At 47.6% G+C, this 282,326-nt stretch overlaps 8 protein-coding genes across 54 annotated transcripts; 4 read left to right on the top strand and 4 right to left on the bottom strand.

Moving 5' to 3' along the window:
- Positions 1-57,745: 57,745 nt before the first annotated feature.
- LOC129462675 (large ribosomal subunit protein eL38) lies at positions 57,746-58,101 on the bottom strand. The gene has a single exon (XM_055242846.2). The coding sequence runs from the start codon at positions 57,996-57,998 to the stop codon at positions 57,786-57,788; it is 213 nt and encodes a 70-aa protein (XP_055098821.1). The 5' UTR covers positions 57,999-58,101; the 3' UTR covers positions 57,746-57,785.
- Positions 58,102-62,527: 4,426 nt separating this feature from the next.
- ELOVL3 (ELOVL fatty acid elongase 3) lies at positions 62,528-65,882 on the top strand. The gene is made up of 4 exons (XM_055242831.2): positions 62,528-62,923; positions 63,904-64,035; positions 64,708-64,859; positions 65,116-65,882. The coding sequence occupies exons 1-4, from the start codon at positions 62,823-62,825 to the stop codon at positions 65,541-65,543; spliced, it is 813 nt and encodes a 270-aa protein (XP_055098806.1). The 5' UTR covers positions 62,528-62,822; the 3' UTR covers positions 65,544-65,882.
- A 598-nt stretch (positions 65,883-66,480) lies between these two features.
- Positions 66,481-68,408, bottom strand: PITX3 (paired like homeodomain 3). Its single transcript, XM_055251065.2, has 3 exons — positions 68,257-68,408; positions 67,882-68,084; positions 66,481-67,395 (listed from the first exon to the last, which is right to left on the bottom strand). The coding sequence occupies exons 1-3, from the start codon at positions 68,372-68,374 to the stop codon at positions 66,808-66,810; spliced, it is 909 nt and encodes a 302-aa protein (XP_055107040.1). The 5' UTR covers positions 68,375-68,408; the 3' UTR covers positions 66,481-66,807.
- A 13,291-nt stretch (positions 68,409-81,699) lies between these two features.
- GBF1 (golgi brefeldin A resistant guanine nucleotide exchange factor 1) lies at positions 81,700-225,518 on the top strand. Of its 28 annotated transcripts, none has more exons than XM_055250967.2 (41): positions 81,765-82,059; positions 95,517-95,622; positions 96,902-96,968; positions 182,654-182,785; positions 189,921-190,039; positions 190,509-190,617; positions 191,106-191,166; positions 192,247-192,301; positions 193,020-193,118; positions 196,683-196,830; positions 197,147-197,370; positions 197,912-198,077; positions 198,827-199,038; positions 199,680-199,778; positions 200,375-200,569; positions 201,132-201,321; positions 201,913-202,053; positions 202,367-202,455; positions 204,042-204,244; positions 205,304-205,427; positions 205,997-206,122; positions 206,390-206,472; positions 207,130-207,366; positions 207,650-207,743; positions 208,123-208,299; positions 208,625-208,689; positions 208,775-208,898; positions 209,091-209,162; positions 209,301-209,395; positions 209,623-209,776; positions 214,293-214,518; positions 215,206-215,366; positions 215,494-215,734; positions 215,869-216,062; positions 221,920-222,070; positions 222,157-222,287; positions 222,489-222,590; positions 222,884-222,997; positions 223,135-223,315; positions 223,759-223,887; positions 224,680-225,518. In XM_055250967.2, exons 2-41 carry the CDS (start codon positions 95,527-95,529, stop codon positions 224,958-224,960), a joined length of 5,667 nt encoding a protein of 1,888 aa, XP_055106942.1. In that variant the 5' UTR covers positions 81,765-82,059; positions 95,517-95,526; the 3' UTR covers positions 224,961-225,518. The 28 variants fall into 28 exon arrangements, with proteins under 28 accessions (XP_055107001.1, XP_055106942.1, XP_055106922.1 ...); XM_055250947.2 differs by having other exon boundaries at positions 215,869-216,074; XM_055250934.2 differs by having other exon boundaries at positions 215,494-215,743; positions 215,869-216,074.
- A 10,004-nt stretch (positions 225,519-235,522) lies between these two features.
- Positions 235,523-244,427, top strand: NFKB2 (nuclear factor kappa B subunit 2). 17 transcript variants are annotated; one of them, XM_055250878.2, is made up of 23 exons: positions 235,523-236,563; positions 237,838-237,930; positions 238,203-238,284; positions 238,400-238,440; positions 238,677-238,775; positions 238,852-239,003; positions 239,252-239,358; positions 239,452-239,610; positions 239,907-240,011; positions 240,138-240,223; positions 240,305-240,443; positions 240,658-240,783; positions 241,197-241,406; positions 241,486-241,627; positions 241,989-242,103; positions 242,187-242,400; positions 242,560-242,729; positions 242,851-242,953; positions 243,084-243,235; positions 243,353-243,422; positions 243,650-243,822; positions 243,953-244,064; positions 244,159-244,427. In XM_055250878.2, exons 2-23 carry the CDS (start codon positions 237,910-237,912, stop codon positions 244,278-244,280), a joined length of 2,700 nt encoding a protein of 899 aa, XP_055106853.1. In that variant the 5' UTR covers positions 235,523-236,563; positions 237,838-237,909; the 3' UTR covers positions 244,281-244,427. The 17 variants fall into 17 exon arrangements, with proteins under 17 accessions (XP_055106853.1, XP_055106860.1, XP_063483508.1 ...); XM_063627438.1 differs by having other exon boundaries at positions 236,421-236,563; positions 238,200-238,284; positions 244,156-244,427; XM_063627475.1 differs by having other exon boundaries at positions 236,422-236,563; positions 244,156-244,427.
- Positions 244,428-244,521: 94 nt separating this feature from the next.
- Positions 244,522-261,815, bottom strand: PSD (pleckstrin and Sec7 domain containing). Of its 3 annotated transcripts, none has more exons than XM_055250835.2 (18): positions 261,464-261,720; positions 260,293-260,351; positions 257,989-258,725; positions 257,621-257,723; positions 256,463-256,829; positions 255,382-255,810; positions 253,987-254,181; positions 253,753-253,833; positions 253,313-253,425; positions 252,651-252,709; positions 252,451-252,540; positions 248,818-248,861; positions 246,938-247,128; positions 246,775-246,845; positions 246,490-246,647; positions 246,175-246,319; positions 245,745-245,888; positions 244,522-245,333 (listed from the first exon to the last, which is right to left on the bottom strand). In XM_055250835.2, the coding sequence occupies exons 1-18, from the start codon at positions 261,634-261,636 to the stop codon at positions 245,103-245,105; spliced, it is 3,390 nt and encodes a 1,129-aa protein (XP_055106810.1). In that variant the 5' UTR covers positions 261,637-261,720; the 3' UTR covers positions 244,522-245,102. The 3 variants fall into 3 exon arrangements, with proteins under 3 accessions (XP_055106810.1, XP_055106812.1, XP_063483350.1); XM_055250837.2 differs by lacking the exon at positions 261,464-261,720 and adding an exon at positions 261,246-261,274; XM_063627280.1 differs by lacking the exon at positions 260,293-260,351 and having other exon boundaries at positions 261,671-261,815.
- Positions 261,760-264,725, top strand: FBXL15 (F-box and leucine rich repeat protein 15). 2 transcript variants are annotated; one of them, XM_055250908.2, is made up of 6 exons: positions 261,760-261,890; positions 262,036-262,190; positions 262,643-262,773; positions 262,947-263,100; positions 263,376-263,881; positions 264,393-264,725. In XM_055250908.2, exons 3-6 carry the CDS (start codon positions 262,721-262,723, stop codon positions 264,580-264,582), a joined length of 903 nt encoding a protein of 300 aa, XP_055106883.1. In that variant the 5' UTR covers positions 261,760-261,890; positions 262,036-262,190; positions 262,643-262,720; the 3' UTR covers positions 264,583-264,725. The 2 variants fall into 2 exon arrangements, with proteins under 2 accessions (XP_055106883.1, XP_055106874.1); XM_055250899.2 differs by having other exon boundaries at positions 262,036-262,548.
- Positions 264,726-264,837: 112 nt separating this feature from the next.
- CUEDC2 (CUE domain containing 2) lies at positions 264,838-274,678 on the bottom strand. The gene is made up of 9 exons (XM_055250922.2): positions 274,472-274,678; positions 266,705-266,788; positions 266,239-266,382; positions 266,089-266,150; positions 265,854-265,984; positions 265,586-265,768; positions 265,388-265,449; positions 265,247-265,307; positions 264,838-265,161 (listed from the first exon to the last, which is right to left on the bottom strand). The coding sequence occupies exons 2-9, from the start codon at positions 266,776-266,778 to the stop codon at positions 265,015-265,017; spliced, it is 864 nt and encodes a 287-aa protein (XP_055106897.1). The 5' UTR covers positions 266,779-266,788; positions 274,472-274,678; the 3' UTR covers positions 264,838-265,014.
- Positions 274,679-282,326: the final 7,648 nt, after the last annotated feature.

The raw sequence follows: 282,326 nt of genomic DNA, 5'->3' as shown, positions 1-282,326 counted from the left end.
TTTTTTTTTTTTTTCTAAGCAGTCTCACTCTGTTCCCCACGCTGGAGTGCAGTGGTGCAATCTCAGGTCACTGCAACCCTGCAACCTCCAGCCAGGCTCAAGTGATCCTCCCATCTCAGCCTCCTGAGTAGCTGGGACTACAGGTGCACACCACCACGCCCAGCTAATTTTTCATCCCATCAGAGCAAGTAAACATGTGGGTGCCACGGCTCTTGTGGGTACTGTCTCCCTCACGGTGAACAAGCCTCCTGGTGTTTCGTCCAAGAAAAGGAAGGGTGTCAGCAGAACCACAGTCCTTTTTCATTTATAAACTGCCTCTTCATGTTGCTTGCTCAAGTTTCCACCTAGAATTGCTATCACTGTGGCTCTTTCTTTTTCTTTTTTTTTTTTTTTTGAGACGGAGTCTTGCTCTGTCGCCCAGGCTGGAGTGCAGTGGCACTATCTCGGCTCACTCGAAGCTCCGCCTCCCGGGTTCACTCCATTCTCCTGCGTCAGCCTCCCGAGTAGCTGGGACTATAGGCGCCCGCCACGGCGCCCGGCTAATTTTTTGTATTTTTACAAAATACAAAGTAGAGGCGGGGTTTCACCATGTTAGCCAAGATGGTCTCGATCTCCTGACCTCATGATCCACCCACCTGGGCCTCCCAAAGTGCTGGGATTACAGGCGTGAGCCACCACCCCCGGCCCACTGTGGCTTTTTCTAAAAATCCTTCTATTTAACTGGCTCACTGAAATTAGTCATAGGAAACTTGTGATTTGGTGAAGAAGCATTCCTTGTAATAACCAAATGACGGGATGGTTTGCATAGCAACAGTATTACACTTATGAGGGCCGTCTCTAGAATCCAGGAAGTCTCTGGGTCTAAAGGATAGACAGTTCTTCCTGCTATGAATGAGAGTGGACTCTTCCCCTCACTCCCAACTGAAACCACAAACACCTAGAATCTTCTGGGATTCTGACTTAAGAGTCCTTGTTATAGACCTTGTTGCCATGGAACATGAAACTGTGTGTGTCAGATGGAGAGATTCCCTTAATTTAAGAGCCTTAAATAGCCCTGAAAGTACACTGGGACAGTTTGCCATGGAATTAAAATTAGAAGTGAATATTTTTAGGTGCCCTTGAAGCTTTCTGGGGACTCAAAATTATCGAGAGTCAGGGACAGTCCGGAGGAAGAACGTCTGCAAAAGTGGGTTCCTGGAAGTATGGACGGATGTGGCTTTTTGTAGAAATTGGTGGGGACCAGTGCCTCGTGAAAGCGGAATGGCCTGGCGTAGCCAGTGCTTCCCGGCAACACGTGGCTCTGCCAGCCTCCAGAATTCCCCCGTTCTGAGCTTGATGCCCTTAGCCTGTCCCCCACCTCCTTCCTCCCCTCCCCTCTAGCCCTCTCACAGGGGTGATTGCTACCTATCTTTTCTTGGGCCTAGGCAAGTTTTAGAGGAGTTCCCAACCATTGTCACGCCAGTGTGCTCCCTGGGCTGGATGGCCTGGGCTTGCGTGTGACCCGAGGGCTCTCCTGGAGCCTTCCTTTTTCCCAGTCACTGTCCAAGCCACAGTGCACTCATTGGATGTCTGTTCTTAACATAGCTCATTGCTTCTCTTTTTACATTAAAAAAATCATTATTGCATTTTGGAAAGCAGTGCTTATCAAAAGCAACTTTTTTTTTTTTCTTGAGACGGAGTCAGCCGGGCGCGGTGGCCCACGCCTGTAATCCCAGCACTGTGGGAGGCCGAGGCGGGCGGATCACGAGGTCAGTAGATCGAGACCATCCTGGCTAACAGGGTGAAACCCCGTCTCTACTAAAAATACAAAAAAAAATTAGCCGGGCGAGGTAGCGGGCGCCTGTAGTCCCAGCTACTCGGGAGGCTGAGGCAGGAGAATGGCGTGAACCCCGGGGGGCGGAGCTTGCAGTGAGCCGAGATCGCGCCACTGCACTCCAGCCTGGGTGAAAGAGCGAGACTCCTTCTCAAAAAAAAAAAAAAAAAAAAAAGAGAGACAGAGTCTCTCTCTGTCGCCCAGGCTGGAGTGCAGTGCCGCGCCCGGCTCAAAAGCAACTTTTAAAACCTATTTTATTGTTCCTTTAAATGTTCTCTCCAGCTGAAACTGCCTTGGGGAGGCTAGCTGCTGCTCTTCCACTTCCCCACATCAGGGTATTCTCACGTCACTGAGTGGAGATGACTCCAGGTATGTTTAGACTGGACAATTCACCTATACTGTGTAGGAAATTACCTCCTTAATTACCTGGTAGAATTGTCAGCAGACATGTTCATCGAGGATAGTACTGCTGTTTTCTATTAATAATTTGCTGACTTTTATCTAACCTGCACTCATGTACAGATTATTAAAAGTTTTAAAATGTAACTGATCAGTATTGATCAATCATTGTCTTGACTTTTTTTTACAGTATATATTTCTTTTTTCTTTTTTTTTTTTTTTTTTTGAGATGCAGTCTCGCCCTGTCGCCCCGGCCAGAGTGCAGTGGTGCCATCTCGGTTCACTGCAAGCTCTGCCTCCCGGGTTCACGCCATTCTCCTGCCTCAGCCTCCCGAGTAGCTGGGACTACAGGCACCCGCCACCACGCCCAGCTAATTTTTTGTATTTTTAGTAGAGACGGGGTTTCACTGTGTTATCCAGGATGGTCTTGATCTCCTGATCTCGTGATTCACCCACCTCGGCCTCCCGAAGTGCTAACAGGCATAAGCCACTGAGCCCACCCCCTACGGTGTATATTTCTAATCATATTTTTTAAAGCCAAGAGAACTGGTTGAATGAATGTTTATTTTCCTGAAGCTATTTTTAAGATAAAGCTGACTAACGGCCTGTAAACTTTGCCTATATATGTAGTTTGGTACATATTGTCACATTTGAAAATCTTGTGAGTTGTAACTGGTTTTATACAAAATATCAAATAGTGGAAATTGTATAATTACAATCATGTAATTAAACTCCCCCCCAAAAAAAATACCAAAATTAGTCGGGCGTGGTGGCATGTGCCTATAATCCCAGCTACTCCGGGGGGCTGAGGCAGGAGAACCGCCTGAACTTGAGAGGTGGAGGTTGCAGTGAGCCGAGATCTCGCCATTGCATGCCAGGTTGGGCAATAAGAGTGAGACGCCATCTCAAAAAAATTTAAAAAGTGAAAGCCTTTAAGGAAAAAGGCTTTACTTTTCACACTTAAAAGAATTATCAGGCCGGGTGCAGTGGCAGGCGCCTGTAGTCCCAGCTACTCGGCAGGAGAATCACCTGAACCCAGGAGGCAGAGGTTGCAGTGAGCTGAGATTGCACTACTGCACTCCTGCCTGGCGACAGAATGAGACTCCGCCTCAAAAAAAAAAAAAAGCATTATCAGTATAGTAATTAGTTGGTATCATTAAACATCCAGTCAGTACCACCATCCAGTCAGTAGAGTGGGATTTCACCATGTTGCCCAGCCTGGTCTCAAACTCCTGGGCCCAAGAGATCTGCCCACCTCTGCCTCCCAAAGTGCTGGGATTATAGGCATGAGCCACCACACCGGGACTTTAAAAAATTTTTTCTTGAATTGAGTAGTGCTTTAGAATTATCCATTAAGCTTCATGTTTATGTTTGCTGTATTTCACACACACATACAAAGTGGTGTTGTTGTTGTTTTAAAGAAGAATGCTGTGTTTCCTTGGGACAGGTGAGGTGAGAGGAGAAACGTAGAAGGAGAAAAGTAGAGAGATGGAACAAAGAGGGCTCTGAGGAATACAAAACCTGCAATACGAAAGGGAAAAGAGTGGCTGTGGGGGCCGTGGACCCTGAGAAGGTATTTCCAGGGTTCCACAGAGGCACCCCAGACCTTGCATCTGCAAGCCCACTCAAGAGCTCCAGGCTTCTGGAGAGGTCTCCAGAGAAAGACAGCCCCAGGAGTGATGATGGTGAGCCTGCCCGGGCCAGAGCAACTCCAGGACAAAAAGCGAAGGGTGCTGGGAAGTTGGAGAAAGTTTCTTTTCATTTTCTCTTTTTCATTTGAGAAAGGCAGCAGAGAGCAGTGGAAAGGACCAAAGGGCCCCGTGTCTGAATTGTAGCACTAGTAGTTGTGTGATACTGGGTTATGATACTCCGTTAAAATTTTTTTCTTTTCTCTTTTAATCTCCTCTAATTTCTTTTACCAGACTCCATTAATTTTTATCTCAGCTTCATTATACAGATTGAGTATCCCTTATCCAGAAGGGCTTCAGATTTTGTGTTTTTTTTTGTTTTTGTTTTTGGACTTTGGAATATTTGCATGTACATAATGAGATATCTTGGGGATGGGACGAAAGTCTAAACAAGAAATTCATTTATGTTTCATATACATTTTATACACATAGCCTGAAGATAATTTTATTATATATTTATGTATATAAACATAAAAATATATGTGTATATATATTTTTTTGAGATGGAATCTCACTCTGTCGCCAGGCTGGAGTGCAGTGGCACGATTTTGGCTCACTGCAACCTCCACCTCCTGGGTTCAAGCGATTCTCCTGTCTGAGCCTCCCGAGTAGCTGGGACTACAGGAGTGCGCCACCACGCCTGGCAAATTTTTTGTATTTTTTAATAGAGACAGGGTTTCGCCATGTTGGCCAGGTTGATCTCGAACTCCTGACCTCAGGTGATCCACCCGCCTAGGCTTCCCAGAGTTCTGGGATTACATGTGTGAGCCACTACACCTGACCAATTTTATATTATATTTTAAAACAATTTTGTGGCTGGGCGGGGTGGCTCACACCTGTAATTCCAGCACTTTGGGAGGCTGAGGTGGAGCCCAGCATTTCGAGACCAGCCTGGCCAACATGTTGAAACCCCGTCTCTACTAAAAATACAAAAATTAGCCACTAGTGGTAGCTGGCGCCTGTAATCTCAGTTATTCGGGAGGCTGAGGCAGGAGAATCTCTTCAGCCTGGGAGGTGGAGTTTGCAGTGAGCCCAGATCACGACACTGCACTCCAGCTTGGGCAACAGAGTGAGACCCCATCTCCAAAAATTAAAAAAAAAAAAAAAAAGAAGCTGAGGTGGGCGGATCACTTGAGCCCAGGAGGTCAAGGCTTCGGTGAGCTAAGATCACGCCACTGCACTCCAGCCTGGGTGACAGAGCAAGACCCTGTCTCAAAAAATAAAATAATTTTGTGCATGAAACAAAATTTTGACTTCACTCGACTGAGACCTGTCATATGAGGTCAGGTGTGGAATTTTTCACTTGTGGCATCATGTTGGCACTTAAAAAGTATCAAATTTTGGAGTATTTTGGATTTCAGGTTTTGGATTAGAGATGCTCAGCTCAGCTTGCATGTAAATAATAGCAATAGCCAAGCTTTATTATATGCTTACAATAAGCCAGGCCCTGTAAACCTTGTAAATATGTCTCATTTGGCCAGGCGCGGTGGCTCACGCCTGTAATCCCAGCATTTTGGGAGGCCAAGGCAGGCAGATCATGAGGTCAAGAGGTAGAGAACATCTTGGCCAACATGGTGAAACCTCATCTCTACCAAAAATACTAAAAAAAATTAGCTGGGCATGGTGGCACGTGCCTGTAGTCCCAGCTACCTGGGAGGCTGAGGCAGGAAAATCGCTTGAACCTGGGAGGTGGAGGTTGCTGTGAGTACCACTACTCCAGCCTGGCGACAGAGCGTGACTGCAACTGAAAAAAAATATATATATATGTGTGTGTGTGTATATATATATATATCATTTATTCCTTATAACAGCCCTCGAAGGTATTATCCATATTTTACAGGTGAGGAAAATAAGGCAGACGGGTTATGTTACCTGCCCATATTCACACAGGCAAACATAGAGCTGAGACTTGAATCCAGGCAATTGGACTCAGAATCCATGTCCTTACCACTATATTACCATTGCCAAGAGATATAACATTACAGAATTGTTTTATTGGTTATAGATAATTAATGCAAAGTACCTGGAACCAAGTAAGTATAGTCATCCTTCAGTATGGGGGAGATTGGTTCCAACCCCCCCAATACACCAGATATCAAAATCTGCAGATACTGAAGTCCCTTATATAAAATGAGCAGTACTTGCATTTAACCTATGAACATCTTCCTGTATATATTTAATCATTCTAGATTACTCATAATACTTAACACAATGTAAACGCTATGCAAGTAGTTTTTATACTATTTTTTTATTTGTTTGTTTTTTGAGATGGAGTCTCACTGTTTCGCCCAGGCTGGAATACAGTGGTATGATCTAGGCTCACTGCAACCTCCGCCTCCCAGGTTTAAGCAATTCTTCTGCCTCAGTCTCCTGAATCGCTGGGATTACAGGCGCTTCCCAGAACACCTGGCTAATTTTTGTATATTTAGTCAAGACAGGGTTTCACCATGTTGGCCAGTCTGGTCTCGAACTCCTGACCTCAGATGATCCACCTGCCTCGGCCTCCCAAAGTGCTGGGATTACAAGCGTGAGCCACTGCGCTTGGCCTCAGATAAGACTTTTTAAAGCCGAGCCCAGTCATGGATTATAGGCATGAGCCACCGCACTTGGCTGCTTTCTGAGAAACTTTTACTATAATGGATTATAAAAATAACCACTTTAAGGACAGCATCAATAATTTAATTTTATTATTTTTTTTTGCCCCACCCCTCTGCCTCTTATTTATTTATTTATTTTTTGAGAGGGAGTCTCTCTCTGTCGCGAGGCTGGAGTTCAGTAGTGCAATCTTGGCTCACTGCAACCTCCGCCTCCCAGGTTCAAGCGATTCTCCTGCCTCAGCCTCCTGAGTAGCTGAGACTACAAGTGCACACTAATTTTTGTATTTTTAGTAGATATGGGGTTTCACCATGTTGGCCAGGCTGGTCTCAAACTCCTGACCTCAAGTGGATCCGCCTTCCTTGGCCTCCCAAAGTGCTGGGATTACAGGCATGAGTCACCAAGCCTGGCCAATTTATTTTTTTCTCCCCTTAATTTGAAATGCTACAGAATGAAAGAACATATTTGTTTGTTTGTTTATTTATTTATTGAGACAGAGTCTTGCTCTGTTGCCCAGGCTGGAGTGCAGTGGTGCAATCCCGGCTCACTGCAACATCCACTTCCTTGGTTCAAGCAATTCTCTGCCTCAGCCTCCGGAGTAGTTGGAATTACAGGCACCTGCCACCATGCCCAGCTAATTTTTGTATTTTTAGTAGAGATGGGGTTTCACCATCTTGGCCAGGCTGGTCTTGACTCCTGACCTTGTGATCCACCCACCTTGGCCTCCCAAAGTGCGGGATTACAGACGTGAGCCACCGCGCCAGGTTCATATTTGTTTATTTTTATTTCGCTTGAGATAGAGTCTTGCTCTGTTGCCCAGGCTGGAGTGCAGTGGCACGATCTCGGCTCACTGCAAGCTCCGCCTCCCGGGTTCACGCCATTCCTCTGCCTCAGCCTCCCAAGTAGCTGGGACTACAGGCACCCGCCACCATGCTCGGCTGATTTTTGTATTTTTAGTAGAGACGGGGTCTCACCGTGTTAGCCAGGATGGTCTTGATCTCCTGACCTGGTGATCCACCTGCCTCGGCCTCCCAAAGTGCTGGGATTACAGGCGTGAGCCATCGTGCCTGGCCTTGTTTATTTTTTATTTTTATTTTTTTTAATTGAGACAGAGCCCAGGCTGAAGTGGTGAGATCTCAGCTCACTGCAACCTTCGCTTCCTGGGTTCAAATGATTCTCCTGCCTCAGCCTCCCAAGTAGCTGGGATTACAGGCACTAAGTCCCTAGGCTGCACACCGCACAGGGACCCTTGGCCCAGCCCACAAAACCAATTTTTCCTCCTAGGCTTCTGGGCCTGTGATGGGAAGTGCTGCTGTGAAGACCTCTGACATGCACTGGAGACATTTTCCCCATTGTCTTGGGGATTAACATTTGGGTCCTCATTACTCATGCAAATTTCTGCAGCCAGCTTGAATTTCTCCTCAGAAAATGGGATTTTCTTTTCTATTGCATTGTCAGGCTGCACATTTTCCAAACTTTTATGCCCTGTTTCCCTTTTAAAAACTGAATGCCAGCTGGGCGCGGTGGCTCACGCCTGTAAACCCAGCACTTTGGGAGGCTGAGGTGGGCAGATCACGAGGTCAGGAGAACGAGACCATCCTGGCTAACACGGTGAAACCCCGTCTCTACCAAAAAATACAAAAAATTAGCCAGGCATGGTGGCGGGCGCCTGTAGTCCCAGCTACTCGGGAGGCTGAGGCAGGAGAATGGTGTGAACCCGGCAGGCGGGGCTTGCAGTGAGCCGAGATCACGCTACTGCACTCCAGCCTGGGCGACAGAGCGAGACTCTGTCTCAAAACAAAACAAAACAAAACAAAAAACTGAATGCCTTTAACAGCACCCAAGTCACTTCTTGAATGCTTTGCTACTTAGAAATATGTCTTCCACTGGATACCCTAAATCATCTCTCTCAAGTTCAAAGTTCCACAAATCTCTAGGGCAGGGGCGAAATGCTGCCAGTCTCTTTGCTAAAACATAACAAGAGTCACCTTTGCTCCAGTTCCCAACAAGTTCCTTATCTCCATCTGAGACCACCTCAGTCTGGACCTTATTGTTCATATCACTATCAACATTTTTTTTTTTTTTGAGACAGTTTCACTCTTGTTGCCCATGCTGGAATGCAATGGTGTGATCTTGGCTCACCACAACTTCCACCTCCTGGGAAAGTTATTTTCCTGCCTCAGCCTCCCGAGTAGCTGGGATTACAGGCATGTGCCACCACGCCTGGCTAATTTTGTATTTTTAGTAGAGACGGGGTTTCTCCATGTTGGTCAGGCTGGTCTTGAACTCCCGATGTCAGGTCATCTGCCAGCCTCGGCCTCCCAAAGTGTTGGGATTACAGGTGTGAGCCACCATGCCTGGCCCATTATCAGCATTTTTGTCAAAGCCATTCAACAAGCCTCTAGGAAGTTCCAATCTTTCCCACATTTTTCCCTCTTCTTCTGAGCCCTCTAAATAGTTTCAGCCTCTCCCTGTTATCCAGTTCTGAAGTTGCTTCCACATTTTCAGGTATCTTTTCAGCAACACTCCACTCCTGGTACTTATTTACTGTATTAGTCCATTTTCATGCTGCTGATAAAGACATACCTGAGGCTGGGCAATTTACAAAAGAAAGAACTTTAATGGGCTTACAGTTCCACATGGCTGGGAGGCCACACAATCATGGTAGAAGGACAAGGAGGAGCAAGTTACAACTTATGTGGATGGCAGTAGGCAAAAAGAGAACTTGTGCTGAGAAACTCCCATTTTTAAAACCATCAGATCTTTTGAGACCCATTCACTATCACCAGAACAGCACAGGAGAGACCCACCCCCATGATTCAGTCATCTCCCACTGGGTCCCTCCCACATCTTATTGGAGCTACAAGATGAGATCCGGGTGGGACACAGAGCCAAACATATCACTGCATGTTCTCACTTATAAGTGGGAGGTAAATGATGAGAACACATTGGCACAAAGAGGGGAACAACAGACACTGGAGCCTACTGGAGGGTGGAAGATGGGAGGAGAGAGAGGATCAGAAAAAATAACTAATAAATACTAGACTTTATACTTGGGTGAAGAAATAATCTGTACAACCAACTGCTGTGACAAGTACGAATTTGCTTATATAACAAACCTGCACATGTACCCCTGAACTTAAAAGGTAAAAAACAAACAAATGAAATCAACCCAATAGTTCCAGAGACTATTGTTTTGGATAAACATAAAAATTGATCTTTCTGGTCTTAAAGCTTGAAACTTACATTTGCTTTATTTGAGTTCCTTCCTCAGTAAATGACCTTCAGGCTTCTCCCCCGCAAAAAAAAGTATCAATGAACTGAAACTCACCAGATCACTACATCCAGACAATGAGACTTTGGACCCCTTATTCATTATGATTACTTCCTTGGCCTTCCCTACTTCCTGTTTTCTTAAATATTACATTTCTTCCCTGCTGTATAAAACCCTTGTTTTAGTTGATCAGGGAGATGGATTTGAGGTTTTGAGCTCCCATCTCCTCAGCTGCAGCACCCGATTAAAGCCTTCTTCCTTGGCAATACTCGTCATCTCAGTCGTTGGCTGTTGTGGGAAGTCAGGAACCCCAAACAGAGGGACCGGCTGAAGCCATGGCAGAAGAACGTGGATTGTCAAGATTTTATGGACATTTATTAGTTCCCCAAATTAATACTTTTGTAATTTCTTATGCCTGTCTTTACTGCAATCTCTAAACATAAATTGTAAAGATTTCATGGACACTTATCACTTCCCCAATCAATACCCTTGTGATTTCCTATGCCTGTCTTTAATCTCTTAATCCTGTCAGTTGAGGAGGATGTGTATCGTTCCAGGACCCTGTAATAATTGCGTTAACTACAAAAATTGTACAGCATGATAGGCCGGGCACAGTGGCTCACGCCTGTAATCCCAGCACTTTGGGAGGCCGAGGTGGGCGGATCATGAGGTCAGGAGATCGAGACCATCCTGGCTAATACAGTGAAACCCCGTCTCTACTAAAAATACAAAAAATTAACTGGGCACGGTGGCAGGCGCCTGTAGTCCCAGCTACTCGGGAGGCTGAGGCAGGAGAATGGCGTGAACCCAGGAGGCAGAGCTTGCAGTGAGCCGAGATAGTGCCACTGCAGTCCGGCCTGGGCAAAAGAGTGAGACTCCATCTCAAAAAAAAAAAAAAAAAAATTGTACAGCATGTGTGTTTGAGCAATATGAAATGTGGGCACCCTGAAAAAAAGAACAGGATAACAGCAATTGTTCAGGGAATAAGAGAGATAACCTCAAACTCTGACCGCCAGTCAGCCGGGCAGAACAGAGCCATATTTCTCTTCTTTCAAAAGCAAATGGGAGAAATATCGCTGAATTCTTTTTCTCAGCATGGGATATCCCTGAGAAAGAGAATGCGCACCTAGGGGTAGGTCTCTGAACTGGCCCCCCCGCCGGGCGTACCTGTCTCTTACGTTCGAGACTGCAGGGGTGAAATAAACTCCAGTCTCCCATAGCGCTCCCAGGCTTATTAGGAAGAGGAAATTCCCACCTAATAAACTTTGGTCAGACCGGTTGATCTCAAAACGCTGTCTCCTGATAAGATGTTATCAATGACAATGGTGCCCAAAACTTCATTAGCAATTTTAATTTCGCCTCAGTCCTGTGGTCCTGTGATCTCGCCCTGCCTCCACTTGCCTTGTGATATTCTATTACCCTGTTAAGTACCCTGTCTGTCACCCAAACCTATTCGTATACTCCCTCCCCTTTTGAAACTCCCTAATAAAACTTGCTGGTTTTTGTGGCTTGTGGGGCATCACGGATCCTACCAATGTGTGATGTCTCCCCCGGACGCCCAGCTTTAAAGTTTCTCTCTTTTGTACTCTGTCCCTTTACTTCTCAAGCCAGCCGACATTTAGAAAAATAGAAAAGAACCTACGTGATTTTCGGGGCAGGTTCCCCGAAAATTGGCTTTCTGTGCGGCAAGCTGTAGGACGTAGACTGAACCCCTGATGTTTCAATAACATGTTTTGGTTCCCTGACTGGGAACATGTTGTTTGTGGCTCAGCTGCCATGGGTGGAGTCTCAGAAGCCCTCTTACACAGCTGCCTGACAAAATTTTATTTTATTTTATTATTTTATTTTATTTCCTTTGAGATGGAGTCTCACACTGTCACCCAGGCTGTAGTGCAGTGGCACAATCTTGGCTCACTGCAACCTCTGCCTCCCAGTGCTATAGGAGTCAGAAGAAATCACTTAGGCAGACAGCAAGGGTATGGGAATCCTCGGTAAGGCTTTTTTTTTTTTTTTTTTTTTTTTATGAAAAGCTGCCCCAAATCATTTTCTAACAAGGAACAGCCTGAAAGCTGGGAGTTTGCAAGGGTGAATGCCAGCAGGAACTAAGGAGTAGACATGTTCAAGATAGCGACTTCATCTTCCCTTCTCTGCCAGTCATGTGTACTGTAAGGAGCAGACCAGATGGTGTCCATTACCTCGCCTCTACTAAAAATATAAAAATTAGCTGGGTGTGGTGGTGGGCGCCTATAGTCCCAGCTACTCAGGAGGCTGAGGCAGGAGAATCGCTTGAACCGGGGAGTCAGAGATTGCAGCGAGCTGAGATCGCACCATTGCACTCCAGCCTGGGTAACAAGAGCAAAACTCCATTTCAAAAAAAAAAAACAAAAAAAAAAAACAAAAAAACAGATGGTGTCGATCAACTGGAAAGGCCATTTCCATAGCAAGATTAGGGTGGGGCAACCAGCCTTCCCTGAGCACTATGTAAACGTCATACTTGATCAAACCAATCTATGAGCCCTATGTAAATCAAGACACATTAAAACAGTCCACACTAAATCAGACACTGCCTCATCAAACTGGTGCCTTCACTACTAGCCAGTCCCTTCCATTCGGAGACCCCTTCCTCTATAGAGGAAGCTGTTTCTCTTTCTCTTCTACTTATTAAGCCTTTGCTCCTAAACTCCTTGTGTGTGTCTGTGTCCTAAATTTTCCTGGCCCGTGACAATGACAAACATATGCCCTAGGGCACATACCCCAGACAATGTAGGCACTTCACCAGGTTCAAGTTATTCTCCTGCCTCAGCCTCCTGAGTAGGTGGACTACAGGCATGCACCATGCCCATCTATTGACCAATTTTAGCTGGAAGTGAGTTTCAGTTTCTCTCTGGCCCCACCATGGTCAGCCCCAACCATGCTCCTGATTGCCTTGGAAGAATAGCCTTTGAAATTGGACATCTGCATCCAGATAGGTGAGTATCCTTTGTGGGCCCAGACAGCAGGATTTGCTCCTCTCAATTTGGGAAATTTTTTAAAGAATTTTCATTTGCAGGTTGAACAAGCCCAACTGACTGAGGGAGGGAAACACCCTGACTGTTTTCATGTGGACACTCTTGGGGGCTAGTTTATAATTGTGTGTTGTGTCTGGGCAAGTGAGTGCCTTGTGTGTGTACCAGACAGCGGGATCAGTTCATCTCAATTAGGGAAATTCCTAAGGAATTTTTGTTTGCATTTGATCAAGCCCAACCAATGAAGAGGGGAAGCACCCTGACTGTTTCAGTTTAGACACTCTTGGGGCTTGTTTTTTGCTGCAGCAGTTGGATTGTGTTTTGATGATTGTTTGTGTGTGTTTTATATAGCCATGAGAAGTTAGAATTTGGTAAACTGATATTCATTTGCAATACTGTTTGGCCCCAGTGTTGTTTGGAATCTGGAATTTGCTGTTTGGAATCTGGAGTTTGCTGCTGAATGGGAAAGTGGGATAGAGTTGTATGTATCCAGGCTTTTGTGCTGCTGTTCTAAGCAAGGTTGGGCCTGGCAGGTATGTGATGTTTTCCTTTGTTGCTGTTTGACCCCAGTGTTCTTTGGAGTCTGAGGAGGTTTGGCCTTTAAAAATCAAACTGCCGTGGAAACTTCTGTACCCAAAATTCTGGTTCACAGCCTTCACTGAATTACCTACTGGGGCAAAGTGCAACCATGTAAAACCAGTAAGCTTGTATTGCTATCTCATAGCTATAGTTTCAACGTAAAAGCTATTGGATCTTCGTTTATGTGTGTATATTCATGTTTAGATGTGTTTATTTATAGGTACACTTATTGGTATATGTTGTGTCTACCAAATTGGCTTATAAGTAAAAGAGCACTCATAAATTAAATAAGTCAAAGCAATTTTCAAATTCATGTGAATTAAGTAAACTTTTTCTAAACCAGCTGGCTTTAAAATTATTGGTAAAATGAAAATAGAAATGTCTTCAAAATTGTGAGCATACATTTTTGTCTGGATTTTATATTTGTCTCTGCTAGGTATTTTGAGGTTTCAGGATTTGGCATAGAAGGTTATAAAATTATAAACCCAGCCAAAACAAATGATCTTTATGCAAATTTTTTGAAAAGTAGTATTATGGGATCACTGGATGTCAATTTTTCTGGCCTGAAACCTCTGTGGCCAGTGGTGCTTTTGCCTGAGTTCTTGTCCTGTGTTCAGGAAGAATGAGGTACTCAGGCAAGTGAATGGTGAACAAGACAAAGAGGAGCTTTATTTAGTATTAGAGCAGCTCAGGGGAGACCCACAGTGGGTAGCTCCTTTCTGTTACTCATTGTCCCAACGTCTGCTGCTCTCAGCAGAGAGGAGGCCCTGGAGAGGATGGCTCCTCTCTGCAGCTGGTCCATGCAATGTCTCTTCTGGTCTCTGAAGCTCTTAGCAGAGAGGGTAGCTCCTCTCTGCCAGCTGGTCATCCCACTGTCTCTAGCTATCAGCAGGGGGAATAGCTCCTCTCTGCATCTGGTCTTCTTATTGTCTCCCCATCCTCTGCCCTGCTGTGGCTGAGCCCAGGGCTTTTATGGGGCTCAGGGGGAAGGGAGTGTGTGCTGATTGGTCCACAGGAAAAAGCACCATGAGTTCCTCCTCCAATCAGCAGGAATGGCAGCCTGGCCCCCACACTTCAGGCCTGTCCTGGCATGAAGGTGGGGCTTCACTGCGGACTTGCCCGCTTCCACCCAGAAGCCTATCTGCCTCCCACAGCCATCCATAGTGCCCAGGCTGCTAGCACCAAGGGGCACCTGCAGGCCAGCACCAGTCACTCTCAGCCCCTCTCACCTTCCCTTCCTGCACTCCTCAGTGCCCAAAGTCCAGAGGGGGGCAAGGCAGCAGGGGACTGGCGTGTCAGCACTGCCCTGAGCTTGCACACACCTGGCAGCACTATGACAGACCCCGGACTTGGCCCCAAGCCTGCTCCAAGATCAGAGTGGGCACCGGGAGCAGGGAGAGGCCAAGCAGCAGAAGCAGGCACCTCTGAGCCTACAAGGGCAAGGAGGGGGCCTTCTCGGGCCCCCCAAGAGTGCAGGGATGCTTGGGTCTGCAGCCCCAGTTTGGGTGGCTGCAGCACCCCACAGCAGGGTGGGGTTCCTGCCTGCTCTGTGGAACTGGAGGCCTGTATCTGCAGCTGTGGACCAAGTTGCTGCAGCTGCACCCAGGAAGGGATGGATCCTGCCTGCTCCCGGCCCCAACAAGAGCACAGGGAGGCTCAGATCTGCAGCAAACATCTGTAGTCTCAGGTACTCAGGAGACTGAGGGAGGATGATTGCTTGAACCTAGGAGGCAGAGGTTGCAGTGAGCTGAGATTGTGTTACTGTGCTCTAGTCTGGGCAACGGAGCAAGACTCTGTCTCAAAAAAAATAAGAATTCTGTCAACCACAAATGATGTTTTGCTTTGATTCTTCTCAAAAAGTGACTTACAATCAGTTACAGTCCAGGGCTTGCTTCTTTGGAGGAGTTCATGAAAAGCACTCTTGATTTGCAGGTTTCTGATAACTTTGGAGTTTGTGCCACTGAATTAGAGAGAAAACTTCCAGGACTGTAATTGAAAAGCTGGTGTGTTCATAAAGATTGCTAACTCAATATAAAACACAGCAAGAGTTGATTGCATGAATTGAAACTGAAACTGAAATAGTTTTTATGGCTTTTTGTTTGAAATATTGCGGATTCTTTTTTTTTTTTTTTGAGATAGAGTTTCCCTCTTGTTGCTCAGGCTGGAGTGCAGTGGCAGATCTTGGCTCACTGCAACCTCCACCTCCCAGGTTCAAGTGATTCTCCTGCCTCAGCCTCCTGAGTAGCTGGCATTTCAGGCATGCATCACCACGCCCAGCTAATTTTGTATTTTTAGTAGAGATGGGGTTTCTCTATGTTGGTCAGGCTGGTCTTGAACTCCCGACATCTGGTGGTCCACCTGCCTTAGCCTCCCAAAGTGCTGGGACTACAGGTGTGAGTGACCGCACCCAGCTATATTGCTGATTCTTTTTGTTTTTTCAGAGTCTGAATAATTTTTCCTTTTAAGCTGTTTATAGCCTTTAAGCATACTTTAAGTATATTAAGTGGAGTACACTTTTTTTTTTTGAGATGGTGTCTCGCTCTGTTGCCCAGGCTGGAGTTCAGTGGTGTGATCTTGGCTCACTGCAACCTCCACTTCCTAGGTTCAAGCAATTATCCTGCCTCAGCCTCCTGAGTAGCTGGGATTACAGGTGTGCACCACCACTACCAGCTAATTTTTGTATTTTTAGTATAGATGGGTTTTTGCCACATTGGCCAGGCTGGTCTTGAACTCCTGACCTCAGGTGATCTGCCTGCTTTAGCCTCCCAAAGTGCTAGCCACTGCTCCCAGCCAAAGTGCAGTGTACTTTTTTATTTTTTTGAGATGGAGTCTCACTTTGTTGCCCAGGCTAGAGCGCAGTGGCGTGATCTTTGCTCACTGCAGTCTCCACCTCCTAGACCCAAGTGATTCTCCCACCCTAGCCTCCCAAGTAGCTGGAATTACAGGCGTGTGCCACCATGTCTGGCTAATTTTTGTATTTTTAGTGGAGACAGGGTTTCACCACGTTGGCCAGGCTGGTCTCAAACTCCTGACCTCAAGTGATCCACCAGCCTCAGCCTCCCAAAGTGCTGGGATTACAGACGTGAGCCATCGCGCCCAGCTGAGTATACTTTTGTAAACAGAATTTGAATCATGTATCTCTCTCTGCCTAATTTCTCCAGAATTTGTAAACTATTTGTGAATATTCTTAATTCATGGCAATGTATATGTGTGCATATACTTAATAACAACATATTTTCAGCCAGGCGCGGTGGCTCACGCCTGTAATCCCAGCACTCTGGGAGGCCAAAGTGGGTGGATCACGAGGTCAGGAGGTCGAGACCATCCTGGCTAACACGGTGAAACCCCGTCTCTACTAAAAATACAAAAAATTAGCTGGGCATGGTGGTGGGTGCCTGTAGTCCCAGCTACTCGCAAGGCTGAGGCAGGAGAATGATGTGAACCCAGGAGGCAGAACTTGCAGTGAGCCAAGATTGTGCCACTGCATTCCAGCCTGGGCAACAGAGCGAGACTCCATCTCAAAAAAAAAAAAAAAAAAAAACCAACAACATATTTTCTTTTGTAACAGTGCACAATGGAAGGAACTGGTTTATTATTATTATTATTATTATTATTATTATTATTATTTTGAGACAGGGCCTTGCTCTGTCGCCCAGGCTGGAGTGCAGTGGCACAATCTCGGCTCACTGCAAGCTCTGCCTCCTGGGTTCACGCCATTCTCCTGCCTTAGCCTCCCAAATAGCTGGGACCACAGGTGCCCACCACCACGCCTGGCTAATTTTTTTTTTTTGTATTTTTAGAAGAGACAGGGTTTTAGCCAGGATGGTCTCGATCTCCTGACCTCATGATCTACCCGCCTTGGCCTCCCAAAGTGCTGGGATTACAAGCGTGAGCCACCGCACCTGGCCAGGAACTGGTTATTTTCTCAGGGCTTTGACTGAAATGGTCTTGTGAGATGTTCCAGCAAAGCTGATTTGGGAGAGTCAATGATTCTTGCTGCACTTTGTGTGGGTAATCAGGCCGAGTATATGGGACTGCAGCTTATTTTGCAGGTAGATTGGTCCTGCTGTGATTTGTCTTTGGTGGAAGCAGTGGACTGTAGAGAGAAATACCATGTGTCAGAAGAAACTCTATATTAGATTAACCTTTGATCCCTGGATGGCTACATGGTCACCCATGGTATGGGGCTGCCTATGACACCCCTCCTCATTATGAAGCAGCCAGAAAGATAGACAACCAGATTCCTCATGATTGAGGAATTGATCAATAGAAAGGGGGCACTGAAACCAACCCAATGGTCCCATAGACTGTTTTTTTTGATAAACATAGAAATTGACCTTTCTCATCTTAAAGCTTGAACCTTATATTTGTTCTACTTGAGTTCCTTCCTCAGGAAAGGACCCTTAGGCCTCTCAAAAAAAAAAAAAAAGTAAACTGAAACTCATCAGATCATTACATTTGGATAGACTTTGGACCCCTCATTCATCGCGATTGCTTTCTTACCCTTCTCTAGTTCCTATTTGCTTACACATTGTTACATTTCTTCCCTGCTATATAAACCCCTTGTTTTAGTCAGTCAGGGAGATGGATTTGAGGCTGAGCTCCCATCTCCTGGGCTGCAGTACCTGATTAAAGCCTTCTTCCTTGGCAATACTTGTCATCTCAGTCATTGGCTTTCAGTGTGGCGAGCAGCAGGACCTGGACCAAACCCCTGGTGTTTTGGTAACACAAAAAGAAGAAGGCTGACTGGAGGCATCTTGCACTTGCCTCCTCCACAAAGAAGAACCAAAATAGCGGGTAGATAATACTACTTTGAATCAAGCGTCTAAGGGAGACCACTGGAACTCAACAGGGAAGCGACAGGAAACACCTGAGGCACAGTAGGAGAGGGAAGCGAGACAGCCAGCTCTGCAGGCCAGGATTGGCTGGGAGGCCAAGGAGTTTCCCCAGTGTGGGAAAGTGTAAATGAGAGATCCCTAGTGATCACATTCCCACCTGAAACCCGAGACATGGGAGAACCTCGTGACCCTTGCAGGCCCTGAGAATAGCATAGGAGCTGCCTGGAGACTGCGTGACATCAGTGCTCTAGAGAGGGAGCTCACACTGGGTCCCACACCCCAACTCCCCGAGCCCTAAGCAGCTGCAGCATGGGGCCATTTTTAGAGCTAAGCACCTATCAGACTGCATTCTGTCCTGGGGCCCAACAGCCCTTGCATCTCCACATCTCTGGAGCCCCACTGACATCCACCTGTGTCCACCCGGAGGGCTGAGCAGCAGACGTGGTTGGACCCAGTAGAGGTTCCCTCCAATGTGGTTGCTCTAGCACACAGTATCTTGCACCCTAGGGAACAGGTAGTATAGCACACCAGGGAAGCTGCCCCCAGGGCAAACAGAGCCAAAGCACAAGGTCCCTAGAGCCTGAAGGAGATGGGTTAATGGACACAAACATGCAGTTAAATAGAAAGAATAAGTTCCAATATTCCACAGCAGAGTAGGGCGACTATAATTTGCAACAATATATTGTCTATTTCGAAATAGCTAGAAGAGAGGACTTTAAAGGTTCCCAACACATAGAAATGATAAATACTTGGAGTGATTGTGAGAAACCCTCACCTGTCCAAAATCAAAGAATGGACTCAGAGACACGAAATGCAGCAGAAGCGAGACTTAATGGCGGACTTGCAAGATCAGGTGTCTGGTAGGCAGGCACACCCGGGGCAGTTACAACAGGTAATTTATCTCCTAGCATGCAAGGCCCTCCCCCAGCTCCTCATTGTTCGAGTACTATGGGATTACAATCTTCCCGGACGTCGCATAAGTTTCATTATCCCCTTATAAGGTTATACCCCAGTCCCCTTCCTCACTTAAGTTTCAATTTCCCAATAATGAAACTTTCTTCCCTTTTATGGGCTGACCCCTCCTCTACATTCTGTTCTCTTATCATGACTTTCTAGGTGCATGAGCCGTTCGGTTTGTCACATCTTCAGGCTGGCTGCCAGTACACAGATTTATCATGCCTTGAAAATAGACCATTTAAAATATTCTCTCACAAATTCCCGGCCGGGTGCGGTGGCTCACGCTTGTAATCCCAGCACTTTGGGAGGCCGAGGCGGGCGGATCAGGAGGTCAGGAGATCGAGACCACCGCGTGAAACCCCGTCTCTACTAAAAAATACAAAAAATTAGCCGGGCGTGGTGGCGGGCGCCTGTAGTCCCAGCTACTCGGAGAGGCTGAGGCAGGAGAATGGCGTGAACCCGGGAGGCAGAGCTTGCAGTGAGCCGAGATTGCGCCACTGCACTCCAACCTGGGTGACAGAGCGAGACTCTGTCTCAAAAAAAAAAAAAAAAAAAAAAAAAAGCAAATTCCCTCCTCTTTTCTATTGACTTTCCTCAGTCTCATTTTTATCTAAACCCTTTTGGTCCTCAAATTGCTCTAGAAGTCATTTACTTTCTTCCTCATAGGAGAGTGAGTTTAATTTGGTTTCTAATAGTAGTAGGTTATTTTTCTGGTAAATCATGGACATTTGTTTATTAATAGCTGTTTCAGGCCGGGCATGGTGGCTCATGCCTGTAATCCCAGCACTTTGGGAGGCTGAGGCGGGCGGATCACTTGAGGTCAGGAGTTCCAGACCAGCCTGGCCAACATGACAGCACCCCATCTCTACTAAAAATACAAAAATCAGCCTGGCATGGTGGTGCACATCTGCAATCCTAGCTACTCCAGAGGCTGAGGCAGGAGAATTGCTTGAACCCGAGAGGCAGAGGTTGCAGTGAGCTGAGATCCTGCTACTGCACTCCAGCCTGAGTGACAGAAGGAGACTCCAAAAAAAAGAAAAGAAAAGAAAAGAAAAAATCGATGTTTCAGTTAATCTCTGTGCTAGTACCGTCACACAAAGGATAATACAACATCCCACTGCTAAGACTCCTGCTACAATTATGAGAGATGTAAGGATTGAAGCTACCACGTACCATGCCTTTCCTTTTTTTTTTTTTTTTTTTTTTTTTTTTGAGATGGAGTCTCACTGTCGCCCAGGCTGGAGTGCAGTGGTGCAAACTCAGCTCACTGCAATCTCTGCCTCCTGGGTTCAAGCAATTCACCTGCCTCAGCCTTCCGAGTACCTGGGACTACAGGCACGCACCACCATGCCTGGCTAATTTTTGTATTTTTAGTAGAGACAGAGTTTCATCATATTGGCCAGGCTGGTCTCGAACTTCTGAAGTTATGATCCACCCCACTCGGCCTCCCAAAGTGCTGAGATTATAGGTGTGAGCCACCGTGCCCGGCCACCTTTCCTTTTTTTTTTTTTTTTTTGAGACTGAGTCTCGCTCTGTCGCCCAGGCTGAAGTGCAGTGGCATGATCTCCGCTCACTGCAAGCTCTGCCTCCCGGGTTCAAGCCATTCTCCTGCCTCAGCCTCCTGAGTAGCTGGGACTACAGGTGCCCACCACCACTCCTGGCTAATTTTTTTGTATTTTTAGTAGAGACGGGGTTTCATCATGTTAGCCAGGATGGTCTCCATCTCCTGACCTCGTGATCCACCTGCCTCGGCCTCCCAGAGTGCTGGGATTACAGGTGTGAGCCACCAGGCCTGGCCCACCTTTCCATTTTTGTAAACCATCTTTCTAGCCAGTCTATAAATGGGTCCTCAATCCCGGCATTTTCTGCCAGTTTATTGGCTAGGGTTGTTAGCCTTTGTAATGCCTTTGTGATAGTTCTGTCTGGGGCAGTATTATTGGGAATGAAAGTACAACATTTTCCACCCAGCATTAACACATACACTTCCTTTTTCTGCTAATATCATATCTAATGCAAACCTGTTTTCCTAGGCCATTAGGCTGGTGGCATCTAACTGGCTAGCCACCCCCTTGAGAGCATCTTGAGTATAATGAATGTCTGTTGACTATAATAGATGTAATTAATCCAATCTACTTTTTTGTTAATAGTTGACCAGCAGAAGAGTGTTGACTCAAACCCCACAGCTGTTTGGTTTTGGGCCTTGAATTAATTAGGCACCCCCCTGGGGACTCACTGAGTCAATGTAGATATTGGGATTAAAGGAATTTGTTAAATGTCTCCGGTTTTGGTGGCCATGTGAATTTTCAGGTATCTTATGGAATGCCAGGGTAAAGGGAACAGCCAGTTGGACTAAAGCACAAGTCCCGGTCCAATTGGACCGTAACAGGTTATGGAGGTTCCTCTTCCCACAGTACCACCAGACATCAGCCCAGGGTATATGGAGAACTGAGTAATTGTCATTGCCTGACTCACCAGTGACGTTTAGGATGTGGGTACCAGTCGAGAGTTCTCCCGTGGACTTATTGAACTCAGCCTCCTGCCTGGAGAGGCAAGAGGAGTGGTTCATACTCCCTATAGAGAATGAGGGGATTGCTGTGGGATCCGACCTCTGCAATGCAGGAAAGAGCAATGACAGACTATTGCAAGTCTCATCTCCCCACGCATTCTTGTCCTGGTATAGAGCCAACATGCAACACATTCCTTCAGGATCGGTATCCTATCCTAGGGGAAACGGAACCACCTGTGCTTGAGGTCCTCCTGCAGCACACATGTAGTAGTTACTCTTGTTGAGGGCTTGTACCGAAAATTTGATCTATTTGACCCAGGCATTCACATTTGCGTACCCTGTCTCAATGTCTTTCTTCTTTTTCTCCCTTCTTTCCTTCCTTCCTTCCTTCCTTCCTTCCTTCCTTCCTTCCTTCCTTCCTTCCTTCTTCTTTCTTTTCTTTCCTTCTTTACTTTCTTTTTTTTGAGATGGAGTCTCGCTCTGTTGCCCAGGCTGGAGTGCAGTGGCACAATCACGGCTCACTGCAACCTCCGCTTCCCAGGTTCAAGCTATCCTCGTGCCTCAGCCCCACTAGTAGCTGGGACTGCAGGCGCCCGCCACCTCGCCTGCCTAATTTTTTGTATTTTTAGTAGAGACGGGGTTTCACCGTGTTAGCCAGAATGGTCTCAATCTCCTGACCTCGTGATCCACTCACCTCGGCCTCCCAAAGTGCTGGGATTACAGGTGTGAGCCACCACACATGGCCCCCTGTCTGAATTTCTAAGGTTTGCCTTAAATCCTTCATTGTTGGGTGAACTAGAGTGTTTGTTGGGGTCTGGAGTTGGAGTGGTCCCAGGCAAATGAGAGGTTGAGTTCTCGACTAACTTGAGAATAAATCAACCAAAAGGATTCCTCCCTATAATATCTGCCCCTAACCCATATACCCAAGATGCTACCTCTGGCTTTTGGTTTAAAATGGCTGGGTTGTCAATAAAGATGAGTGTAGCGTTACATTGTAGATTCTGACAATTATTTGGTGGGGAGCCCTTGGACAGATGTATTTTATTATTTAGGGCCCTCCAAGATGGGGTTACCCACCCCATATTGACAGTCCAAGCCTGGTATTTGGTGGTCCAGCAAACATCATCCCAGCTAGGTCAGGGACTTGCCCTACTGTAACCTTTGTCTGGTTCAGGGCAGAGATATACTTATCTGCCTGTGAAAGCTGCCTCTGGTTTTCTAAACTTCTACAGGATAAAATTTGGCAGGCATCAAACTATAGTTTGGGGTGCTATTGTTCTAGTCACATTAATCACCAATTTAATTGGGTAGGAAGGGGTCCCCTGCCAATTTCCATTTTGACCTTCCACCCTTTGTATAGTAAGCCATCCCAACCACATTAATTTCCAAAAGTAGGGCCTTCCCATGGTCTTCTTTTTAAGTTTTTTTTCAGAGTCAACTTTAAAGATTTCTCGGGTAACTGACACACTTTCCACTGGTCTTTCTTCCTCCCTTCTGGGGTTTCTTTTACCAGTCTCTTGACTCGTGTATAGTGAGTCCACCCCCGTTCAGCTTTTCATACAGCTGTCTTGGTGGTCAGGAGCACTTGATAGGGAACTTCCCAGCTGGGTTGGAGCATATCTTCTTTCCAAGTCTTAATCAGCAGCAAGTCATTGGATTGGAAGTGGTGAACTGTGAACTCAAGAGGCAGAGTTTGAGTTAGAAGTCCTTTTAACCTAAGGGATGACAAGGTGGAGGATTGGCCAGTATATAATTTCTTAAGAACTGGTCCTTGGTTTCCATAGTAGGAAGATCTGTAGCCCTGCCCAAATATTGGAGTCGGTATAATAACTCATATGGGGACAGTCCCAAGTCTGTTTTTGGGGCTGTCCTTACCCTGAGGAGTGCTATTGGAAGACATTTGGTCCAAGGAATTTTAGTTTAGTTTAGATTTTTTTTTTTTTTTTTTTGAGACAGAGTCTCGTTCTGTTGCCAAGGGTGGAGTGCAATGGCGCTATCTCAGCTCACTGCAAGCTCTGCCTCCCGGGTTCACACCATTCTCTTGCCTCAGTTTCCCGAGTAGCTGGGACTACAGGCGCCCACCACCACGCCCAGCTAATTTTTTGTATTTTTTAGTAGAGATAGGGTTTCACCGTGTTAGCCAGGATGGTCTCAATCTCCTGACCTCGTGATCCACCCGCCTCGGCCTCCCAAAGTGCTGGGATTACAGGCATGAGCCACCGTGCCCGGCCGAATTTTAGTTTTTAAGATTAGTTTGGTAATATGCCTTTTGAGAGTTTGATTCATTCTTTCTACGTTTCCAGAGGAAGGGGGATGCCAAAGGGTGTGATAATCCCATGTAATTTGTAAACCTTCCATAATTCCCCTTAATACCCTTGAAATAAAATGGCTCCCATTGTCTGAATCAGTATTTTCTACCAAGCCAAATCTGGGTATAATCTGCTCTAAGATTATTTTGATCACATTCCTGGCAGTGGCTGTTGGAAGGGGAAAGGCTTCCACCCTCCTGGAAAGGTAATCTGCAATCACCAGCAAATACTTTAGTTTTCCTACTTCAGGCATTTCTGTGAAATCTACTTGAATGCTCTGGAATGGTCTCAGTCTGGGAGGTCTTCCTCCTGTGGCCTGTTTTCTAATTACCTTTTTGTTTGTCCTTTGACAAGTTACACAACTTCCACATATTTGTTTAACGAGGGTGTGGATCCCTATACACCCATTATTCCTAAGTATTCCATCACACAGAGCCTGGGGTTCCCAATGACTCCCTTTGTGTAATATAGACATTAGTTCTCTCATCAGGGGGTTTACTTCTCATTTCTCTCCCATCAGGAAGTACCCATTTCCTATCTTTAGTTCGAGTGACCCCCTATCCTGTCTAATTCTTCTTTCTCCTCTCTGGTAAGCTGGGGCCTTAATACTACCTTAGGGATGTCTGGGATCAGACTAAATAGTCTAATTTCTTTCTCCAGGGAGGCTTGCTTAGCAGTTTCATCTGCAAGCCTGTTTTCTGCAGCTTCTATAGTGTTTCCTTTCTGATGGCCATTTATTTTTATATTTATTTATTTATTTATTTATTTTTGAGATGGAGTCTCTCTCTTGTCTCCCAGGCTGAAGTGCAATGCCACGATCTCAGCTCACTGCAACCTCCACCTCCTGGGTTCACGTGATTCTCCTGCCTCAGCCTCCCGAATAGCTGGGATTACAGACACCTGCCACCAAGCCTGGTTAATTTTTGTATTTTTAGTAGAGACAAGGTTTTGCCATGTTGGCCAGGCTGGTCTCGAACTCCTGATGTCAGGTGATCCACCCACCTCGGCCTCCCAAATTACTGGGATTACAGGCATGAGCCACCATACCCAGCCTGTCTGATGACCATTTATATGAACTATGATTACTTCTGCTGGAAGAAGGAGGTTTCTAAAACCTGTCTGACCAGTTCCCCAAGTACCAATTCTTTTCCCTTGCTATTTATTCGGCCATGCTGTGTCCCAATTTTTCCAAAACTGTGTACCACCCCGTAGGCATATTTAGAATCAGTATATATAGTGCCTTCTTGGCCTTCAAGGAGCTTTATGGCCTGGTTAAGAGCATATAATTCACAAGTTTGGGCTGACCAGCCATTAGGTAATCTACCTTCCTCACATAAAGAGTGTTTATTCTTATTAAAGACAGCATGACTGTTATGTTTCTTGGCATCTATCACTCTGGATGGCCCATGCACAAACAGGCTTATCCTACCATGTAGTGGAGCTTCTCTAAGGTCTGGTCTAACTTTAATTTGGTATTCTATGATATCTAAGCAGTTATGGACTGATGCCTCTTTGTTCTTCTCTCCTTTCCATAGGAAACTGGCTGGATTCAGGCAAGTATCTGTTGTTATGACCAAATCATCTTTTTCTAGTACCATGGCTTCATATTTTAGAATCCAAGAATCCATTAACCATCTCTCGGCTTTTTGATTTAATATATTCCTGACCCGATGTGGGGTGCTGACTGTTAAGGCCCCAGCAAAGGTTAGCTTTTGACTCTCGTCTGCCAGCAGGGCTGTGGCAGCTATTACTTGCGCACATTTGGGCCACCTTCGAGAGACAGGATTGAGAAGCTTGGAGACAAAAGCAACAGATTGCCTCTTCCCTCCCCAGGTTTGAGTGAGCACCCCAAGAGCCACACCCTGGTCTACTGTTACAAATAGATGGAATGGTTTCTCTAAAGATAGGAGGGCCAGGACCGGGGCTGTAAGGAGGGCCTGCTTTAGCTCTTTTGTGTCTGGAATTGGTGGGTTCTTGATCTCACTGACTTCAAGAATGAAGCCGCAGACCCTCGTGGTGAGTGTTACAGTTCTTAAAGGCAGTGTGTCCGGAGTTTGTTCCTTCTGATGTTTGGATGTGTTCAGAGTTTCTTCCTTCTGGTGGGTTCATGGTCTCGCTGGCTCAGGAGTGAAGCTGCAGACCTTCACGGTGAGTGTTACAGCTCATAAAGGCAGTGTGGACCCAAAGAGTGAGCAGCAGCAAGATTTATTGCAAAGAGCAAAAGAACAAAGCTTCCACAGTGTGGAAGGGGACCCGAGCAGGTTGCCACTGCTGGCTCCGGCAGCCTGCTTTTATTCCCTTATCTGGCCCCACCTACATCCTGCTGATTGGTCCATTTTGACAGGGTGCTGATTGGTGTGTTTACAATCCCTGAGCTAGACACAAAAGTTCTCCAAGTCCCCACAGAGCACTGATTGGTGCATTTACAAACCTTGAGCCAGACACAGGGTGCTGATTGGTGTGTTTACAAACCTTGAGCTAGACACAGAGTGCTATTGGTGTATTTACAATCCCTTAGCTAGACATAAAGATTCTCCAAGTCCCCACCAGATTAGCTAGACACAGGGTGCTGATTGGCACATTTACAATCCTCTAGCTAGACATAAAAGTTCCCCAAGTCCCCACCAGATTAGGTAGACACAGTGCACTGATTGGTGCATTTACAAACCTTTAGCTAGACACAGAGTGCTGATTCGTGCATTTACAATCCTTTAGCTAGATGTAAAAGTTCTCCAAGTCCCCACCAGATTAGCTAGATACAGAGTGCTGATTGGTGCATCCACGAACTCTGAGTCAGACACAGAGTGCTGATTGGTGCATATACAATCCTCCTGCTAGACATAAAAGTTCTCCAAGTCCTCACCCGACTCAGGAGCCCAGCTGGCTTCGCCTAGTGGATCCCTCGCCGGGGTGGTGGGTGCACGCCTGCATTCCTCAGCCCTTGGGCAGTCAATGGGACCGGGCACCGTGGAGCAGGGGGTGGCACCTGTTGGGGAGGCTCGGGCCATGCAGGAGCCCACCGTGGGGTGGGGGCTCAGGCATGGTGGGCTGCCGGTCCTGAGCCTTGCCCTGCGGGGAGGTGGCTGAGGCCCAGTGAGAATTTAAGCATGGCATGGGTGGGTCGGCAGTGCTGGGGGACCTGGCGCCCGCTCCGCAGCTGCTGGCCCGGGTGCTAAGCCCCTCACTGCCTGGGGCCTGCGGTGCCGGCTGGCCGCTCCGAGTGTGGGGCCCACCGAGCCTGTGCCCACCTGGAACTCGACCTGGCCCGTGAGCGCCACGTGCAGCCCCGGTTCCCGCCTGCGCCTCTCCCTCTACACCTCCCTGCAAGCAGAGGGAGCCGGCTCCGGCCTCGGCCATCCCAGAGAGGGGCTCCCATAGTGCAGCTGCAGGCTGAAGGGCTCCTCAAGCACGGCCAGTGAGGCCAAGGAGGTGCAGAGAGCCAGCGAGTGCTGCGAGGGCTGCCAGCATGCCGTCACCTCTCACTTTCACTGCCTGAATTTCCTCTGGGGACTATTGCAAGGGATCAGGTTCCTCTTCTTGTAACTTGAGATACAGGATCTTTGTCTTTTGAGCACATGAGTCAATCCATAACCTCCAGTAGCCAATTGAACCTAAAAATTTTCAGAGTTCTTTCTTTGTCTTAGGCAGAGGCCCACTATTCCTGGTATTCTTTCTGGATTTATTCTCCACCTCCCTTCATTAATCAGGCGTCCTAAATATTTAACTTATTTTTCTACAAACTGTAATTTGTTCTTAGAGATTTGCAACCCCCTTTCTCCTAGGAAATTAAGCAAGCTTATGGTGGTTTCTGATACTTTGGTCTTCCTCTCCCTAGAAATTAAAAGATCATCTACATATTGCAATAACTGGGTTCCCCTGGAAGGTTGGAATTCCTTCAGGACTTTTTCTAAGATTTGACCAAATAAGTTTGAGGCACCTGTGAAAACTTGTGGCAGCACAGTCCAGCAGTACTGTTGTTTTCTCCCAGTTATGGGATTTTCCCATTCAAAGGCAAAGAGATCCCTACTCCTAAAGTCTAGGGGACATCTTTTCTTTCCTCCTCCTCTGTTAGGAGGCCCATCATTACTTTTATTTGTCCCTCCTCTATTCCTAATCCTAAACCCAATCTCACAATCAGGTCTCAACCCAGGAGGTTAGTTGCCTGCTTCAGGAACATATAAGAGTGACCCCTCTATTTGTTCTGGTCCTAATCTAATTAACATTTTCTTGAATAGCAGAACCTGAAATCCCTCCCCTTTTACCCCTGATACTGTCAATTTTTCCTTAGAGTCCTGTACCCCTTGGTTGATTAATTAGGAAGGAGAGAGACAGCCCAGTATCAAGCAAAAATGTTACTTCCTCCCCATCAGTTCCCACCCTCAAATTTATCAAGAGTTCCTGGTGGGACCTACTTAGAAGGAACCCCTGACTCCCTAATGTTCATCAAAAGTCATACAGTGGATTACTTCTCTTCCTTTTTCCATTCTGGACATTCTCTTTTAAAATGTCCTGGTTTTCCACACTTGTAACATCCACTTACAGTCTTAGGAGTTTTTCCTTGTATTTCTCTTCTGTCTTTTTGCTGAAACCTAGTATTTTCTTGTCTCCTCTGAGAGGGGTCTTGATCTGACTTCTTCATGACTACCTCCTCTACAGTGGAAACCATTATTTTCACTTTTCGTTTCTGTTTCTCCTCTTCTCTTCTCACAAGACCTTTTTGAGCTTCCCTCAGTAATTCCTCAATTGATTTTTCATTCCAACCATCAAGCTTTTGTAATTTTTTTGTAATGTCAGGCTAGCTCTTAGTTACAAAGTTAACATTCAAAAGGCCTTGCCCTACTGGGCCTCCAGATCTAATCCAGAGTATTTTCTCATCTGATCTCTGAGCCTTTGCAGGAATGCAGAGGGAGTTTCCTCTTTTTCTTATTGAATCTTTGAGACATTTGAGACATTTTGTGTCCTAGAAGTGAATTATTTTATCCCTTTAATTATTAGTTCCCTGAGGTCCTGCATTTGGGCCTGGTCCCTGGGATCATTATTATCCCATTTGGGATTGACATTTGGAAATTTTTTTTTTGGCTGGCAAGACTCCTTGCCCGGGAGGATGTTGCCTCTCCCAGATGGTCATTGCCGCCCTCCTAATCATTCCTCTTTCTTCTCCTGTGAATAGAATATTCATGATAGACATTATTTCAGTCCAGGTGTAAAAGCTGGGTCCTAGGAATTGGTACAACTGGTCTGCTAAACGAAGGGGATCCTCTAGGAGTGGATCCTTACCTTACCTCTAGGAGTGGATCATTACCTTCTTGAAATTCCTAACTTCAGTACTTGTAAGAGGAGCGTTTACAAAGCCAATCTCTTTCTGTCCTGTGGGAACTTCCCTAAGAGGGAACATGCTAGATGTTTGCTGTTTGGAGGGGATAGGGAAGTTCTCAATATCTCTTTTACATTATTCTAATTCTTTTCTTAAATTTGGATAAGGATCTAAAGGAGCAGTTAGTTCAGCTCCCCCATGGTCTCCAGGTCTTTCTTTCTCTAACTCTCCTGCTGCCCCTTGATCTTCCTGTCCCCTATTTTGTGAGACATATGGAGGGGGCACCCATGATAGGGGGTCCCAGGGCTTTTCACTGGGCAAGGGCTTTTTACTAGGCTCTTTTTCTTCTTCTTTGAGGGGGGAACATGGGGGCTAATTCCTTGATCCCACAGACAGCATAACCTATCTTCTCCTGTGAGGATGGGGTTTTATTCACATAGAGAAGTAAAGCTTGGCACACCCAATCCTCATCTGAGCCAACCTTAGGCCAAAAGATTGAAGGCTTATGAATGGGGTCTTTGGGTCAGGTAAAACAGCAATACTTTATCAACTTTTGCTTTTCCTTGTCCCTGGCTGCAGGGTTGTCCCTCCAAACCTGCAACATTCATTCACCCCAAAGGACTATCTGGGGGAATGTCAGAGGGAGTCTCTTTGGCTCCCTCTTTCCTTTGTCCCTAAGCCTAGAATTTCTGTTTCCCATTTTTGGCCAGTCTCTGTGTCTAGGCCTTTCCCTATGTACTCAACCCCCCTACTGGAGGTTTCTTGCACACCCTGAGAATCGCTTCGTCTGTTTCCCACTGATTCCCTCGCAGGAGAACGGAACTGTGGATTGGGACTCCGTGCTTGCTTTGTATCTAGGGTATGTCTCAGTCACACACACTCAACATCTAAAAATGCCCAGCCACCAAGGTGGTACTTACAGTCTGGTTTTCCTACCTTGGCTCATGTACAAGGTTGCCTGGTTGCCATAGTGTCTGCTTTTCTCCCTATGTCACCTCCGCTGCCTCCTGAATAACAATCTCAGGTTTGTCTATGGTCTATGTGGGGAGCTGGGACACCCGCACAGAACGGACCACCTAAAATTGGGTGAGATATGTCTCCTCTCTTGGCTGGAGTCCCATTCCATGCAGGCACAGAGATCCTGGATGAGCCCCCAAGTTTCTGAGAAATGCTCACCTGTCCAAAATCAAATAATGGACTCAGAGACAGGAAGTGAAGCAGAAGGAAGACTTTTAATGGCAATCTTGCAAGATCAGGTGTCTGGTAGGCAGGCACACCTGGGGCAGTTACAGCAGGTAATTTATCTCCTAGCATGCAAGTCTTTCCCCCAGTTCCTTATTGGTTGAGTACTATAGGGTTACAATCTTCCCAGACGTTGCCTAAGTTTCATTATCCCCTTATAAGGTTATACTCTGGTCCCCTTCCCTGCTTATGTTTCAACTTCCCAATAATGAAACTTTCTCCCCTTTTATGGGCTGACCCTTCTTCTACATCTCGTTCTCTTGTGATGACTTTCTAGGTGCATGAGCCATTCAGTTTGTCACATCTGCAGGGTGGCTGCTAGTACATAGATTTATCATGCCTTGAAAATGAACCATTTAAAATGTTTTTTCACAGTGGTACATACCCTAAATGCCCTAACTTGATCATTACATATTCTATGCATATAACAAAATACCACATGCACCCCATAAAAATGTACAAATATTATATATCAATAAACATTTTTTAAAAAAAGAAAAAGCAAGAAAGATGTCAAATCTACAACCACACTTTAAAATCTAAGGAAGTAGAAAAAGAAAAACAAATGGTAGCAGAAAGAAAGAAAGAAAGACTAGAGCAGAGATAAATGAAATAAGAAATAGAGAAAACAATAGAGAGAATCAATAAAACCAAAAGTTGTTTCTTTAAAAAGATCAGCAAAAGGCTGGGCTCGATGGCTCACGCCTGTAATCCCAGCACTTTGAGAGGCTGAGGCGGGTGGATCATGAGGTCAAGAGATCGAGACCATCCTAGCCAATATGGTGAAACCCCATCTTTACTAAAAATGCAAAAATTAGCTGGGCATGGTGGTGTGTGCCTGTAGTCCCAGCTACTTGGGAGGCTAAGGCAGGAGAATCACTTGATTCCAGGGGGTGGTGGTTGCAGTGAGCCAAGACAGTGCCACTGCACTCCAGCCTGGTGACAGAGTGAGACTCTGTCTCAAAAAAAAAAAAAAAAAAAAGAACAAAATTAACAAACCTTAGGCCAGATGCAGTGGCTTACACCTGTAATCCCAGCACTTTGGGAGGCCAAGGCAGGCAGATCATCTGAGCTCAGGAGTTCAATAACAGCCTGATCAACATGGTGAAACCCCATCTCTACTAAAAATATAAAAATTAGCTGGGCATGATAGTGCATGCCTGTAATCTCAGCTACTCAGGAGGCTGAGGCAGGAAAATCACTTGAACCCGGGAGGTGGAGGTTACAGTGAGCAAATATCGCGCCATTGACTCCACCCTGGGCAACAAGAGTGAAACTCTCTAAAAAATAAAATAAAATTAGTGGTGGTCCACACCTGTAATCCTAGATACTCAAGAGGCTGAGGTGGGAGGTTCGCTTGAGCCTGGCTGGTTGAGGCAGCAGTGAGCTGTGCCACTGCACTACAGCCAGAGTGACAGAGTGAGACCTTGTCTCAAGAAAAAAAGGCCAGGCGTGGTGGCTCATGCCTGTAATCCCAGCAATTTGGGAGGCCAAGCCGAGTGGATCACCTGAGGTCAGGAGTTCGAGACCAGCCTGGCCAACATGGTGAAACTCTATTTCTTATTTTCTACTAAAAATACAAAAATTAGCCAGGTGTGGTGGCAGGCGCCTGTAATCCCAGCTACTTGGGAAGCCCGAGGCAGGAGAATCGCTTGAACCCAGAGGTGGAGGCTGCAGTGAGCCGAGATCGCACCATTGCACTCCAGCCTGGGCAACAAGAGTGAAACTCCGTCTCAAAAAAAAAAAAAAAAGAAATGCCTAGAATAGGCAAATTAATACAGATAGAAAGTGGGTGAGAGCTTACCAGGAGCCAGAGGGATGGTGCAATGGTTAGTTGTTGCCTCACAAGTACAGAGTTTCTGTTTGGGGTGATGAAAAAGTTTTGGAACTAGTCAGTAGTGATGGTCGTACAATATGAATGTAATTAATGCCACTTAAGAATGGTTAAAATGGGCCGGGCATGGTGGCTCATGCTTGTAGTCCCAGCACTTTGGGAGGCCGAGGCAGGTGGATCACGAGGTCAGGAGATCGAGACCATCCTGGCTAACATGGTGAAACCCCATCTCTACTAAAAATACAAAAAAGTTAGCCGGGCGTGGTGATGGGTGCCTATAGTCCCAGCTACTCGAGAGGCTGAGGCAGGAGAATGGCGTGAACTTGGGAGGCGGAGGTTGCATTGAGCCGAGATCGCACCACTGCACTCCAGCCTGGGCAACACTGCGAGGCTCCGTCTCAAAAAAAAAAAAAAGAATGGTTAAAATGGCAAATTTTATGTTATGCATATTTCATTATACAAAACAAAGACACTTTGGCAGCTGTAAAGAAACAAGACTGGCCGAGCACAGTGGCTCACACCTGTAATCCCAGCACTTTGGGAGGCCGAGGCAAGTGGATCACGAGGTCAGGAGATTGAGACCATTCTGGCTAACACAGTGAAACCCCGTCTCTACTAAAAATACAAAAAGTTAGCCGGGCATGGTGGCAGGCGCATGTAGTCCCAGCTACTTGGGAGGCTGAGGCAGGAGAATGGCGTGAACCCCGGAGGTGGAGCTTGCATTGAGCCCAGATCGCACCACTGCACTCCAGCCTGGGCGACAGAGCGAGACTCCGTCTCAAAAAAAAAAGAAAAAGAAAGAAAGAAAAAAACAAGAAACAAGACTGTAGGTTAAGGTTACTGAAGTAATCCAGACTAAAGATCATCTTCTGTTTGTCCTTCCAGGTGCACACTGCCCTCTTCCCTGCTTTGTGCTCCAGGATGCTGACCTGTGTTGACTGATTAGCAGATTCTTAGGCCCTCTGGCTTCTGGTTGAATTTGACCAATGTGGAGCACTGGCAAGTGATCCGAGAGTGAGAGGAAAGCGACAGCAGTGTAGTCCCCTGGCTCCCAATCTTCAGGTTGCTGTGGGCTGCTGTATCCCTTGACCAAAGGTCACAGCTCCTGTCAGGCAGCCTTCTCCACAAAGCTCTGTCTGTGTATTCTATTAATAGTAATGGCTTGGCCAGGCGCGGTGGCTCATGCTTGTAATCCCCGCACTTTAGGAGGCCAAGGTGGGTGGATCATCTGAAGTCAGGAGTTTGAGACCAGCTGGCCAGCATGATGAAACTCCGTCTCTACTAAAAATACAAAAAAAATTAGCCAGGCCTGGTGGCTGGCACCTGTAATCCCAGCTACTCGGGAGGCTGAGGCAGAAAAGTCGCTTGAACCCGGAAGGCAGAAGTTGCAGTGAGCCGAGATCATGCCACTGTACTCCAGCCTGGGTGACAAGAGCAAAAATCTGTCTCAGAAAAAAAAAAAATAATAATAAAATAGTAATGGCTCCCTCCGCCATTCCTCCTAGGGGAAAAATGGCCCCAACTAGTCTAAGGCAGGAAGTGGACAGCACGGTCAATTTGTGTGTTTTCCTTTGTGTGTTTTCCTACATGAGTTTATTAGTTTAATAATTCCTTTATTAAGCTTTCATCAAATTACCCAGTTTGACCGTGTTGTTTATTTCCTGCCTTAGACTAGGATGGAGAGAGAGCACTAAATCTATGTGGAGGTAGAGCCTTGCGGTTTTGATAGGTTGGATGGTTTGGCAAACTTGGCCCCTGGCTCTCAGAAAAGTTCTCATAAACTGGGGGAGACAAGATACATAGCTTAGAAAAAACACAAGATTCACACTCATAGCAAGTAATCAGTGTGAAGTCCAGTATAGGCTCAATTTGCAAAGTGGCTGATAGCAGGTACTTAATGCAGTAATTCATCTGTTTTCCTATGTTGCGGACAGAGTTGACTCTTCTTCAAATAGGAGAGAGGTTGGAAGTGTTTGGCTAGTTTCCACAGAAGACTCAGAATACTGAAGTGTCCCGAGAAACAATGGAAATAGAGGTTCTTGGCAATGATCCCAGAAAACAGGTCTAATCAATTGGGTGAAGTGTCAGGATCCAGAAAGTGACTTAACAATGGCTCAACCTCCAAACCAGTGATCCTGAGATAAATGGGAACACCCAACTGTGGATGTGTGCCGGCCTCAGGGTTTTTGAAGCAATACCCTGTTACATCCATCAGCTGTCCTCCTGAGCCTGTTCCCTCTCTGAAGACATGTATGGAGCAAAAAGAGTATATTTCTCCATTATAGGCCCTGCCTTACTTATCTCCCCCATATTATTTCCCCACTTTCCTTCTTTTCCCCAAAGGCCTCTCTCCCACCCTGGCTCTCCCAGCTGCACACATCAAACCTACATCTCTGCTAGGAGGCAGGGTGTCTGTGGTAGAGGAGTGACCCACACATTTGAGATTTTCCCGGGTCACACTGGAAACTGGATTCTTGCCTGGATTTCCCTTGGATTCAATCCATAAAAGCCTCATTGGTGTGTAACTCCCATAACATGATCCTTATCTCTTGGGCCTAGGACCCATCATCTGAGGCTTGCCAGCTGTTTCAGCCCAGGCTTTCATGCCAAGCTCTCGAATAGATGTGGCCAGTAGAATACAGTCTCTTTTTTTTAATTTAAAGGCAGAATTCAATAAATGTTAGCTATTATTATTATTACTAGATTAAAAAAGTACCAATATGCTCATATAATAAATATAAGCCGGGCATGGTGGCTCATGCCTGTAATCCCAACACTTTGGGAGGCCGAGGCAGGCGGATCACCTGTTTGGGAGTTCGAGACCAGCCTGACCAGCATGGAGAAACCCCGTCTCTACTAAAAATAGAAAATTAGCCGGGCACAGTGGCGCATGCATGTAGTCCCAGCTACTCGGGAGGCTGAGACAGGAGAATCGCTTGAACCTGGGAGGCAGAAGTTGCAGTGAGCCGAGATCGCACCATTGCACTCTAGCCTGGGCGAAAAGAGTGAAACTCTGTCTCAAAAGTAAATAAATAAGTATGACCCACTTCACCAAATTTGAGTCTAAAAGAATGGTCACATTTCTCCTCTCTCTTTTTTTTTGAGACGGAGTCTCACTGTGTCACCCAGGCTGGAATACAGTGGTGCGATCTTGGCTCACTGTAACCTCTGCCTCTTGGGTTCAAACGATTCTCCCACCTCAGCCTCCTGAGTAGCTGGGATTACAGGCATGCACCACCACGCCTGGCTAATTTTTTTGTATTTTTAGTAGAGACGGGTTTTCAGCATGTTGGTCAAGCTGGTCTTGAACTCCTGACCTGATGATCTGCCTGCCTTGGCCTCCCAAAGTGCTGGGATTACAGGCGTGAGCCACTGCACCTGACCTCTCCTCTCTCTTTTTAAAAAATTCAAAGTTCAGTTTATTTTTATACCTGTTTTATTTTATTTTATTTATTCCTTACATAAGTAATATGTGCACCCAGAAAAATTCTAAGAAAGTCAAAAGGCCTGCCACTTTTCCCGACCCCCAAGTTTCCCTCTCCACAGATGCCCTCTTACCAGCTTCTTCCATGGACTTCAAGAGAGTCTACGCAATTACAGACACTGATCTGCTTTTCCTTGTACAAATACAAGTTATATATTTTGGAGAGTGTCAATTCTTATTGAGTTGCCTAATTCTTCCCTTAAATTACTCCCAAACCTAATGAGGTATGTGTGTACTTTCCTTTTTTTTCTTTTCTTTCTTTTTTTTTCTTTTTTTGAGACAGAGTCTCACTGTGTCACCCAGGCTGGAGTGCAGTGGCATGATCTTGGCTCACTGCAGCCTCGACCTCTTGGACTCAAGCAGTCCACCTGCGTTGGCCTCCCAAAGGGCATTAGCCACTGCACCTGTGAGGTATAGTTTTCTTTCTTTCTTTCTCTCTTTCTTTCTTTCTTTCTTTCTTCTTTCTTTCTTTCTTTCTTTCTTTCTTTCTTTCTTTCTTTCTTTCTTTCTTTCTTTCTTTTTCTTTCTTCTTTCTTCTTTCTTTTTTTTTTTTTAGATGGAGTTTCGCTCTTGTTGCCCAGGCTGGAGTAGTGCAATAGACTGATCTCGGCTCACCACAACCTCCACCTCCCAGGTTCAAGTGATTCTTCTGCCTCAGCCTCCCTAGTAGCTGGGATTACAGGCACCTGCCACCATTCCCGGCTAATTTTTGTATTTTTAATAGAGACAGGGTTTCTCCACGTTGGTCAGGCTGGTATCAAACTCCTGACCTCAGGTGATCTGCCCGCCTTGGCCTCCCAAAGTGCTAGGATTACAGGCATGAGCCACCGTGCCCAGGGAAGTATAGTTTTCATAAGATAAAATTAATCCATTTTAACTGTACAGTTTGATAGATTTTGGCAATTGTATACTGTCATGCAACCGTCACCACAATTAAGATATAAAATGTTTCCATCACCCTAAAAAGTTACCTCCTGCCCTATTACAATTCAATCCCCTCACCTAACAGCTCTAGGCAACCACTGACCTGCTTTCTGACACTGTAGTTTTGCTTTTCCTAGAATTTCTTATAAACAGAATCCCACGATATATTTTTTTTATGCTTGACTACTTTCACTTAGCATAACGTTTTTGAGATTCGGCCACATTGTTGTACATATCAATGTCTCATTTCTTTTTAGTACAGAGTAGTATTCCATAATAAAGAAATTGTTCATTCACTTACCAGTTGATGGATATTTGGTTTGTTTCCAGTTTGGCCCTATTATGAATAATGCTGCCTTGAAAATTTGCATACCAGCCTTCAAGTAAGCATGTGTTGTCTCTTGTTCTTGGGTAAATACCTGAGAGTAGGATTGCTGGGTCATATGGTAAATAAAGTATTGTTACTTTTATAAGACACTGCCAAACTATTTCCCAAGTGTCTACACTATTTTGCAAACCTCACCTACAATGTATTGGAGCTCTAGTTTGCCTCATTCATTGTAACAGCTGGAATGTAACTGCTGGTGGAAAAAAGCAATAAAGCAAATGTGGCAAATGCTAACAATTGGTGACTATAGATAGAGTATGTGGATGTTCATTTTATTATTAATCCCATTTCTTTTTTGAGACAAGTTCTCATTTTGTTACCTAGGCTGGAGTTCAGTGGTGTGGTCATGGCTCCGTGAAGCCTCAACTGCCCAGGCTCAGAGGATACTCCTGCCTCAGCCTCTGAAGTAGCTGGGACTATTGGTGCGTACCACCATTCCTGGCTAATTTTTTGTACTTTTAGTAGAGACGGGGTTTCACCATGTTGACCAGGCTGGTCTCGAACCCCTCACCTCAGGTGATCAGCCCGCCTTGGCCTCCCAAACTGCTGGGATTACAGGCGTGAGCCACTGCACCTGGCCTACATTATTAATTTAAAAATTGCGGCAAAATATATATAAAACATAAAATTTATCATTTTAAGTGTACAATTCAGTGCATCAGTTACATTCACAATGTTGTACAATCATCACCACTATCTAGTTTCAAAACTTTTAATCACCTCAAACAGAAACTCTGTAGTTATTAGGCAATAACTCTCTATTCACCCCTTGCACTAAGCACTTGCAAGCTGTGGTCTACTTTCGGTTTCTGTGAATTTGCCTATTCTAGATATTTCATGTAACTGGAATCATACAATATTTGTCCTTTTGTGTTTGACTTCTTCCACTTGGCATAGTGTTTTCAAGGTTTATCCATGTTGTAACGTGTATCAGAACCCAATTCATCCCTTTGTATGGCTGAGTAATATGCCGTTGTCGAGTATACACCGCATTTGGTTTATCCAGTCATCTGGTGATGGAGACTTCTGTTGTTTCCACTTTTTGGCTATTGTGAGCAAAGATGCTATGAATATTCACATACAAGTATCTGACTGAATCTTTGTTTTTAATTCTTTTGGGTATATCCATAGGCGTAAAGTTGCTGGGTCGTAAGGTGATTCTATGTTGAGCTCTTTGGGGAACCATCAGACCGTTTTTGATAGCAGTTGCAGCATTTACATTTCCACCAACAATGCAGGAGGGCTCCAGTTTCTCCACATCCTCGCTAACATTTGTCGTTTTCCTTTAAGAAAAAAAAATAGCTATCCTAGTAGGCATAAAATGACCTCTCACTGTGTTTTTGATTTGCAGTTCCCTAGACTAAGGCTGTTAAGCACATTGCGCTTATTGGCCAGTTGTATATCTCCTTTGAAAAAATGTTTATTCAAGTCATTTGCCCTATTTATTTATTTATTTATTTTTGAGACGGAGTCTTGTTCTGTCGCCCAGGCTGGAGTGCCGTGGCGTGATCTCGGCTCACTGCAAGCTCCACCTCCCGGGTTCACGCCATTCTCCTGCCTCAGCCTCCTGAGTAGCTGGGACTACAGGCAGCTGCCATCACACCTGGCTAATTTTTTGTATTTTTAGTAGAGACAGGGTTTCACCATGTTAGCCAGAATGGTCTCGATCTCCTGACCTCATGATCCGCTTGCCTCGGCCTCCCAAAGTGCTGGGATTACAGGTGTGAGCCACCGCACCAGGCCTTCTTTTTCTTTTTCTTTTTCTTAAGTTATAGGAATATGGTACATTCATGTAATGAAATAGTACACAGCTATTCAAAAAAATGTACTAATATGGTACACTCTCTGAGACAAATTTAAAAAGCAAGGTATAGGCTGGGTACAATGGCTCATACCTGTAATCCCAACACTTTAGGAGGCTGAAGCAGGAGGATTGCTTGAGCCCAGGAGTTGAAGACCAGCCTGGGCAACATAATGGTATCTTTTTTTTTTTTTTTTTTTTTTTTTTTTTTAGAGGGAGTCTCGCTCTGTCGCCCAGGCTGGAGTGCAGTGGCGCAATCTCGGCTCACTGCAAGCTCCGCCTCCCGGGTTCACGCCATTCTCCTGCCTCAGCCTCTCCGAGTAGCTGGGACTACAGGCGCCCGCCACCACGCCTGGCTAATTTTTTTGTATTTTTAGTAGAGACGGGGTTTCACCGTGGTCTCGATCTCCTGACCTCGTGATCCGCCTGCCTCGGCCTCCCAAAGTGCTGGGATTACAAGCGTGAGCCACCGCGCCCGGCCCATAATGGTATCTTATACCTATTTAAGAAAAAAAAAAAAGCAAGGTATAAAATAATATGGAAACCCACACACCTACAGTGAACTCATTTTCGACAAAGGTTCTAAGAACATACACTGGGAAAAGACAGTCTCTTCAACAAACGGTGCTGAAAAAATTGAATATCTATATGCAGAAGAAGGAAACTAGACCTGTATCTCTCACCATATATAAAAATCAAATTAAAATGGATTAAAGACTTAAGTCTAATACCTCAAACTACGAAACTACTACAAGAAAACATTGGGGAAAATATCCAGGACATTGAACTGGGCAAAAATTTCTTGAATAACAACCCCAGAAGCACAGGCAACCAAAGCAAAAATGGACAAATGGGATAATGTCAAGTTAAAAGGCTTTTGCACAGCAAAGGATATACTCAACAAAGTTAAGAGACAACTTACAGAATGGGATAAAATATTTTCGAACTACCCAGGTGACAAGGGAATAATAACCAGAATATATACGAAGCTCCAACAACTCTATAGGGAAAAAAATCTAATAATCTGATCAAAAAATGGCAAAAGATTTGAATACACACTTCTCAAATTAAGACATACAAATGGAAGACAGCCACATGAAAAGATGGTCAACATCACTGATCATCAGAGAAATGCAAATCAAAATTACAATGAGATATAATCTCACCCCAGTTGAAATGGCTTGTATCAATAAGGCCATAACAAATATAGGCAATAACAAATGCTGGTGAGGATGTGGAGAAAAGGGAACCACTTTACTACTGTTGGTGGGAATGTAAATTAGTACAACCACTATGGGGAACAGTTTGAAGATTCCTCAGAACACTAAAAATTGAGCTACCATATGACCCAGCAATCCCACTGCTGGGTACCTGAAAGAAAGGAAATCAGTGTATCAAAGATACCTGCACCAGGCGCGGTGGCTCATGCCTATAATCCTAGCACTTTGGGAGGCCAAGACAGGTGGATCACCTGAGGTCAGGAGTTTGAGACCAGCCTGGCCAACATGGTGAAACCCTGTCTCTACTAAAAATACAAAAATTAGCTGGGCATGGTGGTGGGTGCCTGTAATCCCCACTACTTGGGAGGCTGAGGCAGGGAGAATTTCTTGAACCTGGGAGGTGGAGGTTGCAGTGAGCCGAGATCGCACGACTGCACTCCAGCCTGGGAAACAGTGAGACTCCGTCTCAAAAAAAAAGGGTGATATCTGCACTCCTATGTTTGTTGCAGCACTCTTTATAATAGCCAAGATTTGCAAGCAACCTAAGTATCCATCAACAGATGAATGAATAAAGAAAATGTGGTACATATACACAATGGAGTACTATTCAGTCATAAAAAAGAATAAAGTCCTGTCATTTGCAACAACATGAATGGAATGAGAGATCATTATGTTAAGTGAAATAAGCCATGCACAGAAAGACAAACATCACATGTTCTCACTTATTTGTGGTATAAGTGAGAACAAAACAATTGAACTCATGGACATAAAGAGCAGAAGGATGGTTACCAGAGGCTGGGAAGGGTAGTGAGGGGCTGGCTAGGGGAGGTGGTGATGGTTAATCAGTACAAAAAAATAGAAAGAATGAATAAGACCTATTATTTGATAGTACAACAGGGTGACTATAGTCAATAATAACTTAATTGCATATTTTAAAATAACGTAAAGAGAGTAATTAGATTGTTAGTAACTCAAAGGATAAATGCTTGAGGGGATGAATACCCATGTTCCATGATGTGCTTATTTCACATTGCATGCTTGTATTGAAACATCTCATGTACCCCATAAAAATATATGTTTACTATGTACCCACAAAAATTAAAAATGAAATTTTAAAAAATTTTCTTTTTTCTTTTTTCAAGACATGGTCTCACTCTGTCACCCAAGCTGGAGTGCAATGGCGTGATCTTGGCTCACTGCCACCTCTACATCCTGGACTCAAATGATCCTCCTGCCTCAGCCTCCCAACTAGCTGGGACTACAGGCAAGCATCACCATGCTTGGCTAATTTATATATATATATACATATATATATATATTATTATTATTTTTTTTTTTTTGAGATGGAGTCTTGCTCTGTCACCCAGGCTGGAGTGCAGTGGCGCCATCTCGGCTCACTGCAAGCTCCGCCTCCCGGGTTCACGCCATTCTCCTGCCTCAGCCTCTCCGAGTAGCTGGGACTACAGGCGCCCGCCACCATGCCCAGCTAATTTTTTTGTATTTTTAGTAGAGACAGGGTTTCACCATGGTCTCGATCTCCTGACCTCGTGATCTGCCCGCCTCGGCCTCCCAAAGTGCTGGGATTACAAGCGTGAGCCACCATGCCCAGCCTAATTTTTATATTTTTGTAGAGACAGGGGTTTTGCTATGTTGGCCAGGCTGGTCTCGAACTCCTGGACTCAAGTAATCTGCCTGCCTCAGCCTCCCGAAGTGCTGGGATTACAGGCATGAGCTACCATGCCCAGCTCCCAAAAAAATTTTAATTAAAAAAAAAAATATGAAGGCCGGGCGCAGTGGCTCATGCCTGTAATCCCAGCACTTTGGGAGGCTGAGACGGGTGGATCACGAGGTCAGGAGATTGAGACCATCCTAGCTAACATGGTGAAACCCCATCTCTACTAAAAATACAAAAAAATTAGCCGGGCGTGGTGGCAGGTGCCTGTAGTCCCAGCTACTTGGGAGGCTGAGGCAGGAGAATGGCGTGAATCCCGGAGGTGGAGCTTGCAGTGAGCCGAGATCGCGCCACTGCACTCCAGGCTGGGCGACTGAGCGAGACTCCGTCTCAAAAAAAAAAAGTATATGGGAACACGCTACCCCTTAAGAAGTTATGTACAAACATGCCCTTTTATGCATAGGTGATATTGGAAAGGGTATGCAGGAGACAGGTCATTGTAGTGCCTCTGGAAGAAGAACACTGAGGACAGTAGTGGGAGACAGTTAATTTTATCCGTTTACCTCTTCTTCAAATTTTTTTTTTTTTTTTTTTTTTGGAGACAGAGTTTTGCTCTTGTTGCCTAGGCTGGAGTGCAAATGGCGCAGTCTCGGCTCACTGCAACCTCTGCCTCCCGGGTTCAGGCGATTCTCCTTCCTCAGCCTCCCAAGTAGTTGGGATTACAGATGCCCTCCACCACGCCTGGCTACTTTTGGTATTTTTAGTAGAGACGGGGTTTCACCATGTTGGCCTGGCTGGTCTCGAACTCCTGACCTCAGATGATCTGCCCACCTCCACCTCCCAAAGTGCTGGGATTACAGGCGTGAGCCACCGCATCCGGCCTATTCTTTTTAAGTTTTTTTATCATTCACTTCAATTTCATGTGTATGAGTGTGTGTGTGTGCACATACATGTTAATAATGGAAAAAACACCATTTTTCCTTTCTTCTGATTAATTTCAGAAGACTTTCTGGACAAGGAAAGGATAATTCTAAAGTATTCAGAAAGACAGGTTTTTCCTAGTTATGGGAGAGGGGAGAGGCTTAGGACAGGGCTTCAGAATTAGTTTGAGGGTCATAAAAATGGTAGAACAGGCCGGGCGCAGTGGTTCATGCCTGTAATCCTAGCACTTTGGGAGGCCGAGGCGGGTGGATCACCTGAGGTCAGGAGTTTGAGACCAGCCTGACCAACGTGGAGAAATCCCGTCTCTACTAAAAATACAAAATTAGCCGGGTGTGTGGCGCATGCCTGTAATCCCAGCTACTCGGGAGGCTGAGGCAGAAGAATAGCTTGAACCTGGGAGGTGGAGGTTGCGGTGAGCTGAGATTGTGCCATTGCACTCCAGCCTGGGCAACAAGAGTGAAACTCCATCTCAAAAAACAAAACAAAACAAAAGTAGAACAGGCAATTTCAAAACCCCATCCCTCCATTAGAGCAACGATTAAGCTGCAAAAATAGTCAGAATCTACATTTTTGGAATTCTGGAATCTAATAAAAAACCGGACAACAACCAGAGGAATTCTTTTCTTTTCTTTTCTTTCTTTCTTTTTCTTTTTTTTTGAGACAGAGTTTTGCTCTTGTTGCCCAGGCTGGAGTGCAATGGTGTGATGTCAGCTCACCGCAACCTCCGCCTCCTGGGTTCAAGCTATTCTCCTGCCTCAGCCTCCCGAGTAGCTGGTATTACAGGTACCCGCCACCACGCCAGGCTAATTTTGTATTTTCAGTAGAGACGGGGTTTCTCCATGTTGGTCAGGCTGATCTCGAACTCCCGACCTCAGGTGATCCTCCCGCCTCAGCCTCCCAAAGTGCTTGGATTACAGGCCAGGCGCAGTGGCTCACGCCTGTAATCCCAGCACTTTGGGAGGCTGAGGCAAGCGAATCACGAGGTCAGGAGATCGAGACCATCCTGGCTAACATGGTGAAACCCCATCTCTACCAAAAATACAAAAAATTAGCTGGGCATGGTGGTGGGCACCTGTAATACCAGCTACTCGGGAGGCTGAGGCAGGAGAATGGCGTGAACCTGGGAAGTGGAGCTTGCAGTGAGCCGAGATTGCGCCACTGCACTCCAGCCTGGGCGACAGAGCAAGACTCTGTCTAAAAAAAAAAAAAAAAAAAAAAGTGCTGGGATTACAGGCATGAGCCACCGCGCCCCGCTCAATCAGAGGAATACAGTGGCTCACACCTGTAGTCCCAGCACTTTGGGAGTCTTAGGTGGGAGGGTCACTTGAGGCCAGGAGTTCAAGACCAGCCTGGAAACACAGCAAGATCCTATCTCTAAAAAAAAAAAAAATTAGCTGGGCATAGTGGTGCCTGCCTGTAGTTCCAGCTACTCAGGATGCTGAGGCAGGAGGATCACTGGAGCTGAGGAGATGGAGAGGCTGCAGTGAGCCATGATCAAGCCACTGCACTTCAGCCTGGGCAACAAAGTAAGAACCTTTCTCAAAAACAAACAAAAAAGAGCATTGTGACACTTTAAACTTACTTGCCTACCATCCTTCACTGCCCATCTTGGTGTCAGTGGGAACAGTGGCTCATGTTCCTGTGTGACTTGCTGGTGCCAGAAGAACAATATGGATCTTATTCTCAAAGAATTATTATATGTTTCAACCTGTCCAGTGGTTTACTGTAGGATTGGCTCTGGGGCTTGGCTTTGTTTTGGAACTTTCTCAGGTCTGCAGTGGCCTCCCAGGCAAGGTTTGTTGAAAACGTTTAGAAGAAAATGTAGGCTGGGCGCGGTGGCTCATGCCTGTAATCCCAGCACTTTGGGAGGCCGGGGCGGGCGGATCACGAGGTCAGGAGATCGAGACCATCCTGGCTAACACAGTGAAACCCCATCTCTACTAAAAATACAAAAAATTAGGCAGGCGAGGTGGCGGGCGCCTGTAGTCCCAGCTACTCGGGAGGCTGAGGCAGGAGAATGGCGTGAACCCCGGGGGGCGGAGCCTGCAGTGAGCCAAGATCGCGCCACTGCACTCCAGCCTGGGTGGCAGCGAGACTCCATCTCAAAAAAAAAAAAAAAAAAAAGAAAATGTATTAGCCACAGTGGCCTTGGAAAAGGATAAGAGACAAGGCAAGCAACAGGCAGACCAAAAAGGCTGGAAAAGGAGATACATAGAAGAATAAGAGTTTTAGAAAGCTCATGTGTATATTGGGGAATCTACAAGGCCTTATGCATGCCCAGACTTGGACACATGCTAGAAAAACCCAGAGAAGACCCTGAGTTTTCACCTCTGGCTGACCTTTAGATTCCACCCAAGCAGGAAGTTAAGGCTAAGACAGAATTATAAATGGCCTGGCAAAGTGTTGACACTTACACATAGCCGATCTGCAAAGACCAGGAGAGTATTTTGTTTCTTTCTTTCTTTCTTTTTTTTTTGAGACAGAGTTTCACTCTTGTTGCCCAGGCTGGAGTGCAATGGCGCAATCTCAGCTCACTGCAACCTCTGCCTCCTGGTTCAAGGCATTCTCCTGCCTCAGCCTCCCAAGTAGCTGGATTACAGGTGTGTGTCACCATGCCCGGCTAATTTTTTGTATTTTTAGCAGAGACGGGTTTCACCATGTTGGCTAGGCTGGTCTCAAACTCCTGATCTCAGGTGATCCACCCATCTCGGCCTCCCAAAGTGCTGGGATTACAGGCATGAGCCACTGTGCCCAGGCTCAGGAGAGTAGTTTTCTTGTTCCCTTTTTGTTTTCTCCTTCCTCCAGTTCCACCCACTTTTTGGCTCTAAATAATGAGACTAACAGCTGATTTCTCAACAGAAGCCACGGAGGCCATAAGGTTGTGAGATGACGTATTTAAAGTGCAAAAAGAAAAAAATAAAGCTGTCAACCAAGAATTCTATATTCAGCAAAACTATCCTTAAGAAATGAAGGAGGATAACAAAAAAAAAAACTAACAAAAAAAGGCCAGGCTCAGTATCTCACACCTGTAATCCCAGCACTTTGGGAGGCTGAGGGGGGCGGATCACGAGGTCAGGAGATTGAGACCATCCTGGCTAACACAGTGAAACCCTGTCTCTACTAAAAATACAAAAAAAAAAAAAAAATTAGCTGGGCATAGTGGCAGGCATCTGTAGTCCCAGCTACTTGGGAGGCTGAGGCAGGAGAATGGCGTGAACCCAGGAGGAGAGCTTGCAGTGAGCCAAGATCACGCCACTGCACTCCAGCCTGGGTGACAGAGTGAGACTCTGTCTCAAAAAAAACAAATAACAAAAAACCAAAAAAAGGAGGAATTAAGGTAACCCAGATAAACAAAAGCTGGAAGATTTCATTTCTAATAAATGGTAAAGGGAATCTTTCAGGTTGCAATGAAAGAACATTAGGTAGAAACTAGAAGCCATACCAAAAACAAAACAAAAACAAAGAACACCAGTAAAGGTAATCACAAAGATAAATATAAATCCAGTATTATTGTATTTTCGTATTGACACCCCTCTTTTTTTCCTATACTATTAAAAGACAGATGCATAATGCCATAATTATAAATCTACGTTAATGAGCATGCAATGCATAAAGGTCTATTTGCTACAAACAATAACAACATAGAGCTGCATAGGAGTAGAGTTTGTATACTATGAAAGCTAAGTTGGTATCAATTCAAAATAGGTTATTATAAATTTAAGGTATTATTCATAATGCCCAGGGTTACCACTAAGAAAATAACTCTAAAAAATACAGAAAAGAGGCTGGGAGCAGAGGCTCCCACCTGTAATCTCATCACTTTGGGAGGCTGAGGCCAGTGGTCACATGAGGTCAGGTGTTCAAGACCAGACTGACCAAAATGGTGAAACCCCGTCTCTACTAAAAATACAAAAAATTAGCAGGGCATGTTGGCAGGCACTTGTAATCCCAGCTACTTGGGAGGCTGAGGCAAGAGAATCCCTTCAACCCGGAAGGCAGACCTTGCAGTGAGCCGAGGTCGCGCCATTGCACTCCAGCCTGGGCAACAAGAATGAAACTCCATCTCAAAAAAAAAAAAAAAAAAGGCCGGGCGCGGTGGCTCACGCTTGTAATCCCAGCACTTTGGGAGGCCGAGGCGGGCGGATCACGAGGTCAGGAGATCGAGACCACGGTGAAACCCCGTCTCTACTAAAAATAGAAAAAAATTAGCCGGGCGTGGTGGCGGGCGCCTGTAGTCCCAGCTACTCGGAGAGGCTGAGGCAGGAGAATGGCGTGAACCCGAGAGGCAGAGCTTGCAGTGAGCCGAGATCGCGCCACTGCACTCCAGCCTTGGCGACAGAGCGAGACTCCGTCTCTACCAAAAAAAAAAAAAAAAACAAAAGGATATGAGAAGGCAACCAAAATGGAACATTAGTTAAATCCAATGAGACATAAAAGAAAGCAGTAATGGAGGAATTGAGGAACAAAAAATAGATGTATAAAAAACAATGACAAAATGACAGAAATAAGTCCTTTTTCATCATCAGTAATTACTTTATATGGATTCAACTTCTCCAATAAAAAGGCAAAGATTGGCATAATGTATTTCAAAAATGAACCAACTTCATACTATCTATAAGACATTCACTTTAGATTCAAAGACACAAAAGGTCAAAAATGAGAGGATATAAAAGACAGCCTATGCAAATAGTGAACCTGGGGATGTTATGCTAATATCATACAAAACAGATTTTGAGTCAAAAAGTGTTACCACATGGCCAAGTACGGTGGCTCATGCCTGTAATCCCAGCACTTTGGGAGGCCGAAGTGGCCAGATAACTTGAGGTCAGGGGTTCAAGAGCAGCCTGGCCAACATGGTGAAACCCCGTCTCTACTAAAAATATAAAAATTAGCCCGGCGTAGTGGTGCATGACTGCAATCCCAGCTACTTGGGAGGCTAGGTGGGAGAATCGCTTGAACTCGGGAGGCGGAGGTTGCAGTGAGCCGAGATCGCGCCATTGCACTTCAGGCTGGGTGATAGAGCGAGACTCCGTCTCAAGAAAAAAAAAAGTGTTACCACAGACCAAGAAGGACATTATGTATTCATAAGGGTGTATCCATTGAGAAGATATAACAATTATAAACATACATTCCCCTAACAACTGAACTCCAAAATATATGAAGCAAAAATGAACAGAATTAAAGAGCAAAAAAGACAGTTTTACAATTATAGTTGAAGACTTCAACACCTTTCTTTCAAAAATGGATTGAACAACTAATCAGAAGATCAATAAAGAAATAGAAGACTAGAAGAATCTCATAAACAAACTAGACTAACAGACACCTACAGAACACTCCACCCAACAACAACAACAGAATACATAGCCTCAAGTGCACATGGAACATTCTCCAAGACAGACCATATGTTAGGCCAGAAAGCAAGTCTTAATAAATTTTAAAAGATTTGAAGAGACAAATTGTCTTCTCTGGTCACAGTGGGATGAAGGTAGAAATCAGTAACAGAAGGAAAACTGGAAAATGCATTAATATGTAGAAATTAAACAACATACTCTTTTTTTTTTTTTTTTTTTTTTGGAGACTGATTCTCACACTGTTGCCCAGGCTGGAGTGCAGTGGTGAAGATCTCGGCTCACTGCAACCTCCGCCTCCCAAGTTCAAGTGATTCTCCTGCCTCAGCCTCCTGAGGAGGTGGGATTACAAGTGTGCACCACCACGCCTGGCTAATTTTTGTATTTTTAGTAGAGATGGGGTTTCACCATGTTGGTCAGGCTGGTCTCAAACTCCTGACCTCATGATCCTCCTGCCTCGGCTCCCAAAGTGCTGGGATTACAGACATGAGCCACTACACCCGGTCTAACAAAATACTCTTAACCAATGGATTGAAAAAGAAATCACAGGGTTCACGACCAGCTTGGCAAAACCCCATCTCTACTAAAAATACAAAAATTGACTGGGCGCCGTGGCTCACGCCTGTAATCTCAGCACTTTGGGAGGCCGAGGCAGGCGGATCATAAGGTCAGGAGATCAAGACCATCCTGGCTAACACGGTGAAACCCTGTCTCTACTAAAAATACAAAAAATTAGCTGGGCGTGGTGGCAGGTGCTTGTAGTCCCAGCTACTCAGGAGGCTGAGGCAGGAGAATGGCAAGAACCCGGGAGGCAGAGCTTGCAGTGAGCCGAGATAGCACCATTGCACTCCAGCCTGGGCGACAAAGGGAGACTCCATCTCAAAACAAAACAAAACAAAACAAAAATACAAAACTTAAGCTGGGCACAGTGGCACATGCCTAAAATTCCAACACTTTGGGAGGCCAAGGCAGGTGGATCACTTGAGGTCAGGAGTTCAAGACCAGCCTAGCCAACATGGTGAACCCTTCTCTATTAAAAACACAAAAATTAGCTGGGCGTGGTGGTGGACACCTGTAATCCCAGCTACTCTGGAGGCTGATGCAGGAGAATCACTTGAATCCGGGAGACAGAAGTTGTAATGAGCCGAGATTGCACCATTGCACTCCAGCCTGGGCAACAGAGCTAGACTCTGTCTCAAAAAAAAAAAAAAAAAAGCTGGGTATGGTGGCTCATGCCTGTAATCTCAGCACTTTGGGAGGCCGAGGCGGGTAGATCACAAGGTCAGGAGATCGAAATCATCCTGGCTAACACGGTGAAACCCCGTCTCTACTAAAAATACAAAAAATTAGCCGGCATGGTGGCACATGCCTGTAGTCCCAGCTGCTTGGGAGGCTAAGGCAGGAGAATCTCTTGAACCCAGCGGAGGTTGCAGTGAGCTGAGACTGTGCCACTGCATTCCAGCCTGGGTGACAGAGTGAGACTCTGTCTCAAAAAAAAAAATTTTAGTTGAGTGCAGTGATGGGCACTTGTAGTCCCAGCTACTCAGGATGCTGAGGCAGGAGAATCACTTGAGCCCGGAAGGCAGAGGTTGCAATGAGCCAAGATCGCACCACTGCACTCTAACCTGGGTGACAGAGCAAGACTCTGTCTCACACACACACACAAAGGAAGAAATCACAGGAAAATTAGAAAATACTTTGTGACTTTGAGACAAATGAAACTGAAAACACAACCTACTCAAACTTAGGGGATGCAGAGTAAGTTGTGAGATGAGAGGAGATAGGAGGCAGAGGATGGAGCTAGAGAAAACAGACACTGCAGAGTCACTTTCGAACACTCAAGGCAGATGGGGAAGATGAGAAGGAAGAGACAGGGCATGAGGAAGTCCTGTGGTTTTTGTCTGGGCTTGTCATTGTCCTCCAGTCAAAGACTACAAACTGTAATTGAATAAGTTGAGTTTATTACTGATTGCAGTGAGAAAGAACAGACAGTAGGAGAAACATAGGTTGCTGAGTAAGAAGGTGTTAGAAAGAACCCATTGTAAACTTTGTGCTTGGTGATTTGGGGGTGGCAAGGAAATGGAGGTTCACTGTAGATTGGAGACTGTCAGGAAACAAGGATAACTCTATGATTGGGTGCCTCAACAGATCTTATCTATAGGGATTGGTAAAGAAGCAGCTGTCATATAAGCTGGAAGAGGAGGATGTTTGGTATTTTGTGGGTTGCATGGTGCCTTGTCTTTATGCTTAGACAGAATTATGAAGTGACTTGTTTTACCTTACTCTATCATGGCCTTAGAGTGACTCTGTCTGATGTGCATATTCTGTAAGATTATCTATGCCTAATAGAATAATGTGGCCTAGCTGTAAGCACCAGACTAGCTCCAACAACACTGAGGCCTAGCTGTGTCAGACCAGTCCCTGCGTATCATGGGCTACTTTCTTTTTTTTTTTTTTTTGAGATGGAGTTTCGCTCTTGTTGCCCAGGCTGGAGCGCAATGGCACGATCTCTGGCTCACTGCAACCTCCGCCTCCTGGGTTCAAGCGATTCTCCTGCCTCAGCCTCCCGAGTAGCTGGGATTACAGGCATGTGCTACCACACCCGGCTAATTTTGCATTTTTAGTAAAGAGGGGGTTTCTCCATGTCGGTCAGGGTGGTCTCGAACTACCAACCTCAGGGGATCCGCCCGCCTCGGCCTCCCAAAGTGCTGGGATTACAGGTGTGAGTCACCACACCCGGCTGGGCTACTTTTTTCTTTCTCAGGCTCAACTCAATTTCTTGGGCATCTAATGAAAAAGGGTGACAATATTGACGGTAACTGGATGGGAGACAGGCTGGGGACAGGCAGGCCTTTTTGAGAGGTGGGCAGGACAGAGACAACCAAGCAGGACTGATTAGCAACTGCCAAAGGCAAAGACAGGGCAGCATCTCTCCAGGCACTTCCAATGTCCCTTTTAGTGCCTACATCTAACAGTGCTGTCCATCTGCCAGAGTCTTTTTGTGGCCTGGCTGGTGGCATGGGCAGAGGAGGTCGCTGTGCACTTGTGGCAGAGTAATGGCTTTCATGCATTCATTCATCCAGACACAGTTCTTACATGTGAAATACTGAGTGGACTTTGAAGATGACTCAGATGCAGGCTTGCTCTCAAAAGCTTTGAAATGTGGTAGTTTAGACTCTGAACAAACTGCTGGAGAGTTTAAAATTTTTTTTCCTGTCTCCGGACCACATGCTGTCTCTCTCTGACAACTTCTTAAAACAGTGTTTTCAAATTACAAGGATAGCCCCGGTGTGGTGGCTTATACCTGTAATACCAGCCCTTTGGGAGGCCAAGGCAGGCTGACCACCTGAGGTCAGGAGTTCGAGACCAGCCTGGCCAACATGGTGAAACCCCATCTCTAGTAAAAATACAAAAATAGCTGGGCGTGGTGGCAGGCACCTGTAATCCCAGCTACTCGGGAGGCTGAGGCAGGAGAATCACTTGAATCTGGGACCCACTTTGGAAAGCCCTGCTGCTTGACAGTATCTCCCTGGCCAATTTCACCTACAGTCAGCAGTTCAACAATACTCTCTGCCCTGAGTATTGGAGCCCAGACTGACAGCCTGGATTCTATCTAGATAGCTGTATAATGGATACTCTTACCTGGATGTTCCACTGGCACTCAGTATTCACAGGGCCCAAACTGAACTCATCACGCCCCTTCTCATCCCACTAGTCAGATGTATTCCTCTTCCATTATTTTTCATCTTTGTGAGTGGACGCACTGTCTACCGTGTTAACTAAAGATTAAAGGAGAGAGGGGAAGCCAGGTGAGGTAGCTCATGCCTATAATGCCAGCACTTTTGGAAGCTGAGGTGGGCGGATCATTTGTGGTCATTTGTGGTCAGGAGTTCGAGACCAGCCTGGCCAACGTGGCGAAACCCGTCTAAAAATAAAAAAATTAGCCAGGCGTGGTAGCATGTGCCTATAATCCCAGCTGCTTGGGAGGCTGAGGCAGGAGGATCTCTTGAACCCAGGAGGCAGAGGTTGCAGTGAGTCGAGATTGTGCCACTGCACTCCAGCCTGGGCAACAGAGCCAGACTGTCTCAAAAAAAAAAAAAAGGACAGAGAGGAGTCAAAGGTCAAAGATGAACCCCAGGTTTAAGCCTAGAAGTAGGGCCCACGTCATGGAAGTACAGTCTATGCAGTCACACAGGGCTCCACAGTTAGCACCCTTCACTTGGTTTGATGCTCTGCTGTTGCTATCTTGAAATTATTAATAATTTTTTTAACAGATAGGGTCTCGCTCTGTTGCCTAAGCTAGAGTGCAGTGCTGAGATCATAACTCACTGTAGCCTCTATCTCCAACGCTCAAGTGATCCTCTCACCTAGGCCTCCCGAGTAGCTAGGAGTACAAGCACATGTTTCTGTGGCCTTGCTTATTTTTATTTTTATTTTTTTGTAAAGACAGTTGTCACACTCTGTTGCCCACGCTGGTCCCAAATTGCTAGTCTTAAGTAATCCTCCCATCTCAGCCTCCCATAGTGCTGGGGTTACAGGTAGGAGCCACCATACCCAGGCAAATTCTTCATAATTTTTGAGCAAGAGGCCTTACATTTTAATTTTGCACTAGGTACCACGAACTTTTAGCCAGTCCTGCCTAGGAATCTGATGGTGACCTTAATATAAACAAGGAATTCAGCAGAAGAACAGGTCCGGGAAGAAGGTAAACTGGATTTCTCCACACTGAGCTGTCTGTAACTCAGGTCAGCCAGGTGAAAAAGCCCAATGGGCAACTGGAAACATGACCAAGCAGGTAGAAGAGACGTCAAGATAGAAGATAGGCTGGGCACAGTGGCTCACGCCTACAATCCCAGCCCTTGGGAGGCCAAGGCAGGAGGATTGCTTGAGCCCAGCAGTTTGAGACCAGACTGGGCAACAAAATGAGACCCCATCTCTTCAAAGAATAAAGAATTACCTGGGCTTGGTGGCTCATGTTTGTTGTCCCAGTTACTCAGGAGGCTCAGGTTAGAGGATTGCTTGAGGCCAGGGGTTGAGGCTGCAGTGAGCCGTGATCATATCACTGCCCTCCAGCTTGGGCAACCCAACAAGACCCTGACTCTGAAACAATTAATTAATTAATTAAAAATTTTAAAAAGAAGATAAATCATTTGAAGTGATAGGTAAAGCCATGAAAATGGGTTAAATAGTCAGGAAAGAGAGCACAGTGTGAGAACGAGGAAGGTGCAGGGACAGGACTTTAAGAACCAGCATTAGACCAGGTGCAGTGGCTCACGCCTGTAATCCAACCACTTTGGGAGGCCAAGGGAGGTGGAACACTGGAGGTCAGGAGTTGGAGACCAGCCTGGCCAACATGGTGAAACCTCACCGTTACTAAAAATACAAAAAATTAGCCGGGCATGGCAGGCCCCTGTAATCCCAGCTAATCGGGAGGCTGAGGAAGGGGAATCACTTAAACCCAGGAGGTGAAGGTTGCAGTGAGCCGAGATCGCGCCACTGCACTCCAGCTGGGAAACAGAGCGAGACGAGAAGAAGAAGAAAGAAGAAGAAGAAGAGGAAGAGGAAGAAGAAGAAGAAGGAAGAAGAGGAGGAGGAGGAGGAAGAGGAAGAGGAAGAGGAAGAACCAGCATTAAAGAGGTGGAAAGAAAGGGAAGAAAATCTCACAAAGGCACAGCCAGAAATATCAAGAAAAAAACAAGACAGTAAAATACCAGGGAAACGATGAGTTTGGGAGGGAATGCAGGATCCCAGGGTAGGGAACCGGAAGCAGAGAAGTCAATTAGTGACAGAACACATGTAAAAAAAAAAAAGACTTAAATCCAAGAAATTTCAATTCATTTATTATTACTTTTAAACATTTACTCATTATAAGAATAATTTAAAAATTCTGCTCTGCATGGTTTTCTTGCATATTTTTTCCCTACAAAAATTTTACAAACATTCTTCCCATCTGAATTGCCTCCACATTTTTAGTTAACAAATTTGAGACCATACTATACATATCGTCTCATATCCTACATTTTGAAACTTAATATTCTGAGCATTTCTTATGCCATTAAAAAGCATTATTTATTGGATGCAAAGCATTCCAAAATGTATGATATCAGTTTTAAAACAACATGAGAGATAATTTAAAATACTTCTAAGTTTATGCCTATAATCTCACCCACACTATCAACTGATTTCACATTTTAGTGCTTCTTTTCAACTTCAGTCTTTAGGAACATTATTGCTTTTAGATAATTGAGGTAATAGGAAAGGTATGGTTTTGAATATTGTTTTTCTTTCACATTATTTTATAAACACAGTTTCATGTTTCTTCATATTCTGATAGATGCAAGCTGTTCTGTGATGTTAGTTCAATGTTTGTTGTGATGTTAAATTCAGTAATTATTCATCAGTGGGTTGTTTCCAGCTGTCTTTTTTTTTTTGAGATGGAGCCTTACTCTGTCACCCAGGCTGGAGTGCAGTGGCTTGATCTCCACTCACTGCAACCTCTGCCTCCCAGGTTCAAGCGATTCTCCTACCTCAGCCTCTGGAGTAGCTGGGACTATGGGCATGCACCACCACGCCTGGCTAATTTTTGTATTTTTATTAGAGACGGGGTCTCAACATGTTGGCCAAGCTGGTCTCAAATTCCTGACCTCAAATGATCCACCCACTTCAGCCTCCCAAAGTGCTGGGATTACAGGTGTGCAGTATATAATGTATACTGATCAGATTGAGGCAACTAATATCCATCATCTGGAACATTTATCATTTCTTTGCATTGGGAACATTCAATTTTTTAAAAAAGCTGGTTTTCAAGGCGAAGAAAACCACACTTATTAATATTTTCTGTGTCTAGTCAAGTACTCTTTATATATAATTAACAGTCTCAGCTGGGTGCAGTGGCTCATCCCTATAACCCTAGCACTTTGGGAGGCCAAGGTGGGAGGATTATTTGAGCCAGGAGTTCAAGACCAGCCTTGGGAACATAGTGAGAACTTATCTCAAAAAAAAAAAAAGCTGATGTGGTGACACATGACTGTCATCCTAATTACTCGAGTGGGTGGATTGCTTGAACCCAGGAGGTCAAGGTTGCAGTGAGCCATGATTGTACTCACTGCACTCCAGCCTAGGCAACCGAGCAAGACCTGTCTCTAAGAAAAAAAAAAAAAGTCTCATGTTATCTTTTTTTTTTGAGACAGAGTCTTGCTCTGTCGGGATCTCCGCTCACTGCAGCCTCCACCTGCTGGGTTCAAGTGATTCTCCTGCCTCAGCCTCCCGAGTAGCTGAGATTATAGGCATGTGCCGCCACACCTGGCTGATTTTTGTATTTTTAGTAGAGATGGGGTTTCACCACGTTGCCCAAGCTGGTCTCGAACTCCTGACCTCAGGTGATCCACCTGCCTCGGCCTCCCACAGTGCTAGGATTACAGGCTTGCGCCACCTCACCCAGCCTTTTTTTTTTTTTTTTTTAATCTTCCCAGACACTGATAATAGATAGGCATCTTTCAAGCTGATCCCCACCCGAGTTTATAGGTGGTTTGACAGCTGCCTCTCCTCAACGTTGCATCGGTTATGATGGTTTAATTGCTGAGTCAGAGCCAGTGAACATTTATATTTCCTACCAACTGCCTTGAAGTAAATATCTTGAGAGCTGCTGACCTGGAATGGTTGTGAGAAGGCTCCTGGCTTCTTCTTTGTCTCACTTCACATTTATTTTAAGGTCAAAGCAATATCTGCACACTACTTTCTCTTTGGTCCCCCAGATACAGTGAGCCCCTTGGTCCAGTCCTCTCTACGTCCTATATGTAGTTTCACCCTAGATCAGATTTTGTGTCTTAGTTCTCAGACCAAAACAGGAACACTGCATGATTGTTTTCTGGAGCCCATCCATCGTGGATGCCAGCCTTGTCTCCACATCGGAGTTGAACTCCTTTTGTATTGTATTTCCTGAATCACCACTAAGAGAATACAGTCTTTTCTCATCTAGGCTGGGGATGTTGAAAATGCTCAGCCTTCTACAGAAATTCTTAGTTCTCATTAACACATTTCACAAAAGTAAATGAGTATTATTTGACATGGTTCAGATGGTGTTTTAATGGTCAGCATTTGAATAAATACTTGCATTATAATTTGTCCCTTTAAAAAAGTTGTAGCTGAATGTAACTTATTAAATGTTCAGTGGAATGTAAAAATATATATATTAATACATACAGATTTTTTTTTCTTTTGGATTATTTCACTGGGTTGAATTCCTAGGTGAGACACTGGGTCAAAGCATACCAGCTGGCACTTGCTAAGTGTTGCCTAAGTGTGTTTTTACAAGGATTATATCAATTTACTTGGCCACTAGCCAGGTGTGATTGCACCTGTTTCCCAAAGCTTTGGCTAGCATTAGGTATTTAACTGCTGCTTGGCTATTAATTGGGACCACACTATACATAGTCTTTAATTTGCATTTCCTTAATTACTAAGAAAGTTGAGTCTTTTAAAAAATGTTTATTGTTTGTATTTCCTCTTAGGTGCCTACTGAATTCAAAGCAACAGACATATTTTGAGTGCCCACTATATGCCAGGTAGTATGTGCTACCCTCGAGGATGAGTGACTTAGTGAAAATGACCATTTGGGATAGGGTGAGGGGACCAGAATAGTACAGGAAATATATGACTGACTGTACTCCACAAGTAGAAGCACAATACTGGCAGGCAGTTTGAGCAAACTTTTTTGAATGAAAGACAAAGAAGGAAGGGCCTGACTCTGAAATATATTAGGCTTTTGCAGGGCAAGTGACTTTAGAGCTAGAGCTAGAGTTAAGATTTGTCCAGGTGAGAAAATGATGTATGGGGAGAGGGAAGGATGCTTAGAGAGGTAAAGGGGTAAGTATGTACAGTTGTCCATTATGGCTATAATGTGGAATGCTGGGGCTGAGGGATGGTGGGATTTTGGCTGGAAATGAATGGTCAGGGCTAAACTCAGGAATCTGATCTTTGTCCTGAGGATTATTTTTGTTCTTAATGAGGAATGACATGAGCTCATGTGTTTCAGAAAGACCTTTCTGGCAGCAAATGAGAGGCAGATTTGGAGACACTGGAGTGTATGAAATGAGCTTGTTTGTATCCTTAGCCATTTACCAAGGGTCGAAGATAAGATTATGAATAAGATTTTTGTGTAGTATGCACATTAACCCTTTATCTGACCTACTTAAAACAACATTTCAGGCCGGGCACTGTGGCTTATGCCTGTAATCCCAGAACTTTGGGAGGCCGAGGCGTGTGGATCACCTGAGGTCAGGAGTTCGAGATCAGCCTGGCCAACATGGCAAAACCCCATCTCTACTAAAAATACAAAAATTAGCCAGGCGTGGTGTTGCACGCCTGTAATCCCAGCTACTCTGGAGGCTGAGGAAGGAGAATCGCTTGAAGCCGGGAGGTGGAGTTTGCAGTGAGCCGAGATCACGCCACTGTACTCCAGCCTGCGCAACAGGAGTGAGACTCAATCTCAAAAAAACAAACAAACAAACAAAAAAAGAAGGTAAAAAAGTCACCTTTTTTGTAAATAATTACTGATGCTTACTCAACTCTTTACATTGTATAATGCTCTTTATTTATTTATTTATTTTTAGGATTTTTAGTATTTTAATACAGTTCCAATCAGTGTGTCTGGTTCATTTCAGTTCCTTCACTGCCAAACCAGGGGGCAGGGACTGCTTCAGTTTCTCTGCCTTCTCTTTGTCAGTGATGACCAGGGTGTAAAGGTATCTGCTGCATCGAACTTTAAATTTCACGTTGTCCTTATTTTTCTTGATCTTGACAGATTTGGCATCCTTTCGTCGGGCTGTGAGCAGGAAGTCCTTAATTTCTTCAATTTTCCGAGGCATGGCGACGAGGCGCTCTGGGCGCTGGCGCGGACCGGGACCTTTCTCACCCGCGTATCACCCTAGAGAAACTCACAGCAAGCTGCAACCGGGGAAAAGGACGAAAAAGTATTTATTTATTTTTTAATTGAGACAGAGTCTCACTCTGTTGCCCAGACTGGTCTTGAACTCCTGGCCTCAAGTGATCCTCCTGCCTTGGCCTCCCAAAGTGCTAGGATTACAGGCATAAGCCATCATGCCCCGCCAATGCTCTTTAACATATATTATTTCATTTGATCCTCATAAACATCCTTCTGAAGTAGTTATCTCCATTCTACAGATGAGAAAGCTGAGGCCATGATATGTTTGATGATGTCTTCGCCAAGGTTACCTAGGTAGTAAGTGGCAGAAATAAAATCTGAATAGAGGCATTCTGATGACCATGCCACCTCCAGAAGAAATGACAGGACCTTGTGTCCTCTAGAAGAATATAACTTGACCTCACAATTTCTAGCCTGAGAAATTATATAAATAGTGGCTGGAAAAATCAGCCTATTTTGGAGGTAGATAACAAATTCTGTTTGGGGTGTGTATTGCTAAGGATGCTAGCAGAACATACCGGTAGAGATGTCCAACAGGCAGTTGGAAATAGGGAGAGAAGTTGGGCTGAGAACTCATAGACAAAGCAGGCAGCTACTTGGCACCAGGTAATACAAGTGACTGGTGTTCTATAAACTTCCAAAGCCTGCTCAGTTATTCATTTGCTCACACCACCCCATGCTTACCACATCTTCCTCTATGTTGAGGCTTTCAGGAGCGCTACTGGGGGAAAAAAAAAAAAAACAGTGACAGCACAAAAGATAGGCTTGGAGTATTTATCCTGGAGAACAAAGAATGTCACTCAGGTTTACATGCCAAGGATTTCATCCATTCAATCACTTGCAACAAATATTACCTGGGTTATGCTCAGGGTTAGGAGAATGATGAAAAAAACCAGACATATTCCAGCAGTGGCTCATGCCTGTAATCTCAGCAATTTGGGAGGCCGAGGTGGGCAGATCACTTGAGGTCAGGAGTTCAAGACTAGCCTGGCCAACATGGCAAAACCCTGTCTCTACTAAAAACACAAAAATTAGCAAGGCGTGGTGGCACACACCTGTAGTCCCAGCTACTCAGGAGACTGAGGTATGAGAATCGCTTGAACTCAGAAGGCAGAGGTTGCGGTAAGCCAAGATCAGGCCACTGCACTCCAGCCTGGGCGACAGAGCAACACTCTGTCTCACAATAAAAAATTTTTAAAAATATGGCCGGGCGCGGTGGCTCACGCTTGTAATCCCAGCACTTTGGGAGGCCGAGGCAGGTGGATCACGAGGTCAGGAGATCGAGACCATCCTGGCTAACACAGTGAAACCCCGTCTCTACTAAAAATACAAAAAATTAGCCAGGCGCAGTGGCGGACGCCTGTAGTCCCAGCTACTCGGGAGGCTGAGGCAGGAGAATGGCTTGAACCCGGGAGGCGGAGCCTGAAGTGAGCCGAGATTGCGCCACTGTACTCCAGCCTGGGCGACAGCGAGACTCTGTCTCAAAAAAATAAAAATAAAAATAAAAAATAGACATAGTCCCTGCCTTCATGGAGCTCAAGAACTAGTAGGAAAAGCAGGCATTGATCAAGAAATCACAAAAACAACTAATTATAAACTCTCATTGAAGAAAAGAAATACCATGCTCTGAGAACAGTTTATACAAAATAAGGGTACCAGACCAAGTCCAAGGGTCAAGGAATGTTTCCTCTAGTATATAATTTCTGAAAATTTTTCTTCCTCTTTTTTCTTTTTTGAGAGAGAGTCTTGCTCTGTTGCCCAGGCTGGAGTGCAGACGCAATCTCCGCTCAGTGCAACCCATGCCTGCCAGATTCAAGCAATTCTCCCTGCCTCAGCCTCCTGAGCAGCTGGAATTACAGGCATCCGCCACTACATCTGGCTAATTTTTGTATTTTTAGTAGAGATGGAGTTTCACTGTGTGGGCCAGGCTGGTCTTGAACTCCTGACCTCAGGTGATCTGCCCACCTCAGCCTCCCAAAGTGCTGGGATAACAGGCGTGAGCCACTGCACCCAGCCTTTTTTTTTTTTTTTTTTTTGAGACAGAGTCTCACTCTGTCACCCAGGCTGGAGTGCAGTGGTGTGATCACAGCTCAGTGGCACGATCACAGCTCACTGCAGCCTTGACCTCCCTGGCTCAAGTGATCCCCCCTCCTCAGTCCCTGAGTAGCTGGGACCACAGGTGGGCGCTACCATGCCCAGCTAATTTTTGTACTTTTTGTAGAGATGGGTTTTCACCATGTTGCCCAGGCTGGTCTCAAACTCCTGGGCTCAAGCGATCCCCCCACCTCAGCTTCCTACAGTACTGGGATTACAGGCGTGAGCCACCGTGCCCAGCCCCGATTGTTCTTCTTTCCCTCTTCCGCGTACACCTCCTCCAAGCTCTTCTTTCCCTCTTCCACGTACACCTCCTCCAAGCCTCACCATTAAACCTCACAGGGAAAGACAATGTAAAATATCTTCACAGAGAAATCCAGGACTGAGTATATATTCTCTATATGCATTTGGAAACCTCCCATAATGATTCACCTTGCCATTTCCATGTGTCTAGTCCACAATATCATTTTATCTACATTATCTGGCTTGCATACTAATCACAACCTTGTGACATAAGCAGGCAAGTATGACTATATGCATTTTTTTCTGAAGTAGAATGTGACAAAGGTTAGGTAATTTGCCTAAAATCACATGGCTCATTAATGGGGGTGCTGGGACTTGAACTTGGGTCTTATAACACCTAGATGGCATTATTCTTGTAATATTCATTCTTTTATTTATTCATTCATCTATAGACATGTATTGATCACCTTTTGATTAGGTGTCAGGCTATATATGGAGCCATCAGGAACCACTGAAGGTTTTTTTTTTTTTTTTTTTTTTTTTTTGAGACAGAGTCTCACTCTGTTGCCCAGGCTGGAGTGCAGTGGCACGATCTCTGCTCACTGCAAGCTCTGCCTCCCAGGTTCACGTCATTCTCCTGCCTCAGCCTCCCGAGTAGCTGGGACTACAGGTGCCCGCCACCATGCCCGGCTAATTTTTTGTATTTTTTAGTAGAGACGGGTTTTCACGGTGTTAGCCAGGATGGTCTCGATCTCCTGACCCCATGATCTTCCCGCCTGGGCCTCCCAAAGTGCTGGGATTACAGGCGTGAGCCACCGCGCCCGGCTGAACCACGGAAGGTTTTTAAGCAGGAAAGCAGAACTGTTTTCTGGATGAGCAAACAGAAAGTAGTGGTTTTCCAAGTACAGTCTGAGACAAACTATAGGACCAGAATCTCTGCAGTTGAGGCTCAGGAATCTGGTAATCAGCCAGGTATAGGAACTCTTTTCTGATTGCAAAGCAGTGAAGAGCAGAAGCACTGTATTAGAGAAAGAGGCAGTGCAACCAGGTAACGTGACCAGGTGAGAAGTCATGAGGTACAGAGACAAAGGGATGCGCTTTTGAGTCACTTAGATGGCACTGATAGGACTTCCACTACACCCTCCCATAGACAGTGGCTGAGGTTCAGGAAGTAGAGCTGGGGTTCCTACCTGGATCCTCCGGCTCTAGAGCTTTACTGCACATAGCCATTTATACCCACATCTTGATTTTAATTATTTTATATCTATGTTTCTTAGCACTTTTTGCAAATTTCCACCTTATCTCAAACTGCCCTCAAGCTTTGTATTTCTCCTTCGCTTTCATAAAACCTAGGAAAGAAATAAGGGACAGCCAAGTAAAACTTTAACAGTTTTAGAACATTTATTTCTTTGGGGCTGGTTACACAGGCGAGAAAGAAGTAGATTTGGTTAGGGAGAGAAAACAACAGGCCTTGGGGAGATACGCTGGCTCTCCCCCTCCCTAAACCCTAAGAGGCCTCCAGGAAACCTGAAGACAATAATTCCAGAAGCCCAGAGGGTGACCCCATTTCCTCTCTCCATGGTTATTACTGTCAGTCTGGAGCAGTTCAGGAATTCAAGAAACTATAAAGAAACCACAACAGCCTCAACAACCCAAACATCAACATCAACAACCTCAATAATAAAACTTAAAATTCATCTCCTTCCACCCACTCACAACCGCAGACTCGAAGCTAGGAGATGGAAGGGACTACAGAAGCTCTGCGTTGCCCAGGATAGTATTTCCTCATCACAGGCCTGGGTTTCCCAGGATCTCAGGGAGCCTGGAAACTGACCCCTCCATTTCTGGGTGGGAGCACCAAAGCCTAAGGACACCTTTCCTCTCTCCTCACTGCTAAGCAGGTCAAGATTAAAGCAAACCGAGGCAAAGGCCACGGTTGACAGTGCCAAGAGAACCTGCACGGCCGCACAGGATGGGGTGGACGTGTTAGGGGAGAAAAGGCTGGGGAAGTGGGCGGGCGATGGCCTACGACGGGACTTGGGGCGGGGTGTGCGAAACGCCTGGCAGGAGGGCCCTTGAGGACGACCAATCAGAATGCGGACTGCGTCCCAGGGGCGGAGCAGAGGCATATCTTGGTCGAGATTGGATAGCGGCGGAGCTCAGGGAAGGGGCCGCGCGCCTCCCGGGCCGGCAGCTTTGCAAGTCCGCGTTGTATATCGCAGTGGCTGCGCCCGGGATAGCTGGCTGCGCCGCCGCGCACGTGCCTAGGTCCGACGCCCTCCTCCCTTTGCCCAGGAGTTCCTTCTGTCCCGGCTCTGTTCCGTCTCGCCCTGAGGTTCACTCCATCCTCGGCGCCCCAGCCTTTCGCCCAGCGCCTCCAAGCTTTGGACCTTGACTTCTGCAAAACTAGATGGTCACAGCCATGAATGTCTCATACGAAGTAAATCAGCTATTCCAGCCCTATAACTTCGAGCTGTTCAAGGACATGAGGCCCTTTTTCGAGGAGTATTGGTGAGACTTCGGGAGAGGGAAAGGCCATGCCAGGGCCCCGGGGCCGGGGCGCGAGGGGGTGGCATTGAATGCCCGCAGTGATTTTCTTAAAGAGCAGAGTTATGGGACTCCTTCGTACTGGCTTCATACTACCTTTGTCCGAGGTGCAGGTAGTATGTGGCACCTCAAAGAGATTAGAGCTGAAAGCAAGCAAGCAGAAATAAGAGGATGACGGAGAACGTGGACACATACAGAAGTCAAAGACAGCGTGTAGTGAGAACTGGTCTTGGAGGCGTGAGGTTGATCTGAAGCCTTACTAGATGACTTCCCCGTCCTTTGTGGCTGTGTGTGCGCGCGTGTGTGCACAGTGCAGGGCCCGGGGGACAGCCTGCCCTTTACAATTATCCCATCGTTCCCCAGGTGCTCCACCGTTCCTGCTGTGGAGAAGGAGGCAAAGTCAGAGAGCTCTTCCAAGTTTTCCCCAGGAAGAGCTCTCTGGCTTTGCCCTAAAGCTCCCCAGAGGTTTTGGGGGCTGACTTTATGCTCCAACCAATTTGCCATGCCCCAACCAGGGAGAAGCTATTGCCACATTCTTCTTACACCACAGCCCTGGGCTGCTTCTAGGAGCCCCAACCAGGGAGAAGCTATTGCCACACTCTTCTTACACCACAGCCCTGGGCTGCTTCTAGGCGCAGGCCAGACAGCCGTCACCCACCTCTAACCCCACTGAGAGAGCAATAATCACAGAAACCTTGGACATAGCTCCTGCCCTGTGCTAGATACTTTGTATACATTAATACCCCCAGGAGAGATGTAGTATTCCCCCCCTACAAATGAGGAAGCCAAGGCTCAGAGAATTAAGTTGGTTTTTCCAATGTCACATAGCTAGTAAGTGGCAGAACTGGGACTCCAACCCAGAGCACTCACCTGGAGAGATGAGTGGGCATTTCTCTAATCAGCACCCACCCATGAGCCCATCCCCTCTGCCTTCTGCTTGCCAGGGCAACCTCATTCCCCATAGCCCTGATCTACCTGCTTCTCATCGCTGTGGGGCAGAACTACATGAGGGAACGCAAGGGCTTCAACCTGCAAGGGCCTCTCATCCTCTGGTCCTTCTGCCTTGCAATCTTCAGGTAAGACCCCATCCCACTCCCTGCCTCTTCTCTAGACCTTAGACCACCATTCTATCCCTTAAAGCTTTCCCAATTGCATCAACCTCCATCCTGTCCCCAAGTTGCCTTGTAACACTCTCCCCATCTCATTCTCAGCTTTAGTTCCCCTCCCAGCCTTCACCCTCTTCTGTTATATTATCCTGTTTTCCTTCGTTTTTAGACCCCTACCTGGTGGTCTCTGCTTTGTCCCTCTTGCCTTCGTAGAGTCTGTACTCACAACTAATTTCTCCAGTCTCTAATACTCTCACCTCCTAACACCCTCTCTCAAGACCATCCAGTAACTTCCCCATATTTTCTCCCCCAAACTCCTTCAGTCTTCCCCTATCCCTCTACGCATCTCCTCCCAGGCTTCTAACCCCTCCCAAGAACCCCATTCCTTAACTCAACTTTCAATCCCATCCCCCTGCATTCCCTGATCTTTCTCCAGCCCTCATCTCCTCTAGACTATTGATTGGATCTACCAGATTGGCCTCAGGATCTCAGGAGCTTTGACCCACATCCCCCCCCCCCCCCCCCCCGTGGACAGGTGGGGAGGTGGTAGAGCTTGGAACACAGTAACCTGGCCAAGCCGTGGGAAGGGTGGATTGGTGCCTGGGGTTGACACTTACACCATCTTCCTTTGTCCCATTTCAGTATCCTGGGGGCAGTGAGAATGTGGGGCTTTATGGGGACTGTGCTACTTACCGGGGGCCTAAAGCAAACCGTGTGCTTCATCAACTTCATGGATAATTCCACAGTCAAATTCTGGTCCTGGGTCTTTCTTCTCAGCAAGGTCATAGAACTCGGTGAGTGGCAAGGCTTTGTCTCTCTGGTGCCTTGTGAACTGCATCCCTCCTCAGGGCCCTCCCTTCACCCATCCCATGGAGGGTCCCTTTCCTACCCCTGGGTCCCAATAATACCTCTCACCCAAGCCCCTCTACAGATTCTCTGCCACAAAGACCCCCTTCCCTCCCCTGAGAATTTCTCCCGTGTCCCTACATCCAGTGCAGAGGGTGGTCCCAGCACTGGGTGGTATGCCAACTATGACTCTCCATCTCCCAGGAGACACAGCCTTCATCATCCTGCGTAAGCGGCCACTCATCTTTATTCACTGGTACCACCACAGCACAGTGCTGGTGTACACAAGCTTTGGATACAAGAACAAATTGCCTGCAGGAGGCTGGTTCGTCACCATGAACTTGGGTGTGCATGCCATCATGTACACCTACTACACTCTGAAGGCTGCCAATGTGAAGCCCCCCGAGATGCTGCCCATGCTCATCACCAGCCTGCAGATCTTGCAGATGTTTGTAGGAGCCATCGTCAGCATCCTCACGTACATCTGGAGGCAGGATCAGGGATGCCACAACACGATGGAACACTTATTCTGGTCCTTCATCTTGTATATGACCTATTTCATCCTCTTTGCCCACTTCTTCCGCCAGACCTACATCAGGCCCAAGGTCAAAGCCAAGACCAAGAGCCAGTGAAGGGTTGGAGAGAACAATGAAGCTCCAAGCTCTCTCTTCTCCAGGGCACCAAGAGGCTGGGCTTAGTTTTGGGAGAATGATTAGGTTGCCTTACCTGCATGGTTTCCCCAGAGGATGTGTGCCCCAAGGTGGCTGGAATTTTTGACAGACAAGAAGGGTGACCCTGGGATGGGGGTGTGGTCTGTTACTTTGATGTTTTCTGTTTTTAATGTGAAGGCCAAGCAGGCCCTGGGATGGGAGTGGGGCGGAGGAGGGTCCCAAGATCTGATTATTTAATTTCTATCTAGAAATCTTTCTTCTTCTTGCTCTATTTTTTTTAAATTGAAGACTTCAACAAAATTTTGAGAGTTGGGGGATTTAGGGGGAAAGAGGGCTGCTGTGATGGCAGGAGGCTGCTACCAAGGGGATGATCTGCAGGTGGGACACCTGAGGGTGTGTGGAAGGGTGAGAGGCACACACACAGACACTGAAAGAATCCTAGGCCTGGTAGGCACTTAACAAATGTCTGTTACAGACCAGAATTTTATTGCTGTTAGAGACCCAAGCCCCTCATAGGAACAGTGAGAAACAGGTGCAGAAAGGCGGAGTAACTTTATCTAAAGTCATAGGCTCCCTGAATAGCAGAGCTGACACCTACAAGGAAGCGTTAGAGACCAGATCTACCAGCTAGCCTCCCTGAGACCACGAGGTGGCGCCGCAGCACCGGCTGTGGCCGATGCCAACCAGGTAGCTGGTTTCCCACGTCCCCCGCACGCACGCACCTCTTTGCTGCAGGAATCCTGGGCTGCCCCGACCTGGAGTAGGGGGGATGGTGAGTGGGACTGAATCCCTAGAAGCCTGGACCCTCACTTCGTTCCTGTACATCCAGCTCGCCTGTAGACAGTGGGGGAGGATGACGGGAAGAGGACTCAACCGCAACTCTGAATCATCACGCCTTCGTCAGTCCGCGCACGTTTATTTCATTTATCTTTGAAAACGAGGGAGGGGAAGCCTGGAGAAGGCGGGATGGGCCAAGGGTGAGTTGGCCCCCGGGGAGCTGGTCCCTGTTCCTGGCTTTAGTCCCAGGGGCGCCGTCTGTGTGTAGGGCCCAGTTCACCCCTCAGGGCTGGGAGGGGAAGGCCCCTCTCCTGAGCCGGCGCCCCCCAGCTGCCCAAACACCCCTTTCAGACCCTGGGGCGGGAGCAAGCCAGTCAAAATGACCCCAGTCCGCGGAGGCTGTGAATCGTTGCCCCCGCCCTCGGGGATGATCTACGGGCGGGGCCGCTCATACGGGCCTTTCCACGGCGTACTGGCACGGACTGAGGTTGGCTGCCGGGGGCGGCCCGTGCACAGCGGGGTAGCTGAAAGAGGCGTGCTGTTTGGCTTTGAGCCGCAGGCTGGCCAGGCTCGAGTTACACGGGTCCCGATAGACGTAGGGGGAAGAGGCGGCAGCCGCGGCGGCGGCGGCGGCCGAGGCGTAAGGGCAGGACACGGCCCCAGAGGACACGGCGGCCGGAGCCAGCCCTGGGGGGCCCCCGCCCAGGCCCTGCAGGGCCCCAGGCCCTGGCACGGTGCCCGGGGCAGCCGCGGCGGAGGGCACCATGGAGGCGGCGATGGAGCTGGGTGGCGAGAAGACGGGCTGCGAAGCCAGAGGCCCCACGTTGACCGAGTTGAAGGCGAATGGAAAGGTCTTGGCGGCGAGCGGCGGGGCAAGCGCCTTGGGCGGCCAGTTGCCGTACGAGTAGCCGGGGTACACCTCCTCGTAGGGCGGCACCAGCCCCCCGAGCGGCGCCGCGAAGCTGCCTTTGCACAGCTCGGCCTGTTGGCTGCGCTCGCGCTTCCGCCATTTGGCGCGCCGGTTCTTGAACCACACCTGCGGGCACGGGAGAAAGGCGGTCAGGGCTCGGGGCCGGGTCCCAGCGGCTGGAGGGGGGGCCACCCCGACGGGGCTTCCAGCCGGGGCCCTGCGGTCAATAAACAAGATGAGGTGGCTGGAGACGGGGTGGGAGGGAAGGAGCGCACGGAGTCCGGGGTCGGAGAACAGAAGGCGCGGGCGGCAGGACCGAGTCATCTGCGCCAGGGTCTGGCGGGACAGTAGGATGGGGTTGAGGAGGGTTGGTGAGGGGAAGGAGAGACGATGTCAGGGCCGAAGAAGCGCGCAGTCGGAGTAGTAGGGAGCAGTGGGAGCAGAGGCTGGAGGTTGGCGGGCAAGAGGCCGCGTGGGGCTGCGGCCGGGAGCCAGGGTCCAGGGTTCGGGGTCCGAGGGAGGGGGCAGGTGGGGTGGAACCGCTGGCCGCCGGGTCGCAGGCTGAGCGTGGAGGGCCCGCTCGGGTGCGAGTTGCGGGTCTGGAGAGCATACCCGCACGCGGGCTTCGGTGAGGTTGGTCCACACGGCGATCTCCTCGCGCGTGCTCATGTCGGGGTAGCGGTTCCTCTGGAAGGTCGCCTCCAGCTCCTGTAGCTGCTGGCTGGTGAAGTGCGTGCGCTGCCGCCGCTGCTTCTTTTTCAGCGAACCGTCCTCGGGGGAGCCGCCGGGCAGCGAAGCCGAGGCCTTTTCTGAGTCTGGGGGCCAGGGTGGGGGCAGGTCACAGAGCGCCCAAGCCTGCGCGGATTCTCCAGCTCGGGGACCTCCTAAGCCACCCGCTGGCTCCCACCGGAGCTGCCCAGCCGGGGTCCCACCCGCACTGGGAATGAAGTTGTTATCTCCTGCACCCCCGGAAGGGGGCGCGCTTACCGCTGTGCTCCTGGCCCTTGCAGCCGTGCTCTGGGAGCTGGGGGTGCGGAGTGCCCGCATCTGACAGCGACAGGGCAGGGCTCCGGGCCTCTGCCTCGCTGAGCAGGCCGAACTCCATGGAGGGAGGGCTCTGGAGGCGGGAGAAGACACAGACCAGGGTAATGGGGGTAAAATCTCCGGCTTAGCTAGGTCCCAGCAGCGTTTCCCCGTAAATTCCCTGCCGCCTTTCTCAGCCCCAGCCATAAAGCTGGGGCTGCGTGGGGTTCCTTAGGATAGAATCGGGAAATAGCAGCCTAAGGGCGCAGAGGTGCATGCTGAGAGGTTCTCTGCATAGATATATAAACTAGACTTTGTTTCGTTTACTGCTGGGAACTAGAACTGTGCCAGGCATACAGTTAGGTAGGGTTCAATATTTATTGAATTAATAAAAATGTAGACTATAGGCCGGGCGCAGTGGCTCACGCCTGTAATCCCAGCACTTTGGGAGGCCAAGGCGGGTGGATCACCTGAGGTCAGGAGTTCGAGACCAGCCTGGCCAACATGGCGAAACCCCGTCCCTACTAAAAATACAAAAATTGCTGGGCAGGGTGGCACGTGCCTGTAATCTCAGCTACTTGGGAGGCTGAGGCAGGAGAATCGCTTGAACCTGGGAGGCAGAGGTTGCAGCGAGCTAAGATGGTGCTACTGCACTCCAGCCTGGGTGACAGAGCAAGATGCTGTCTCAAAAAACAACAACAAAAAAATCTACACTATAGCACACTACATACCCTATACTACATCTGCAAAAACTTAAAATCCTTCTCACCTGAATGTTCAGTATCCCCTTATACTCATACATGGTCCTCAGCCAATCATACCTGAGACACAGACCAGATGTCTGTTATCCATTCTCCTTAGGACAGATTGTATTTTGAACCAGACCTGATATTTCTCCCTTAAGAATAATGTGTACTTACTGTGAGCCTTTACCTCATTCTCTCTCCCCTCACAAGAATACGTCAAGTATGATCATCCTTTTTCTGCTGAGGAAACTGAAACTTGAAGGAACTTGATGAGGCTCACAGAGCTTGTAAGCAGTGGGATTGAGATCTGAACTAGGTCTGTGAGACTCCTAATGCTTTTTCTTTGTTTGCTTTTTATTTTTCTTTTATTATTATTTTATTTTTCTGATCCAGTCAACTCAGAACGCTTGTTTTCTCACACTGTGCTTTCTGGGGCCTTCCCTCGAGATTCGCTCAGGGACTCAGCTGCGGTTCTAGCCTGGCCTTGCTTGGGTTGGCTTCAGCTAGGGCAGCGCTGCTTTGGTCTGTTTCGTTTATGATTTCTTTCTCTTTTTTTTTCCTTTTTTTTTTTTTTTTTTTAGATGGATTCTCCCTTTGTTGCCCAGGCTGGAGTGCAGTGGCATGATCTTGGTTCAATGCAACCTCCACCTCCAGGGTTCAAGCTATTCTCCTGCCTCAGCCTCCCATGCAGCTGGGACTACAGGCACATGCCACCACGCCTGGCTAATTTTTGTATTTTTAGTAGAGACAGGGTTTCACCATGTAGGCTAGGCTGGTCTCGAACTCCTGATCTCAGGTGATCTGCCTGCCTCGGCCTCCCAAAGTGCTGGAATTACAGGCGTGAGCCACCGTGCCAGGCCTGTTTTGTTTATTATTTCTAAAGAGATTTCATTTGAAAGAAGGTGACAAGATCAAACACAAGTGTAAGAACCACTGGGTGCTTGGGCTGGGCCTGGTCTCATGCCTGCACTGACATACACTGCATCCCACCAGTGACTGCTCCACTCATGGACGGCCTCTACCAAGCCTGCTCCAGGCCGTAGGCAGGAGCTTCATAAGACCACCTTCCTACTCATACTTCCTTTCCCAAACCTAGCCTCACATTGCCCAGGAGCCTCCCTGGGTCTTTCTCCAAGTTTCCCCTGCAGGGTCCCCTTTTCTGCCTGCTCTCCCAGGACCCCTCTGCTGGGAGGAAGGGAAATGGGCAATACTGGGGCTCAAGACTCTGGGTGCCTTTTGGTTGGAGGAGAACAGAAGGAGGCTAGGGACAGAGGGAAGGGGTACAGAGCTGAGTGGGAGGAGCCTCTCTGCCCCTCTCACCCCTTCCCCATTAACAGGGGCTTAATGCAGGCTGCACGGGATGGCATTAATGTGGTGGATTAGCCTAGATTGAGATGTGTGTCACTTGGCTGCTCTGGATTTATTAGGAGCCTTTCTCAGGGAGGTGCAGATGGGCAGCGGCCTGTATTTGCACATGGTAATGCCCCCTTCAACAGCTCAGAGATCACAGCTGTGCCCCCACTCCCCACCCCACCTCTCAAGCCGGGTTGGGAGTGGAACCGAGGTCAAGGCAGGAGGTTGAGAAAGAGTCCCTGCTCTTTCCACAGGCAGAGGGGTCTAGACCTTGGACCTTTTACTGGATGTGAAGAGACAGGGCTGGAGGGAATCCAGGACAGAAGAAAAGTCAGGCCAGAACTGAAGGTGTGCTCAGCTTACTTCCCCTTCCAGGTCAGGTCAGGTCAGGGGGTTTGGAGCTGGAAAACTTTGGCCAACAATGCTCTGATGGAAGGGAGATGTCCCTGAGAAGGAACTATGGTAGCCTTGGCTGAGAAGATGAGGGAGGAAGGGTTAGAACTGAGAGCTGGAAAAGGGGGTGCTCTGAAGTCTCCCCTTACTTCATACCCCTTACTTCATATCCAAGATGTCCTTGAAATGCAAATCATCCCCCTGACTTTTCCAGAGGCCATGGAAGCAACACAGAGCTGGGAAAAAACCCAGAGAGGGGTTTACCTGTGGGAAAAGCAGTCCCACCCTTGCCACCTAGCCTTCCAGTCAGCTTTGGCTCCAGACTTGGAGTTTTCCAAATTACCCTGCCCCCGGCATTCCATACCTGCATCTTGCTTTCACTCTATTTCAGCAGAGGGAGGCAGGGTGAGAAGGGATGTGGGCGAGGAAAAGCCGAGGCCAGAAAGCCGAGTTCACGCTGCATGTTCCCAGAGACAGACAGACACATGTGCAGACACACACAGGCCCCCACTCAGACATAATAAGCACTTGGACTTGGAGCTAGGGGCACACAAACACACACTCTCCCACACATGCACTGCCACATCCAGGCAGACAGACACGTACCGTCACACAGTCTCCTCTCTGTGACAGGGACAGCTGCCTGGGCTGTTTTGGAGCTAGCCATTATTACCCTTCCCCCACCCCCCCACCGCCTCCCTGGCCCCTCTGAATCTCAGCTCTCAGTCCCAGGAGCTAAGGACTCTGTGGGGGAGGAGCAGGCCAAGGGGCCAGGGGAGTGTTCTGCACTGGATGCTGCTGAGTGAGGAGAAGGCATGAGAATGCTGGAGCTAGAGGATGGGGTGGAGAGGAGGGGCAGAAAGTGCCCAGGCCCTTCTCAGGAAAGTCATCTGGTATAGCCCAAAGAAATTAGGTTTGGAGTCAACAGATCTAGATTCACGTCCTGGCTCTACAACTTACTAGCTGTGTGTCCTCGGCAAGTTACTTTACCTCTCTGAGCATATTTCTTCATCTCCGAAAGGAAGTTCATGATCCCTTCCCTACTTGCCTTCAGTGTTGTTATAAGGTTTAGATAAAAACATAAACATGTAAATATGAGTAGGGATAAAACTCTACCTGAGTAGTTTTTTTTCCTCACTTATTAAACAAATGTTTATTTAGCACATTCTATGAGCTGGGCATTGAGTTAGGCACTGAGGGTGGAGTGGTGGCTAAGATCTCATCCCTGTGTCTGCTCTTCCTTGAGCGAGTCATCTGCCCAGACTCTGTATCCTCCAGTGAAGTGTTCCCTGGTGAATGAAGGTGAGTACGCTGCATTGCTGAGAGATAGGCAACACATGCTGTGAACACTCTGTCCTGAGCATAGATGACCCCGTCAACAAGGTAACAGCAAAATGGGCAGAGTAACCCAAGCTGGGAGCCACTTTGGGGACAACGGATTGGTAAAGGAAAGAATGAAGCCTTTAGACTCTTGCATGGGCTAGTAACAGCAGAGAGAGGAGCCACGGCTGAGAAGGGACCTGACTATGAAACTGAAGAGAGAAGGAAAGAACAGTAAAGCCAGGCAGGCAATAGAGAGATGGAAGGGTGGGGGCATAGACCTCTAGCCGACTCATGTCCGGGTGGGCTGGTCAGGCAAAGGCTGGGGGCGCCAAGCTGTTGTCTGAGCTGGAGACAGGCTGGCTGACGATTAAGCTCCCCCAAACTGCTGGAGGTCAGGAAGCTAGGGAGTTGGGACTGAGCCCAGGGACTTCGCCTCACTCAGTGGATAGGGAAGAACAAGCAGTAGGTCTGGAAGCCGCAGGATTGGTTGATGCTAGTAAGAAATGCCCAGGCAGGGACAGAGAGAGTCAGGAGATAACAGCGATGGTGAGTCCAGCTCTGGAAAGGGGCTGCCGGCCCCACCCCTAGCCTTTTTGCCACACCCTGCTAGGGATGTGAGGGATGTGTGGCCCAGTCCCACTGGTATCAGGGTGGCAATCCCAGGCCCAGGGAGTACAGAGAGCCTACAGGTATGCTCTGATTCTGTAGTACAGGCTGGAATTACAGAAAGCCTGGTCATGGACTGCAGCAAGAATGAAATATCCAGGACATATGAAGGTGGAGAGCAGATCTCAGGCCAGGGAGGCTACAGTGGGGAGGCCATGGTTTCCAAGAGACACAACCCCATGGCAATAAGTCAGCTGTCATGTGGACCCACTTAAGTCCTGAAGCCAGAGAGGTAGATCAGGGACATAGTGAGAGCCCACAATCGGTTGCAATAATAATGCCTGAGGCTGGAGGCGTAACCTGGAACTCAAATAGGAGAAAACCTTTCTCTTTCAGGGGCTAAATGGAGAGGAGATGAGAGGAGCTGGAGTTGTGATGTTTTCATCTTATAAACGTGAAACTGAAGTGAGGCCCTTAAGTGGACATGGCTGCATGTTCATTAGGGACGCTGAGCACCCAGACTCTATGGTTTGCTGAACTGCAGTGTGCAAATGGGAGCAAATCGAGACACATTTGCAGCAAAGATTTGAAGCACTCAAGTTATTAAGGGACAAATCGGGGATCAGAGAAATGACTCCATAGTCTTCCTGCTCTTCCTTGCTTCCTTCCTTCAGCAAGTATTAGGTGTTAAGAGGGATCCCAAGAACAGTAAGGCAGAGATCCTAACTTGTAGGAGTCGGCAGTGTAGGGAGGCAAACAGAGCACAGGATGGAAAGATGGACTGCATGGGTCTGACTCCCAGACTGTGGGAGATCAGAGAAAGGGAAGCCCATGGAAGATGGTACCAAGTGTTGGGGGCTCAGAGAATATAGGCACATGACTGAATTAGGAGTTCAAGAGGCAGAGAAGAGGTATGGCATTCTAAATAATCAGCAGTGTTGGGAATAAGCTGGCAGGCTGGGAGGGCAGTGGTGAGCCTAGGTTAGTCAGAATCTCAGTTTAGGCCACGGGAGAACTGCAGAGAGAAACAAGTCAAACCGAGGGGGCCTTCAATGGGGGACAAGGGGCAGTGGTTCAGATTTGACAAAGTCTAGGCTACAGTATGTCCAGCTTTTTCATCAAAAACCTCTAAGATTCACACTGAGCAACAGCCCTGAATAAAGAAAAAAACCCTAAGACCAGTCAAAAACAACTTCTACTAGAAAACAGAAGCATGACCTGAAACAGCTGCCACTAGAATTAAATTGTTTTGAGGTCACCAGCTTTATGTTAAAAATGCAAACAAATTTTTCATTCTATTCCATACTTTAGTCATGGAATATAAAATATTTTAATATAAAAATAAAGCTTTTTTTAAATATAAAATAAACCCCCCAATCTTCAAGTGATATCACCACACCAGGAAGATGGGCCCTGTTTGGACTGTGTGCCATGCCTCCTCCACTCCTGTACTGCCCTCCTCCCATCCCACCCCAGTATGAGAAGCAATGCACCAAGCAGTAGGGGTCACTGGAGGCTTGCAGCCAGGGGTGTGACAAAAAACAGCATCTTTGTGACCTTTATTTGACCATGGTGAGCAGAAAGGGTTGGGCAGGGAAGAAATAGGAAAGGAGAAACTATTAACTGAAAGGTGTAAAAAAGGCCCCAGGGCAGGACAATGGGAAAGGAGAGATAGAGTTTTGAAAGTTATTCCTCTCTGTCTTCCCCTAACTCTTACCGCACTGATGATCTTTTCCTTTTCCTCCCCATCATTCTTTTCATGAGTCCCTGGCGGTGGCCATGGGCACCCTAGACACCCCAAAGCTCAGGACCTAATGGATCCTTCAGGTTAGTCTAGGAGGCATCATTTAGTGTGAATGGAGAAGAAAAGATTCCACTGGTCCCATCCTTCAGTCACCACAAGTCAGCTCTAGCCTGCTGCCTTTGCCCTCCCATCCTGAACCCGAGTCCTGGGCCAATGTTCCCATGCCTGAGCAGGAGGCAGGCGGAGATATTTGGCCTGGTAGACAGGCTAAGCATTTGGGGAGCTCCCCAGAGTTCTCAGACAGGGGCAGGGGTAGTGGCCAGCATCTGAAGTCCACGATAGGGTGCCCATCTGTCAATAAGATCCCTCCTATGGCTGCATCAGGGATGTGATTACGCTGCTCTAAGTCTCAGCCCCACTTTTCCAAACAAAGATTCTGCAGCTTGGGCATAATAATAGCAGTGCTTCTTATTTCTATGGTGCTCCTCCACTTGCAGAGGGCCTTCACAGACATAATTTCATTTAACTCGCACAACTGCCCTGCATGGCAGGAGTGCCTCTCCCCATTACACCTCTAAGAAGGCAGGATGCAAGGTTACAGAGTTTGAAGCGATTCAAACCACCTAGTTCTGTTCTTTCCATGCCTCACTCCCTCTGCCCTGCAGCCATTTGTGACTCTGACATGTGCTGATCCTTCCAAACCCTGAAGGATTCCATTTCTACTTCCTGCCTCTACCATCTCTCTGGAAATGAGCTCTGGAAGTATGCTGCCCACTGTGTGCCAAAGAACATTTTTCTATTCATCCTGAGCTTGCATCACTCCAGTTCTAAAAGGCCCCCTCATCTCCAGTTTCAAGATTTGGGGAGCAAGCAATTCTTCTGCATATCTAGGCCTTTTATTGTGCTGTAGATTTCCATCCTATCTCACCTTCCAGAGGACTAAACTTTGAAATTTGTTCTCGCCAGCAACCCCTGGCTCCCCATTCTGCCAATCATTCTCTGACCCTACTCTAGGCCCATGACATTCTTCCTAAGAGCCAGTGACCAGGCATGCGTTCAGCTACATGGCTTTATGCAAGGGTGGGAAAAGGTTCTGTCTTTTGTTTCCAGTCACCTTCATTATGATACCACCTCTTTGGCCTTTTTGGCAAAATCCAACTTTGAGCTAAAGTCTTCAGGGAACCATCTGTAATGCTTTCCGTATTCCTTTCCTGACACAGAGCCCTTCATTTCACCTATAATTTCAGTGATTTTATGGGAGCACAGCAATGGGAGCACAAGCCCCGGAAAAGTGTGTCAGAATGTGATGGGGATAATTGTGGTGTGTCTTTATATTGATCAAAATAGGGCAAATGAAAAAAAAAAGTTGAGAATCCTAGCCAGTAATAAGTAAACTTTAGAACCGAGGAATGGACATGGGAGTGTGGGGAATACGTATTGTATGTCACTCACAGGTGAAGGGTAAGAAAGGTTGAAACCACTGTTTAGATTATTCATTGCTAAATACAATGCCTTGCACTTGTCCTTGTGAAAACTCAGTCCCCAGCTGGGCTATCTTGCTCACTTGTATGGACTCGTTCTCCCTGTTCTGTCCTCTTCAGCATAATTGAGCTGTGGTTAGAATTGGGGTCAGGGTGGATGGTCACTGTATGGGCCCAGCAGAGTCAGGGCTGTATCCCAGCTGCAGGGAAAGTAAACCCGGCTGTTAGGTAGGGCCAAGACATCCTTCCCAACCAGACTGAGAGGGCCAGATAGCCCCCTGTTGGACTCCAGAGTCTGGATTCCATGAGCCTCCTTCCCACCTCCGCTCAGCCACCAGAGTGGTGCTGGGACTGGTAGGGCTGAGGAACCAAAAGGGAAACAGGACCACAGGGTTTGTTTTGCTAATGGGGCTGTAGTTTTCTCTTCTGGCCTGGGCTCCTGCCCACTGTGGGGAAGGAGCCATTGGTCGGCTGATACTCCAGCAAGGAATCTGGGGGATGTCTGGTTAATTGTATTGGAATTAGGGGGCAACTGAGGCTGCCAGGGGCTTGTGCCCAGCTCCTTCCTGTTTTCCCATTGCCTTTTGTCACCTATTCCTTCCTTTCCTGGTCTTGATTCCCCCTAGCAGGCTCCTCATTGGCCTTCTGTCCTCAAATTTGGATTCTGGAAGTACAGAATGATGCTCTGATCTATTCTGAATTGAAGGGGGCATGTGTCCCATCCCACCTCACCCCAAGGCCAGGCTGCAGTCTTTACTCTCGCTCCCTGCTCGCAGCTTCGCAGCCCGAAGGAGCTGAAACAAGTTTGCAAAGTGTGAGCTGGGATTTGAGGTGACCCACCGCAGCCGACCCCATCGCACACGCAGCAGCTGGGCAGGCGCTGCTGGGTAGATGGACATGCCACCCAGCCAGGGACATTCTGTCCGCCACTGCCAGACACAACGCCAGCTCCGGAGAGACCCACTTCGCTACCTGGCCATTCTGTCCGCTCCGAGCCCCATGCACCGCGGACATTCTGTCCGATTCTGAGGCGGCCTCAAGTCAGGACCCTTCTGGGCCCAGACACCCCAAGCCAGATCCACTATACCCGGCCGCCTGGTCACTCTGATCCGCACAGTGGCCATCTGACTCAGTTGGGGCCGGGCTCTCACAACACGGCTCCTATTCCAACTGCGGAGCAGCTGGGAAGAGAAGCGTGTGCTACCAGGCGCACCTCGGCTCCCAGCCCCAGGAGTCTGAGCCTAGGCCGAGGGGCGTCGGGCGCCGCCAACTGCCCCCACACTGGGGGCCGCCGCCAGCTCCCCCGCTGGCCAGGGCCTCTGTAACCCCTTTCGCTCCCTGGCCGCCTGCCCCGTGCCCTGGGATTCCAGGGCGCTTTCTGGTAATGGTTTCCAGACTCCCTACTCCCTGCCTGGCGAAGCCCCTATCCTGGCTTCAAGTCGCCGGCTTCGTTCCGGATCCTCTGAGTCTCCCCCTTCCCTATCCTCTGGTTCTTACCCTGAGTTTCCCTTTTCCCAAGTCCTGGCCCCAGGTCTGCAGTCCGCCCTCCCATTCTCGACCTGTTCTCAAGGCACCGGAGTTTAGCTGCCCCAGGTCTCGTTTTAGGGATTCCAAGGTCCAGCAATAGCTCCTCGGCCCCATGAGCCCCTGTCCTTAGAATGGTCAAACACTCACAGTGCGTCCCGCAACAGGCAGACTCCCAGTAGCGGCGGCGGCGGCGGCGATCTAGAGGGCAGGCAGGGGCCAGGGGCCGGGCACCCGGCCGGAGTGGGGGCCGCCCCCCTGCTCCCGGGCCGCCTCTCCGCTCTGGCGCTCCCGGACTCTCGGAGGGAGTGAGCCTCACCGCGTACTGCCACCCCCAGCCGGCGCCCATTCACTTTATGGCAGACCAGGGCGCCCCCAGCCCGCCGCGGCGAGCCGCGCGCGTCAGGCCCCGCCCCTTTCCAGCTGCGCTGCCGGGGCTCCGCCCTTTCCAGCTGTGGCTCTCCAGGCCCCGCCTTTGAGGGAGGGGTCTGGCCGGCGAGACGCCAAGAACCCCGCCCTCTGGCCAATCAGAAGCGCTCTTCAGCAACTGGGCCGCGCCCCTCCCCACGTGTCAGAGACCGCGCTCCGGCTAGGACGCTTAGATAGAGCCAAGTGGGCGAGAGTAGAGTGGTCCCGGTAGCCACGGGTAAAAGGGATCGGCTGGCAGCGAAGTGGGTTGGGCCGCTACCCCGAGGAAAGTGGATCGGCGCCAGGTGGGAAGGCGCACGGGGCCGCCGGGTCTCAGCGCTCAGACTTCTCTGCCGCTCAAGTTTCGCCGATTTTCTCCACTTGTCGCTGTCCGTCTCTCTTCCCTTTTGTCTCTGTTCCAGTCCTCCCACGTCTCGCCTTTCTTTCCTCTTCTTTCTCCTCAGCCGCTTCGCTCCTGCTGTTTACCATTCTCATTCCTCTGCCACTTTAAAAGACTCATTTCTCTTTCTCTCTGCTCCTCTTTTTCTTCATATCTTTCCTCTTCATTTCCCCCTTCTTCTCCAAGGAAGGTGACTTCGTGGAGACAGCAGGGTTTGGAATGATACAAACCAAAGTGGTATTCCAACGCTGCCACGAACTGCACCATCACTGAGTGAACTTGGACAAGTAACTATCATCTCCCTCCCCGCGCAAAACAATTAAGAGGAGGTTCCTGCTGGATCTCGGGGCTTGGGCTGGGCACTCCAAAGGCACGGACCAATCGCCTTTAAGTCTGTACCCTTGTCTTGCTTAGGCTGTGCTCTCCCTCCTTCAGCAGGGCTGGTTTCCCGCTGGTGGTACCAGGTTAAGTCCTGTGGGCAAGGTGTGGCCTTGGTGCTTCTTGGTTAGGAATTTGCAAGTGACAGGACAGATGACCAAGGAACATCCTGGCAGACTGTGACTTCCGCCCTCCCTGACTTAGGCCTCAATTTCCAGGAAACAGGCTCCTTCTCTTCTCCCAGTTAGGCTATGTTGCTTGGGTGCTCCTAAGAGCCTAACCCCAGGCCGGGCACGGTGGCTCACACCTGTAATCCCAGCATTTTGGGAGGCCGAGGCAGGCGGATCACAAGGTCAGGAGATTGAGACCATCCTGGCTAACACGGTGAAACCCCGTCTCTACTAAAAAATACAAAAAATTAGCCGGGCGCGGTGGTGGGTGCCGGTAGTCTCAGCTACTCGGGAGGCTGAGGCAGGAGAATGGCGTGAACCCGGGAGGCAGAGCTTGCAGTGAGCCGAGATCGCGCCACTGCACTCCAGCCTGGGCGACAGAGCAAGACTCTGTCTCAAAAAAAAAAAAAAAAAAAAAAAAGAGCCTAAGCCCAGTCACACAATATGCCCTTAAGGCAAATCTGAATAGTCATGTCTTGACAGTTCAGTGACTCCCATTGCCCTTAGGATAAAGGTCAAGTTCCCTAGCCTGGCATACAAGACCTTCAGGACCTGACCTTGTCTTCATCTCCGATTTCCTAGTAGTGTCCTGCACACCTCTGGCCCTTCCTGTGAAAGTAACCCATCTTTATATTGTCAATTCCTACTCCTCCAATGTTCCACTCAAGCCTTATTTTCTCTGGGAAGCCTTTTCTGAACTCTCAGGTTAGCCTCTTGCTCTCATGACCCTCTGTGTATACCCTCTATTACACCACCCACCATATTGAAGGGATCAGCTTATGTGTTGTCTGCTATGAGAATAAAATTTAGGAGAGTAAGGACCATGTCTATTATTCCCAGGCATAATGTAGAATCTCAATAAATGTCACACTGAAATCTATGAGGAAGATGTTCTGCCTGGTAAGATGATGATTAGTGGTTAGGAGGGACTAGGGAATTGTCATCTCTCTCCTCCCCATCTCTATTGCACAATCACATGCTTTTAGAATGATGAATTTCTGGAGGTATGTAGAAATAGATATTGGCGAGCAGAAATTTTTGGCCCACTTAGAGGATTTTCCAATTGGCTTTCCAGGACCTCTCAATCTGAGACAGGCCCGGGACACCAACTCTCAGTTTTCAAAGGAAGAGGAAAATGGCTCTGAGGTAATGTGGAAAGAGGTGCTATGATGGTATATACTCTTTCCCTGACTCTCTTTAGGTGATAGAGGCTAGATCCTCAGCTGGACCCACCGACCAGAAGCCCAATGTGCAGGTGTACGGAGTTACTGAGGGGTTCTTCAGGTCTGATGTCTGATGGGTGATTTACAGTAGAGCATCGTGGCCAGGTGTGGTGGCTCACACCTGTAATCTCAACACTTTGGGAGGCCGAGGTGTGTGGATCACCTGAGGTCAGGAGTTCAAGACCAGCCTGTCCAACATAGTGAAACCCCGTCTCTACTAAAAATACAAAAATTAGTCGGGTGTGGTGGCAGATGCCTGTAATCCCAGCTACTTGGGAGGCTGAGGCAGGAGAATCACTTGAACCCAGGAGGTGGAGGTTGCAGTGAGCCAAGATCACAGCACTGCACTCCATCCTGGACGACAGAGCAAGACTCTCTCAAAACAAACAACAACAAAAAAAAAAAACAAAAAAACTAGCGCATCATAGCACATGGATGGTCTTTGGATGTCTGGTTTTGAGACTACATTCCTATGTGGTTAGTTATAGAGCTTCCCTGGACTTGGGTCGTCCATAATTGGGAGAATATATGGAAAGAATTAGCTATTTTTTTCACTGCCTCCCAGCAGCTTCTCCAGGTCTGCAGGGACACTGGGGCTCTAGTGTCCCAAATAGGCTGGGAATTTCATGATTCAGTCTCCTAGGAGAAAACCCATCCTCTTGTCCTCTTCCCACATGTTCTCACTTCCAGGTAATACAAGTAATTCTAAATAGCTTAGTAACCTGTATCATCTCTTGCAAGGGGAGGAGGCAGCTGGGGGCAAGACAGTGAAAACAGGTGGGCATCCAACCCTCAGGCCCCTTAGCGTTTCTAAGGCAAACAAGAAAGACTTCTGTTTCCTATCACTGATGAGGTGGGCTAAGCTGTGTATTTAGCCTGGTGGATAAGGCCCGTCCAAGGCTTGGTATGAAAGGCAGACCGGGAGTCAAAGCCCGATATACTAAGGCATAAGAGGTGACAAAAGGCGATGAAAAGAGTTGGCCTGGGTGTGAGGAGAGCCAGGGGTTCGTCTCTCTGCTCTGCTATTTACTAGTTATGTGAACATGGGCCCAGCCTTCCACCCTGGGGCTGTTTCCTATAATGTAAAATGAAGAGACTTAAATTAGATATCCAGGGCTTCTGCTACGTCCCATTTTCTCTATTTCTGGATGATGGGAATGGGGCAGAAGACGCTGAAACAGAGTTGGGACGTGACAGACATAACTGTGAGAAGCCACAACAGGGAAGGTGGACGAGAGGGCGAAGAGAGCAGGGTGTGGAATAGATCGCTGGACTTGTTTTTAGAATGAAGGGAGCCCAGAGCTGCCTCGAAAAGGAGTGATTCCTCAAGGGGCATGGTCTTGGCCCAGGTAACTTTGGTAATACGTGGACAGGAGAGTGGGGATGCCCGCTCAAGTTCTCAAAGCGGACCCCGCCCCTTTCCAGCCAATTGTAGCCTTCCTCCCCATAATGCCCAGCAGCCACTGCCAAACCGCGCACTGCAACCGAACTCTACCTAACTCCACCTCTCTAGCCGCCCCGCACAGTTCCTCATTTTTTATTGGTTTCTTAAGCTGTCACTCAGAGAGTACTCGTATCCGTTGGTTGTCCCCTAACCTACCCTTTCTTTCCCTTGTAATCTCGCCTCTTTAGGCACTACCCGCCTCCTGAAGCCAATTTCCTTTATTCGATTGGATAGTTGGAATGCTACTTTTCACGGTGCAAAGCTATGATTGGCTGCACGCGGCAGGGCTCGCGCAGTTACCAGGCAGCGGGCTAGACTGAGGCTAGTTACCACGTCAGTGAGCTGACAGGGAAGGTACCCGGCTCCACTGCCCGTCCCGGCCGACTCATCCTGGCGGGCTGTGCAGTCCCATCCTGACTTCGGCCTCAATTTCCAGGAAACAGGCTCATTCTCTTCTCCCATCTGCTACCAGAGCCGGGAGAGCTGCTCGGAGACGCCTCCGGGGTGCGGGCTGGACATGAGCAGCGGCTGCCGGTCCTGGGACTAGGCCCCGCCATTTTGGATCCGCTGACAGGTCAGCGAAGTCTCTTCCTAGAGTTCCGGTGTCGTAAAGGCCACCCTGACATCGCAATAGGGAATTAGTGGGAAGGGCCTTAAATTGGGCGAGCCAAGGTGGGCTAAGGACGCAGCGGACAGGCATAAGACGAGGGAAGGGTTGTTGTGGGAGGGAACAGGGAGGTATGCAGGGGCAAAGGTCAGGCCTCCGCCGCAGGAGGGGCGATTTCTGCTTTCATTACTGATCCTTTGCAGGTGCCCAAATCTTCTGTTTTCCCAGGCTTGACCTAGTCTTTAGCTTATCTTTTCCAGCGCTTTCTGCATCCTAGAGAGCCCAGTACTCAAAAGCTGAAAGCAAACCTAAGGAGCATTGTGTCTACTTTTATGGGTTTTCAGACTTTAGATGTGAAAGTCTCTCTAGATTCTATACAGCGTCTACTTCTTTGTGACTGCCTCACTAATACAAAGGAACTGCTTCATTGATACTAAATGATGAACTAGTGCACCCTAGAATCAGGTTGTCAGCAGAGGGACGTGTGGAAGGCTTGAGGTTATAGCAGCACAGGGAACTGGGCTATGAGAAGGCTCCCCTCTTACAAGACAGCTCAGCTGCCAGTCTGGGTCTGTATGTAAACACTAGACTTATCTTCTGGGCTTATTTGTTCCTTTATACAATCTTTCACAGGCATTCTTTTCTAGTGTATGTCTTTGTTGACATTTGTCTCTCAGATCTTCACTAAAGAGATGAGGCTTAATCATAAGGAAACCACTCTATTATGACATATTTGACTGACAGCAGAGAGATATTTGAATACTGGCGAAGTTTGGTATTGTTGGCCTATTATTTTTAGTGGGCAAAAAGAGTCATGAGAGATTTTCAGCCAATTGTAGGGTCAGAGCCCCAGAGTGCATGATGGAACATAACCCTAGAGAGTGTAGTTTATGGCACTGTGATGACCTTTGATAAACTGCTGTGTTGTAAAGCTGTAAAAGTCCACCAAGGGTAAAGAATGCTTTTAGAAATAAGGAATAGTGTAGATGGTGTTTTTTAATGCACAGTATGGAAACTTGTGCATTAATTCAGGTATAAAAGGCACTCTAGGCCCTGTGGAGGATACAAATGGAAAGGTCTGCTTTGGGATTCCTCAGTTAATGCACTTCTTAAAAGTAGTAGCATGTACGTGCAGTGGCCTAGCTAGAGCATGTAGTAGGTTAAGAGCAGGGTCAACCTAATGCCTTTTGGTATGTAGTGGGCACTCAATAAACGTTAACTCTATCTGAGATTAGTTTCAGTATGTGATCAGGACTTGTGGCCTGCTTTTGGCCCTGGCAGTCAGGAACACTTTGCACTTTTGCATGATGAGGTAGTAACAAGGAGGATCAAAACCTCATAGTGTCAGAAGAGAAAACTATTTAGGATCTTAGAATGACTAACTCAGTTTTTCCTACCTTTGTCCTTATGAAATTGAAATTTCATTATTTCCCTTTTCCCTTCCTACCTTTGTCCTTATGAAATTGAAATTTTCGTGTGTGTTGGGAGAAGGGGGATGGCATTATTTATGCTTCACGTGTGTTGATTTAGAATTAGTGGGATGGAAATGGTACAGGAAACTATTTGCATTTTAACTTGCTGATCTAAGTTGTAGGATTCCTCCCCTCTCCCTGCCCCCAAAAAAGTAGTTGAACGCAGCAAATGAAATGACATACCTCAGGAGGTACCCAGGTTTGATGATCCTGCCTTGCTCACTTGGGCCATTGCCCTGTTGAGTTGATATGCTTTGCATAACAGGCAATCTAGTCTCTGGGTAGGCAGTGTGAACAATCCAGCATCCAGTCATCCTCAGTTGAGCCTGAGGGTGACTATAGAGGCATCAAAACGTTTTCTCTTTCTCTCTCTCTCTCTCTTTTTTTTTTTTATCCTAAATGTCATTTCTAGATAGGAATAATTTTTTGATAGGAATAATTCCCACTCCTACCCACAAATCAGAAAATTCATCCTTCAAATACAAGTCCCAAACTTGTATTTGAGCTTCTTTTTAATGGTGTTTGTAGACAGTATGTTCCAGTCTTGACAGTGATGCTCACTGGCACAGTGGGAACTCAGGTTATAGACATATCTCCTCAGTAGCCGGGCACCAATCCCAGTTTCAGCTCAGAGTTCTCAAAGTTCCACTACTATTTTATTTCCCTATTTTCCAGAAGTCAGGATGACTGCCACTTTTACATAATAACCTAATTGATAGGGTGCTTAGACTGGCTACTGTGGGCAGCTAAAGAGAAAGAAGACACAGCTCTTGCTTTTGAGGCGACTCTAGTTATAGAGTACTCACTGCAAGGATCACCCTAATCTTTGTATGACACTTCTCATTGATTGATCACAGTCTATATCCCTGTGGCTCTGTGTGACTGATTAGAATGATTCTGTTGTTGGGTTAATGGTGGGATTGAATTTAAGGGTGTATGTTTTTGTTGACATTTTATCCTCAGGCTGGAAGAGCTATGTAAATATAATGAGCTGCTGTTCAGCTGTTACTCTTTTTTTTTTTTTAATATTTCAGTATGTTCAACTGCAGTTGTTTAACTAAATGAAAATATAATAAAGCAATGTGCTGACTTGGAACCCCAATAATAATAGAAGTGATCATAGAAGTGATTATTTGTTCTAGTAGTAGTGGAAATTATAGATGCAATAGTAGTGTAAATGATCATGGAAGTATGATGGCAGAGTAATGGTTTGCCAATCATATAAACCAGGGGTTACGAGCTCACATGCCTAGATGCCAGGCAGGTAATGTAAATGGGCGAATTGAGTCCCATGGGAATGTATTAGGATTAGTGGGGACTGTTGTGTACTGGAGAACCCATGCCTTTATTTTTTTTGTCTTTCATTGTAATTTCTTTTTATTGAGACAGGGTCTTGCTCTGTCACCCCGGCTGGAGTGCAGAGGAGCAATCACAGCTCACTGCAGCCTTGACCTCTGGGCTCAAGTGATCTTCCCACCTCAGGCTCCCAAGTAGCTGGGACCACAGATGTGCGCCATCATGCCCAGCTAATTTTTTAATATTTTGTAGAGACAAGGTCTCACTCTATTGCTCAGGCTGGTTTCGAACTCCTAGACTCAAGCAATCCTCCCACCTTTGCCTCCCAAAGTGCTGGGATTTTAGGAATGAACCACCATGCTCAACCCATTCCCTTATTTAAAAGAGCCAACTGCTCCTTTTTCAGCAGAATGTTACTGTTTTAGAATGCAGGCACAGAATGACCACTCTTTTTCAGGAGAAACTGGAAATTTGGATCATTGTGTTTTCTAATTGTTGGAAACTGGCTAAAAATATTTTTAAGCCTTTTTCAGGCCAAACAAAATATGTCTGTGGACTGAATTCTGCCCAATGGTTACTGGATGATGACCCTCAATAAACAAAATGGGCAGGCCTTATGAGACTTAATCACTGCAGTTCTCTATGCATAATCACATAGACTTTTTTTCTTTGTCCTACTCTGCCAGCTGTCACCTTTGTACCTTGGGTGCCCTGAGTGGCTAAAAGATGGAGTGAGACAGAGAAGCTTTGTTTTATTTTTCATCTCCAAGCTGATAGAAGGGACAGCTTTGGACATATTAGTAGCTTACCTTGTAAATGGTTCTTGAGATACTCCCAGAATCTCCACAGTGGGAGGAGATGGCATGCTAGAGCTGAGGTACACTAGTTACCTGATTATCAGGTCTGGGAGGATTTTCCAGTGATGCCTTGTCAGGGCACCAGCTTTTTTCCCAGTTTAACCTTCTTTTACTTCCACCCTTTGTGTAAATTTCTTGAGCTCAGTAAGTTGTTTCCTAGTTTATTAACTTTGGTTATTCTCAATAAAGTACAGAACTATGGTGTGTTCCTAGGCCAGCTCTGGAAATGTTAAAAGCTCTGCATCTTTAGTGTTTCTCTGGCTTTTTTTTTTTTTTTTTTTGATGGAGTCTCACTCTGTTTCCCAGGCTGGAGTGCAGTGGCGTGATCTCGGCTCACTGCAACCTCCACCTCTCGGGTTCTAGCAATTCTCCTGCCTTAGCCTCCCGAGTAGCTGGGACTACAGGTGCACTCCACCACACCCAGCTAATTTTTGTATTTTTGGTAGAGATGTGGTTTCACCATATTGGCCAGGCTGGTCTTGAACTCTTGACTTTGTGATCCGCCCTCCTCGGCCTCCCAAAGTGCTGGGATTATAGGTGTGAGCCAATGCGCCCAGCCTTCTCTGGCTTCTAAAGGGATTGAGTGAACATAAACCTTAGAAGGGCCTATGGCTGGTCCTTCAGCTCCCTACTACCATCTACCTTTTCAGAAAGTCCATCAGTTTTCTTGGTTTGCCCAGCTCTGTATTACACACAAAGGCATCATGAAAAAGAAAAACAAACTTGCGCTTTTGCCTTTGGAGAATTTATTTGCTAGTTGGATAAGGACAATTTTTTTTTGAGACAGAGTCTCTCTCTGCCACCCAAGCTGGAATGCAGTGGTGTGAGATCTCGGCTCACTGCAACCTTTGCCTCTCAGGCTGAAGTGATCCTTCCATCTCAGCCTCCTGAGTAGCTGGGACTATAGGTGCATGCCACCACGCCTGCCTGATTTTTGTATTTTTTGTAGAGACAGGGTTTTACTATGTTGCCCAGAGTGCAGTGGTGTCATCATAGCTCATTGCAGCCTTGATTTCTCGGGCTCAACTGATCCTCCTACCTTAGGCTCCCTAGTACCTGAGGCTACAGGCATGTATCACTATGTCCCACTAATTTTTTTTTTTTTTAATTTATGTTGCCTAGGCTGGTCTCTGACTCCTGAGCTCAAGCATTCCTCCAGCTTTGGCCTCCTAAAGTGCTGGGATTAAAGATGAGAGCTACTGCACCTGGCCAAGGACAATGTTTAAAAGTGATTAAGAGGTCAGGTGCGGTAGCTCATGCCTGTAATCCCAGCACTTTGGGAAGTCAAGGGAGGCAGATCACCTGAGGTCAGGAGTTAAAGGCCAGCCTGGCCAACATGGTGAAACCCCGTCTGTACTAAAAATATAAAAATTAGCTAGGCATGGTGGTGGGCGCCTGTAATCCCAGCTACTCGGGAGGCTGAGGCAGGAGAATCACTTGAACCTTGGAGGTGGAGGTTGCAGTGAGCCGAGATTGCGCCACTGCACTCCAGCCTAGATGACAAGACTGAAACTCCGTCTCAAAACAAACAACCAAACAAAAACAAAACTCCATAAAAGCAATTAAGAAAAAAGCCACTTAAACACTAGTGTACTAAATAAAAACAGCTATTTAGAGCCAAAGAAAATAAGACATATATGAAGAATTGAGTTACATTAAAAATTATATATTTCACGAAAATGTGAATGTGCAAATAACACTTAAGGAGATGTCAGGAAGATAGACGTGAAAAAAGAAGCATTATGATTTGGCTGGTAGGTAAATGTGGGTTCTTTTTACCTGTATGGAAGATTTGTAACTTCTGGTAGAGAAGCAAATATAGATTATCAAAAAAAGGTTTGCCAGTGTGGCTCAGAGTTACTGTCTTCTATGAAGCCATTTTTCTCATGAGGTGGATGTGTGCTGTACCACTCTTGAAGAGTCAGTCTTGATGTTATTTCATTTGTCCATCCAGTATTTATTGATCATTTTTCTTACTATGTGTCAGGCTTTGGAGATAAAAAGGTAAATAAATCATGCTCTTTCCCCCTGAGATAGAGCCTGATAGTCCCATGGTGGTGATATACTAAATAAATAATTATAAATTAGTATAAGATGTGTTTATTTTTATTTTCGTTTATTTGAGGCAGAGTCTCACTCTGTCACCCAGGCTGGAGTACAGTGGCACGATCATAGCTCAAGGCAACCTGGAACTCCTGGGCTCAAGTGATCCTCCTGCCTTAGCCTCCCAAGTAGCTGGGACAACAGGTGTGCGCCACCACCCCCAGCCAATTTTTCTTTATGTTTTGTAGAGACAGGGTCTCGCCATGTTGCCTAGGCTGGTCTTGAACTTCTAGGCTCAACTGATGCTCCCGCCTTGGCCTCCCAAAGTGCTGGGATCACAGACATCAGCCACTGTGCCCAGCCAAGATATGTTTAGAGATAAGTACAAAGTGCTGTGGGTGGCCAGGCATGGTAGTTCATGCCTATAATCCCAGCACTTTGAGAGGCCGAGGCCGGCAGATCACTTGAGGTCAGGATTTTGAGACCAGCCTGGCCAACATGGTGAAACCCCAACTCTACTAAAAATACTCTGCTAAAAAAGTGGAAAAAAGGGCCGGGCGCAGTGGCTCACACCTGTAATCCCAGCACTTTGGGAGGCCGAGGCGGGCAGATCACCTGAGGCCGGGAGTTTGAGACCAGCCTGACCAACACGGAGAAACTTCGTCTCTACTAAAAATACAAAGTTGGCCGGGCATGGTGGCGCATGAATGTAATCCCAGCTACTGGGAGGTTGAGGCAGGAGAATCGCTTAAACCTGGGAGGCAGAGGTTACGGTGAGCCGAGATTGTGCCATTGCACTCCAGTCTGGGCAACAAGGGGGAAACGCTGTCTCAAAAAAAAAAAAAGTGGAAAAATAAATAAATAAATAAATAAATAAGTGGTTGTAAGATTGTTCTTAGAACCACTGTGATATTCTGACTCCCTCACTGACTTTTGGATGGAATGAGTAAGGGTTTATCAGGTGGACAAGAGTAAGAAAAAACACTCAGAATAGAAAGGGAACTTCATATGCAAAGGCAAAGAGGCAGCAAAGACCATGACTTTAAAAAGTAGGAATGCTGGGCGTGGTGACTCACACCTATAATCCCAGCATTTTGGGAGGCCGAGGCAGGCAGATTGCTTTGAGCTCTGGAGTTTGAGACCAGCCTGGGCAACATGGCAAAATGTTGTCTCTACAAAAAATACAAAAAAATTAGCCAGGCATGGTGACTCGTGCCTGTAGTTCCAGCTACTTGGGAGGCTGAGGTGGGAGAATCGCTTGAGCCTGGGAAGCAGATGTTGCAGTGAGCCAAGATTGTACCACTGCACTCCAGCCTGGGTGACAGAATGAGACCCTGTTTCCAAAAAAAAAAGCAACTTTTTAGGGTCTTCTATTTTATTTTATTTTATTATTATTATTTTTTGAGCCGGCGTCTTGCTCTGCTGCCCAGGGTGGAGATCAGTGATGCAATCTTGGCTTACTGCAACCTCCACCTCCTGGGTTCAAGCAATCCTCCCGCCTCAGCCTCCTGAGTAGCTGGGATTACAGGCCCCTGCCATCATGCCCAGCTAATTTTTGTATTTTTAGTAGAGTGAGGATTTCACCATGCTGGCCAGGCTGGTCTCAAACTCCTGACCTCAGTTGATCTGCCTGCTTTGGCCTCCCAAAGTGCTGGGATTACAAGCGTGAGCCACTGCCCCCAGCCAAGGGGCTATTTTATACAAAGAATATGTGTAGCTTATATGGGGCACCAATGGCTGCCACCAGCTTGAAAAACAACATCACCAAAACTGAGGCTGCATGTATGTATGCCCTTCCCTGTTAGTTCCCCCACACTCCCTCCCCCTTGCCACTATTCTCAATTTTTTTTTGTGAGCTTCTCTGGGGTATAGTCCTAGAAGTGGAATTGCTGAAATATAGGATATGAAGTGCTTTAGCTTTGTAAGATAATGCCAAATTGTTATTCAAATTCATATTAATTTAGATACATACCAGCCACTTGGTTTGCATTTTTTACCAACTTAAAAACAATTTTTTTTTTTGAGACAGGGTCTTACTCTGTTGCCCAGGCTGGAGTACAGTGGTGTGATCATGGCTCACTGCAGCCTTGACCTCCTAGGCTCAAGTGATACTCCCACTTCAGCCTCACAAGTAGCTGGGACTACAGGCACATACCACCACGCCCTACTAATTTTTAAATTTTTTGTAGAGATGGAGTTTTGCTATGATGCCCAGGCTGTTCTCAAACTCCTTGGCTCAAGTGATCCTCCTGCATTGGCCTCCTAAAATGCTGGATTATAGGCGTGAGCACCTGGCCTTTTAAGTATTATCAGATTTAAAGTGTTCTGCTATTTCAGGAATGTAAAGTAGTATATCATTATAATCTTATTTTGTAATTTTCCTGATTATTAATGAAGCTAATAATCTTTTCATATATTTATTTGCTGTTTATGTTTCCTATTCTGTGAAATGCCTATTCATGTCTGTTGCCAATTTTGGGGAGGGGTTATATGTCTAGTTCTTATGGTTTTGTAGCAGTTATTGTATACTCTGGATATTACTCCTTTATATTAGTTATATGTGCCTCAAATATTTTCTTCTGATTTGTGCCTTATCTTTTCCCTCTTTTTTATGGTGTCTTTTGAACAGGCATTTTTAATTTTAACATGGTTGAATTCACCAATTTTTTTTAAGAGGTTTTGCTTTTTGTTTCTTGTTTAGGTACTTCTCCCTTATGCTGAGTTTATTAAAATACTCTCCTGTAGCCAGGTGCTGTGGCGCACACCTGTTGTCCCAGCTACCCGAGAGGCTGACGTGGAAGGATTGCTTGAGCCTAGGAGTTTGAGTCCAGCCTGGGCAACATAGCAAGACCCTATCTCTAAAAAAAAAAAAATCAAAAAGAAAATATTCTCATATATTAGCTTCTAAGAGATTTCAAGTTTTGCTTTTCATATTTAAATAACCTGAGATATATTTTTGGTATTCCATTAAATAAGAATACAATTTATTGTTTCTTTTTCTCCTGCTTTTGTTTGGATATAGACAGAGTTGCCGAGTGATAACAGTGACTCCTCTTTGGATCCTGTTGAGGTAACTGGGATGCCACAAAGCACTAGGGGAATGTTCTAGACCCAGCTTTAAATGGACAGTGCTTTCAAGGGTACATGTTACTCAGAGTCTCTGGGACAGTGGCTTATCTGGCTAAGGGTGTTAGTTGGTATTTATTTAGTTGTTCCCTCTCTTATTTTTTTCTATTAATTTTTCATTTGTGTGGGTACATAATGAATGTATTTCTCTTGTTATTTCTGACACAAGATAAATCTTAAGTTCGTTTCTGCTATACTTTTATGAGGTTTCTGCAGGCCTTTATGACCTTGTGACAAGGGATTTCTTGGCCATTGGCTACCAGGCAGCAAGTGGTTCGTCATTTTCCCATCTGAAGCTGAAGGGCACAACTGTTTGGAGATTCCCTGAGTGAGGAGACGTACTCAGAGACCTAGAAGGAGATTAGGCAGCTCTGCATAGTACTTGAAAATAATTCCTCTTCATTCCCTAGATGTTTCTTTTTTTTTTGAGACAGCGTCTCACTCTGTTGCCCAGGTTGGAATGCAGTGGCACGATCTCGGCTCACTGTAACCTCCGCCTCCCGGGTTCAAGTGATTCTCCTGCCTCGGCTTCCCAAGCAGCTGGGATTACAGGTGTGTGTCACCACACCTGGCTAATTTTTGTATTTTTAGTTGAGGCGAGGTTTCACCATGTTGGCCAGGCTGGTCTTGAACTCCCAACCTCAGGTGATCTGCCCACCTCAGCCTCCCAAAGTGCTGGGATTATAGGTGTGAACCACTGCGCCCAGCCCTAGATGTTTCTTTTTCACAATGATTTTTTGCTTAGACCTTTGCTATCTTAGAAAGTGGTTAACTTCTTTTCTAAAGGGCTTATTCATTTTTAGTCAATCAGTTGATTAAAATTTAAAAGTAGTTAATAGGTAATATATTTTTGTGACACAAAATTCAAAAGGTAAAAAAGAATATACAGAGAAAAGTTAGTCTTCCTTTCACTCCTCCACCACTCAGTTCCATAGTCATCCGGTTTCTTTCCCTGGAGGCCGTAACCTCTTAGCATTTTCTTACAAGTCCTTCCAGAGACCTAGAGCATATTCATCTTGCCTACATAATTTAGGGAAGGGAAAATACCAGGAGAGATTTAATCTTTTCTCTTCTGATACTTTAAATCATTTTTGAATTTATCTTTCTTCTAAGTTCTCCTCCTCCTCAGAAGAGAGCGTGGTTGTACATTCATATCATTGAAACTTCTCAGAAGAGAACATTGTTGTGTTCCTAGAGCATTTGAAAAGCAGATAGTCTTCTGAGATTAACCTAGTTTTTTAAATTGTCATTAATATAAATCTTGTGTTGGATTCCCTTGTGGACTGGGGAGGTGTTGTGGGCATGGACACATTATTATCATTATTTTTTTAAGACGGAGTCTCTCTCTGTTGCCCAGGCTTGAGTGCAGTGGCACGAACGCGGCTCACTGCAGCCTCAATCTACCGGCCTCAAGCAATCCTCCCACCTCAGCCGCCCTAGCAACTGGGACTACAGGTGTGCACCACCACACCTGGCTAATTTTTGTATTTTTTGTAGAGACAGGGTTCGCCATGTTGCTGAGGCTGGTCTGGAACTCCTGGGCTCAAATGATCTGCCCACCTCAGCCTTCCAAAGTGTTAGGGATTACAGGTGTGAGCCACCGCGCCTGGCCCCTGAACAAAATTTGTACCAGTTTCTTTTTCCTTTATCATGGTGGTTTTCATGCTTTTCACTTTCTGGGGGGGGTCATCTTATGCAAAATATGCAAATTGAGCCACCTGCTGGGTACATTTCTTTCTCTATATCTCTGGCTGTGTCTCAGTTTTTGTGTCTATTCCACTAAACTGTATAAATGCCTCAAGGACATAAATTATATACCTCTTATTATTATTAATGTTTATATTGATAGTACAGTAATACATTCTCTTTGTAAAAAAAAAAAAAAAAAAAAAAATTTTTTTTTTTTAGATGGAGTCTGGCTCTGTTGCCCAGGCTGGAGTACAGTGGCATGATCTCGGCTCACTTTAACCTCTGCCTCCCAGGTTCAAGTGATTCTTCTGCCTCAGCCACCTGAGTAGCTGGGATTACAGGCGCCCTCCATCACACCTGGCCAATTTTTGTATTTTGAGTGGAGATGGGTTTCACCGTGTTGGCCAGGTTGGTCTTGACCTTAGGTGATCTACCCGCCTTGACATTCCTGAAGTGCTGGGATTACAGGCGTGAGCCACAGTGCCCGACCTTTTTGTAAAAAGTTAAAATATTATAGATCCAGCCTGGGCAACAAAGAGAGACCCCATCTCTACAAAAAATACAAAAATTAGTTGGGTGTGGTGGTGTGCGCCTGAAGTCCCTGCTACTCAGGAGGCTAAGGCAGGAGGATTGCTTGAGCCCAAGAGTTCAAGTCTGCAGTGAGGCATGACAGTGCCACAGGACTCCAACCTGGGTGACACAGTGAGACCTTGTCTCAAAAAAACCCCAAAAGACAAAACCATTACAGATAAGGCTCAAGTATCCTCTGATTGCACCCTGATTTCACAGCACCTTCTCTAGAAATAATTATGGTTATAAGTTTGGGGATATTAGCACAGACCTTTTATTTTATATTTACATATCATATTAATGTTTTCTTGCTGTCAGTTAATATGAGTTTTCAGAACTTTTCAAAGATCTTGTCACTGTCACTGTCCAGTTTTCTGGAGCTGACTGAGCAGATTGGATGCAGTCATTTGTTTATATTTTATATTTATATATATCTATATATATATATATATATATTTTTTTTTTTGAGACGGAGTCTCGCTCTGTCGCCCAGGCTGGAGTGCAATGGCGCAATCTCGGCTCACTGCAAGCTCCGCCTCCTGGGTTCACGCCATTCTCCTGCCTCAGCCTCTCCGAGTAGCTGGGACTACAGGCGCCCGCTACCACGCCCGGCTAATTTTTTTATTTTTAGTAGCGATGGGGTTTCACCGTGGTCTCGATCTCCTGACCTCGTGATCTGCCCGCCTCAGCCTCCCAAAGTGCTGGGATTACAAGCGTGAGCCACCGCGCCCGGCATTTATATTTATATTTATATTTATATTTATATTTATATTTATATTTATGTATTTTTAGAGATAGTGTCTTGCTCTGTGACCCAGGCTGGAGTGCAGTTGTGGGATCATAGCTCACTGCAGCCTCTAACTCCTGAGCTCAAGTGATCCTCCCACCTCAGTCCTCCCCAGTAAGTAGGACTACAGGTGTATGCCACCATGCCTGGCTAATTTTTTAGTTTTGTTTTTTTGGTAGAGACTGGGTCTCACTGTTTGCCCAGGCTGGTCTCAACTCCTGGGCTCAACTGATTCTCCTGCCCTGGATTCCCAAAGTGCTGGGATTGCAAGTGTGAGCCACTTCACCTGGCCTGGATGCAGCCTTTAGGCTGACATTGCAACTGTGGTTCTAAACCAACACTATGCTTCCAACAACCTTTATTCTTTTCTTTAACTTGAATCTGCACTGTTATTTTATTGAGTAGATAAAAAAAGAACAAAGGGAAGGTTATATATTTAGGAGAGAGTGAGAGAGAGTGTCTCGATATGCTGCCCAGCCTGGTCTCAAATTCCTGGGCTCAAGCAATCCTCCCGCCTCGTCCTCCCAAAGTGCTAGGATGATAGGCATGAGCCACCATGTCTGGCCAGAAATATTGTTTTTAACAAGCTGACATTACAGTTGTATCTGTGTACTTAAAGGCATCATAGGACTTTGGGAACAATTGACTTTGAAGAATTTGACATGCTTCCTGAGGATTGTTGAGGTGCCTTTGACGAATTTTCTGGATTGACTCGCTTTGAGTTGTGTGTTGAACTACCTTGAACTTCTGAAGACCCCCCAGGAGAGCCAGATAGTTGGATTCATAACATAAGATGGACTTCATCTCATTTTAGTATTACAGATTTTTTTTTTTTTTTTTGAGGTGGAGTTTCCACTCTTGTTGCCCAGGCTAGAGTGCAATGGTGCGATCTTGGCTCACCACAACCTCTGCCTCCCAGGTCCAAGCAATTCTCCTACCTCAGCCTCCCAGGTAGCTGAGATTACAGGCATGCACTACCTCGCCTGGCTAATTTTTTGTGTTTTTAGTGGAGAGGGGGTTTCTCCATGTGGGTCAGGCTGGTCTTGAACTCCAGACCTCAGGTGATCTGCCTGCCTTGGCGTCTCAAAGTGCTGGGATTACAGGCCTGAGCCACCGCACCTGGCTAACAGATTTTATGAGTATAGAAAATCTTGGTACTGGCCAGGCGCAGTGGCTCACGCCTGTAATCCCAGCACTTTGGGAGGCCCAGGCGGGTGGATTACCTGAGGTCTGGAGCTCGAGACCAGCCTGACTAACACAGAGAAACCCCGTCTCTACTAAAAAAAAATACAAAATTAGCCAGACATGGTGGCGCATGCCTGTAATCCCAGCTACTCAGGAGGCTGAGGCAGGAGAATCACTTGAACCCGGGATGGGGGTTGTGGTGAGCTGAGATTGTGCCATTGCCCTCCAGCCTGGTCAACAAGAGTGAAACTCCGCCTCAAAAAAAAAAAGAAAGAAAGAAAATCTTGGTACTGAAAAGTTAAACCACAATTCTAACCTTATCAGGTACTGATTTTTAAACTTGGGTATGCTTTGGGTAACCAAATATTAATGAGACTATTATCTTAACTGTTTTGGTAGGTTTGCCAAGATGGTGGATAAGAATATTTACATCATTCAAGGGGAGATTAACGTTGTGGTTGGGGCCATCAAACGGAATGCCCGATGGAGCACCCATACACCACTGGTAAGTGGGAAATGGATAAATGGCCTGGTCACTAAGTTTTTATAGGGGATCTGTTGGCATGGTCAAAAGAGTAATCAAATTCCTAGTAATAATGAGAATAGTAGGAATTCAGAATTGTTCTTGATATCTTGTTTTTTGTATCCCAACTAGCATCAGATATGTAGGCTGTCTTTTTTTCTCTGGAACCCAAAAGATGACACCATTCTTCTTCTAAATATTTTTGTAAACAGCTTAAGCTAGTCCTGTGCTTGGGACCTCTTTAGTATGCCTAAAAGTATCAGAAAGATTCTTTATTTTCTAATTCTTTAGGGCTATCATTAGCTATCAAATTTATTTAAATCAGGGTAGTTATTGATACACAGAACATGACTTAGTGATGGTACTCCTTGGGGGTTCAGCAAACATCCATATATAGAGTAGGCCATATCTTACCAATCAGATGAGTAAGAAACTTACCTGTTATACAGTTGGCTTTCTTTGTTATATATGTTTGAGGATTTTTTTTTGTAGAATTGTGTAAAACAATTTTTGGTGGTCAGGAGATCGAGACCATCCTGGCTAACACGGTGAAACCCCGTCTCTACTAAAAATACAAAAAATTATCCGGGCGTGGTGGCGGGTGCCTGTAGTCCCAGCTACTCGGAGAGGCTGAGGCAGGAGAATGGCGTGAACCCGGGAGGCGGAGCTTGCAGTGAGCTGAGATCGCGCCACTGCACTCCAGCCTGGGTGACAGAGCGAGACTGTGTCTCAAAAAAAAAAAAAAAAAAAAAAAAAACAAAACAAAAAAAAAACAATTTTTGGTGCAGTTGTAAAAACAAGTTTAGAAATTGCCAACTTGGGAGTTTATATGAACATAGATGGTAAGTGCATTTGGAAATTTCTCAAGTTCTTTCATAAAAATGTATTGATTTAAAAGTGAGAATGGCATCAGGAATATCTTTGAAATGAATATGTATGTTAACATAATGGGTATGAAAAGGGAGAGAAGACAGAATAATACACATATAAAGGACCTGGCAATCTGTAGTAGCTTGAGTGTTATGGTGATAATATAGATTAGCACTTAAGAATTCACTATTTTGGATAAGCTCAGAGTATCTCTACGAAATAAGAGATTAGGGAACAGAAGACTATGAACTATGGCTAATTTTCTTTCCTCAGAAGGAAAACTTACAAGATTTTCTGATTGGGTTCGTAGAAAGAGCCCTTGATCTGTCCTTTATTTTCCTTTTCCTCTTTTGGCCCAATAATGACTTACTTTAATCTATGTGTTCTACAGGATGAAGAACGGGATCCTCTGCTGCATAGTTTCAGTCATCTAAAGGAGGTTTTAAACAGTATAACAGGTAAGTCTCCATATGTATGTGGATTACTAATCTTGGTAAAAAATATGTGTTTGATTTGTTGATAGACAAACTTTTTCTATAAAGGACTTTATAGTAAATAATTTAGGCTTTGTGGGCCATACACAACTGTGCAACTACTTAACTCTGCTTTTGTAGCTCAAAAGCAGCCATAGATAATATATAAATGAATGAGCAATATATATTTTCTTTTTGTTTATTTTATAGAGACAGGGTCTTGCTATGTTGTCCAGGCTGGTTTCAAATGCCTGAGCTCAAGCAGTCCTCCTGTCTTGGCCTCTCAAAGTGTTGGGATTCCAGGCTTGAGCCACTGTGCCTGGCCTATATTTTCTTTTTTGAGATAGGGTCTCTGTTGCCCAGGCTGGAGTGCAGTGTCATGAACTCAGCTTACTGCAACCTCTGCCTCCTGGGTTTAAGCCAGTCTCCTGCCTCAGCCTCCTAAGTAGCTGGGATTACAGGCACACGCCACCACACCCGCCTAATTTTTGTATTTTTAGTAGAGATGGGGTTTCACCATGTTGGCCAGGCTGGTCTCAAACTCCTGGCCTCAGGTGATCCACTGCCTCGGCCTCTCAAAATGCTGGGATTATAGGAATGAGCCACTGCGCCTGGCCTATATTTTCTTTAAAAAAAGAATCTGCAAGCCAGATTTGGCCCATGGGTGCAGTTTTCCAATCCTTGGTTTATTGCATTGGTTTCAGTCTTCATGATCTTTCAATCTTCATGTGTTCTAGAATCATTTTTCCCTTTGTTTGCCCCCTATTTTCCTAATCATGATAACCTTATATAATATATTCATATGTTTAGAATTTTCAAAGCCATTTTCACATTTATTACCTTATTGAACTTTTTTTTTTTTTTTTTTTTTTTTGAGGCGGAGTCTTGCTCTCTCCCCCAGGCTGGAGTGCAGTGGCGCGATCTCGGCTCACTGTAAGCTCCGCCTCCCGGGTTCACGCCATTCTCCTGCCTTAGCCTCCCGAGTAGCTGGGACTACAGGCACCCGCCACCGCACCTGGCTAATTTTTTGTATTTTTTTTAGTAGAGACGGGGTTTCACCGTGTTAGCCAGGATGGTCTCGATCTCCTGACCTTGTGATCCGCCCGCCTCGGCCTCCCAAGTGCTGGGATTACAGGCTTGAGCCACCGCGCCCGGCCAATTGAACTTTTATACAACCCTGTGAGGGAGGCATGGCAGCTGTTGTCCCCTTTTTGTGAAAGAAGTTAAAGCCCAGAGGGGTTTAAAGTGATTTAGCTGAGGTCACACTAATCCTAAGAGGTGGAGTCAAAACTAGAATTCAGGCCTCTGTTGCCTGGTTTAGGGCTCTTTGCCCTATATTGCTTCTGTACATGTGATTAGAAGAGAATGTACACATTAAGTGCCTTATATTTGTGTGTGTGTGTGTGTATGTGTTTATTTTATGTATATACATATATACACACACACATACACACACTGGCAGGAAAGGAGGAAAGTGTCAAAACCAAGGGGATGTAGATACAGACTGAAAGAGAAAGCCTCAGAGCTATGTTCCTTTGTTGACCATAAAGGGCTCCTGCAGTGTATAACCGTGGAATGCTTTTGGCTAGTGACATATGTCAGACTGTAATTGGATAGTGTTTAGGCTTCTGCAAATTAAACAAACAATAAGAAAATTTCTTCTTTTCATTAGAAATATGGGACAAGATCTGGAGAAAAATTCTTTTTTACTTTCCTAAACATGGGCTAAAGTTATCTAAGAGTTCCCTACATATTTTCTTTCTTTTTTTTTTTTTTTTTTGAAACAGTGTGTCTCTCTGTTGCCTAGGCTGGAGTGCAGTGATGTGATCTCGGCTCACTGCAACTGCAACTTCCGTCTCCCAGATTCAAGCAATTTTTGTGCCTCAGCCTCCCAAGTAGCTGGGATTACAGACGTGCACCACCACACCCAGCTAATTTTTGTATTTTTACTAGAGACGGAGTTTCACCATGTTGGCCAGGCTCGTCTCAGACTCCTGACCTCAGATGATCCACTTGCCTTGGCCTCCTAAAGTGCTAGGATTACAGACCTGAGCCACCGTGCCCAACCCATATTTTCTTTTTGTGCAGTGGCGCGATCTCAGCTCACTGCAACTTCTGCTTCTTGGGTTCAAGCAAGTCTTCTGCCTCAGCCTCCCGAGTAACTGGGATTATAGGCATGTGCCACTATGCCTGGCTAATTTTTTTGTATTTTTAGTAGAGATGATGTTTCACCATGTTGGCCAGGCTGGTGTCGAACTTCTGACCTCAAGTGATCTGCCCACCTTGGCCTCCCAACCATATTTTCTTTAAAGGAGCAAATTTCACTCAATTGAAACAGCTTTGGAAATGTTAGCCAAGAAGGATCAAGTATAGAGGAGGCAATTGTTGACTAGTTAGCAGGGCAAATGCTGCTACTAGGTGGCATGTTCTTATTTTATGGCCTGTACCGACTGGTACTTGACTGCTTTAGAATGTTGGCTACTTGCACAGATTTTTTTTTTTTAATTTCACAGATAAAGCTTACATATCCCAATTAGAAAGGAAATATAATGAATGGAGATTTACAGTTCTTTTTGTTTGGTTTTGAATTCAGAGTACTATCTTCTTAAGAGATATTAAGAGGATCAAACAAGTTAATATAATTGGAAACACTTGGTAAACATCTTATACACTGTGAAGGATTGTTATTATAAGTGACTGGGAATACCCTAAAATGACTGAGATCACCCTGGCCTTGTAGGCCTTTTGGGCACTCTGCAAACCTTGAGGAGCTGAGGTGGTGTTGCTATCCTGACAGAGCCACATTTCCTGCCTGCTATTGAATCCAGATCCCATGCTTATTTTCTTCATGCTAACATGTCCCAAGATTTTACCTCAGACACCATACCTGTGGTAAATGATGCAATCTAGGAATTGTAGACTATTTAAGAGCTATCAAAGTTGAGTCTGACGCCTGATTTTCTTATGTCCTTGGGTTAGAAATCCAGCCAGATTATCTGCTCTTGGAACTAGTAAAACCAGAGTGTGTTCAGGAGCCAGTTCTCTCGTTGGTGGTAGGAACATCTCTGGGTGTTGCTAAGCTTTCCCCTGGAGTGAGAGGGAAGGTAGTAGTGTTTTCCAAGGCCAACAGCTGTGGCATATCTTGAAATGGTGCCTGCCAAGGTTGCTACATTGTTCTTGGTTTTTAGCATATTACCTGCCTGAGAAAATGACAGAGTATACCTAAAATAGCGCATCTATGGTCTTCATATTGTTTCTGACGCCACACACAGTGCTGGCTCCCAGGAGCAGGTTTATGGGTCAGCTGTCCCTGTGGTCCTGGACTCTGCAACCCATGACTAATTTCTTGTTTCTTTTACGGAAACAAACAGATTTTTCTGATTGGCAGTGTCAGGAGGACTGCTTTCCTGGAAGCTTATTAATGGTAAGAGGCTGGGAAAGGGTTTTTAACTTGGAGAGAAAACTGAAGGGAATGTACTTGTGTTAGATGACCAGTTAAGGTGTACCACTTAGATTGGAGGAGGGATAGCAGGAATTCTAGGACTTCTACCCAGTTTCTCATGAAACTGACTTGGACATGGTCCTTTTTTGCAAAGGATTTCTGTTTGCATTTTTCTAGGCTTTCTGCTGGCTTGATTGGTAAGACTATCATTGTTGGAAATGGGTGGTTCATTGGACATTGTCAGTAAACCAAAATGATTTTTTTTCTTTTCTTGTAGAAAGAATCTTTAAAGTATCTAAGTACGACCTGCACTACTCCTCCAGGAATATTATCTCATTATTGTGAAGGAAATAAGTCCTTTCCTCCAGTAAGGTTGGCTAAGTCCATACTAGTTTTTCTCACAGATGTATGTCATTGGACCACATTTACAGTCAGTATTTGCCCAAACTGTATGATGACTACAAGGTCTATAGCATTTAGAATAATGAGATATTCTAATAATACCAAATTTGAAAAGAGGGTTGCTCTTGGAAGAAAAAGAGTGTCCAAGAGCAAAGTCTGCATACTGTTACTTTGGATAAAGCTTTAGCTTACCACCAGTGAGAGAGACTTGACTGCTGTCCCTCATTTGGTCTTAAAGTCCTCTCAGGACTCCTTTTAGATTATTCTGAAGGAGTTAAAACAGATGTGTGGTTGCCAGGGGCTGGGAGGGGGTATGGAGAGTGACTGCGAATGGCTACAGGGTTCCTTTTTGGGGTAATGAAAATGTTCTAGAATTAGATAGTAGTGATGGTTGTACAACTTTGTGAATATACAAGAAATCACTGAATTGTATACTTGAAAAAGGTAATTTTATAGTATGTGAATCATATCTCAGTTTATAAAGGAGGCAAATGTAGGCTGCAGAAGTGATGGATTTGCCAGTTTTTTCTCAGGTCTCAGAGCTGTGGAGGGAAGTCTCTGTAGTCACTGCTGTGCTTTGGACCCATTACCCAGCAAAGGCAGCATAAGGCTCTGTTCAGCTTCTGGCCCAGTTTGTCCTTTTATGTCTCTCTCATTAACTCAAGGAAGCACATGGCTTTTATATTTAAATTTATTCAAACTGTAATCTTTGACATTTGAGTTAGCTTTTAGTACAGTTTTGCATTTATAGTAATATATATTATGTATTTTCTCTATCCCCAAAGAATCCATTTTAATCTTTTCCGGATGCAAATTTCAGGCTGTCTTGTCCCATCTCCCCTCTCTTGCTCTCTTTCCCCTCCCCCCATGGAGTGTGTTTGATCAGGTGTGGCAGGAATATCCACTGTCAAGCTGCGCCCTTTATATTAGTCAATATTATCCTTCTCCCCCCTCCCTGTCTGTCTGCCCCTTTGGGCTTTCCCAGTTGATTTATAATTTTGGAATTCTCATCGGAGTCTGTAATACAGTTTGTTCATTATTTAACCAAAACCTGTTTAATGAGCAGAGAGAGGCAATGTAAATGTTAGGCATGTTGCAGTGATGTACCTTTGTGCTTCTCAGAGTGGGTGGGTAGTTAACTCTGTGCTGCCTGCAGGGCTGGGGTGTCGTGGCCTTAGGGGCAGAAGGGCCACTGCCTCTCTCTTACATCTGCCCAAGCCCTGCCATGGGTTTAGATTCCAAAGACACATTTCCTTTTATTCCTCTAGGAATCTTTTGGGGCTCTTGCATATGGGAGTTATCTTCAGTCTCGCAGCTAGACCTTGTGGTAGGATCTGTGGCATGGGATAGGGCATGGAAGGGAAAGTGAAATATCAGGATACTTGATATTGCTCTTGGTTTTAGATCTGACAAGAGTAGACAGTTTATAGGAATGCTTCTAGCCAATATGGTCTGTGGTCTTTGATCTCTTTGTTCCCAGACTAGATAAGTCCTTGCAAGCCTTAGTTCCTTTCATCCAGTATAGCTTTATGGAAAGAGCTATAGTCAGTTGTGAGTTGTGGTGTTTGGTTGTGGTCATTTGCCTCCAGATATAGTCTGTCTTTGTCCCTGGTCTTTAAACTTAGATCATTACAAAGAGATTCCTTTCCAGAAAATTTTTGGTTTAAAGCAGGAGAGGAACAGTCTAAAAGTATCACAACCAGGCTAGGTGCAGTGACCCACATCTGTAATCTAGCACTTTGGGCGGCCAAGACAGCAGGATTGCTTGAGGCTGGGAGTTCGAGACGAGCATGGGCAACATACCAAGATTCCCCCCCATCTCTACAAAAATAAAAATAGAAAAAATTAGTCGGGTATGGTGGCGTACAACTGTAGTTCCAGCTACTTAAGCTGAGGCGGAAGGATCACTTGAGCCCAGGAGTTTGAGGTTACGGTGAGCCATGATTGTGCCACTGTACTCCAGCCTGAGTGACAAGAGTGAGACCCTATTTCAATGAATGAATGAATGAATGAATAAATGAATGAAAGAAAGTATCACAACCAAAATCTTCTCTTATGGGATCATCTTTTAATAACTTCTTTAAAGCCTTCAGGGCCAGGGCTTGAGGAAGACTTCTTAGGGTGTGTGTGTGTCTATGTGCGTGTGAGGGTGTGGTGGTGAGGAGTTTGCCTTTGGAGATTTAGTCCCAGGTCTTTTTAGCTCTGAGGACCTAATGTCCAGTTTTGGTTGTCAGGACTGGGGGTTCTCAGTGTAAGACTAAAGTGGTCTTGAGGCCCAGTATAGGTACCTGTATTAACTGTAACATTGTTCTAGCTTCTTAGACCTTTTCTTTTGGGGATTCTCCAAGATTTGGATTCCTTCAGGGCCTAGCTTATTGAGTTGCTTCTAACCAATATTTATTGACTATCTGGTATGTGCCAGGCATTTTTCTTAGGTACTGAGGAAGTGGGTCTATAATGGTAAACAATCAGTCAGACTTCCTGCCCTCATAGCCACTGGTTTGACAGGACTAATGACTCTAGCTGATCATTCCAAAGCTAACGTTTTGTAGCCTCTACTTTATGCTGTATGGTCCCTATCAGGCATGGAATGGATGACCATGAGTGAGAGCAATCTGCTGCCAGCTTTTCTTATTCCTGCTCTTTCCTTAAGGAACAAGCCAAAGAAATAAGTAAAAACAATAGCTCATATTTGCTTATTTGGCTTTTGCATGTAAAGATGTTATGACCAGAGTTTAGCTATTCCCAAAGACATTGGTGGGTTGCATAGCGTAATTCTGGGGGATAGGATATTTCTTTACAGAGCTTACTGGGACAGCAAGTTATGGTGTGCTTGAGTTTAAGAGGGAGAAGCACGTGCCAGGAGAAAGTGGATGTGTCAGGAGTTTATTTAAATATAGTTTATCCTGGACAAACACACCTGTAGGGTACTGTCTGTCTCAGGCTTTGTGAATTCAGAGTCTAAGCGAGGACGTTTGAGTCCATCTAACCTCCAGAGGTTTGCAGAGAACATTTAAACAGAGTCTGGAAGCCAACCTGGGAGGAACTATGACTTAACACCTGTCTGGCCTGGACCTCTTAGCAGTAGCCGCTTAGGTAGAAAAGAAACTGAGAATGCCTGATACCTCAAGTTTAATCTGTTTCATTTGGAAAATGGGGAGGTGTAGAGAAAAGAGATTTTAGTAGTCATTGTCAGGAAAAAGATTGAATAAGAGTATATTATACGGGCCAGGCATGGTGGCTCACACCTGTAATCCCAGCACTTTGGGAGGCTGAGGCGGGTGGATGACTTGAGGTCAGGAGTTCGAGACCAGCTCTGGCCAACATGGTGAAACCCTGTCTCTACTAAAAATACAAAAATTAGCCAAGCGCAGTGGCGCATGCCTGTAGTCCCAGCTACTCAGGAGGCTGAAGCAGGAGAATTGCTTGAACCCAGGAGGTGGAGATTGCAGTGAGTTGAGATCATGCCACTGCACTCCAGCCTGGGTGGCAGATCAAGACTCCATCTCAACAACAACAATAACAAAAGCGAGTATGTTATATGAAAAAAATTTGCTGGAATCCTATTGATTAAGTGCCTACTTTTATTTTTTCCTACAAGAGTCTATAGTTTAGGGAGTAAGTAATATATCATTATTAATCAGCATGAGAAGAAGGTTGAATGGGTCATCAGCTTTTGTTCCACTTGGAATTGAGCTTGTGAATTGTTCAAGGCTTAAGTAGAAACTAAAAGAACCAAATGTGATAAAATTTGGCAGACAAATTGTGTGAAGGGCTGAGTGTTAGGAAAGGCAGTGGGCACACTTAAAAGTATCCATTTCCTGTGCCCTGTTTTACTTTCTTGGTTTATAATATAAAACTATAATTGAGTAATACATTAGAATGTGACTTGAATTTGAGTCAGACTGACTTTGGCACCTTAGAATCTCTGTAACTTGAGTGGCCACAGACTTGTAGACATTTCAGCACAGTTAGCGTAAATAAAGGTACTGTGATTCTTTTTTTCCCCAGGGACTATTCATATTAATAGGGTGGTTCCAAGAGGCCTATATTTTGATGACCTGACTTTGCCATTTATTTTTACTGGGGCCTTCCCCAGATGATTTATGAATGCTTTTCATTTGACACTTTTAAACCAAGAAGTTCTTCCAAACATTTGTTTGTACTCAAGGTTAGAAAATGAAGACTCTTGAGAAGAAACAGCTCTGCATAGTCTAGCTTCTCATGGGTTCAGCTCTCTCTTTTTCTCTTCCTCACACCCAGGCACACTTAGCCATCAGAATTAGTTTGCTGGCTGTTGGGAGGGCACATTTTCTACTGCATGTATCAGAAAAGGAGTTGTGAAAAAAGAGGAAAGAGCATTCTTAATAGTTTAGCTCTCAAAAACAGAGAAACCTAATTTCTTTGTAGCAAAGGTTAGGGGGCAGTGTAACAGTGTGGTTTGTGGTGGGTATCAAAGTTGCTGGTGTTTTTATTGCATTTGTCCACTTTAGCACAGCTACCTCTTGAGGCCTGAAACTTCTGAGTATATGCCCAACTTACCATGACAGCAGTCAGATGAGTAAAAAGAAAGCCAGCTGCTGTTTTTTTTTTTTTTTTTCAAACAAGGAGGCAGGCAGAGTCCCTTCCTGCTTTTCCACCCATTCAAACTCAGGACAAGTGCCAAAAGGGTTTCAGAAGAAGCCAAATGCTTGAAATTCAATGTGTTGTTTTGATTAGGAGAGATAGTGAAGAGTTTCTCTCAGCCTTGCCCCCCTCTGACTATCTCTCTATGTTCATAGATACTTAGTTGATACCCCAGTTTCTGAAGTGATAGTGGATATGTTTATGGAAAGGGTGAGTACATTTGTCTTTTCTCTCCTGACATCTGTTAGAAGATGGAATTGGCTATAGAGCAAAATGGAGATAAGATCATTTCAGCTCAGATCACTTCATTAAGAAAGGGTAATAGATGGAGAGCAATGACTACTTTAGGCTCTTAGTTTTACTCCAGGAAACCAGGAGATAATTTGCACCTCACCAATTTAGGGGCCTTTATTCCTTTCCTTTATTCTTTGAAGATCCTAAAGAACTTAGATGGACAAGCACTTCTGGCTGTCTGTTGGCTGGGTCTCATGGCATGTCTCTTCTGTAACATCAGCATTCTGTTACCACTGTTACCACTGTAGGTCGAGTTGTGAAGGGCTGCCACATGTGCACAGATCACAACTGACCTTTCCTTGTTCCACGCTTATTGAGCAATTACTTGCCCGTTTGTGGAACTCACATTATTGTCTTGCATTTCTGGCCCAGTGTGAAGTGGGGGCATCCAGGAAGTGGCCTAATGGACTGTACATCAGAGGGCAATAAATTGGCATATGATTTGGTGGAAAGGCAGGGCCAGATGTAGTGTGGGGGCTAGGGTTTTTCTGCAGTCAGCCATGCAGGTTGCTTCCAGGTGTCCTGGAAAGCAGCTTGGGAACTAGAGGGTAAGGGTAGTTGAGGACATTCATTGGGGAAGAAAAGGATCAAAAGCACTTCAGTGTTATCTGGGATTGGCCCTGAATTGAAAAAAAATCCTCTAAAAGTAGAGGGACAAATGAGATTTCCCTGACACTGACAGGGACTTTTCCACTGATTATTTTTTGTTTTCAAGTAAAGTGAGTTATTGTAAGAAAGAAAATCTAAAACTTGAGAGACCCTTGACAAGAGGATGTAGAATAAGAAAGCCTCATTCCAAATGAGTTTTTGCATTTAAGAAAACTGGTACCAAATTGATTAAATGAAGTGAGAGCTGATACGGTATTACAACTGCCCTGGGCTAGAGTGGTGTTTTTCAGACTGTAGGTTGCTTTGCATTAGTGAATTATATCACTGTAATGGGTTGCATGGCATTCTGTCCAATTTTTTTTTTTTTTTTTTTTTTTTTTTTTTTGAGACGGAGTCTCGCTCTGTCACCGTGGCTAGAGTGCAGTGGCGTGATCTCAGCTCACTACCAGCTCTGCCTCCCGGGTTCATGCCATTATCCTGCCTCGCCTCCCGAGCAGCTGGGACTACATGCGGCCGCCACCACGCCTGGCTAATTTTTTGTATTTTTAGTAGAGATGGGGTTTCACCATGTTAGCCAGGATGGTCTCGATCTTCTGACCTCATGATCCACCCGTCTTGGCCTCCCAAAGTGCTGAGATTACAGGCGTGAACCACTGCGCCTGGACTTTTTTTTTTTTGAGACGGAGTCTAGCTCTGTCATCCAGGCTGGAGTGTAGTGGCGCAATCTTGGCTCACTGCAACCTCCACCTCCTGGGTTCAAGCGATTCTCCTGCCTCAGCCTCCTGAGTAGCTAGGATTACAGGCACGGGCCACCATGCCCAGCTAATTTTTGTATTTTTGGTAGAGACAGGGTTTCACCATGTTGGCCAGGCTGGTCTCGAACTCCTGACCTCATGATCTGCCCACCTTGGCCTCCCAAAGTGCTGGGATTACAAGTGTGAGCCACCGTGCCTGGAGTTCTCTCCAGCTTTTTATGATGAAAAATTTTAAACTTAGCAAAAATTGAAAGAATACCATAATAATTACCCATATTCCACATTTAGAGTCAAAATTACTAACATGTAGGCATATTTGCTTTATCCATATATGTGTATTATCATTTTTTCATGATCCATTTGAAAATAAATTGCAAACATGTTGACATTTCACCCCTAAATACTTCAGCATGCGTCCTAAATAAGGATGTTCTCCTACATAATAATACCATTATCACAACTAAGAAACAACAATAATTTGCCAATTCTAGTTAATATCCAGTTCATATTAAACATTTTCCGTTTGTCCCCAAACTTTTATAGCTGTAGTTGGTTTTACAAACCAAAATTGAAGCACAATTCTCATTTCATTAGGTGGTTATGTCTTTTTAGACATTTTATTTTATTTATTTTAGAGATGGGGGTCTCACTGTGTCACCCAGGGTGGAGTGCAGTGGCACAGTCATAGCTCCCAGCAGCTCAAGCGATCCTCCTGCCTCAGCCTCCTAAGTAGCTGGGACTACAGGCGCATGCCACCATGCCTAGCTAATTTTTTATTTTATTTTATTATTATTATTATTTTTTTGAGACGGAGTCTCGCTGTTTCGCCCAGGCTGGACTGCAGTGGCGCTATCTCGGCTCACTGCAAGCTCCGCCTCCCAGGTTCATGCCATTCTCCTGCCTCAGCCTCCTGAGTAGCTGGGACTACAGGCGCCCGCCACTGCGCCTGGCTAATTTTTTGTATTTTTAGTAGAGATGGGGTTTCACTGTGTTAGCCAAGATGGTCTCAATCTCCTGACCTCGTGATCTGCCCGCCTCAGCCTCCACAAGTGCTGGGATTACAGGCGTGAGCCACCGCACCTGGCCCATGCCTGGCTAATTTTTAAAACTTTTTGTAGAGATAGGATCTTGCTGTGTTTCCCAGGCTGTTCTCAAGCTCTTGGCCTCAAGCAATCCTCCCACCTTAACCTCCCGAAGTGTTGAGATTACAGGTGTGAGCCACCGCACCTGGCCCTAGGCTTTTAAAAGACAATTTTCTCCACCTTTTTTTTTTTTTCTCTTGCATTGGCTTTTTGAGGACACCAGCCCATTTGTGTTTAGAATGTTCTACATTCTGGGTTTGTCTGTGTCCTTGTGGTGTCATTTAACTTGTTCCTCTTTCCTGTATATTATGTACTAAAAAGATTAAAAGCTTGATTAGATTCAGGTTAAATATTTTTGGCAAGAGTATTTTATAGATGATACTATGTAATTCATATTATTATTATTATTATCATCATTACCATTATTTTTTGAGACAGAATCCTGCTCTGTCACCCAGGCTGGAGTACAGTGGTGTGATCCCGGCTCACCACAGTCTCCACCTCCTGGGCTCAAGTGATCCTCCCACCTCAGCCTCCCAAGTAGCTGGGACTACAGGTGCATGCCATCGTGCCCAGCCAATTTTTTGTATTCTTTGTAGAGACGGGGTCTTGCCATGTTGCCCAGGCCTGTCTTGAACTCCTGGGCTCAAGTGATCCACCCACCTCAGCCTCCCAAAGTGCAGGGATTACAGGTGTGAGCCATTGCACCCGGCCTTATTTCATATTATATCACCACAGGAAGCACATCCTGTCAGGTTGTCCTGCAATTGTTGATTTTTTTTTTTTTTTTTTTAGACGGAGTCTTGCTCTGTCACCCAAGCTGGACTGCAATGGTTTGATCTCAGCTCACTGCAACCTCACTCCCGGGTTCAAGTGATTCTCCTGCCTCAGCCTCCCCAGTAGCTGGGATTACAGGCGCCCACCATCGCACATGGCTAATTTTTGTATTGTTAGAGACAGAGTTTCGCCATGTTGGCCAGGCTGGTTTTGAACTCCTGACCTCAGGTGATCCACCCGCCTTGGCTTCCCAAAATGCTGAGATTGCAGGCATGAGCCACTGCACCCAGCCGCAATTGTTGATTTTAACAGTTTTGTTACTTGCTTCTGATGGTGACTGCCATATCTCCTAATTTTGAAACATGTTAATTTTTCTTTTTGTAATTTTAAGTAATCTGTGAAGTAATATTTTCGCACCTTGTAAATATCCTGTCCTCTAATATCCTTTTACCTAATGGTCATCCACTGATTAATATTTGACTGAATCTTTTATTTCACTGGTCACAGAATGATTTTTCTAATTCTGTCATTTTTTCTACATTTATTAGCTAGCATTTTCTGTAAAGAACCACTTTCCCTCATCAACTGGAGGATAAACCAATTTCTTCTAAAAAGGCAGGGTAAATGGTTAATTCATTCCCTTTAATTGTCAGTTTTCAGATTCAGAAGTGAGTGTTGATAATGATCACTAGTGGTGCCAAATGTGGGTCTGCCTCTTCCTAGGGGCTTGTGAATATTTTTTAGTGTTTTACAATTAATTACAGATATGTTTTTTTCCATTGTTATTTTTGGTGCTCATATTATTTCAAGTTTGGCCAGTGTGCATCCCCTTCAGACTGGTTCCTTTGTCTTTTGACATGACATCTTTGAACACTTCCTTGCTTTCTGGTACAATCTACCAGCACTAAAGGGAAAAAAGAATAGAATAGAAATTATCAGTGTATCTGGCCGGGTGTGGTGGCTCACGCCTGTAATCCCAGCACTTTGGGAGGCTGAGGTGGGCTCATCACGAGGTCAGGAGTTTGAGACCAGCTTGGCCAGCATGGTGAAACCTTGTATCTACTAAAAATACAAAACTTAGCCAGGCATGGTGGCATGCACCAGCTACTCAGGAGGCTGAGGCAGGAGAATTGCTTGAACCCAGGAGGCAGAGGTTGCAGTGAGCCAAAGTCGCGCCACTGCACTGCAGCCTGGGCGACAGAGCAAGACTCCGTCTCAAAAAAATAAATGAATAAAATAAAAAATAAATTAAAAAAAGAAATTATCAGTGTATCATACTTAAGAAGGGTAAGTATTGTTTTTTGCAACTTGTTTCAGTTAGAAACCTGTATTTTCTGGGTTGTAGCGTAAGCTGTATCTTTTTCTATCCATCATGGTCAAAAAAGTTTGAAAGCTGGTAGAAAGTTTGTGATTTACTCCTGTTCTAGCACTGGTTTGAATTTGTCTGTCTGCAATGTTATTTCATGGGCAAGAAGTCAAGGAGGATATTGAGTCAGGGTGCCCTTCTCACCATTTTCTTGACATTCTGTGAAGGACTCTGTGAGGCACCTTAGCCCCCTTGACTTTTGGGAATGAGTGGATTCTTCATCCCTATCAACTTTGATTTCAGTAAGACAGTTCTATTTAGATGGTTGTTTCTGGATGAATCAGCTTTTGCCAGGCAGAGATTAATTTGAGCCTATTTGAGTCGTTATAATCCTGGAAAATATTAGAGTAAGTACTCTTCCCCCAAGGAAATAAGAATTGTGAAAGTAATTATGACTGATTAGTCACTTTGCACATTATCCCTTTTATGTGATGCTATACAGATTGTTTAGACATATCATGTTAGACATGGCCACCCTTTTGAATCATTTTGGTGGACTGAGGGAATTATTTGTCCTCGAAAGACTCCAAAAGAGCATCTTCTCCAGGAACTTTTCTGTTAGTGGAAGTTCAACAAATATTTCTTGATTACTTACTATGTGCCAAAAACGGAACTAGGTTCTAGGGACCTAGTTTTCAAGGAGACTGACACAGTTCCTGTTCTCATAGTTTATGGTCTAGTGGGCTGGTGATTTGAGAAGCTCTGGAATTTGAGCAGACAACTGGGCACTAGTTTGAAGTCTGCCAGTTTCCACATGTGACCTCAGGAGATTGTGTATGCTTTGGTTTGCTGAAAGAGGTTCTAGGATGGTCAAAAGAATAGCATTGGTGTTGTCCACGTTGTCCGTCCCACCCCCACCCTCTGCCCTAGCCCTGCCTGCCTGGCAGTGACCCTGGAAATTCTGTGCATGGCAGCTTCATTAGCTGCTTTTAGGGCCTTGAATGTCTTATAGTTGATTGGTCTATTAAAAAATTTTTTTTCACCTATAATATGTTCTATGATATGATTAATCTCTTTATATTGGCCTTTGATTAATCAGTCTGTGCATCACAGAACTGAACTGACCACAGTTGAACCATAGGATAAGTTATCAATGGCTGATTGTTTTTTCTAATAAAATTCAACTTTGCATTTGAGTCCTCTTTGGCTTGGGCTTCTGACACAATTTTTAGGATATTGAAGTCTAGAGGTGCAAAACAAAGATTTTTTTTTTTTTTTTTTTTTTTTTTTTGAGAGGGAGTCTCACTCTGTCGCCCAGGCTGGAGTACAGTGGCTCAATCTTTGCTCACTGCAACCTCTGCCTCCCAGGCTCAAGTAATTATCCTGCCTCAGCCTCCCAAGTAGCTGGGATTACAGGCACCCACCACCACGCCCAGCTAAGTTTTGTATTTTTAGTAGAGACAGGGTCTCACCATGTTGGCCAGGCTGGTCTTGAACTCCCGACCTTAGGTGATCTGCCTGCCTTGGCCTCCCAAAGTGTTGGGACTACAGGTGTGATCCACCGCGCCAGGACTTTTTTTTTTTTTTTTTTTTTGAGACAGAATCTTGCTCTGTTGCCCAGGCTGGAGTGCTATCTCCTGGCCTCAAGTGATCCACCGGCCTCAGCCTCCCAAAGTGCTGGGATTACAGGCATGAGCCACTGCGCCCAGCCAAAAACAGATTTTAGTAGCCGTTTACCTTATGGTGCTAAAAGAATGAGGAAAGCTGTTTTTTCCAGCCAGGGTCTTATAGTCCCAGTTCACAAATAACAAAAGTGTTTTTTAGTAGCAGCCTACTACCTTTAGCCCAAGGGTCTCATGTGAGGAAAGTAGTACCAAAACCCTTGTAACTTTGAACAGGATTTAGCTTCATAATCAGTAGAACATTTCATCATATATTTGTCTTTTGAATCCCAGAGAAAGCACCTAGAAGTAGGCTTTGGGAGCGTTGGGACCTCAGAGAGACCATCCCCTTGTGTAGGAATAGTATTCCTAGGATTTTCAAGGGTAGAAAGAGGTGGTGAGGCAGTGAAGCAGTTAAACAGTGGTTAAGAACTTTCTAAAAGAGAAAGTTGGAGTGAATGTTGGAGTACAAATGTAGTCCACAAAAAGACCTGTGACCTATCATTTGCTCGAGTGGCTTATCGTGTTCTGAATTTAAAGTGCAGTTCTTTCTCCTTTGCCTCTTTTTTTCTGGGATGAATCTATATCCAAGTTACATTATTTAATACCTACTATAGCTAAATAGTTTTTGTGACCAGAATCTGTTGACTCTGATAGGATCCTGGTTCCCTTTGGCCTGGGAAAAGAAGTTCTTGGTTCAGTCCACCTGGACAGAAGCATTGTAGGGAAAATAGTCAAAGGAAAATGGACTTCGGTTCTCAGACTCCAAGTAGGTCTCATTAATCCTCCCAAGTGAGCCAAGACTGCATCTTAATCAGTTTCATTTCAGGGGTTTTAAATAATGTTTCTGGGCTGGGCGTGATGGCTCATGCCTGTAATCCCAGCACTTTGGGAGGCCGAGGCAGGTGGATCAACTGTCAGGAGTTCTAGACCAGCCTGGCCAACATGGTGAAACCCCGTCTCTATTAAAAATACGAAAATTAGCCGGGCATGGGTGTGAGCGCCTGTAATCCCAGCTACTGGGGAGGCTGAGGCAGGAGAATCGCTTGAACCCGGGAGGCGGAGATTGCTGTGAGCTGAGATCGCACCACTGCACTCCAGCCTGGGCAACAGAGGGAGACTCTGTCTCCAAAAAAAGACCTGGCACGGTGGCTCATGCCTGTAATCCCAGCACTTTGGGAGGCCGAGGTGGGCAGATCACGAGGTCAGGAGATTGAGACCATCCTGGCTAACACGGTGAAACCCCGTCTCTACTAAAAAAAAAAAATTAGTTGGGCATGGTGGTGGGCGCCTATAGTCACAGCTACTCAGGCGGCTGAGGCAGGAGAATCGCTTGAACCTGGGAGATGGAGGTTGCAGTGAGCTGAGATTGCACCACTGCACTCCAGCCTGGGCGACAGAGCTAGACTCTGCCTCAAAAAAAAAAAAAAAGAATGTTTCTGTTGCCAAGGTTCTATAAAGAAGAAAATGAGTAGTGCTTGCCTTTAGTAGAACTGCTTTTTATTTAGAGAATGGGAGATGGTGCCAGGGTCCTAAGTAATCCTGGGTAGGCTGTAGGCTTAACAGTCAACAAAATGGGTTGTGTGCATGTAGTAAAGGAAGGTAGAGAATGGGACATATTTGGGTTGGTAATAGTCTAACAAAAGCTCCAAAGGGAAGGAAAAAGTTGGCTACCAGAGTTTGTTTTACTGCTATTTAGAATGTGAATTCATCCCTATTTCCCTTTTACCTAATTGGTATCAGGACGTTTAATCAAATGAACAGATGGTGAATTTTCTTGAATTTTTATTTTGAAATAATTTCAAATTTAAAGGTGCAAGAATAATAAGTTTCCCATATGTCCTTTTGCTACTTACACACATAAACACACACAAACACACACACACGTATGTATGTATGTATAGACATAAAATTATTTTTTGGCTGGGCACAGTGGTTCACATATATAATTCCAGCACTTTGGAAGGCCAAGATGAGAGGATCACTTGAGCTCAGGAATTTGAGATTATCCTGGGCAACATAGGTAGACTCCATCTCTACAAAAAATTAAAAAGCCAGGTGTAGTGGTGTGTGCCTGCTGTTCCAGCTACTTGGGAGGCTGAGGTAAGAGGATCACTTAAATCTGGGAGGTGAAGGCTGAAGTGAGCTGTGATCATGCCACTGCATTCCACCATGGGTAACAGAGTTAGACCCTGTCTCAAAAAAAGAAAAGTACATAAATAAATAATTTTTTCTAAATCATTTGAGAGTAGGTTATATACATTGTGACTTTTTTTTTTTTTTTTTTTTTTTCAGACAGTCTCGCTCTGTCACCCAGGCTGGAGTGCAATAGCGTGATCTCAGCTCACCTTCCGGGTTCAACCGATTCTCCCTGCCTCAGCCTCCTGAGTAGCTAGGATTACAGGCGCCCGTCACCACGCCCAGCTAATTTTTGTCTTTTCAGTAGAGACAGGGTTTCGCCATGATAGCCAGGCTGGTCTCGAACTCATGACCACAGGTGATCCGCCCACCTCGGCCTCCCAAAGTTCTGGGATTACAGGCGTGAGCCACCGCGCCCAGCCTATCATGATCTTTTATCCCTTAATAATTCAGTGCATATTTCCTAAGGACAAGGATATTCTCTTACTAATTTAAGTATAGTTATCAAATTCAAGAAATTTAGCATTGATACAATAATTTACTATTCATATTCCAATTTTGTCAATAAACTTTTATTGTTTGGTTTTTTTTTTCCGCTTCAGCCAAGGATCACAAATTACGTTTAGTTGTCACGTTTCTTTAGTCTCCTTTAATCTGGGACAGTTCTTTAGCTTCTCTTTATGCTTCATGACATTAGCATTAAAAACTTTTTTAAAAAATTTTTTCAGCCAGTGGTTTATGCCTGTAATTCTAGCATTTTGGGATGCCAAGGCAGGAGGGTCGCTTGAGGCCAGGAGTTTGAGACCAGCTTTGGCAACATAGTGAGAACTCATTGCTTCAAAAAATAAAAAAAATTAGCTGGGCATGGTGGCGCATGCCTGTAGTCCCAGCTACTCAGGAGGCTGAGGTGGGAGGATTGCTCGAGCCCAGGAGTTCGAGGCTGCGGTGAGCTATGATCATGCCACTGCACTCCAGCCTGGGTGATTAAGAAAACAAACAAAAAAACATTAAACAAAAACACTTTTTTTTTTTTTAGAGTTATGGAGTTATCTGTAACTCCATAACTGTTCACAGAGTCTGGTGGTGGGATCGTAGCTTACTGCAGCCTAGAACTCCTAGCCTCAACTGGTCCTCCTGCCTTGGTCTTCCAAAGTGATGGAATTACAGGCATGAGCCACCACAGCCAGCTGACATTGACATTTTTTATAACTACAGACCAGTTCATGTCTGTGTTCTTTCTTTTTAAAAAATTGATCCATAATTATACTTATTGGTTACATGTGATATTTTGATACATGAGTACAATGTGTAATGATCACATCAGAGTATTTAGGATATCCATCACCTCAAACATTTGTCATTTCTTTGTGTTGGGAACATTTCAAATCTTCTCTTATAGCTATTTGGAAATATACAAAAAATTATTGTTAACTATAGTCACCCTAATTTATTTATTTCTTTCAAGAATATTTCTCATTTTGGGTTTGTCTGATATTTTCTCATGATTAGATTCAGGTGGTGTGTGTCTATCATGAATCTGTAATATATGCCACTACTGATACAATGTCCTTCTCAGGTTATCACAACTGCAGGTGCTGTTCATTGGTGATACTAATTTTGATCATCTGGTCAAATGTTAATCTGATTTATTTACTGTATAGATGTTATTTCCCCTTGCAACTAATAAGCAATCTGTAGGGAAACACTTGAAGATCATACTCCTCTTTAAACTTTCCCTCTAATACCTAACATACATTGATAATTCTTGCCTGAACCAATTTCTGGTTGTAGTTATGGTGAAATTTGAGTGGTTGCTTAAAATACTTGTTCTTAGGTGGACACAAACTGTCTTTCTAGCTTGCTTCTGTTTGTTTCTCTTCCTATAAGAAACACAATTGTATACCCTAAAGATCTATATTTTTTTACCTCTAAATCTAGTAACTAAAAAGAGTTGAAAATTGGAAAAAGGTTTGGCTCAATGAGGCTTGACTTGGAACTTGGTAATTTCCTAGAATGGCCACATCACCCAGTGGAATTTGTTCTCCACTCAACCAACAGCCTAAGTGCTTTTTCTCTAAGCCAGACTGACAACAGCCATGTGAAGTGGATTCTTTTTTTAAAATTTACTCCCTCTTTTAATAAGTGGGATCTGCTATGAATTCATCATTATATTTCAGCTTTTGTTCTCAAATCTATTTTAATAGCTTGATTCATCTTATTAAGAACTTCCACTTAAGCTTTAACAAAATCCATAAGGTTTGGAAATGCCCATTGTCCAGGAGCTTTAAGAGAGAAAAGGTTAGGAGAAATGTTTTCCTATTCTCCTTTTCTATCATTTTTTTCTTTCCTTCCCTCTTATTTTTCTGCATTTTTTCCTTGTGCCTTTCCTTTCATTCCTTTGAAGCATGATTAGGATGCATGACTGAGCCTCCAAAAGCAGAGAGAAAAAGAAGTATTGCTTCTTGAGACTCAGGTTTTTTATTGTTATTACTATGGAGAATAGGCTAATTATATGATAATTATGACCATTACTAATGAATGCCTTATCAGCTATCAGGTATGTTTCTTCGAGGGAACCTTGCCCTCAAAAAAAGTGGCTTACGCCTGTAATGACCAGCACTTTGGGAGGGCGAGGCAAGAGGATTGCTTGAGCTCAGGAGTTTGAAACCAGCCTGGGTAACTAGTGAGACCTCATCTCTACTAAATTTTTTTATTTTTAATTAGCCAGGCATGGTGGCACACACCAGTAGTCCCGGCTACTTGAGAGGCTGAGGCAGGAGGATCTCTTGAACCCCAGAAATCAAGGCTGCAGTGAGTAATAATGGCACCACTGCACTCTAGCCTGGGTGACAGAGGAGTCGCTGTCTTAAAAAAAAAAAAAAGAGAGAGAGAGAAATAAGTAGAGACAAAAGAAAACAACTAGAGAGTCAGAAAGAGGAAAGGGGCAGAAGTAAAGAACTTGGGGATGGGGATGGGGAGGCAAGGGTAAGAGAGAAGGACCGAGAATACAGAACTACTAAAATAGGAAAATGGGAGTCAGCTCTAACATTTACCTTTGCCCAGTCCAGTGTGTGGGTTTTCCCCTTTCAGTAGAATATACTATGAGATAGGATGAGATGGGGTGAATGAAATTGTCCCATCTTGACTCCTTGGATCTGTCTATCTGGAACTGAAGGTTTTACCGTGTAATGTGACTTGATAGCCTGATCCTAGTGGGTTGGGTAGGAAGAGGCTATTAAGTGATGTTTTTTGGCTTGCTAGCATTAACAGAGTTATTTTTAACCTCCCATTTCAATCTCTTCATTGTTCAGGTTCCTCTGCTGGCTACCATGAGAGCAGTCAAAATTAGCAACTATATAAAATGAAGTACCTCTTGTCTCCCCAGTCACTTCCAAAATAAACAGGGAGTAATACTGTCCATATTTTGTCTCACTTTACTCTGAAGGCTAGCAATAGAGGAAGCATGGATTAGTGCGTAGTGATTTCTAGGCTCTGCCCTCTGGACAGATTCCCCTCTGAGTGCTCCAGTTGAGTGACAGGACCATGTGGCAGGAGTGCAGCTGGAAGTATATCATCGGCAGATTTGGGTTGGGTAAATATAGCAGGAGCAGGATGTCAGTGTGGGAGATGGATTGTTCTGGGAAAGGAAGTGTTGTCTTTCGTCTGAGAAACAATTTCCTGCACTTCTGGGACTTTTGCTTTCTTCTTTTTCTTTTTTTTCCCAGGGCAGAGCAGGAGTTGGCAGGGGATTGGTACACTTGCTGAATTCTATCTCTGGATGTCTGCATGTTTCTACATTTGAAGTTGGGAGTAGTAGAGATCAGATCTGTTTCAGCCAGTTAGGAAATGGACCTAATAAATTATCATACTCATGCCTTATGTTTCGCTTTTTGAAGTTTTAAATTAAAGCACCTATCTGCTTAGAGCCTGTTTTTAAAAAGTTACTGTTCTTTTAGTGAAATAGACAGGTTGAGAGGCAAAAATAATTACATGAAGAAAATCAACTCTATTGCAAGTCAGACATGAGGCACCAGCTGGCAGGAAACAGCTGGGATATTTCTGGGGGCTAGACTCTTCCACACCAGGACTTAACTCTTCAAGTGATCTCTGTTATCTGAGCTACTTAAGATAGCTACCTACCTTACCAACAATCTGCATAAAATACTAAATCTACTAAATTATGTGATATTTTACAATTGACTAGAACTTCATAATTTATAAGGTGGTTTTTCATTATAGCCTTTCAATTTTAGAATCTATAAAGCACATAAATTATAATCTATAAATTGTATTTGTATAAATTATCTATAAATTATATTTATATAAATTATTATAACAGACTCTAATATATATAATCTATAATAGATTATTTCTATAAACATATTTATAGAAAAGTTGTAAAGAAGTTCTCATCTATCCAATGCCCAGTTTCCCCTATTATTAACATCTTATATTAATATGACACATTTGTCACAATTAATGAATAAATATTGATTCATCATTAATTAAAGTCCATACTTTATTCAGATTTCATTAGGTTTTTACTTAATGGCCTTTTTCTGTTCAAAGATTCCATCTAGGATACCACATTACATTTAGTCATAGCATCTTGTTAGGTTCCATTTGGCTGTAACAGTTTGCCTGTATTCTTTTCAAGTTTCACAAAAACTCACAAGATAGACTGTGCCTTTATTAATATTCCCCTTTTACAGATAAAACTCAGGTTCCAGAAAAATTAAGTAACATTTTCAAAGTTACACAGTAAAAGCTTCTTTTAAAGTGTGATTATGATTTGGAAAAAGGCGATGAGGTTATTTATTTGCTTTTCACGTGAATAAGGGCAGACTTACAGCTAACCTTCAGGTGGGCCATTTACTCAAGAGGAACAAGAGATAGAGATGAGTCTAGCTTGTTCCTGGACTCTTCTGTTTTGCTGGAGACAAATTAACATTATTATTTTAATCACAATTATTTGGGGAAAACCCCTTTCTCTTTGATTCTGCTATGTCTACCAAAAGAACTGATGGCAGAAAATCCTGATTTAGCCTTGTTCCCTGGCAACAAACTTCAGGCTGCTTACTGGTCCCTGTTGTTGGATACCAGGTTCAGTAGGAAAGTCTGCTGAGAGTATAGCATGAACACTAACCCAACTAGCCTATTTCCAGTGCGTGTGGCAGTAACTATCTGGGAATAGGAACATGAGTTTTTAAATTCCAGTGTCTAATTGGGTAGGCTGAAGTTCTGGCTTGGAGTTAGGAGATTCACAGAACTGCAGTGCTAAGAGATAGTAGAAAAATTTAAAAATTCAATAAGACATGGCATTTACTGACTCTGAATGCTCTGTCCAGAGGGATGAGTAAAGGGGAGAGGTGAGAGGAGGTAAAGTCGCGTGTTACTAATGATGCTAGATACTATTAAAAGATTATCACAAGGAGGTGGAAACTATTGAGGTACAAACCATCAGATCTTAAGGTAAGGAGTCACTCATCTTGCCCAGAAAAGTAGTAGTGAAGATAGTACCTGGATCCTAAAAGGTAACTTTTAAAGTACTTCAACCTAAGCTGACAGAGGGTAGGAAGTTTATTGATACCCTTAACAACCACTTGTTAGTAGAGCCATTTTAATTAATGGGAAAGGGGATCATTCTCCGTTTATGCTTTTATTATATGTAGCTATGAGCATAGAAGCTGGTTTGGACCCTCTGGTGACTATTGCCCTCTTTGGTAAACTCTTGAGGCCAGGACCTGGCTTTATCTCCAGAAGGAAGCTGTGGAAATAGCAATGAGCAAAACAATGAGAAAGAGCTTTAGAAAATTTGCGAATATTGTGTATCTTCATGGCATGACGGAGTGGGATTAGGACAGGGGGGAAAGTATAAACCACCAATTATAGGAGTCTTTAAGGGCTTGGGTGACTGAGGCCTTCTGCTAGGAGGCTGGGAGGTTGTTGATTACAGCAAAGATGTAACAGGTATTGAATACTAGAGGATAGACCTCATACTCTGAAAATGCTTTTACCTCAACAGTTTGAGAGAGAAATATGAAAGACAAAGTGACAATATGAAGAATGACTATTCAAAGTGCTTCTACCAGTAAGTCTTGTCTGTTGGCCATTTTTAACCTGTAGGTAGGGGACAAACGTGGGAGGATGTCTTATTCAGAATGCAAAACAGGAGACAGTGAAGTACCTGTGTTTCCAAAGAACTCCGAATTGAGCTGTGGTGGAAGAGGAGGAAATTTCTTACTGTGGTCTTGTATAATGTGAAATCTTTGTGAAGTCTCAATAGATGTTAAGTCTCCAAGGAGGGGAGACTTTGTAGCAGCTAAAGAAGCTTAGGTTCAGTGAGCCTCCAGTGGGAATACAGACAGAGATGTCCACTGACATTTCTGCAACCAGTTTTGGTGAGTGGAAAGCAACTAGGTAAGTTTCACTTTTTGCAAGAATCCCAAGTGACCCTTTGTACTATGGACTGAGGTACCTGCTTATCTCTACAAAAACTATAGAGGAGACACGACAGGCTTTAACTGGAAATTGTTCATGGTTTCTTAGAAGGGAAGCTCATATCCTATTAAAGCACTTTAGAAAAATAAAGTCAAATTAGAGATAAGAGGATCTTTACTTGCATTTTCAAGAGCTTTTTTAAAAAATTGAAGTGAAATGCATATAACATAAAATTAACCATTTTAAAGTGAAACAATATAGTAGCATTTAGTACATTCACAATGTACTCTATCTAACTCCAAAACATTTTCATCACCCCAAAAGGAAATCCTGTACCCATTAAGCAGTTGCTCCACACTTTCCCTTCCCCTCCAGCCCCTGGTAGCCATCCATCTGCATTCTGTCTCTGTAAATTTACCTATTCTGGATATTTCATATAAATGGAATCATATAATATGTGACCTTTTATGTCTGGCTTCTTTCTCTTAGCATAATTTTTTTGAGGGTCATCCATGCTGTGACATGAATCAGCACTTCAATTCTTTTTAGGATTGAATAATATTCCATTGTGTGTGTATACCACAATTTGTTCATCTATTCATTCGTTGATGGACATTTGGACCATTTCTTCCTTTTGGCAATTATGAATAGTGCTGCTAGGGACATGTGTGTACATGTATTTGAGTATCTGTTTTCAATTCCTTTGGATATATACCTAGGACTGGAATTGGTGGGTTATATGGTAATTCTATGTTTAACTTTTTGAGTAACTGCCAAACAGTTTTCTATAGCAGCTGAACCATATTACATTCCCACCAAGAATGCATGAGGGTTCCAGTTTTTCCACATCCTTACCAACACTTGTTATTTGTGTTTGTTTTATATAGCTTCAAAAACTTTTGAGACTGGATAGGACTTTGGTGATAAAGCTCCTTTCAGTTCTTATGGATCTTCTGACATGCTTCTCTCCTGAAGTAACTGGATGGCTCTTCTGGGCCAAAGAAGGTATTGAGGTTTTAGCTTTTACTTTTATACTGAAGGATTACTTTCTTCCAAAATTTGCAATAAACAGCGAACACAGATTTTTACAGATTTTACAGGTTGCCTAGACAGGGTCGAATTCTGACTTGCCAAAAGAAGAGTATCAGTTACACTTTGGATCTTGGAAGTAGATGGTGGTATTTCTGGTTTCATTTGCCATCAGAATCCTGGACCAGGCAATAGGCTAGATCTTGCTGACTATACAGGTAGCTCAGTTTGCTTACAGATTACCAGCTTATCTTCTTGCTTACAGAATAACCTTCTGGGGAGGGAGTTAACTCTAGTTCCTGATAAATGACTGGCTCTTTTTAAGGTGCTATATAAACTGAATTTGGATGTTACTTCGCCACTACTTACAATGATATTATATACAGATATTAAAACTCTAACGTTCCCATCTCCTTACTGTGTGGCAGGGTGGTTTCTTCTTTTGATATCTTCTACATCAAACTGTTGAGTTCCTAAGTGTTCTCTTCTTACCCCTCTCTTTTTTAGTCTCTCAGTTTCTACTTCTTGCATCTATATATTTTGTGATTTGTCTAATAGTAGTCACTGTGATTAATGTTTTAGTTTGTTTTTCTCTTGTGAAAATTATTTTCTTCTTGTGAAAGGTGAAAATGAGTTTCTTCTCGTGAAAGGAGAAAACTGGTACAGAAATCTAGGACGCTGGAACTTCTAGCTCTCTCAGTTTTTTCTAGAATTGTAGCTTTCCTTCTTTTTTTTCTTTTACTGTTTTCTCCAATTTATATGTTGAGTGGTAGGTTTTTCTAACTTTTAGAAAAAAATTGTTTTGCTGTTTAATGTGTTTGCTGTATTTCCTTGAAATATTATAAATCAGAATACATTTTAGTGTTTATTGCTGCCATTGGTTGCTTTAAAAAAAAAGGTTGAACCTGTTTTCAAAGTAAACAGAAAATTGTAGCCTCTGCTTACCTTCCTCCTTTCCCCACCACAACACACAGTGGTGTTGGGTTTGCAAATTCATCCTAACCATTTGATCAAAGTCAGGCTTTGAACAAGGCTTTATAGTGAGGTGTGGTGAATGACAGGTATGTCTGGATTTGGCCTTGAGAGATTTGGGGATGTAAAAGCATGAGGGTTTTTTTTTTTTTTTCTGTCTTTCTTTCTCTTCTAATGTACTGTGGTCTATAATAGGTTGAGTTGTAACATTCATTAAACCACTCCTCTCATTCCCTGTTTTCAAAGCTTATCAGGATGACTTTGATTTAGTTATTTGGAACCAAAAAGGCAGTTTGTGGAGCCTGGTCTGGAGCTGTGTAGCAGTAATATATCAGAGATCAGACTTAGGTCCCAGTGGGATTATTCCTCAGGATTTATTTGCCTGGAAGTACACACAGGAGCCAAATGGTATGTATGGAAAGCTTTGCTGGAATGCAAATTGGACACATTTTGTTGGGACCTGTAGGGGATTTTCACTGCTTCATAATTTTTCAAAGGTTTGTTATACATCAGACAGTCACTGCCTCTTCTTTAAATCTTTAAATCCCCCCTCTTTTTCCTGTTGTAAAGGTCAGATTTTTTTTGACAACTGTGTGCAGGAACAAGATTTGCTAAATCCCTTCATTTTTATTCATACAAATATCGGAATTCAGTGAGCATCAGTTATTCCAGCATTTAGAGGTAAGGAAAACTCAGGGAGAATCTTGTGAATCTCAGCTTTGTGCTAGGCATATATCTCTGGGGATAAATTTGCTGCCTCAACTTTAACCCCTTGACTGCTCTGATGTGAGACGACACCCTTACAGTGGCTGCCTGGTATGTGAAACCTACTCTTAACTAACCCCCATTTATGGCTGTAGGATATGTAATGTAATTACTGGGAGGGGACTGTGTTGGACTCTTCTGATGGGGCCTTTTTGGCTGTGACAAGCCTTAGATTAGTGTTGGAAGAGAAGCACAATTCATTCCCTCCAGTGGAGCCCCTTCTTTAGGCATATTTAGATTTTAATGGTATCATAGGCAATAACCACTTTTAATTTGCAGATGATTCTTTCTCAACCAGTAGATGAAATAATGATATCAAATGGTACATTTCCCCATCAAACTTGCTTAGTTTGATGTTATGTTATTATGTTATCTATTGCTGGGTAACAAATTACCCCAACAAATTACCCCTCCTACCCATCTATTGCTGGGTAGCAAATTACCCCCCAAAATGTGGCAGCTTAAAATAAAATAAAATAAAATTTTCACACAGTTTTCTTTTTTTTGAGATGAGGTCTCACTGTGTTTCCCAGGCTAGTCTCAAACTCCTGGGCTCAAGTGATCCTCCCACCTTGGCCTCCCAAAGTGCTGGGATTACAGGCATGAGCCACTGCACCTGGCCTATTTCACACAGTTTCTAAGGGTCAGGAATCTGGGAGCTGCTTAGCTAGTGGTTCTGGCTTAGGGTCTTTCAAGATGTCAGCCAGGGCAGCAGTCATTTGAGGGGGTGGGCTGGAAGATCCATTTCCAAGTTCATTCATGTGGTTGTTGGCCAGAGGCCTCAGTTCCTCACAATGTGGGCCTCTCAATAGGACTGCTCACAGCATGAAAACTAGATTCTCCATAGGTGAATGATCTGAGAGAGAGCAGAAGCCACACTTTGTTTTCTGACCCAACCTCAGAAGTAAACCTCAGGAGTAACCATCACTCCTGCTATATTATAGTAGTCACATAGACCAACCTAGATACATAAAGATGTAATCATTGGGGACATCACTGGTAGTCATCTTGGAGGCTGGCCTTGCAGGAAGTTAAATGGAAATTTTTAGATGTTCACTGGGACTTAAAGATTGATTTTTTTTAATTTGAAAAATTTTGTTCTCCCCAGTCAGCCCTGTCTCCCCGTCTTCTCCCAAACCTTTATGTCTCTGAAATTGTCCAATATGTGTATGGCAAATATGTATGTGAATACTGCTTTAACATGTTAATCTCTTCCTCTTCCTTTGCTATCTCAGCCATAAGCGCTAGTAAAAACTTTCCGTTTTTCTAAAGCAAGCCAGTAAGCATGATCGATCTACCTCCTCTACCCCTGTTTTGCTGGGACATCCATGACAGCTGGTCAAAGGAGCCTTCTGCTCATGAGAGCACTTCAGCTGGATTCAGATAATCCTTTGTGGTTCCTCCACCTATTTACCACTGATCCTCTAAAATTTGGTGCAGATTAACTAGACTGACTAGAGTTACAGTGTTACCATGTTTTTTTCAGACTGAGATATGTAATGATACAATGATATGAGCTCTTTTTGGATTCTATCCAGGATCTCCAAAATGGAGATAAAGACCTAATGATCAGAAGTGATTTAAAAACGAAATTACTTATTTGTCACTAGATAGATTCATCTGGTCCTTTGTATACTAGTCAGATAAAAGCCTTAGGAGTTGGCCGCATGTGGTGGCTCACGCCTGTAATTGCAGCATTTTGGGACGCTGGGACCCTGAGGTGGGCGGATTACTTGTGGCTAGGAGTTCGAGACCAGCCTGGCTAACACAGTGAAACCCCATCTCAACTGAAAATACAAAAAAATTATCTGGGTGTGGTGGCACACGTTTGTAATCCCAGCTACTTGGAAGGCTGAGGCATGAGAATCACTTCAACCCAGGAAGCAGAGGTTACAGTGAGCCAAGATCATGGCACTGCACTCCAGTCTGGGTGACAGAGCGAGACTCTGTCTCAGAAAAAAAAAAAAAAAAAAAGCCTTAGGAGTTATTTACTATTTTTCACCTTTCTAGGACAAGCAAGTCAATAGCCACAGTGATGAGAAATGCACAAGCAGACCCTAAAGCTAACCAGGGACACTGTCCTGCCTTTGTGTTTGGTAATCATTCCAGCTATGCAGTTTCATTGATGTCTTTCCCTCCTTGGTACATACCTTACTCTATACCTGATAATAGAAATCCTTGTGAGAATATATGTATTCAGCTCTTGGTGACAGGAGGTGGGTGGAAGTGTGGGGCAGAGAACAGGGGTGAGGTTGTTAAAATGGAGAATCAGTTTACTTTTTCAAAAATTCTGGAAGCCAGACATGGTGGCATGCGCCTGTAATCCCACCTACTTGGGAGGCTGAGGCAAGAGGATCATTTGAGCCCAGGTGTTTGAGACTAGCCTGAGCAACATAGTGAGACCCTATCTCAAAACAAACAAAAATTCCAGAGCATCTTTGGCTTCCTAGGAAATAGCCTAAGGCTGTAAATAAACCCTGGCCTCATATTCCCGTTGTCATTTATTGGCCTAGTAGACAATTCATAACTGGGAAAATCCTTTGGGTGTTTTTTTTTGATTTAGGTTTTATAGAATCAGAGAGGTTCCAAAATTGTGTTTAACTCATTCTATAGAAGACTATAAATAAAAGTAACAAAGCAGGCAAACAAGAACAAAGACCTTTGTGCCATAAAATCAGTATTTAGGCCAGGTGTGGTGGCTCATGCCTATAATTCCAGCACTTTGAGAGAGGCCTAGGCAGGAGGATTGCTTGAGCCCAAGAGTTCAGAACCAGCCTGGGCAACATAGTGGGACCCCGTCTGTACAAAAAAAAATTTTAATTAGCTGGGCATGGTGGCAAGTACCTGTAGTCCCAGCTACTCAGGAGGCTGTGACAGGAGGATTGCTTGAGCCCAGGAGGTCAAGACTTCAAGTGAACCATAATCATGCCACTTTCCAGCCTGGGCAACAGAGTGAGACCGTGTCTCAAGAAAAACACAAAAATCACTATTTACCTTCTCTAACCCTTATCATTATGTAAACATAATTTAATAGTTTAATCAGTATGCCTTATTATCTTTTATTCGTTTTATTCATTTAGTATCATTTTTTAAAGTATATTTTTATAGGCACTCTAGAACCTTGCTGAAATTGGCTCAGGATACTCTTCAGTGGGGCCAGAAGTTCTTAGCATTATTTCATACAGAATTTTCCATTCATTTACCTAATATATTTATCATCTTTAGTGACATTATAAAAATACATTGAACCAGAATGCCATAGATTAACTATCCTTTTTAAATTTTGATTCATTGTATGTAGTAGAACCTTATCTCTGTATTGATAACACTGTTCTTCTTTTTCTTTTTTATATTTTTAATTTTTAATTTAATTTAAATTTTCAGACAGGGTCTCTGTCGCCCAGGCTGGAGTGCAGTAGTTTGATCACAGCTCACTGCAGCCTTGACCGCCTGGGCTTAGGTCATCCTCCATCTCAGCCCCCCTGAGTAGCTGGGACTACAGGTGTATGCCGCCACTCCTGGCTAATTTTTATATATGAATATTTTGTAGAGATGGGTTTTTGCCATGTTTCCCAGGCTAGTCTCAAACTCCTGGGCTAAAGCAATCCACCTGCCTGAGCCTCCCAAAGTGTTGGGATTACAGGCGTGAGCCACCACACCCAGCCTGCTTTTCTTTTAAATTATTTTCTCGAAGTAATAGTCCCATTGGTAGAGTGGGTTTTGTAGCTATGATACATCCTATGTTGAGTTTCCTTTCTAACTTCTCTTTAATTTTGCTAATTTAATTGACAAGATGATGCTTTTATAATTTGTTTCACATTTCTTTAATTACTAGCATTTTCTCAAGTGTTTTACTGTTTGGGGGTTTTCCTATTGAATTATCTGTTCTTATCTCTTGGCCACTTATTGGACAGAAGTTGGATAGGAACCTTTCGGATTTGTATTACATGTATCAGGTTCTTTCATATCTGGATAGTGTGTTTTTTTATTGCCAAGTCTCCTTTTTTTTTTCTATTACTATGAGTTATTCACTGCTTGTTTGTTTGTTTGTTTGTTTTAAATAATACCCAGACTGGTCTGAGACTATGGGCTATTTCAAACCTAAATAGGTAGTGGTATTTTTTTATCCTTACAGAGAAGTGCTTCAACTAGTTTATTTGCATTTGAAGTGTAGAAACGAGAGGTCCTGGCTGAACTTTTGGTATGGGAGCAGTGTGTGTGTGGAGAGCAGGCTATCCATGATAGAAGGAGGGGAGTTGAGGACAAGGCTGACACCAGGCCTATAAATACCCTAAGGTTTAGCTTTGTACTTTGAAATAGGAATTAGGTCACTTTTATTGTCTTCCGCAAACTTTTTACTGGTTGGCCGTGGAGAAAAGGCATTAGGACTTTTAGAGGAAATGTTACTGTTTCCAGCTCTCAGAAAGGTGGAAAGTGCTGATATTGGTCAGCTCTACTCTTGTTTTCTCATTTCTGTTAGACTGAGGTGACCAAATGGAAAGTGTGGGAGTGGAGATTTGATATTCGGCTTCCTAAGTAAGAAACGGAATTCTGAACAATGAAAGGCCTTGCCTGTATCCCTTTGCCGTGGCACCATGCCTTGGACAGATGGACGGGGAGCTAGTTACCCAGCATCTGTCATTCTCCTTACCATTGACAAAGGTTCTCTTTTACCTTTATCATAGGCTGCTGTGTCCAGTCATTCTAACTGGGCTCTCTGCAGAGGGACCCAAACCCCTAGAACTTTTCTTTTCTTTTTTTTTTTTTTTTTTTGAGAGAGGGAGTCTTGCTCTGTCGCCCAGGCTGGAGTGCGGTGGCACGATCTCGGCTCACTGCAAGCTCCACCTCCCGGGTTCACGCCATTCTCCTGCCTCAGCCTCCTGAGTAGCTGGGACTACAGGCACCCACCACCACGCCCAGCTAATTTTTTGTATTTTTAGTAGAGACGGGGTTTCACTGTGTTAGCCAGGATGGTCTCGATCTCTTGACCTCGTGATCTGCCCGCCTCGGCCTTCCAAAGTGCTGAGATTACAGGCGTGAGCCACGGTGCCCGGCCCCTAGAACTTTTTCTAAGGTCCTAGTTTCTAGTATTCTCTTTGGCCTTTCCATTTTCTTCTCTAAAATAAGAAAATTCTAGAATCTCTGGGACAAACAGAAAAGAAAAAAAAATTTTAATGATAAAAAAATAAGAAAATTGGACCAAATGATCTCTTAAGTATGGTGTATGTATGTACTTGTTAATTAAAGACAGGGCCTTGCTGTGATGCTGAGGCTGGAGTGAGTAGCACAATCATGCAATACTTCACTACAGCCTTGAACTCCTGGGTTCAAGCAATTCTGCTTCAGCCTCTCCAGTAGCTGGGGCTACAGGTGTGTGCCACCATTCTCGGCTACTTTATTTTTTCATATTTTTAGAGATGGAGTTCTCGCCAGTTCTGCCCAGGCTGGCCTTGAACTCCTGCCTCAAGTGTTCTTCTCACCTTGGTCTCCTAAAGTGCTGGTATTGCAGGCATGAGCCACTATGCCTGGCTCAGATGATCTCTAAAGTCCCTAAAGTCCTAAGATTTTTTGGAGTTTGATGTCTTCCCACACAAGTTTGGAAATACTTTCAGAGGGATTCTATTCCATATGAATGTCATTACAATTTTAATGAAAATTTTGATGTAGTGATATTATAGAATATATTTTAAAGAGGTAAATATACACAATCTTCTGTGCATTTTGAGATAGTCTAACTTGATAATTTTCCTTTGTCTTTCTGTTGTCCAGTTGTCAGTTTTCAGATAAATTCTGCTTCAAACTTGTTATGTAAGCTTCTTTTGGGCATTTAGTTTCAAATTACTGTTTCCAAAATCTTGTATTTCTTTAAATTTTCAATCATTCTTAAAAATAGATTGATATTGCATGAATGTCAAGAGAACCTCTTCTATTTTCATTTAAAAATTTTAGTCATTGCTTCTCGGCCTTTTGGCTAAGATCAAGTGTAAAAATTTTAATCATTAAAATATACTACAGTGTCTCTATATTAATTTATCTGAAGATGCATCAGTGTACAGTCAGGTGCTGCATAACAACATTTCAGTCAACAGTGGACCCCATACATGATAGCGGGTCCATAAGATTATAATGGAGGTAAAAAATTCCTATCACTTAGTGATGTTGTAGCCATCATAATGTCATAGCATAACATATCACTCATGTGTTTCTGGTGATGCTGTTGTAAACAAACCTGTGCTGCCAGTCATATAAAAGCATAGCACATAAATTATGTACAGTATATAATACTTAATAATAAATGACCATTACTAGTTTATATACTTAATATATATCATTGTTTTAGAATGTACTCTTTCGACTTATCAAGAAAAAAGAGTTAACTGTAAAATAGCTTTAGACAGGTCTTTCAGGAGGTATTCCAGAAAGCATTATTATCATAGGAGATGACAGCTTCATGGGTGTTATTGCCCTGAAGACCTTCCAGGGGGACAAGCTGTGGAGGTGGAAACCAGTGATATTGATGATCCTGACACTCTGTGGGCCTAGGCCAATGTGAGTGTTTGTGGCTTAGTTTTTAACAAAAAAGTTTAAAAAGTAAAAAATAAAAAATTTAAAAACAGAAGAAACCTTATGTAATAAAGATATAAGAAAATATTTTGTACAGCTGTAGTATGTTGTTTTTTTTTTTTTTTTTTTTTTTTGAGATGGAATCTCACTCTGTCGCCCAGGCTGGAGTGCAAGTGGCATGATCTCTGCTCACTGAAAGCTCAACCTTCTGGGTTCACGCCATTCCCCTGCCTCAGCCTCCCGAGTAGCTGGGACTACAGGCGCCCACCACCACGCCCAGCTAATTTTTTGTATTTCTTAATAGAGACGGGGTTTCACCGTGTTAGCCAGGATGGTCTCTATCTCCTGACCTCGTGATCCACCCGCCTCAGCCTCCCAAAGTGCTGGGATTACAGGCATGAGCCACCATGCCCGGCTGTAGTATGTACGTTTTAAGCTAAGTATTATTATAAAAGTCCAAAAGCTTAAAAAAATTTAAAAGTTATAAGGTAAATTATGGTAAGCTAAGGTTAATTAATGAAGAAGAAAAATCTTTTTAAAAATAAATTTAATGTAGCCTAAGCGTAGTGTTTTTAACGTTTGCAGCAGCATACAGCAATGTCCTAGGCCTTCACATTCGCTCACTATTCACTCACTGACTTATCCAGAGCAACTTCCAGTCCTGCAGGCTCCATTCATTCTAAGTACCCTGCACAGGTTTGCCATTTTCTACCTTTTTTTTTTTTTTTTTTTTTTTTTTGAGACAGAGTCTTTGACCGTCACCCAGGCTGGAGTGCAGTGGCACAATCTTGGCTCACTGCAACCTTCACCTCCTGGGTTCAAGCGATTCTCCTGCCTCAGCCTCCTGAGTATGTGGGACTACAGGTGCCTGTCACCACGCCCGGCTAATTTTTTGTATTTTTAGTAGAGATGGGGTTTCACCGTGTTAGCCAGGATGGTCTCGATCTGACCATCTGCCTACCTCGGCCTCCCAAAGTGCTGGGATTACAGGTGTGAGCCACCATGCCCGGCCCATTTTGTATCTTTTATGCAGTATTTTTACTGTACTTTTTCTGTGTTTAGATATACAAATCCTTACCATTGTGTTAAAATTGCTTACAGTGTATAGTATTCAGTACAGTAACAGGCTGTACGGGTTTGTAGCCTAGAAGCAATAGGCTATACCATATAGCCTAGATATGTAGTAGGCTATACCATGTAGGTTTGTGTAAGCATACTCTATGATTTTTGCACAATAATGAAATCACCTAACAATGCATTTCTTAGAATGTATCTCTGTCCTTAAGCAATGAATGCATATCAGTTAAGCCTGTGAGGTAGGCCTGAGGATGTGGAATAGCAGACACCAATATATCCTAATCCCAAGAGGCAACTTCTTTCATCTCTTTTAGTAGATTCTTTTGGAATTTACTTCTATATTTCTAATTAACAAGTGTGTATTGCTGCTTCTTAGTTTTTCAGATTAAAGGATAGAGCTCCACTCATTTGTTTTGTTTCTCTGTCAATATTTACAAGAGACAAGCTATCTTAGAACTGGAAGAGACTTCAGATCCTCCAGAGAACTAAACTCCAAAAATGTCAAGGGCTTGGCAGATAACTTAAATGAAAAGAATAGGGAGTAGTATGGACTGTGGCAGACTAGAATTCTGTGCCATCTAAGGACATTCAATTCAGTTTTAACTCTGCACATATCAAACAGTTGCAATATATGGACCTTGTTTGGATAGCGATTTATACAACAAATGATCTTTAAAAGTTTATGGCAGTTATAGAAATTGAATAATTGCAAATTGAGCACTAACTAAAATTTTTATATTAAAGCAATATTACTCTTTTAGATTTGATGATAATGATATTAAGGTTAAAGATGTATGAAATGATATGATAGGCAAGATTTGCTCCAAAACAATATGGGAATAGAAGGGAATAATGAAAAAACTAGATAAGCCCTAAGTTGCTAACTATTGAGGCTGGGTTTGGGGTATTTGGGCGTTTGTTAGTCTATTTACATAATTTACATTTATATAATTTTGAAAATTTTCATAAGCGTTTTTTTTAAAAGACTTACGTGGGTAAAACCTTGTCTCTTTTGAAGAGGAATGTTAGAATGAGGAGAAAAGGAATCCAGATTAAGCGAGAATAAAGGTAGTTCTGTTAGCTATACTGATTAAGGGTTGTCACCAGAACCTTACTAGTATATTCTGTTGAATAAATATGTATTTGTTATTATACATATTTATTTGTTTGGCATATTCTGTTAAGTTTATTTGTATACTCAAATAAATATTTATATCTTAAGTAGTGGACAATAACATTCATTCCAAAATGTGGTTTCACTTATTCTCAATAAACTCATTTATTGCTATTAAAAAAATAAAACACAACATAATACTAAGCAAAACACATCTATGGACCAGCCCAAATTTGTAAGCTGGCTTTCAGTTTGTGATTCCTGAGTCTATTCTCACCAGCTTGTTTTACAGAAGAAACTAAAACATAAACCAAGGTCACATAGCTTATCGGGGGAAAGCTAGAACTCAGGTCTCCTGATTCCCCATTCATTGCTGCTGCTTATGAAAAAAACTGCCCAACTGACTTAAATAAGAAAGAAGAGTTATGGTTTTGCCTGGCAATTGTCTCCTGTTTCCTAACCTTGACTATTTTTTTTAGAATATAGGCTTGAGATTTGTCTCCTCTCTTTTTGTAAGATGATAGGGATAAGAGATTCAGCCTTAAAGTTCTGGTAGAAATCCAGGTCTAAGGATAGTTATATTTCTTTGAATAATAAAGAATTGTAGGCCAGATGCGGTGGCTCACGCCTGTAATCCCAGCACTTTGGGAGGCCAAGGCGGGTAGATCACGAGGTCAGGAGTTCAAGACCAGCCTCACCAAGATGGTGAAACCCCGTCTCTACTAAAAAGACAAAATTAGCGGGGCGTAGTGGCAGGTGCTTGTAATCCCAGCTACTCAGGAGACTGAGACAGAGAATTGCTTGAACCCAGGAGGTGGAGGTTGCAGTGAGCTGAGATCATGCCACTGCACTCCAGCCTGGGCGACAGAGCAAGACTCTGTCTCAAAAAAAAAAAAAAAAAAAAAAATTATAGGCCGGGCACAGTGGCTCACACCTGTAATTCCAGCACTTTGGGTGGCCAAGGCGGGCGGATCACTTGAGGCTAGAAGTTCGAGATCAGGCTGGCCAACTTAGTGAAATCCCATCTCTACTAAAAATACAAAAATTAGCCGGACCTGGTGGCGCGTGCCTATAATCCCAGCTACTTGGGAGGCTGAGGCACAAGGATCGTTTGAACCTGGGAGGCAGAGGTTGCAGTGAGCCTACATTGCACTACTGTACTCCAGCCTGAGCAACAGAACGAGACTGTCTCAAAAAAAAAAAAAAGTAATTGTAGCATTTAAGCAAGTTATAAGCATAAAACTTAAGATGAGGCAGGACTGGAAAAATGAACCCCTTGGTTCTATTTGGTCCCCAAGTGACATTTCACTGCCACTAAAAATTGCTGCTGTGTGTGGGCTTTAACATTTATTTTTAAAATTTAACTCTTTTCTCTAAGTCCAGAGCACTAAGCAAGCAGCATAGATGTACAGACTTGCCAGCTACTGGGGATGTGTTGCTAAGTAGCTGTGACAGAGCCTTTGTAAGATGCTTTGCTGTAGAGTTATTACTAGATTTTGCTCCCAGGTCAAATTGGGAAATAAGGATTCAGGCAGTTTTGTTTTATGTATGTTTTGTTAGCATGCTTAATTTAAAAGCCTAATAAACCTGAGCTGACTTTTGAAAAACCATTTCTGTACTAGCAAAGATTCACATAGCAAACATCAGTTGAGGAGAGATTACCAGAAAGCACCAGAAGAAATTAGAATGACTCTTGTAGATAGATTTGAATAGTCTTTCTACTATTCCAGCTTATTCTCTTCTTTTTTACCTTCTTACACTACTCCTGTTTGTTTATATATTTTTCCACTCAGACCAAATGGAAGCAGAAGGGAAAGAAATGATCTTACTGAATTCCTTTGGACGTAGAATTTGAGTCCTTCTGGACCTTTTCATAACCCCTTTGAAGCATACTCTGTTTTCCTAAAGAACTTGAAAATTTTATAAAACAATCAATCATCAAGTAGTACAAAACTCAGGCCTTTATAGAATTTTTTTCCTTTCATAGGTGAAAAGTTGTTAGAACAAATACTTACCACTTTGAAACTGATGCAGTTACCTGGAATGAAAGAGTTGAAACTAGTAGTTTTGTTTTTTGTTTTTGATTTTGGTTTTTTTGAGACAGAGTCTAGCTCTGTCGCCCAGGCTGGAGTGCAGTGATACAATCTCCGCCCACTGCAACCTCTGCCTCCTGGGTTCAAGCAATTCTTCTGCCTCAGCCTCCCGAGTAGCTGGGATTACAGGCACCCACCACCACGCCCAGCTAATTTTTGTATTTTTAGTAGAGACGGGGTTTCACTGTGTTAGCCAGGCTGGTCTTGAACTCCTGACCTCGTGATCCCCCCACCTCAGCCTCCCATAATTTTAAAAATGTATTCTAGATGTTGACTAGTAAAGGCTTTGCTGTTATCTATGCCTAGGTAATGTTCTAGACTAGATGACAAGTCGAGTCCATACCTGAGTGTTGATTTTGACTTTAAAAAATTAAATAGAAAGTTAAAGCTATTGGCTAAAATTGTGAGTTTATCTCTGTATTTATAGATCCAGTCACACAATTTAGCATTATATTATATCATGACTTTTAGAAAAGTGTATCTTTTAGCTAGAATTTATGCTCTTTGTAGTCAGGGACCATACCTTCTAAATCTTTCAGAGATTAATAAATACTCACTTGTATATTTAGTAAGCATTTTGGCCTCCCTTTATTGTCTCTATTCAGTATAGGTGGTAATAATACTCTGTATCAGGAACTTTGTATGTATCATCTCATTTAGTTCCCCCAAGGATATTTCAAGGTAATATTATCCCCATTGTATGGAAGAGGAAACAGAGGTTCCAAAAAGTGAAGAACTTGTGTAAGGTCACATACTTAGTAAGTCACAGAAATGGGACTGTAAACCTAGGCCTGTTTCACTGATTATACCTCCTACTCTTACCTCTACATCAAGATCCCTTGAGAGCTTTGGAATTGTCACTAGAAGTCTTGACTATTCTCATCCTCATTTTTGATAAATATGAAACTCATTTGTTCTGTTGTTCTAGAAAAGCTCTTAATGTTTAAATCAGGATCATGGACTACTATCCCCCTCTTCTAAGAGCTTAGATTAATAGGGGCAGTATAACGTAGTGGTTAAGAGTATATATAGGTTCTAAAGCCATGCAGACTGGCTTTGAATACTGGCCTCACCTTGATGACCTTGGGCAGGTTACATAACCTTGCTGCACTTCAAGTGCCTTATCTGTAAAATGAGGATGGTATGGAATACTACTCAGCAATAAGAAAGAACTATTGATACATGCAATAACCTGGGTGGATCTCAAAGTCATTCTGCTGAGTGAATGATTCCAGTTACATAGCATTCTGGAAAAGGCAAAACTGTGGTGACCAGGAACAAGCATGATTGCCAGGGGTTGGTGGTGGGGAAAGGGTGTGACTACCATGGGGTAGTATGAGGTGATTTTTGAGGAGATGAAACTGTTCTGTATCCTCATTGTGGTAGTGGTTACATGAGTTAGTACATGTGTTAAAACTCATAGATAATACACTTCCCCAAGGAATCCATTTACTATATATTAATTTTTTTTTTTTTTTTTTGAGACAGAGTCTCGCTCTGTCGCCCAGGTTGGAGTGCAGTGGCGCAATCTCGGCTCACTGCAAGCTCCGCCTCCCGGGTTCACGCCATTCTCCTGCCTCAGCCTCTCCGAGTAGCTGGGACTACAGGCGCCCGCCACCACGCCCGGCTAATTTTTTTTTTGTATTTTTAGTAGAGACGGGGTTTCACCGTGGTCTCGATCTCCTGACCTCGTGATCCGCCCGCCTCGGCCTCCCAAAGTGCTGGGATTACAAGCGTGAGCCACCGCGCCCGGCCACATTAATTTTTTTAAAAATAAATGTAAAAAGGGCCAGGCGCGGTGGCTCATGCCTGTAATCCCAGCACTTTGGGACCCAGAGGCAGGTGGCTTACCAGAGTTCGGGAGTTCGAGACCAGCCTGACCAACATGGAGAAACCCCGTCTCTACTAAAAATACAAAATTAGCAGGGCATGGTGGCACGTGCCTGTAATCTCAGCTACTTGGGAGGCTGAGGCAGGAGAATCGCTTGAACCCGGGAGGTAGAGGGGTTGTGGTGAGCCAAGATTGCACCGTTGCACTCCAGCCTGGGCAACAAAAGCGAAACTCCGTCCCAAAAAAATAAAAATAAAAAAATAAATGTAAAAAATGGGGCAGTAACAAAACCTACATATACCTGTGTACTACCTACTATATAGTACATAACTATAAATTATTTTTATTATTGTTATTTTATCATTGTTTTTAAAAGTATGATATTAAATATGGTGACATTCATTTAAAGTAAGATAGAATAAACTTTCACACCATCTGCATGGGTGGTATGGCCAGTAAACGTGAGAAAAATGAGTAACTGAGTCAGGTGGAGTATGTTTTCACATGATTTGGCAGGGGATCTGAGGTTTTCTGGATGGTGGAGGATTAGGCCTAGTATTTCTGGAGTATCTTGCAACTGGCTTCTTGTCTGGCTGCATATACAGTTCCCTTGATAGTATTCTTCAACAAAATAGCTTTGGTCTTGGAAGCCACAGCTCCTTTCATTGGCTTCAGATTAGATCTGAAATTTGGACTGAGCAAACTGGTCAAAGAAGGAGCTGGAAGTGGTTCTCATACTTGGAACATGGTAGCTGTTCCGTATAACAGCTGTGGCTTCCAGAGCCATTTCTTCCTGCCAGCCATAGTCTCTGGATTAGACAGTGATAGCAGTAGGGCAAGCATTATTCAAGAGCTAAAAAAAAAAAGTTAAGGTCGCAGTGGCATTGTAGTTACACTAGCAGTGAAAAAGAGGTTCTAAAGTGAAACCATGACCTTTCCATCAAGTGGGGTGGTGGTTTTGTAGAGGAACTCACAACCTGAATCAAAACAAGTTAAATAAATGGTAAAAAGGATTCTGACCTTAGAATGCCTGCTATGTTAGTTGGCCTGTATATTCATTTTTATCTAACGACGCCAGAATTCAGGAAGCAGGGGCGAAAGGGGAATGTTTGTGGTTCCTGGTACAGGGCATTGGTTTAGCAGTGACTTAACTTTTCCTAATTTCTTTACAACAGTGACACTAAATTTCAAGCAAAGCTCTGTCATTCAGTTTGCTTCTTTTATAGCTTGTTGTATGGTACATATGTGACTAAGTTATTGATTGCTGTGAGGAACATCACTCTTTTGTGGCTTTGAGGAGACAATGCCAAATTGAGTAGCCTATTGTTTTATTTTGGTTTTGTGTTTTAGTTCTCGCTAATTATGCTAAGAGTAATTAGTTAGGACAGTGGTTTAAAATATATAAGAGGATCAGTTATTTTCAAAAATCATCATATAGTACGTGGTTACACAACTCTGAATATACTAAAACACATCGAATTGTATAGTTTAAAGGGGTGAATTATATCTCAATGAAGGGGTGAGTTATAGCTCAATAAAGCTGTTACCAACAAAACAAAAATGCCATACAAAAAAAAAAAATCATCATACTGATCTGTGACCTTCTAATGGAAGGAATTAAACTAAACTTTTCAAAATGGGGCTATTGGCCCTTAGGCAAGGTCCTGAGATTATCCCAAAATTATGGATTTAGAGTATTTAATGACTTTTCTGAAGAGTTCTTAGAATTCATCTACTAAGCAAATAACCATTCATGTAGTTATGATGTAGTCATTGTCAATTTTTACAAGGGAGGAGGATAAGGATCATCACTAAGACTAAAACAATGATTCTGAACTGGGTGATTTTGCTCCCCAGAGGAAATCTGGCAATATCTGGAGACATTTTTGATTGTCATAGCTCAGGCATGCTACTGGTATCTAGTGGATCAAAGCCAGGAGGGATGCTGGTAAACATCCCACAATGCATAGGACAGCCCCTATGATGAAGAATTATGTAGCCCAAACTGTCATTAATGCCAAGGTTGAGAAACTCTGATACAAAATGTACATCTGTATTTTCTTTCAAGAGTTTTAGCTTTTACATTTAGATGTTTGATCCATTTTGAGCTTTTTTTTTTTTTTTTTTTTGGAGACAAGAGTCTCACTCTGTTGCCCAGGCTGGAGTGCAGTGGTACGATCTCAGCTCACTGCAACCTCTGCCTCCTGGGTTCAAGTGATTCTCCTGCCTCCACCTCCCAAGTATCTGGCATTACAGGTGCATGCCACCACACCCGGCTAATTTTTGTATTTTAGGTTTTTAGGTAGAGATGGGGTTTCACCATGTTGGCCAGGCTGGTCTCAAACTCCTGACCTCAAGTGATCCACTCACCTCGGCCTCCCAAAGTTCTGGGATTACAGGCGTGAGCCACCATGACCAGCCTTAATTTTTGTATATGATATGAGGTAGTGGTCCAGTTCATTGTTTTACATGTGGATATCTAGTTGTCCCAGCAACATTTGTTGAAAAGACTATTCCCCATTGCATGGTCTTGTCACCCTTGTCAAAATCAATTGACCATAAATGTCCCTGGTGTAAAATGGCTAATGTCTGTACAGATTTCTCCTAGAAAAAGCCTTACACAGCCTCCCTGAGGTCTTAGAAAATCTTGATGACTTTCTACTGCTATGGCTGCCTAAAGAATAATTCAGGTTGTTTCCATATGAATACTGCTACACCTGAGTGAGAACAGGTTAAGGATTACGGTGTCTGTAAGCCTCCTGTCATATATTCAGGCAGCTCACACCGCGCAGTTTCAGTTCTCCAGGCTAAGGCATGGCATTAAAATTGTGAAGGACTTCAAAAATTTAATCCAACTTTCTACCAAGTACTCTAAATTATCTCAAATATTATTGTTGTTTTATGATAAATCTCAATATACAAAGCAGGTACCCTCTCAGTACTTACTTTTTCAAAAATTTCCTTAGCTATTCTTATCTGAATGTTTTAAATACGTTATTTTGTTTAATTATCAAGCCGAGGAGGTAGGGTTGTGCTATTTTCTTTGTCATTTTACAGATGCAGAAACTGAGGCTTAGAGAAGTTTATTTGCTATGGTCATACCAAGACTGGGATTTGAATCTAGTTTTTTTTTTTTTTTTTTTTTTTTTTTTACTCCAAAGGCATTGCCTTTAGAGAGCACATAATGAATTATATGTGAAGTCTCCATCTTCACATATAATTAAGTTCTTCTAATAGGAATAAAATAACTGCAAAAATATATCCAAACAGAAAAATGGTACATAAGGTTTAAGCTTAAGCCAATATATACTTAAGGGGAAAATCTAAACTATAGTTAAGATTCATTGGCCTTTTATAATCTATATTCTGACTTAGAAAGGGGATATGGACCGTTCTTTGAATACTTACTTGTTTTATAGCTAAAGAGGTCCTCACAGTCATGGGCTGCATCATACATAATTTTGAAAACATTGCAACATGCAAAGACCTCGAATGCCATATGTGGTTCTGGTTGCAGCATCTAAGAAAGATATATATATTTTAAATCTGAGAAAATTTCAGAGTGGTAAAATAAAATACTTTCCAGTCTTAGAATATTAGGATTTAGGAACATAATCTTCAAAGTGAAATTAGGTAAAAGGGGCCAGGCGCAGTGGCTCATGCCTGTAATTCTAGCACTTTGGGAAGCCAGGGTAGGTGGATCACTGAGGTCAGGAGTTAAAGACCAGCCTGGCCAACATGGTGAAACCCCATCTCTACTAAAAATACAAAAAAATTAGCCAGGTGCGGTGGCATGCGCCAGTAATCTCGCTACTTGGGAGGCTGAGGCAGGTGAATTGCTTGAACCTGGGAGGTGGAGGTTGCAGTGAGCTGAGATTGTGCTACTCCACTCCAGCCTGGGCAACAGAGTGAGACTTCATCTCAAAAAAAAAAAAAAAAAAAAAAAAAGAAAGAAAGAAAGAAATTAGGTAAAAGGAAAAGTTCTTCCTTATGTAGTAGTAAGTAAATTTTTAAAATTTTATACAAGCCAGGTGTGGTGGTGCAAGCCTGTAGTCCCAGCTACTCAGAAGCCTGAGACAGGAGGATTGTTTGAGCTCAGGAGTTCAAGACCAGCCTGGGCAACATAGCAAGACACCCATCTCTAAAAAAAAAAAAAAAAGAAAGAAAGAGAATAAAAAATTAGCTGGGTGTGGTGGTTCATACCAAAATAAAAATTTTATGTAAAACATTGGTTCAAGAAGGATTGAGATCAGGCATTCTGATCTGGGATCCAGGAATGGGCTTCAGGAGATTAATGAACCTCCTGAAATTATATGCAGATTTGTGTGTGTGTGTGTGTGTACTTGGTCACCTCATTGAAATAATATTAAGAGGTACCACTGTACTTCTAATTCTGGGCAAATCTTTCTCCTAGCTATAGAAATTGGAGTCCTGGCCAGGTGCAGTGGCTCATCCCTGTGATCCCAGCACTTTAGGAGGCCAAGGCAGGCAGATCACGTGAGGTCAGGAGTTCGAGACTAGCCTGGTCAACATAGTGAAACCCCATAGTGAAAAATACAAAAATTAGCTGGGCATGGTGGCACGTGCCTGTAATCCTAGCTACTTGGGAGGCTAAGGCAGGAGAATCGCTTGAACCCAGGAGGCAGAGGTTGAAGTGAGCCAAGATCATGCCACTGCACTCCAGCCTGGGCAACAGAGCAAGACTCCATCTCCAAAAAAAAAGAAAAAAGAAATTGGAGTCCTTTCACTGTGTTTCTTTTGAGAGGGAGTTCCGTTCTTGTCGCCCAGGCTGGAGTGCCATGGCGCAAGACTTTGTCTCCAAAAAAAAAGAAAAAAAGAAATAAATTTGAGTCCTTTCATTGTGTTTCTCTCCTAAAGAGTCATTTCAATAAATTTGTATTGAATATCTTTTGTATGCCAGACACTTGTGGGTGCTTTGTGTAATACAAACATAATCACTTTAAATGAGTGTGAAGTACTGTTCTGGACAGGTGAAGGGTAAAAGGAGAACATCCCTCTCAAAATGATGGAAATAGGATGATAGGTTTGGGGGAGAGCAAGGATCTCCAGTGGGAGAGAATGATGAATGGGTAGGTTGGATTCATGTTGTGGATGCCCTTAAATACCAACTGAGCAAGGTTACTAAATATATATAGACTGGGCTTTGTCATAATTAGGTGTGTTACCCTTAGGTAAGTGATTTTACCTCTCTTGACCTCAGCTGCATTACACAAACACACACATAAACACAAATGAGATGGGAAATGAGCTGGGTGTCTGTTTCCTTACAGCTCTCAATTCTGTTATTCCGCTTAATTCAGTTTTAATAGAAGTGGGAAATCATTCATTGAAGGTTTCTGAGCATGGGAGTTCTCATCAACAGAATTACTGCTGTTCCACTGCTTGGTTGCTCTATTTATTAATGCTCTTTCTTCCACCCTTATGTGATTGCTCTGGGAGGGACTGTCTCTTTATTTGTTTTTTGTTTTTTGTTTTTTTTGGGGGATGGAGTTCTGCTCTTGTTGCCCAGGCTGGAGTGCAGTGGCGCAATCTTGGATCACTGCAACCTCTGCCTCCCAGGTTCAAGCGATTCTCTGGCCTCAGCCTCCCGAGTAGCTGGGATTACAGGTGCCCACCACCAAGCCTGGCTAATTTTTGTATTTTTAGTGGAGACGGGGTTTTGCCATGTTGGCCAGGTTGGTCTTGAACTCCTGACTGCAGGTGATCTGCCCACCTGGGCCCCCCAAAGTACTGGGATTACAGGTGTGAGCCACCGCACCCAGCCGGGGCTGTCTCTTTAGATAGTTACTGATGTGGCCAAGGAATTGGCCATTATTATTAGCTTATATTATTGAGAACGTGGGGATGGTCAGGTATCTATTCTTGAATTAGATCTGAAGCTGGTCTTGTTTCCTCATGTTATCAGTCACTGACCTGTGAACTGGACCATGTGTCCAGAGTGTGGGCAGCAGGTAAGTGCTGACATTTTGATGGCCACATCATATTTCAGGGATCTATGAGAAGGTCTGTAATGACCATGGAAAGGCAGCCAAGAATCTCCTTGCCATGGACAAATGGGAGAAGTTACTAAATTTAGCTGACATTAAGCTGTAAATTATTTGAAAGGTGGAAAAGGATTCTATTCAGAGACTATCCAGAATTTCCATTTACTAATCAGGCCTTGTGCTGTAGAGGCTTTTGTCCCAGGAAAAGTATTGCCTTCTCTCTTCCTCTTTCCCCACACTTTTGTTCCTGTTATAGTGGGAGGATGATGTTCAGCTCTTACAACAACGTTGACTTCAGTGCATGCTGCTATTAGATGCCAAGAGCCTCAGGATGATAAAATCAGAGGATTCTGATTCTGATTCTGCTATTTACAAATTAGAATATGAGCTGAGTTTGAATTTTTTAACTAGAGAATGATAGAGACATATATGAAATACAGTACATTTTTGCTTTTTGAAAGGAATTGTTATAGTGATGTTCACAAATCACCAACCTTGGCAAAAAAAAAAAGGTCCCTGTGAGAACCGGTATAAATCAATAAGAAAAAAGCAGATTTCCCAGCTGGGCGTGGTGGTTCATGCCTGTAATCCCAGCACTTTGGGAGGCCGAGGCAGGCAGATCACGAGGTCAGGAGATCGAGACCATCCTGGCTAACACGGTGAAACCCCATCTCTACTAAAAATACAAAAAAATTAGCTGGGCGTGGTGGCGGGTGCCTATAGTCCCAGCTGCTGGGGAGGCTGAGGCAGCAGAATGGCGTGAACCCGGGAGGTAGAGTTGCAATGAACCGAGATTGGACCACTGCACTCCAGCCTGACTGAGTGACAGAGCAAGACTCCATCTCAAAAAAAAAAAAAAAAAAAAAAATTCCCAGTAGGAAAATGGGAGAAAGACTTGAACAGACATTCACAATAGAGGATACCTAAATAATCAGTAAACATAAGAAAAGGTGCTCAACTTCATTAGTCATTAGGGAACTTCAAAACCACAATAGAATACTACTACACATAGAGCAAAATGGCAAAAATGAAAAAGACACACAATATCAAGTGATATCAAGGATGTGGAATAACTCAGACTTTCATACCCTAAGGGTAAATAGGGTAAATTGGAAAGCTGGCTGCATCTACAAGAGCTGATTTGCCAGCAATTACATTTCTAGGAATATGCCCAGCAGGTAATCATATATATGTCACCAAAAGATGTTTATGAGAATGTTTATAGCAGTGTTGTTCATAGAAGCCAAAAAAAAAAAAAAAAAAGAGGAAACTGCCCAAATCTCCATCAGAAATAAAATGGATAAGTAAAATGTGGTATATTCTCATAGTAGAATACTATACATAAGTGAGAATTAGTGAACTACAATATCTTACAACACAGATGACTTTCTCCAGCATAATATTGAGTGAAAGAAGCTAAGCCAAAAGAGCTTCTACTTCATGATGCCATTTATATAAAGTTCGGGCAGAGAAAATCGGTGGTTTAAGAAGTTAGAATAATGATTATCTTTGGAGGGATTGCAACTGGAAGAAGTCATGATTGGGATTTCTAGGTCCTAATAGTGCTCTGTGTCTTGATCTGAGTGCCGACTACATGAGTGGTTAGGTTTGCAAAATTCATTGAGTTATGCACTTAATCTTATCTTACTAGAGCTGATGGAGGAGGGAGGGCTTAAATTTGCACAACTGAGTAATCAGCTAGGCCCAGTCACTAGGTGAACAACTTACTGCTACCAATCAGCCTTAGAGCAGGAATCAAACTCATGTCTCAGAAAAGTTGTTAATTACAGCTTGTCTTGGGACTTCCTTCAGAGTCACTCTTGAATAGCTGAAGTAGTAAATGTTAAATCTGTGGATGCAAGTGTGTAAATTATTTTAGTCATTAGCTCTAATAAGATGGCCTTTGGGGAAATGAGTATAAGATCACAAAAATGAAATGGCAAGAAGGAGGTCTACTATTTCTCCTGTAATACTGATTTTTACCCCATCAGGGTCAGTCCCTAGAGGTTGTAAATGTGAAGCTTGTTCTTTTTCTTTAGTAAGCTGAGTTTGTGGCTTTTTAAAGCTTTGCTTCACTGTTCTCATTTGTAAGTGAGATATTGCTTGTTCACCTCCCATAGCTGATGAGGAGATTCTTGTGCACTGTATTTGTTGAGATAAGGCTGGTTTGGGGTTTTGTTTTCATCTTTGTTTTTTAGTTAAATCATAATGTAGTTATGATTTTTGTGTGTCCTTGTTTATGGATCTGGAATTTAATTCATTATTAGTTGTAGAATGAAAGGTAAGATTTTGTTTTACTGTTCTCCTGAATTTTCTCCCCGTTCTAGATCTGTTGGCATAAAATTTTAACCAGAAGCTAATTTAGTGATGCTGAATTAGTTCTAGAAATTACTTTCAATTCTAGTGTTAATATAGTCTGGGTTTCTAAGTTGTAGAAAAATCTCATTTTTTGGTTCTTGGTTTTCATTTGTATAATTTAGGGAAAATACAACCAACTGTATTTTAAACATACATAGGCCTCACCTTTTCTGTTGGGCTTGAAGAGTTGTACTGGGTATTGTGGAACTGGAAAGAAGCCATGTGGATAGTTACGGGATTTAGGTGGATTTGTTGTTGGTAGAAGTGGTGAATTGGAAAAGTGATAGGATACATGTGTTTCGCCTTCAAGGCAAGTCTATTCTTACTGTTTGATGTCAGAGTAAAAAGTGTCAGTAGCTGAAAAAGACAAAAGAAACTTGACAGAGTGGGAAAAGTCGTGCCTCATGTTCTATTGATCAAAAGGAGGTTATATTTTCAAACTAGCTTCCTGAAATGAAATTGAAGCTGTACATATGCCCTACTTATCCTTGTTTTTCCTGATTTTGGTTTTTCAGATTATTCCTATTAAACATGATATGCTGTAGTAGCACTGAATATTTTAGATCTGCTATGCCTGTATTAGTTGAGATTCCTCTTAATTTGTGTTAGATCTCTGTTAGGTCATTTCTACTGCTGGCATTCCCTAGAATAGAGGCCTGCACGCACATTTGTATTCTAATGAGTATAAGCACTGGGTGTTTTTCTTGGCACTAAGAAAACCTTGCAGCAGCATTAACCTAGGAGAGATTTGGGGTTTACACATTAACTATGGGAGGTTGATCAGTTTGTGGCCTATACACCAAGACTGTTCTTTATCACCCCCAAGCCACATTTGAGCAGGGATTGAGGAAGGGGTTGATTTTTGTATTTATTAGAGGTGACATGAGCAGTGGGGCAGCGGCAAAGAGGACATGTTGCTCTTGCTAAATATACATCCCTGACAGTTGGATAATAGGTTCCAGGAAGTTCAGTGGAAAATTAAAACAAAGCAACATTTATAGCTGATTGAACTTGAAAAGCCATTTTGGTGTTGAATGGCAAATATGTGGACTTCAGCATTCCTGGAGCCTGATGCATCCCGCTGGATGGCCCTGTTCCTGTGTACATGATGGCCTGGGGACTCAGCAGTGTGCAGGGTACTCTCCTTTAGAGGGTGCTTTGAGGAAAGGAAGTTTGCTGCCACTTACCGAACTCCCCTTCCCATACAGTGATATAACACAAGTACCCCATGTCCAGGGAGCATCTTTCCTCTGATGGCTTGAGGACTTGTTTATTAAAAGGACAGGAATGTCTAGCAAGAAACAGAGGAGCTCTTAAGTACTGTAAATACTCCTAGTCACTCTGCATCGGGGCTGCAAGTTTAAGCAGATTGCTGTGGTGTATACACATGATTTTAGCATGATAACACTTCTGTTTAATGTCCTTAGTTCTGGGGCCACCACTGGCGTGAGCCTTAAGAAAGGCTAACGTGGCTGTGAAGAAAGGGCTTTAGAGTCTGTGTGGAGTGGTTAATTTTCTTGGAACTAAAAGAGAAGCTGCAGGGGATGGGAAGGGAAAGTGAAGTCATGGTACTGGAAATATAGGTGAAGAGAGAATTGAGCCATTTGCAAGTATCAAGAAAAGTTGCTCCACAGTCCCATCTTTTTCTTCAGGATGATCTTATGCTATTGCTTCTACGTGTTTGTCTTTTGAGAAGCAAGGCCAGGGTGTCTGATGGGAACTTACAAACCTTGGTTTGGTAAGGGTGATGAGAAAACCTCTGTCATTTGACCCTATCAGTCCCTTGGTGACTTCATCCAAACCAGCTTGGCTGTCAGGAAAACATGAATTGTGGCTATGGGCCTAACTTATTCTGTTCCCACTCAAGTGAACTGCCTTTGCTAGCTGTAGAATCAACTATTCTTGTGCCCCATGAATTTCCCCAAAGTTGAACTACTCCAGTGGAACTGAGGGTTTATTGGTTCCCTACCATTTCAGGGCATTTCCCCAGCAAATAAGAGTTTTTCATCCCTTGTGTCTTAACTGAAAAACAGAGACCCAGCCATAACAATTCCCTCAGCTCCTTCTTTACTTAATGAAGAGCTTGAGTGGGCCCCACTTTTAAATATCTCTTCTATAAGTATGGTGCACTGTTCACAAACCTAGAAAATGTTAAATCTCGCCGGGTGTGGTGGCTCACTTCTGTAATCCCAGCACTTTGGGAGGCCGAGGCGGGAGGATCACCTGAGGTCAGGAGTTTGAGACCAGCCTGACCAACATGGAGAAACCCTGTCTCTGCTAAAAATACAAAATAGCTGGGCGTGGTGGTGCATGCCTGTAATCCCAGGTATTCAGGAGGCTGAGGTGGGAGAATCGCTTGAACCTGGGAGGTGGAGGTTGCGGTGAGCTGAGATCTTACCATTGCACTCCAGCCTGGGCAACAAGAGCAAAACTCCATCTCAAAAAAAAAAGAAAATGTTAAATCTCTCTCTGCCCTACTCTGCTGTGTGGTTGAGGGATAATCCACTTAATGAGTCTCTTCTCTTTTGCTTAGCTGTAGCCACGGCAGCTCTGTGTAGGTTGGTTGGCAAGCATTTATAAACTTTGGATAACCTGGCACCCAGCCCTTGGTTCACTTATTTTAATGCTACTAAAGTTTAGTTTTCAATTCAATAATCTTTGTTGGTAGGGCCTAACTATTCTAGTTAGCAATTCCATCCATTGCAAGGGAATGCTGACAGCTGACCTGCTGTTGTCCATGCAGGTTAAAAGATCTGAGTTGGAGTAAACCTCTACTTTTGGTGTTCCCAGACTATGAAACTGCGGCAGGTAGAAACAACCGTTTGTTTTGGTTTCTTCAGCAGATAGAGCTTTGCCCGTGACACACTGCTCCTGGTGTTTGCCTCGGGTACCTGTAAAGTCACTGAGGAAGAAACAGGTCTTCCAGTGAATTGAGCTTAATTGTGGTCTATTGCTTTCTCTGTCTGTGTCTTATACTGGCATCATGAGTTTCCTTTCTGAGCCAGTTAAATCTGAGCTGTGCCTTGTCCTGTGGAAATCTGAGGCTTGGCTAGGCTCATCTTGATGGTCTCCCAATGGTGAAATTGGGGCTAAGGTGTGTGGAAATGCTGGTTCTTGTGGTGTCTTATAGATACAGTACTTTCTAGTGACTGCTCACTTAGGCAGGGCCAAGAAAGTAGTTCTGAATGGGAACTCCAGAGGCCTAATTCAGATATAGCATATTATAGGTGCTAATGAAGAGGAATTGTGCTGCTGAGCAAAGGAAAGCTTTTGTGACTTGAAAGCACGTTCTGTGTATCATGGAGGCTGGGTTATTTTCCCAGCTTTAGGCAAGTGGCACTAACTACAAGTTTCTTGTTCTTCTGAGTACACATGAGTTGGTACTGCAGTCAGTATACTTCTTTTCCTGAAATAAGAAAGTGATTTACGAGGTGTGGGCCCTTACGTGAAAGAAAACAAAACCGGCCGCTGTGTGGGCCTGTAAAATTCCTGTGCCATCTCAGTGGTGTGGGTTACAAGAGGAGAAGACGGAGAGGGCTAGCTGGCCCTCCCTTGCTGGGGCTCAGCTGCCCCAAATACTTGTGATATTGCAGGTTATTTATGAGCTCGTCTGGACTGGGATTCACTGCCCCACACCCTGGTAGGTGAAGATTTGCAGGCAGAATGTAGAAGCCCTCATTAATCTTCCTGGTCTTGTTGAGGATTTCTTGTCGGCCTGAGCTCCTGTTGGAGAATGAACTGGCTTTTCCACTGAACTGCAATGGCTCAGATTAATATTAATCCCCTTAATGCTGCAGTTCATGATATAGTCATTAGGTGACTTGGAACTAATCCTGTCCACCTAACTAGTGTGATTTATTAAATACACATGGAGATCGAGTCTGAATACAGCTAGGCAGAATCAGCAGCAAATAAATACCTCTGTATATCTGTATTAATGCTGGTTGATTGGGACACAATTGCAGGCTGGGCTGGGGAGAAACAAGGGCAAAAGGAGGCTGAGCTCTCTTAATCAACAGTATTTGCCCACCTCTACCCTTTAATTTAGATGGCAGAAACTATTAAACTCTTGGTAACAGTTTTAGGAGCAGTGATGAGAGCATATGTCAGGAACAGGGATTATAAGTAATCCAGTTCTGTGCATGTAAAGTCAAAGAAGAGAAAAAAAGAAACCATACGTGCATTTGAAAAAATTTAAAGACATAATCTCAAACTAAGGAAGAAGAAATCCTTTAAACATATCTTTTTTTTTTTTTTTTTTTTTTCTGGAGTCGGGATTACGCTCTTTTGCCCAGGCTGGAGTGCAGTGGTGTGAAAATGGCTCACTGCAGCCTCGACCTCCTGGGCTCAAGTGATCCTCCTGTCTCAGCCTCCCAACTAACGGGACCACAGGTGCACACCACCACACCTGGCTAATTTTTAAATTTTTTTGTAGAGACAGGGGTCTTCCTATGTTGCCCAGGCTGGTCTTGAACTCCTGGGCTCAAGCAATCCTCCCACCTAGGCCTCCCAAAGTGCTGGGATTACAGGTATGAGCCACCACACCCAGCAACCTATCAATTATTTGAGTGACTTTTCCTCCTATACTTTCATCCTTTAAGTTTTAAGAGTAACTGTTCAAATGGAACTTTCTCTACAATTTAACTTCCTTAGCTTCCTTTAAATTCTTAATCAGTAGACACCCTAGGCCAGGCACTGATCTCACTGTTCTATTACTTCTCCTGGCTTCAAGGCTTGAATTTTTCTTTTTGAAATGAGTAAGGAGATGGAGTAGCCATACCTGCCATGTAACAGTTCTCTTCTCTGATATCCTTGCCCAAGTTAGCAGAAGCATAATTTCTTTGGTAAATAATTGATGTTTATCGTTTCCCTTTCTCAAACCTCCTTTTCTTCCCCTTCTTTGCTCTTTCAGCAGAGATGGCATTAATATGAAAAACATCTACCTAGCTGGCTTCATTTAATCAGGCAAGTCTGACATTTGTGAAACCTCTCATTAACATTTTCCCCAAAGAGCACAAAAATGGCCTCCCCTCCAAATACAGCCACCTCAAAGTTTAGGCTGCTTTCCATCACCATTGGCAGGCTGTTCTCAGAGATGTTACTTCTCTGAACTCACACTCCTGGCCAACAGCCACTGGTTACATATGGGGGGACCTTCTGTTCAGGTGCTGCCCTATTCCTTGTAAACATCGCTTATTACCAATTTTCCGGGAAATGACAAGAAATCTTTGATAGGAATACTGGAGTATAGGTTTCTTCAGTTCTTGCATAGGACCTTTTTCCACCAATTCAGAAACATCAGTTGAAGACTACTATGTTCATGGTCCTCTACTTCAGAGGGTCCCCAACCCCCTGGCCACGGACCCGTTAGGAACTGGGCCGCACAGCAGGAGGTAAGTGGTGGGCGAGCAAGCATTACTGCCTGAGCTCTGCCTCCTGTCAGTTAATCCACAGCATTAGATTCTCATAGGAGTGTGAACCCTATTGTGAACTGCACACATGAGGGATCTAGGTTGCGTGCTCCTTATGAGAATCTAACTAACACTGTAGAACATTGTTCCCCAACCTTTTCAGCACCAGGGACTGGTTTCATGGAAGACCATTTTTCCACAGACAGTGGGGCTGGGGGGCGAGGGAAGTGTTTTGGGATGAAAGTGTTTGACCTCAGATCATTAGGCATTAGATTCTCATAAGAAGCACCGACCTAGATCCCTCGCATGCGCAGTTCACAATAGGGTTTGTGCTCCTATGAGAATCTAATGTCGTCGCTAATCTGACAGGAGGCACAGTTTAGGCGGTAATGCTCACTCGCCCGCTGCTCACCTCCTTCGGTGTGGCCTGGTTCCTAATGGGCCACAGACTGGTAGTGGTCCATGGCCTGGGGGTTGGGGACCCCTGCTGTAGGTAACAGAAAAGCAAAGAAGCCTTGTCCCTTTCTGCTTTCCAGGAGCTTGCAGACTACAATTTAGCAATTCCATAAACCAGAATATGCTATACTAAAGCAACAGAACTCTATAGAGGTTCTAAGAAGGAAGAAATTAATTCTGATAGCAGGCTATATAATACTAATACTAGTAATAGTACTAATGTAGTACTATTAGTACTATAGCCTCTTACCAATTCATATCAGGATGAGGACAGTAGTCTCTGTCATTTACTTTTCTGTTTTCCTTCCCTCCACTTTTTTTTTTTTTTTTTTTTTTGAGACAGAGTCTCACTCTGTTGCCCAAGCTGGAGTGCAGTGGTGCAATCTCAGCTCACTGCAACTTCTGCCTCCTAGGTTCAAGCGAGTCTCCTGCCTCAGCCTCCCATGTAGCTGGGATTACAAGCGTGTGCCACCACACTTGGCTAATTTTTGTATTTTTAGTAGAGATGGGATTTCACTGTCTTGGCCAGGCTGGTCTTGAACTTCTGACCTCAGGTGATCCGCCCGCCTCAGCCTCCCAAAGTGCTGGGATTTACAGGCATGAGCCACCGTGCCCGGCCTTCCCTCTACTTTTTGACCTCTCTAGTTTTTGACTGAGTACAGTTTAAGTAAGAACATGGATTGCTTATACTTCTTGGTAATTTTAGTAGTCTTCTTCCTCTTACCTGTTCTCCATCTTATCACAATATTAGTGTCTATTTAACAAGCATTAGGAACAGAACCACCATTTAGGTCTTCAGTGAGTCACAGATATAAAACTGTGCCACAGTTAACGAGTAGAATACTTGGCATGCCTGACAATCAGAAATCATAGTCACTGAATTTCTGAGCCATATAGCCATTTCCAGCCCTATCCTTTTAGATAGATAGACAGACAGACCAACTGATAAAATAAGACCCAGAAAATGTGAAGTTTGGCCATGGTCATAAAAGCTAGTGTAGTCTATAGTCTGTAAGCAAGACTTTGGATTATTCTTCTTTGTTTATCCAATGGCTAGCAGTGCCAGGCCCACAGAAGGTACAAAATAATATTCATTGAAGGAGAGGATGAGGGATTTGAATCCAGGAAGGCCAGTATTGTTTCAGTAATCCTATAAATGCCATTTTTAATGATTATTTTAAATTCCCTAATAATGGGAGATTATGCTAAACAATCATTTTTAGCTATTCATGAACAACAAAGCAGTGCTCATATTAAGTTTTGGGAAGTGAGTTTTACTAAAACTTAGTAATAATAGTCTTCAGACTCTGTAATTTAGGCTGCCCAGTGCCCCTTTTTTTTTCTAACTAGCTTTTTATAAATAACATTTAGTAGTATATAAGCCAGGCACAGTGGCATGTGTCAGTAGTCCCAGCTACTCCAGTGGCTGAGGTGGGGGAATTGCCTGAGCCCAGGAGTCCAAGTCTAGCCTGGGTAACATAGTGAGACCCTGTATCTAAAAAATAATAATAGCCCATGTCTACATAGACTATTATATAAATTTAGGAAGATACAAAAAAGTTTAAAGATGCTGGGCATGGTGGCTCACGCCTGTAATCCCAGCAGTTTGGGAGGCCAAGGCGGGTGGATCACCTGAGGTCAGGAGTTCGAGACCAGCCTGGCCAACGTGGAGAAACCCCATCTTTACTAAAAATACAAAATTAGCCAGGCGTGGTGGTGCATGCCTGTAATCCTAGCTACTTGAGAAGGCTGAGGCAGGAGAATCACTTGAACCCAGGAGGCGGAGGTTGCCGTGGCCAAAATCATGTCATTGCACTCCAGCCTGGGCGACAAGAGCAAGACTCTGTCTTTAAAAAAATAAAAAAGTCTAAAGAGATGAAAACAAAAACCTCCATAGTCCAATCACCTAAAGATAACTATTATTTTATCTTTTTTTAGTGCACGCAAACACAATATCACCCTTAGCAAAATTGGAATCATATTCTATACATTTTTGCCTCTTTCTTCTTTTATGATGTTATGGGCATTGTCCCACATCATTACACATTAGAAAATAAGATCTAATGATATTATTCATTGTATGAATGTTACAGAATTTATTTAAGGCTTCCTGTTGTTGGTTATTTATTTATTTTTTATTTTATTTATTTATTTTTTGAGACAGAGTCTTGCTCTGTCACCCAGGCTGGAGTGCAGTGGTGTGATCTCAGCTCACTACAAGCTCCGCCTCCCGGGTTCACGCCATTCTCCTGCCTCAGCCTCCCAAATAGCTGGGACTACAGGCGCCTGCCACCGTGCCTGGCTAATTTTTTGTATTTTTAGTAGAGACGAGGTTTCACCGTGGTCTCGATCTCCTAACCTTGTGATCCGCCCGCCTCAGCCTCCCAAAGTGCTGGGATTACAGGCGTGAGCCACCATGCCCGGCCTATTTATTTATTTTAAGATAGTGTCTCACTCTGTTGCCTAGGCTAGAAGGCAGTGGTGTGGCTCACTGCACCCTCAACCTCCTGGGCTCAAGTGATTCTCCTGCCTTAGCCCCCCAAGTAGCTGGGACTACAGGTGCACATCATCACATCCGGCTAATTTTTGTATTTTTTTTTGTAGAGACGGGGTTTCGCCATGTTGCCGAGGCTGGTCTTGAACTCCTGGGCTCAAGCAATCCACCTACCTCGGCTTCCCAAAGTGCTGGGATTACAGGCATGAGCCACTGCGCCCAGTGGTTATTTAGATTATTCCCAGTTTTTCAGTGTTATAAGCAATGTAGTATAAATATCTTGGTACACAATTTTTTGCTTATCACTCTTAAGGATTCTTATAATAAATTCCTTCTATTATTTTTATTTCTCTTTAGGTAATACATGTACATAGTTTTAAAAAGTCAAATTGTGCTGCAAAGTCCAACTTCCCCCCCTTTCAAGGTCCCCTCCCTAAATTCTTTTAGCTGTTTATTCAGTTGTTTTCTTTTCTATTTCTAAATAATATGTTGATACTACATTTTGAAATAGGATTTTTACATTTTAAGCATTATCTATTGACTTCCTACTCCTACATGTAGATATAGCACATTTGCAATACCCGCCACCCCTATTCTCCTTTCCTCCATCCTCCCAATATAATTATCACCCCATTTGGTTAAACCAGTACTCATTCTTTACCTTATTAAGACCTTATAGCTGGGCACAGTGGCTCATGCCTGTAATCCCAGCATTTTGGAAAGCCAAGACAGGAGGATCTGTTGAGGCCAGAAGTTCAATACTGGCTGGGCGCGGTGGCTCACGCCTGTAATCCCAGCACTTTGGGAGGCCAAGGCAGATGGATCACGAGGTCAGGAGATCGAGACCATCCTGGCTAACATGGTGAAACCCCGTCTCTACTAAAAATACAAAACAAAATTAGCCAGGCATGGTGGCAGGCGCCTGTAGTCCCAGCTACTTGGGAGGCTGAGGCAGGAGAATGGCGTGAACCTGGGAGGTGGAGCTTGCAGTGAGCCGAGATTGCACCACTGCACTCCAGCCTGGGTGACAGAGCGAGACTCCGTCTCAACAAAAACAACAAAAAAGGCTAGCCTGGGTAACATAGCAGGACTCCTGTCTCTAAAAAAAAGATCTTATTATTCATTTGAATTCATTATTCAAGTTTTCCCCTCCTTTTGAAAATATGCTGTTTTCTGTTACTATTACTGTTTCTTCTCAAATTCTACAAGTTTTAAAAACTGAATATTATTTTTCCACGTGGTCAAACACACAGCTTTTCTCTTCCATTTTTATCTCTTCCTAGAAACTCCTTCTCAGAGCCGCCCATCCTCTTCTTCTATTCTGTATTGGTTACTGTCTAGACCTCAGGCACAGCTGTCCTTCTGGAACTTCCCTTCAGTTTTCTCTAGATCTCCTTTTTCTTGTTTATGCTATGTCCATTTCTTTCTTTTTTCTTTTTTTTCTGAGACAGAGTTTCGCTCATGTCGCCCAGGCTGGAGTGCAGTGATGTGATCTCGGCTCACTGCAACCTCCGCCTCCCAAGTTCAAGCAATTTTCCTGCCTCTGCCTCCTGAGTAGCTGGGATTACAGGTACCTGCCACCACGCCCAGCTAATTTTTTTTTTTTTTTTTTTGAGACGGAGTCTCGCTCTCTCGCCCAGGCTGGAGTGCAGTGGCGCGATCTCGGCTCACAGCAAGCTCTGCCTCCCGGGTTCACGCCATTCTCCTGCCTCAGCCTCCTGAGTAGCTGGGACTACAGGTGCCCGCCACCACGACCGGCTAATTTTTCTGTATTTTTAGTAGAGACGGGGTTTCACGGTGTTAGCTAGGGTGGTCTCGATCTCCTGACCACGTGATCCGCCCGCCTCAGCCTCCCAAAGTGCTGGGATTACAGGCTTGAGCCACCGTGCCTGGCCACGCCCAGCTAATTTTTATATATTTAGTAGAGACGGGGTTTTACCATATTGGCCAGGCTGGTCTCAAACTCCTGACCTCAGGTGATGTGCCTGCCTCTGCCTTCCAAAGTGCTGGGATTACAGGCGTGAACCACTGCGCCTGGCCCATTTCTTTCTTGATTTACTATCTCACATTGTTTTTTTATTTTTATTTTTTTTATGTCATCCAGTAGCTTCTAGGAAAGGACACCTGGGGATGTATGTTTTTTTTAGACATTGCTTATCTGAAGCTATCTTTTTATTCTATACTGACACTAATTGAAGGTTTTACCAGGTATAGAATTCTAGTTTGGAAAGGCCAGGCGCGGTGGCTCACGCCTGTAATCCCAGCACTTTGGAAGGCCGAGGCGGGTGGATCACGAGGTCAGGAGATCGAGACCATCCTGGCTAACACGGTGAAACCCCATCTCTACTAAAAATACAAAAAATTCTCTGGGCGTGGTGGCGGGCGCCTGTAGTCCCAGCTACTCCGGAGGCTGAGGCAGGGAATGGCGTGAGCCCGGGAAGCGGAGCTTGCAGCGAGCGGAGATTGCAACACTGCACTCCAGCCTGGGTGACGGAGCAAGACTCCGTCTCAAAAAAAAAAAAAGAATTCTAGTTTGGAAATAGTTTTCCTTCAAAACTTGATGGCTCTGCTTTTTCTTCTCATTTCCAGTGTTGATCTTGAGTAGTCTGCTGCCGTATTGAATCTCAGTCCTTTATATTTAAACTGGAGTTTTTACAATTTCTTTATCCCCATTATTCTGAAACACTTGGTGTGGGTCTCTTTTAGTTTTTAGTTATTCTGCTAGGTTCTTAGTAAGGGTCTTTTTGATCTGCAAAATTAGATCATTTGATTTTGGGAAATGATCTTATATTAGTTCCTCAATAATTTCCCCCTCCTCCATTTTTTCCGTTTTCTCAATTAGTCCCCCTATTTTCTGTTCCATGTCTCACCTTCTACCTGGTGCCTCCTTCCAGAGCTTGTTTCTTATTGGTACTTCCTTCTAAAGGGACCTGCTCTTCATCCTTTTCCACTCTGCTTATATTTCTTTTTCTTCTGCTAAGAATCTGTTAATGAATCTATGCTTGATTTTAGCCGAAAGGCTGAGAAGCAATCTGTTAATGAATCTCAGACAGTTTTCTTTTCACCTCAAGGTCATTTTATTCTACCTATTATATATTTTAGTTTTTATCTTTAATTCTTTTTTTTTTTTTTTTGAGATGGAATCGCCCTGCCACCCAGACTGGAGTGCAGTGGTGCAGTCTCGGCTCACTACAACCTCCACCTGCTAGATTCAAGTGATTCTCAAGCGTGAGCCTCCCGAGTAGCTGGGATTTCAGGTGCGCACCACCACACCCGGCTAGTTTTTGTGTTTTTAGTAGATATGGGGTTTCAGCATATTGGCCAAGCTGGTCTCAAACTCCTGACCTCAAGTGATTCACCCACTTCGGCCTCCCAAAGTACTGGGATTACAGGCATGAGCCACTGTGCCCAGCCTATATTTAATTCTTAAACACTCTGAGCACCTTGTATTTCTTCATAACACTTGTAATTAGTGTTAAAATCATAACTTATAATTAGTCACAATTATAATTAGTTAATTGTGTGATCCCTTGCCTAATGTCTTTCCCACTACACAGGAAACTCCACGAGGACAAGGACTGTGTTGCATTGTTCACCATCATATATCTATTATCTAGCCTGGTGACTGGCACAAAGTTGGCACTCATAAATATTAAATAAGTGTATTAATTTGCATCTTTAATCAATATAATTTATTCTATCAAGTGGACTGAAATAGGAATTTAACTTTTCCCACCTAACATCCCATTTATTGAATGCTCTTTATCATATATCATATACTACATATTGTCCTACTTATTCTTTTGCCAATAGTATACTGATTTATTTGTTATAGGATTATAAGACATTTTAAAATGATACTGCAGGCTTCTTGAAATTAGTTTTTTGTTTGTTTTTGTTTTGAGACAGAGTCTCGCTCTACTACCCAGGCTGGAGTGTAATGGCACGATCTCAGCTCACTGCAACCTCCACCTCCTGGGCTCAAGCAATACTCCTGTCTCAGCCTCCCGAGTAGCTGTGACCACCGGTGTGTGCCACCACACCTGGCTAATTTTTTGTAGAGACGGGGTTTCGCCATGTTGCCCAAGCTGGCCTTAAACTCCTGAACTCAAGTCGTCTGCCCACCTTGGCCTCCCAAAGTGCCAGGATTACAAGTGTGAGTGAGCCACTGCACCCAGCCTGTTTGTTTTTGAGACAGGGTCTTGCTCTGTCACCCAGGCTGGAGTACAGTGGTGCAGTCACAGCTCACTGCAGCCTCAACCTCCTGGGCTCAAGCAATCCTCCCAGCTCAGCCTCCAGAGTAGTTGGAACTACAGGCCTGCAACACCATGCCCAGGTAATTTTTTGTATTTTTTGTAAAGACAGGGTTTCACCATGTTGGCCAAGCTGGTCTTGAACTCCTGGGCTTAAGCAATCCACCCACCTCGGCTTCCCACAGTGCTGGGATTACAGGCGCAAGCCACCGTGCCTGGCCTCATTAGTTGTTTGAAAAAATATTCTGGCTATCCTCATCTTGTTCTTCTTTCACATGAAGTACAGAGTCACTTATTCAAGTTCTCTTTGAAAGACCTTTAGGATTTTGATTCAAAAACATAAATTAGTATGGAGAGAATTGACATCTTTATAATATATTTGGCCTCCCTAACCAGGAACATGTTATGTCTTCTCCGTTTAGTCAGGACTTCTCTGGTGACCTTGGTAAAGTTTATAGATTCTTCTTTCCCCAGTTTATGTCCATTTTTTGTTAGATTTATTCCTAAATATGTGTATGTTCAATTGCTAAAGGAAATAGGATTTCTCCCCACTATAAATTCCTTTTATCTCACCTAAAACTGGGTAAGTTTTCCTTTATTCCTACAATACAGTTTACATTACATGCCCATGACAAAATACTAGTGTTAGTAGTTCTCATTACATGTGGTGGCTCATGCCTGTAAATCTAGCACTTTGGGAGGCCAAGGCGGGAGGATCTTTTGAATCCAGGAGTTTGAGACCAGCCTGGGCAACATAGTGAGATCTTGTCTCTACAAAAAAAAAAAAAAATGCTGGGCATGGTGGTGCATGCCTATAGTCCCAGCTTCCTAAGTTAGCTCATTTTTAATAAGAGCCAACTATTTCAACAAGAATCACTTGAACCCAGGAAGCAGAGGTTGCAGTGAGCTGAGATCACACCACTGTAGTCCAGCCTGGGTGACAGAGCAAGCCTGTCTCAAAGTAATAATAATAAGAAGAAGACAAAGAAGAGCCAGCCATTTCAATGATTTATTATGTAACCATTTCCAAACTTTGTGGCTTAAACTGACAACCATTGTATTATATCACAATTTTGTGGGTTGTCCAGGGCCCAGCTGAACACCTCTTCTCACAGTCTCTTCTGTGGTTGCAGTCAGCTGCGGCTGCGGTTTGGATGTCTGGCACCATGTGGCTTCCTTTGACATGATACTTCAATCTCCAGGGCTTTTCCTCATGACCTTGCTCTCCTGCAGGGTAGCTTAGACTGTGTACATGGCAGTTTAGATCTCCAAAATTGAAAAAAAAAAAAAAAAAAAAAAAAAAAAAAGAAGCTCAAAGCCTTTTTAGTGCCTGGGCATGGAAGTCCCAGATTGTCATTTTCTCTGCATTCCATATGTCAAAGCAGTCACAGACGAGATTCAAGGAGAGCAGACACAAGCTGTACCTCTTGATTGGAGGAGGAACATGTGAGGGGTGGCACTGTAAGGGACTACCTTTGGAGATTAACTGCCATAATGGCATTTGTTCATTGGCCCTTGTCTTCTTCCTTTTCTTCCCAGACTTTAATGTAGACTAAGTTCTTATAAGCATGTTTGCACTTTTTTTCTGTCTTTTTTTTTTTCCTTTTTGTGGAGAATGGGACCTCGCTATATTGCCCAACTCCTGGGCTCAAGTTATCCTCCCATCTCTGCCTCCCTAAGAGCTGGGATTACAGGCGTGAGCCACCATGCCTGGCCATAAGCATGTTTAATCCAGTCAAATTTCAGTACCAAATAACTATATTCACTGTCATAAACAGGAATCTGGTTGAAGGGGGTAGCAAGGGAAGCCTTTCTTTTAATGTTTCCATCTTCACATTTGTTTTTCTGGATGAGGTTTAACTCTTATGGACAGAAATACAGAGTTCACTTGAGCATGAAATACCAGACAAGGAGACAGATGTAAATTGGCCCTGTTCTCCTGAATCCTGCCTGCCTACTTTCCGGGAAGGCTAGCCTCCCCCTCTTTTCCCCAGCATAAGTCCAACCCCTTCTCTCATTATGGTTTGTCATAAGAACTCTCTCTTATACTGGTGCAAGTAGAAAAAAGAGAGTATTATTCCTTTTCTTTTTTTCACCAAATACTTCTTCCTACCCTGGGTTTGCTAACCTCTGGCTTAAATACACACCAAGCAAAGATGTATAGTCTTCCTCCCTTCCTCTCGCTCCCCTTAGTCTGAAGGAAAGCAGCAGGTGATGGAATGCATAAAGGATGGGGGCAGGGCTAGAGTCTTTTCTCACACACTATGGACGTTGCTCAACAGAATGGGTGTGAAATTTAGTCAGAGCCACAGCATGTGTTTCAATTTTCCAGGGAATTTCCTCTTCCTAACTGTAGGTTTAACCCTTTCTTCTGTGTAGGGAATGCCAGGGGCTACCCGAGAAATATGAAAGGAGTTATTTGTAAGAAGGAGAAAATGCCAGGCTTTTACCAGGCTCCTTTGGGATCTAGGATCTCCAACTTATTTCTTGCTAAATGATTGTGGAAAAAGACATAGACTTTGGAGTTGGATAGACCTGGCTTCATATCTCATCTCTACCACTGGGTGGTCATGGGCAGTCATTGGTGGCAGTTACTTGATCTTTTTTTTTTTTATTTGAGACGGAGTTTCGCTCTGTCACCCAGGCTGGAGTACAGTGGCACAATCTCGGCTCACTGCAGCCTCCACCTCCCAGGTTCAAGCGATTCTCCTGCCTCAGCCTTCGGAGTAGCTGGGATTACAGGCGCCTGCCACCACGCCTGGCTAATTTTTGTATTTTTTAGTAAAGACAGGTTTCACCATGTTGGCCAGGCTGATCTCAAACTCTTGACCTCAAGTGATCTGCCTACCTCTGCCTCCCAAAGTGCTGGGATTACAGGCGTGAGCCACTGTACCTGGCTGATCTTTTTGAATCTCCATTTTTTCATCTGCAAAATAATATAAAAACTTGCCTTATAGTATTCTTGTGAGAATTACATGAGCTGATGTGTGCAAGGTGCCTAGTACAATGCATACCCTCTCCACAGTATGCACTCTGCATATGATTATTTTCTTCTCCAGTCTTTACCTCTGTATTCTGAGGCTATCTACTCTTCTTTTGTGCCATGCCATTTTGGGTGTTTGCCATGGTAGCAGCTTTTCACTAAAGTTTGTTGCTTTTCTCCCTGAATCTAATTTCCTAAGTGCGTTACAGGGAGGAGTTATTTCACATGATATGCAGAATCCCTCTTGGGGTCCTCATTAAGCTAAAGGACAAGTCTCTATAAGAATGCTGAGAAGGGCTGGGCACAGTGGCTCACGCCTGTAATCCCAGCACTTTGGGAGGCCAAGGTGGGCGGATCACCTGAGGTCAGGAGTTCAAGACCAGCGTGGCCAAGAATGGTGAAACCCCATCTCTACTAAAATTGCCAAAATTAGCTAGGTGTGATGGTGGGCCCCTGTAATGCCAGCTCTTTGGGAGGCTGGGGCAGGAGAATTGCTTGAACCCAGGAGACGGAGGTTGCAGTGAGCTGAGATTGCTCCACTGCACTCCAGACTGAGCGACAGAGCGAGACTCCATCTCAAAAAAAAAAAAAAAATGCTGAGAAGGGCTACAGCATACTGGAACCCATATGAACTTACAAGAGTTCTTTTTTTTTTTTTTAAGACACAGTCTCGGGCCGGGCGCGGTGGCTCACGCTTGTAATCCCAGCACTTTGGGAGGCTGAGGCGGGCGGATCACGAGGTCAGGAGATCGAGACCATGGTGAAACCCCGTCTCTACTAAAAACACAAAAGATTAGCCGGGCGTGGTGGCGGGCGCCTGTAGTCCCAGCTACTCGGAGAGGCTGAGGCAGGAGAATGGCGTGAACCCGGGAGGCGGAGCTTGCAGTGAGCCGAGATCGCGCCACTGCACTCCAGCCTGGGCGACAGAGCAAGACTCTGTCTCAAAAAAAAAAAAAAAAAAAGACACAGTCTCACTCTGTCACCCAGGCTGGAGTGCAGTGGCACAATCTTGGCTCACTGCACCCTCCGCCTCTCAAGTTCAAGCGATTCTTGTGCCTCAGCCTCCCAAGTAGGTGGGATTACAGGCACATGCCATCACACCTGGCTAATTTTTGTATTGTTAGTAGAGATGGGGTTTCGCCATGTTGGCGAGGCTGGTCTTGAACTCCTGACCTGAAGTGATCCACCTGCCTCGGCCTCCCAAAGTGCTGGGATTATAGGCGTGAGCCACTGCGCCCGGCCTACACTTATAAGAGTTCTAAAATCATACAGTGTTAGAACTAAAATGAAGTATAGAGGTCACCTGGCCTATTTTATAGGGAAAGAACTGTGGCTCAGAAAAGGTCATGTCATGCAAGGCCTCATAACGGAGTAGTGGCAGCTCTGGAACTAAAGATCTGTCTTACTTGTCTATTACTATGGTTATAATTTAATTTTTTGGGAGACTATCTGAGTTCTAAGTGCTCAGGGCCTAGTATGCAAGTTTACTCCAAGTATGTAAACTTGCTTCTGAATTGGAATGCTGATCATACTTTTAGCAATGGGGAAGTAAAGACTGTTGAAGACATTTCAATATCATTCCCTTGGGGAGTAACAGGGCTTCACTGAGAATATTATAAGCTACCACCTGAAAACCTCATTTTTCTACAAAGGTTGCCCAAGGGGCACTGAGGTGGCAGTTCAGCTGGCTGTTGAGTCTCTGCTCCCAGACTGGTGAGTTGGGAAGCAAACTTGTTTCTTCTGTTCTTTCTTCATTCTCCCAAATAATACCAAGTAGGGGAAGCTCACCCCAAGCCCCCATCTGGCTTTCCTTTTTTTTTTTAACTAGAGGTATAATTAACATACAATAAAATATGCAGATGTTAGGTGTTCAGTTGGTAAGTTTTGATATTTGTATAAACCATGTAACCAGCATGAATAAAGAATACACAGAACATTTCATCTCCCCAGAAATATCCCCCATGCGTCTTTGAGTCCCCCAGCCCCACACATATATACAAAACCATTTTCTATCACTATGGATAAGTTTTGTTTTTGGATTTCATATAAATGGAATCACACAGGATATACTCTTTCATAGCTAGCTTCTTTTAGCTTAGCATGTTTTTGGAATTTATCCATGTAGCATATATCAGTAGTTTTTTTCTGTTTTGCTTTTCTGAGTGGTAGTCAATTGTGCAGATATATAAGGAGAAAAGGTAGAGGTTGGTGAAGAGCTTTCATCTGGCACGTAGCCTGACTACCCTTTGCTCAAGAGCATTTGGGCCACCAGAGGCCCCCCTCCTTAAGATGAAGATGTTCACTTACCTGCTTTAAATGTACCAGGTCACAGCATATATACTATTATGTAGCTATGCCTTGTAAAAGTCTCTAATCAGCATCCATTAGATGAGCCGAATTCTGCTGGCCAAGCCTTAGCCTCTCAGGGGGCTGGCACCAAATAGGGAGGCTGGAGTAGGGTTTCAAACACCTGTTTCAGCTTTTTAAGTGTCCGATTCAGGCCACTGTGCTCTGGCAGCAGGGATCTTTATGATGTGGCTTCTTCTCTCCTGCCAAATCCTCAACTTAAAGAACCTAGGCCCTTAGGGAAGGAAAATATAGAGCTGGTGAAGAGGGGAGGGGTGTGCAGCAACATTGAAGAACTGTTTCTTTTAAAGTTAAACACATGTCTACCCTGTGGCTGAGCACTTTCGCTCTTAGGTATTTAGTCAAGAGAAACAAACACATTTACAAAAAGACTTGTATAGGAATGTATACAGCAGTAATAGTAAAAAACTGGAAACAACTCAAATATCCTTCAATAAGAGAATGGATAAATTCTTTGGGAGTGAAGGACTTACAAAGGATTCTCTCGTGGCCTTCCTCTCTTTCTAGGAATCATTCTTGTTTCTATCCTTGTTTCTTTCTGGATTTTTCTGAAATTGGTTATGTTTTAAATGCTATGTAATGGAATACCCATTATTTGTAAGTTGATTGAGCATAAAGTATTTTATTATAAAGTGGTCATCCATCACAAGGAGGCATGTGGCTGTAAAAAAACATTAACTCTGCACTCTAGGCTGGAATGCAACTTTACCAGAATAATAGAGCTTTTGTATTAAGTGTGCAGTTGGGATAAAATGAGAGACAGGCAGACAGACAGTGTTGGGGAAACAGGTGTTGGCTGGGCCCAGCTTCTGTCCCATGTTTTGTGAAATTGTTTTCCAACCCTTTGAGGATTGCTCCTCCAGATTCAGCTGTCTTAAAGGTTCTATCAGCACCTTTTGAGCAAATAAGGCGTGACTTTTCAGGGTATTGCTGCTTCCATAAGCTTTATTTGTTTACTGTCCAGCTCACAGACATGTCTAGAGACAGCAGTGGCAAGTGATTAGCATACTTGTCCTAGCTCCATCTATTTTTGATGCTTTTGTTTTCCCCATCAGTAAAATGGGAAATATCCCTTATCATAAAGTTCTTGAGCCTTTTAGCATGAGGGTGGCTGAAACAGCATAAAGCTTTCTTAATCTGGCTGGGCACAGTGGCTCATGCCTATAATCCCAGCACTTTGGGAGGCCAAGGCAGGAGGATCACTTGAACCCAGGAGTTCAAAACCAGCCTGGGAAATAATAGCAAGACCTCGTCTCTACAAAGAAAAATTTTTTTCAGTTAGCCAAGCGTGGTGGCACACGCTTTAGTCCCAGCTACTTGGGAGGCTGAGGTGGAAAGATCACTTGAGAGGTTGCAGTGAGCCGAGATTGTGCCACTGCACTCCAGCCAGGGTGACACAGTGAAACCCTCTCTCAAAAAAAGTAAAAATAAAAAGACCCCTTAGTCTTGATGTCACTAAGAATTTAGGATATGCTGCTGTAGTAACTATTTCCAGCTCTTGGGAAAACATTAACTCTGTACTCTGAGAGTACAGTGAGAGTGAATAAGTAAGGTCCTATACACTGAAGGGATAGGGAAAGGTTACTTAACAGTCCTGTAATTGAGACTGGGGATTGTCTGATTCTTCTCCAGGAGCTTTGACTATTATCTCTTCAGGCTTTTTCATCATCTGTAAACTTTGCTAATGTCAGTTCAGAATTTAGTTCTTTTTAATTTCCTCTTTGTCTTTTTCAGGGCTGGTAGAGAAGACCTGACATAGTAATAATTGATAATAAACCTATAATGCTGCTGTTGAACAATGAAATTTTTTACTAGACTCTGAAAGGAATTTGTATTGAAAAAGCTGCTCCGAGTGTAATGACTGCATAAAGCCGGGGTAAATTGTTCTGTTGTCAAGTATACCAACAGAAGTTTTTAATTTCTCCTGGGCTTTCAAGTTGCCTGCTTAAGTCGGGGCTTGGTCTTCTACAGTGCATGCAGAAAACAAGGCAGAGTGAAGGGCCACAGTAGCTCTGGTTTGTATGTTATAACTGAATTGCTTGCCTTTCAATATGTGCCAATTTCCTCTAGAAAGAAGAGAACTAGTATTTAGGGTTGATACGCATCAAACTTGTGCTTTCAGTAAGACAGATGGATCAGTCTGTCCTTGGGTCTCTGAGATATGATTGAGGCCAGTCCCTGTGGGCCTCATTTATCCCTGCCAGCCTTGTTAAAGGGGCCTCACTCTCCCTCTTTGGATTAGGAGGGAACCTAGGTAAACCTGACACTTAATTTGTATGGCAGTATTACAATCAATAACTAACAATGTTTAGTCACTGGTTAGGAGAAGGAGAGGTGCAGAAGAAACTTCAGTTCTAGAATAGTTGAGTTTTAAAATTTTTTGTTTTGTTTTGTTTTTGAGACAGAGTCTTGCTCTGTCTCCCAGGCTGGAGTGCAGTGGCACAATCTCGGCTCACTGCAAGCTCCGCCTCCCGGGTTCACTCCATTCTCCTGCCTTAGCCTCCCGAGTAACTGGGACTACAGGTGCCCGCCACCACACCCGGCTAATTTTTTGTATTTTTAGTAGAGATGGGGTTTCACCGTGTTAGCCAGGATGGTCTCAATCTCCTGACCTCATGATCCACCCGCCTCGGCCTCCCAAAGTGCTGGGATTACAGGCATGAGCCACTGCACGTGGCCGAGTTTTAAATTTTTGTCATCCAAGTCATGCGGTTAATATATCTAGTAGTAAACTTATACAATAGGCCAGGCACAGTGGCTTATGCCTATAATCCCAGCACTTTGGGAGGCTGAGGCAGGAGGATCATTTGAGGCTAGGAGTTCAAGACCAGCCTGGGCAACATAGCAAGACCCCCTATCTACAAAAAATTTAAAAAATTAGCTGGGCATGGTGGCACATGCCAGTAGTCTTAGGCACTCAGGAGTTGGTAGTCTTAGCCACTGAGGAGTCTGAGGCAGAAGGATTGCTTTTGAGCCTAGGAGTTTGAGTTTGCAGTGAGCTATAATTGCACCATGGTACTCCAGCCTGAGCAACAGAGCAAGACTCTGTCTCAAAAAAAAAACAAACAAAAAGCCCCCTGTACCATAGCATAGTATAATATTGAACAGTATAATAACAGTGGCTTTGGAGTCACAATAGACCTGCATTCAAATTTTATCTCTTCCACTTACTGTGTGACCTTGGGTAAGGCACTTAACCTCTTAGAGCCTTGGTGTCCTTATCTGTAAAGTGAGGACAGTAACACTATTTCCCAGAGTTATTGGGAGGATAAAATAAAATTATATATGGTAATTATGTTTAATAATATAATGTAACTGGCTGGTGCAGTGGCTCACGCCTATAATCCCAGCACTTTGGGAGGCTGAGGCAGGCAGATCACCTCATGTTAGGAGTTCAAGACTAGCCTGGCCAACATGGCGAAACCCCGTCTCTACTAAAAATACAGAAATTAGCCGGGTGTGGGCGCCTGTAATCCCAGCTACACTCAGGAGGCTGAGGCAGGAGAATCGCTTGAACTCTGGAGGTGGAGGTTGCAGTGAGCTGAAATCACACCATTGCACTCCAACCTGGGCAACAAGAGCGAAATTCTGTCTCAAAAAAAAAAAAAATAATAATAATATAATGTAGCTGTTGCTGATGTCTGAGGCAAATTAAGGTTGTTGTTCTGGCAATGAAATGGGATTCTTGTGAGGGTGGTAGATAGCAGCTCCTAGCAGCAAGTTAATCTGGCTATTTAGCAGGAATGCCCAAGGTAGGAAACTCATTCCTCTTCTAATCAGGATTCATACATCATATTGGACAAAATCTTACAATAAACTATTTTCCCATGTGTATGCTGCCTTTAAGTGCCTGTCTTATCTTTTGAAAGTGGAGGCTAAATCTGACCTCAGGCAGACCAGGGTAGCCTCACTCAGCAAGGAGACGATGGCAAAAATGACAATTTCAGAAGCAGAGATTTACAGAAAGCAGCCTGCTCTGGGATACACATGCTGTTAGGGATTTTGACCCTCAAAAAATATATCCTCTTTCTATCCTGTCTCTAAGGAGAGGTTGAGCTGCTATAGGGATGGAGACGGGGGCAAGGTCCTGACAAAGGTGTTCAAGCCAGAGAGCATATATAGATGGCAAAAATAATTTTCTGTCTTGGTCTTCTTGAACCTTTTTGCACCAGATATCTAGGGAGGAGGAGTTCTTATGTAATCTCTGGGTTAGGTTGGGGCCTCATGAATTTGACGTTCCATAAAGTACTTATCAGTGGCAGTTTTGGAGAAAATATAAAATTATGATTTCTAATCCCTGGGGTTTTCAGGCTTTAAATGTAACCTCAAGGTGTATACATTCAGGAATTCCTCATGTTTAATCAAAGAGTTAAGGTTTGGGGTTTTGATTCATAAAAAAAAACAGATTGGGGCTGGGCATGGTGTCTCAAGCCTGTAGTCCCATCACTTTGAGGGCCGAGATGGGTGGATTGCTTGAGCCCAGGAGTTCAAGACCAGCCTGGGCAAGAGAGAGAGAAGAAAAACAGGTTGGGTTGGCCTTTGAGGGATTGATGAGCCGGAAAAGTGAACACTTTCCAAAGGGTTTGTTTTTGTTGTTGTTGTCTTTAGAGACAGGGCCTCACTCTGTTGCCCAGACTGGAATGCAGTGGTGCCATCATGGCTCACTCCAGCCATGACATCCCTGGGCTCAAGTGATCCACCCCCCTCCCCATGTCAGCCTCCCTAGTAGTTGGGACTATGGGCGCACGCCACCATACCTGGCTAATTTGTTTTTGTTTTTGTTTTTGTTTTGTTTTTGTTTTGTTTTGTTTTGTTTTTTGAGACAGTCTCGCTCTGTCACCCAGGCTGGAGTGCAGTGGCACAATCTTGGCTCACTGCAACCTCTGCCTCCTGGGTTCAAGCGATTCTTCTGCCTCAGCCTTCCGAATAGCTGGGATTACAGGCGTCTGCCATCATGCCCAGCTAATTTTTATATTTTTAGTAGAGACAAGGTTTGCCATGTTGGCCAGGCTGGTTTCGAACTCCTGACCTCAGGTGATCTACCCATCTCCACCTCCCAAAGTGCTGGGATTACAGGCGTGAGCCACCGCACCCAGCCTTCCCCTATACTTTAAATCATCTCTAGATTACTTGTAATGCCTAACTCAGTATAAATACTATGTAAATAGTTATACCATATTTAGGGAATAATGACAAGGGAAAAAGTTTATAGATGTTCAGTACAGATGCAACCATCCACTTAATTTTTCTGAATATTTTTGATCTGTGGTTGATCGTGTACACTGATGTTGGATCCACAGACACAGAGGGTCAACTGTAATTTGCCTTTTTTTTTTTTTTTTTGAGACAGAGTCTTGCTCCGTCGCCCAGGCTGGAGTACAAATGTTATGATCTCGGCTCACTGCAACTTCTGCCTTCCCGGCTCAAGCGATTCTCATGCCTCAGCTACCAGAGTAGCTGAGATTACAGGCGTGCACCACCGTGCCCAACTAATTTTTATATTTTTTGTAGAGACAGTGTTTCACCATGTTGGCCAGGCTGGTATCTAACTTCTGACCAAGCGATTCGCCCATCTTTGCCTACCAAAGTGCTGGGATAACAAGCGTGAGCCACCAAGCCCAGCCTAATTTGCCTTTTTTAATGTAAGTGGTTGGTGCCATTATCTTCTACTGCTAGCCCTAAGTGGACCTATGGATCCTCCTTTTTACCTGGATGCAGCAATGATTAAGCCATAATCATACTTTGTCTCTTAAAAATCATAATGTCAAAGTTAATAGCCCCCTAAGTCTAGAAGCATCCTGAGAAGCTAAGAATTTGTTTGATAAAAAGAAGCAGATCTGAGAAACTGTTGTGTGATAGCTGAGAAAAGAGCCACTGTGAAGAGCTTAAACAAACATGCCTTGCCTTCCCTCCAGGCTAGACTGTCTGCATTCATGTGCATTTACTCCCAAATGGTACTTTACATTTAGAATCGTAAGTTTTAGGGACCTAAAGGGGCCTTAAAAAATCTAGTTAAATTACTATCACCACCACCACTTTCCGCAGGAAATCCCAATGGATGAGGAAACTATGGCCCAGAGAAATGAGGTGTTTTTGCCCAAGGTCACACAGTTAATGACAGAATCAGAATTGGGCCTAGTGCATTTCTTTATTTCATATCTCCTGTTGTATAGGGCAGGGTCTATCTGGGTTTGACCCTTAAGCCCAGGCTAGGAAATACAGGTATGGGACCTGTCCATTGACAGTGTTTTCTGGAATCCGTTCCTGAACCAAGCCTAAATTCCCACCTGTCCATTCATAGGTCTGGAAAACTTTGAAGCTGATAAACGAAGGTATGGGAGGTGTGGCAGTTATTCCAGAGGCTTCTGGCTTTGCCAAAGTTTAGCTTTGATTATTCTTTGGACCACTACCCCTCTTTTTTTTTTTTTTTTTTTTTTCTTTTTGAAACAGGGTACCACTCTGTTGCTCAAGGTGGAGTGCGATGGTATGATCAGGGCTCACCTCAGCTTCCCGAGTAGCCAGGACCACAGGTACGCATGCCTGGCTAATTTTTTCATATTTTGTGCAGATGAAGTCTCACTATGTTGCCCAGGCTGGTCTCGAACTGCTGGACTCAAGTGATTCTCCCACCTCAGCCTCCCAAAGTACTGGGATTACAGGTGTAAGCCACCACACCCGGCCTAGACCACTACTCTTTATGTCCTCTAGTGACCAAAAAGAACACAGCTTCTTCCTACTGAGCTTACTATACATCAGAAATTTTTGTAGATCACTATCAATCTTGACTTTTACAAGAAATATATTCCTGGGGTATACAACATAGTCAGAAAAGTAGCATATGAGACCTAACACTTTCTCCTAAAATGAAATGTACAGATATAGACAGAAAAGCCTAAAACCAAAAAGCTTTTGTTGTCTGTCTCTGGATACAGAAATGTTAGAGGGGTAAATGAACTAATTTCTTTTTTTATCATGCTATGATTTATTAGTCTGTTATACATGATCCATCTTGTGAATGATGGCATTCTGTCTCCAGGAACATGGGCCAATATTTGCAGGGTAAAGAACCAGCATGGGAGCAGGCTGGTGACCCTCTAGAAAGCAAGAAGAGGGAAGTAGACTCTGAGGGCAAAAAGGTCGAGACAGGCATTTCTGAAGCCAAATGGTGTTGAAATAACATACCGCAGGCCTTTTTCCTTGTCAGCGTAATCCAATTGAGAATGCCCAACTGCCCCTGATAAGAGTCACTCAGGAGTGAAGAGCTTTGCTACCAGGGAAAGCAGCTTATGTGTGCATTTTGGCTCAGGAATGTGCCAGCCCAATGCTGGCCAAATGAGGAAAGGCTGCTGCAGCCTGGAGAACACAGCCTCCTGGGAGGATGGTGGCTGTTCCCTTGTAGCTTAGGAGAGTGTTCTGTTTTGTCCAAGGGCAGTGCTTGAGGCCACATGTTGAGGCCTTTGACATAGATTATCAGAGATGGTAGCAGCTCTGACAAGAGAAGATAAAATAATGTCAAGTTTCAGCCGGGCGCAGTGGTTCATCCCTGTAATCCCAGCACTTTGGGAGGCCAAGGTGGGCGCATCACGAGGTCAGGAGATAGAGACCATCCTGGCTAATACGGTGAAACCCCGTCTCTACTAAAAATACAAAAAATTAGCCAGGCGTGGTGGCGAGCGCCTGTAGTCCCAGCTACTCGGGAGGCTATGGCATGAGAATTGCTTGAACTGGAGAGGCGGAGGTTGCAGTGAGCCACAATTGCGCCATTGCACTCCAGGCTGGGTGGCAGAGCGAGACTTCGTCTCAAAAAAAAAAAAAAAAAGTCAAGATTCATCCCGGTTTTGGAGAGGTCACCTCATCATTTGGGAAGACAAGAGGTGTGGGACATCTGCAGATTCTCAGACAGACGTTGGGCCAAATTGACACTTCTGTTTTAATGTCATAATATGGGGAGTGAAGCACCCTGCCCAGTCGTATTGAGTACAGTATGAGCAGAACACCACCAAGACATCTCCACAGGGCTTCACTTTGCTTTGGGTTGAAGTGACTCATGAGCCTCTCCAGAAATAATTTAATAATTCTTGTTGTAATTTGTCACTAACTGTCCAGAAATTGGACCTGGATTTGATTCTGGAAGGATCCCAAGTGTTTTCTCCAATGGGGGGGTTAGATTTCCCCTCCTTGTGCCCTTTTTCCCCCAGATGACTGGTTCATCTTAGAACATGGACCAGTCACCTTCAGAGCACCCCTCTACCTAATCTGCACTCTGTGTTTACTGGACTGTTTGTGCCTTGAGGTTGACAGTCTTCCAGGGCGGGAATTTTGGCTGCTTGGCTGGGGTGTCAGATGTCTCCTTGGTTGTGAAATTATTCAGCCTGCTTACTATGAGCAGAATCATGGCACTTTTCTCCTGAAGGACTCAGGCAGTTTTCACTCTTCTGGAGAAGATCCAGACAATTGAATCTCAGTTCCCAGCCAGGCTGAACCGTGAGATAGGACACCAGAAACCTTTCTGTTCTAGCCTCGTAGGAAGCAGTAAAGTCGGATGGCTACGAGCAGAGCTTTTGGAGTCGGATGGACCTGGATTTGATTCCTGTTTCCACTACTAGCTAGTTGTATGATCTTAGCTGGTGGGGACATCTCCTTATCCTTTCTAAGCCTCATTTTCATCTTCAAAATGGGGTTAATTATGAAGAGTGAAGGTAGTAAAGTGCATAGCACTTGGCATGGCACAGGTAATAAATGTTAATGAGTACTTTAATAATTCATTTTATAAAAAGGAAGCCTGTTCTTTCTCTGATACCTTGGAGAAAGCTGAAGCCCTCAGAAATTAAAAGTGCTATCCCAAATTGTACCGTAAATAACAACCACCCCTTATCTCAGTATTTATTCTTAACTTGTATTCCTTTTATGGTTTAGGAGTCAAAGGTAGAATTTTTTTATATATATTTACTTAAATCTTAAGAAATGAACTGGTGGCCAGGCGCAGTGGCTCATGCCTGTAATCTCAGCACTTTGGGAGGCCGAGGCAGGCAGATCACGAGGTCAGGAGATCAAAACCATCCTGGCCAACATGGTGAAACCCCATCTCTACTAGAAAATACAAAAATTAGCTGGGTGTGGTGGCATGTGCCTGTAGTCCCAGCTACTCGGGAGGCTGAGCCAGGAGAATTACTTGAACCGGGGAGGTGGAGGTTGCAGTGAGCCAAGATCGCGCCACTGCACTCTAGCCTGGTGACAGAGCGAGACTTCGTCTCAAAAAAAAAAAAAAAAAAAGAAATAAAAAGAAAAGAAATGAACTGGTATACAATATAGAGAACACTGGACTGCTGTGATTCTAGAGCTAAAAACTAGAACAATACCTTAGTTATATTTATTATACACTTTATGCATTGTACCAAGTGTTTTACATGCATCAAATGAGATAATCTGTGTAAATTGCTTAATACCATGCCTGGCACATAGTATATGCTCAGTGAATGTTAGTTGCTATTATTATTTATTTTAAATGTAATTTATTTAAATTCTCTAATACCCATTTACAAGTAATAAAATTAGAGACCCAGAACACTTAAGTAATTAAAGTCACATAGCTATTAAGTTGCAGAACTGGGATTTGAATCGTCCGTGAAAGCCCATGATTCTACCTAGTGCCCTTAGCTTCTAGTTCTGGTTCCAATACTAACTGGCCTTATACAAATTACTTAACTTCCCTAAATCTCAGTTACCTCATTATAAATTATTTTCAGGCCCTATTTTAGCTGTAATATCCTAGGATTTGGAGGATTTTCCTGAATGATCATTCAAAAATTATGACTTATTTTTGTAGGGTACTGTTTAATCTCTGAGTAACAGTTCCCTAGAAAACTGATGCAGTCTACAAACTGCTGCCTAGTACACAAAGAGATATATACAGAAGTTGAAAGTATTTTAAAATTTTTATAACAATGTGGGCCAGGCGCGGTGGCTCACGCCTGTAATCCCAGCACTTTGGGAGGCCGAGGTAAGCAGATCACGAGGTCAGGAGATTGAGACCATCCTGGCTAACATGATGAAACCCTGTCTCTACTAAAAATACAAAAAATTAGCTGGGCGTGGTGGCGGGCGCCTGTAGTCCCAGCTACTCGGGAGGCTGAGGCAGGAAAATGGCGTGAACCCGGGAGGCGGAGCCTGCAGTGAGCCGAGATAGTGCCACTGCATTCTGGCCTGGGCGAAAGAGCGAGATTCCGTCTCAAAAAAAAAAAAAAAAAAAAAAAGTGACAGTAGTTACATGTATATTGATTCTAGTACTAAAAAATTGGACTTCATGTTTTTAAAATTTTTCTAGTAATTAACTGTATTTTATAAAACTATGGGTCTGCACAGGCCAGGTGAGGTGGCTCACGCCTGTAATCCCAGCACTTTGGGAGGCCGAGGTGGGAGGATCACGAGGTCAGGAGATCGAGACCATCCTGGCTAACGCAGTGAAACCCCATCTCTACTAAAAATACAAAAAGTTAGCCAGGCATGGTGGTGGGTGCCTGTAGTCCCAGCTACTCGGGAGGCTGAGGCAGAAGAATGGTGCGAACCCAGGAGGCGGGGCTTGCAGTGAGCCAAGATCTCGCCACTGCACCTAGCCTAGGTGACAGAGCGAGACTCCGCCTCAAAAATAAAAAAATTTAAAAAAACTATGGGTCTGCAGTGGATTGACATAAAGAAAAAAAAAACTGGCTCTTCACCACAGATAATTTGACAAGCACTATTCTAGATGACCATCTGAACATCTCACCAGGATTATAAATTCAAATTTGTTTGTTTTTAAATTACATGTTTACAAAAGGTTACCCCTTAAATTAGAAATATCCTTGCTAATGGCTGGACATGGTGACTCACGCCTGTAATCACAGCACTTTGGGAGGCTGAGGCAGGTGGACCACCTGAGGTCAGGAGTGGAGTTTGAGACCAGCCTGGCCAACATGAAGAAACCCCATCTCTACTAAAAATATAAAAATTAGCTGGGCCTGGTGGTACACACCTGTAATCCCAGCTACCTGGGAGGCTGAGGCAGGAGAATCGCTTGAACCCAGGAGGCAGAGGTTGCAGTGAGCCGAGATCACACCACTGCACTCCAGCCTGGGTGACAGAGCAAGACTCTGTCTCAAAAAGAAAGAAAGAAAGAAGGAAATATCCTTATTAGTGATGCCCTGCTAGGAGTTCAACTTCCCCCCAACCCCACGTGTTGCAGAGTTGCTTCTGTTAGAGCTTCTCTTATGCTCCTGGCAATCAACAGTTGAACCTAGAGAGCAAAACTCTTGTTCTCCCTAGACAAAACTCTTTAAGGAAAGTTAACTTTATATATCGTGATTCCCTTTTTTGGAAGAGATAGGGAAGTGACATGATAACGAAGGTTCCTGGTGTGCTCATTAAAAAGTGTAACCCTTCTAGTTTTTCATCAGTAGGTTTCTATAAAGCACTGACTTACCAAATGAAAGTACTGGAATGAACATATCTTAGCAGTCATAGATTCTAACAACCTTTTTTTTTTTTTTTTCTTTTGAGACAGAGTCTCCCTCTGTCACCCAGGCTGGAGTGCAGTGGTGCAGTCTCGGCTCATTGTAGCCTCCGTCTCCCAGGTTCAAGCAATTCTCATGCCTCAGCCTCCAAAGTAGCTGAGATTACAGGCACATGCCACCACACCAGGCTAATTTTTTTTGTATTTTTAGTAGAGACATGGTTTCACTGTGTTGGCCAGGCTGATCTCAAACTCCTGACCTCAAGTGATCCACTCACCTCGGCCTCCCAAAGTGCTGGGATTACAGGTGTGAGCCACTGCGCCCAGCCAATTTCAACTATCTAATTTGACAGATGAAGGTCTTGGGTATCATATGTCTGGCTATTGATAGGAGTGAGACTACTGATCCCTAGTCCATTGACTGAATTGTATGCTGTGTGAGGGTTACACACAGAGCCTCGGCTGGGTGCGGTGGCTTACACCTGTCATCCCAGCGCCTTGGGAGGCCAAGGCAGGCAGATCACCTGAGGTTGGGAGTTTGAGACCAGCCTGACAAACGTGGAGAAACCCCGTCTCTACTAAAAATACAAAATTAGCCGGGTGTGGTGGCGCTCATCAATACAGTGATGAGAGAAACCAAGAAGATCTGAATAATGGAGAGACATACCAAGTTCATGAATTGGTAGACACAACATAGCAAAGATATCATGTCTCCCCAAATTGATCTATAGACTCAATGCAATTCCTTTCAAACTTCCAACAAGGCAAGTTTGTCTTAAATTGAAATGCAAAGGCAAAGGAATTGGAACACTGAATGATATTGGAAAAAAAAATGAAGTTGGAGGAATCACACCACTGTTACTAAGACTTAGTATAAGCCCCTTCCTTCCTTCCTTCCTTCCTTCCTTCCTTCCCTTTCTTCCCCTTCCTTCCTTTTCTTCTTTCTTTCTTTCTTCCTTTCTTTCCTTTCTTTTCTTTCTTTCTTTCTTTCTTTCTTTCTTTCTTTCTTTCTTTCTTTCTTTCTTTTTCTTTCCTTCTTCCTTTCTTTCCTTTCTTTCCTTTCCTTCTTTCTTTCTTTCTTTCTTTCTTTCTTTCTTTCTTTCTTTCTTTCTTTCCTCTCTTTCTCTCTTTCTCTCTTTCTTTCCTCTCCTCTCCCTCTTCTCTCCCTCTCCTCTCCCTCTCCTCTCCTCTCCTCTCGTCCTCTTTTTTTTCTTCCCTCTGTGGCCCAGACGAGTACACTCGGCTCGCTGCAGACTCCCTGCGTCCGGCTCCCGTGATTCTCCTGCCCTGGCCTGCGGGCTACCTGGGATTGCCGACGCGCGCCACCACCCCTCCCTGGTTTTTCTCCTTTGGCTGGAGGCACGGTTTCGCCATGTCAGCCAGGCTGGTCTCCAGCTCCTGACCTCCAGTGGTCTGCCCGCCTCGGCTTCCCGAGGTGCTGGGACTGCAGACGGAGTCTCGCTCACTTAGCGTCGGTGTTGCCCGGGCTGGAGTGTGGTGGCATGGTCTTGGCTCGCTGCAGCCTCTGCCTCCCAGCCGCCTGCCTTGGCCTCCCAGGGTGCTGGGATTGCAGCCTCTGCCCGGCCGCCGCCCCGTCTGGGAGGTGGGGAGCGTCTCTGCCTGGCCGCCCATCGTCTGGGTTATGAGGAGCTCCTCTGCCCGGCCGCCCCGTCTGGGAGGTGAGGAGCGCCTCTGCCCAGCCACCACCCCGTCTAGGAAGTGAGGAACGTCTCTGCCTGGCCACCCATCGTCTGGGTTGTGAGGAGCGACTCTGCCCGGCCGCCCCGTCTGGGAAGTGAGGAGCCCCTCTGCCCGGCCGCCCCATCTGGGAAGTGAGGAGCGCCTCTGCCCGGCCGCCCCGTCTGAGAAGAGGTGAGGAGCATCTCTGCCCGGCTGCCTCGTCTGGGATGTGAGGAGCGCCTCTGCCCGGCCACCCCATCTGAGAAGTGAGGAGCGCCTCTGCCCGGCCACCCATCGTCTGGGAAGTGAGGAGCGCCTCTGCCCACTGCCCATCGTCTGGGATGTGAGGAGCACCTCTGCTCGGCCGCCACCCCGTCTAGGAAGTGAGGAGCGTCTCTGGCCGGCCGCCCCATCTGGGAAGTGAGGAACGCCTCTGCGTGGCCGCCCCGTCTGGGAAGTGAGGAGCACCTCTGCGTGGCCGCCCCGTCTGGGAAGTGAGGAGCGCCTCTGCCCGGCCGCCCCTTCTGGGATGTGAGGAGCGTCTCTGCCCAGCCACCCCGTCTGGGAAGAAGTGAGGAGCGCCTCTGCGCGGCCGCCCCATCTGGGAAGTGAGGAGCGCCTCTGCCCGGCCGCCACGTCTGGGAAGTGAGGAGCGCCTCTGCGCGGCCGCCCCTTCTGTGATGTGAGGAGCGCCTCTGCCCGGCCGCCCCGTCTGGGAAGTGAGGAGCGCCTCTGCCCGGCCGCCCCGTCTGGGAAGTGAGGAGCGCCTCTGCGCGGCCGCCCCGTCTGGGAAGTGAGGAGCGCCTCTGCGCGGCCGCCCCGTCTGGGAAGTGAGGAGCGCCTCTGCGCGGCCGCCCCGTCTGGGAAGTGAGGAGCGCCTCTGCCCGGCCGCCCCGTCTGGGAAGTGAGGAGCGCCTCTGCGCGGCCGCCCCTTCTGTGATGTGAGGAGCGCCTCTGCCCGGCCGCCCCGTCTGGGAAGTGAGGAGCGCCTCTGCCCGGCCGCCCCGTCTGGGAAGTGAGGAGCGCCTCTGCCCGGCCGCCCCGTCTGGGAAGTGAGGAGCGCCTCTGCCCGGCCGCCCCGTCTGGGAAGTGAGGAGCGCCTCTGCGCGGCCGCCCCGTCTGGGAATTGAGTGCCTCTGCCCGGCCGCCCCTTCTGGGACGTGAGGAGCACCTCTGCCCGGCCACCCCGTCTGGGAGGAAGTGAGGAGCGTCTCTGCCCGGCCGCCCCGTCTGGGAGGAAGTGAGGAGTGCCTCTGCCCGGCCGCCCCGTCTGGGAAGTGAGGAGCACCTCTGCGTGGCCGCCCCGTCTGGGAAGTGGGGAGCGCCTCTGCCCGGCTGCCCCTTCTGGGACGTGAGGAGTGCCTCTGCCCGGCTGCCCCGTCTGGGAGGAAGTGAGGAGCGTCTCTGCCCGGCCGCCCCGTCTGGGAGGAAGTGAGGAGTGCCTCTGCCCGGCCGCCCCGTCTGGGAAGTGAGGAGCACCTCTGCGTGGCCGCCCCGTCTGGGAAGTGGGGAGCGCCTCTGCCCGGCTGCCCCTTCTGGGACGTGAGGAGTGCCTCTGCCCGGCTGCCCCGTCTGGGAGGAAGTGAGGAGCGTCTCTGCCCGGCCGCCCCGTCTGGGAGGAAGTGAGGAGCGCCTCTGCCCAGCCGCCCCGTCTGGGAAGTGAGGAGCGCCTCTGCCCGGCCGCCCCGTCTGGGAGGTCTACCACAGAGGCCAGAAGCAATGTGGGGGCTGGACGTGATGGCTCACGCCTGTAGTCCCAGTACTCTGGGAGGCCGAGGCGGGTTGATCACTTGAGGCTAGGAGTTTGAGACCAGCCTGGCCAACATGGCGAAACATATGAAAAATACAACAGACCAACCAACCAACCAAGCGACAACAAAACAGGTCTACCCTGGAGTCATACTCTAATTTTTTCTATTTTCCTCCCTTTCTGATCCTTTATCCCACCTTCTTTTTCTTCCTCTTCCTTCTCCTTCTTCTTTGTCAAATAGAGGATTGAGTTATTATGACTGATCCATACAAAGTCCCTCTCTCATTTATTTTCTTTAATTCCCACTCCCCATTTCTATTCCCCGTCTTCCCATGTGCAACCTTCCTAGTATGTTTGATATACATCTTTTTGTTTGTATGTACTTTTAGAAAATGTTTATTTTTGTGTGTGCAAAAAAAAAAATTAAAAGAAAAAGAAAAAAAAAAAAAAGACTTAGTATAAGCCAGGCATGGTGGCTCACGCCTATAATCCCAGAACTTTGGAAGGCTGAGACGGGTGGATCACCTGACGTCAGGAGTTCAAGACCAGCCTGGCCAACATGGCGAAATCCCGTCTATACTAAAAATACAAAAATTAGCCAGGCAAGGTGGTGCGTGCCCGTAATCCCAACTACTCGGGAGGCTGAGGCATGAGAATCACTTGAACCCGGGAGGTAGAGGTTGCAGTGAGCCGAGATCATGCCACTGCACTCCAGCCTGGGCAACACAGTGAGACTCTGTCTCAAAAAGACTTAGTATATATGGGCCGGGCACGGTGGCTTATGCCTGTAATGCCAGCACTTTGGGAGGCTGAGGCAGGTGGATCACAAGGTCAAGAGATCGAGACCGTCCTGGCCAACATGGTGAAACCCCGTCTCTACTAAAAATACAAAAAAATTAACTGGGCGTGGTGGCGCGTTCCTGTAGTCCCAGCTACTCGGGAGGCTGAGGCAGGAGAATTGCTTGAACCCAGGAGGCGAGGTTGCAGTGAGCCAAGATCGAGCCACTGCACTCTAGCCTGGGTAACAGAGCAAGACTCCGTCTCAAAAAAAAAAAGACTTAGTATATATTTATAATAATTAACACAGTGTCGTGTTGTCAGACTTAGACACATAGATCAATGAAACAGAACAGAAAACCCAGAAGAGACTCACAAAATTATGGCCAATTTTTGTTTTTTGGAACAGGGTCTTACTGTGTCACCCCAGGCTGGAGTGCAGTGGTATGATCACAGCTCACTGCAGCCTCAGCCTCCCAGGCTCAAGCAATCCTCTCACCTCAGCCTCCTGAGTTGCTGGGACTACAGGCACGTGCCATCATGCCTGGTTAATTTTTTTTTTTTTTTTTTTTGAGACAGGATCTCACTCTGTCACCCAGGCTGGAGTGCAGTGGCACGCTCTCAGCTCACTGCATCCTCTACCTCCTGGGTTCAAGATATTCTTTCACCTCAGTCTCCCCAGTAGCTGGGACTACAGGTGCGTGCCACCATGCCCCACTAATTTTTGTATTTTTTGGTAGAGATGGGGTTTCACCATGTTTGCCAGGCTGGTCTTGAACTCCTGACCTCAGATGATCCACCCACCTCAGCCTCCCAAAGTGCTGGGATTATAGGCATGAGGCATGAGCCACTGCTCCTGGTCCATGCTTTTTTTTTTTTTTTTTTTTTTGAGACAGTCTCACTGTGTTGCCCAGGCTGGAGTGCAGTGGCGCGATCTCCGCTCACTGCAAGCTCCGCCTCCCGGGTTCACGCCATTCTCCTGCCTCAGCCTCCCGAGTAGCTGGGACTACAGGCTCCCGCCACCACGCCCGGCTAATTTTTTGTATTTTTAGTAGAGACGGGGTTTCACCGTGTTAGCCAGGATGGTCTCGATCTCCTGACCTTGTGATCCCCCTGCCTCAGCCTCCCAAAGTGCTGGGATTACAGGCATGAGCCACCACGCCTGGCCGTTTTTTTTTTAATTATTTTCTGTAGAGGTGGTCTCACTATGTTGCCCAGGCTGGTCTCAAACTCCTAGACTCAAGGGATCCACCCACCTCAGCCTTCCAAAGTGCTGGGACCAGTGCCCACCCTGGTCAATTTATTTTTGACAAAGGTGCAAAGACAATGAGATATGTTGGAAACAGTAGGAAATTCTTAGGCAAAGGAAAAATGAGCCTCAATCTAAACCTCTCACACCTTATGCAAAAATTAACTCAAAATAGATCATAGGTGAAAAACATAAATCTGTAAACATTTTGGGAGAAAATGGGAGAGTGGAAATCTTTGTGACTTGGAATTAGGCAGAGTCAATTTAGACATTAAACCAAAACACAATCCATAAAATATTAGTAAATTGGACTTCATCAAGAGTAAAAGTGTCTGTTCTATGAAAGATGTTAAGGGAATGAAAAAATAAGCTTAAGACTGGGAGAAAATACTTACAAATAATTGTATCACTACCGAAGGACTTAAATTCAGAATAAAGAAGTCTCCAAACTCAATAGTAAGAAAACAACTTAGTTTAATAATGGATAAAAGACTTGAGCAGACATGTCACCGAAAAGGATATACAGACGGCAAATAGGCACATGAAAAGATGTTTAACATAATTAGTCATTAGAGAAATGCAAATTTAAACCACACGGAGCTACTATTACATACATACTTGAATCGCTTAAGTAAAAACACTGAAATACCAAGTACTGAAGAGGATGTGGAGAAACTAGAATTCTTATTGCTAGTGGGAATACAAAGTGATAAAATGACATTGGAAAAGAGTTTGACAGTAAAGCTAAACACACCTTTACCCTTTGAGCCAGGAATCCTACCCCTGGGTACTCACCCTAAAGAAGTGGAAACCTATGTTCACACAAACACTAGTACACAAATGTTTATAGCAGCTCCATTCATAATTGCCCCAAACTGGAGATCCCACATGTCCTTCAACCAGTGAATGGATAAAGAAACTGTGATACATACAGGGAATGAATACTACTCAGTAGTAAAAAGAAACAAGCTATTGATATATGCAATAGCTTGGAAAAATTTCAGTCATCATGTTGAATGAAGGAAGCCAGTCTGAAAATTGGCTGTAAAATTACATGCTGTATAAATCATTCATTTAAAGAAAAGAATTAATTTTACCAAATTAGCAAAAAGAGGCTGAATGCACATCGCCCTAGAAGTGTGGACCCCAGATGTAAAACTGCCCTATTCTTTTGCCGTGAAGGAGGACATGAAGCAAGTATATAGTTGTAGCAACTAATATCACAGAAAATCTGTACCTGTCCCAATTCTCAAAGATTTTTTTCCTCTAGACTTTTATATGTCAAATATACCACATGACCACTTTTAAGATAACAGACCAAATTGTACATAATTCATGTTCCTAAAGCAGCAAGACTAGATGACTTTACATTTTTTTATGTGCTTTTTTTTTTTTTTTTTTTTTTTTTTTTTTTTTGAGTCGGAGTCTTGCTCTGTCACCCAGGCTGGAGTGCAGTGGCGTGATCTCAGCTCACTGAAAGCTCTGCCTCCTGGGTTCACACCATTCTCCTGCCTCAGCCTCCTGAGTAGCTGGGACTACAGGTGCCCACCACCACGCCCAGCTAATTTTTTTGTATTTTTAGTAGAGACAGGGTTTCACCATGTTAGCCAGGATGGTCTCAATCTCCTGACCTTGTGATGCGCCTGCCTCGGCCTCCCAAAGTGCTGGGATTACAGACATGAGCGCCCGGCCATTTTATGTGCTTTTTAAAAGTACGTTATGTATTTCAGTTTTTCCAAATACTTTAAATTCCTTATATCTCAACCCTACCACCATCCCACTACACACACACACACACACACACACACACACACACTGTAGGTTTTTTCTGTAAATTTTACATCTGTAGGTGGGGGTAGTAGGGGAAGAGAAGCAGGGTTTTTTTACAGCTGATGTGATCACTGTACAGACAAGCTTGGAAAATGCTACCCAATCTGCCAATTAATTAAAGCATTAATCTGAGGAGCAGCCAGGCCCAGGGAATGTTTACACAGGGAGGAGTAGGGGTGGTAGGAATTGAGTAGGCAGCTCCCTATATTTGCATGAAAATGAAGGTGCTTAGGAAACCCTGCTTCCTTTTGTCTCTAAAGGTGGGGCAGCCTAGATCACATCCCTAAACATTTTTGGTCTCTTTAGGAAGCCTTTTAGGGAGCTGGTCTCTGAAAGATGAAAGCACAGCACAATCTAGAAAAACAAATTTAAATTCTGGGCAGAGTAGGGTAGGGAGCAAGTACAGTGTAGTATTCTTTGACCTAGAATGGAATCTTCTAAATTCAGGAGTAAAATTTCATCTATTCAGGTGGAATAGATGAAGGGGTTTTTACAAGTTTTGGAACCATATAGGCTGGGTTCAAATCCCAGCTCTCCATATTAGTTGTGTCATTTGGGACGAATCATGTATCTTATCTGAGCCTTTTCTCATCTGTAAAATAAAGATTATCAATCGCCCCTTCATCTCAGAGCAGTTAGTTCTCTGCTAACTCTAGGCAGCAAAGAGGCCGGACAGTGGTTACGAACTTCCAAGATTACAGACTGCCTCCATGACTAAGAGACTGCTCAGCCTTTTGTTCTTGTTAAACTTATTTTTCAGCAAGGGACTATAAACCTCAAAGTTTCCTCTCACCCTTCTGGAATATGCTGCACTCTTTCTCTAAGAGAAGTGACCCTGACCATAACAGCAAAGGACATAAAAACAGGAGCCCACCTTGGGACCTAAGGGTCACATTGGCTCTACCCAAGATGACGTTTCCTATTTATATCACAGGGGAGGGTGGTGAAATGGGCATGGAAAATTGACTCACAATATTTGATGATATTGAAAAATTATTGTTAATTTTTAAAAATTGTGATAAAATACATATAATGCAAAATTTACCATTTTAACTGTTTGTTAACTCTTTAAGCATAATATTGTGGGCCAGGCACCATGGCTCACGCCTGTAATCCTAGCTCTTTGGGAGGCCAAGGCGGGCACGTTGCTTGAGCTCAGGAGTTCGAGACCAACCTGGGCAACATGGCGTAACCCCATCTCTACTAAAAATACAAAATTAGCCGGGCATAGTGACAGACGCCTGTAGTCCCAGCTACTGAGGAGGCTGAGGGGCTTGAGCCCTGGAGGTGGAGGTTTGCAGTGAGCTGAGATCATGCCACTGCACTCCAGAGTAGGACTCTGACAAAAAAAAATAGATAATATTGTGTTTTTGTTCTTTTTTTTAAGATTCCTAATCTTTTAGATCTGCATACTGAAAATTTTACAGATAAAATGATGCAGTGTCTGGGATTTGATTCAAGGTAATCCAGAGGGAAGAAGATTGACCCAGCAACAAAGACCGCTAGCCTCATGGCACAAACAAGAACCTTTTTCCAGGGTTTAGCTTTCTGTTAGATGGTACCTCTTCATTTCTGTGTATTTTCTTGCAGAACTCTCAGAAATTGAGCCCAATGTATTCCTTCGTCCTTTTCTGGAAGTGATTCGCTCTGAAGATACCACTGGCCCTATCACTGGACTGGCACTCACGTCTGTCAACAAGTTCCTGTCCTATGCACTCATAGGTAAGAGCTCAGGCTTTGTTGCATGACCACAGCACTTCGTTTCCCACCTTTCCTGGGGTGCCCAGGCCTTAGGCAATGAGCTGGTGATAGTGGGAAATTTTTTCCAGTCATCTCTTTTCTTGTAGAAGAGAAATAGGATTGTTGTTGGTTACTTATCATGCTAGCTGACCCACGTTGTACAGGGTGGGAAGGGCAAGAGAAGAAGTTTCCTTGGTACTCTGGCTTCTCTATGCTTTGGAAAGAGTTAAGGGTATGGTACCTTACTCTTGGAAGTTTGGTTAGGTTTGTTTGTTTGTTTGTTTAGTTAGAGATGAAGTCTCGCTCTGTCGCCGAGGCTGGAGTGCAGTGGTGCGATCTCGGCTCACTGCAAGCTCCACCTCCCAGGTTCACGCCATTCTCTTGCCTCAGCCTCCCGAGGAGCTGGGACTACAGGTGCCGACCACCACGCCCGGCTAATTTTTTGTATTTTTAGTAGAGATGGGGTTTCACCGTGTTAGCCAGGATGGTTTCGATCTCCTGACCTCATGATCTGCCCGCCTTGGCCTCCCAAAGTGCTGGGATTACAGGCGTGAGCCATCGTGCCCGGCCTGGTTAGGTCTATTTTTAAAGTTATTTTTTCAGACATAATGCATGCACATTATAAGAAGACAAACAATAGAGATGTTCAAAAGAAAAGTTAATTGTCCTTCCTGTACTTTCTCAATGTTCCTCCTCCTTCTTTAGGCAAATAGTGTTAACAGCCTAGTTTGAATCTTTGTTTTTCTATGTCTTTGTAAATGAAGTACCATCCCTTTTTAAAATGAAATAAGCCTCGGTGCGGTGGCTCACGCCTGTAAGCCTAGCACTTTGGGAGGCCAAGGCGGGTGGATCACGAGGTCAGGAGTTTGAGACCAGCCTGGCCAACATGGTGAAACCCCATGTCTACTAAAAATACAAATATTAGCCGGGTGCGGTGGCTGGCTTCTGCAAGGTGAAACCCCATCTCTACTAAAACTACAAATATTAGCCAGGCGCGGTGGCAGGCTTCTATAACCCCAACTACTGGGGAGGCTGAGGCAGGTGAATCGCTTGAGCCCGGGAGGCGGGGTTTGCAGTGAGCAGAGATCGCGCCACTGTACTCTAACCTGAGCAACAGAGCGAGATTCCGTCTCAAAAAAAAAAAAAAAAGAATAGAATAAAATGAAATAAAAATAGGATTATGTGCTACGTATTTTCTTTTTTCATTTAATAGTATTAACTTGGCCGGGCACAGTGGCTCATGACTGTAATCCTAGCACTTTGGGAGGCCAAGGCGGATGGATCATGAGGTCAGGAGTTTGAGACCAGCCTAACATGGTGAAACCCCATCTCTACCAAAAATACAAAATTAGCCAGGTGTGGTGGTACGTGCCTGTAATCCCAGCTACTCAGGAGGCTGAGGCAGGAGAATCACTTGAACCCGGGAGGCAGAGGTTACAGTGAGCTGAGATCACACCATTGCACTCCAGCCTGGGTGACAGAGCGAGACTCCGTCTCAAAAAAAAAAAAAAAGCAGATAGTATTAACTTAAATGTATATGATATAACTATTCATCTGATTTATTCTCTTATATTGTAGAAAATATATATAAAACTTGCCATTTCCATCAGTTTCAGTTTACAATTCATTGGCATTAATTACATTCACAATGTTGTGCAGCCATCACCACCATCTATTTCCCAAACATTTTTATTACCCCAAATAGAAACTTAACATAATGGGGAGTTAACATTAACCAATAACTCCCCATTTCACTCTCCCCTCAGCCCCTTGTATGATTTTTTTTAGTAGCTCTATAATTTCCATAGTGTAATATAGATATAACACAATTCATGTGCTCATTCTTAATATTTAAGATTATTTCCTATTGAAGTCGTAAATAATGCTAATATAAGCATCCTTGATCACATGTCCTTATTAATAATTATTTTTATTTTTAGTAGAGACGGGGTTTCACCATATTGTGCCACCACGCCTGGCTAATTTTTGTATTTTTAGTAGAGACGGGGTTTCACCATGTTGCCCAGGCTGGTCTTGAACTCCTGACCTCGTGATCCACCCGCCTCGGCCTCCCAAAGTGCTGGGATTATAGGCATGAGCCACCATGCCAGGCCCCTTATTACTAATTTTACTCTTGTGTGAAAGATTTCTGAACTTGGGATTTCTGGATTAAAGACCATGTGCATATTGCATTTTTATAGCTATTACCAGGTTGCTTCCCCAAAAGGCTACATCATTTATACTTCCACCAGCAGTGACTGAGAATTTCTACTTCCCTACCCTGTCATCAGCACTGAATATTATCAGTTTTATTTGTGCCAACTTGGTAAGTAAAAAATGATATTTTGTTTTTATTTTTTGAGACAGGGTCTTGCTCTGTCACCCAGACTGGAGTGCAGTGGCACAATCACGGCTCACTGCAGCCTTGACCTTTGGGCTCAGGTGATCCTCCCACCTCCGCCTCCCAAGTAGCTGGGACTACAGGCACACGCCACCACACTCAGCTAATTTTTGTACTTTTAGTAGAAGTGGAGTTTCTCCATGTTGCCCAGGCTGGTCTTGAACTCCTGAGCTCAAGAAATCCACCACCTTGGCCTCCCAAAGTGCTAGGATTACGGACGTGAGCCATTGCACTCAGCCTTTTGTTGCTTTTATTTCCTGGAGGCTGAACATTTGAATTTCCTGTCCTTCACTTCTTTTTTTAATTGAGTTGTGTTTGTTTTTCATGTCAATTTGTAGGAGTTCTTTGTATGGTAGGAATATTAACCCATTGCCTATCATAGCATTACAAATATTTGCTCCTAATCTAGGCCAAATATCTCCCTTAATCTGTAGTTTATCTCTAAATTTGTTTATGGTGTCTTTCTTTGGATTTCTGTTTTAGTTGGTCTTGACACTCAATTTGGGAATTCATTTTCCCCGATTGGCAGCCCATGTACAAGGATGAAGAACATAGAAAACAGGCAGCTGTCTTTGTTTCTGAAGTAGGGAGACAAGAAAAGATAAGGCTCAGGCTTTAGCTAGCCAGAAAAGAAAATAGTCTTCAGTTCAGGCAAGAAAACCCTTTATTCTAGAAATGTTGGATTTGCTTAGCTGATGCATTCAGGATCCTGAGCAGGAATCCTGGGTACCAGCTAGCTTCTGAACAGGTGCATCAGCCTCTCCGACACCCTAGTCCCAGCTTCATACTTTTCCTAAACAAAATCAGGCCCAGCCACTTCCAGCCTTGCCCTGAGCACCACCTGCAGGTCATCTTTCTTCACAGCCTCCAGTGGCTGCCGCTGCTGTGCCTTTTCCCTCTGCTGTCTTGTTGGTGTTACTCTTTCCCCATCCTGGACTTGGCAGACAGGCTGGTCATTGGAGACCTCAGGCCAGCTGGTCATTGGAGTTTCCTGTGGTGGGAAAGGAGAATGCTGGAGGTGGTGATTGCAGTGGGCATGAGAAAAGGAGCAGGAAGGAGCGTATGAAAGCCAAAAAAGCAAAGGAGATGGGATTGGCAGATTTCCCTGAAGTTGGCTCCAGAGTAGCCAGAAGAGGAGGACATTTTAAAGAAGGGTTTAGGCTGCTCTTCTAGAAGAAAACTCCTGTCTCTTGCTCCTATGATCCAAGGTTTCAGGGATTATTTTAGATCCTCCAAGGACTGGCCTTTTGTTTGGCCCCACACAGCTGCCAGACCAGAATTTTTGTGCCACGGATTTCATGGGTTGCTAGCAAGCCTTGCCTGTGGTTCTTGTCAAAGACCTGTCACTCTAGTCTGCCTTTTATTTATATTTTTTATTGGTTTTTATTGAGACAGAGTTCGCTCTGTTGCCCAGGTTGGAGTGCAGTGGTGTGATCTTGGCTCACTGCAACCTCCATTTCCTGAGTTCAAGCAATTCTTATGCCTCAGCCTCCCAAGTAGCTGGGACTACAGGCACGCACCACCACGCCCGGCTAATTTTTGTATTTTTAGTAGAGATGGGGTCTCGCTGTGTTGGCCAGGCTGGTCTCGAACTCCTGAGCTCAGGCAGTCTGCCCACCTTGGCCTCCCAAATTGCTGGGATTAGAGGCGTGAGCCACCGTGTCCAGCCCTTAACTGCCTTTTTAGAAAATTAACTTTGCTACTTCATTCAACCTCAGGGGATAAGAACTACAAAGAGATCAGTAGAGCCCCTTAATGGAGTAAACTCCCCTTAGTGGAGTCTCTCTGAATCTATTCTGGTTGGGGGATGGAAGGAGTGCCTGATTCAAAGTAATAATTTAAAAGACACCTTAACAAGAGAGATTACTGAAAGAGAGGAAGAAATGGACCCCCAGGAGCCTTGTGAGATGGGAACAAGGCTACTATTCACTTATCTCTGAAATGCTACACAACATTGAGAAGGACCTGGGTTTCCTATGTGGGCCCCAGTGGCCTGGGTAGGGACTGTCAGGCAGGGCTATGAGATAGAGGCCTTGAGAGTATGGGATTTTTTTGTGCTGATCGGGAGAAACGTGGAGAGGTGGTGTGATAGGAGGAGCTGGGTCACCCCATTTTACTATATGTCATGAAACTGGCTTCCTTCTGCATGACCTCTAAAGTAACTACTCCCAGAGCTGAGTAGAAGGACACTGTAAATAGGACAAAGAAAGTCTTGATGTGGTGTCGGTGGCTAATGAGGACAGAAGAAAAAGAGGAAACATTCACAATTAGTAAAAGATTTCTGGCTTATCATTGCAAGAGAAATGTTTGGGGGCCAGGCACAGTGGCTCACACCTGTAATCCCAGCACTTCGGGGGGCCCAGGCAGGCAGATCACTTGAGCCCAGGAGTTCAAGACCAGGCTGGACAATATAGGGAAACCCCATCTCTATAAAAAAATACAAAAATTCTCCTGGCATATTAGCACATATTTGTAGTCCTAGCTGCTAAGGAGGCTGAGGTAGGAGGATCACTTGAGCCCCAGAGGTCAAGGCAGCAGTGAGCCATGATTGCACCACTGCAACCCAGCCTGGGCGATAGAACAAGACCCTGTCTATTTAAAAACAAAAAAAAGAAAAAAAAAAGTTTAGGTTCTCAGCCATCCTCTGAGGTTTAGGCTCAGGAACTCCCTGATTTCAGGTACCAAGAAAGAGAAAATGGGCTGGGCACAGTGGCCCAAGCCTGTAATCCCAGTACTTTGGGAGGCCAAGGTGGGTGGATCACCTGAGGTCAGGAGTTTGTGACCAACCTGGCCAACATGGTGAAACCCCATCTCTACTAAAAATACAAAAATTGCTGGGTGTGGTGGTGGGCACCTGTAATCCCAGCTACTCAGGAGGCTGAGGCAGGAGAATTGCTTGAACCCAGGAGGCAGAGGTTGCAGTGATCCGAGATCACGCCACTGGACTCCATCCAGCCTGGATGACAGAGTGAGACTCTGTCTCAATTTAAAAAAAAAAAAAAAAAAGGTTGGGGGGAGAGAAAAAATAACAACAATCTTATAATTCCTGTGACTAAAATTAGGAGGTGCTCCTGCATTACACCATGCCACCTCTGGAGCGACTTTCTCTGTCACTCACAAAGCTTTTTCATATCCCTGCTCTTTCCCCCTACTTAGGCTCCCCTTTTAGAACTAAACAGCTCTGGAAAGGATCCTTCAGAGCAGACCTAGGGCAGGAGCTAGGCAAGACCCTTGATGGTGACAACTTATTTGGCTATTTCTCGTGGCTATTTAATACATGAATGGGAGCTGAGTTCCCTGCTTAATAGCATTTGTGTTCATTTCCACCGTGGTGCCGGTTGTCTGACCTCTAGCTTCTCCCCTCTTATTCTGTACAGCTGAAATTCTCCCTCCTGCCTACCCCCCAGCTAGTCAGCCTCCAGTCCTGTTTAGTTTATCTTTTTTCTCTCCTAATGCCTGTTAAGCTGGAAACAGGATTCTTGCTCATCGTCATATTACTTTAAATAAGAATGAAACTAAAGAAGAATTCTTTGGGCCAGGCGTGGTAGCTCACGCCTGTAATCCCAGCACTTTGGGAAGCCAAGGCTGGCGGATCACCTGAGGTCGGGAGTTCGAGACCAGCCTGACCAACATGGAGAAACCCCATCTCTACTAAAAATACAAAATTAGCCAGGCGTGGTGGCGCATGCCTGTAATCCCAGCTACTCGGGAAGCCTGAGGCAGGAGAATCGCTTGAACCCAGGAGACGGAGGTTGCGGTGAACCAAGATCACACCATAGCACTCCAGCCTGCCAACAAGAGCGAAACTCCATCTCAAAAAAAAAAAAAGTCTTTGATCTGCTGTAATGTGACACTCAGATATGAGTATTGGCAGCAGTGAGTGTTCGTTTCCTCCTCCTGCTCCCCTAATTCAGTTGCGCCTGAACACAAAACTCCAAAAGCAACCAGAGAGAAGCTGTATTGAAAGATGAATGGAGAAAAGGCCACAAGCTTTGGCCCTACCTGGTTCTTGTTCTGAGTCAAAAACTCTTGTTTCCAGGCCCCTCCTCTATGAAATTAGTAGATTTATACTAGTGATTCCCAGAGTATGATCCCCTGCTCGGCGGTGTTTAACTTCAACTGGGGTCTTGTTAGAAACACAAATTCTCAGGCCCCACTCTGGGCATACAAAATCAGAACTTTTTGGTATGGGTCCAGCAATTGAGAACCACAGTTTTACCCAGTGGATTTTGTGTTGAAGAGCTCGTTAAAACCAGTTATGGGGCCGGGTGCAGTGGCTCACATCTGTAATCCCAACACTTTGGGATGCCGAGGCAAGTGGATCACCTGAGGTCAGGAGTTCAAGACCAGCCTGGCCAACATGGCAAAACCCCATCTCTACTAAAAGTACGAAAAAAATTAGCTGGGCGTGGTGGTGGGTGCCTGTAATGCCAGCTACTCAGGAGGCTAAGGCAGGAAAATCGCTTGAACCCAAGGCGGAGGTTGCAGTAAGCTGAGATCACCTCATTGCACTCCAGCCTGGGTGACAAAGTGAGACTCTGTCTCAAAAAAAAAAAAAAAAAAAATCAGTTGTGGGCAAAAATTCTCATGTAGCTCAAGGAGCCATGGGTTAGGGAACTGAAGAGGAAAAACTGTCTCTCAAAGCTAGACAGGCTGCCTTACCTTTTATCTCTCTCCTCTCCACATCACTTAATCTTTCCTTTTTCGCTGGAGCAGATCCCACCCATGAGGGCACAGCAGAGGGCATGGAGAACATGGCGGATGCTGTCACCCATGCTCGTTTTGTGGGCACTGATCCTGCCAGTGATGAAGTTGTCCTGATGAAAATCCTTCAGGTAAGTGAGAGGGAAATAGCAGTTAGGCTAATGGCCAGGGGCTGGTGCTGCAGACTCTACTTACTCTGCCCACAGCACGAAGCTGTGTTTTGACTCCACTGGGGCTTAGGGGAGCTACTTTGTTTCCAAACAAGCAGCTGGAGTACCCAAAGTAAAAGCTTTTTCTAAGGAAAATCAGTAAAAGCTTTATATGAAGTGATGTCAAATACCAGAAGCCTTAAATACACTTGTACCTCTGGCAGACTATATTTGTGCCGTCCATCTCTTGGGCTCATGGGCTAGGGCTGGAATGAGTTCTGAAATATGTCAGGGTCATAAAAAGTGAAGAAACAATTCCCAGGACAAGCTTCTTGGAGACCTCTCTACCAAGCTGAGGTGAAGTCAGCATTCTTGCTAACCCCTCTGTCTTTACCCTCGAGTACCTCTCAGTACCTTGTTTATCACAGTAATTCCTTTTTCTTCCTGATAGATTCTACGGACTCTGCTGCTAACCCCAGTGGGTGCCCACCTTACCAATGAATCTGTGTGTGAGATTATGCAGTCTTGCTTCCGGATCTGCTTTGAAATGAGGCTCAGTGGTAGGTGCTTGGATATGAGCCCCTTCACCATTCCTGGGGCCAGTGTCTGTCTTCCCAGAGAGATGGAAAATTCAGGACTTCTCCATCATCTATCTCATGCAATCATAGAGGTCTAGAATAAATCTCTGTACTTGGGTATTGTGAAGCTAGAATAGAGACCTCAGCCTGTTATGCCAGGGCAGGAGTTGGGATGGATCCCAGATTGATTTAGCCCAGGCACCAAATAACTCTCTCCTGGGGTTTCTGGGATTGACACCAACCTGCAACCCTTTAGAACACATCTTATCCCTCCCCTTTTTTTCCCTGACTCAGTAGTGCCACCTAGTGGGCCAGTGAAGTTATGGCTGCCAGGCTGAGGTGGAGCTGGTTTTAATAAGTTTGGCATAATCCTTGGTAAACAAGGTTTGGAGGGGAGTCTGCTCTGAGAACCCTCTTGATAATAGCACAGCAAGTAATGACACCTGTGTTATTTGTTTTTGCCTGTGCAGAGTTATTGAGAAAATCCGCAGAGCACACTCTCGTAGACATGGTGCAGCTGCTCTTCACAAGGTAAACCTGCTGCTGTTTGCTTCAGCCCGGCTGCCCAAGCCTCTTGAGTCTGCCTGCTTCCACACAGCCACATCAGGGACCTGGCCAACCCCACAGCTACATCAGAGGCCACTGGGATTATGGATGGGGGGTAGTTCTCTGGGCCCAGGGTTACTGAGCAAGGGAAAAGGAGGAGGGAGCTGATTTGGCCTCACGGGGAGGCAGAGGGTTATTTAATATAGGCCAGCAGACCTCATTCTGCTTCCCAAATTTGTTTCTGTTTCTGTGCAGGTAGCAGCTGGGAAAGGGAACCCAGAGAGGAAGCCAAACTCAAGGGACCCTGATTTCTGTGGGAGAGGGCCAAAATTAGGGTGACTAGCAATTGTGAATTGCCTGGGACTGTCCTGATTTCAGCACTAAAAGTTCTGCATCCTGGCAAACCCCCCTCAGTCCCAGGCAAACCAAGATGGTTGGTTACCCTTAGGTAAGGCCCTTATCCTAGGGCCTAGGAGGCCTTTTCATACTAGGCCTGTTTCCTGCACCTCCTTTCAACAGACTCACAGAAGAGCTGAGGCAGTGGCTTTAAACCTTCCTCTGGGATTTCTTTTTGCTCTCAGATCTATAGATAATAATCCTTATTATCTACAGGCTAGACTGCCCTTGGATCCTGCTGCAAATAATTTTTTGCTCCTCCGGCTCAAATTTACTGGTTTCAAAACTTCAACCTGCCTGTTAATTCTTCTTTTTTGCCCACTCTCCTAGGGTTTTGATAGACTGCCCTCCCCCCATCTCTTGGCAGCAGTATTTGCCAAGTAAATATAAGCAGGAAGGAATCAGTCTTAGGGAAAAAGAGCCTCCACCCTCCAAGGGCACTTACCTTGCTCTCACGACTACCTCCTTTTGTCCATGTCACACATCCTCCGATTCCTGTGGCAGCTTGATGAAGCTCTGAAAAGGATGAAATTAGAATGCTTCTCTTTTGTAGCCTTTTCTAAGACACAGGGCATGCTCTGGCTCAGAGCACCTTTGGTTTGTGGCTGGCATGGAGAGGGACATTTGTCATTATCCTTAATGACAGTTGATGGATTCTCTATCTTATAGGTTACCTCAGTTTAAAGAAGAACCCAAGAGCTATGTGGGGACCAACATGAAGAAGGTATGATCTGAGAGCTGATCTGCTGTCTCTCATGCAAACCTTAATCTCCCAACTTCAGTGCCTTGGGGTAACCTTGCTTAGTGAAGATATGCTTTTGCCTAGACAGGTCTGCTTGGAATCTAGAAGTAGCTCTCACTCCTTTAGTGAGAAATGTATTCTCTCCCAGATATATCCCTTCCTCAGCTTTTCTGCTCCGGCCTATCTTTGAACCACCATGTAAGCTGGTGAGCCAGTTCTTCATGGAAACTGCATGGTACCCATCAGTCTTGGCTAAAAATGTCTGTTGACAAAGATGAAAGTCCTGCCATCCCCTCAAGACTTATCCTTATCCGCAGGTAGAAGGCCTAGAGAGGCTATGTCCCAAATCCTACCTCAATGCTGAATTAGACTGGGCTCTTGCTTGTGCTAGTCTGTATTGAAGAGATTAGTCAAGTTAAGAACCAAAGGGTTCCTAAACTGCTAGGAGAAGAATAGTGGTCAAAAGAATGGCTTCTTTCTATCTTGAACTGAAGCCCTGGACTTCGTGGGCCTCTGATGAGGATTCCGCTTGCAGCCCTAAGAGGGTCTACCTATGGAGATGACCCTTAGCTGTGTGATGCATGCACCTGACCTTCTCCTCTCCCCTGCCATCCATCCCCATTCCTGCCCTATGCCCTGTTGGTGTGTGTCTGAGTTTACTTCACTCTGTTTAAATCGTGCGTTTGCCTGTCTTTCGCAGATATCTCCATGTCTCCTCAACAAACTGGAGCTAAGTAGTGGGGAGCAGACCAAAGCCCTGAACCAGTTAGAGAGGGTACTACTCTTTAAGAACCTCAAGGTCTCTCTCCCTCTCTTTCCCTTCCCGTTTTTATTTCTTTAAATGTTTATTTTTTATATATAACACCTGGGTCCCATTTCCATTGTGTAGAGCACAACTTACCCCTCCCTAGTAACACAGCACGGCTTTGGAAGAGTTGCATGTGATTATAGCTTTGCAGTGTTGGGAATTCTCCCGGGGCATCTGGTTGCCTGGAGACAGGAGAAGGAAGACTTGAACATCACATAGTTAGCCTAGAAAGTCTGGGGTCTGCTGTTACCTTGTGGGGAGGTTTAAGATCTACCATTTCTAGGGAAACTGTGAGGGACCTTCAAGCAAGACCCTTCCCCTTTCTACCTTCTCCTTGTCTCAGAGCTGGCATAGAGAGCTTAAGCATAGTCCTCAGCTCTATCTGGATTACCTGGACTGGGTTTGGAGGGAAAGGATAGTCCATCTAGTTGGGATCTTTTTTTTTTTTTCTTGGTTATCATTAAAGAGGTCATTCCAAGGATTAGAACTCTAGATTGATGGAAAGAAGCCAGGTGCCAGGATAGCCCAGGACACTGGGAATACTTTGGGATCTACGAAGATGCCCTCTGTCCTCTAAAAGTCAAGGTGTAGGGGAGCTTAGGGGAGGGATCCAAGCTAAAGATTACCCTAATCTGCGTATACCTGCCTTAGGAAGAAAGGGGAGAGAAGGAGGTGTGGGCTGTCTGGGCTGTCCATCACAAGAGTGTGCATGCTGAAGGTGTGGTTGTGGACATACAGGTCATTGAAAATAAAAAACTCTGTGTATGTACACCTAGCTAGATAGTCCATTGGCCCGTGTTCTCTTTGAATGCATTGTGTCATTTCATTTCTGTGCTTGCACAGTCTCAAGCTGCAGCTCTCATTAGTGGCTATCCAGCATGTTGCCATGATTATTAACCTGGGACCTGCTCCTTTTTTGTAAAGCTTACACTGTCCTTTGGAATACAGAGTCATACAGATAAGGTGGTGTAGAGTTCCATGAATACCTACTGCCCACCCCACACCTTCAGACCTTAGGAGAGGGAGAATAACTATACCTTTTAAGGGCTGAGGCATTTGTGAGAACTGTCAGCCTCTTGGCCCCTACTCTAGCCAGGAGGCTGAGAACACTCATTGAAATGATCAGGTTGGAACAAACTTTGCAGAAGATAGAGAAGGAGACGTGAAAAACTCATCCTCGTATGGGAAGGAATCTCAATGACTGGCTTCTTGGTGGAAGTAGGACTGCCTGGAGTCCCCGAAATGGGGGAGCCTCCTGGAGAGAAAGGCTACCTCATAAAAGTAGATCCAGTTCTTAGTAGTTGGGGAGCTCAATGATAACTGCCAATAGAGGCAGGAAGTCTCTCTGATCTCTGGCCTCTTGCCCTTTTGCATGTTTGGCAGACTCTTCTCCCATAACATTTTTTACTATGAACTTGATCCAGTTGAGCTCCAGTGGTTCCTGGGGAGGGGATCCTTTTGCTTCCTCCTTAGCTATAGTGCTCAGTAAGCCTGAAGCTCAATTCTAAGCATATGACTGCAGGCATTTTGGAGATGGATTATCTAGAAGTATAAATCCAATATGAGGCTGTTGCTATGTTACTAAGAGCTGGGGGAAGGAAGGGCTCAGCTGTTCAGCCTCATCTTTATTGGAAGGAGCTGTGGGTAGGAATGGAAGAATTGTGTGGTTTCTAAGTAAGGAATCAAAGATTACCCAGATTCTGAGAGCTTGGGGGAGCTTGAGGAAGGGAGTCTATCCCTAACTATCAAAAGGAATTGAACAGGCCATGGACAATAGCATATATTCAGCCTTTAGGAAGAGGCAGAGAGAAAAAGTGCTTCTACTCTCTTTAGAGTCATTCTAATGGTTTCTGGAAGACCATCGCCATTGCCGTTGCCATTGCCCAATCCAGGAATGGTCCAATCCAAGAATGGTCTATCGGTCTAGGAATAGTTTAGAATGACTTTGTAAAGGGACTGAATTCAAACCCAACTGAGAAAACTTCAGGGCTTAAAAACAAATTGGGCCAGGCGCAGTGGCTCACACCTGTAATCCCAGCACTTTGGGAGGCCGAGGCGGGCGGATCACAAGGTCAGGAGATCGAGACCATCCTTGCTAGCACGGTGAAACCCCGTCTGTACTAAAAATACAAAAAAAATTAGCCAGGCTTGGTGGTGGGTGCCTGTAGTCCCAGCTACTCAGGAGACTAAGGCAGGAGAATGGCATGAACCGGGGAGGCGGAGGTTGCAGTGAGCCGAGATCACGCCACTGCACTCCAGCCTGGGTGGCAGAGCGAGACTCCATCTCAAAAAAAAAAAAAAAAAAAAAAATGGGCCTAAACAAAGTAACTTTGAACTTAGAATGGAGGAAATACATAAAAACACAGATCCTAGGGAATAGTTAACAGGTGATAGAGATTGTCCCTTGCCACTAAAAGGAAGCTATAGGAAGAACAGAAATACAGCAAGAGGGGAGTGGAACAGAGCAAGGAGTCAAGGAATCAGTGGCTTTACCATCTGACAACATAAAACTGCATCTGGAAAGACCAATAGTGAGAGGGACAGAGGGACAGGTGGTCTCACTGATATAACAAATTGGGAGCAGCAGAGAGCATAGCAGCAGCATGACATGACCTTCTATCCTGAACTCCACAAAGAAACTGGGACACCACTCCTTCCTTAACTCCAAGGAATGAGCTTTTGACCAATCTGATACAGAAATTCCAGAGAGTAAGAGATATGTTAGCTGGGTGTAGTGGCTCACACCTGTAATCCCAGCACTTCGGGAGGACGGGGCAGGCAGATCACCTAAGGTCAGGAGTTAGAGACTAGCCTGGCCAACATAGTGAAACCCTGTCTCTACTAAAAATGCAAAAATTATCCAGGCGTGGTGGTCCACACCTGTAATCCCATTTACTCAGGAGGCTGAGGCAGGAGAATCACTTGAACCCAGGAGGCAGAGGTTGCAGTGAGCTGAGATTGTGCCACTGCACTCCAGCCTGGGTGGCAAAGCTAGACTCTGTCTCAAAGAGAGAGAAAGATATGTTTATGGCTTAGGCCCAGCTCACATACCAATAAGAAAACCAGGACAGGAAGGAATAGACTTTTATAGTTGGATAAAACTATGAGTAGGAGGCTGCTCTACAAGCTAATTGAGGAGGAAAGCCGGGAGACCATGCACCTGTAGATCTGAGTGTCAGGGCAAAGGAAACCCTGCCCTTACACTTTCTGCAAGAAGGTCATGCATCATCCATAGGACTCGGGATTTCCTGCTTAATGTAACACTCAGGACCCAGAGAAGCAGAGTGATAAGTATGAGGGCTGGCCCTACCAATGACCAGCCCAGAAACAGAATGTCACCTTCTACATGGAGGCTGCCATGCCAACCTGTGAAGTGGTAAATATAGAAGCCAAGTTAGAAGAGTAGAAATGTGAACTGATAGTCTAGAGTCTTACTTTAGCTAAGATATGGGGTATAGCTTGTTTTCTAGAGATCAGTAGGACTAAATGAAGGGAGATTAATAGGGATAGAGTCTTAGTTTGAATACCAGTGCTAATGGGGTATGATATTTCCAGCTGAAAATGAGAGCTGGAGGCATGAGTGATTCATCCAAATGGAAGAAACAGAAGAGATCCCCTCGGCCCCCACGCCATATGACCAAAGTCACACCAGGTTCAGAGCTGCCCACTCCCAATGGAACCACCTTATCATCTAACCTCACTGGTGAGTGCCCTGGACTGCTTCCTCTGATTAGACAAAAGAAGAGCTCCTTTCTCTCTTAGGGATTTTGAAATTGAAGATCAACCAACTGAGGGGCTTTCGTTTTGGTGCTGAGAACAAAAAGGGAAACTCCAGGTCAAATCAGACTGTGACCATTCAGCAACTCTGCAGTGACTTAAGGTTGTTCTCTGACAACTTTAGAGACCAATATATGCGAAGATAAGCATGTAATCTGGGAAACAGAGACCCTAGTACCATGGAGGGTTTGTTTTGCCCACAGCCTCTTTCTTCTTCGAGCATCACGTACTTTTCTTGGCAGGCAGCATGCCCTTCATTGATGTGCCCACTCCCATCTCCTCTGCAAGTTCAGAAGCTGCCTCAGCAGTGGTCAGTCCCTCTACAGACAGTGGCCTGGAATTCTCCTCCCAAACCACTTCCAAGGAAGACCTTACTGATCTAGAGCAACCTGGCTCTCCAGGGTACAGCACAGCTACAGAACCTGGGAGCAGTGAGCTAGGTGTTCCCGAGCAGCCTGACCTCCAGGTATGGCTTTGATTTTTAAACGTCCCTCTTCAATATTCCGCTGTGGGAACTGGCTTGATCCTTTGGATCCTTTATGCAGGACTTGGCTCAAAAGAAGCTTGGGGTAACTTCAAAAGAAGCTCTGATCTTTCCTGCTTCTCAAAATTGGTTGTACTGCCTAGAAAACCCACAGCGTGACTCACTGTGAGAGGTTGCTCATGAGATTTATCAAGTTATGCATACAGGTAGTACTTGACAAAAGGGAAGGAGCTGGCCATTGCTTTTTCTGGAAGGTAATGATCGAAATCCTAAGCCTGTGAGAGACTCTGTGTCTCTAAGGTCCTAGTCACTGTAGGTCAGTGAAGCCTCAGGAGATGTTTTTCTGAGTCCTTCGTCATACTCCTGCCTGAGCCATCTTGCGGTGATTCATAAACCACTGAGCTAGCCCTACATCTGTAGCCCATTAGAGACAGCTTGGAAGACAGGTACTTCAGGGGAGTAAGTTCCAAGTTGCTCTTGCCTCATCCCTCTTCCCATATCTCCCTGCTACTGGTCATAGCAGGAAGGGACCCATGTGGAAAAGTCCCAGTCAGCATCTGTGGAGTCCATCCCTGAAGTGTTAGAGGAGTGCACGTCCCCTGCCGACCACTCTGACTCTGCCTCTGTCCATGACATGGATTACGTCAATCCCCGGGGCGTGCGCTTTACACAGTCCTCCCAGAAAGAAGGTGGGTACTCTGGTAGGCTCTGCCAATTCACCTCCCCCATCCTACCTACTAAGCTGCCTGAGCTTAGACTGTCTTAGACCAAGATATTGGACTACTGCCTGTTGCTTCAAGTTCTAGGCTATTTTCTAGTCAGGAAATGGAGTCAATCCATAAGACCGTTGGCATGGAGGGAGCCCTTCCCCAACTTACACTATAGGGAGGAAGTTTGATGGGCGATAGGAAGCAAGAAGGAAGGATAAAAAGCTTAGGACTTTTAACAGAAAGGTAGGATCATCAATTCTGATTTCCTCCAGAAGTAGACTAGTCCCCTCACATCCCCAGGGGAAAAAAAAATCCTTTTCCTTTTTTTTTTTTTTTTCCCTGTCACCCAGGCTGTATTGCTGCAGTGGCACAATCACAGCTCACTATAGCCTCGACTCCCTGGGTTCAAGCAATCCTCCGACCTCAGCCTCCCAAGTATTTGAGACTATAGGCATGCACCACTGCACTTGGCTACTTTTAAAAAATCTTTTGTAGAGATGGGGTCTCTCTGTGTTGCCTGGGCTGGTCTCAAACTCCTGGCCTCAAACAGTCCTCCCACCTTAGCCTCCCAAAGCACTAGGATTACAGGCATGAGCCATCACGCCCAGCCCTTTTCCTCAAAGAGAATCACTTACCTAAAATTGCCTTGTGTAATGCAGAGCAGGCTAGGCAAAGCCAGCAGATTAGTTGTTTTATAGCAGTCTCACTCTCCTCCTGGCCTTCCCCAGGCACAGCTTTGGTCCCCTATGGTCTTCCCTGCATCCGCGAGCTCTTCCGCTTCCTCATCTCCCTCACCAATCCACACGACCGCCATAACTCAGAGGTTATGATTCACATGGGACTGCATTTGCTGACAGTGGCCCTTGAGTCAGCCCCTGTAGCCCAGTGCCAGACCCTCTTGGGCCTCATCAAGGATGAGATGTGCCGTCACTTATTCCAGGTAAGACAAGATTGCTAGAGGGTCTCAGAGCCTCTTTCAAGAGCCAGGGGAACACAGGGAGGTCTGGCTGATTACGCAAAGATATAGGACCTAGGAAAGCATCTCCCTCTCAGTTGGCCAGTAGTTTTAGTAAGAGGGTTCCAGTAGTTCCCCAGGGACTCTGGCAGCCAGAGAGAAATATAGGAATGGCTAGATGTAGAGTTCCCTGGAAGCAATGGACCTCAGTGACACCTTCACTCAGAATGCCTCTTCTGCCTCTCTTGGTTGAGCCATAGTCAGCTTCAGAAACCTCACAGCCGGGCTGGGTGCAGTGGCTCATGCCTGTAATCCCAGCACTTTGGGAGGCCAAGGCGGGCGGATCATGAGGTCAGGAGATTGAGACCAGCCTGACCAATGTGGTGAAACCCAGTCTCTACTAAAAATACCAAATTAGCTGGGCGTGGTGACGTGCGCCTGTAATCCCAGCTACTCGGGAGGCTGAGGAAGGAGAATATCTTGAACCCAGGAGGCAAAGGTTGCAGTGAGCTGAGATTGTGCCACTGCACTCCAGCGTGGGCAACAGAGTGAAACTCCACCTCAAAAAAAAAAAAAAAAAAAAAAAAACCTCAAAAACTCATGGCCTACCCTACTGTCATCTCCAGCTACTCAGCATAGAGCGACTGAACCTTTATGCTGCTTCCCTGCGAGTATGCTTCCTACTGTTTGAGAGCATGCGAGAGCACCTCAAGTTCCAAATGGAGGTGAGTTTCTTGACGTGGGAAGAAAAAGGGAAAAAAAAAAGGGAGATATATGGCATCTTCAGTGGGGCCAGCTCTATCGTGCTGCAGGGGTAGGATTTAGGGACTTCCCATAGGAGAGTGCTTTTAGCCTCCAGAGTTCGGTTCAATCAACTGGCCTCTTTTGTGGAAAAGTTAAAAGGAGACCAAAGGAAACTGGCTGACCCCAAATATGAGAACTGCTAGGTAACCTCACCATGAATAGGAACAGCTCTTCTGCCCAGCAGTTACTCTGCAACACAGGTAGGTAAGTCAAGCCAGCATTGTCACTAAATTGCTAAAAGGAACTCTAAATAGGACCAGGTCATGTTCACATGACACAAAAGGGCAAGAGGCAACTTGTCTGGGACCAGGTATGTGATAGAGAGCCAGGCCTTATCCCCCAACATGGAGGTCAAAGAAGAGATATATTTAGGGGATGGAATACCTTTGGGTGTCTCTTAATACATGCCTCTTGGCTGGGCTTCTGCATCCTGTTTAATGTTTTTCCTGTCTAATTTTTTCTTTTTCTATCTTGAATCCTTTCCCCACCCAAATGGCAATTACTGGGTTATTGCCAGATGTACATCAAAAAGCTTATGGAGATCATCACTGTGGAGAACCCCAAGATGCCTTACGAGATGAAGGAGATGGCACTGGAGGCCATTGTGCAGCTCTGGCGCATCCCCAGCTTTGTCACAGAGCTCTACATCAACTATGATTGTGACTACTACTGTTCCAACCTCTTTGAGGATCTCACAAAGCTGCTGTCCAAGGTGCTGAGCACTATAACTGGCCTCTAGGAAAAAAGGCATTATAAAGGAAATCTCCCTGGTGGTAGTAAGGATGCTACATACAGAGAGGGGAACGCTTGAGAGCTGGGAAACAGAAGAAAGGCGTTTTCTTTTTTTTTTTTTTTTTTTTTTTTCTTTTTTTTTGAGATGGAGTCTTGCTCTGTTGCCCAGGCTGGAGTGCAGTGGCACAATCTCGGCTCACTGCAAGCTCCGCCTCCCGGGTTCATGCCATTCTCCTGCCTCAGCCTCCCAAGTAGCTGGGACTACAGGCGCCTGCCACCACGCCCAGTTAATTTTTTGTATTTTTAGTAGAGACAGGGTTTCACCGTGTTAGCCAGGATGGCCTCATTCTCCTGACCTCGTCATCCGCCTGCCTTGGCCTCCCAAAGTGCTGGGATTACAGGCGTGAGCCACCACGCCCGGCCAGAAAGGCGTTTTCTAAGGGCAATGTACAAGTTAGAAGAGGTTTTGGAAATTTTAGAAAATGATCAAAGTGTAAAGTGTTCTCCTAACTACAAGTCCAACTGATCTGTTTACTTTCCAGAATGCCTTCCCTGTGTCTGGTCAACTCTATACAACACACCTACTATCTCTTGATGCCCTATTGACAGTGATTGACAGCACCGAGGCCCACTGCCAGGCCAAAGTCCTCAACAGCCTCACCCAGCAAGAGAAGAAGGAGACAGCCAGACCAAGCTGTGAGATAGTAGATGGCACCCGAGAAGCTAGCAATAGTGAGAGGCATTTATTTCTTTGATGAACCCAGGGTTCTATGCTTATCCGTTCTCTACTCTCTGAGTTGTTTTTCCTGTCCCCATGTCACTTCCCCTGGGATGCTCCCAATTCTGTTTCTGGGCTTTGGCGGTTTAAATCACAGGCCAGTCAGGCAGATTAGTAGAACTCATAGCCTTCTCCCTTTTTGCTCCTCCCCACTTTGGTTTTTTATAGAACTATTATTTCTTTATGGCAAGAGAAGAGAACAGAGATTAAAGAATGTAGGATTTCTGTCTCTGAAAGCTCCACGTTCCACCATCCCTCATCCCCAATATCTGCCTTCACTCTAATTAGTCCTCTCTAGCTCCCCCTTGAAATTTGAGGTTGCAGAAGATCAGGGAAAGTGACTGGGTAATCTCTTCATTAAATTAGAGAATCTAATGCTTGGCTGGGACAGGGACTACTTATTTTGGCTTGGGTTTGTCCTGCTCAGGGCTGGCGCCCGGTGCAGGAACCATGCAGGTCTTCTGGGCTTGGGATTTGATCTATCCTGCAGCTCTGCTTGGCTTCATACCCTGTAAGTCTTCACGTATCTTCTTCTCTCTTACCAGCTGAGAGAACTGCCAGCGATGGGAAAGCTGTAGGCATGGCCTCAGACATCCCAGGCCTGCATCTGCCAGGTGGAGGGTGGCTGCCACCAGAACATGGGAAACCAGGACGCAGTGATATGGAGGAAGCTGTTGACTCTGGGGGTGGGTACTGGGTGTCCATGACCCTAAACTCCTCACCTGGAGGGCCTGGTGAAGAGCAGAGGGAGGGAGCAGACACCTAGGATAGTAACTAAGCAAGCCTTGGTAGCCCACCTTGCCTTCAGACTCAGAGAGAGGGAAGCAAACATATGGACCCTTAGTTGATAGGACTTCCAGGGAAGTGGAAGACTGGTGAGGACAAGATTTCTGAGGCTCCTCCTTGAAACTGGGGAGTATATTGGTGACCTTCCAAAAGTCCTTATCTGGGTAAAAAAAGGTCTTACAGATTTTTCTCCTCTCTTCTTCCTACTCCTAGCTGACAAAAAGTTTGCCCGGAAGCCACCTCGATTTTCCTGTCTCCTGCCAGATCCACGGGAACTAATTGAAATTAAAAACAAAAAGAAGGTACATACATATATTCCCCAGCCTCTGTCCACCTCTGTCTGGGTGTCCATTTTTGTAGGGTTTCCATCTCAGAAGATGAAGGAGAGTCTAGCACCTCATTGTACAGCTTCCTGAGGCCAGTCTTTGGGCTTGTTGGGACTTCAGCAACTCCCATTTGAAGCCCTTCTCTTACTCCTAAGCTATGTAGTTGAGCATACCCTATGTATGCCCCTGGGCAAATGCTATACCAATTGAGAGCCAAGTGTCACTAGTGGCAGTGACAGGAGCCTTGGGCGTTGGTGTCCTGTGGATCATTGAAGGTTACTGGTCATCTCCAGCTCTTGCATGATGATTGGCAATAAAGGGGAATTGATATTTATTCTGGTGCTTTAGTAAGGTTCAAATAGTAAGGTTCAAATAACTGTTTGTACTTTGGATTTTTTTTTTTTTTTTTTTTTTTTCAGACGGAGTCTCTGTCTGTTGCCCAGGCAGGCTGGAGTGCAGTGGCACGATCTCAGCTCACTGCAACTCCACCTACCGGGTTCAAGCAATTCTCCTGCCTCAGGCTCCCAAGTAACTGGGACTACAGGCACGTGCCACCACGCCCAGCTAATTTTTTGTATTTTTAGTAGAGACGGGGTTTCACCGTGTTAGCCAGGATGGTCTTGATCTCCTGACCTCGTGATCCGCCCACCTTGGCCTCCCAGAGTGCTGGGATTTACAGGTGTGAGCCACCGTGCCTGGCTTGTACTTTGGGTTTCTTAACACAAAGAAAACCTAACCCTTTCTGGCCGGGCGTGGTGGCTCACGCCTGTAATCCCAGCACTTTAGGAGATCAAGGCGGGCAGATCACCTGAGGTCAGGAGTTTAAGACTAGCCTGGCTAGTCTCTACTAAAAATACAAACATTAGCTGGGCATGATGGTGCATGCCTGTAATCCCAGCTACTCATGAGACTGAGGCAGGAGAATCAGTTGAACCTGGGAGGCGGAGGTTTCAGTGAGCTGAGATCACGCCACTGTGCTCCAGCCTGGGCAACAGAGTGAAACTCCATCTCGGAAAAAGAAAAAAAAAAAAACCTAACCCTTTCTTTCTCTTATTGCCAGCTTAAATGACTTTGGTTCATGTACGCCCTTGAGTGCATGGCCATGACTGGACATACAGAAATATGAGTTGCCTCCACAGTTAGTCCACTTTGTCTTTCAAACCCAGGGCATTAAGCTAGGCAACCAAAGAAGCTAAGCCAGGCTAAAAACAAGAGGCTGGCTGTCAACAAATGTCAGGGATGGATATAAAACTAGAGAGAAGAATTATCTAGTCTCTTTCTTCTACTTTTTCCCCGATCCTAAGTTAGAGAAGAGGAACTGTTTTATGTATCTTGAGCACTCAGGAAAGGAGTAAAAAAGAGTTCGTAAGCCAATTCAATTAGACATGAAGATGGGGGAAGCTAAGGCCATTATGATCTAGCCTTAGTTCTGTAGTCACTAAGAACCACATCCTAGGAGCTTTTTAGCTGACCAACTGTGGGTGGGCTATGGTGGACTCCAGGCTGGCCTTGTCTAATTTAGAGGCAAAGTAGCTTCTATACCTCTAGTTTTTCTCATGCAGCTGCTAATCACTGGCACAGAGCAGTTCAATCAGAAACCAAAGAAGGGGATTCAGTTTCTGCAAGAGAAAGGCCTCCTCACCATCCCAATGGACAACACAGAGGTTGCTCAGTGGCTCCGAGAGAACCCTCGGCTGGACAAGAAGATGATTGGAGAGTTTGTGAGTGACCGCAAAAACATTGACCTGTTGGAGAGCTTTGTGAGGTGAGGAAGCTATAAGGAATGTGGGATATAGCCAGGTACGGTGGCTCATGCCTGTAATCCTGACACTTCGGGAGGCTGAGGCAGGCAGATCACTTGAGCTCAGGAGTTCAAGACCAGCCTGGGCAACATGGTGAAACCCTGTCTCTACAAAAAATACAAAAATTAGCTGGGCATGGTGGCATGCACCTGTAGTCTCAGCTGTTCAGGAGGCTGAGGCAGGAAAATTGCCTGAGTCTGGGAGTTCGAGGCTGCAGTGAGCTGTGATCATGCCACTGCACTCTAGTCCGGGTGATAGAGTGAGACCTTGGCTCAAAAAAAAAAAAAAAAGAAAGAAAGGTGGGACATGGTTAGTGATCAGTTTATTTTTTATTTTTTTATTTTTTTGAGACAGAGTCTCGCTCTGTCGCCCAGGCTGGAATGCAGTGGCGCGATCTCGGCTCACTGCAAGCTCCACCTCCCGGGTTCACGCCATTCTCCTGCCTCAGCCTGCGGAGTAGCTGGGACTACAGGCGCCCGCCACCGAGCCCGGCTAATTTTTTGTATTTTTAGTAGAGACGGGGTTTCACCATGGTCTCGATCCCCTGACCTCGTGATCCGCCCGCCTCGGCCTCCCAAAGTGCTGGGATTACAGGCGTGAGCCACCGCGCCCGGCCTAGTGATCAGTTTAAAGGGACAGAACATCCCTACCTCAAAGCAGTCTCTATAAATTTCTTCTGGAGACCCTAGCCAATGTCCTTCCTCTACCCATCATTTATATCTGTTGGACCTGAAAGGGACTCCAACGAGATAGTTTGGGGAGCCCCCTCCATTCTGCATGGAGTCCATTGCAAAGGGGTAGAGCAGGGTTCCAGGGGGTGAGGGTTCTAGGCAAGAGTCTGTGGATGTGAAAAGTATTAAGGCTAGGGGTTGTGTTAGGGATGAACAGGAGATACTGCCCCTTTGCTAGAGACCTCAGCCTCCTCTCTTCCAGTAAGAGTAGGTTAGGAGGACAGTGACTAAAAGAGCCTGACATGTGCAGCTTACACATTTTCAGCCTCTTCTTCCTTTCTTTCCCTATAGCACCTTCAGTTTTCAGGGTCTGCGACTGGACGAAGCTCTCCGCCTCTACCTGGAAGCCTTCCGTTTGCCTGGGGAAGCACCAGTCATCCAGAGGTTGCTGGAGGCATTCACAGAGCGTTGGATGGTGAGTTTGAGTGTCAGGGGCTGAGCCCAGGATCCAAGGTCAGTTTGACTGAGGGCTGAAGAATCCAGCTGCTGTCTTTTATTTTTTTTTTTTGAGACAGAGTCTCGCTCTGTCACCCAGGCTGGAGTGCAGTAGCGCAGTCTCAGCACACTGCAACCTCCACCCCCCGGGTTCAAGCATTTCTCCTGCCTCAGCCTCCCGAGTAGCTGGGATTTCAGGCACCTGCCACCAAGCCTGGCTAATTTTTGTATTTTTAGTAGAGATGGGTTTTGCCATGTTCGTCAGGCTGGTCTCGAACTCCTGATCTCACGTGATCCGCCCACCTCGGCCTCCCTGAGTGCTGGGACTACAAGGGTGAACCACTGCATCCAGCCTGCTGTCTTTTAAAAAGGCAGAGAGCAAAATTAATGACCTTTCCACGAAGAGATCAGCTTCTGTTAAGGAGTTGGCAAGAGGCTGGCCACCTTCTGGATGGTACCTCTCCTCTGTACTAGCACTGACCAGTGGGTTCTGAGGGTTTAATTGGCCAGAGAAGGGCATTGACACAGGCGGGATCTTTGCTTTTTCAGAATTGTAATGGCTCCCCATTTGCCAATAGCGATGCCTGCTTTTCCCTGGCCTATGCTGTCATCATGCTTAATACTGACCAGCACAACCACAATGTTCGTAAACAGAATGCACCCATGACCCTGGAGGTAAGCTTGGGTCCCAGTCAAGGCAAAGAAGACCCAGCACAGCTTTGGAGGTAGCAGGAAGGACATAGGATTTCCGGTGGGCATGATGGATGGGGTTCTGTCCAAGGGAATCAGGAAGGGCTGGCCAACCTAGAAAAGGGACTGGGGTGGGGAAGTGGGTTTTTTCACTTACTTTTTCCTAAGTCCTATTTACTAAAAACCCAGGAGTTCCTTGGGTGGGGCTTCAGTATTGACACAAGGGGAAAAAACTTACTGGCCTGTCTTTAGGAGTTTCGCAAAAATCTAAAAGGTGTGAACGGAGGCAAGGACTTTGAGCAAGACATCCTGGAGGACATGTACCATGCCATCAAGTGAGTATACATAGAGAATAGTGCAGTATCTCTGTTAAGAAGAAGCACACTGCTTCCTTTCCCAGTTTTTAGAGTCATGTCAGACTGCAGTGACTCACATGCCCTGGATTTAGCCTCGGAACTTAGTTGGGCAGCCCCCTCTCTGCCAACTGTTTCTTCCTTAAAGAAGCCCAAATGATATTGGGACTATAGTACTCTAAGCCAGGGTCCAAAGTGCTGCTCTTAAGTAGGATATCATGGCCCCATTTTCTGAACTTAAAACAAGTACATTTTCCTGTATAGATTACAAGATGCTGGCTGGTAGAGAACCCAAGATGGGCACTGGAGTGTGAGGCCCAGGTTACAGGTCAGAAATGGGCCACTTAGTTCTTTACTGTAAGTCAGAAAAGGTAGAATTGTTCATTTTATCACACCTAGTAAGAATGTGTGATCTTACTGTAGAACTAAAGGCCTCACTTACAGATAGGGCTTTAAGATTATGGGACACTTCCTTTCTTTCTCCCTGCTCCCACTGGTGGGTGGAACGCAGACCACTGAGCTGCAGTTCTGATGACCTCTCATCAGTGGAGAGTGCTAGTATGGATGAACTCCTAGTCTTGGTTTGGAACTAGTCAGGTTCAAAGCAGTGCAACTGCTCCTTCCCTTACCTCCTGACAGGAATGAGGAAATTGTAATGCCTGAGGAACAGACAGGCTTGGTTCGGGAGAACTATGTGTGGAATGTGCTGCTTCATCGAGGTGCCACCCCTGAGGGCATATTCCTGCGTGTGCCTACTGCCAGCTATGATCTTGACCTCTTCACCATGACCTGGGGCCCCACTATTGCTGCTCTCTCTTATGTCTTTGACAAAAGCCTTGAGGAGACAATCATCCAGAAAGCCATCTCAGGCTTCAGGTAGCCCAGCTTTGGCCTTGGTCTTCACCTCCCCCTACCTCTGTGAGCTAACATGGTTTTCTCCGTGCCTCTCTGACTCCTACTCTTACTTCATTAGAATGGGGTTCCCCCTGAGTTTTTGGAGGGAGGCTGAAGCTTGGGTAAGCTCAGTCTTAAACAGAAACAAAATTAAAAGGTTTCTTCCTGGGACTGACTGGGGAAGAGCCCCATGCAAGCTCAGGGACTTGGAAGGGCTGCTTGGCCTTCCAGTGACTCTGTTTCTGGGATGGGGGTAACATTACAGGAAGTGCGCCATGATCTCCGCCCACTATGGCCTCAGCGATGTGTTTGACAATCTCATCATCTCTCTATGCAAATTCACAGCTCTCAGCAGTGAGGTGAGCAGGTGCAGGAACTGTGTACTTGGAGCTCCAAAGGAGGACCTCTCTTTTAGCCATGGATCTACCCTTATCAACAGACCTGGTTGCCCTCAGCATCTTCCCTCACTGCCCCCACTTGAATATACCAGAGCTTAGGCCATTTCTGTCTTGCACACTCTGGGATAAAACTAGTGTTACTTCATGTAATGGGGATGGGAAAGGAGATACAGTCGTGGGGAAGGCCTTAACTAGGTTAACCCACTCCCACCAGTATTATGGGGGATTGAAGCAGAGCCAACAAAAGGACCCTGAGGGAACCATCATAGGCAGAGACCTAAGAGATTGTCCTTTCCAGACAGTAGCTCGGCCTTAAGTCTGTTCTCATCCTCTTTTCCAGTCTATTGAGAACCTGCCCAGTGTATTTGGAAGCAACCCTAAAGCCCATATTGCAGCCAAGACAGTATTCCATTTGGCCCATCGTCATGGTGACATCTTGCGGGAGGGCTGGAAGAATATCATGGAGGCCATGCTGCAGCTCTTCCGAGCCCAACTACTGCCCAAGGCTATGGTAGAGGTAATTCTTAGTAGGAGACTAGTGACCAATAACAAGGCAAGAGCTTCAACATTGTATGCTGTCTGTACATAGAAGTAAGTGGTTGAGAGTAATGCTGGGCCTGATGCCTGCCATAGCTCAGCAGGAATGCCTCAAATGTAAGACCACAGATCTTGGGGGATAGCTGTTAAAGAAGGCTGGTAGATGCCATTGCCAGTCACCAATTGGCACAATAGCATAGGGGCAGAAGACTAGAGGAGGAAATCCAGAGAACTTTGGTGGGTGGAGGCAGGGGCACAAATACAAAGGACACATGGAAAGAAATTATTTTGACTTACTTTTCCAGGTAGAAGATTTTGTGGATCCCAATGGCAAGATCTCTCTACAGCGGGAAGAGACACCATCAAACCGGTAAAAGCAGACCAGAGGCTCAGGGGCTTGGGGAGGGAGAGTCAGAACTTTGGGGCTCACCACACCATGTGCCCTTTTTCTACAGAGGAGAGTCAACAGTGCTGAGCTTTGTGAGCTGGCTAACACTGAGTGGTCCTGAGCAGTCTAGTGTGCGGGGCCCATCCACTGAAAACCAAGAGGCCAAGAGAGTGGCCTTAGAGTGTATAAAGGTAACTGCCCATCCACCCCGGTGAGAAAGCCTAAACACCTTCCTATTAGACAGATGCTACCCGGTGAACTGAAGAATAAATCATCCAGGATTTTTAACCAGGGCTGACTCTGCCCTCTCCCCCTGGCTCCTGGGGACATTCTGTTCCCTTCAGCCTTTGTCAAAGACCCCCTCTCTCTTTTGCCCTCTCTAGCAATGTGACCCAGAAAAAATGATCACAGAAAGCAAGTTCCTCCAGCTGGAATCACTACAGGAGCTCATGAAGGTAAAGGATGAAGAAAGGAAACATGGAACAACTGGCTGAATCTGGGAGGCGTGACAGGGACAGTATTATTTCTGTCAGGGCAGGGCCAGTGGTTGGCTTCTTTTCCATGCCTACTTTCCTGCTGCTGTTCCCCTTCAGGCTCTGGTCTCAGTGACACCAGATGAAGAGACATATGATGAGGAAGATGCTGCTTTCTGCCTAGAGATGCTGCTAAGGATTGTGTTGGAGAACAGGTGAGATGAGCATAGTCTTTAGCAGACCCCACGCTGGGCTTGTGCCAAAGGGATGGAAGCCATCTTGCTGAGTGGGCTCTGGGGAACTGTAGACAGCAGGGGAAAAGCTTACTCATCATACCTGTCTACTTAGGGTATAATACCAATGAGTCCTGAAAGGCCTAGGGGACCTGTTGCCCAGTGGCCCCTCTGGCTGAGACTATCTTCATTCCTTTATGTCTACACAGGGATCGTGTGGGCTGTGTGTGGCAGACTGTTCGAGACCATCTATACCACCTCTGTGTTCAGGCACAAGATTTCTGCTTCCTTGTGGAGCGGGCAGTGGTGGGGTTGCTACGCCTGGCCATTCGGCTGCTCCGGAGAGAAGAGATCAGTGGTCAGGTAAGCAGAGTGCATCTTGGAGAGTGGGCAGGTATGCAAGGGATTAAGGCCACAGTTGTCAATTATGAATATGGCCTGAGACAGAGTACATTTAGTGCCCCATAGCATGAGTCCAGTGACCAACCACAGGGCTGGTGCAATCTAGCAGTTGGCATTGGGAGTGAGCCTGGAATGGCCTCAGGCATGGAGCTTGTGCTCTGCACCTCAGCCTCCTATGAATCTGCTCTGTAGGACTGGCCTGCTACTGCCTTATAATAGTCCCAGCCCTGTACCTGGTTCCCTGTCATGCTTATGACCCTCCTGAGATCTCTTTGCTTAACTACAAAAAACAACAAGCATAGAACTAATAAGTGGGTTCAACAAGGTCACAGGATGTGAGATCAATACACAAAAAGTAATTATATCTCTACATGCTAACAATGAACAATATAGAAACTGAAATTTAAAATATAATACCATTTACAAGTGTTCCAAATAAAGTGAAATACTTAATATAGCTGACAAAACATGTATAAGATTTGTATGCAGAAAACTACAAAACTACAAAATAAATTGAAGATGTAAATAAATGAAGAGGCATACTATGTTCATGGATTGGAAGGCTCAACATAGTAACGTTGTCACTTCTCCCCAAATTGATCTGTAAATTCCACATAACTCCTATAAAAATCTCAGAAAGGTTCTTGTAGACATAGGTAAGCTTATTCTAAAATTTAGATGGAAAGACACAAACTCTAGAAGAGCTAGAAAGAATAAAGTGGAAAGAATCACTCTCTCTGGGCTGGTTGCAGTGGTTCATGCCTGTAATCTCAGCACTGCGGGAGGCCGCGGCAGGCAGATCACTTGAGGTCAGGAGTTCGAGACCAGTCTGGCCAACATGGTGAAACCCCATCTCTACTGAAACACACAAAAATTAGCAGGGTGTGGTGGCACACACCTGTAATCCCAGCTACTTGGGAGGCTAAGGCAGGAGAATCGCATGAACTCAGGAGGCGGAGGTTGCAGTGAGCTGAGATCACGCCACTGCACTCCAGCTGGGTGACAGAGTGAGATTCTGTCTCAAAAAAAAAAAAAGAATCTGGTATTAGGACTTATTGTCCACTTTGGGAGGCTGAGGCGGGTGGATCACAAGGTCAGGAGATCAAGACCAGCCTGACCAACATGGTGAAACCCCATCTCTACTAAAAATACAAAAATTAGCCAGGCATGGTGGTGAGCGCCTGATTGCTACTCAGGAGGCTGAGGCAGGAGAATCGCTTGAATCTGGGAGGCGGAGGTTGCAGTGAGCCAAGATTGTGCCATTGCACTCCAGCCTGGGTGACACAGTGAGACTCCATCTCAAAAAAAAAAAAAAAAAAAAAAAAAAAAAGACTTGCTCTTGGCTGGATGCGGTGGCTCATGCCTGTAATCCCAACACTTTGGGAGGCCAAGACAGGTGATCACCTGAGGTTGGGAGTTCGAGACCAGCCTGACCAACATGGAGAAAGCTTGTCTCTACTAAAAATACAAAATTAGCCAGGCATGGATGGTGGGGCATGCCTGTAATCCCAGCTACTCAGGAGGCTGAGGCAGGAGAATCGCTTGAACCTGGGAGGCAGAGGTTGTAGTAAGCCAAGATCACGCCATTGCACTCCAGCCTGGACAACAAAAGCAAAACTCTGTCTCAAAAAAAAAAAAAAAACAACTTACTGTATAGCTATAGTAGTCAAGATTATGTGGTGTCGATGGAGGGACAGACACGTAGATCAATGGAAAAGAATAGAGAGCCCAGAAATAAGCTCAACACAAATATGTTCAGTGGATTTTTTGACCAAGATGTAACAACAATTCAGTGGAGGAGGACTAGCCTTTTCAGTAAGTGGTGGAGGGATTGAAATCCATAGGAGGAAAAACCAAATGAACCTTGACCTAAACCTCATACCTTACAGGAAAATTAACTCAAATGGATCATAGATTTAAATGTAAAGCTATAAAAACTTTAGAAACAGGAGAAAATCTTCAGGATCTAGAGCTAAGCAAAGAATTTTTAGCATGTTTGGCAATCCCGTGGATCTGTCTCTTGCCTCAACACTGTCTGGATGGAACAGATCCGGGGGAGACTCTCTGAACAAAAATAATTTTTAGACTTGACATTAAAAGCACAATCTAGAAAAGGAAAAATTGATAAGTTGGACTACATTAATATTTTTAAAAGTTTTGTTCTATGAGAGCCTATGTGAAGAGGATGAAAAGACAAGCTATAGACGAGGAACAAATATTTGCAAATCACATATTTGAGGAAAGGTATTTATAATATAAAAACTCTCAAAACACAAGTGATAAAACAATCCAATTATTAATAGAAAATGGACAAAACATAGGAACAGATGTGTTTTGCCAAAGAAGACATACAGATGGCAAATAGGCACATGAAATGAAGATAGCATCATTAACCATCAGAGTACTGCAAACTAAAACCACAATGAGGCTGAACGTAGTGGCTCACGCCTATAATCCCAGCACTTTGGGAGGCTGAGGTGGGTGGATCACCTGAGGTCAGGAGTTTGAGCCCAGCCTGGCCAACATGGTGAAACCATGTCTCTACCAATAAATACAAAAATTAGCTGGGCGTGGTCACGCACCCCTGTAGTCCCACCTACTGAGGAGTTTGAGGTGGGAGGATCGCTTGAACCCAGGAGGTTGCAGTGAGCTGAGATCGTGCCACTGCACTCCAGCCTGGGTGACAGAGCAAGATTCCAAAAAATAAAACCACAATGAGACATCACTACCCACTTTTCAGAATGGCTAAAATAAAAAGTAGTGACAATACCAAATGCTGAAAGGATGTGGAGAAACTGGGTCATTCATATATTGCTAGGTGGGAATGTAAAATGGTACAGCTACTCTGCTGGCAGTTTCTTATAAAATGAAACATATAATTACCATACAACCCAGCAATTGCATCCTTGGGCATTTATCCCAGAAAAGTGAAAGCTTGCTTTCTCATAAAAACCTGTACATGAATGTTTATAGAAGCCTTAGTTGTAATAGCCAAAAACTGGAATCGGCCCAGATGACTTTCAATAGGTGAATAAACTGTGGTATATACATACCATGGAATACTATTCAGCAATTTAAAGCAACAGACATCTCCAGGGAACTATGCTGAGTGAAAGAAAAGCCAATCTAAAAAGGTTATATAATTCCACTTATATAACATTTTTGAAATGACAGAACTTTAGAATTTGAAGACAGGCTGGGCACAGTGGCTCACACCTATAATCCTAGCACTTTGGGAAACTGAGGCTGGTGAATCACTTGAGGTCAGGAGTTCGAGACCAGCCTGGCCAACATGGTGAAACCCCATCTCTACTAAATATACAAAAATAGCCAGGTGTGGTGGCTCACACCTGTAATCCCATCTACTTGGGAGGCTGAGGCAGGAGAATCACTTGAACATGGGAAGCAGAGGTTGCAGTGAGCCGAGATCCTGCCTGTACTCTAGCCTGGGCGACAGAGTAAGACTCATCTCAAAAAAAAAAAAAAGGAATTTGAAGACAGATTGCTAAGGATTAGGGATGGGGGCAGGAAGGAAGAGGTGGGTGTGGTTATAAAAGGGCAACATGAGCTGGGCATGGTGGTGCGTGCCTGTAGTTCCAGCTACTCTGGAGGCTGAGACAGGAAGATCACTTGCGTCTGGGAGTTTGAGGCTGCTGTGAGCTATGATCATACCACTGCACTCCAGCCTGGGTGACAGAGCAAAACCTGTCTCTAAAAAAAGAAAAAGGCAAAATGAGGGATACTGTTGTGGTAGAACTGTTCAATATGTTGTTCTGTGGTGGATACACAAACCTACACAGGTAATAAAATTGTATAGAAATTAATACACACAAAAATGCAAGTAAAACAGGAAATCTGAATAAGATCAGAGAGTATCTTGATTATGATATTATACTATAGTTTTGCATAATGTTACCATTGGGATAAACTGGGCAAAGTGTATAAGGGACCTTTTTGTATTATTTCTTTACAACTGCATATGAACCTATAATTTTCTCAATAAAAATTTGTATTTGAGGCTGGGTGCAGTGGCTCATGCCTATAATCCCAGCACTTCAGGAGGCCAAGACGGGAAGATCGCTTGAGCCTGGGAGTTCAAGACCAGCCTGGGCAACATAGTGAGACCCCATCTCTCCAAAAAAGAAAAAAAAATTAGCCAGGTGTGGTCACATGCACCTGTAGTCCCAGCTACTCCATAGACTGAGGCAGGAGGATGACTTGAGCCCAGGAGTTTCAGGTTGCAGTGAGCTGTGATTGTGCTACTGTGTTCCAGCCTGGGAGACAGACCAAGACCCTGTCTCAAATAATATAATTAATGTATTTCTATTTGGAAAAAAAAAAAAAAAAAGACCAGAGCAGTATCCTAAATTGGGTCCTAGCCAAACTGTCTTCACTGGCCTAAGGAGACTGGTGGGAAAGAAAACTAGACAGGAAGCTGTGTGCCCACTCCCCGCTTCCTACCCTAACCCCACTCCAGGTGCTGCTCTCTCTACGCATTTTGCTACTGATGAAACCCAGTGTGCTATCCCGAGTCAGCCACCAGGTTGCGTACGGGCTCCATGAACTCCTGAAGACCAACGCAGCCAACATCCACTCAGGTGATGACTGGGCCACACTCTTCACGCTGCTGGAGTGCATCGGCTCAGGTGTGAAGCCTCCAGCTGCTCTGCAGGCCACAGCCAGAGCAGATGCACCTGATGCTGGTAAGCCCTTTCCCAGGGAGACTCAGGCTGGCAGATAAACAGTTACACCCCAGGAGCTGGGACAGGAAAACAAAACACAGGTTACTGTGTTCAGCAGATTAAACAGCCCTGGCTTCTGCCATCGCTTCCAGAGCTTCCAGTGCCCGCTGGCCAGTACCCATAAGTTAAATAGCATGAGGGCAAATAAGCAATGCAGACAGCTGTAAAGCCAGGCTTTCTACTGTCCTGAGGACTGAGTTGTCCTGAGGACTGTTTCCCAGTTTCTGTTTCTGAGCTGTCCTGAGGACTGTTTTCCCAGAATTCTGGGAAAACAGAATTGTGTGAGCAGACTTTATATCACGAAATCGATATATCACTAAATCCCAGAAACTGGGAAAACAGTCCTCAGGACAGTAGAAAGCCTGGCTTCATAGCCTTCTGCATTGCCTATTTGTCCTTGCCACCACTCCCTAGAGTGGTGCTACAGCTGCCACTAGATGCCATCAGGAGCCCAGATTAGCCTGCCACCTTATTTGGTCAACAGAGAAGCTGTTCCGGCCATCCTTTGGCCCTCTGGTGACAGAAATTAAACTATGCCAGAGAGAGGGGAGGCCAGGCCTCAGCATCTTTTTTCTGAGAGCCTGATTTATCCCTCATCCCAGTGCCCCATCCCCACCCTGACTCTGTCCTTCTCCCTGCCTACCATAGGGGCCCAGTCAGACAGTGAGCTCTCATCCTACCATCAGAATGATGTGAGCCTGGATCGAGGGTACACTTCCGACTCAGAGGTCTACACTGACCATGGCAGGCCGGGCAAGATACACCGATCAGCCACAGATGCCGATGTGGTCAACAGTGGTTGGTTAGTGGTGAGTGACGATATGGGCAGCAATTGAGTCTCTCCCGCTTGACCTGTGGGAAGAATTCCTGGTCCTCTGCAAGGACATTCACATAGGGGCCAAGCCTGCGTCCCCAGCTCCTCTGTGTACTTTACAGGTCGGGAAGGATGACATTGATAACTCCAAGCCAGGGCCCAGCCACCCAGGCCCTTCACCCCTGATCAATCAATACAGCCTAACAGTGGGACTGGATTTGGGGCCACATGACACTAAGTCTCTGCTTAAGTGTGTGGAATCGCTGTCCTTCATCGTGCGTGATGCTGCCCATATCACACCTGACAACTTCGAGCTCTGTGTCAAGACTCTCCGGATCTTTGTGGAGGCCAGTCTGAATGGCGGTGGGTCAGGTGATGAGGGGGCAGCTGGGGAGTAGCCATGCAATTATGCAGGGGAGAGGCTGAGAGAGGAGAAAAGGCAGGGTATCTATGCCTATATAGACACGGAAATGTGACCTGAGTCTGGCTCTGCTCAGGATGCAAGTCCCAGGAGAAACGTGGCAAGAGTCACAAATATGACAGCAAAGGGAACCGCTTCAAGAAGAAATCCAAAGAGGGATCAATGCTTCGCCGGCCTCGAACCTCCAGCCAACATGCCTCTCGGGGCGGGCAGAGTGATGATGATGAGGACGAAGGCGTGCCTGCCAGCTACCATACGGTGTCTTTACAGGTCAGTCAGGACGTAAGTATGGCACCCTTTACTTCCTCTCCTCCCCTGCACCTGATACTGGGAGCCTGGGGTGGCCAGGGAAAGCCAGGGCTGAAGGGAAGGGCCCATGTGTGCCAGCCCAGGCCCTGGACCACCATCTTCACAACATTCCCTTACCCAAAACCTTACCTGTAAGTCTTTATTTGCTTAAATTTAATTTATTTATTTATTTATTATTTTTTTGAGATGTAGTCTCTCTCTGTCACCCAGGCTGGAGTGCAGTGGCGTGATCTTGGCTCACTGCAACCTCCACCTCCCGGGTTCAAGCAATTCTCCTGCCTCAGCCTTCCAAGTAGCTAGGACTACAGGCGCGTGCCACCATTCCTGGCTAATTTTTTGTGTTTTTAGTAGAAACGGGGTTTCACCATGTTGGCCAGGATGGCCTTGATCTCCTGACCTCGTGATCCACCTGCCTCCCAAAGTGCTGGGATTACAGGTGTAAGCCACCGCACCTGGCCTTTAAATTTATTTTTAAACTAAAATTTACTTATTTTTTGAGTAGGTTCAAAATATACAAAAGGGTAAACTGATAAAACTAAGTTTCCAATCCATTCCTGTCCCCAGCTGCTGAGTTCCCCTCACTAGAGGCAACCACTGTCACCAGTTTCTTGTCTATCCTTCCAGAGTTACCCTGTGTCTATTCAAAGGCATATAAAATTAATTCTGTGAGCAGAGTTTATATCACTAAATTGATGGAGAACCAATTGCCTTAAATAGAATAACCATAGAAAAATGACGAAAGTGTCCTCCCTCCCTCCCTCCCTCCCTCCCTCTCTCCCTCTCTCTCTCTCTCTCTCTTTCTTTCTTTCTTTCTTTCTTTCTTTCTTTCTTTCTTTCTTTCTTCTTTCCCTCTCTGGCCCAGGCTACAATCTACTCGGCTTGCTGCTGCCCGCTCCCCTGGGACTGCCGGCGCACACCACCGCTGCCTGCCTTTTCTCCTTTGGATGCAGGCACGCGTTCGCCATCTTGGCCACGCTGGTCGCCAGCTCCTGACGCCGAGTGCTCTGCCTGCCTCAGCCTCCCGAGGTACTGGGACTACAGACGGAGTCTCGCTCACCCAGTGCTCGGTGTTGCCCGGGCTGGAGTGCGGTGGCGTGGTCTGGCCTCGCGGCAGCCTCTACCCCCCGGCCGCCTGCCTTGGCCTGCCAGGGTGCTGGGATTGCAGCCCCTGCCCTGCCGCCGCCCCATCTGGAAGGTGGGGAGCGCCTCTGCCCGGCCGCCCCGTCTGGGAGGTGAGGAGCACCTCTGCCTGGCCGCCCCGTCTGGGAAGTGAGGAGCGCCTCTGCCCGGCCACCCACCGTCTGGGAAGTGAGGAGCGCCTCTGCCCGGCCACCTACCGTCTGGGAAGTGAGGAGCGCCTCTGCCCGGCCACCCACCGTCTGGGAAGTGAGGAGCGCCTCTGCCCGGCCACCCTGTCTGGGAAGTGAGGAGCACCTCTGCCCGGCCGCCCCGTCTGGGAAGTGAGGAGCGCCTCTGCCCGGCCACCCATCGTCTGGGAAGTGAGGAGCGCCTCTGCCCGGCCTCCCATCGTCTGGGAGGTGAGGAGCGCCTCTGCCCGGCCGCCCCGTCCGGGAGGAAGTGAGGAGCACCTCTGCCCGGCAGCCCCGTCCGGGAAGAAGTGAAGAGCGCCTCTGCCCGGCCGCCCCGTCCGGGAAGAAGTGAGGAGCGCCTCTGCCCGGCCGCCCCGTCCGGGAAGAAGTGAGGAGCGCCTCTGCCCGGCCGCCCCATCCGGGAAGAAGTGAGGAGCGCCTCTGCCCGGCCACCCATCGTCTGGGAAGTGAGGAGCGCCTCTGCCCGGCCACCCACCGTCTGGGAAGTGAGGAGCGCCTCTGCCCGGCCGCCCCGTCTGGGAAGTGAGCAGCGCCTCTGCCCGGCCACCCCGTCCGGGAAGAAGTGAGGAGCGCCTCTGCCCGGCCGCCCCGCCCGGGAAGAAGTGAGGAGCGCCTCTGCCCGGCCGCCCCGTCCGGGAAGAAGTGAGGAGCGCCTCTGCCCGGCCGCCCCGTCCGGGAAGAAGTGAGGAGCGCCTCTGCCCGGCCGCCCCGTCCGGGAAGAAGTGAGGAGCGCCTCTGCCCGGGCGCCCCATCCGGGAAGAAGTGAGGAGTGCCTCTGCCCGGCCGCCCCATCCGGGAAGAAGTGAGGAGCGCCTCTGCCCGGCCACCCATCGTCTGGGAAGTGAGGAGTGCCTCTGCCCGGCCAACCACCGTCTGGGAAGTGAGGAGCGCCTCTGCCTGGCCGCCCCGTCTGGGAAGTGAGGAGCGCCTCTGCCCGGCCACCCACCGTCTGGGAAGTGAGGAGCGCCTCTGCCCGGCCACCCACCGTCTGGGAAGTGAGGAGCGCCTCTGCCCGGCCGCCCCGTCTGGGAAGTGAGGAGCGCCTCTGTCCGGCCGCCCCGTCTGGGAAGTGAGGAGCGCCTCTGCCCGGCCGCCCCGTCCGGGAAGAAATGAGGAGCGCCTCTGCCTGGGCGCCCCATCTGGGAAGAAGTGAGGAGCGCCTCTGCCCGGCCGCCCCATCCGGGAAGAAGTGAGGAGCGCCTCTGCCCGGCCACCCATCGTCTGGGAAGTGAGGAGCACCTCTGCCCGGCCACCCACCGTCTGGGAAGTGAGGAGCGCCTCTGCCCGGCCGCCCCGTCCAGGAAGAAGTGAGGAGCGCCTCTGCCCGGCCGCCCCGTCCGGGAAGAAGTGAGGAGCGCCTCTGCCCGGCCGCCCCGTCCGGGAAGAAGTGAGGAGCGCCTCTGCCCGGCCGCCCCGTCAGGAAGAAGTGAGGAGTGCCTCTGCCCGGCCGCCCCCTCCGGGAAGAAGTGAGGAGCGCCTCTGCCCGGCCGCCCCGTCTGGGAGGTGAGGAGCGCCTCTGCCCGGCCACCCTTCGTCTGGGAGGTGAGGAGCGCCTCTGCCCGGCCACCCATCGTCTGGGAGGTGAGGAGCGCCTCTGCCCGGCCACCCATCGTCTGGAAAGTGAGGAGCGCCTCTGCCCGGCTGCCCCATCTGGGAAGTGAGGAGTGCCTCTGCCCGGCCACCCATCGTCTGGGAGGTGAGGAGCGCCTCTGCCCGGCCACCCATCGTCTGGGAAGTGGGGAGCGCCTCTGCCCGACCACCCATCGTCTGGGAAGTGAGGAGCGCCTCTGCCCAGCCACCTATCGTCTGGGAAGAAATGAGGAGCGTCTCTGCCTGGCCGCCCCGTCTGGGAAGTGAGGAGCCCCTCTGCCCAGCCGCCCCGTGTCTGGGTAGAAGTGAGGAGCTCCTTTGCCTGGCCTCTCCGTCTGGGAGGTCTACCACGGAGGCCAGAAGCAATGTGGGGGCTGGACGTGGTGGCTCACGCCTGTGGTCCCGGCACTCTGGGGGGCGAGGCGGGTTGATCACTTCGGGCTAGGAGTTCGAGACCAGTCTGGCCAACTTGGCGAAACATGAAGAATACAACAGACAAACCAACCAACCAACTCAATGACAACAAAACAGGTCTACCCTGGAGTCATACTCTAATTTTTTCTATTTTCCTCCCTTTCTGATCCTTTATCCCACTTTCTTTTTCTTCCTCTTCCTTCTCCCTCTTCTTTGTCAAATAGAGGATTGAGTTATTATCACTGATCCATATAAAGTCCCTCTCTCATTTATTTTAACTCCCACCCCCATTTCTATTCCCCGACTTCCCATGTGCAACCTTCCTAATATGTTTGATACGCATCTTTTTGTTTGTATGTATTTTTAGAAAATGTTTATTGTTTTTATATGCAAAAAAAATTAATAAAAAAAAAAAAAAAAAAAAGAAAAATGACGAAAGTGGCTGAGCGCGGTGGCTCATGCCTGTAATCCCAGCACTTTGGGAGGCCGAGGTGGGCAGATCACGAGGTCAGGAGATGGAGACCACCCTGGCTAACACGGTGAAACCCTGCCTCTACTAAAAATAGAAAAAATAGCCAGGCGTGGTGGCAGGCACCTGTAGTCCCAGCTACTTGGGAGGCTGAGACAGGAGAATGGCGTGAACCCGGGAGGCGGAGCTTGCAGTGAACCGAGATCGTGCCACTGCACTCCTGCCTGGGCCACAGAGCAAGATTCCATCTCAAAAAAAAAAAAAAGAAAAGAAAAGAAAAGAAAAATGGCGAAAATAAAAATGTATTAAATCTGGCCAGACACTATTGCCCATCAAAGTCTCTGACCCTGAGGTTTTCTGTTTTAAAAATGAGATTAACAGCCAGGTACAGTGGCTCACACCTGTAATTCCAGCACTTTCGGAGGCTGAGGCGGGAGGATCACTTGAGGCCAGGAGTTCGAGACCAGCCTGGGAAAAATAGTGAGACCCTGTCTCTACAAAAATAAAAATGCAAAAATTATCCGGGCATGGTGGCGCACATTATAGTCCCAGCTACTGGGGAGGCTGAGTAGGTGGGAGGATTTCTTGAGCCTAGGAGATCCAGGAGGCAGTGAGCCATGATGGTGCCATGCACTCCAGCCTTGCACAGAGCAAGACTCTGTCTCAAAAAATAAAATAAATAAAATTGGGCCAGGCATGGTGTAATCACACCTGTAATCCTAAAACTTTGGGAGGACTATTGCTTGAGCCCAGGAGCTCAAGATCAGCCTGGGCAACATGGCAAAACCCCATCTCTACAAAAATACAAAAAATTAGGCCGGGCGCGGTGGCTCACGCTTGTAATCCCAGCACTTTGGCCTTTAAATTTATTTTTAAACTAAAATTTACTTATTTTTTGAGTAGGTTCAAAATATACAAAAGGGTAAACTGATAAAACTAAGTTTCCAATCCATTCCTGTCCCCAGCTGCTGAGTTCCCCTCACTAGAGGCAACCACTGTCACCAGTTTCTTGTCTATCCTTCCAGAGTTACCCTGTGTCTATTCAAAGGCATATAAAATTAATTCTGTGAGCAGAGTTTATATCACTAAATTGATGGAGAACCAATTGCCTTAAATGGAATAACCATAGAAAAATGATGAAAGTGGCTGAGCGTGGTGGCTCATGCCTGTAATCCCAGCACTTTGGGAGGCCGAGGTGGGCAGATCACGAGGTCAGGAGATGGAGACCACCCTGGCTAACACGGTGAAACCCTGCCTCTACTAAAAATAGAAAAAATAGCCAGGCGAGCGGGCGGATCACGAGGTCAGGAGATCGAGACCACGGTGAAACCCCATCTCTACTAAAAATACAAAAAATTAGCCGGGCGTGGTGGCGGGCGCCTGTAGTCCCAGCTACTCGGAGAGGCTGAGGCAGGAGAATGGCGTGAACCCGGGAGGCGGAGCTTGCAGTGAGCCGAGATTGCGCCACTGCACTCCAGCCCTGGGCGACAGAGTGAGACTCCGTCTCAAAAAAAAAAAAAAAAAAATTAGCTGGCCGTGGCAGCGCACAGCTGTAGTTTCAGCTACTCATAAGGCTGAGGTGGGAGGATCACCTGAGCCCAGGAGTTCGAGGCTGCAGTGAGCCGTGATTGTGCCACTGCATTCCAGCCTGGGTGACAGAGTGAGACCCTGCCTCAAAAAATAAATAACATGAGGCTTTCTCTGTCATCAGCAGATGTGAAATAGAATTGAGAAGAAAGTACTTTCTCACTGTGAGTCAGGATTGTGAAATATTCAGTCCACACACCTCCTAAGGCTGGCTCTCTCATGAGTAATCTCTGACTTGGAGAGTCCTTTGCAAGGACTGGAACAACCAGGAAGTCAAGTTAAGGGAAAGAATAGCGAGGGGGTGAGGTATGGCATGATTGGTGCTAGGGACACCTTGAGGACTCAGTCAGGGACAGTGAGTGGGGAGGGGGAAAGGGATCCATGAGACCTAACCCCACTCACATCCTGCCCCCTCCTGTGATCCTAGTTGCTAGACCTGATGCACACCCTGCACACGCGGGCAGCCTCTATCTACAGCTCATGGGCGGAGGAGCAACGCCACCTGGAGACAGGTGGCCAGAAGATTGAAGCTGATTCTCGCACCCTCTGGGCCCACTGCTGGTGCCCTTTACTGCAGGGTAAACCAGGAGGGGCAGAGGTAGGGAGTTTGGGGAGCATCAGGATCAAGATGCCTGAAGGATCCTGACCCTGCTCTTGCTCTCAGGTATTGCCTGCCTGTGCTGCGATGCCCGGCGCCAGGTACGGATGCAGGCACTGACCTATCTGCAGCGAGCACTACTTGTACATGATCTGCAAAAGCTAGATGCCCTGGAATGGGAGTCCTGTTTTAACAAGGTGGGACTTCCTGCTGGTCTTAAGATAAAGTTCAAATCCTAAGAAAAGGAAAGCCAGGCAGCCTGAAGAGCCCCTAATGTGAGTCTTCAGCCTGCGTCATACCTTCCCTTCAGCTCTATGCCCATCCAGTTCCTGGCTTCCTTGGGGCAAGGCTGCCTAGCTGACCCTCATAGGGAGACATTGTACATTTACCCCCACCAGGTGCTGTTTCCTCTACTTACCAAGCTCTTGGAGAACATCAGCCCTGCAGATGTGGGTGGGATGGAGGAGACCCGGATGAGGGCTTCCACATTGCTCTCTAAGGTACTGCTCACCACCCTATACCCACCCTCTCTCCCATACCTGCCTTTTCCCAAGGAGGGAAGCCAGGGCTTCTGGCAGGACCTAGAGATGCACTGTAGGTGCTCACAACCCCCAGCTATGGACACTAAGCAGGACCTGGGGACCTAAGAGGATTCTGAATCTTAGATCACAGATTCCTCTATCTCTGATCTAAGATTCTCACGCAAGATAGGACAGGCTTAGCCACCCAGCCTCAGAGAGGGGTCCAGAGGCTCCTACAGTCCCCTCAGCTGAAGGGGGCTGGTGGGCCGTAGGTCTTCCTGCAGCACCTGTCTCCACTGCTGTCACTCTCTACCTTTGCGGCCCTCTGGCTCACCATCTTGGACTTCATGGACAAGTACATGCACGCAGGTTCCAGCGACTTACTGGTATGTTCTACCTCGGCTGCCTGCCTCCTGTCCCACATGCTGGAAGGACTTGCCCTTTCCCCCTTGATAGCTACCTCCCTTTACCATACTCCCCCATGCCCTCTTTCCTATTCTCATGGTCCCACTGCCACCTGCAGTCAGAGGCGATCCCTGAGTCTCTGAAGAACATGCTTCTGGTGATGGACACAGCGGAGATTTTCCACAGTGCAGATGCACGGGGAGGCGGCCCCTCGGCCCTCTGGGAGATCACCTGGGAACGCATTGACTGTTTTCTGCCTCACCTACGAGATGAACTCTTCAAGCAGACCGTCATCCAGGGTAGGGGGCTCAGCCCAGCTTTATCAAAAAGAGTCTCCTGCCTGGGCACAATGGCTCACACCTCTAATCCCAGCACTTTGGGAGGCCGAGGTGGGTGGATCACCCGAGGGCAGGAATTTGAGACCAGCCTGACCAACATGGTGAAACCCCATGTCTACGAAAAATACAAAAATTAGCCAGGTGTGGTGGTGGGTGCCTGTAGTCCCAGCTACTCAGGAGGCTGAAACAGGAGAATCGCTTGAACCCGGGAAGTGGAGGTTGCAGTGAGCCAAGATCACAGCCTGAGCGACAGAACGAGATTCCATCTCAAAAAAAAAAAGAGTCCCCAAAGCTGAATTTTATTGTCTGTGCCCTGGGTGGGTAGAAAGGCTGTTGGGTAGCTAGGGCTCTGCTGGAGAGAGAAAGCACTAAGAGATGCCATCTCAATTCTCTACCGTCTCCAGACCCCATACCCATGGAGCCTCATGGCCAAAAGCCTCTCGCCTCAGCCCACCTGACTTCCGCTGCTGGCGACACCAGGTCACCTGGCCATCCACCGCCCCCAGAGATTCCATCTGAGCTGGGGGCCTGTGGTGAGTCTCTCTAGGCTAGCCTGATAGGCACTGAGTAGCAAGCAGGGGGCCTAAGAGGAGGCCCAAGGGGCTGTGGGAATGCTGCTGAGCAGGGTCTGTGAGCCGAGGGAAGGAGGCCGCTAGAGGGAACTGTTGCTGCTCTTCCCATGGGAAATGGCAGGACCATAAGCTATGAGGAACTAGCTGCTTGCAATCTTCAGGCTTGGGAAGAGAAGGTTGGGTCAGGGACTTGAAATGAATTTGCAGAGGTTTCCTTTCAGGGATTCTAGTAGAGAGTAACCTGGCGGCCAGGCTCAGTGGCTCATACCTGTAATCCAGCACTTTAGGAGGCTGAGGCAGGCAGATGACCTGAGGTCAGGAGTTTGAAACCAGCCTGGCCAACATGGTGAAACCCCGCCTGTACCAAAAAAATACAAAAGTTAGCTGGGCGTGGTAGTGCACACCTATAATCCCAGCTACTGGGGAGGCTGAGGTGGAAGGATCATTTGAACCCGGGAGGCAGAGCTTGCAGTGAGCTGAGATCATGCCACTGCACTCCAGCCTGGGCGACAGAGTGAGACCCTGTCGCAAAAAAAAAAAAAAAAAAGAGTAGCCTGGCAAAGGAGATAGAAGGTAGATGAACATTGAAATGAGTTTTGAGGGGAGACTCCCAACTTTTTAGGCTGGCGGGGGGCTGTGTTGCTTACAGGAACAAGGAGGAACAGAGATTCTATAAGCAGCCAGCTAGGCAATGTGAGAGTTGTCTTGTACCAACAAGGGAATCTGACTGTAGCCACCTTGCTTTCCCTACAGACTTTGAGAAGCCTGAAGGCCCCCGAGCCGCCAGCAGCAGCTCCCCAGGATCACCAGTGGCCTCAAGCCCCAGCAGGCTGAGCCCCACCCCCGATGGGCCTCCACCCTTGGCTCAGCCCCCACTGATCCTGCAGCCCTTGGCCTCCCCACTGCAGGTGGGCGTGCCACCTATGACTCTGCCCATCATCCTCAACCCTGCGCTCATCGAGGCCACCTCACCAGTGCCCCTCCTGGCCACACCCCGCCCCACAGATCCCATACCCACCTCTGAGGTCAACTAAAGCAGGTCACTCAGAGATCAGGACCAGTGCTTCCCACCAGGCTTTCCTTGACCCCACTTCTGGCTGTCCTGCGGGCCACAAGCTTTTCAGGCCAAGTTGGAGCTGTGTTGCTGCCACTTGGATGGGAACCTGAAAAAGAGAACGTTGATAGTCCCAGCTAAGACCCCCAATCAGCTGTGGGACCTTTTTCCTCCTCTGCGCTCCATTCCTGGGGGTTCAGCCTGAGAGTGAACTCAGCTGTCATCTGCAGCCTCCAGCCTGGCAGCTCTGGGGAGGCATCCGTGTGCCAGCCCTGCAGTGCCTGCCCACGGTCAGGCATTGAAAAACTAAGCCCAACCACTCTGCACTTTGTTTCCCACTCCCATTAGCCCTGGGCCACCTCCTCCAGTTCTTCCTCTTTTACTAATTAGTTGGTCAGTTTGGAGCGTTGACTGGTACCATGGAGGGCAGGCAGGTGGGGGCTGGGTGGGGGACTGCCCACAGGAGCATGTACATATGGAAAAACAGAACAACAATGGACTTTTTATGATATAATTAATAAATATCTTAGTACCAGCATCATTGTTTCTCCCTCTGGTGTCCTCGAGCTTGTGGGTCAGGGCACCATGTTATCGGGTGCGCAGGGCTTGGGCTTGGTGTGAGCAGAGGCTGAGCCTACCTAACACCACCACCCCCCTCCCCCACCCCGCCATATGCTAGGCCTGGGGTCAGGATTCCTTCACTGCTGCTGACCCCTGCCCTGCCACAGGGTGCACCCTTGTCATCACAGGTGTGCCCCAGGGGCTTGGGCAGTGGCTCGGGCAGTTGTCATCTTCCCTAACTGTAACAAGGGAGACACGTGAGACAACCTGGCTTGGGTGAGAGGGAAGACGAGTGAGGGCTGAGTTGTAGTTATTCAGAAGTCTTCTCTCAGATGAGTCTCACCATCCAAGAGAGCAAAACAGCTCTTGGGGTTTCAAATGAGCCCAAGAGTTCGAGGCTGCAGTGAGCTATGATGATTGTGCCACTGCACTGGAGCCCCCCTCTGTCACCCAGGCTGGAGTGCAGTGGCACAATCGTAGCTCACTGCAGCCTCAGACTCTTGGGTTCAAGCAATCCTCTCACATCAGCCTCCCAAGTATCTGAGACTAAGGTGTGCACCACCACACTTGGCTAATTTTTTGTGTAATTTTTATAAAGACAGGGTCTCACTATGTTGCCCAGACTGGTCTTGAACTCCTGGGCTAAAAGTTCTAAGCCTCCCAAAGTGCTGGGATTACAGGCATGAGCCACTGCACCCAGCCCTGGGAAGGGTATCTTGCCCACAGCTGCAGTCATGGGTTTGGAGCCCAGGGCATTCATTTTGACCCCAAAGTGAAGAGGGGTAACTTTTCCCAGCCCCACAAACCTCAAACCTCCCTCACTGCAGCATGATTACAGGACCCCTCTTCTCCTTTCCCTTGGCATCAGGGTAAGACAGGTGGGAAGTGTGTATGGGGCAGGCTGTGTGGCCCCTGCAGGGTGGAGGTGCTGTGGGTGTGTGATACTGTGAAAGTTATTTGGTCTTCACCCCGTTTCCTGGCATAACTCTTAAAAATCCTTAAAATCTCCAAAGTGATGTCCTTTAATATGTGATTGACTGACAGCTGGCAGCCCCTGTAGCTTCTGGATGGGGACTGGTCACCAAAGCAGAATTAAAGGGTTAGGACTTTCAGGCTCAGCCCCCAACCTCCAGGGAGGGAAGAGGGACTGAAGGTTAAGTTGATCACCAGTGTCCAGTGGTTTAATCAACCGTGCCTATGTAAGGAAGCTTCTCTAAGAACCCAAAAGGGCAGGGTTTGAAGAGCTTCCAGAGAGCTGAACATGTGGAGGCTGTACAGGAAGCCAAACAAGAGTGCATCCTTGTGCCCGGAGGGTGGCGCACCACAACTCCATGGGGACATCACTCCCGGGCTCTGGACCCTTTCAGACCTCACCCTATGTATGTCTTCATGGCTGGTTATTTGTATCCTTTATAATATTCCCTGTAGTAAACTGGTAAGTGTGTTTCCCTGAGTTCTGTGAGCTGCTCTCGCAAACTAGTTGAACCCAAACCCAAGAAGGGGGTCATGCGAAACCCAATTTATAGCTGGTCAGTAAGAAATACAGGAAAAACCACCTGGGACTTAACAATTGGCATCAGAAGTAGAGGCAATGACCGGGCACCATGGCACACACCTGTAATCCCAGCACTTTCGGAGGCGAGGCAGAAGGATCCCTTGAGGCCAAGAGTTCAAGACCAACCTGGGCAACATAGTGAGACCCTGTCTCTATTTAGAAAAAAAAAAAAAAAAAGCATTTTTGTAAAGAAGTAGAGTACAGTCCTGGGGAATGAGCCCTCAACCTATGGGACCTGGCACTATTTCCAATTAGATAGCGTCAGAATTGAATTGGAGGCCACCCAGCTGGTGTCTATTATAGAGCTGATTGCTTGCCTGGTGTGTGGGGGTTTTCCCACACACACATTTGGTCACAGAAGTCTTCTGTGTTGATTGTTTTTGAGTGAGAAAATAGAAACACTTTGAAGGTGTTTTCCCCTCTCATGGTGGGATACAAAATGCTGGGTATTAAGCTTTCTCAAGTGAAGCATCCACATGATCTTGGCTTCCCCCTCCACAATGGTGCCTTCCCTTCCCTGGGGCACAGAGAACAGTGCGGCCCTGTTGTACTTCCAGCTGGCCTCCATCACGGAGAGTTAGGGGCACTCACCCCCTGCACTGGGGCCCAGCTGGCAGTATGATTCTCCAGCACCGGGCTTCCCTTTGCTAAGCACATGCACATGGCTGGGCATTTGGACCTCTGCAACGCCTCCCTCAGTGTAGAAAAAGGCACCTCAGAGTGGGAACAACCTGATGTGGAAAAATACTGATATGAAACCGGAAGCTCTTAGGCTAATTTCTCCCTGTTCCCTGCCTTCTTCCTCAAGTCCAGGCCATGCCTGGTTTGCATACTAACCAGAAGCCTTGCCCAACCCTGCCCCTGGGAAAATTAGGAGGGGCAGAAAGCTCTATGTGTGTGCAGAAAAGCCTGGATCTACAGCCAGCTAGATACTGGGGCATTTGGCTTCAACTATGGTGTCTCTGTTCTACCATCTGAGCCCCACAAGCTCTGCCTTTAGAAGCTTCCATGTGTTTCCCTATGGGAGAAATAGTGTTGACTGCGGCAAATAAGTCTGAAGGCCACCCTATGAACAAAGAAATAGGACAGCTCTAATGTCCCTTATAAGACCAACCTCAAAAATTAGGAAAGAAGTGGGAACAGGAGTGGGGTGGGGCGCGGTGGCTCACGCCTGTAATCCCAGCACTTTGGGAGACTGAGGCAGGAGGATTGCTTGCCCAGGAGTTCAAGACCATGTACCTGTGGCCTAGCTACTTGGGAGGCTGAGGCAGGAGGACTGCTTGAGCCTGGGAGGTCAAGGCTGCAGTGAGCTATGATAGTGCCGCTGCACTCCAGCCTGGCAACAGAGCAAGACTCTGTCTCAAAAAAAAAAAAAGCTGGAGCAATTGCAAACTGGCCCTCTCCCTGCTGGGAAGCAAAGAAAAACATTTGCTGGAAGTTGCATTCTGTTATTAAAAAGTAGCTGAGGTCAGGTGTGGTGGCTCACATCTGTAATCCAGTACTTTGGGAGGCTGAGGCGGGACGATCACTTGAGGCCAGGACTTTGAGATCAGCCTGGGCAACATAGTGAGACCCCATCTCTATTTTTAAAAATATTTCAAAAATATATTTAAAAAACAAAAGACCAGCTGATATGCTTGATTTGTATTGTGGACAATGTTGTCTCAGAAAGCAAAGGAAGCTGCAAGAGGAACTAATAAGTAAGCCTTAATTCTGACCAACAAAGAAGAATGGCTTGGTGATGTGGAAGTAACCAAACCTTGGGGGAAAGTAATAACATAGTCTGGAGGGAAATGCTGGTCTTAATGACATCTCTCACCAGAAATCCAGGATAGAGGATAAAGTCAGAAGGAAAGGTAGAGATGGTTCCATGACCTAAGACCCTAACATAGAGCACTGGCATCGCTAGAGTACCTATATGTGTCAGTACTGAGTGCCTTGCTCAAACATTTTATTTTTATTTAATGTGGGGAGGGGGATTTTGTGTTGTTTTTTGTTTTTTTCTGAGACAGAGTCTCACTCTGTCACTCAGGCTAGAGTGCAGTGGTGCGATCTTGGCTCACTGCAACCTCTGCCTCCTGGGTTCAAGCAATTCTTTTTTTTTTTTTTTTTTTGAGACGGAGTCTTTCTCTGTCCCCCAGGCTGGAGTGCACTGGCACGATCTCGGCTCACTGCAAGCTCCACCTCTCGGGTTCACGCCATTCTCCTGCCTCAGCCTCCTGAGTAGCTGGGATTACAGGCGCCCGCCACCACGCCCAGCTAATTTTTTGTATTTTTAGTAGAGACGGGGTTTCACCATGTTAGCAAGGATGGTCTCGATCTCCTGACCTCGTGATCCGCCCGCCTCGGCCTCCCAAAGTGCTGGGATTACAGGCTTGAGCCACCGCGCCCGGCAAGGGTTCAAGCAATTCTTGTGCTTCAGCCTCCCAAGAAGCTGGGATTACAGGTGTGCACCACCACAACTGACTAATGTTTTTGTTTATTTGTTTGTTTGTTTTTAGACAGAGTCTTGCTCTGTCACCCAGGCTGGAGTGCAGTGGTGCGATCTCAGCTCACTGCAACCTCCGCCACCTGGGTTCAAGCGATTCTCCTGCCTCAGTCTCCTGAGTAGCTGGGATTACAGGTGTGTGCTACCACACCCGACTAAGTTTTGTATTTTTAGTAGAGACAGGGTTTCACTATGTTGGTCAGGCTGGTCTCGAACTCCTGACCTCATGATCTGCCCACCTCGGCCTCCCAAAGTGCTAGGATTATAGGCCTGAGCCACCCCACCTGGTACTTGGCTAATGTTTTGTATTTTTAGTAGAAATGGGGTTTCACCATGTTGGCCGGGCTGGTCTCAAACTCCTGGCCTCAGGTAACCCACCCACCTTGGCCTCCCAAAGTGCTGGGATTACAGGTGTGAGCTACTGCACCCGGCTGTTTTTGTTTTGTGTTTTGAGACAGGGTCTCCCCCTGTCGCCCAGGCTGGAGTGTAGTGGCACAATCACAGCTCACTGCAGCCTTGACCCCCAGGCTCAAGTGATCCTCCCACCTCAACCTTCAAACAACATTTTAGAGGCATTTTCTCCTCTTACAGATGAGGCTATAGGTTCAGAGGCTAAGTCATGGAATTCAGGGAGCTGGGAATCAAACTCAAGTCAGTGTCACTCTAAACCTCATGTTCTTTGGTATGACACTTTTTCCATTCAGAAGTAGTGATGGTGAGGCCAGGTGCAGTGGCTCACACATGTAATCCCAGCACTTTGGGAGGCTGAAGTGGGTGGATCACCTGAGGTCAGGAGTTTGACACCAGCCTGGCTAATATGGCAAAACCCTGTCTCCACTAAAAATACAAAAATTAGGCTGGGCGTGATGGCTCACACCTGTAATCCCAGCACTTTGGGAGGCTAAGGCAGGGGGATCACGAGGTCAGGAGATCGAGACCATCCTGGCTAACACGGTGAAACCTGTCTCTATTAAAAATACAAAAAAAAAATTAGCCGGGCATGGTGGCACACGCCTGTAGTCCCAGCTACTCAGGAGGCTGAGGCAGGAGAATCGCTTGAACCCAGGAGGTGGAGGTTGCAGTGAGCCGAGATTGTGCCACTGCATTCTAGCCTGGATGACAAAGCGAGACTCCGTCTCAAAAAAAAAGAAAAAAAAAATTAGCCAGGAGTGGTGGTGGGCACCTGTAATCTCAGCTACTCGGGAGGCTGAGGCAGGAGAATCGCTTGAACCTGGGAGGCACAGGTTGCAGTAAGCCAAGATGGCACCACCACACTCCAGCCTGGGCAAGAGTGCGAGACTCTGTCTCAGAAAAATAAATAAATAAATAAATAAATAAATAAATAAATAAATAAATAAAAGTAGTGGTGGTGATGGTGGTATAGAAACCCTCCAAAGCTAAACACATTTTCTGTAGCTTCTCATGTGAAATAAAAGGCTAAGTATCTGCGAAAACAGGTTATTATCTAGTGAGCTGAGAGTTTAGTAGGAGTTTATAAAAACTGGAAACAGATGCTCACAACCAAGAAAAATATGTGAATTTTCTACACACATAATGATATGAGAAAGAACAAAATACAGAATGAGCTACAATGGGCATTCCTCCCCGCCCCACCACCAAATAGAAAAAAATACTAGCAACAACAAAAGTGGTGGTTATTGGAGCCATGGGTATTTACCTTTGTTGAGGGCTCACTGGTTGGAAGACAAGTGGCTGTGAATGAGCAGAGTCACTCAGCCCCAGGGCTCCTGTTGAGAGGGGCGTGTAATCCCTGCTACTCAGGAGGGTGAGGCAGGAGAATCGCTTGAACCCAGGAGGTGGAGGTTGCTGTGAGCTGAGACTGCGCCACTGCACTCCAGCCTGGGCAACAGAGTGAGACTGTCTCAAAAAAAAAAAAAAAAAAAAAAAAAAAAAAAGGCTGGGCACAGTGGCTCACGCCTGTAATCCCAGCACTGTGGGAGGCCGATGTGGGCAGATTACGAGGTCAGGAGTTCAAGACCAGCCTGACCAACATGGTGAAACCCTGTCTCTACTAAAAATACAAAAATTAGCCGGGCGTGGTGGCGGGCGCCTGTAATCCCAGCTACTCGGCAGGCTGAGGCAGGAGAATCACTTGAAACTGGAAAGTGGAGGTTGCAGTGAGCCGAGATGGTGCCACCGCACTACAGCCTGGGCAACAGAGCGAGACTCTGTCTCAAAAAAATAATAATAATAATTAAAAAGAAATAAATAAAAATAAAATAAATAAAAGGAAAAACTCTTGATACCCCCTACAAATCTGCTCCTCTCTCAGTGTGCCCCACATCACTAAAAGACAATTCCATTCTTTTTATGCCAAAACCCCCTCTTTTCTCACATCCTACATCTAATCCTCAGCAAGTCTTGTTACTTCTATCTTTAAATCTATCTAGAATTGCGATTACTTCCCACCACCTTCATCATCCACTAGCACCCAAGCCTCAGCCGCGGTCTATTGGACTACTGGTCTCCCTCCTTCCTCCTAGGGCCTTGCATTCCATAGTCTTTACACAGCAGCCAAATGGATCCTTTTTTGTTTGTTTGAGACGGTCTCGCTCTGTTGCCCAGGCCGGAGTACAGTGGCGCAATCTAGGCTCACTGCAATCTTCACCTCCTGGGCTCATGCCATTCTCTGACCTCAGACTCCTGAGTAGCTGGGAATACAGGTGCATGCCACCACACCCAGCTAATCTTTGCATTTTTTGTAGAGAAGGGGTTTTACCATCCATGTTACCCAGGCTGGTCTCGAACTCATGGGCTCAAGCAATCCTCCTGCCTTGGCCTTTCAAAGTGCTGGGATTACAGGCATATCGCCCAAATGGATCCTTTTAAGACACATTATACCCCAGCCTGGACAACATAGCAAGACCTTGTCTCAAAAAAAAAAAAAAAATCTAAAAAATAAAAATTTAGGCTGGGTATGGTGGCTCACACTCATAATCCCAACACTTTGAGAGGTCAATGTGGGCAGGTCACTTGAGCGCAGGAGTTGCAGACCAGCCTGGGCAACATGGTGAAACCCATGTCTACAAAAAAATGCAAAAATCAGCTGGATATGGTGGCAGGTGCCTGTACTCCTAGCTACTCAGGAGGCTTAGGTGGGAGGATCGCTTGAGCCCAGGAGTTTGAGGCCGCAGTGAGCTATGATCACGCCACTGCACACCACCCTGAGTAACAGAGTGAGAGCCTCTCTCAAAAAAAAAAAAAAAAAAAAAAAGATATATTATACAATTTTCACTCCACTGCTCAGAACTCTCTAATGGCTTTCCATCTTGATCAGAACAAAACCCAAAGTTATTACTTTATTCCACCTACTAACCTTCTTGCTGTTCCTCAAATATGCCAAACATTTGTATCAGAGCTTGGCCCTACTGTTCCCTCCACCCGGAACGCTCTTCCTCCAGATATTCCCCATGACTCACTCCCTCACTTTTTCAAGTCATTGTTTAATTGTTACCTTATGAGAGAGTCCTGCTTTGACTGATACCTAGAAAATCCTTGTCACTCTCTAATCCCTTACCTACTTAATTTTTCTTTGTAGCACTTATTACCAACTGATATATATCTGTTTGAGTTTTGTCTGCAAGCAGCGGTGTTGTTTAATGGAGTGGGCTCTCACTATTTATTGGTAAATGAATGGAATAAATTTGTGGTGCATCTGCTCTGGGCTAGGCATTGTGCTAGGGCTGAGTGCAGAAACAGATAATCATTAGGATGAAAATTAGTGAAACATGCAATGAAGAAGTTTCTTTTTTTTTTTTTTTTTTGAGATGGAATCTCACTTTGTTTTCCAGGCTGGAGTGCAGTGGCGTGATCTCGGCTCACTGCAACCTCCGCCTCCCAGATTCAAACAATTCTCCTGCCTCAGCCTCCCTAGTAGCTGGGACTACAGGCACCCACCACCACACCCTGCTAATTTTTGTACTTTTAGTAGGGACAGGGTTTCACCATGTTGGCCAGGCTGGTCTCGAACTCCTGACCTCAAGTGATCCACCTGCCTTGGCCTCCCAAAGTGCTGGGATTACAGGTGTGAGTCACTGTGCCCAGCCTAACGAAGAGATTTCTTAAGCCCAAATAGATGAGGCTCTAGCAAATGACAAGCTATTTTGAGTTAGTTTAAATCTCCAGGCTAACATGCATTAGGAATTGTTGAATCTGACAGAGGGGCACACGAGGGCTCATTATACTATTCTCTCCACTCTTCTTTTTTTGAGACAGTGTCTGTCTGTCACCTAGGCTGGATGGAGTGCAGTGGCACGAACATGGCTCACAGCAGCCTCAACTTCCTGGGCTCAAGTAATCCTCCCACCTTTGCCTTCCGAGTAGCTGGGACTACAGGCACTCACCATCACATCTGGCTAACTTAAGTAGGCATGAGGTCTCCCTATGTTGCCCAGGCTGTTCTCAAACTCTTGAGGTCAAGTGATCTGCCTGCCTCAGCCTCCCAAAGTGAAAATCTTTGTATGTTTGAAATGTTCTCTAATAAAGGTCTTCTTTTGTTAATCTTTAGATAAATTATGGCTTAGACTCTTGTAACTAAAATAGCTCAACCCTTAGGGGATGCTTTTAGAGATGTTGTGGAGACTCAAAGAATCCGTGCTGATTTTGGTGGCAATTTGTGAGCCCTTTGAAAGGACAGATGTGATCAGTGGTAACCAGCATGGGTTTACTAAGCTAGAGTATACCGAGCGGAATTTACTCCATTTAAAATTTTATTTTTAAATTTTTATTTATTTATTTAGAGACCTAGTTATGAGACAGGCTAATTTTTGTATTTTTTGAGACAGGGTTTCACCATGTTGCCAAGGCTGGTCTCGAACTCCTGGGCTCAAGTGATCCACCAGCCTTGGCTTCCCAAAGTGCTGAGATTACAGGTGTGAGCCACCATGCCGGGCCTTAGTCCATTTTAATTTAGGGTTAGGAATCTGACTTACCAGAGAAACGTAGTAGACAACATATCTGGATTTCAGCAAATTGTTTGGCAGAATCTTATGATATTTGTTTGAGAGGCCCACAATAAAGTGGAAAGGGCTGCTTTGTTTTACATAAATTTAGGGGAAAGAGCTTCATCGTGGAGTCAACAGATTGGGTTTGAATCCTGGCTCTGTCCCTTTAAGCTGTGTGTTTGGTTGTTCCTCCACCTCTCTGAGCCTTAATTTCTTCATCAGTAAAGGTAATATTCACCTCCTAGGGTTGTTGGGAGAGAGAATGAGAACTTCTAAAGTACCCAAACCTAGCGCCTGGGACACTATATTTGCAGGCAAGATGAAGGGGGGCGGGGAAGTAATAGGAAACAGCCCAAATCGAGAGCCGTAATAGTCTCTCTTTACTTAGTGCCAGTGCAGGCCTGTGATTCTGTTCTTAAAAACGTCTGGGGCAAGCTGCAGGAAAGACCCAAGATAGCCTATGTTCTACCATAAGCCTAAGAGAGGAGGACTCCAGGCATGGAGATTACTCATGGACCTCCTAAGGAGAAACGCTACTGACCAGAGAGAGATCCAGTCATGTACTCGGTGCTTGGTGAATTTGTCCTGACCTTGCTGCCTCTAGAAGTGTTCAGGTGGAAATTGGAAGGTCTGTAAGAGGCAATTCGGCAGGACACAGTGGCTCACGTCTGTAATCCAAGCATTTTGGAAGGCCAAAGTAGGAGGACCACTTAAGCCCAGGAGTTTAAGACCAGCCTAGGCAACGTAGTGAGATCCATCTCCACTAAAAATTTTAAAATTCGCCAGGTATAGTGGTGTGCACCTGTAGTCCCAGCTACTCAGGAGAGTTAGAGAATCGGCGCACCCCGGAGTTCGAGGTTGCAGTCAGCCATGATCGCACCACTGTACTCCAGCCTGGGTGACAGAGCGAGACGCTGTCTCAAAAACATAAATAAATAAATAAATAAATAGGACGTGCGCAGTGGCTCACGACTGTAATCCCAACATTTTGGAAGGCGGAGGCCAGCGGATCATCTGAGGTCAGGAGTTCGGGACCAGCCTGACCAACATGGTGAAACCCCCCAACTCTACTAAAAATACATAAATTAGCCGGGCGTGGTGGTGGGCGCCTGTAATCCCAGCTACTCGGTAGGCTGCAGCAGGAGAATGGTTTGAACCCGGGAGGCAGAGGTTGCAGTGAACCAAAATCGCCTCACTGCATTCCGGCCTGAGACTAAAAAAAAAGAGGCGATTTCCCACATCGGTGGAAATTTGAGCTGTTTAAACTGTGGATGCCTTTTTCAGTTCTAATATTCCAGATCTCCGTGGTGGATAAACACTTCATTTCCCTTCTCCTGAGCAGAGCTCCTGAGCCCTGGCCCGCTGGGAACCTGCCACTTCTAAAAGTTTGAGGTCCGGACTGTCCCTCCCGGAGCCCTGAGGCTGATGAGACGGAGCGAGAGAGGGGCCCGGGCCGAATGGAGTCTACTCGCGGCCCCAGGGAGGCCGCCAGAGGGCGCCCGGGACCGACCGCAAGAACAACTTCCTTCCTCTTCCGCTAACTTCCCGGCAGCGCGCCACTCAGGGTGGGGGCCCCGAGGGCTGGGGCCGTCGGCTTCCCCCTGGGGTTCCCCCGCTTCAGAGAAAGCCAGGCGTTAGGCGCAGCCAAAGTCGAGTGGCAGCGGAAGCTCCCGGCCCGGGGTGGCGCTGGGTCAGCGGGTACCTTCTCGGTGGTCCCCTGGCAGGCCAAACTCGCGCCTGGTGGCCTGTCACCCCGCTCCCCGCCCTGAGTGAGCCTGTCCCCTCTCGGGGGCGCGCCCGAGTCGCTCCGGGTTGGCTGCGCCAGTCCAGAGTTAAACTTTCAGCCAATGAAAAAGGGCGCGAGGCGTGACGCACGGAAACGTCATGGGAATTCCCCCCTCCGGGGGGCCGAGAAGGGGCTTTCCCGGCCCGAGCCCTGCTAGCCGGCGAGGTGTCGTGACCGGTTCCAGGTGGGTCGGGCGCGGAGAGAAGCCGCAACCAGAGCCGCCGCCACGGTGAGTGGCTGGATTCAGACCCCTGGGTGGCCGGGACAAGAGAAGAGTGGGAGGAGGGCCTTTAGCGGACAGCGCCTGGGGCTGGAGAGCAGCAGCTGCACACAGCCGGAAAGGGCGCGCAGGCGACGACACTCGGATCCACGTCGACATCCTTGTACAAAGATACGCGGACCCGTACGTACACCTGTACCTGTGCTGGCGAACACACGGCAGCATCCGTGCAGTCGCACTCGCACACACATGCACACGGAGACGTGCCCACCGGTGCACTGGTGCCTGCACCCACACCCTTCACGCACAAACTCAAGATACGCTCACCCGTGTCTGTACATCAAGACAGGCGCTGACACACACCCACACTGAGAAGCTTGGGATTCACCTATCTACACACATGCTCGCATGCACACTCATGTTGACGCCATGGACACACAACATGCAACCAAGCACTACAGCCGAAACACACTTGTGGAGCTGTGATGGAGACACAAGCTTGTATTGGGTGGGGAGCGTGCAGAGGTCTCCCTGTCGCCTGCGCGCCCAGAGCCCGTGCGGTGTGGGACCAGCTGCTGCTGCGAGGTTTGGGAGAGAGAGAGAAGAGCCCATTCCGAGGAGGAGACACTTTTCCCGCGGCCCCAGAATCGCGTTCTCGGGGCAGAACCCCGGGGCCTCCCACGGGAAAGAGCCCCCGCCTACAGGCTGTTCGAAGGGGAGGCCTTTCGACAGCAGGAATGTCCCCCCAAAAGCCCCCGGGGTTTATCAGCCGTGGCCTCCCTCCTGGCAGAAAATCCCAAGGTTGCTCCAGACCGAGGGAGGGGAGCGGGAGGCGGACTTGGCCCCAGACTGCCAGCCTCCTCCCGGCCGTGAAGGACCCTCCTGTTCCCTGCCCTGGAGGGAGGAGGGGGCTTAACCCCCACCGGGGCTTCCCTGATTCTCCTAGCCCTCTGCCCGCTGAAAAGCAGCGGGAGCCCGCAGACTGGCGAGGGCCTCCCGCCCCTCCCGTCGTGAGGGCGGGGCCAGTGGCGTCATTTCCAGGCCCGCCCCCTCCGGCCCCGCCTCCCCTTGGTATTTTCGGGACTTTCCTAAGCTGCTCTAACTTTCCTGCCCCTTCCCCGGCCAAGCCCAACTCCGGATCTCGCTCTCCACCGGATCTCACCCGCCACACCCGGACGGGCGGCTGGAGGAGGTCGGACCCTCCCCCAAATCTGAGCCCCCATCTCCCGCCCACCCCCATTTAGATCTGACCCCCTCCCCCACGCCACTCCTCCCAACTTTAGGCGGGCGCCCAAAATTCTGGGAAGCAGAACCTGGCCGGAGCCACTAGACAGAGCCGGGCCTAGCCCAGAGACATGGAGAGTTGCTACAATCCAGTGAGTCACGCCGCCTGCCCCTGACCCGACCGGCCGCTCCCCGTGTCTGTCCACCTGTCTGCCCAAGCCCCCTCTGCTGCCTTACACCTGCATGCTCGCAGATGCTCTCAGCCTGCTAGCCTGTCCATCTGTCTGCAACTCTGCCTCCAAAAGGAGCTTTCTGTTGGGTCTGAGGAGGAGGGGGAGTGACCACTGAGGACTTGGAGATGGGAGGTGGGGCTGTGGGGGGGCGCTGAGAGTCGGATGCCACCCCCAATCTGTCTCCAAAGCAGGGTCTGGATGGTATTATTGAATATGATGATTTCAAATTGAACTCCTCCATTGTGGAACCCAAGGAGCCAGCCCCAGAGACAGGTCAGCAAGTTCACTAACCTCCTCTAGTCCTAAAGCCGGGGGAGGGAGAGCATGTGCCCTCTCTCTGGGGGAGGGGCTGGGAGATCGTGGCTCAGCAAGGTCTCTCTGTCCCCAGCTGACGGCCCCTACCTGGTGATCGTGGAACAGCCTAAGCAGGTGAGTGAGCAAAAGGGAGGGTGTGGAATGGCTTCAGCTTTGAGGACAAATGGGGTAGTGGTAGCTGGCTGGCCATGGAGGAGCCATTGCCCAAGGAGGCCACAGGGGATTAGATGGTCACTGATGCTGATCAGAGTGCTGCAGTTGTGGTTCAGGGCTACTACCAGGCACTGTGGTCACTGCTGGCCTGGGTGGTCTTCCCTGATCACAATGCTACTCTGCCCTTGGACCTTCAGAGAGGCTTCCGATTTCGATATGGCTGTGAAGGCCCCTCCCATGGAGGACTGCCCGGTGCCTCCAGTGAGAAGGGCCGAAAGACCTATCCCACTGTCAAGGTGAGCCAGGATGGTGCTGGAGGGTGGGCTAAGTGGACAGCATGCCCAAGGCCCTGACAGTCCCTGCCTCTCCTAGATCTGTAACTACGAGGGACCAGCCAAGATTGAGGTGGACCTGGTAACACACAGTGACCCACCTCGTGCTCATGCCCACAGTCTGGTGGGCAAGCAATGCTCGGAGCTGGGGATCTGCGCCGTTTCTGTGGGGCCCAAGGACATGACTGCCCAGTAGGTGCCCTCTACGCCTGGCCCCCACTGGTATGCCCCTGTCTGCCAGTCCTAGGCCCCAGCCCACCTCCATGAGCTTAGCATCTGACCAAGGGGAAAGATGTAGGTTTGCCCCAAACCCAAGGGCCCAAGTAGAAACTCCAATGGCTTCCTTGAGGAAGCAGGGCTGAGCTGAGCCCTGGCAATGGGAAAGGTGCCTCAGGAAGAAAGAACTGCACGGCCAAAAGCCTCTGTTTCTCCCTTCTCAGATTTAACAACCTGGGTGTCCTGCATGTGACTAAGAAGAACATGATGGGGACTATGATACAAAAACTTCAGAGGCAGCGGCTCCGCTGTAGGCCCCAGGGCCTTACAGGTATGGGTGCAGGGGGTGGGGGCTCATGGGAGGTGCTCATGGAAGGAGCAGGGAGGGAGAAGCCCAGGGCTCACACATGTACCCACTGCCCAGAGGCCGAGCAGCGGGAGCTGGAGCAAGAGGCCAAAGAACTGAAGAAGGTGATGGATCTGAGTATAGTGCGGCTGCGCTTCTCTGCCTTCCTTCGAGCCAGTGATGGCTCCTTCTCCCTGCCCCTGAAGCCAGTCATCTCCCAGCCCATCCATGACAGCAGTGAGTATCCTGATTGCCTGGGGTGCCAGGCCTGGTGGCAGAGGTGGCATGAGGGGTGACCTCAAGCTGTGGAGCCAAACAGGCCCGGGTTTCAGAACCTGGCCCTCCCACATACGAGCTGTGTGATCCTAAGCAAGTCATTTCCCCCCCTGAAGCTTCTGTCTTTAGTAAATGTGTATATTGGGTGGTTCCTGCAGCTCCAGGGGTTGCTGAGATAAGGAATACAAAGCACCCAGCTCCTTAAATGTGGCCATGGCTATTGCATCATCTCAACTAATCCATATCCCACCCCATAGAATCTCCAGGGGCATCAAACCTGAAGATTTCTCGAATGGACAAGACAGCAGGCTCTGTGCGGGGTGGAGATGAAGTTTATCTGCTTTGTGACAAGGTGCAGAAAGGTGAGACTGGAGCCCAGGCTGGGCGCCAAGGACATCGAGTATAAGACTGGGGCCAGGGAAGCTCTAGGGTAAATGGCCCCGGAGATTCCACCGGGAGCTGTGGCCAAGCTTCCATTTTCCTTGTAGATGACATTGAGGTTCGGTTCTATGAGGATGATGAGAACGGATGGCAGGCCTTTGGGGACTTCTCTCCCACAGATGTGCATAAACAGGTATCCAGGGCTAGGGCCCGGGCTGGGGGCTAAATTAGGCTAAGGACTCACTGACACCCTATGTCTCCCTGCACCCCCCAGTATGCCATTGTGTTCCGGACACCCCCCTATCACAAGATGAAGATTGAGCGGCCCGTAACAGTGTTCCTGCAACTGAAACGCAAGCGAGGAGGGGACGTGTCTGATTCCAAACAGTTCACCTATTACCCTCTGGTGGAAGGTGGAGCTGGGCTGAGGACCTCAGGGGGCTGGCGAGGGGCCAGGCTGGGCTAGAAGAAGGTCCCAAGAGCTAGATGTGGGGATGTGTGAGCCAAGTCAGGAGTGCGAGGGTCCCAGGAGGTGCTTCCTAGGAGCCAGCCTGAGGGCTCTTCTGGGAAGGGCCCCTGAGGCATGACACAATAATTGGGCTCAATCTCATTTTCCTCTGCCCCCAGACAAGGAAGAGGTGCAGCGGAAGCGGAGGAAGGCCTTGCCCACCTTCTCCCAGCCCTTCGGGGGTGGCTCCCACATGGGTGGAGGCTCTGGGGGTGCAGCCGGGGGCTACGGAGGAGCTGGAGGAGGTGAGGGGGTACTGATGGAGGGAGGGGTAAAGGTAAGAGAAGCTGTGGAGGAAAAAAACCTGGGAGAGGCCGGGCGTGGTGGCTCACGCCTGTAATCCAGCACTTTGGGAGGCCAAGGCAGGCGGATTACCTGAGATCAGGAGTTCGAGACCAGCCTGGCCAACAGCGTGAAACCTCATCTCTACTAAAAATACAAACATTAGCTGGGCATGGTGGCAGGCGCCTGTAATCCCAGCTACTCGGGAGGCTGAGGCAGGAGAATCGCTTGAACCCGGGAGACAGAGGTTGCAGTGAGCCGAGATCGCGCCACTGCACTCCAGGCTGGGCAGTAAGAGCGAAACTCCGCCTCAAAAAAAAATCTGGGAGAGTCGTGGCTGGTGGCCCGCTTCCCACAGTCCTGCCTGTATCCACAGGTGGCAGCCTCAGTTTCTTCCCCTGCTCCCTGGCCTACAGCCCCTACCAGTCCGGCGCGGGCCCCATGGGCTGCTACCCGGGAGGCGGGGGCGGGGCGCAGATGGCCGCCTCGGTGCCCGGCAGGGACTCCGGGGAGGAAGCTGCAGAGCCGAGCGCCCCCTCCAGGACCCCCCAGTGCAAGCCGCAGGCCCCGGAGATGCTGCGGCGAGGTATGGACTCCGGGGCACGGGCGGTCGGGGCGCCGGGGCTGAGGACCCAGCCCTGACCCACACCCTCTGTCGCCCCCAGCCCGAGAGTACAACGCGCGCCTGTTCGGCCTGGCGCAGCGCAGCGCCCGAGCCCTACTCGATTACGGCGTCACCGCGGACGCGCGCGCGCTGCTGGCGGGACAGCGCCACCTACTGACGGCGCAGGACGAGAACGGAGACACGTAGGCAACAGAGGGCCTGGCTGACGCGGCGCGGGGTAGGGGCAGGAAAGGGACCGGCACGGAGCCGGGCTCTGCAGTTTCTGGACACGCCAGGCTTCAAGTCCGGCCTCGGGGTTCACCAGCTCTGTTCAAGCTGCTTGGTCTGTCCAAACTTCAGTTTTGTCGACCGTGCAAGGGGTACAGTTATAGCACTTACCTACCTCAAAAGGTGCTGCGAAACGTTAAGTGCAAGCACAGCGATGCCCTGGGCCACGTGCTGGGTTCCATGGGCCCCAGCGAGGGAGACTATGAGGGCGGTGGGGCTTTGAGAAGGAAAGATGCTCTGAGTGGCTGGGCCAGACTCTCGCTCCCCAACCCCCAGACCACTGCACCTGGCCATCATCCACGGGCAGACCAGTGTCATTGAGCAGATAGCCTATGTCATCCACTATGCCCAGGACCTCGGCGTCGTCAACCTCACCAACCACCTGCACCAGGTGCGGGGGCGCCTACTGGGGAGGTGGGAGGGGTTGGAAGGCAAGGGGGTCTCGGGCCTGGCTCACCCTGCTTTCATCCCCAGACGCCCCTGCACCTGGCGGTGATCACCGGGCAGACGAGTGTGGTGAGCTTTCTGCTGCGGGTGGGTGCAGACCCAGCTCTGCTGGATCGGCATGGAGACTCAGCCATGCATCTGGCGCTGCGGGCAGGCGCTGGTGCCCCTGAACTGCTGCGTGCACTGCTTCAGAGTGGAGCTCCTGCTGTGCCCCAGCTGTTGCATATGCCTGACTTTGAGGGTGAGCTCCCCATCTCACCTAAGGGGGCAGGGGGGGACCAGGGAGGGTATCTGGCCAGTGCCCAGAATGGACTATGAGGTGTCGAGGTTGAATGGTCAGGGCTGGCCCAGGGGCCGCCTTAAGGGTCACAGCTGCAGGTTGAGCATCCTGCATCCTTAGGACTGTATCCGGTACACCTGGCGGTCCGAGCCCGAAGCCCCGAGTGCCTGGATCTGCTGGTGGACAGTGGGGCTGAAGTGGAGGCCACAGAGCGGCAGGGGGGGCGAACAGCCTTGCATCTAGCCACAGAGATGGAGGAGCTGGGGTTGGTCACCCATCTGGTCACCAAGGTGGGACTGAGGATTGTGGAAGGAGTGGGGCCAAGGGTGGTGGAGGGGCCAAAGATGGTGAAGGGGGCGCTGGCCAAGGGGACCATGCTGTGGTGTCAACCCTCGCTGCTCGCACCCCCAGCTCCGGGCCAACGTGAACGCTCGCACCTTTGCGGGAAACACACCCCTGCACCTGGCAGCTGGACTGGGGTACCCGACCCTCACCCGCCTCCTTCTGAAGGCTGGTCAGTCTCACCCTCAGGGGCACTTGAACAGGGTGGGGGGAAGGGGGAGAGGTGCCTCCCAGTCCCCCCACTTTGCAGTCCTTAATGTAGGTCCCCACCATACCTCCCCATTACGGCCTCCCTCTCCCAGGTGCTGACATCCATGCTGAAAACGAGGAGCCCCTGTGCCCACTGCCTTCACCCCCTACCTCTGATAGCGACTCGGACTCTGAAGGGCCTGAGAAGGACACCCGAAGCAGCTTCCAGGGCCACACGCCTCTTGACCTCACTTGTAGCACCAAGGTGAGGCCAGCCTGGGACTAGAAGTGCTCTGAGTGACGGGGTCCAGAGTATCTGGACTTAAAGACACGGGCTTAAGGACGAGGTGGGAGGTAGACAGAACTGCGGCTGTCTCCCCAGGTGAAGACCTTGCTGCTAAATGCCGCTCAGAACACCATGGAGCCACCCCTGACCCCGCCCAGCCCTGCAGGTGAGAAGCATCAAGCATCCCCAGCCCGACTCCTCTGACTCCTCACAGAGGTCTCTTCTTCAGGACCTCTGAAGGAGGCCTCTCTTTCTCTACCCTCGCTCGGCCCCGTCCGTCACCCCTCATGGTCCTGTCTGTCGCTTACCTTGGGAGAAAGGCAGTGTTCGGGTGTCCATGTCCCCACCCAACTCTGGAGGTAAATGACATGTCTATATGTGTGTCCCCCTCAGGGCCGGGACTGTCACTTGGTGATACAGCTCTGCAGAACCTGGAGCAGCTGCTAGACGGGCCAGAAGCCCAGGGCAGCTGGGCAGAGCTGGCAGAGCGTCTGGGGCTGCGCAGCCTGGTGGACACATACCGACAGACGGCCTCCCCCAGCGGCAGCCTCCTGCGCAGCTACGAGGTGGGTTGGCCTGTGCCCTGCCCCCTCCCCAGCTTCCTTTCCCAATCTGAGTCCAGGTGCCTCCTTGACCCCAGGGCTCCCGAGCACATGCCCTAACCATGACTCAGACCTCATCCCTCCGTTTTCTCAGCTGGCTGGCGGGGACCTGGCAGGTCTACTGGAGGCCCTGTCTGACATGGGCCTAGAGGAGGGAGTGAGGCTGCTGAGGGGTCCAGAGACCCGAGACAAGCTGCCCAGCACAGGTAAAGGGGCCTCCCTAGAAGGTGGATCTGGACTTGGAGGGTGGGAGGCCTGAGGCCTTGACTGTCCCATTCCTGTTCCCATTTACCCCAGCAGAGGTGAAGGAAGACAGTGCATACGGGAGCCAGTCAGTGGAGCAAGAGGCAGAGAAGCTGGGCCCACCCCCTGAGCCACCAGGAGGGCTCTGCCACGGGCACCCCCAGCCTCAGGTGCACTGACCTGCTGCCTGCCCCCAGCCCCCTTCCCGGACCCCTGTACAGCGTCCCCACCTGTTTCAAATCTTATTTAACACCCCACACCCACCCCTCAGTTGGGACAAATAAAGGATTCTCATAGGAAGGGGAGGACCCCTCCTTCCCAACTTATGGCAGCCCCTGATGTGACTCTTGTCCCTGGAACCAGCTACCCACCCTGCCCACACACCAGGCATGGTGAGAAGAGAAGGAGGAGGCCCAGCCAGCAAGTCCAGAGCAGTTTTAATGGGGGTGGAGGCTGTACAAAGGGCAAGGCCCACTGAAGCGGGGGAAAGCCAGGCTGTGCTGCCCCCGGCCCAGGTATGGGGCCTTGGCATGGACGCCCTTCCTCCACCTCCAGCAAGAGAAAGAGTGAGCCCTTGGGGAGGAAGGAGGGGAAACCAGCTCAGCCCCAAATCCTGGTCTCTGTCCAAGCCAGGCCCCAGGACAGAGGGGGACTGATGGTGTCAGGGTGGGGGTGGTCTCAGCAGAAAGCAGAAACGGCATCAGGCCTCTCCCACAGGAAAAAAAAGCATCAAAAGTTCAGGGGCGCTAGCCCCTCCCGCCCCCACCCACCCTGTACGAAAAAGTGCAAAACATTATCACAAAAAGGGGCTCTCGGAGGCGCCCCTAGCCTAGGCTCCTGAGGCCCAGGCCCCAGCCCTGCCCTGCCCCGGACACCGCGTCCGGCGCGGTCGGGCCCTAGGCCGGGAGGCCCTCGTGGGTGGCCCGAGGCCGGCCCGGGCTCAGGCAGGGCCATGTCATCCTTCAGGTGCCCAGCAGGCACCCCCCACCCCAAACCTCATCTCAGGGCTTCCGCCGCCCACTGCCTGCCCCTGGCCGAGGCTCTGAGCTGTGACGCTGAGCCCGGGGCTGGCTGGAGGGTTTGGGCTGCAGGGAGGGACTGGAGTGAGAAGGAGGGAGTCCATCCTCCGTGCTCCCAGCCTGGGCCAGTGCTGCCTCCACTGCATCCAGCTCCTCACTGCCTGCCTTCAGCTTGACCCGAAGCAGCGCTGCATAGGTGCTGTAGCGGGATTTCTGAGGCAGAGGGGCAGGGGCTGTGAGAGCCTGTTCTCTGCCTTCTGCCCACCCCACCATCTGGACCAGGGAGGGCCGCCAGCAGGGCAGGAGATGGCAGGTGCCCACCCAGGACTGTGAGATGGTCCCATGCAGGCTGGTGCCCTCTCTGGGCTCTCCTGGGACCATCATCTATAACCTAATGTGTCTTGAGCCTTTACTAGAGCTGGGGAAATGGCACGCTTGACACATGCCTCACCTCGAGACCCCAGTGGGTGTCAAATGTTATCCTTGTTGCACAGAGGAGGAAACTGAGGCTTAGATTAAGCAACCTGCCCAAGGACCTCCGGCCGGTTCCACTGTTAGAGTTCATGCCCTTCACCCTAGTATGGGCCTGTGTGTGTGGACAGAGGGGCAGACAGGGAGGCTCACCTCAAACTCCAGGTAGGCCTCCTTCTGCCGCTGCTCTTCAGCCTCCTTGCCCCGGCCCTTCTTGCCCAGCTGGGCGGCCCGGTGCTCCCGCAGCTCACTTGCCATGGCCTTCAGCTTGGCCTCGTGGGTCCGCACCTGCTCCTCCTAGCGGCCAGGGGGAGGCATGGTCATGGTCACTCTGCCCTATACAGTGTCTCTGCAGATTTTTAAAAAGATGCCCCTTCCTTTGGACAAACAAAGCACTATGTTTGGGTTCCCAGCTGGCAAGTGGGACCCAGTGGGGGCTGGATTTCAGCCCCTGCTCACCCCTGTGGCCAGCATCCTGGTGCGGGGGACATCTCCATGATCATACGCAGCAGCTTTGAGTGCAGTGGGCCTGAGCCTAACCCCGTCCATCCCACTGGCACCAGGTGGACAGAACTTGGGCTACCTGGGAGAGGCGGGTGGCAGCGCTGGGCAGGAGAGGGCGGCTGAACTTCTTTTGAGAGCTAACAGCAGCTGGGAAGGGGGGCGCAGAGAACATAGCGGCTACTACATTGATGCGAGTGATCCAGGACTGCATCTGCTCCAGGCTCCTGGGAAGAAAGCACAGCCCCTTGGGACCTGGGCCCAGGGTTTCTGTCCCAGGATGCCAGTCCTGGATCAAGTGTGGCCTGAGAAGGAATGAAGAAATCCAGGGACAGGGAGGGGAGCAGGATGGGAGGTGGGGGAAGGGGTCCGGGATGGGCAGGAGGAGGGCACTCACGGGGCCTGGAAGAGGAAGACCCGCCAGTCAGCTGTGCGCAGGTAGAAGACGTGGGGCCTCTTGCTGTAGTCACTGGCACGAGTGGCCAGGGCATGGTGGATGCTGATGGCATTCTTGAGCTCCGTCTCTGAAAGGGCCTTCCCAGGCTTGTACTCCTCCTGCAGGGGTGCCCATCTTGTCCTGGCCCCAAATGCAGCCTGGCCCAACCCCTTCTATTCCCACCCATCACCCCACACCCACCAGCCAACTCAGTCCCAGCCTCAGCCCCCTGGCCTGACCCCGTACCTTCTGTAGGTAGAGGATCATGCCCTTGAGGATCCCGTGGAAGCTCTTCCAGCCCCTCTTGCCCCGAGGTGCTGCGGGGAGAGAAGACAGGTCAGGGGGCCCTGGAACAGGCCCACTCCCATCCATCCCCTAGATGCCCGCCCCCCGCAACTCGGCCACATACTCTTCCTGCAGTCAGGGTCTGCGTGCACCTTTCGCACCAGGGCCCCGTGCTTGTAGACAGCAGCCCCAGGCTCGGGAGTCAGGTCCAGGAAAGGGCTGGAGCCACTGCCACTGCCCCCGCTGATCCGCTTGATGACCTTGGGGTTGGGGTCGGCCAACTCAGACAGAGAGCGTCTCAGCTCCTCCTCGTCTCTGCAGGTGTGATCATCTCACAGGGGGCTGGCCATGGAGCCATGACCCCCCACTTCAGTTCTGGCCTCTGCCCTCCCTGGAAAAGCTCCCCCAGTGTTTGTGGCTTGGGGGGCTCAACCTGAGGGTCCTGTCATGTCTCCCGCCTCAGATCAGGCCTCCACAATGTGTAGCTGTGCCTCCTCAGAGCAGGGCACCTCCCTCAGAGCTCCCCAGCCTAGAGCCACCACTGTCCCTTCCTCCCAGCAAGTAGGGCCAGCATTATCCTCTCCATTGCTGCACACCTGCAGCCCTCACACCCTTCTCCACCAGGACAGCCCCGAGTCTGCCTCCGCTGGCTCAACCACATCCAGCCCTGGGCTTTGCTCACGGCTTGTGGCTAAATGGTAGCAGATGGAAGAAGTAGCTTCCTAGTGCCATCCCCACCCCAACCCCATACATCCTGGTCTACAGGCTCAGTCAGATACAAAATCGGATTCTATCTTGTCACTCCCTTGCTCAAGAGCCTGTGGTAGCTCCCTGTTACTTCCCATATGGAGCCTACACTGCATCTCCCCCAACAGTGTTTTTCTCCATCCCAGCCAGGCCTGCCCCCACTGGTCCCCCACCCCATACTCATTTCAGCCACCACACCTTTGCCTTCCAAATTCCAGCTTCCCCTTTCCTCTTCCCAAATGTTGCCCCAACTTCATGGCCCCAGTCTCAACCCTCCAAAAGCCTTCCCCGATTGCCCCCTGCACCCTAATCCTGAGCTGCGCCTCCCCTGAGATCTCCAATGACTGGGAACTCCCAGCTAACTGGGCAGTGAGGGAGTCTCAGTGGATAACGGCAAATTTGAGTGATCGATGAACTGTGAAGATAAGGCCTCTACCCTCAGACTGGGGACCCCAAGGCCCAAACTGGATTTCTTCCCTCAGACTAGAAGACTAGACTCTTCCAAGACTTACTTATGGTCTCTATGTTTTTTTTTTTTGTTTTTGTTTTTGTTTTTTTTTGAGACAGAGTCTCTCTCTGTCACCCAGGCTGGAGTGCAGTGGCACAATCTCGGCTCACTGCAAGCTCTGCCTCCCGGGTTCACAACGTTCTCCTGCCTCAGCCTCCTGAGTAGCTGGGACTACAGGCACGTGCCACCACGTCCGGCTAATTTTTTGTTTTTAGTAGAGACAGTGTTTCATCGTGTTAGCCAGGATGGTCTTGATCTCCTGACCTCGTGATCCGCCCGCCTTGGCCTCCCAAAGTGCTGGGATTACAAGTGTGAGCCACCGCGCCCAGCCGAGTCTCTGTGTTTCTATTGGAGCCTTCCAAGAACAGACAGCATGGTTACTTGTTTTGTTCTGTGACATCTGGGCTCCCTAGGACCTGCGAGGGCCTCTTGTGCTGCTGGTCAAGGCCTTGCTTCCAGAGGCTTCTGCTTGCCCACTCAGGTTGCCAGGGGACCTCCCTTTGATGTTTCAGCACCTCTCCTCCCACCCCAACCCACTTGTCATAACAACCCAGCTAGAGACAAGATACAGAACCCCAAATCCAGGCAGACATCTCCAAAGAAGGAAGTGAGGCAGCCTCACTGCCTCTCATGGCCTCTCACTCCCCTCCCCTACCCCCATCCAGGGCCCACCCCAGTTCTCTCAGCCTCCCCAGGCAGCCCCTTCCCCATGCCCCGTCCTAGCCCCACCACGCAGCCCCAGGACTCACATGGCCCACTGCAGCTTCTCATTCTTGATGGAGCTGTACAAGGCCTGGGGGGTGGGGGGAACAAATTAGGGGGTTGTGGGTCAGTACCCCAGTGTAAGAGCTTAGAGCCTTCCCCTCTAACTTGAGAGATGAGCCAGAACTAAGGGGAAAGGGCAGCAAGATATAATGACCAAAAATACAGGCTCCAGAATGGAGACCCAGACCCGGCTCCACCACCTGAGCTGCATGACTTCGGGCAAGTATCCATGGAGAGAAACAAACGTAGTAACATGTGGGCACAGGCAGTTAGCACAGGGCATCCCAGCACAAGGCTGACGCACAGTAAATGGTTGTTGCTATTATTATCTTTATTGTTGTTAAGGGGCTGTCCTGCTCAGATCCTGGGCTGGAGAAGCACAGCCCTGGAGGGAATGGGAAAAGCAGCCCAAGAAATTCCCCTGCCCCCAACCACGCGCTCTGGCCTGTTTCCACAGGATGAGCCCACACATAGCATATGGGGAAACTGCGACCCCAGGATAGGGGACTCGCCCTGTCAGCACTTTCCTTCGCTAATAGAGAACACACTATCATGGCTCCCAACACCAAGACAAGCTGAGGCCTCCCCCTAACCCTGACAGCCCCACCAAGCCAAATGCCAGGGTGGTCCAGCGCCCTGCCCACGTGCACACTTTGTCACTGGAGAGTGAACACTCATCTAAAAAGCAGTGGTTTTAGCTTCCAATCCCTGCATAGCCCAAACTCTGTGCGACGTGAACCAGCCACTTCCCCTCTGTGCAGGTGGCCTGGGGTCATTTTGGGGTCCTGGAGTGGTCAGAAAAGAGAATAGGCTCCAGGAGTGGCATGGGGTCCCCTCTTCTCCAGAGTGGCCTGGAACATGGGTCCACGCCAGCACCTCCAACTGTGGGGTACTTCTGTCAGCCCGCCCGTGAGTGGGTGTGTCCCCAGCATGTGCATGTTGGGCTTAGTGTGTGGCGTGTGATGCTGCCTGCATGTGAGCTGGGTGCAGTGGTGACGTAGGCACCTTCCCTGTGATGGGACACAGCCTCCCCTTCACTCCTCCCAACAGACCACAGTCTCTGACTGTCTCACTGCCCACAGCCATGCCCAGCCACAAGGCAAACCAGGCATCCCAACTGGGCGCACACTGTTTCACACCCTATCTGGGGATGGGTGTACCCCACAGCCTCCAACCCCCGCTCCACCGCCCCCAGCACAACCAAGGCAAATCAACACATAGACCTTCCAGCACACACCCAGCCGAAACCCAGCATGGCTCAGACCCTTAACCCTCACTCCCCAACTCTCTGGCCAGAAAGCAGAAGTGGCCACCAAGATCCAACCTGCAATCCTTGCCTCCAGCCTTCCAGTTCATCCCCTGCCCTGTCTCAGGACCCCCTTCGGCCCACCACCACACCTCCTTCGAGGGCCCTGAACCCCATCGGTGGGCCGCAAGTCATATTCAATCTAGAAAAGCCTCTTCGGTTTTTGAGGCCCACATTGGTCCCAGGGTCTGTGCCCTCCCTGCCCCCCAGCCCGTGCCCGCCTCTGGCTGCCCATGACCTCTGTTCCTACCAGGCTCCGCCCTCGGTTGGCGCCGCCCTCGGTGCCTCCCTCAAGCCGCCCCCTCGGTCGCCCCCCAGCCTGGCGTGGGCCGCGGCCCCAACGCCCTCACCGCCTTTTTCTTCTTGCGGCTCTGCAGGCGGCTGACCACCAGGTCGGTGTAGAGCACGGGCTTGAGGCTGCGCGAGCGCTGCGGCCAGCCGTAGCACAGGGTCTCCGCGCCGCGGTGGGTGCGCCCGTAGCGCACGGAGCACAGCGAGCGCGAGCGCAGCCGCCCGGCGCTGCTGTGGATGCTGTTGACGCCGATCATGCTGGCCCGGCCGGCGCGCCGCGGCCCCCGGCCATGCCCCCGTCCGCCCTCGGCCCCCGGGCCGCCCGGACGGCCCGCGGACCGCTTCCCCGACAGCCAGCGCGAGCGGCGCGGCCCGGCCCGAGCCGGCCCGGCTCTCACGGACGCACGGAGTGCGCGGCGGCGGCGGCGCTGTCTGCTCTGCGGCTCGGCTAGAGCGGGAGGGGGGCGCCGACGGGAAAGGGAGGGCGAGGGCTGGGGGCGGGGACCGCATGAAATGGAGGCGCCCGATCGCGAAGGGGGCCCTCCCCGCGCGGCCACGGGGAGGAGCCTGGGGAGGCCAGCGTGGGTGGCAGCTCCAGGGAGGCTGGGAGCGCCGCTAGGCCTAGGGCTGTGACGCTGGGCGGACCCGGCAGGGTCTGGAACTCCCTTCTGGCTGGTCTGGGTTGGGGTGGTGGGAGGGGAGAGGTTGGACCGCTTCCCTGCAGCCCTTTTCCACTGAGCCAAGAGGGGCCTCGAGGGAGGACGGAGGCAGGGAAGGAACAGCCCCGGCCTCATCCAGCTCACCCGCAGATACCCCCCCATATATAGATCTCAAGTCACGTAACACACCTCGATTCTGACGTACACCCCAACAAACCAGACGCACCAGTTCACGGTCACCCCAACTCGCAGACAGTACCCATTCAGATGGACACTTCAAAACTTACAATCTTTAGCTCACAAAGATACACCCCCTACTCAGAGGCATATGGCATACCTCAGACACGGCCAATTCGAAGATGTACACCCCACCACACATAAACATCCAGCCTACACCCCAACTCAAACACACACTCTGAATCGTAAGCCCTAAAGCACAAACACACCAAGCCATACAAACCCGTGATTCACGACGCCCGGGCACACAGATGCAACTCAACTCAAGCACACACCCCAGCTCACCATGGACGTTCCCTCTCAGATATACCCCAAACTCAGAAGCCCAGCACCCCAAGCTCACAGAAACGCCCTGGGACAATCCTGTGCTGTTACATGTATGTAGTGGCGCACAGACACCTTTGTCCTAGCCTGGGGGTTACTTCAAGTGAGTCCAGGCCTCTCTGGATAAACTACCACCAGATCAGGGAGAGGAGTGAACCCACTGGACTAGCCGCTCCCTTCCCCTACCGGCAACCAGCCCCTACGTATCTGAGCCCTCGGTTGCCAGCCATGGAGCTGGCGCCTGGGAACGAGGCCTGCTCACAGGGAGCCAGAAAGCAGTTTCTAGCTCCAGCGTTGCGCTAACTCGCTGCCAGACCTTGGAAAAGCTTAGTCCCTCTCAGGCCCCTCTCCCTCCGGGTCCCTGCAGCGCAGCAGCACCAGGAGGGTCTTTTTGGCTGTCCACGCGGCGGGGGAGCAGTGTGGAGTGTACCCCCATCCAATCCCGGCCCCGTGCAGGGACCCCCGCAACTCCCGCCTTCCACCCCAGCGCACACTGGAGGAAGGGAACTGAAGGCAAATGCAGGGGCCGGGGCCGCCTGCTTGCGTTTTCCAGAGCCGGGTCCCCTCCCCCGCCGTGCGCAGTCGCGACCGCACGCATGTGCGCATGTTCCGGGAGAGCCTGCGCGTGGGGCCTGGGGAGGGGGCGGTCCCCAGGCTGAGTCATGAGAGCCCAGGCTCTCGTGGCAGGAGCCGGGGGTCGGCAAGTCCCAGCTCTGCCCTCCCTCCGACTCCGGACTCCGTTGCCGACTGGGTCCTCCATCCTTCCCCTCCAGCGACTTCTACCCTGCCTCGCCCCCCACCTTGAGCAGCTCCCTAGGGAAGTCGCCACCATCATTGAGGCCCTCCAGGTTCCCGATGAAGTCCCCGCAGGTCATGCGCTTCCCGATGTTCTAAGGGAGGGAACGGAGGCCTGTGAGTTTGGAGGGCCGTTGGCCTCCCAGGTCCTGCATGTCTGGCCAGAGGTTTGTTTTCCGGCTCCTGCCCGCCCGCCTCCACTCACGTGGCCGTGGAGATCCGTGTTGAGCAGCATGAGCGCACAGGTCAGCGTGTGGGCGCCGTCTAGGGGAGAGCTGACTTTCAGCCTTGGCTGCCTCCCAGGGATCCTTCCCACAGCCATCTTCGCCAACCTCCCATTTCATCCTCACCCCCTTTGGCCAGCAACTTCCTACTTCCTGAACCCCGCTAGTGAACCCTCCCCACAAAGAGCTCCTCTTCCAGCAGATCCCTCAGCAAGGACCTATCCCTCTTCTCAGGACCCGTCCCTGGCTCCCTCAAGTACTGAGGGCTGCCCACTAGTTGCCCCAACGTTCCCTTGCCTCTAAGACTGGACCACGAGAAAGTGAACGGCAGCACAGTCCTATAGACCAGTGCAGCCAAACAGAATCCCCCCTCCAGCCAAGCACTGGCCTGCACAGGCATGCAAACTCCTGCCTCTTCACAACACACTCAACTCTAGCAATATGCCTGCCCACATGTATAGTTAGTTCCACATACATGCAGCCATGACAGCACTGTCTGCACACATGCAAGTTCACATGCCTACATGCATGTACATCCATTCCCTGCTGTACACACACTCATGCTCCTGTACACACACACAGGGCCCAGCCCATTTTGCCTCTGTGGCCAGCTAAGGACACCCCTGCTCTCGGAACTCCTCACCCTCTGAGGACAGGGCTTCAGGATTGCACTGGAAGTATCGCTGGGAGAAGTGGGCCAGCACTCGCTCTCGTTCCTGGGTCTCACCCATTAAGGCCAGCTCCTTCAGAAACACCCTGGGGAAGGGGCAAGAGAGGGTTGCCTAGCAACCAGGAGTTTCCACCCTCTGTCTCTGGGGTGACAGGTGGCTTTGAGAGTACAGCAGCTGGGGTGGGAAGGGGAGGAGAGAAAGGGGATGAGGGTATGCACCCTGACCCTTCACCCATCACCCCTAACCAAGGTCCCTTTACCAGGCAGCTCTGGCCCTTGGCCATGCCCAGCCATCTTGGGAAGGGTGATGTCAGGACGGCTTGTGGGGGACAGAGGGGCTCAGAGGAGGCATCCTGGGGCCCCAACACGAACCCTGGAGAGTGGGAGCTGTCCTCCAAGGGGTCAACACCCACCTGAGAGCTTGGTCCAGAGTCATGCCCGTGAAGACAAAGAACTTGAGGTACTCCCCAGCCACCAGTTTGCTGAAGTCATTGCTGTGGACAGGGCAGAGAGACAGGTAGGGTCTCAAGGGGAAGTGCAGGGGGTCAGGTGGGGATTACCCAATGACCAGGGGACATTAGATGGAGAGCTGCCTTCAGGATGCATTCCCTCTGCCCCCATCCTCAGTCCCAGCCTAGTGGCTTTACTTCTTGCCCAGGTGCCGGGCCACATCGGCCTTCCTGAAGCCGTCTAGTCGGTACAGCCTCTTGGCCAGGCGCTGTGCAGCCTCCAGGTCTGCTTTCTGCCCATTGGACAAGGTGTCTGTGCTTCCCAGGGCCAGCCGCTCTGTGCTGTCCAGCTCTGAGTCTGAGTCGGACACCAGCTGGCTCAGGGGTGGTTCGCTGCCGGGGTAGAACACCAGCTCAGGCTGGGGCAGGGTCCTTAGGAGCCATCCAGACCCTCCTTCTGCCTCCAGGCCCAGAAGATGGAGAAGGGGAGGGAGTGGAGGGACATGGGGAAAGCATTCTTCTTTTTTCCAGGGAAGAAGATTAGATTCTCTCCATCAGCCTACTCCATCATTACCACCTCTCTGTGGAAGTCCTGCCTCAAATCTAACCCACATCCATCTTGCTGCTGTGGGAGTTCTGGCTGCTTCCTCAAGCTCCCATGGGCTCCCAGGGGCTACATTTCCTATTAGACATAGATTATCTGTTCCCACCCTGGCCCTACACAGAGCATAATCCTTTGTCTCTTAGACTATGGACAAAAGTGGAATAGATGGGCTACCACGGAGGAACTGTGGAGGGCCAGGGAAAAATTTGAGGGCAGCAGGGATACTGGTCCGAAGGCTTTCCCCCTCCTGCCTTTTAGGTCGAGGAGCCTCTCCTTAGTGCTCCCCCTCTACCCACACAGAAGCAGGCTCTGGAGTTAGGGGGTTAAAGGTCGGGGTGCATACCCTCATTCCCTTTCTCTCCTCCCCTTCCCACCCCAGCTGCTCTACTCGCAAAGCCACCTGTCACCCCAGAGACAGAGGCCGGAAACTCCGGGTTGCTAGGCAACCCGGTCTCCCTGGCCACCCCCTCCTGTTGCCATGGCTTCCATGACTGAGAGGGTAGCTGGCAGAGGGTAGAGCAGAAAGGTTAGCCTGTGAAAGGACTTCCTGGAGCTGGACGAGAGATGCCTGATTAGGCAGGAGTGACATGGGAGGGAGGCAGTGGGAGAGGCTGGTGGCTGCATCTTTGGTGAAGCCTACAGGCTGGGTGAGGGTAAGGTCACAAGAATTCTGAGCAGGCTAAAGACTGCCAAGGGAAGAAAGGGCCCTCCAGGAGAGCAAGAAGGGTATTCTCCCGGGATCCTTCAATGCTGAATCATGCTTTCTCAAGCCACTGGACTTCAGACCAAGAGGGGTGCTGTGACGGACTCCCCCTCACAGCTAATGGCAGTAGTCCTCCAAATAGGAAAACAGGATCTGCATCCCTTAACCACCCCTACTCAGGGGTCAGGAATATAAACCAATCCTCACACTCAGGATCTGTCCCTTACAGCAGCTGTTTCTGGAGCCCTGGGGGCCTCAAGTCTGAGGGACAAAAGGAATTACTTACCTGCCAAGGGGTGCTGCCCCCAGCCCAAGGCTGTCCTCTGAGTGGCAGGGACTAGGGGGCTCCCTCCCTGGGGCCAGCTTGGCTCTGGCCTCTGCCTCCTCCTCCTCCCCTCTCTGTGTCCAAGGGCCATCAGCAGCAGAGCTGGTACCAGAATCCGGTTCAAGAGGGGCAAGTGGGGCGGGAGCTGGTGGGTCGGGCCGAGGGGCAGGGGGTTGGGGAGGCAGCTCAAAGGTGAAGAAGGGGCTCTGGGTTGGGCCAGGTGAGGCCAAGGCCTCCAGCGAGGCGAGGCTGGTATAGGAGGTGCCTTTGGCCCGGTGTGACTCCAGGATGGCTTCGAACACACAACTGAAAGAGTCAGGCCCGTCAGCCGAGGGGCTGGTCCCAGGTAGAAAGGGCACAGGCGACTTGAGAGGCATCGGGCTCCCTGGCCTGCAGGGGCAGGGAGAATCTCTGATTAGGGGCCCAGATCACAGGGCTTGGGCAGGATTTCACTGAACTCTCACACTGACTCTGCTAAGGGGATTATCATCCCCTTTTCACTGGCTCCAGCCCACTAACAAAAAAGAGCCTCCAGGGTAGGGGGCCAAGCTATTCAATGCCCCCTGGGGCACACCAGCCCTACCAGTCCCCAGCACCCAGTCCCCTCCCTCCCTGCTAATCTCCCTTTCTCCTCCTTTTCCCTGATCCGCTTCCCTCCTGCCATCCCATTTCTATTTCTAGCAACATCTTAGGAGAAGATGAGGCTCCAAGCGACACTGGGGTGTGAGACGGAAAGGAATGTCCCCACATTCCCCACTCTCCCACCAGGATCCAGGATCCAGACTCATGCTCCTGTGTTCCTGGGCCTGACTGTGGCTTCTGGCCTCTCACCCTGCCCCCTGTTCTGCTAAAACCCCTGGCCTCTTTGCTCCCCACATCCCCAGTGTTCTGCCAAGCCTCAGGCCTCTGTCTAGAATCTCCTGCTATACACACTGCCCCACCAGCCCCATACCCATCTCTATCCCAGGCCCTTTGAGCCCGGCTCTGCCTGTGGGCCAGTGTGAAGGAGCAAGCCGCTTCCCTCTCCCACTCCCCCACTCACCGGGCCCCTTCAGAGGCCTCAAACACCTCGTCGTCCACATCTTCTTCGCCGCCTGCCTCATCCTCATCCTCATCCTCATTGCCACTGCCGAGGCTGGGATGAGGGCCAGGGCGTGGGCCGGGCCGTGGGGCAGGTGGGTGGGCAGTGCCTGGTGGGCCCTCAGAGCTGGGCTGACTTTCGATGGCCGAGTCGACCTCCTCCCGCTCAGCCAGCACCTCATCGATGTCAGTCTCGCGGTAGCACCTCAGGGGCACCGTGTCCAGGTCTGTCTCGGAGTACTTGGCCGCTCGCCCCACAGCCACCCCAGAGCCCTGCCTTGAGCCTACCCCAGGTGGAGATGGGGGGGCCTGCTCTGGGGGCTTAGCACCTGCAGTGTGCATAGGCATCCCGGTCAGGAGGTTATCCATGTCAGCTCCCTGTCCTAATTCTGCTCTAGGAGCTCTGCTCACTGCCTCATATTGGTAGGAAGTTCTTTCACTGTCTAGCCACCATTCCTCCTGCTACAAACTTAGCTTGTTCCTGGTGCCAGTGGAGCTCATTTTAAATCAAGTTCTTGTCAAATGGCTTTGAGGAGCTGGGGGAAGACCAGCCTTTTTCTTTCTTTCTTTTTTATTTATTTATTTATTTTTTGAGACAGGGCCTCACTGTGTCACCGAGGCTGAAGTGCAGTGGTGCAATCATAACTCACTGCAGCCTTGACTGCCTGGACTCAAGGGATCCTCCCACCCAATTTCCCCAGTAGCTGGGACTATAGGTGCACACCACTACATCCAGCTAATTAAATTTTTTGTAGAGACTTGCTATGTTGTCCAGGCTGGTCTTGGACTCCTGGCTTTGAGCAGTCCTCCTGCCTTGGCCTCCCAAAATACTGGGGCCACTGAGCCCTGCTGAACCTCTTTTCTACTCCATGGAATGCCCCGCAATATCCTGCTGTCCCCTCCCTCCATTACTCAGCTTCCTCCAGGTGCCCCGCCCAGTCCCTATCCTCCAGCCTCCCATCATAGCGCAGATGGAAAGATTGAGGCCTGGGGAGACATTGGCTGACTCAAGAGCCAATTCCAAGGATTGGGGGAATTTTGAAGGAGGGCTCCCTACTGAGCCTCAGCTGCTGTGGGGAAGGCCCTGCCCTGCTCTCCCTGCCTCAGTCCCAGGCCTTACCTGAGCTGGGCGGGTCCAAGGAGCCATAGAAGAATTCCCATTTGGCTCGAGCGATTCTCTGGGCATGAGAGGAGACTTCCCGGGGGGAGGACCAGGTATCCCCCTGAGCCAACGAGGGAGACACGGGCACCCAGAGATAAAGCCAGACATACAAGGACACAAGAATATGGGACAGAAACAGAAATTAAAACATGCATGGACAGAGATGGAGGTGCAGAGACACGGAGACAAACACAGAGGGCAAGAGAGAGGCAGATTTAGAACAGATTAAAGGATTCAGAGTGAACAGCAGACAAGCCAATGTCTGACAGGAGGCTGAGCCTTGCCCCTTCACTGGGGGCCCAGGGAGCCCAAGGGAAGTTGCATACCTGGTTCAGGAATCCAGTGTCAGCAGGTCCTCCGAAGAGTGTGGCCAGGTGCTCAGGGGGGCCCCCCAGCCCATTAGGGAGAGAGGAGTAAAGGCCATCTGCTCCAACCTGGGGTGGGGCTGGCGGCCCATGTACAAGGTTCCGGCTGCCAGGTAGGGCCGAGCCTCCTCTGGCGGGGAGTGGGTCTGATGTGGATGCTTCCAGCCGTAACTTCCGGTTGGAGCCAGGCCCAAGGGCTGGGGTGGGCCTGGGAGGAGAAACCCCACCCAGATCCCAGCTCCGACTCAAGCCCCCTGGAGCAGGTAGCCCATTCAGTGGCCTCACACTGGCCTTCTCCACAAAGCGGAAGATGACCACGGAGCTCTGGGCCCCGGGTGGGGGCTGCCCAGTGGGTGAAGAGGGTGCCCAGGGTGAGGGAGCAACACGGGGTGAGGGGGGACCACGCAGAGGTGTACAGGGTGCTGTCACACGTCCCAGTTCCCGGCCTCGAGGACCTGGACCTGCCACTCGCCGTAGCAAGGAGCCTGTGCTGCCATACATGCTGGCTGGGGGGCTCTGGGGCACCGGGCCTTCGGGGAGCCAGCGGCGTGGGCATCGTGGTGGGGAGATGGCACAGTCGCCTTCCGAGCAGAAGCGCATGGCACCCTGGGCCATGCTGGGGCCGGGGGTCAGGCTGGGGGGGCAGGGATGGCGAGGCCAGGTGGGGAGTAAGGGGGCTGCATGCTCTTCAGACAGGCCTGTAAGAGAGGAAGGGGAGCATGGGGTGAACTGCCAAGGAGTTAGATGGATAGGACAGCAGAGATAGGGAAGGGAAAGTTGGCTAGGGCCTCTGAGTATCAGGGACCTAGCTCACCCTGGTAATATGGGATCATTGATCCCACGCCTGGGGGCTACTTCCATAGAGGCCTGAAGAGAAAAGAGTTATACCCCCAGTGGGCCCCTGGCTCCTTTCCTTCTGCCTGGGACCCTGAGCATTACCCTGGGAGGAGAGAGGAAGCAACTTCAGAAGTTGAGTTAGCCCGGAGTTCTTATGGCACTTTGGAGCTACTTCTAGAATAGGGGAAGTTGGTACCCCACCCTCGGGAAAAGGGGTGTCAGCCAGCTGTCACCATCATACAGCCCTGTGACCCCTATAGTCTCTCTTAGGAGGCCCCTCACTCAGGGAAGGGAAACTCAGGCCTCCTGGAAGGAGAGGGAAGAAGAACAGGGGTTATATAGGGTTGTTGAAGGGCTGAGAGGCACAGCATGGAAGTGGGGAAAAAAGCCTGGGCAGAGGCTCCCACCCCCAATATATACATACTGAATGGGAAAGGGACATTCTTCTTCTTCTTTTTTTTTTTTTTTTTTTTTGAGACGGAGTTTCGCCCCTGCTGCCCAGGCTGGAGTGGAATGGCGCTATCTCGGCTCACTGCAACCTCCACCTCCCAAGTTCAAGTGATTCTCCTGCCTCAGACTCCTGAATAACTCGGATTACAGGCACCCAGCACTACACCTGGCTAATTTTTGTATTTTTAGTAGAGACGGAGTTTCACCATGTTGTCCAGGCTAGTTTCGAACTCCTGACCTCAGGGGATCCACCTGCCTTGGCCTACCAAAGTGCTGGGATTACGGGCATGAGCCACCGCACCCGGCCAGGGACATTCTTTTCTTCATACAGGTACAGACAGGCACACACATACACACACACACGCACACACACACATACATAAGGACAAATATGTCAGTACACAGTTAAACACATTCATAGGCAACACCCTCTGGCACACACAGACACAGACACACACACACACACTGTTCAAAGACACACCCTCATGCACTCTCACAGTCATAACAAATATGTGTGTAATGAAAAGGCACATGCTTGTTTTACACACACACCATCATCAAACAGGAACACACAAAGAGGTACCCAAATATATACACAGGCTGTCATTCTCCAGTGCACACAGAGGTCCAGGTGTATCAGACACTCACAGAGACCTACTGCTCACAGTCACATACACATACAGATGTACACACACAGATGTACACACTCAAGCAGGGACACACACCGTCCCCTCCCCCCCACCTACTGGGGTCTCTTGAGGGGAATCTGCACCATATTCCTCTCCTCTCCCTCTCTCCCCAGGGGCAAGACAGATCCCGTCCGGGAGAGACCATAACCAGGTAAAGGGGCCTCTGGTGGCAATGCAGGGGAGGGGCAGAGGTCAGGAGTAGCAACCCTGCCAGGCAGGTTCCGGAAGCTCAACGGGGTCCCAGCGCATACCCGGTGCAGCCCCAACTCAATGCCACCTCAGTACTCACCGCTGCTCGCCCAGAGCTGGGACCGAGAAGAGACAGAGGAGAGGCTGGGCCCAGCTGAACTGTGAAGGCAGCGCGGCTCCCGTTTGCTCCAGGCCCGCCCGCCTCTCAGTCCCTCCCCCTACCCCCTACGCGCCGCTCAGGCAACGCTAATCCCCCCACCCCCCGCCCTCTCCCAGGGCCCGGAGCCCCGGAGGCTGCCAGCCCCCCTTGTCGCTAGGTCCCCGCTGGGCTCTCCCGCCAACCTAAGACCCGCCCCAGACAAGGAGGAGGGCGCATGGAACCCCTGGTTCTATTCCCCAGACCCTCACGTGCCCCACCCCACTTGTGTCCACGTCTCTCTCGCCCACCGCCCCTTGAGCCACACGTAAGGCCCGGCTGCACACGCGTGTCCCGCTCCAGACCCCACGCGTGTCCCTAGGAGGCTGCCACATGACCTGTTACATGCCACACGCGCTCCCGCCCCCACGAGCACGCGGCCGCGCCAAGCACACGGTATGGGTGTAGACTGGACCCGCCCCCTAAATCCAGGAGACCATCAACTATGGAAAGGAGATCTAGGAAACACCGTCTTGAACCCGCCAGGGGTTTTGAGTCTCAGACCCAGGAGACCCAACCCTGACCACCCTCCCAGGATGCAGCAGGGGATGTTAAATCAGACTTCAGGAAGAACTTCCTTGCTGCCTGAGTTAGGTGTCGTCACGCCTGCCCAGGGGTAAGAGGTTAGACGGGATGAACTAGGGACTGGAAGACGTGGGCGACAAGCAACCCTTGTGCCCTTGGCCAGGGTAGAAGGGGGCTCTGCTATTTTAAGAAAGAGCCGCCGGAGTTACTATGGCAACTACTCTCTTTGGGAGGGCCAGGGCGGGCAGACGGTGACCTCGGAAGGAAGAAGGGGTCTGTTCGGGCAGTCTGGGGGCGCGAGGACGTGCGAGGCGGGGGCGCGCGGGGCTCACCGCGGCGAGGGGCGGCGCGGACTCCGCGTGGTGCTGAAGGGGACAGCGCCAGATTTGTCGCACTGCGCAGGCGCAAGGGCAGGAACAAAGAGGGGAGGGGGACGAGGCGCGCGGCCGGAGGTGGTGCGCGCTCACGTGGCTCTATCTTTGCAGGGGTCTGTCCTCCCAGCTACCCCCTCCTCAAGAAGGCTGAGGAAGAAGAGGTAGCAAGCCCTCACCTAACTTGACCCCTTTCTTGTCTTTCCCCGCTTCTAGCTTCTCCCTTCTCGCTGCCTTGCGGGGTGGGGAAACGTGGAAGGAATTCTGGGAAAACCAGATGTCTGGGTTCTCTATTCCCGTCTGGTTCGATTCCGGACAAGGGGCTTCCTCTCCAGGGCCTCGGTTTCCCCATCTTTAAAATGGAGTGATAGCATAGACCTGCCCACCTTTCAGAGGTGCCCGAAGCCTTGACGAGATAACAGATGAGAAGTGGTTTTCGTTGATAAGCCAGCTGAAGCGGTTGCACCGAAGAAGCGCCAGACCGTCAGCGGTGCAGTGGCCCTCGCGTCCTTCATATCCCCCCACACCCATCCCGTGGATGATGGGGGAAGGCACTACTCCTGGGGTTCCCCGAAGCGGATCCTGGGACTGGGACCTGGGGACGCGGTGAGAGGCAGCCCTGAAGCTGAGTCCAGAGGTCTGGGGCGTCACTGTCCCAGGGCGGACCCAGACCCAGACCCTACAACTAAACCCAAGGCCAGCCGAGAAGCACTACCCCTGGCGGGTTGAGCTGAGTTCTCATTCTTCTTAGGACTCTGGACCTTTGGAGGAAATGAAAGGGACCCAGTTGGAAATATAGTCTTTCTTCGCGCCCCCTACATCTCTCTCCCCCGGCGGAAACGCGGCCCAAACTGTTACGAAGTGGAAGAGGCTGGATAGCTCTTCACAATTAATCAGGAATGGGAGGTTTGAGCAGTTTTACTTGATGAGGGGAAAATTATAGCCTCGCCCATTCATTCATTATTTCAACAATTACTTATTGAACACCTGCTACGTGGCAGACAGTAAGAGCCTGGATAGTTTCTCCCCGTTTTTCAAAGTCGCTAAAGGCGACCAGAGGGCAGAGGCGAGGCCGGTAACCTAGGAGTCCTGGCTCCGCCCCCTCCGCGTTTGGCCTTGCCTGCTCCTCCCACCACCACTTCGCTCAGAGGCGGCTACTGGCTCAAGAGGACGACGGAAGCCAGTCCCTGATGCCCACCGCATTCTCCAGCTTCAGGCCTCAAGCCCTGTAGCCGAGAAGGCGAGGCCTAATGTTACACCACCGGTCTGTTCCGCCTCCGTTTCGGGGTCCACCCGAAAAGCTTTCAGATCGGATCCTCGGTGAGACGGCACTCGATTGAACAGGTCTGTCTCTACAGGCCAAGGAGGCGGGTTTGGCGCGGCCACTCCAAGGCCAAAGCGAGAAAATCTTACTGCGCACGCGCAATAGGCAGCCGATGGAGCCACCGATGGAGCCGTCCGGAGGGGAGCAAGATCCCGGAGCCGTCAGGTACCGAGCACCGGAGGGGCCGAGAGAGGGAAGAGGAACCTGAGGGAGGGGAGCCGAGCCGGGGCTGGGTCTGGGGGCCGCTCTTGGGAGCTGGGGCGCGGGAACATAACGGAGGCGGACTCGCAGGTAATAGTGGCCCCGGGACACCAGTGCCAACGCCCCTTTACTCGCAGGCTCCTGGACCTGCCTTGGGAAGACGTGCTGCTCCCACACGTCCTGAACCGGGTCCCGCTGCGCCAGCTGCTCCGGCTGCAGCGCGTTAGCCGGGCCTTCCGGGCGCTGGTGCAGCTTCACCTGGCCGGGCTGCGTCGCTTCGATGCCGCGCAGGTGAGCCGGGGGCTGAGGCCCCGCCCCTGCCTGGGTACCGCCCCGCCTCTAGCCCAGCCCCCAGCCCCGCAGTATGCCCTTCCGGACCCCCTTGGGCCGCCGGGGCTGCCTGGGAAGGGATCCACGCACCAAAGGGCAAGTACTGGGTAGCGACTCAGAGGGAAAGTGGGGTCTCTCCTGGGAAAGCAGGAGGCTGCCAGAAAAGAACTCAGGGGCGCATAGGCGGCTGAGGAGTGCGGGACGGGCTGAGAGTTGGGGTGCCTCCCCGCCCGCAGGTGGGTCCGCAGATCCCGCGGGCCGCATTGGCCTGGCTGCTGCGGGATGCCGAGGGGCTGCAGGAGCTGGCGCTGGCGCCGTGTCACGAATGGCTGTCAGACGAGGACCTGGTGCCGGTGCTGGCGCGGAATCCGCAGCTGCGGAGTGTGGCGCTGGGCGGCTGCGGGCAACTGAGTCGCCGGGCGCTTGGGGCGCTGGCCGAGGGCTGCCCACGCCTGCAGCGCCTGTCGCTCGCGCACTGTGACTGGGTGGACGGGCTGGCGCTGCGCGGCCTCGCTGACCGCTGCCCGGCACTGGAGGAGCTCGATCTCACCGCCTGCCGCCAGCTCAAGGACGAGGCCATCGTGTACCTGGCGCAGAGGCGCGGCGCTGGTCTCCGCAGCCTCTCTCTGGCCGTCAACGCCAACGTGGGGGACGCCGCGGTTCAAGAGTTGGCTCGGAACTGCCCAGAACTCCAGCACCTTGACCTCACCGGCTGCCTCCGCGTCGGAAGCGACGGTGTCAGGTGCCTGGGCCTGATAGGGCGGGAGGAGGGCAGTCACTTAGCCTCTGCTGGTATGGGGCGGGCTGTAGTTGTTAAAAGGCCCGGACTGAGGGTTCTGAATCTTCCTGCAAACCACAGCACCCCTATTCTGAACAGAAAGGGCCTCTAGGATTGCCTAGGCCAGAGAGCCCATAGTTTAAAAACTTTTTTCAACCAATATTTACACATTGGGAGATTTCACATAGAGAGTCGACTTCTGGCTTTTCTTCAACAAGGGGGAGATCTTGCAATCCTAGGCGGAGCTGAGGGCCAGGTTCCCCCCTTAAATGAGACAGGAAGTCTCCAGCTCACTGGAAGCCAATCCAGGCTCCTCCCTTGTGTAGGGACGGAGAAAGTATCCCCTGCCCCGAGCTGGAGGGAGACCAGGATTTTGCCGGAGCCAGTCCGAGGCTGAGTGAGCCCGGGCCCCCACCTTACCCCACCAAGGGTGTGGTGGCCTCATGTCCCTAGCCTCACCCTGCTCCTCCCGCAGGACATTGGCCGAGTACTGCCCCGCGCTGCGCTCGCTGCGGGTGCGGCACTGCCACCATGTGGCGGAGTCCAGCCTGAGCCGCTTGCGGAAGCGCGGCGTGGACATCGACGTGGAGCCGCCGCTGCACCAGGCCCTGGTGCTGCTGCAGGATATGGCGGGCTTCGCACCTTTTGTCAACCTGCAGGTCTGACCCGCCTGCCAATCGGAGCACAGCTGGACTGTGTGGCTGGGGCCTGACACTGAGCTGTAGGGAAACTGAACTGTGGGGACCTCTGGTGAGAGGCCAGTGCCCTGCCCCACCCTGGAGCTTCAAATAAAGAGCTTTTTACCCCCTCTTGCCTGGTGCTGCCCTGTTGAAGATAGGGGATTTGAGGTTGGGGAGGAAAGGTCAGACAGGCATAGTATCCCAGTCCTGAGGCAGAAATGACCAGAATGCACTCACACCTTCCTTGGGCCACCTTTACTGTGCCCATGGAGGCAGCTCCGAGAGTAGGTTAACACTATGGAGCAAAGACGTAGAGAAGGGGGACAGGAGTTAGGGGGCCCCTGTGTAGGGGTATAGGGCTCCTGCATCCCTCTGGGATCTGAGCCTAGACAGCTCGGGCAGAGTCCGGCGAGTGCCTCAATGGAAGCGGTACTTTCTGGCCGGCTTGAGGTTGATGTATGTGGCCTTCATCTCCTCGGCCTCAGGGTTCCGCACATCTTTGAATCGCTCCCCTTTGGTGCTCACTACCTGGTTGTCGATGTATCGGATCAGTTTCTTGGGGGCCTGTCAGGCAATCAGGCAGTGAGTGGCAGAAGCCAGGAGCCAGTCCCACCCATTCCACATCCCCAGCAACCCTTAACTCTCTCACCTCCTTGGGAGCCATGGGCCGGTGAATCTTCTGATCCTCTGCGCTATCCACCATCATGTACCTGTCAAAAACTGGCTGGGTGAAGCTCCTGTCACCCTGGGAAGACCCTCTAGGGCCCAGCCCAGCCCAGCCCAGACTCACTTCTGCAGGATGAAGGACTTCAGCTCATCCTTTTGGGGGCCTCTGAGGCGTCTGGGCAGGTCCTGCGGAGAGGGGAGGCCTGGTCTAGGCCCAAGGGCACCAGCAGGGGAAACAGATGGGGATAGGTAGGGGTTGGGGCTTAACACCAAGGTGGAATGTAGCTGAGGCTACATGGTAGAGGGTGCTGGGAGAAGATACCTGGTTGGGGCCCTCCCAGGCTGCAGGCCCCTCTTCCTTTCCCTCTACCAGCATCTGCACAGCTTCTTCCAAGTCCCCCCGAGCTTTGGCCAGCACCCACTGGGCCTGCTCCACCGAACAGGTAGGGAACACCTCCAAGAGTACATCCACCCCTGGCAGAAGCTCCTCCTCAGCGCCAGTTGCCTAAGGGTACAAACGTTAACAAGAGGCAATACTCCCCCCTTTCCAGCCCCCTAGGTCCCTCATCGGTACCCTCCTCTACCAGTACCTCATCTTGGGTGTCCGCAGCAGCAGCAGCAGAAGACCTAGTCTCTTCTTTGAGCATTTCGGGCCGCTGCAGGGGCTCTGGGGAGATGGGCACCTGACCTTGGACACCAGAGCTCTGCGGTTGCAGGTTCTCTTAAAGAGGCAAAGAGAGCATCAGGTTTGCCAAGGCTCTGGGGAGCAGGGAGTTGGAGGGGCGGGATTATGAATCACCCAGGTGCCCAGAGCCCCAGACTCACCTTTGTTTCTGGCATCACTCAGCTGCCCTGAGAGCTTCTGCATCATGTCCCCTATTGTGCCCCTGAAAAGATGAGGGCAGTGAGAGAATGACTCTGCCCACCCCATAATCAGCCAGCCTCTTCCTCCTCCTGGCCCTAGCCAGAACCTACCTGGGGATGTGGGCGAAGCCAGGCACATAGGCCTCCATCATCTCAGTGAAAGCCTCCATATCGAAGTTCTCCTCCGATGGGCCTGAGGGGCCCAGGTCCTCCAGGACCCCAAGCACATAGGAGAAGATGACCTCATCCAAGCCACTGCAGGAAGGGAACAGGACAAGCCCTGGGTAGGACACTGGATGCCTCCAGCACCCCCACCTGTCCTGAGACTCCAGCCCTCAGCTTCATGGGGTCTATGAGCTAGACCTTTATCCTTAAGGCCAGAGAGTATAACCCCCTCCCTCAGAGCTATGGTTTCCCATCTGCCCAACAAAGGTGACAGGGACAGGATGAGAGGTAAGACCTCTCAGCAAATCCTAGTCAGCCCTCCTGCCGTCTTTCCATTGGCCAGGACCCGCAGTACTGCCCGGCAGCTCCAGCTCCAGCACTGACATGAGCCTTCCAGGGGAGCCATCTCTACCTGAGGTCGGCCTCCGGGAGGTGCGTCTGGACAAAGGCAAGGAGGGCTGCACTGACGATCCTCTCCAGCTCCATGCTCTCTCTTCTGAAAGGACACAGACAGGATGGCCAGGACCTCTTCTGCCTGCCCCCACCCACTAGGCCTGGGGGCAGCGGCTCCTCCCTCCTGGCCTGCTGTGGAACCATCTGTTGATGCTGCCCTCTCTGTTCCCCCAAGCAGAACCATGCCCCCTCCTCCGCCCATCTCATCTCCTTCAGCCTGAGACAGGACAGGGCACTGTGTCTGGAGACAGCCTCTAGAGGAGGCGCCCCCCAACCTCTCCCCACCCCCCTACCCCATTCCCCAACAGCAGTCCCAGACCTTCTGACAAGGTCTTGGGGTCACATGCCTCCTGGCTCAGGAATCCCATCACTGAGGGAGCCCCTTGGCCCCCAAGTCCAACCACAAGGGGACCCATTGTCCAGCCCCTAAAGGCTCGGCCTCAGGACCAAGCACAGCCCTTCCCCCACCCAGAACAGGCCACCCACCCTCTGCACAAAGGGGCTTTTCTGGCTCTGGGGCCCAGATAGAAGGGGAAGCCTTTCATGGATTCTCTCCTCTCGCCCAGTCCCTGCCCTTCCTGCAGCTTGGGACTATCTGCACAGCACTTTCCATCCTCCTCCCCAAGGCCTGTGGAGCCCACATATCTGGCCCTTTCCCAGCTCTCCAGCCTCCAGTCCCTCCTCCCTGGCTCGCTCCCGCCCACCTTGCTGTCCCTCAGACTTGCTGAGCTTCCTCCTGTCTGTGTCCTGCGGGACATCCATGGCTCGTCCAGTCACTCCTCAGGGCTCTGCTCAAATGTTACCTCCTCAGAGAGCCCTTCCCTGACTAACCTATGACAAGTAAGTCTTCTCCATGCCCCTTAACCCTACATAGCACTTACTACCGTTAACATTATTTTGTGCTTATTTGCCTATTGTCTGTCTGCCCCCATAAAATAGAAGCTCCAAAGCAAGGTGGGGACGAGGGGGACACTCTGTCTTATTCATGAGTGTCACCCTAGCACCTAGAAAAATGCCCATGGGCTGGGCGCGGTGGCTCACGCTTGTAATCCCAGCACTTTGGGAGGCCGAGGCGGGCGGATCACGAGGTCAGGAGATCGAGACCACGGTGAAACCCCGTCTCTACTAAAAATACAAAAAATTAGCCGGGCGTGGTGGCGGGCGCCTGTAGTCCCAGCTACTCGGAGAGGCTGAGGCAGGAGAATGGCGTGAACCTGGGAGGCGGAGCTTGCAGTGAGCCGAGATCGCGCCACTGCACTCCAGCCTGGGCGACAGAGCAAGACTCCGTCTCAAAAAAAAAAAAAAAAGAAAAAGAAAAATGCCCATACTGGCTAGGTGCTAAATACATACCTGTTGACATGCTCCATTCCCATCTACATGGTTTTGACTCCCAAAAGTCTGTTTGGGAGTCAGGAGCATGTGGGTGGTAATGAATGGCTCCAGACCCATAGGTCCAAATGCCAGCTCATCATCCCACTCAGAAGGCTCAGAGGCACCACCAGTTCCATGCACCTCACACTCATGATAGACTACTGATCTGCGCACATTCCCCCTCCAAACACACATCTGCTTCATCAGCTGACACCACTCACTCAGCTGCCAAAGCTGAAACCTGGGGATTACCCTTGATTTTGCCCTCTTTCATCCCTACCAGTCAATCACCAAGTCCGTCAATTCTACTTCCTTCTTTCCTTCTTATCTGCATTCTATCCACTTCTCCCTATCTTGAGTCTGGCTTCTGCTCCAAAATCTCCACCAAAATTTCTTCTTTTTTTTTTTTTTTTTTTTTTTTTTTAGACAGGGTCTGGCTCTGTCACCCAGGCTGAAGGGCAGTGGCATGATCTCAGCCCACTGCAACCTCCATCTCCCCGGCTCAAGCCATCCTCCTGCCTTAGCTTCCAGAGTAGCTGGGACTACAGGCGCGCACCACCTACTAGTTTTTTGTTGTTGTTTGTTTGTTTTTTTAGTAGAGATGCAGTTTTGCCATGTTTTGAGTCCAGGGTTTGAGACCCAGGCTGGTCTCGAACTCCTGGGCTCAAAGCAATTCACCCACCTCAGCCTCCCAAAGTGCTGGGATTACAGCCATGAGTCACCGTGCCCGGCCTCAAAATTTCTTAGACTGAGGTCATCAGTTACTTTTTCCAGGTTTTGGTCTAATTAGGTTGAACCATATGAGCTTGCCAATTTTGTCTGGTTTTGATCTACAAAAAAAGATGAGGCAATTTCTCATGGTTTCACCTTCTATTTGCCCTTTCAGCAGCTCCAACTTTGGTTTCTGAGATGCCATTCTTTCCTGGTTTCCTTCTACCTCTCTGGCCATTTCTTCGAAGGCCCTTTCTCTGTCCCCTTCTCTGCTGCCCTCTAAATGTGGGAGTTCCTCACATGCAAGGCTGCCTCTCTTCACTGCAGCGCTCTCTCTCTCTCTCTCTCTCTCTCTCTGGAAGATCTCATCTGGGCCCACATCTTTATGTACCAATGCCATGTCATCAATTCCCAAATGTCCAGTCCTCTAGTCCAGTCTCCTCTGAGCTACAGACTTGGACATCTACCTCCCTAACACTGCCACGTGTATGTTTTATAGGCATGTCACACTTAGCATGTCCCAAACTGACGTTCTCTCAAGTGCTTTACTCCTCCAAGGCCATCCTCAGTAAATGCACGTCCAGGCACCCGGCTGTTCCTGCCACAAATCTGGGAATTATCCTTGACACCATCCTACCCCTTGCTCTCGCTCATCCAATCAGTCGCCCAGCCCTAATCATTATCTCTTGCCACATCTATTTCTCTCCATCTCTACTCCCACTCTTCTCCATCTCTTGCCTGCAAGACCTTCCTAACCCTTCTCCCCACTCCATCTTCCCCCCAACAACCTATTCTCCACACCACAGCTATGTGATCTTTATAAAAAAAATCACATCTTTTCCTGCTTAAAATCTATCAATGCCTTCCTGCTACCCTTCAGGGAAGTCCAGAATCTTTTCATGGCTTTCCATTGCGGGCCTTACCCTGTCTATATCTCTCTCCAGCTTCACCATGCACCATACCTTCCTGGATCATTTCCCTACCTTCGCCCTGGATTTTTTGTTTTGTTTGTTTTGTTTTGTTTCTGAGACAGAGCCCCACTCTGTTGCGCAGGCTAGAGTGCAGTGGCGCCATCTTGGCTCACTGCAACCTCTGCCTCCTGGGTTCAAGCGATTCTCCTGCCTCAGCCTCCCGAGTAACTGGGATTACAGACACGTGCCACCACACCTGGCTAATTTTTGTATTTCTAGTAGAGACAGGGTTTCACCATGTTGACCAGGCAGGTCTTGAACTCCTGACCTCAGGTGATCCACCTGCCTTGGCCTCCCAAAGTGCTGGGATTACAGGCGTGACAAAGCACCCGGCCCCACCCTGGCTTTCTTTCGGTTTGCCAACACTCAAACTCTTTCATGGCAAGGTAGTATATACCCTCTGAGCCTTCTGCCTCATCATCTGAGTGGGACGATGAGCTGCCATTTGGACCTATGGGTCTGGAGCCATTCATTACCACCCACATGCTCCTGACTCCCAAACAGACTTTTGGGAGTTAAAAGCATGTAGATGGGAATGGAACAGGTCAACAAGTATGTATCGAGCACCTAGCCAGTGTGGGCATTTTTCTAGGTGCTAGGGCTACACAAACTACTTCCTTGGCCTGGGCACGCTTCTGCCTCCACCCCTTCACTTACTGTGACTCTGATCTTTTGGGTCTCATTTTAAAATTCCTCTCCTTGGCTGGGCACGGTGCCTCATGCCTGTAATTCCAGCACTTTGGGAGGCTGAGGTAGGAGGATCGTTTGAGCTCAGGAGTTTAAGACCAGCCTGGGCAACATATCAAGACCCCATCTCTCTTTTTGTAGAAAAATATTTTTAGGCCAGGTGCAGTGTCTCATGCCTGTAATCCCAGCACTTTGGGGGGCCCAGGGGGTTGGATCACGAGGTCAGGAGATCAAGACCATCTTGGCTAACACAGTGAAACCCCGTCTCTACTAAAAATACAAAAATTAGCTGGGGGTGGTGGCATGCGCCTGTAGTCCCAGCTACTCGGGAGGCTGAAGCAGGAGAATGACGTGAACCTGGGAGGCAGAGGTTGCAGGGAGCCGAGACTGCGCCACTGCACTCCAGCCTGGATGACAGAGCGAGACGTTGTCTCAAAAAAAAAAAAAAAAAAAAGATAAATATTTTTAAATAAAAATAAAATAATTCCCTTCCTCAAGGGACATCACCCCTGACCTAGAACTGGTTTGGTCTCTGCCATATTACACTCTCTATGCAGGCTGCAAGTTTTCTGACTAGCAGCACCTTTCACAGCCATAATTATTATTTGGACAATGTTTAATGTTTCTTCCAGTTGTCTCACGAAGCAGGGACTACACACCGGGCTGATATTCACCAGTGTATACTCAGCATCTCTCATGAAGTGGGCACTCAATAAACAGTTACACCCCAATTTACCTATGAAGAAATGAAGTTCAGTGTGTTTAATGACTTGCCCAGAGTCACCTGGCTTGACTGCGGTAGTCAGATTTAAATCCAGGTCACCTAGTTCAGCATCTATTCTAGGGGCTACTCTGGGGAAGGGAGGATATCAAGACTTTCAAGTGGGTTGGGACAGGGCTACCTTCTATGCTCACAGTTGCCTGGTCCCCTGAGTGGTAACAGAGTTGCTCATAGCACAGGGGTCACTTTGGAAAGCAGGACTGAGAAGCCCCAGCCTACCAGGGGCATTCTTACCACCTGCTCCAGAGCCCTCATGGGCCCTGAAGAAGAGCAGAATGGCTCAGCCCAGGCATACTAGATCCCATCATGCAGCTCCCTCAGGGTAGAGCCGCCTCCAGGGACCTACCTCGACCCTGGGTTACATCACCCTTGAATCCTGGGCTGTCAGTTGCATGGTAGACTCTGCTGGGACAAAGGCCTATGGCTGCTGCATGAAAGCCCAGTTTCTTTCTTTCATTTTTTTTTTTTTTTTTTTGAGACGGAGTTTTGCTCTTGTTGCCCAGGCTGGAGTGCAATGGTGTGAACCTGAGAGGGTCAAGCGATTCTCCTGCCTCAGCCTCCTGAGTAGCTGGGATTACAGGCGCCTGCCACGATGCCCAGCTAATTTTTTGTATTTTTAGTAGAGACGGGGTTTCACCATGTTGGCCAGGCTGGTCTCGAACTCCTGACCTCAGGTGATCTGCCCGCCTCGGCCTCCCAAAATGCTGGGATTACAGGCATGAGCCACTGTGTGGTGGTGACTGAAACTTGGCTGAAAGCCCAGTTTCTTTTTTTTTTTTCCTTTTTTAAAAATTTTATTTATTTATTTATTTTATTTTATTTTTGAGACAGAGTTTCACTCTTGTTGCCCAGGCTAGAGTGCAATGGCGCGATTTTGGCTCACTGCAACCTCCACCTCCTGGGTTCAAGCGATTCTCCTGCCTCAGCCCTCCTGAGTAGCTGGGATTACAGGCATGTGCCACCACGCTCGGCTAATTTTGTATTTTTAGTAGAGACAGGGTTTCTCCATGTTGGTCAGGCTGGTCTCGAACTCCCGACCTCAGGTGATCTGCCCGCCTTGGCCTCCCAAAGTGCTCGGATTACAGGCGTGAGCCACCGCACCCGGCCTGAAAGCCCAGTTTCTAGGGAAGAAGCTTCTCAGGGATTTGTCTCATGCTTCTGGGTTTTTAGCCAAGGCCTGGGGGCCAGGGAATTTTTAGGAAACTCTTCACTGTCCCCAAATAAAAAGACTTGCTCCCCTAAGCTTTTCTCTAGTTTGTCTTCCAAGGGAACATCCTCCCTCCCTCCTCCTGTTCTTGGTCTACCCAAACTTCACCCAGGCTTCTAAGCTCTTTTACCCTTCCCCATCCCCGGTAGCCTTCCTCAGCACATCCTTCCTGCTCAGGGGCTCCTAATACTTCTCCCCGCATAGCCCCTGAGTTGGGGAAGATCTAGTCTGCCAGACTGGTTTCCTAAGTAGCACCTAAGCAGCCAGCTTTCAGGGTAAGAACATGATTTCCATGAGATATTTCAGATGAGATCGGGCGCGTTCAGGGTGGTATAGCCGTAGACTTCCATGAGACATTTCAAATTCCAGATGTAGCCCACAGAACCCCATTACTTCTTGGGGGCCCCAAATTAGAGATCATTGGTTGATGGTGTCTACCAAATGTGACTGTCATCCTGCCATGAGTCCTGCCTAAATGCCTCTGATGATGGTAATATTAGCATTTATTGCCTCTGCTTACCAGGCATTGTCCTAACCACTTTTACGTGTATTAACTTACCTAATCCTTACAATAACTCTAAAATGTAGATACTATTATTATCCCCATTTTATTTTATTTATTTATTTTTTTGAGACAGAGTCTCGCTCTGCCATCCAGGCTGGAGTGCAGTGGCGCGATTTCGGCTCACTGCAACCTCCACCTCCCTGGTTCAAGCAATTCCCCTGCCTCAGCCTCCCGAGTAGCTGGGATTACGGTTGCATGCCACCATGCCTGGCTAATTTTTTTTGTATTTTTTAGTAGAGACGGGGTTTCACCATGTTGGCCTGACTCGTCTCGAACTCTTGACCTCAGGCAATCCACCCGCCTCGGCCTCCCAAAGTGCTGGGATTACAGGCATGAACCACCGTGCCCGGCCATATTATCCGCATTTTACCTGAAAGGAAATGAAGGCACTATGAGGTTAAGTAACTTGCCCAAGGTCACAGGGCAACTTAACGGCAGATTTACACCCAGGCTGTCTGGCTCCAGAACCCTCACTGTTAACCACCACACTACATCACCTCTCACGATGCAAATTGTGTGGCCCCATCCTATATTCTGAATCTCCTCTCCTGCCTGGATGGCTATATTGCCTATTTCAGAATCTTTGCTCACACCATTCTCCCAGCTCAGAGCATCTTTCCCTCTGCCTCTCCAAATCTCATTCTGCAGGACTCCCTTTCTGCAGCCAACCCTAACTGCTCCACCTTCACTGCTCCCAGCTAGCCTGGGAGCTTCCCAAGAGCAGCACAGGCCTGGACCCTGCAGATGCTAGATAGAGACACTGTGGACAAATTTAAGTGAGAGTGGGGTAAGAAGTACTATGCTGCTCCCTTGGGGTGGGGAGGTGCTTAAAGTGGAGGGAGAGCAGGCCATGTGGGAGGAGGAATCCTGGGAGCTAGTGTGAAAGGAGTCCCAGCGAACTTCTCAGGGAGGCAGCAAGGGGTCTAGCATGGAGGTCTTCACTGCTTCTCCCAGCCCCTGTGAAGCCCGGTTCCTGAGGCCCTGGACCCATAACGCAGGCCTCAGAGGATATCATTGTCCTCTGATACCCAAGTCAGACCTCAGAGGCACCAAGGGCATTGAGGGGAACAAGGGATCCCTGCATCCAAAGTCAGGCGGGAGCACAAACAGGGAGGGCGAGCACAGGAAGTGGGACCGCGATGATGGACGACCCCTGAAGCAGCAGCTCCCTAAACCCGCTAGCGGGACACCCGTAAGCGTCCAGAATAGTGGGCCCGAGGGCACAGGGATGCGGCTGTGGCCTTGGAGGACACATGACGAGGCAGGCCTGAGCAAACTGGATGTGCCTTGATACAGGCCACGGCGAGAATCAGAGATGGGGGTCCGACGGGCCCCGGGGGGGGTACCGTGGGGGAACACATCGGACGGGTACCCTGGGTCAGCGCTCTCCGCGACTCTCCTAGCCCTGGGCCGGGGGCAGGAGGGGAAATCACCTGCTCCGTCGGGCGCCGCCGGCGACTTGTCCCGCGCGGTGCAGCTCTCATCCCCCAGCCCCACCAACGAGATCAAAGGCGGGGCCCAGAGCGGTTCCCTTCCAGAGGCGCCGTGGCGGCCATGTTTGAGAAGGGCAAGTTGCCTACAACAGGGCGGAGCTTCTGCGCTAATTCTCAAACGTCCCAGGGCTATGGACGGGCTCCCGTGGCGGCCAGTTTTGTTGCGCGTAGGGAGGAGTTAGGCGTGAAGGTCTTGAGAGGGGGTGGAGTCGAAGTGGGTAGGACTGCATCCCTGTCCTGCTCCTTCTCTTCCGTCAGAGACCCGAAACCTTTCTCTTTCTTTCTCTCTCTTTCTCTCGTCTCTCTCTCTCTCTTTTTTTTTCTTTTCTTCTTCTTCGTCTTTTTTTTTTTTTTTTTTTGGGAGGGAGCCTCGCACTGTCGCCCGGGCTGGAGTGCAGTGGCGCGATCTCAGCTCACTGCAACCTCCGCCTCCCGGGTTTAAGAGATTCTCCTGCCTCAGCCTCCTGAGTAGCTGGGATTACAGGCGCCCGCCACCACGCCCAGATAATTTGTTGTATTTTGAGTAGAAAAGGGGTTTCACCATGTTGGCCAGGCTGGTCTCGAACTCCTGACCTCGTGCGTTATGCGCCTGCCTCGGCCTCCCAAAGTGCTGGGATTACAGGCATGAGCCACCGCGCCTGGCCTCTTTTCTTTTCTTCTTTCTTTATTTTCCTTTCTTTCCCTCCCTCCCTCCCTCCTTTCCTCCCTTCCTTCCTTATCTTTCTCTTTTTTTTCTTGGTGTTACAGCCCCAGGCTGGAGTGCAGGTTCACGAGTGCGAACATGGCCCACTGCAGCCTCGACCTCTTGGGTTCAAATGATCCTCCCATCTCAGCCCCCGGAGTAGCAGGAACCACAGGCGCGTGCCACCACGCCCAGCTAATTTTTTTTTTTTTTTAAATGGGGTTTTTGCCACGTGGCCCAGGCTGGTCTCTTAGGTGCTGACTTCCCCACCCTGTCTGTACCTTTTATATTCCCTTAACAGCAATGTCTCCCCCAGATTGGGGTGAGCTACAGTTCTGTGTCTCCGGAGGGTGGAGCCTGGGATTTTAGACGTGGTCTGGGAGAGGCGGGGTGGTAGCAGGTGCCAGGATGAGGATCCACCTGAGCCCTGTCATGGACAGCCTGTAGACCATGCCTACCCCCCGGGGCCTTCATCCTCCCCCATGTTGGCAGGACTGCTTGTCTAGGACAGGAGGGCTGAACTCCAGGGCCCAACAAGACCTCAGCTTCCTCTTTCTGTTCCTGCTGCCACAGATTCCCAGTGCTGCCCTGTGGGGAAGCCCCACAGCCCTCCCCTCTTGGGAACCCTGAAATGGATCACAAGGGGAAGAGTCCCCTTCAAGGATAAACTTTCCCATCCCCCATCAGCAGGGATAAGCCGTTTTTAGTGCTAGTTCCCTTGTGGGGTGCTGGGGACCCGGAAGCTGTCCCTGCCCTCAGGGAGCTCACAGTCCAAGAGAGAAGTCCCATCTTTCCTCTCCCCTAGGGACTAAGGCAGTGCCAAGATACTATGCTGCAGTGGCTCACACCTGTAATTCTAGCACTTTGCAAGGCTGAGGTGGGAGGATCGCTTGAGCCCGGGAATTTGACACCAGCCTGGGCAACATGGCAAAACCTCGTCTCTACAAAAAATTTAAAAAATAAAAAATTATCTGGGCATGGTGACGCACGCCAGTAGTCCCAGCTACTCCAGAGACTGAGGTAGAAGGATCATTTGAGCCCCAGAGGTCAAGGCTGCAGTAAGCCGTGATTGTGCTACTGCACTTCAGCCTGAGTGACAAAGCAAGACCCTGTCTCAAAAAAAAAAAAAAAGAAAAGGAGAAGGAAGAAGAAGAAACTATGCTATGGGGAAAACGGGATGACTGCTTATTGCTTTCTCTTCCACCTCTGGTCCTCACAACAGGCTCCTTCCTCTTCTGGCCTCAGAGACAGCAAGATGTTGGCTGCTTGGGGGAGGTAGCAGGGAAGGAAGGGGCACATTTGGCATCGCATTGCCCATAAAAACACTGCCACTCCAGCCTGGTGATACTAGGGTTAATGAGGGGTGGGGTGACAGCGACTTTGAACTCTGGCCGGGCAAGCCCCTAGGAAGGGGGTGATGGGCAGCCCCAGGCCTCTGCCTATCCTCCAGAGACCAGCCATCCCTTTCCTCCCCCATCCCCTTTCCTGCTTCCCTCTGTCCATTGCACAATACTGATGACTCTTCTCTCCCTACCACCCTCCATTCCTGGAACTTTCAAGTTTCCTCAGTAGAGCTGCCCTGAGTTCTGGCCCAAGACCCCTGTAAGCCATCTCTGACTGTGTGCCTTCCCTTCTCCCGTATCCCCTGTTTGTTGGATGGCAGCTGCATGTGACTAGGTATCAGAAAGAACTTCCTGAGCTTTCAAGGGAGGAGGATGGAAAAGACTTCTTAGGGGGAGTCCCTCCTTTCCCAACTCAAACTCTGGGGAGTCCCAGCTCTGTGCAGCAGGAGTCAAGTTCTGGAGGGTTGAGGACAGAAGATAGGCTGAGGAGAGGGACCCCCACAGACACAAGGACACACACATACTGTAAGGTAGGGGCTCCCGGGATCCCTGCCCTGAGGGATTTTGAAGCTGGCCGGACCTTCAGCCCCTGATTTTCTTTCCCCTCAGGTCTCAGTCTCTCCCTCCCCAAAATGGGAACAGACTCCCCACTGCCCTTTGGTGCTGCTTAAAGCCACACAGAGCTAAAGGAGGCAGAGGGATGCCTCTTCACCGCCATTCCTTCCAGTGAATTTTGCAGCTGGTGTTTGGGTGCCTGGATCGCCTTAGCTGGTGGGAAAAGCTAGAAACCTACGCTGAAGCTTCCCCTAGCACATCCATTCCCCATCATCCTGCTTCAAAATGAGAAACTGGACTTGAATTTGGCATAAAGGGCAGATTTTTCAGGCAGAGTAGAGAGAGAACCCAGCGGGGTGGTCTCAAGGGGTGGGAAGAACTCAGAGACCAAGGTGAGGAAGGGGAGACTTCAAAGAATGGCGGGGGCGGGGTCCCGCTCTGGCTTGAGGTTAGAAAGGGCTCTCTGGGCAGGGTTCCTGGCCCTCCCACACCTTCCTCCTTTCTCAGAAGAGCCAGCATGGGGCGGGGGCGGGAGGCGGCTGGGGCGGGGGTGGGGGCCTTATTTAAGGAGCACCGGCTGAGAACATCGTTGCAGATCCAGCCCCAGGAGCCAGAGAGAGGAGGTTTCGTGGGTAAGTGGCGGTCCCTTTCTCTGGATTCAAGCAGGGGTCGGGATGGGGTGCCCCTGAGGTGCAGGCTTGGCTTTCCCTCTCTGGGATAGGCTGCAGCCTTGCCATGTGAGTGAGGGGAGCACCCAGCCCTCGGCTGAACTCTCCAGAAAATGAAAGTGTGCTTCAGGGAACTCTTTCTTTTCCACTTCTCTATCCCAGGTACTTCAAACCTTTATTCAGGGTTTTGGGGAGATTTCTGGGGAGCTAGGACTCCTGGGCTGGGACTCCTATCTTGGGGATCCATATCCTGGGGACTCCCTTTAGCTCAGAAAGCCCCTTGGTTTGCAGAGAGATTTTCTTCTCAGTGTGCGTGTCCTGGCTCTTTCCCCAGCCCCTCACCCTTCCAGCCCCACATCAGGCCCCACCAGGAACACATCTGGGCAGGAAGCGACAGGACTGAGTATGCAGTACCCAGGCCTGGGGATGGATCCCTGCCATAGCCCTGAGCCCCCTCCCTTCTTAACCTACTCCAATTCCTGTTGGAATTTATGGAACTCCTGTCCATTTCCTTAGCTGTGGGCCCCCATTTTCAGCTCCAAGCTCAGACCCTTCCTGGAATAGGAGATCTCTTGGTAACACAGGTTCCTTATGTGACCCATCCTGGGCCTCAACTTACTCATCCTGGGAACGGGAGAAAATTCACAGAAGAGAACATGCAAGAGCAGCGTCCAGGCTGAAAGAACTTTGGCCACCTGGCACTGAGAACTGAATTCCATAGGCTGTGAGCTCTAGCAAATGCCCTGTGGACTCAGTTCTGGTGCCCGGCAGTGCTACAATATCAATGCCAAGGCTGTGGGGCAGCTGATGGTTCAGGCTCCCAACTTCCCAGCCAGGTACTTCTGCAGGCCCACATCTTGCCCACTGGCCAAACCTTTAAGTAACTTTGACCCGGGCTACTCTTATGCTCAAAGACGTCAGGAGCTCTCCGAAATCTTTTCACCCTGCCAGAAAGTCTTCTATAGTACGGCCTCCACTTAGCTTTCACGCCTGATCTTCCATCACCTCCTGCTCATAACCTGCCACTAGTGAACCCCTGCTGCTCCAGCTCCACACTTCTCATGCTGGTCCTTCCTCAGTGCTTCTGGGGACACCTCTTGCCTGTCACTGTCTGTGGGAATCCTGGACATTCTTCAGAGCCTCTCTCAGATGCTTCTTCTTTTTTCCTTTTTATTTTTTTTGGGGGGGGATGGAGTCTCATTCTGTGGCCCAGGCTGGAGTGCAGTGGTGCAATATCAGCTCACTGCAACTTCCACCTCCCAGGTTTAAGTGATTCTCCTGCCTCAGCCTCCCCGAGTAGCTGGGACTACAGGCATGTGCCAACACACCCGGCTAATTTTTTTTTTTTTTTTTTTTTTTTTGAGATGGAGTCTCGTTCTGTCGCTCAGGCTAGAGTGTAGTGGTGCAATCTCAGCTCGCTGTAACCTCTGCTTCCCGGGTTCAAGTGGTTCTCCTGTCTCAGCCTCCCAAGTAGCTGGGATTATAGGCGCACACCACCACGCCTGGCTGATTTTTTATTTTTAGTAGAGATAGGGTTTCACCACGTTGGCCAGGCTGCTCTTGAACTCCTGACCTCAGGTGATCCACCTGCCTTGGCCTTCCAAAGTGCTGGGATTACAGGCATGAGCCACTGTGCCCAGCCAGATGCCTTTTCCAAGAAGCCTCTCTCAACTCCCCAAGAGTGCATGTGATCTCTTACAGATCCTCCACACCCCTCTTCATGAGCCCTGTAGGGTCTAGTCCAGTGTCCAGCATATAGTAGCTGTTCAATAAATATTCCTTGCATTTTTGTTGAGTTTGTCTCGTGTATGAAGAGACAGTTTGACCTACAGGTTAAGACTGCAATCAGTTAGCCAGGCATGGTGGTGCATGCCTATAATCTCAGTTACTCAAGAGGCTGAGATGGGAGGATGGCTTGAGCCTGAGAGGCAGAGGTGGCAGTGAGCCAAGATCATACCACTGCACTCCAGCCTGGGCCACAGAGCAAGACACTGTCTCTCTCTCAAAAAAAAAAAAAAAAAAAAAAAAGAAAAGAAAAGAAAAGAAAAAGAAAAAGAAAGAAAGAAAAGAAAAAAAAGATAAGAAAATTACAATCAAATTTCCCAAGGACATTCTTGGGGTACAGCCTTGGGTAAGTTGTTAACCTCAATGGCCCTCAGTTTTCTCATCTGCAAATGGGAACGATAATTGCATCCATGGGATATAATTATATCCACATCAAGGTTTTGTGAAGATTAAATTAAATGTGTTGATAGTTTCTGTTCAGGGCTTTAACGTGGTGCCTGGCATAGAGCAAGTTCTCATAAGTGTGTGATGTTATGATTCCTATTTTATTCCCTTGAGTAGAATGTGAGCCAGACAAAGGTAAGGTCATTGCGGGGTGGAGGAGGGCTTGAAATTGGTCAGTCAGGGCTTGTCGACTGAGGGGGTCCTGACAAAATGGATTGGGTGACAGGTAAGGCTGGGGCAGGGCCAGGAGGAGGAGGCCATCAGGTCAGGGCTTGGAAGCCCAGGCTCCGCTGGGAGCTAAGAGTCCTGGATTACTGCCTACAGTTTGAGCTCGGGTGAAGCACTCCTTGATGGCTCTGGTTTCCCAGCATAATGTAAATTGAAGAGATTGAACCAGATGAACAGCAAGGTCCCTGGCAGCCCAGATGTTTTATGAGTTCTGAGCTTCTAAGTTAACTTCAAAGAAAAGATCAAACAAGGAAGCATCTGTGCTTCCTCTAGGGCTCACATCGACAGGGCCTGGAGTGAAATTGGATGCTGGACTCTGAGTGGTAGCACCTCCTTCAAAACGCCTGCAGTCAGGGGCCCTCCTCCCTCACTGGGGCTGGGGCTAGGGGTAAACTGTGTGCAGTCCAGGGCCACTTCCAGAGAATGCCCCAGGGAGGAATGGCTAAGAGAATGCAGATCCTCAGGTGGGGGACATTGAGAAACTTCAAGACCCAAGAGACTTCAAGACCCAAGACTTCTGGACCCAAGAGGACAGAGAGGGAAGTGAATACACAACACACCTTATGCTGGAGTGGGACTCATCATTTATTTGAAGCCTGCATTGTTTCAAAAAAGGATTTGAGAATGCTCACCAGCATGCACACAATTCTCCAACATTAAAAAGTAAAATCAGGCTGGGTGTGGTGGCTCATGCCTCTAATCTCAGCAATTTGGGAGGCCCAGGTGGGCAGATCACCTGAAGTCAGGCGTTCGAGACCAGACAAGCCCACATGGCGAAACCCCGTCTCTACTAAAAATACAAATACAAAAATTAGCCAGGCGTGGTGGCAGGTGCCTATAATCCCAGCTACCTGGGAGGCTGAGGCAAGAGAATCACTTGTACCTGGGAGGCAGAGATTGCAGTGAGCCAAAATCAGGCCACTGCACTCCAGCCTGGGCAACAGAATGAGACTACGTCTCAAAAAAAAGTAAAATCAAAGCCAGGTGTGGCTGAGCGCAATGGCTCACGCCTGTAATCCCTGCACTTTGGGAGGCCGAAGTGGGTGGATCACAAGGTCAGGAGATCGAGACCATCCTGGCTAACATGGTGGAACCCCATCTCTACTAAAAATACAAAAAATTAGCCGGGTGTGGTGGCGGGCGCCTGTAGTCCCAGCTACTCGGGAGGCTGAGGCAAGAGAATGGCTTGAACCTGGGAGGTGGAGCTTGCAGTGAGCCGAGATGGTGCCACTGCACTCCAGCCTGGGCGACAGAGCGAGACTCCACCTCAAAAAAAAAAAAAAGCCAGGTGCATTGGCGAGGGCTTGTATTCCCAGCTATTCAGGAGCCTGAGGTAGAAGGATCACTTGACCCCAAGAGTGTGAGGCTGCAGGGAGCAGTAATTGCACCAGTGCACTCGAGCCTGGGCGACAGAGCAAGATCTGTCTCAAAACAAATAAATAAAAATGAATAAATTATTTTGAAAAAGTAAATACTGTCTAATGTTAGCACTATGTAAAAAAGAGGTTTAAAAGATAAGCTCAGCCGGGCGTGGTGGCTCACGCCTGTAATCCCAGCACTTTGGGAGGCTGAGGCGGGTGGGTCACGAGTTCAGGAGATCAAGACCATCCTGGCCAACAAGGTGAAACCCTGTCTCTACTAAAAACACAAAAATTAGACGGGCGTGGTGGCGGGCGCCTGTAGTCCCAGCTACTCGGCACGCTGAGGCAGGAGAATTGCTTGAGCCCAGGAGGTGGAGGTTGCAGTGAGCCGAGATCGCGCCACTGCACTCTAGCCTGGGTGACAGAGACTCTGTCTCAAAAAAAAAAAAAAAAAGCTCACTGGTGCAGTGGCTCACGCCTGTAATCCCAACACTTTGGGAGATCAAAGCAAGTGGATCACTTGAGTCCAGGAGTTCCTTTGAGACAGACCTGGGCAACATGGCAAAACCCTGTCTACTAAAAATATAAAAACTTAGCTGGGTGTAGTGGCACACGCCTGTAGTCCCAGCTACTAGAGAAGCTGAGGAGGGCCAGGCGCGGTGGCTCACGCTTGTAATCCCAGCACTTTGGGAGGCCGAGGCGGGCGGATCATGAGGTCAGGAGATCGAG

The sequence above is a fragment of the Symphalangus syndactylus genome, chromosome 2 (assembly GCF_028878055.3).
Source record: "Symphalangus syndactylus isolate Jambi chromosome 2, NHGRI_mSymSyn1-v2.1_pri, whole genome shotgun sequence".
Classification (NCBI taxonomy): domain Eukaryota; kingdom Metazoa; phylum Chordata; class Mammalia; order Primates; family Hylobatidae; genus Symphalangus; species Symphalangus syndactylus.
Note: the sequence above shows the minus strand (reverse complement) of the source record. Positions and strands in the feature narration are given on the sequence as shown.

What these genes read in the sequence shown, in the direction of transcription:
- NFKB2 (XM_063627438.1), top strand. Translation starts at nt 237,910, where the DNA reads ATGGAGAGTTGCTACAATCCA. An exon ending in CTACGGAGGAGCTGGAGGAG is followed by an intron (nt 240,784 to 241,196) that starts GTGAGGGGGTAC and finishes CTGTATCCACAG; the next exon opens with GTGGCAGCCTCAGTTTCTTC. An exon ending in CCGCCTCCTTCTGAAGGCTG is followed by an intron (nt 242,954 to 243,083) that starts GTCAGTCTCACC and finishes TCCCTCTCCCAG; the next exon opens with GTGCTGACATCCATGCTGAA.
- FBXL15 (XM_055250908.2), top strand. Translation starts at nt 262,721, where the DNA reads ATGGAGCCACCGATGGAGCCGTCCGGAGGGGAGCAAGATCCCGGAGCC. An exon ending in CAAGATCCCGGAGCCGTCAG is followed by an intron (nt 262,774 to 262,946) that starts GTACCGAGCACC and finishes CTTTACTCGCAG; the next exon opens with GCTCCTGGACCTGCCTTGGG. An exon ending in GTCGGAAGCGACGGTGTCAG is followed by an intron (nt 263,882 to 264,392) that starts GTGCCTGGGCCT and finishes CTCCTCCCGCAG; the next exon opens with GACATTGGCCGAGTACTGCC.
- GBF1 (XM_055250931.2), top strand. Translation starts at nt 95,527, where the DNA reads ATGGTGGATAAGAATATTTACATCATTCAAGGGGAGATTAACGTTGTG. An exon ending in CACCCGAGAAGCTAGCAATA is followed by an intron (nt 201,322 to 201,912) that starts GTGAGAGGCATT and finishes CTCTCTTACCAG; the next exon opens with CTGAGAGAACTGCCAGCGAT. An exon ending in AAAGCCATCTCAGGCTTCAG is followed by an intron (nt 207,367 to 207,649) that starts GTAGCCCAGCTT and finishes GTAACATTACAG; the next exon opens with GAAGTGCGCCATGATCTCCG.
- PSD (XM_055250835.2), bottom strand. Translation starts at nt 261,636, where the DNA reads ATGGGGAAACCGAGGCCCTGGAGAGGAAGCCCCTTGTCCGGAATCGAA. An exon ending in CCAGCTCTGGGCGAGCAGCG is followed by an intron (nt 258,726 to 260,292) that starts GTGAGTACTGAG and finishes CCTCTCTTACAG; the next exon opens with GCCTGTCTGAAGAGCATGCA. An exon ending in GCCCGGCACCTGGGCAAGAA is followed by an intron (nt 253,834 to 253,986) that starts GTAAAGCCACTA and finishes CCCTGTCCACAG; the next exon opens with CAATGACTTCAGCAAACTGG.
- ELOVL3 (XM_055242831.2), top strand. Translation starts at nt 62,823, where the DNA reads ATGGTCACAGCCATGAATGTCTCATACGAAGTAAATCAGCTATTCCAG. An exon ending in CCCTTTTTCGAGGAGTATTG is followed by an intron (nt 62,924 to 63,903) that starts GTGAGACTTCGG and finishes TCTGCTTGCCAG; the next exon opens with GGCAACCTCATTCCCCATAG. An exon ending in CAGCAAGGTCATAGAACTCG is followed by an intron (nt 64,860 to 65,115) that starts GTGAGTGGCAAG and finishes TCCATCTCCCAG; the next exon opens with GAGACACAGCCTTCATCATC.
- LOC129462675 (XM_055242846.2), bottom strand. Translation starts at nt 57,998, where the DNA reads ATGCCTCGGAAAATTGAAGAAATTAAGGACTTCCTGCTCACAGCCCGA.
- PITX3 (XM_055251065.2), bottom strand. Translation starts at nt 68,374, where the DNA reads ATGGAGTTCGGCCTGCTCAGCGAGGCAGAGGCCCGGAGCCCTGCCCTG. An exon ending in CAAGGGCCAGGAGCACAGCG is followed by an intron (nt 68,085 to 68,256) that starts GTAAGCGCGCCC and finishes CCTGGCCCCCAG; the next exon opens with ACTCAGAAAAGGCCTCGGCT. An exon ending in TCACCGAAGCCCGCGTGCGG is followed by an intron (nt 67,396 to 67,881) that starts GTATGCTCTCCA and finishes CCGTGCCCGCAG; the next exon opens with GTGTGGTTCAAGAACCGGCG.
- CUEDC2 (XM_055250922.2), bottom strand. Translation starts at nt 266,778, where the DNA reads ATGGAGCTGGAGAGGATCGTCAGTGCAGCCCTCCTTGCCTTTGTCCAG. An exon ending in GGCTTCGCCCACATCCCCAG is followed by an intron (nt 266,151 to 266,238) that starts GTAGGTTCTGGC and finishes TCATCTTTTCAG; the next exon opens with GGGCACAATAGGGGACATGA. An exon ending in GAGTGATGCCAGAAACAAAG is followed by an intron (nt 265,985 to 266,088) that starts GTGAGTCTGGGG and finishes TGCCTCTTTAAG; the next exon opens with AGAACCTGCAACCGCAGAGC.